Genomic DNA, 288,358 nt, shown 5'->3' with positions numbered 1-288,358 from the left:
TTCTGCCACAGTTGCGGTGTTGTTGGTCACACATCTACGGTTTCTGATCGTCCTCTTTGTAGAAATTAATTCTCGGTGACGTCCACTCACCCACTCACTCGTGGTATTCACTTTAGAATTATTACTTGCTATTGTATTTCTCTCGTATTCTAAATATTTGCTAAGTTCCCTCCCAGTCCCCTGCCTCGTTTACCGGGTGCCATTTCAATTTGTGCCCAGCAATGTCAGAGTACCAATGTCATTTATTTCAGTCCGCAAATGTTCATAGGCAGGCACTCTAGTGCAATATGGTCTCGTGTACCAATGTCGCCACATGCGCACATATTTGTCGGATGTTTCTTCACGCTGTATAAATATTCAGAGTGCGGTCCATTGAATTATGCCTCTACATGGATATACATGGCTCACAAGTATCCTCTCCTTGATGTTCGAAGATATGCCACATCCTCCGCGACCTATTCTGATATTGTACATGTGAACTCTGAAGGTAACTCAAGGATATTACTTCTTCATGTCATTTGTCTCCACCGGAAGTTTCGGGCCCCTACTTATTGGAAGTGAAACCGTAGCCATGCGCCACTCACAATGAAAAATTTTCCCCTATAAGTCGTACAGAATAATTGTATATCATCAAGGAAAACTAAATTGAGCGTTGAAGAATATTGTGATTAGTCTTAGAATGCCAGACTGTGTGGAAATTACATATTTATTGTATTTCGTGGGAAAGTACTTTCTGTATCCTGACTGAGCGAAGGCAGCGCTGGTTTGGAGGGAATCAGGCGCACGTCGCCCGTGGACTTTTCGTTGCAGCTCTTCCGGAGTACTGTCACGAATTTCCTGCTTGCTGAACTAAGTGCATGTGTATTAAAAAGCGTGAACTCACTTGATAATTGTCACTGCCGAATGGCAATTTATCGAACATTAGATCATCACCTATACAATATGAACTTGAGCCAGTGATCACGACACTTTATATACACGAATATTGCTTAGCTAGCAAGTTCGAGGTAACACTATAGAAGGCAGTAACATTTTGCCTTGGATCGAAAGTAGTCAACAGAAGTAGAGGTATAGTCTGAGGCGTCAAAGGGAAGTGTGTTGAAATCCTTATAGTTCATGTTGTATATTAAGGAGCTAGCAGTTGATATTAATACTAACATTACTTTTCACACATGATGACTTCATCAGACCGTCTGTAGAAAAAGCGCACAAACATTCAGTCCCATCTGAATAAGAATTCAAATTGACACAAAGATTGACACCTTTTTTAAATGTTTAAATGTTCAGAAGTATAAAATTTTGCACTAAACAGAACGTAGTTCAAATGGCTCTGAGCACTATGGGACTTAACATCTGAGGTCACCAGTCCCCTAGAACTTAGAATTACTTAAATCTAACTAACCTAAGGACATCACACACATCCATGTCCGAGGCAGGATTCGAACCTGCGACCCTAGCGGTCGCGCGGTTCCAGTCTGAAGCGCCTAGAAGCGCACCGCGACAGCCAGAACGTAGTATCCTGTGATTGCAATATTAGTGAGTTACTGTCGGAATTAGTCATCTTATAAAAATAACTGGGTGTATCAATGCGTAGGGATATGATATGGACCGATCACATGGTTTCAGTCATAAATATACGAGGGCTATTAGGAAAGTAAGGAACGATAGGTCGCGAGATGGAAACCACAGTGAAAATCAAAACTGTTTTATTTGCAACAGTTGAAACGTCCCCTTAGAAAAATTATTACAAGACTGTGCTTAAACTGAAACACAATATTTTTTAGCGCAACGCAATCTGACTTCCAAAAATCCCTACGAAAGAATGGCCCTGACTAACAATAACCTATACGTTTCACAAATCACTTACATCACAAAAATCTTTGTTACTCAAACTACTGCAATACAGCGAGCACCACTACTGCCAGCTAAATAAAAGATTCAAACTACTGAAGGCACTAACTACTGATAGGCATAGTTAGCAAATGAAAGATTTTAATAGAGAACAAACAATGTATTTACCTCACTAGCCATAATATATATAGCAGTTCATGACACCAATTCTTACAAATTTCAAAACTCCGCCATCTCTCTCCCCACGTCCACCACTGCTGGGGGCTCACCTCCAACTGCGCAACGCTACGCGCTGTTAGCATCCGGCTGCCGCTGCTCAACACTACAATGGCAGACAACAATGCAAACTAAACACAGACTGTGCACGGCACAGCCAGTGATTTTTATACAGAGCGCTACGTGGCGGCGGCGTTACCAATAAAAAAACCTAAACCGCTTAATTACATAGCCCCCATGCTCCCCACAAAAAAATTTACAAATCGTTTTGGGCAGTGGCCAGCACAGATTTGAAAAATTTTTTCATAATTACAATGACAAAGAAATGAAATGCACACACTTATCGATACAATGTTGGTCAAAAGCTAAAATTTTCTCACAGTCCATAAAGACAGTCCTGATCATTCATCAGAGTAAAATTGCAGTGTTTTTCTCAAAGTCTGAGTAGTAAAAGAAAATGCACTTGGAAGTAGTGGATTTCTAAGCAGTCTTGAAGAAGTAGTGTTGTCCTTCCAACGGACAGACAGTGCTCACTCTTGACATGCAGACTGTTAATGGGCCACAACAGAGCAAACCCACTGTAGTCCTGGTAGAGATTACGGTATTGGTGGGCCATCAGAGGTGCAGACCCACTGCAGTCCTTGTAGAAATAATGGTATTGGTGGGTCATCAAAGGTGCAGACCCACTGTAGTCCTTGTAGAGACGGCCAGCAGCCACCTGTTGCAACTGTGCAGGTGCACAATCACCATTGAAGAGGCTTGCAGAGAATACAGCAAGTCCATAAACCACCACTTGTCCACTCACAAAAATTGTTTTTGAAATGTCCTTAGAACCAGCAATGCTGTTATCCAGTCCCTTACTGAATTATTAACACACGTGCAAACACTATCAGTCCCTACTTCTCACATATTGTCCATATATTATGACCAACAGAAATGTGTGCAGTGAAATGTAATTTACAAGTTACTTAATTTGATGAACTGGTGTCAATTACAATTTTATAACATAAGAATACAATAACAAAGGACAAAATATATCATTAAAGAACATAATAGTACAGATAACATTTGCTGTAATACAGGCTTTACAAAAGAATCGAAATAACAAATACATCAGTGTTACAAAAATTACGACATAAGTACATACATAAAAGATCAGAATAACTTTTGAAACATCAACTTCACACATGAGCATTAAAACAAAACACAATAAATAATGTCTGAACATATTTACAAAGAAAATAACATAGTATTTGAAAAATTCTACAACATAAATCTTATTAGCTAAACACATAAAGACAGGAAAAAGACAAATACACAAGGGTACATAAACACATAGAGGGATAATACGAAAGGAAAGGACAGGGTTTGTTTTACTGCAGTATTTTGCATAGAGATCTCCCTTAGTTCATCATTATTCCCAAAAAGTCCTATCTAAACCTGCTTTCTGTATTCTGTTCACATCCTCTTTCAAAAATAGTTTTTCTCCACTGTACACTACTTTTTTGGCCAAACCATTTCCTTATAGCTTCTCAATGCTTTTCTTCCAATTCATCATAGTTAGTTTCTTATATAGTCTACCCCCTCTTAAGCTATCTTAAATCTACTGAGCTCAGATACTAAACTAAGGGACGACGCAATGCAGCAGCACAAAACAAATTAACACAAACAGCAATGACCCAAAAAAATGCAGATTTGCAAAGCAAGCAGCAGTAAATGTAATAACTTATATCTAAACATGAAAAAACCCACAAGCAGAAAAAATAGTATACTAAAGACAACAATGCAGATAAGGGAAAGTTATAATCACATCTTAATGTCTATGTAATTAAAGTGGTGCACCACAAAAACTAATGCTACAACAAATTACCAAGTACTTGAAAAGAAAATTATATATACAGTTACTGTTATTAGTCGCTTCTTATTGCTCTTTCCGTTCCAAGAGCTCCTTTTTCGAAGAATGTGGATCATAAAATAATTATTTAATAAATCTGTCAACAGAAATTGTTCGCATTAGCAAATGCATTTAATTTTATAAAACCAATGCTGCAACACAGCTGGAAAACAGATATCAAATGAAATAAGCAACTATGGACAAAGCATAAAAATATCATTCAATAGTCATGTGACATTTCATAAGTTAGTAGAATTCTCTCAACTCTCATAGAAAGACGTTTGTTATAATCAGGTGTCAGATGTAAGTATCTTTCTCAGTAATGAGCGTGTCGTATTTGCGGTGCTTTCTACAAAGGAATGTCAACAGCGAGGATAATGGCCTCCTTTTTTTTTTTTTTCACCTGTGCCTCTGAAAGGCACACACTAATGGCTTTCTTTTATCAGGTGGTTGCCGCGCAGCTTGGTGCCCACGACGCATTACGTGCAGGTGGTCACTTAACTGTCTTATCGAAATATTTACGACACCAGTTTCCGCTACAGTGGCAGCCTCATATAAAAATTTGCGTTACAAATCTGTAGAAAACAAAATACTATAAATATAACAGTGTCCAAAAAATTTTCGTTGGCATTGTAATACATTCACCCATTTACATACATTTCATAACTCTTAAAGTACGATTCTTGGTTTCCAACAACCTTTTTCACAAACCAGAGTCCCTAACCACTACTCATTATTCCTTACCTTATTCGTCGACACTTCTTCAATATTTCATCATAACAGATACGTAGCATAATCAAATAACTCTTATAGCATCATCTTATTGATCATAAACATACCGCAACAGCATAATACACATAGTCATCGTAATAACAACATCATAACACCTCAGTCAAATTCTCAAAATGGTCGTAGCTTCCTCCACTAATTTCAAAGCCTAAAAAAATTCTCTGCTCATGTCAAAAGTGTCATCTACCTCAAACGTACTTTAAAAATCATGATCCCATACCAAATACATCATTCAAAGCTCTCATAATATCACAATGGTTCCGAAAAAATTATGAACACTTCACAAGGTGCAGACAAAATACAATTTCGTAAGTGTGAAGTTATCCAACAGTGTAATTACGTAAACATGTGTCACTGATGTAGTAAAATGAATCTTTGTCTCTCCCAGTTAAATGATCAGATAGCTGTGTAATTAATGTGTTAGAGAAATACGGTACCGATTTGTAAAGTTGTATAAGCAAATATCATATTAGCTAGGGCTCCTTGTGCTTGCCACACACATGGTACACAAAGTAGGCGTGTACCCCCCTGAGGATTAATGTAATTATATCCTCAGGTGTTACAGATTACAGCAATGGAATGAAATGTATTACGGAAAACTTTCTTTGTAATTCAAATATGTTGAAAAATAAATAGTTTAATGCGTGTCCTGTAGCGCTAAATGTGCGTCTTGCTGTAAGACAATCTCTGTGGAAGTGTCGTAGTTATTGTCCTCCGAAAGCTAAGTTCTGCAGAAGCCAATGTACTTACCTCATGATAAACGAAATTGAAATGCTTTGCGTATAGATATCTTAGTTATTACGCTTATTGCCGTGATGAAGTAAGTACTGTACTGTACGTATTGTTGTGCTACAGAAAAGGCTGTCTCATTGTAGCTATACCACAAACGTTACTACTAAAACATGTTTTACTTTCCAGAAAAATTCAGAAAAACTGTGCAGATATAAAACAGATAAACTGCAAAAGCAACATTGTAAATTTTCACTCATTAGTAGCGTCGTGATAAAATCGTGTAGCTGTCAAAGAAACCAAATGCTAAGTCATCTTTAATCTCACAGAAAGTACTTCAAATAAAGAATGTCTTTTCAACTGAACCAAAATGTTGCATTAAAATCTCATTAGCAATACTGGTAAATGTTCTAAGTATGTCAGCCTTATAGTCGTTACGTAATCGTGCAACTAACAAGCAAGAATGTACACGCACAATAACACTGTGACGTCTGTCTACTATAACAATGCATTCGTAATTTCTGTTTAAATAAGTTCTCTTGGTTCTTGACTGGATATTTAACTTCAAGCATTGTTGCATGTTAACAGTTTCTAAGTGTGACAAAGCATACTAGAAATGTGAAGTGAAATGTTTTATGGCAAAGACAAAGTTAAAAAGCAGATTATCTTTCAATAAACGGTTTTACATGTAAAATGTGGTGTAAACCTTTACTCTTCCTAGTACGCAGACTGTCAACTGAAAAGCAATTATCATGTGGTTATGTCGGTAAGGAACACTGGAATTTTGCTCAAGGTTAGCTTATGTTATTTTTCTCTGAGCCAGCCGGCGCACGCGGCTGCCTGCGGTCCAAGTCATTGTCTGTTTCTTTGTTGGCACGCGTCGTTATTGGGATTAGGAGACGTAACTTCTACAAATTCACCTTGCCGAGAGGGCCCTGCTCTGTTTGAATCCCGCCAGTTCTGATGCAATACAGGTCTGTCGTTACGATCATATCGTCTGTCGTCATGTCGGTAATTTCTGTAATTAATTTCTTGTCGGTCACGTGGTGGAGAATTTCTCCCTGAATCGTAACTGCGCGCTGGACCGTTGCGTCTGAAGTTATTCCGTCTCCCTTGATGATAATTATTTTGGTTCCCGTATTCTCTGTTTCTCTGATTGTCTCTGTGATATTCATTACTACGGAAATGCGATCTTTCTCTGTAACTATTACTCTGCCAGTAGTTGTCATATGGGTGGTGTCTGTTTTGGTCACGATTTGTGTTGTGAGAATGGCCTTGTCGTGTCCAGTTATTGTTTCTTTCATCGCGGAATTGCGACGGATGTGACCTGTAGTGATTGTTTTCCTGTTTTCGCATCCCGCGACTGTCTGTGTCAATTTCTAATTCTTGTAAGAGCCCATGAAAAGCTTCAATGTCGTCTTTGCAACGTCCTGCCAAAATAATATGCCGTAAATGTTCCGGTAATTTAATTAAGCAAATGCAGATGAGTTCTGAGGGGCTGTATGGGTTTGACAGGTACTGATTCTTGTGCAACATGTTTTCAAAATATTTCACAGGACTGGAAAATTCAGATTGTTCGAAATGTTTCATCATTATGATGCCATGTTTTACTAGGTCTTGTGTGGCTTGAGACCAATATGCTGAGAGGAAGGCATGATAAAATTCTCCTTCACTGTGGCAATCGTGAATGACCGATCGCATTCTTACAGCTGGTTCATTCTCTAAGTAGCCACACATAAATTCTAATCTGTGCTCTAGTGACCAGTTGGGAGGAAAACAATGAGAGAATTGATGGAGCCACGCTTGTGGATGAATGTCGTTGCCAGAATTCTTAAATGTTTTGAATTTACATGTAGTAATGAACAGCTTATAGTCAAAATCATCGTGTCCGCGGGTAGCATATCGGTCATTGTTACGTCGTGTAGGCGGTTCCATCTCAAAATTCGATGCCCCTTGCCAATTTCTTTCATAATCTCCAAAGTGCCCTGTGTTATTATTTTGTGGTTGTTCTGTATTGCTATGTCCCTCTTCCCATACTGGGGCGCGAGTGTCCTCTGAAATATGTAATTCTTGTATTACTTGAGCCAACTGATCTTGTACTTCCCGCATTTCTCTTGTGTACTGTGTGTTGATTTGATTTTGATTCTGTTTGAATTTCCCAATTTGTTCATACTCTTCAGTGTCAGTGAAGGCTACAGGTTTTGTGTCATTCAGATCATCATCTACCTTCGTAGATAAGTTAGTGAGCTGATCTGAAAGTTCGGCTACTTTATCCGACAGTGAAATTATTTCCTCTGTGTGTCTTTCTGAACCAATTTTCAGAGTATCTACTGTGTCCTTCAAGTTCGCTTGAGTTTTTGCAAGTTGTGTAACCGAATCGGTAGATGCAACTGAGTCAATTTTAGCTTGCAAGGTCTCATGATTTTCATGAACAATAGTTTGCAGTTCTTTTATGGCTGCTTCGTGATTCTGTAATGCATTTTCATGCCGCGAAAAAATAGGTTGGAAATGCTCACAAATTTGTGTTTTTACGTCATTACAGACTTTTTGACATTTCGATTCGATGTTATGTAACTCATTAGTTAAATCTTCACGTGTTTGTTCAAGTGTGGTGTCTAACTTTTGAAGCTTTTGCTGTGTTTGTCTCTGATTTTGTTCCATTGTGTCTAACTTTTGAAGATTTTGTCCCATTTGTTTCTGATTTTGTTCAAGCGTTGTGTCTAACTTTTGTAGCCTTTGTCCCATTTGTTGCATTAACTGTAATAACAGTGCACTGGTGTCTGAAACATGTTCCTCAGTGCTTTTCGGCAGTGCATTTGAACCGGCAATATTCGCATTTTGAAAAGCAGAAAATGTGTCTTGATTTATTTGAGAAAACGGTGAGGACGCAAAATCTGAATCTACAGTATTTGCAAGATTGTGTCCTGTCATTTCGGAATCCTGTGGCGAGCTGTTGCCGACCGATCGATCGATAATGCTTCCCTGTTCACTAATTGTTTCATTGCCTACACCATTATTTGCAACTCGCTCCATTTCCCTATGCGCTGTTACCAAATTACTACTTTGAACATTAGTGAATTCATTACATGGTGACGTTAACACACTGCTTTCGTCTTCACTGTCATTTCTCAGTTTACTTTGGAGCCTAGTGTTACGTTTTTCACACGCCATTATTGTCACAATTTTTCATACTACAACACAGAAAAACACAATTTGAAGAACAAAAATAAGAGAACACATTAACATAGCACTGAAAATAATATCTAGTTAATTGCAAGCGCAGCTGCGAAATACTTGGTGCAACTCTACATGCATGCCACAACTGTTGTACTGTACAACAATGAAAGACTACAACTACAAAGGAAATTCTCTCTATGATTACGCGCTAGCAATAAAAAAATCTACATTAATTACACAAACTACAAGAAAAAATCAGAAGATTCCAGTGAGGTATCCTCGGCTAAGGGTCGACATATGAAACGTCCCCTTAGAAAAATTCTACATGACTGTGATTATGTGAAACGTACTCTCAGTAAAATTACCCACGAGTGAACTGAAACACAATATTTTTTAGCGCAACGCAATCTGACCTTCAAAAATCCCTACGAAAGAATGGCCCTGACTAACAATAACCTATACGTTTCACAAATCACTTACCTCACAAAAATCTTCGTTACTCAAACTACTGCAATACAGCGAGCGCCACTACTGCCAGCTAAATAAAAGATTCAACCTACTGAAGGCACTAACTACTGATAGGCATAGTTAGCAAATGAAAGACTTTAATAGAGAACAAACAATGTATTTACCTCACTAGTCATAATATATATAGCAGTTCATGACACCAATTCTTACAAATTTCAAAACTCCGCCATCTCTCTCCCCACGTCCACCACTGCTGGGGGCTCACCTCCAACTGCGCAACGCTACGCGCTGTTAGCATCCAGCTGCCGCTGCTCAACACTACAATGGCAGACAACAATGCAAACTAAACACAGACTGCGCACGGCACAGCCAGTGATTTTTATACAGAGCGCTACGTGGCGGCGGCGTTACCAATAAAAAAACCTAAACAGCTTACTTACACAGTTAGCCACAACTTCCAGCTACTAATCTCCATAGTCGCCGATCCGACTTAGACGTTTGTCGTAGCATTGTACCAACTTTCCAATACCTTCGTTGTAGAAGGCAGTCGCCAGTGCTTTCCGCCAATTCTCTACGCTGGCGTACAGCTCGTTGTCTGTGCCAAAATGCTGTCTTCATAGCCAGCGGTTCATGTGAGCAGATATGAAACTCAGCGGCAGACAATTAGGGCTGTATTGTGGGTAATTAAACATTTCCAATTTAAAACGATGCAGGGGCATCTTCATTGCCTCTGCAGAATGTGGCTGAGAATTGTCTTGAAGAAGAAAACGCACGACAGAACTAAAAAGAACGACGTAATGCGATCGACGGGCGTACTAGAGACACTGCCCAACACACCTGTGCAAAACTTCATCAGATTTTCACTGTGGTTTCCATTTCGCGACCGATCGTTCCTTACTTTCCGAATAACCATCGTAACAGGAGGCAGGGGTACCAGAAAAATTCTGTCAGTCTGCAAAGGGGATTGCTTACAAAATGCTTTTGACTGACATGACATATTGAACGTTTAAAAGGAGGGCAGCACAGATTGTCACAGGTTTGTTTAACCAATGGGAAATCCTCATGGAGACAGTGAAAAACCTGTACCAGCAGACGCTTGAAAGTAGACACCAGCTATCCTGTGAAGCCCTACTTAGGAACATTTAAGGAACAGTATTAAGGGAAAAATCCAGGACTGTACTACAACCCTACAAAGCAGCGCGAAGATAAGATTAGACTAATTACAGCTTGCACAGAGACATTTAAAGAGCCATTCATTTGAACAGCAAGCAACCCTAATATGTGGTACAGCGTACCCTCTGTGATCCGCGTGTGCGGTTTGCAAAGTATGTATATAGATGTAGAAAATTAGCAAGTGTCGTGCTGCATTTCTACAATCCGTGAAACTGATACAACTTTACTTGTTACATGCCCTACTACTATGCCAAAACCCCGTGCACACAAACTGCTCAAAAAGTTTAACAGCACCCTCATGAAAAATTTTATGTCAGTAATCTGCTGATCGCTACCTTCGGCCAGCTGTGTAATGGAGAAAACTCGTGTTCTCAGTACAGTTCAGTAGACCACCAGCGTGTCTCTTGTCGACTACGGTACACTGCGGCTCGTGTACGCTGTCACCTCCGTCTGTATGTCTCGAAGGGTCGTTTGAAGGTTACGGCAGACCCTGTGAGCGCTGTCACTTTACGGGAGGAAGCGTTGTGAGCACATGAAGTTTCCCACCGAATCTAGTTACATCACAGCGACGTCTTGGAACGTGCAACAGCTGTCGCGGTGCACCAAATGTCGAAGATGTGCCCTGTAATGATAGCCTACGTTCAACAATATCATCTGATGATTACTGCCCCAAATTATGGATCATATGAGAATGCAAAGCTATGCACTGCGTTATTGGATGTAACTGGAAGGGCTGTCACGAGACAGAACGTACGCTACCGTCTCCAGACGAAGAATTTGGCATCCATTATGAACAACAACCGTAGCCGAGATCGGTAACGCACGCCTGTGCGGCGGTAGTCGTCTCTGAGGTAAAACACTTCGACTCCTGGTCGTGAAAAATTTTCAGCGCCACTATTTGACTCGCAAGGCGAGGTGGGATGGCGGCCTAAAGTTCTTGGTCAACAGTTATTCTAGCAACGTGATTGATTAAATTCCACGCCTCTCCGCAGAGTCTCATGAAAGAAGGGCATGTCACGCTGTTGACGGTGACCCGTCCATCGGATGGGGACGTTAAGCTCCATGACAACCTTGGTGCTACCTGTGAGGAGTAGGCAATGTGCTGCCGGTACCGGTTTGGTCCTCTCTTTCCCCTTCAGCCGTAAAAGTGTAAATACAAAAACTGCACTGTTCACGCACTCATCGCAGTAATCCGCTCGACACAGATACACACATGATTTTTTTTAAACAGGTCGGAGGAACAACGACCGCCACTGGGACATTGCCAGGAGCGGCGATGCTTGAACAATAATACCCCCCCCCCCCCCCCTCCAAGATCCGTGGTGCCCGAAGACAATGGGCAAGGGAACATTTCTAGTGGAAACTGGATCTATATCGAGGGTTCTCTTCACCAAAGAGTGAAGGAGCTGTCTGACGCCTGACGATCGTCTTTCGCGTCTCATGCACGTGGTCCCTCGGTTTCAGCACGGGGGAGATCGGTCACGAATGGCCCTGTACGCCTGTCACCATTGTCGAGAGTGATTTCAGGGCTGTGACAGGATCCCCCAGCTTATTGGCCAGTTCTACGGTATGCCAAGGAAGATCAAAGCAACGACTCCATCTCCGATTCCCCCCCCCCCTCCCCTGCCCCATTCCAATATCTTCAGGTGAACTTGGGTTCCCAGTCGAACAGACATTTGTCGAGCTCTATTCTCACTTCCTATCTTTCCTATAATGTTGCTACAACGTAACAGTGAATATACCACGAATAATGAAATTTTGTGCCAGACCGGCGCTCTATCCCGGATTGGTTTTCAAGAGCAGTCAACTATTAGGCTGTTTGAGCAGGTCTACATGCCTGACCCAATTTTTCATTGTCAGTTATCTTCCCACCTGCCATTTCCAACTATAACCAGACGTTCTCTTGTGGTGTATGAAGGAATAACGGCTCTACGTTCTCTCATGGAGTATGAAAGAGTAACAGCTCTAGGGAAACGGAGTCGGTGGACGGCCGTGGATCTGTATTTTGAATTAAATTGATTGAAATGGAGTGTTACATCTACACACATACTTTGCGAGCCACTATATCGTGCATGGTGGAGGGTAACGTGTACCTCTATTAGGGCGTCCACTTTGCTGTGGCACTCGCAAATTGAGCAAGGGGAAAACGACTGTCTATATGCCTCCGTAGAGTCATAATTTGTCTTATTTTGTCTTCGTGGACCTTAATGCGAAATATATGTCTCTGCTAGTCAGTGTGGATGAATCAACGTCAGCAACAGATTTTAGACTGGAGGAGTGATCAAATAACCTATAGTTTAGGCCACGGCCGAACTTCAGGTTGAGCGGGCCGCGGGCGGAGCAAGCCTTGGCCTTTCTCCGGTTTGCTCGTTCATTCCCGGAAGTGCTCGGTACAGCGCGACATTTCAATTAGTATTGCGGAGTGACATTTTTCGGCCTGCACGACTCTCTTCAGTTCGGCAGAATTGTGGTATCAGCGCTGTTTACCCTACCGTATTTGTTCTTGGTTGACGGGCGTTCTCTGCTCTAGAGACTATTCGCACAAAAAGAGTCAGTCTAGCGATCTATAGTCATAAACATTTCAAAATTAATGTGAGTGACAGAAGAGAGAGATGGATATTCTCAGTATCTGTTATGCAGTTACATAAGCGAAGTGTACAGCAAATTTACTTCGAAACAACATTAAATCATGCAGACAGAATTTAAAGACTTGTTTGGCAATGAAAGAGCAAAAAATTACAACGATCGAGAGATGGGCTTTTTTCTGTGCATCATGAAGCACATTGTGCTAAATTTGCAGGTATGGAGCACTTGAAGAAATCCGTGGTACGAACAATAAAACTTCTGAAGTCGCACGCGTTGTTCCACATTATTCCACTGTCAATTGCAACACATTTTGATGGGACTGAACTAAGGGTGTGGAGACTCTATGTATGTAATACTGCAAAGTACGTTAGTTAAGTCAAGTGGTATGCCAGGAACGATTTTTCCATTTCAAACCTGCTATTGTTGAATTTATAAAGGAAAAAGAGTGCAGGAACGAAAATTAGAACATCCGGAATGGGTTGCAGACCTCGCATTTTAAAGTGAACTTGGCTGCACACTGCTCACAGTAAAACACTACAAAGTGGAAAACAACTTATTCCTCATTTGATGGACATGCACGTATAAAAGAAAATTGCGTCATGGAAGGGAAAAATTCTGAAAAAGACTCCGTCAATTTCCATAACTACCTGGCATTAAAGAAAACGCGAGGTCTGAAGGATTCATTATCCCCTTCAGAGAATTACTTGGACAGTTTCTACGTTTTTGAGGATATTGACAATCTTCAGTTGAAAGCACTCCTGTGCATGTGCATATGTAACTGATTGATCTGCTGTGTAATTCCCGTTTTTAAAGAAAAATCCTTATTATTAGTTTCTCAATGTCTGAATGATGCTGCTGATTCCTCAACTGAGGTCCAATCAATGAAAAGCCTCCCCAGTTGCTTTTTTAAGAACTTTATTAAGTTCACGCGACCGGTTTCGGGCTTTAATATAAAGGCCATTATCGAGTGCCTCTGAAAGTTGTGCTGTAGAAAGCAACGCGAAATGGCTCATTTGTGATAAAATATTTCGATCAGAAAATGTGTGTGAAAACCTTTTTCCAATATGAAATTAAATAAGTCACGATTACATGGGACTCTGAGTGCGGAAATCTGTGAGATAGTTTCCGTCTGTACATATGCCGACAGTTTGTACCAGACAAAAATTCATTATATATTCAGTGTGCCAAAAATAATTAAGCAATATTGAAAATCTGTTTCGTTTGTGATATATCTTGCTGACATATATGAAACAAATTAGTATGCAGTACGAGTGCTTTGTCAATTAAATACTGCGTGATCGCCGTCTATCCTCTTCTCTTTTTTTCCGCTTGAACAGCGTGGCATGGTGATGGGGGGAAATATGCAGTCCCAAGTGCTATGGCGCGCGGGCCAGGGCGCAGGCTGTGGGCCGAACTCTTTGCCATCGCTGGTTTTGGCAATTGTAGTAGATCCGAGTGATAGTTTATAGATAGTAATTTTAGTTTCTCACGATATATTCATTACATTACAAGTACAGCGTTTATGTTCTACTTTTGTTGATATCATTTCACCTCACTGCATTTTTACTGACTTCATACACATCATCCATTCATTTCATATTATCAAATCAACTTCAGTTGAGAAGAAATTGAGATTAAATTTATTTTACCCATAGTAGATTGAGCCTTCCTTCCTAAAATACAAAAATATTTCTGTAGCCTGTGGGTTTCGCTGTATGAAAAAAGAAGACAAGGGGCTTATAAAATGTACAGTGATCGAATCACTATCTAAATACTCATATTTGATAAAACTGTGTTTATGTGCATGCTGAGAGAGATTGAGACCTCCAATATAGTGTTGAACTCAATAAGAAGAGCAGAGTTTGCTGCAGCCGTCAGTCGAGTGTAATATGACGCGTCGTACTAGTAATAATAGTAACCGGTCGATCACTTTTACGTAGATATTGCAAATCAAATGGTTCAAATGGCTCTGAGCACTATGGGACTTAACAGCTGAGGTCATCAGTCCCCTAGAACTTAGAACTACTTAAACCTAACTAACCTAAGGACATCACACACATCCATGCTCAAGGCAGGATTCGAACCTGCGACAGTAGCTGTCGCGCGGTTCCAGACTGAAGCGCCTGGAACCGCTCGGCCACCACGGCCGGCCGTGGATATTGCAGGTGACATGTTCTTTCGTACTGAAAACAGAAAACATAATTTTTATTTAGAGCTGTTTACAACACTTACAAGCCTAGTTTGCGCCCGCCGGTGTGGCCTAGCGGTTCTAGGCGCTGCAGTCCGGAACCGCGCTGCAGCTACGGTCGTAGGTTCGAGTCCTGCCTTGGACATGGATGTGTGTGATGTCCTTAGGTTAGGTTAGGTTAGATTTAAGTAGTTGTAAGTCTAGAGGATTGATGACCTCAGATGTCCCATAGTGGCCGGCCGTGGTGGCCGTGCGGTTCTAGGCGCTTCAGTCCGGAACCGCGCTGCTTCTACGGTCGCAGGTTCGAATCCTGCCTCGGTCATGGATGTGTGTGATGTCCTTAGGTTAGTTAGGTTTAAGTAGTTCTAAGTTCTAGGGGACTGATGACCTCAGATGTTAAGTCCCATAGTGCTTAGAGCCATTTGAACCATTTTGTCCTGTAGTGCTTAGAGCCATTTGAGCCATTTAGCCTGGTTTGACATGGATGGAACAGGTAGTCGGCCGTGACCTTTCAAAGGAAGCATCCAGGAATTTGTCAAAACCAAGGAGAACTTTAATTTACACCCTATTTGATCAAACGTATGCGGCCACGTATTACTGGACATTAAAATGAGGTGTGTCTATCCTCCATCTTCATGACGGCTTGAAGGGGCTCTTTCTGTAAGGTCTGGAGAAACTGCGGCCCATTGTTCGTCAAGAGTCGGAACTAGAGGAAGCAGTGATGTTGAACACTGGAATCTGGAGCATAGTTGACATTTTAAATTATCCCAAAGGTATTCCGTTGAGTTCTGGTCGGGACTGTGGACAGGCCAGTCCATTTCAGGAATGTTATTGTCCACAAACCATTCCCTCACAGATGCTGTTTTATGACAGGGTGCATTGTCACAGTATTGTCAAATGTGTTCAAATTCTTTCGCATTGCGCGTTTTCCTAAGCGCATTAGGGGGACCACACCATAACCACCGAGAAACGTCTCCAGACCTTGAAATCAAATCCATACGTCACCGATGACAGGTGACGTATTCAGGCATCTGTGAAACCCAAACCCTTCCATCGCATTGCCACAGATCCTTCCATTGTTCATCACTGCAAATCACTCCAATGTCTCGTGATGTCGTTCTTGACACCGCCTCAAGTCTCGTGTAGCACTGACTGCAGAAGCTTGTGGCTTATGATGATATCGACCGCTGTACCCCTTTATTTTTAACTCCCTACACACAGTCGTTAAGCTAACTGGTTTTCTGGTAGCACTTTGGACTTCAAAAGCGATTCCTTCCGCTGATTTTTACAACGACCCTCCGCGATGGTCGACGGTCCCTGTCCGAGGTCTGCGTGCTCTCTGTTTAGCTGTCACTACTTCGCGTTTCCAGTTCACAACGACATCACCAACAGGGCAGCTGTAGGAGAGTTGAAATCTCCTTAATGTATTTATTACTCAGGTGATATCCAGTGACTAGTCCAGTTTCGAAGTCACTGAGCCCTCCTGACTGACCTATTCTGCTGTTACTGCCTCTGTAATGGCAGCACAATCCGCCCCCCCCCCCCCCCCCCCCTCATTTTGTACAGGCGGGTCCTCCTCTCGTGACATGTAGCGGTCAGTTCCGCATTGCTTATGGGTGTCCGTGTACTTTTGATCAGATATTTACATACAATATTTTTGTCTTTATGTAAAGGCTAACTTCAGGAACTACTGTAGGGATTTTATTAATAGATTATTAGTTACTCCGGAAGTAAGTTATGGCGGCAGAGCACAGTATGGGCTTGTGCACATCTCGTTTCTATTCTTTTGTGCCAGCTTTAAAGGCCTCAATATAGCTGCTGTTTCTTTTAGAGCACGCACGCACCAGATGTATCTTTACTTCTGGAGTAACAAATGTGGACTAAAGCCCCGACGATTTCGAGATTGTTAGTAACGAATTCTCCCTATCCTCGTAGGTTACGGCAGTCACACGCTGCTGAGGTGCGACGCAGTCACTTGTCTGTATTGTATAGAACTAACAAAGGAATTGCAGGTAATGCAGGGGTAACGCGACGTGCGTTAGCACTGCAGTCGTCGGGACGTCACTTTCTCAGTAATACCCAGCGAGGTGGCGCAGTGGTAAGCACACTGGACTCGCATTAGGGAGGACGACGGTTCAGAACCGTCTCTGGCCATCCTGATTTAGGTTTTCGTGGTTTCCCTAAATGGTTTCAGGCAAATGCCGGGATGGTTCCTTTGAAAGGGCACGGCCAATTTTCTTCCCAATCCTTCCCTAATCCGAGCTTGTGCTCCGTCTCTAATGACCTCGTTGTCGACGGGACGTTAAACACTAATCTCTACATCTACATATACACCTACATCTACATACATACTCCGCAATCCACCATACGGTGCGTGGCGGAGGGTACCTCGTACCACAATTAGCATCTTCTCTCCCTGTTCCACTCCCAAACAGAACGAGGGGAAAATGACTCTGCCTATATGCCTCTGTACGAGCCCTAATCTCTCTTATCTTATCTTTGTGGTCTTTCCGCGAAATGTAAATTGGCGGCAGTAAGATTGTACTGCAGTCAGCCTCAAATGCTGGTTCTCTAAATTACCTCAGTAGCGATTCACGAAAAGAACGCCTCCTTTCCTCTAGAGACTCCCACCGAGTTCCTGAAGCATTTCCGTAACACTCGCGTGATGATCAAACCTACAAATCTAGCAGCCCGCCCCTGAATTGCGTCTATGTCATCCCTCAATCCGACCTGATAGGGATCCCAAACGCTCGAGCAGTATTCAAGAATGCGTCGTATTAGTGTTTTGTAAGCGGTCTCCTTTACAGATGAACCACATCTTCCCAAAATTCTACCAATGAACCGAAGACGACTATCCGCCTTCCCCACAACTGTCATTACATGCTTGCCCCACTTCATATCTCCTCTTCTCAGTCCTAGATGACAGCAGTTAACCTTAATGTCTGTGCTCTCTACGATAATAGGAATAACGTAAGTGTACGGAACAGCTAAAGACTAGCAAGGAAATTGCTTAAAAAAGGATAAAAAGGGACACGACAAGTTGGAGAAGTTCATTAGCAATAAAAAAAAATTTCAAATATTTAGGTGTTACCTGTTAGCATACAACTGAAGAATAACTATTGCCAAGGTATCTAAGCAGTATTACTAGAATGTATGAAAAATTTTCACTATTGTTTTTCGTGTTAATAGTGTAGACATTTCACTGTAGCGTTTCTGAAATTCCGTAATACATCCACGCTACCGTTCTGTGTTTGCGCTCAACATACACCCACCCCTCTCCCCTTCCCCCCCCCCCCCCCCCCCATACACACAGAAACAATGTGTTTTAATGTATGACGTGCTTCCAGACTAAATGCAATTTCCCGATTTGCTACAAGTACATGCAAGTCTGCCACTTGCTTTGACCAACAGTAAACCTCCGCAATTATTTTGTTTTATGTTCTCAAGCATTGAAATCGGTGCTGTTGAAAAGGCATTAGCGGCTCTGGTTGTGTCTCATTAATACTCTGCAGAGGACGCACGCCGGACGGATGTATTGCAGGTATAATATGGAGCGACGCGATCACTGGCCGGCAGTGGCCGGAAGTTGGTAGCGATAGTTACGCCTCGTCACGTGTCTTGTAAAGAGCCGGCGTATGCGTAACGCTGACTCAGGCTCAGGAGCGGAGGATGGCCATGTGTGGCGTTTACCGCCCAGCTGAGAAACAAGGCGAGCAAAATGAGTAAATATGTTACCTGGCAACTTCAGAGACATTTAAATCAAAACACCTTCACATATTCGCGCGTTTTCACTTATTAGTATCAGTACCCATGTCAGGTAATATAATGCATCGCTTCTAGTAAAGTAACGTGATACATGTGTTGCACAACATGACACATTTCATCTTGTCATTCAGTATGGCATTTGGAATGTCGTGAAATATGACAATACGTGTCATTGAAGTTTAGGATGCATGCATCCCCAGTCTGGGATACTTTCTGTTATAGATGCATGCTCGCTCTCGGATGCTACCTATTGGAGATGCATCACAGTTTCTAGAAGCAATTAAATTTGTGTCTATTTGTTTTTAGACCTCTCACTATACATGTAACAGGAAGTGGATCTAAGAGAGCTCGCTGGGGAAATAGGGTAAACTCGTAAAAAAGCGCGAGTATGTCTAGAGGTTTTGATTCAAATGTCTTTGAAGTTGCCACAAAAGTCGGTAAGATAGTTCCCGTCTCTTACATCCCTAGCTCTGCCCAGGACATATTCGTCATTTTTGTGCTGTGATAGGAGCATTATTCATTCTGGTTCCCAACTTGTACTCTACCATAATTTTGATTTTAGACAGCCTTAGCTTGGCAAGCAATGTACGTTTTTGTTGACTCGGTTTGGTTGGTTGGTTGATTCGGGGGACTGGACCAAACAGCGAGGCCATCGGTCCCGTCGGATTAGGGAAGGATGAGGAAGGAAGTCGGCCGTGCCTTTTCACAGGAACCATCCCGGCATTTGCCCGAAGCGATTTAGGGAAATAACGGAAAACCTAAATCAGTATGGCCGGACGCGGGTTCAAACCTTCGTCCTCCCGAATGCGAATACAGTGTCCTAACCACTGCACCCCGTCCGGTTGGGGATTTTCTTTGCTCGGTGATTGGGTGTGTGTGTGGTGTTAAAAAATGGTTCAAATGGCTCTGAGTACTATAGGACTGAACTTCTGAGGTCATCAGCCCTCTAGAACTTAGAACTACTTAAACCTAACTAACCTAAGGACATCACACACATCCATGTCCGAGGCAGGATTCGAACCTGCGACGGTAGCGGTCTCACGGTTCCAGACTGTAGCACCTAGAACCGCATGGCCACTCCGGCCGGCAATGTGTGTTGTCCTCATCATTACACCATCATCATCGTTCGTGACAGTTGCTCAATTGCAGCGAGGAAAAAAATTGGACTTTGTGAAAAATTGAGACTTTTTACGGGCGCTGATGACCGCGAAGTTGAGCGCCCCACAAAAGCAATCATCATCTTAACCACAGCGCCACCTCGCTCGGTGTTGGCTCGGCCGACGATTGATCCGGTGTAGGTTTTTTTATTATCTTCCGAACCATTTTGCTTATGTCGTGGCAACGGAATAAGCTTTCACAAAACAAGAGGACGGCCATTAATTAATGTGTTTGTATAACTTCATACAAAATTTGAACTGATTCGCACAAGTTTGAAACATAGATGTGAGTCTCGCCAAACTTGTTCCGTATGCAGCTAGGTTTTTGAAAGCTAATTTTTGTATTTTATGGTAAGAATGCATTATTTATTTATTTGATACACTTTAAACCGTTTCTGCGCATTCAATTCATGTAAGAACGCGTTTTATCTGCTACACTTACCTCGAATTTAAACAAACGTATCTCGACAACGAATAAAGATTATGGGATAAAAAAACGTTGTTTTGAGTTTGTCCACATATCGATTTCCTTGTAAAGTTTGGACGGATTAGTACAAATTTAAAATATAGAACTGGCGCGCTTCATAAACCTCCGAAAAAAAAATGTGTTTCACCACGTAAAATCCAAACGAAGCAAGAGTTTTTCAAACGCTGCAATTTATCTTAGACCATGATCCGATAGATCGGTGGACCAAATTTGAACCACCAGTCTCACTATTTTGTACCATCAGTCTCGCTCCAATCCGGAGTTATTTAAGAGTGACTGTTTTTGCGCGTGAAGTCCGAATGGCACACATACATTTGGTTCCATTAGCTGAGCATTAATTTCAGTCTAATTAAAATCTTTTTCAAAAGGAGTTAATTGATTCGCACAATTTGCCTGGGTGCCAGATCCGGTTCGTCGTTCAACCTTACTTAATGTACTGTGTAACATAGCTACATTAAGTCAGAGCTTCGAATGGTTATACAAATGGCCGCCAAACCAAAAACTTTTTATCCCATACTCCTAGCTCAAATAAGAACCGATCGCCAAGAACCCTCCAGTCCGCGATATTGTGCACTACCTTTTCAGACATATGTGGTACAGTCTTCTGCGCTGTAAGATGATAAATAAACCTTAGTAACATTGTCTTTCTTTTCGTCTTGAATTATTTTCTAAACAGGGCCTCGACACGATTTAATGGTGGAAACGGGAGAATGTTTTTAGATTATTCTCACTTTTACAAAAGACTCTTTGTTACTGCATCATGGATGACTTGTCGTTTAATGATAATATAATAAATGTTCAGACGTATCTTAGAATGAAATTTTCGTTCGATGTATTTGTCACTTCGATGGACTTCACAAAATCTCATGATGAGAGAAATTAATCATTTAATGCTATTAAAATAAAAAACTAAATGTGTATTACTTTTTTCACACAAATCTTCCCGAAATATCATTTTTAAATGTGTGTTCTGTATGTACTTTTCTCTAAGTCATTTTTCTAGCTATGTTCGCTCCCCTATTACACATACAGTTTATTACAAACAATAAATATCACACCCAAAAACAATTAAATAATAAACTAAAGCTCCTTTAAGGTCTGTTTATTATGGAGAAGCTGGGTACTCTCTGAGTTCGGCTTCCAAAGCCGCAAGTTAATTCGCAATCTGAGCAGGTCGATACTCCATATTCCCAGGAGCGTTTTCACACTAAATAGCCCGACACGTCGCAGAATCCTCGAATTGCTTAGTTGAAAGCAAGTATGACGAGGTCAAGATATTGTTCCTCTTCACAGATAGAGGAGGGGAAGTCCGTCGTTTCGAGTCAGTGCAGATTTTTGTTGTAGTGGCAGTAGTGTCATTGTCGCATACAAACAGATATCTACGTGGTCGGACTAGGGAGGCGTTCTGCCACCCGTCTTACACAGAGGGAAAACTTTGGCTAGACCGCAGGCGTCTCAGACGTACCATGGCTGCGCGATGATATAAGTTCATGTTGTCAACTTGGCAAGCAGCCAAGGAAGTGGCTGTCTCCACTTGAAAACTATCTCCGGCGGTTTTTTACGGGGTGGTTGGGGAGGAGGCCGGGGGCTTCAACCACCCCCGTAGCTGCTTTACTGTTTACAATTGAAATGTGACGCAGTGGTCTTCAACGTCCATATAATGTCTTTTGAAACTTAAATGTCCTTATCATCAAGTAACTATGAAAATAATATTGTATAGCAGTTACATGCCATGTTTTTGCGAGCTTTCCACATAACTAATCTCATTGCTGTTGCGAAGCAATTCATGGATTATTTTAAATGAAATGGGAAAAAAATTCAAATTTGTGGTAAGGGCTTAGGGACCAAACTGCTGAGGTCATCGGTCCCTAATCTACTTAATCTAATTTAAACTGACTTACGCTTAGGAGAACACATACACCCATGCCCGAGGGAGAACTCGAACATCCGACGGGAGGAGCCGCGCGAACTGTGACAAGATGCCACCGACCCCGCGGGTAATGATATGGGTTCTCTGCCTTTCTTACTTGAGTGTCATGTTTGTACCAGTACTGAAGACATTATCTTCAGTATTAATGGACTACATCTGATGTCGTTCAGGTCCTAATCAAGCTACACATGTTGATTACTTCAATTACAGAGTGAAATTACAATAGACTAGACGCCCATTTTTCTAATTATTGTAAACCAGGGCAATGAAGCTCTTGTAACTGCGGATCCCTTCTCCTCGCGGTCGCTTGCTTTGGGTTTTATCACGGCAACGATCTCGTAAACACCAAATAAAACAGAAAATATAAAAAAATGATGTGAATATATGGAAATACCACTAATGTAACTACATTGAAAAATATATTTATAAATGAAACTTCCTGGCAGATTAAAACTGTGTGCCCGACCGAGACTCGAACTCGGGACCTTAGCTGTTCGCGGGCAAGTGCTGGCAGAAGTAAAGCTGTGAGTATCGGGCGTGAGTCGTGCTTCGGTAGCTCAGTTGGTAGAGCAGTTGCCCGCGAAAGGCAAAGGTCCCGAGTTCGAGTCTCGGTCGGGCACACAGTTTTAATCTGCCAGGAAGTTTCATATCAGCGCACACTCCGCTGCAGAGTGAAAATCTCATTCATATTTATAAATGCTTACCTGCGTCCCTCAGATGGTATGGAAATCAGCGTTACTGTCGATATATTTAACAATACAGTGTGAGTCGAAACCTAATGCTAGTGAATTCATTGTGAACATCTCTTATGCCCATCTTAAATAAGGAAATTATCCAATATGTTTATCGGTAACTTCATTTAAATCGCCAACTTTTTGGTAAGTGAGACCAAACTGATTTCTGCGATGTCACAGTCCAGATTACTGTTGCATCTTAGCACGATGTCCAAGTGGATGATGCGTTACATTGTCTACCGTCCCAATTCGTCCATTGTTAACATCTAAAGACTGTACTTATTTATACGCCCATCCTGCAGCCTCCAATTAGCAGTGAGTTAGAAACGTGCATAATAGCGTGTGGCATCCCAGTTTGGCCCTGAGGACGACAGCGACTCGAAGAAAGATCCGATGGCCGTAAAAGTTGTGGCGACGACATTTTGGGTCGCGAAGGGTGCCAATAAAGACTTCTTAGAAAAGGAAGACCTTCAGTTTACACCGGATTATACTGAAGCGAGATATATAGGATCTGGGGGCAAGAGCTGAAGGAAACACGGCCCCAGTTGGTGATGAAAAAAGAATTGTTTGACCACGTCAAATCCCAAGCACTTTTATATGGAGTTGCCGAAAATTTGCATGATTTGCTTGAGTTCCTGCTATTACTCACATATTCTTCCGAGTTGCGATATTTTCTTTTCCTCAATTGAGAAGAAGTGGCTCATAGGAAAAAAGTATAGTAAAATGCTCGGGTTACCATCTCCAGGAGCTCAATTTAGAGCGATTGACAATTTCATATTTTATTTTTATTTTTGTAGAGGTTAGAAAAATAACTAGTACCTTAAGAATAGTGTATCCTCCCAAATAGGACTATGTTGAAGATATTTGTAAATCATTATTTCTTTTTAATAGTGTCGTCACCTAACGCATTTAGCGGTGTGGATCATGAGCATATTCCTTCGTGTTTATAACAAACAAATAGTTACGGTCACCGCGCGTTACAGTCTTTGGACAACCTTGGTCGAACCGTCTGGATGCCGACCGTATGTTGAAACATTACCCAAAATGGTTCAAATGGCTCTGAACACTATGGGACTCAACATCTGAGACCATCAGTCCCCTAGAACTTAGAACTAATTAAACCTAACTAACCTAAGGACATCACACACATCCATGCCCGAGGCAGGATTCGAACCTGCGACCGTAGCGGTCGCGCGATGCCGGACTGAAGAGCCTAGAACCGCTCGGCCCCAATCGGCCGGCTGAAACATTAATGCCACGTTCTGTGAACAGCCGGACGACGAACATCTAGCTCAATGGGAACCCGTCTCAGAGTCTTTCCGTCTTTAATAAGGCAGGGACCCTACGTCGCAATTCGTCCGATAAGGGATGTATCGACGCCATTCGATTAAGCTGGATATCTCAACTGTCTTCTCCGACACTCGCTGTATAAATTACAGTCCTACTCTCAAAAATACTGTTACCTGCTACATACAGATGACATACAGGTACCGCGGGACGGCTGATTTGTATCAGGCAGTTTCTTATATAGCACTGTTGTGCCAGTAACATTTGTCATTTGGTTTCTGTATTGATTTGTTCTTGTTTTTGTCGTTTGAGGAGAACAGTCTTGAGTTAAATGCACTGTATTACTGATATATTTTTGTTGTATGTTGTCAGCTGGAACGCTTCGTACGTATTACAAATAAATTTTATTAATTCAACGTCGTGAATAGTAGTGGCTTAACAGCACCTCTTTAGTAACTCGCATTTCTTGTGCTGTGGGACAGGACGCTCCACTATATTGTCTAGATGATGCGGTTGCAGTTGCTACGGGGGCGTACTTTTATTGGACACAACGCTAACACTGCCTTCACTGCGTAATGCGTCATGAGAGGCAGAAGACCCGTCATGGCAAAACAGTGAGAGCTGACTAGAGGACCGCGCGAATCGGTCTCCGGCAATTGGTTTCTTCTTCTGCTACGCGCATCGTGGCGAGAAGAAAGTAGCGCGTGACGAGAAAAATTAACGATGCGCTTTCACTCTCGCACCTTTTTCGATAGTCGACTTCCATTGTGTTGGAAGGCGATGCAGAATGATTCGACAAAGACGAACCCCAAATGAAAATGTCACAGAGCGATGGACCTCGACGACTAGGTGGCCACTCGTGTGGCTAAATCACAATCGATACGATCATGTAACAGTGATATGTAACTAGTGCTATGTGGGTGTTGTACTATACATCTTCTTCTCTTATATACGTATAAAAGGCAATGTACCGACTGACTGACTCACTCACTCATCATTGCCCAGCCCAAACCGCAAAGGATAGAATTTTGGAGAAGGTGTATATCTTATACTGTAGGCGTCGTTTAAGAAGAGATTTTTCGAAATTCCATCCCTGAGGGGGTGAAATAGTAGATGAAGGGCTTTTTAAAAGAAGTGTCGCCATTAAGGCAATTTTGAAGCTAGATCTACGAAAATTGGTATTTGGTTTCTCGGTCAGATATAAAGAAATACTTATCTCAGCTTTTCTGAAAATTTTACCTTGTGCAGATGAAAAAGTGGCTAAAAGCTTTTTTTTAAAAAAAATATGTCATTATTAAAGAATTACTGAAGTATGTTTAGAGCTAAGTCTATAAACATTGGTATTTGGCGTCTCAGTTACAAATAAAAAAATACGTGTTCAGTGCTTTTGGAAACTGAATCCCTGAGAGGGTGAAACGTGCGATGAGATTGTTTATGAGAATATTTTATTACGAAAGCATTCTTAGAGCTATATTTATGTATATATAAATTTGGCTTCTCAGTGAGAAATAAAACAGTCCTAGATCCAGTGAAAGATGAGTAACAACAGTTGTACAAGACCGTTTTGTGAATTAATGCCTCGAATTTTTTATATGAAAACTCTTAAAGCTTCATAAATAAAGCAAGTATTGTTAACATTCCACATCTTCATTCTTCATGTCTACATATTTATTTCACGTCACGGTGGCGACGAACACATTTCTCCAAACGAGAGACCAGTTTTTTGATACCGTCTCTGTAGACTGTTTGTCTTTGCTGACGAAGACACAACCTCGCCTAAGCTTGCACCCCTTCATCACTGATATCAAAATGGTGTCCTCGAAGGTATTCTGCACGTTTTGGAAAAGAAAATCGGATGGTGCCAAGTCGAGATGGTCACTGACAGTGGACTCTGAGCGCTCGTGTGTGGTCTGGCATTCTCACGCTGAATGAGAAGGTTCTCCATTTGTGGACGAACTCTTCGAATTCGAAACTCGCGTACAGTACGCTATTTCTCCGGCACCGACATGCTTACGATGCAGACCGCGATTTTACACGCTACAATTCGGAGCTCTCTTGCGGCAGAGGGCTGTAAATATGTAGATATGAAGAATAAAGATGTAGAATATTAAAAACGTTAAATGGTTAAAATGGCTCTGAGCACTATGCGACTTAACTTCTAAGGGCATCAGTCGCCTAGAACTTAGAACTAATTAAACCTATCTAACTCAAGGACATCACACACATCCATTCCCGAGGCAAGATTCGAACCTGCGGCCGTAGCGGTCGCTCGGTTCCAGACTGTAGCGCCTAGAACCGCACGGCCGCTCCGGCCGGCTAAAAACGTTAGTTTTATTTAAGAAGTTTCAAGATTTTTCACGTAAATACTTCGGAGGCAGTACTTTTCAGCTAGCCCTCGTGTAAGCTTCAGGTTAGCTCTTCTTTGCAGCGACTGTAGATGAGTGCTGACGGACTGACTTGAGGTACTGTCTGATTAACTAATCAGTGGAGCTGTGTGTCTGATTGTATCCGCGTCTGGCGGGTGGATGGCAACTTGGAATTATTTGTGTGACGTAAGAAGGAAGCGTAGCGTAGCCCTTGTTTGTGTGCGACTTCTGCGCGGTCTGACCTTCACCATGTTACGCCCGAGATGTAGGCAGTGCGGCACTCTTCTGTGTAGGCTGTGTCCCGTATCTTTGGAGGGTACCGCAATGGGTAAACCGCCACTATTGGTGACCCAAAAGCGACACGACACAGTTGGCAGCGGGCGCTGGAAGCGTGGTCGGGACTCAGAGCACACGCAGGGCCGTGCGTGCTCACATTTGGGTCGCGTGGGCACCACGCCCTGTGGCCGGCTGCATGCGGATCGCCGTGATGCGACACCGCGGTTGCACGCGTCGCAGCGGCAAACAGCTCCCTCACTACTCGCCTCTGACGCGCCACGAAGGCAGCGTTCAGTAGCTACAGAGTAGAGGCCGTTTGGCAAAGGAAGCTACGACCGCAAACGTAATGCTACGCTGTTGCAAGGAACGAATTTTACGGTGAGAAACGACGGCGGGCGCTGTCAGGTCATGCAGCTGAGTCCTACAGGGTAAAATCGAACTTTTTTTCTTCTTCTTTTTGCTTGTGCCGTGTTTCCCGCGGATACGCAGGGTCGGCATGGTTAATCAGATGTGGCAATGTTAGTCGAAGGGGTGGCCGGATGTCCTTCCTGCCGCCACCCCGTACCCCCCAGGAAGGAATTAGTGTACCCCAACTGTCTGACACAAGTGTAATCCATGGAATAGTGTGAAAGTGTTCAGATGTCTGCCAGTCGTCTAACTGAGGCGGGACGTGGGGACCAGCCCGGTATTCACCTAAGGGGATGAGGAACACCGCCTAAAAACCACATCCAGGCTGGCCGGCACACCGGTCCTCGTCGTTAATCCGCCGGGCAATTCGATCCGGGGCCGGCGCGTCTACCTGAGTCCAGGAAGCAGCGCGTTAACGCGCTCGGCTAACCTGGCGGGTAGGGTAAACCCGAATTCCACCGGCAAAAATTCTGATGTTGTTCTCCGTTATTTTCTCAGTATTTTGCTATAAGGTACGTGCGGTCAGCAGTGCCACTTTGCAAAGTATTTGACTTTTGTTAGATTTATTACCTAGATTTTATCTTTATATCTGTATTGCACTGAAAATACCTGCATAACAGTGCAAATATCCATGCTCTATATTGTGTGTCTTGCTTGCACACAAACGTGTTTCATCCACTTGTGGATGACAGGAAATCGGCGGGTCAAAGTTCTAGAAGTCGCCACGAGCAGAAACGTACATGTTCAATTATTAGATAAATATTTCGTAATAATACACACTACTCTACAAATGAAATTTTCACACTGCAGCGGAGTGTGCGCTGATATGAAACTTCCTGGCAAATTAAAACTGTGTGCCGGACTCAAACTTTGCCTCTTTGAAGATGACGACACACCTGTAGCTGTCAGAAAATCCCAATCATCAAAGAAGAAAATGATAGCTGTTTTTTGTTTCAAACCAAGTGGAATTATGGGCCATGTTGTTTAGACACAAAAAAATGGTTCAAATGGCTCTGAGCACTATGGGACTTAACTTCTGAGGTCATCATTCCCCTAGAACTTAGAACTACTTAAACCTAACCAACCTAAGGACATCACACACATCCATGCCCGAGGCAGACTGCGAACCTGCGACCGTAGCGGTCGCGCGGTTTCAGACTGAAGCGCCTAGAACCGCTTGGCCACACCGGTCGGCTCGAGTCTCGGTCCGGCACACAGTTTTAATCTGCCAGGAAGTTTCAATACACACTACTGTTACATTAATGTGACCACCAGCTATATTCGACGTCAATGTGCCATAAACACTCACTAGCGGCAAGTGGCAGTACTCGTAGTGGTTATACAAAGGGTACTAGGGAAGTTCTGCAATACGACGGAACAGTAAGTGGCAGGAGGCCGATTGATGATGTGCTCTGAGAATACTTTATTGTTGCATTGCAGCCGCTGTGCCAAGTCTGTGGGTGCAGTTGTTCACCAGCAGGGTTAGTTTGAAGTGTTTGCTATGGCATCGCAGTCACCAAGTGAAACTCGAGCAGTTTTGCGGCACTACTTTGGACGTGGTTTGAAGAAATGACACTTGCACTCTCTGATGTTTGTCCATATCGTACAACTATATTCAGGTGGTACAAAGAATTCCAAAGAGGAAATTTCACTCTGTAGGACGCTCAGAGGACGGGAAGGTCACGATCATCAGTTACGGAGGAAAACTTTGATGCTGGGAGGAAAACGCTAGACGAAGATAGGCGAGTGACGTATAAGCAGATAGAGGATACTTTAGGACTAAATGCACCAGCAATTCGTCCGATTCTGCATGATTTGAAAGTAAAGAAACTGCGTCTCTGGGTGCCGCGTAGACTGACGGAAGAGCAGAGATGTTAAAGAAGTTTTCTGAGGAACAATCTCACTATGTGATGTGAATAACATCGTGACAGGTGACGAGACTTGGCTGTGCTATTATGATGTGGCGACTAAGACTCAAAGTTTGCCTCTTTGAAGATGACGACACACCTGTAGCTGTCAGAAAATCCCGATCATCAAAGAAGAAAATGATAGCTGTTTTTTCTTTCAAACCAAGTGGAATTGTGGGCCATGTTGTTTAGACACAAAAAAATGGTTCAAATGGCTCTGAGCACTATGGGACTTAACTTCTGAGGTCATCATTCCCCTAGAACTTAGAACTACTTAAACCTAACTAACCTAAGGACATGTCACGCATCCATTCCCGAGGCAGGATTCGAACCTGCGACCGTAGCGGTCGCGCGGTTCCAGACTGAAGCGCCTAGAACCTCTCGGAGACCACGGCCGGCGCTTATACACACAGAAGACAGTCACAGCTAAGTCGCACACTGAACAGTGCCTGCTCAAAATCATCCAGTCTTTGAAGAACCCGACACCGAAGTCAAGAATGGACACTTGGTTCCTGTATCACGATAACGCTCCAGCTCACCGTGCCAAAGCATGCACTAAATATTTTGCAAAGTAAAGGACTGAAACTTCTTGAGCACCCTCATTGCAGTGTAGACCTTACTTCGTTTGACTTTTAACTGTTTCCGAATGTAAAAATGAAGCTTAAAGGAATGCAGTTTTCAAGTGATGAGGACCTGCTGAAGGCGTGGGACACCGAGTGTACCTTACTCCGTACAGAAGCTGGAGAGAAGTGGTTTAGGGATTAATTCCGGAGGAGGGAGAGGAGTATTCAGTGTGGCGAAAATTACTTGGAAAACTTAAATAAAAAAGCTTTGTCGCAAAACTTTCCTAGTACCTTTTGTATAACGTGTGTCAGGGAACGCGGAAAACAGTGCAGTCGTCGTAATGCACAAACGGATCGATGTATCTGACGTCCAAAAGGACATAATCACTGGCTTTTAGGCCAAGGGTGGGATCATTTCTGAAACGGCTAAGTTTGTAACATGCTCGAGTGCCGCTGTGGTTGAAGTATACGGTGCACGGCGAAAAGGTGCTATCGAAAACCGGCGTCGAGGTAACCGTGGTGCATCACGGGCCATAGATAATAGGGGTGATCGACGGCTGCGGAGATGTATACGAACGAATAGACGTGCATCTGTTGAGCAGCTGACCGCCCAGATGAACCAACGGGCTACCAACAGTGTCTCCTCAATGACCGTTCAGCCAACGTTGCTGCGTATGGCCCTCTGCAGCCGGCGCCTGGTTCGTGGATAATGCACGCACGAGCGGCAAGTAAACTGGTTCTTGGCGGACTGTAGTCGCGAATTCAGTCACGTAGGCTGACGCTATTACAGTCAAGAAATCGTGGAACTACTGGCCAAGTGGGCTAGACTGGGGAAGCGGTCTTAAGGTCCATGCCGTTTATCGTTCTGATATGTAACACAGGAAAGAAGTTCATTATTATGTGCTTCACACATGCGCAGTATAAACAAAAATTGCCGTATTCTGCGAAATATAAAATTGGATTTTTGGTTAGTCTTCCTAACGTTATGGCTCAACAGGTCTTTGATTCCTGAGATCGCCTGGAAAAGTCCTAAATATAAAAAGCTACGCATTGTGGGTTAAATGTGAAGAAACGCGGGCGTAGTAAAATATTGTACACTTCGCGTTTGTTAAGAATACTAATTTATTCATTTATTGTATGATGACAAAGAAATACAGAACTATTTACAACAAATGTATGCATTTCTATATAGGTACAAACAATTTCTTGTTCGTGATGGGTTCATAGCTCTAACTCCAGACTGGAAATTCAGTCAGAAGCTTCTGCAGACTAACTGTGAATGTCTTCCATTGTCCCTTTGAATGCTTTGATGGAAATTTCAAATGTTGCGTGATGTACAATTTGCTGCTCTCCACCGTTGTCACGTTCAGGCAACGACTTCCGTCCCCACCTGTGCAGCAATGTTACACATCTGCCCTCTACTCTACGCTGCCCCATTGCATAGTAATTGCGCTTCTGTGATCCCCGTTTACCTTTGTGTTGGTATTACACTATAATAAGTTCTGCACAAGAATGCAGATGTCGACCCTATTCACGATGTCTCTTGTTTGGAAACAAAGCAGTTATTCCACTCGTTCGAGGTAGTTACTGTTTCCACTCGTTCACGGTAGTTACTGTTGACAACATTAAAGTCCACACTATTCTTCGCCCTGGGTCACACGTTCAATGTAGCTACGTTGTGTCTCGCGTTTGTTTTTTACAGCAATGTTGTACGTTAATGTCTTGCACATGTAGCGTAATGCGCGGCGCTCTAGCTTTAGAGATAGGATGTGAACCATTTGCGAATCGAATCCACCGACGGATTAACGACCTGGTACTCCAGCCAGATTGAGTGCGGTGTTTAGGTGGTTTCCCTCGCTCGTTTAGCCAAATGCAAAAACTATTTATCATCAATGTTTCACTTCCATACATGGCTACACTCCATACAAATACTTTCAGAAACAACTTCCTGACACTTAAATCTGTACTCGATGTTAACAAATTTCTCTTCTTCAGAAACGCTTTCCTTACCATTGCCAGTCTACATTTTATATCCTCTCTACTTCGACCATCATCAGTTATTTTGCTCCCCAAATAGCAAAACTCCTTTACTACTTTAAGTGTCTCATTTCCTAATCTAATTCCCTCAGCATCACCCGATTTAATTTGACTACATTCCATTATCCTCGTTTTGCTTTTGTTGTTGTTCATCTTATATCCTCCTTTCAAGACCCTGTCCATTCCGTTCAACTGCTCTTCCAAGTCCTTTGCTGTCTCTGACAGAATTACAATGTCATCGACGAACCTGAAAGTTTTTATTTCTTCTCCATGGATTTTAATGCCTACTCCGAACTTTTCTTTTGTTTTCATTACTGCTTGCTCAATCCACAGATTGAATAACCTTGGGGAGGGGCTAAAAACCTGTCTCACTCCCTTCCCAACCACTGCTTCCCTTTCGTTCCCCTCGACTCCTATAACTGCCATCTGTTTTCTGCACAAATTGTAAATAGCCTTTCGCTCCCTGTATTTTACCACTGCCACCTTTAGAATTTGAAAGAGAGTATTCCAGTCAACATTGCCAAAAGCTGGCTGTAAGTCTACAAATGCTAGAAACGTAGGTTTGTTTTTCCTTTATCTTTCTTCTAAGATAAGTCGTAAGGTCAGTATTGCCTCACGTGCTCCAACATTTCTACGAAAATGATCTTTTGATGGAAGGTAGTCTCGGTATTAAAAGCTATATAACCTAGTAGTAGCTTTTTGTGGTGGTATGTAAATGACGATGTTCAGATATGTAGATGCTGTGGAATTCTACTTCCACAAAATATTCAGTTCAAAATATTTGGAAAGGGACTTCCAGCAGTGAAATTTGCCGTACAGTGAAAGAAATTAGCCGAAAACTAGCGATGGTGGTAAGTTCCTATTGGACGAAACTGCTGAGGTCATAGGTCCCAGGGAACGTAGCCTAGTCCGGGTAGGGAGGATTGAAACTGCATTGTTTCGAACAACGTTTTGAGTCAAGAAAAGTGTGTGCTCATAGCGGAAATTTCGATAAGAGCAAAAATTCGAAATGTGCTGTAATGTTCCTGAACAGAGACTGTCTTCGTAGACTGTGTGGTGAGTCACCCTTTTTATTCTGGAAGAAATGTGTCACGCCTTACTGAATGTATAAGTTTAGATACTCATGAATAACTGTTCCTAAACTGGAGGTACTGCAGCTCACGAATCATTTTAAGAGGAGAAAAATTTAATCTCATTAAAAGACTATTTCACATATGTTCCATCATGTAACGGCTTCACTGTACTGCAAAGCTGTAAGCAAGATGAATCACACTGGAACTGGAAAGGAGAGATGGGGGAGGGGGGCAGGGATACACGATGCTTGACTGGAGTGACAGGCGGCTGTCGGCGGTGGCAGCGTCAGAATGCGAGAGTGCTGCCTCTTCTCTTCTCTGTGGGCCCTCAATCACTCACGCTGCTTGCAACCCCCAGCGTCATTACGGGAGACAATTTTTGTATTTCCTGAGGGGAGCCCCGACCCCTCCCGCGCCGCAACTTTCTGCTAAAGCTAGTCACAAAGTTTTAATTATCACCTCGATAAAATCAAGCTGCGATCTTAAACCTCGGCGATGTCATTATTCCTCCTGTACTTATTCACCCTTCAGTCCGACACACGGATGACTTGGTGGAGACCTTGGCATTTTGTCTGTTCGGAGGACGTTGTATCTCAGAAATCACCTCGTGGTCAAGCTGGATATGCCTGTCACGCAAAGATTTTTTCATGCGAGGAAAGAGGAAGAAGTCACTGGGTGCCATGTCAGGAGGATACAGCTGCGAGGGAAAAATAGGGTAACCCAAAGAAGCAGAATGGGCGTGTGATTATAATGAAACTGACGGTGTTCCGAGTGCTACAGTCCGGGCTGTATACATCGCAGGGCGCTTAACATCGTAGGCACGTTCATTAATCGGTGCACTCTCGAAGTATGCTGAAAAAATAATAGTTCAACATCATGCCACCAGGTGAAAATATGGCGTGGTAAGCAGTCATAATGTGGTGTAGGTGCAAGAAAAGGGGAGGAACGATAAAACATATTATAACGGTGGTTCTGGCACGTTTGTTAGGATATGGTCACAAGTTACAACATGTGTTTAGTGTGGTCTCCCGATTCAGCAACATGCACATGACATGCTGCATATGTAACACGGCGTGGTCGACAGTTGCTCGCAGCATACCTTGTGTAATCAGAGTGATACGTCATCGTATGCTGTCCTTCAGATCAGAAAGAGTCTGGATACGTCCCTGATAGACACAACCTTTCACATATGCCAACGATCAAACGTCACATGGATTTAGGTCGGAGAATCTGGAAGAACAAACACCTGAAGTTGCCTACAGACGATGCAATTGTTACAGACGGTTTCTCAAAGAAAATCTTTCATCTGGCAAGCTACATGTGGTGTCGCCCTATCTTGCCTGAAAACAGTGGTGTTGGCACTGTTGAGGTCTTGCAAAGATGGAATCAAGTGTTGTACAAGGATGTCCTTATGATGTGCAGATGTTACTGTACGTCTAACAGGTTCGCGAAGTGTCATCTCCTCGAAGAAAAACGGAGCGAGAATGGAAGAGGTTGTGAAACCACACCACACGGTCACATAAGCTGAGTGCAGTGAATGTTCCGGTACAATATGTGGCGGAGTAACCCGCATATGCGACAGTTCTGTACATTCACAGCATCGAGCAGAGTAAAATGTGCCTCGCCCTTCCAAGGAATATTCCCCGGTCACGTGTTGTCCATTTCAGTACTTGCCAAAAAACGAAGGGCAAAGTCATGTGTTGTACCTATCATGGAGGTTCATTTGGTGCACACTGTTGCCATTCCATTTTCGGTCTTCCTGGACGATTGACAATTAATATGACAGGCTCGCCAGTTTCTTCCCCTCGTATCCTGTGGGCAGGAGGGATTTCATTTTTGGTCGCGAACGTTTGTAAGCATTTTCATGACAAGGTGCAGTGACTACCGTTGACGCACATGCTGATGCCCACACAGACACGACAATGTGAGCGGTCATTAGAATTTTAGATCTGCGGTTTCCTGCGCTGTTCCTGCCTCTGAAAGAATTGTGTTGTGCGCGCAGCCATCTCTTAGAAAGTGTTAACCCAGTAAGGAAGACAAAAAGTACCACCAGAGAAGGACACTTTTCCGTCTCCTACGAGTACCACTAGAACAGCAGTGGAAAGTGGCCTATAATGCGGATAACTTAAGCGACTATTTTCTCTGAAATACCACGGCCGTCGGGAAGTTCGCTTACAATTCCTATCCAAGCCAAGTCGCATAAGTCGATGACAGTAATCTGTGCGAAAAGTATTTACTGGGGGGATGAAATCATTAAGGAATAGTAATATGACAATATTTGTTCATTTCAAAAGAAAACCACTGTAATAGTTCAATAATTAGAATGAAATTGCTTAATAGGTCTCTGTTTTGCTACAGTTTCGTGGTTCCTCTTATCAATCAACATTATGGTTCCCAAGAGCCTTGGAAGGTTTGCAGCTCCATAGCTGTTCCACCCAGCCATCCATTTACCTATTACATTTACAAGATTTACGAGGAAATAAATTTAGCTAACTGTACAGTCGTCATGTGTGTGGACAAATCATTCAAGTATGGCACTATGGAAACCAGAATGAAAACTACTTCTATCAAAGAAAAAAAAAGGTGAATATTTCCTGGCCAGGGTTGGGGAAGTAAAAGATGGAAACTAGTTTTTCGATTTATATGTCAGCTTCAGTGACATTTAAATCAAAATATCTTGACATATTTGCACTTTTTTTACATGTTAGTAGTAGTACAGTTGTAATGTAATATAAACAGAATTAAAATCTCGCGATAGCGCAAAATAGATAAAGGTTACAATAACCAAGAAAATCTAAATACTATTACTAAAATAGTAAATTTAAGGCACATAGCAGCCGACGTCTCCACCTTTATGAAGATCTAGTATTCTAAACAGCGTCTCGCGCCTCATATGTTTTACCAAGCAAATTCCGTTACCGTCGGAGGGTCTGATAAACGGAGGTCGTGGGCCATAGTTTGGTGATTCCTCCACCAGACCGAGTGAGAGGGCGCAGTGGTTAGCACACTGGACTCGCATTCGCGAGGACGACGATTCAAACCCGCGTCCGGCCATCCTGATGTAGGTTATCGTGTTTTCCCTAAATCGCTTAGGAAAATGCGCGATGGTTCCTTTGAAAGGGCAAGGCCAACTACCTTCCCTAATCCTATGGGACCGATGACCTCGCTGTTTGGTCCTATCCCCCAGACCAACCAACCAAACCTCCACCGGGCCATCTGAGTTCGACCACAGGCCAGATGGAAACTTCCACAGTCACTGATAGTTTTCTCTAAACACTAGTACCAGGGGTTCTCCCATTGGGATGTGTAAAGGGATCACCACTGGTGGAACGGTGTTGCTGGAGGATATGGCTTACACTGCCGTAAGGTTTATGTATGATATTACGATACATTTAATAAGTAAATATTCACTATCAGATGAAAAGTACGCGGACACCTATTAGTGGACTCTAATATGGGGAGTGTCCACCTTTCGTCTTTTTGACGGCTTGAACTCTCCTAGCGACATCTACAGCGAGGTGTCTAAATGTCTGTGGAGGTATGGCAACCCCTTCCTCATCAGGAGCCTAAACCGTGGAAGGTAGTGATGTTGGACGCTGGGGTCTGGAGACAAGTCAACTTTGTAAGCATCACAAAGGCATTCCGTTGGGTTCAGGTGGGATTTTGCACAGGTTAGTCCATTTCAGGAACGTTGTTGTGCACAAACCGTTGGCTCAACCATGTAGCTTTATGACGGGGTGCGTTGCCATGCTCTTACAATTAATCATCGTCACCGAACTATTCCTCTGCTGTACGCAGTTCATAATTCTATAAAATGTGTTCACATGTTTCCGCAGTTAACACTTCTTGAAGCAAAGTCAAGGTACCGCACTCTAACAACGAAAAAAATCTGCTCGTCTTAACAGCACCTTCTTAATATTTTACTGTTGGCACTGCGGGTGCCCAAACCCTTTCATTGGATTGTCACAGGGTACAGCATGATTCATGACTTCAAATCACCCGTTTGCAGCCATCCACTGTCCAGTAGCGGCGCTTCTTTCAGCACCTGAAGTGACTACAGAAACGCGCGATTTATGAGGAGCTGCTCGGCTTTGTGCGAGCTGGGCTATTGGTAACACTTGGAACTCATTAATGATTCCTTCCGCTGAGTTTTTGCGATGTGAGAGCTCTAATTTCTCGTATTCTGTTTTCATGGTCAACTCTCCATATGTAGGTGGAAGTCACAAAATGATCACTGAAATTACGTGAAAAGATCTCGCCGCAACGAGAGACGTCTTTGTTTCAGTGATTTCCACCGTTTTAATGATTGCCACCCTAACTCGCGTATCGTATCCGTGAGACTCTCCTCCGTGTTCCGTGATAATACAAAACGAGCTGCCCGTCGATGTCCTTCGTCAGTCCTATGTGGTAAGAAACCCATACCGCGTCGCAGTACTGCAGCAGAAGAAGACGGATAGGCGTGGTGTAGACAGTCTGGTAGATTTGTTGCTTTTCCTAAGTACTCGTATTCTGCCAATAAGTGGCAGTCTCGGGTTCACCTTCCACACATTTTCTTTATGGTGGTTCCTATTTACGTTATTCGGTTATTCGCAATTGTAATCCCTAGGTATTTAGTTGAATCGACAGCCGTTAAATTTGTGTGACTTATGTGTAAGCGAAATTTAACGGATTCCATTTGGTACTCATGAGGAGGTCCTCCCATTTTTTATTGTGTGGAGTCAATTGCTACTTTTTGCACCATACAGATATCTTGTCGAAATCATTTTGCAATTGATTCTGATCTTCTGGTAACTTTACTGGACGGAAAACGATAGCACCATAAATGCAAGCAATTTAAAATGGCCGGCCGGGATGGCCGAGCGGTTCTAGGCGCTACAGTTAGGAACCGCGTGACCGCTACGGTCGCAGGTTCGAATCCTGCCTCGGGCATGAATGTGTGTGATGTCCTCAGGTTAGTTAAGTTTAAGTAGTTCTAAGTTCTAGGGGACTGATGACCTCAGCAGTTAAGACCCATAGTGCTCAGAGCCAGTTTTGATTCTAAAAGGGCTCCTCCAATTGTCCCCTAAATCGTTTATATATATATATATTAGGAACAGGTGAGGGCGTAGAACACCTTTTTGGGGAACACCAGATAAGACTTCTGTTTCCCTCGGTGTCTTCCATCAGTTACTACGAACTGTGACCTTCCTGACAGGAAATCGCGAATCTGGTCGAACAACCGCGACTATATTTCATAGCCACGCTATTTGATTAGATGCCGTTTGTGAGATACGATGTCAGAAACCTACTGGAAATCTAGAAATGTGGAATCGGCTCCGGAGAAGAACATCTTCTGTAGTGTTCAGAAATCATTAGTGGAAACTTAAGTGACAATGGCAGTTCCGGTCATACATGCGGAGGGGTATCAGATAGCCTAATGGGTAAAAGAATTGCTCGTCATAAGCAGGAACGCCGGCTTCGACTCCCTTTGTGGCATAGATTTCTTTTGTGGGAACATAATGCATTCGTGTACTAAAGTGTACAGTGCATTACTACCGCTTCTGTGGATTTCGCCACACACATCATCCTCCACGCGCTAAGGTATGTTACGCAATAATGTCTACTAAGTCGTGAAAACGCTTATTTACTATCGCAGTGCCAGGAATTACGAAACACGGAAAAGGAGTATGTCGAATTGGCTGTGTCTTTCTCTGTCTCATACTGTTGTTGGGAAAGAGAAAGGCGGCAGCCGCTTGTGGCATAATAGCATTTAGCATGCAGTAAGTGCTTAGATACGGCAGTAAACAGAAATGCAAATCCGCTATTATAACTTGAATGCCGATCCCAGAGTGCCATCGTGAGAAGCGCTGGGTTGCCCGTTGCATCATCGCCTGGCCTCTCCCGGCAGGCTTTCACGAATTATTGCCCTGTGCTTTCACTTATCCCGCCTTATGCTGGAATGCAACCACTTCTTGCGGCGCTCATTCCGGAAGCTTTCTCTGCTTTCGGTTACACGAAATGTTGAAAGTTGTGGGCCAAAATGTGCGGGATGACACTGCACTTCCAATCTAGGTGACGTAGTGCTTAAGAATCTGCTGTTCGACTTTTGGAAAAAGTGTTCTGGTATGCAATCCAAAGCCTTCCGTCAACCTCTCAGACTGCTATATATTTGTTATAATTGGAGGGATCCGGCCGCAGTGGGCGAGCGATTCTAGGCGTGACCGTTACGGTTGCAGGCTCGAATCCTGCTTGGGGCATGGATGTGTGTGATGTCCTTGGGTTAGTTAGGTTTAAGTAGTTCTAAGTTCTAGGGGACCGATGACCTCAGATGTGAAGTCCCATAGTGCTCAGAGCCATTTGAACCATTTTTTGGATGCTGCCAGCGCCACCGTGCGACGACCGCAGGTCAAATGCACCGCATGGTCATAGCCCGAGGGGATTTAAACCCGCAAACCGCCCACCAGGGCATTGTTTCACCATGTATCAGCATTACCCTTAATTTATGATCATGAGTATATACGATCACAGGGCCTAGTTCATGTGGCTCTAAGGCCATTGCCGCGCCGCTTGGCTCGGATAATATGCAGCACTGTCTCGGATGTATGGGCACCACCTGCCGCTAGTAAAGCGGAGGGTGTGGACTATTTTAACAGTCGATGGCCAGTGCGACTGCAGCCGATATTACGTTATGCAACCTGCGGAAGCCCTGCAGCTCATGCACTATCTCCCCTCCAACGCTGTTGGGTTCGACTTCCGAAATGAAGCGTCGAGTACGAAGGCGTTCGTGTGCTCTGGCGTCTTGTAACCGCAGCCCGCGTCATTTGTTGACGCTGGGCACAGTCAGAATCTCTGTTGAAAGCTGCTTGATGACGTCCCCAAGTAGCTCAGTTAGGTGAGCTGTTCTTGTGCGTGGATTTCTGAGTCACAAGGAGAACCCAGACTCTCCGGTCCTCACGTGCAAATGGTTTAGCACATATCAGCGTCGCTACGTAAAAGTTTCCGGGAAACCAGTGTGTTAGTGATTTCGATCTGTTGCAGATGTGCGTGAGGTGAAAAATCTTTCCCAATTGAGTCAGTGGCCAAATGGCATAATGTATACGTAAAGTTGACTGTCAACTTGCTTGCGCCTGAGTGCGAATCCGCTTTTGCACTATTTTTTACTCTTAAGCGAAAGAAAAAATGCTGTTGCGAAACTTTTTATTTCTGTTATTTTCAATAAAATTAGTGTCACTGTGAACAAGGAAAAAACACTCAACAATGTGCATGATCGTTTGTGAATGAGATGCGCCTGTGCGAAATATCGTGTATGTGGGTACAAAGTCTTTCATTTCAGATATAATTACGTGTGGTGTTTACTCACGCACATTTTGCAGGCATCTCTTTACGCAGGAGAGATATTAACCACAGCCTCAAAGTACATATATTCACTTAAGAAATTCGTTATCAACAGTCCACCTGTATTTGATAGTAATTCAGAAGTACAACATTAAAAGGAAAAAAGGCTCCATTAGCCTTTAATGAATCTATCTTTGGCAGATAAAGGGATGAAATATGCAGTTATAAAGCCGTTTTACAGTCTGCCTATGGAAATACAATGTTCGACTGACACCAGAAGTGTTTTCAAATCTAGATTAAAGATGTTTCTCTATAAAAACCCCTTCTGCACCATAGAGGAATTCTTGAATAGAAATAATAAGTCAGCCATAAAAAAACCTGTAAATTACCAACATGTAGGCATGTTAATATTTCTTCATTTTTTAAAATACAGGGTGTATCGAAAGGAATCGTCCGATTTGGCACGTCTATATTTCTGAAACTAATAAACACATACAATGAATGTTGTTTTTTGATGAATGGGAAACTCAACGTCCCCAGTTGAGATACATGGCATATGTCAATGCTTTATTCAGATTCTTGCCACACTACATCGAGCATGTCTTGAGTAACAGCTTCCACAACTGCTGTTAGGCGATGTCTCAGTTCATTCATTGTTGTTGGCAACGCAGAGACTTTCATAAACCCCCGCTAGAAATGATCGCATACAGTCAGGTCCGGTGACCTTGGAGGCCAGTAATTTAACATTTGGTCCAGTGCGACCGATCTGTCGTCCAGTAATCCTTCTATTTAAAAATTCCCGCAGTTCCAGGTGTCAGTGAGGCAGTGCTCCATACTGTTGGTAAATGAAGTCGTTTGAATCAGTTTACCACTGTGGGAGTAGAAAGTTCTAAAGCATATCGAAATATGTGGTTCCTGTAACAGTGTTCTCGGCAAAGAAAAAATGGACCATATACCTTTTCCCGTGAAACTGCACAAAACATATTAAATTTTAGTGAGTCCCTCCCATGTTGTACAACTTCATGTGGTTGTTCGGTACCCCCTATTCTCACATTATGACGATTCACCTTTCCATTTAAGTGGAATGTTTCCCCATCTCTAAATACTAAGTGTGGAAGAAATTTTTCATCCTCCATCTTGGCAATAACGAAATTACAGAACTCTACACGTTGTTGTTTGTCACCTTCACGAAGAGCTTGGAGTAGCTGAATTTTGTATGGTTTCATGTGTAAACGTCGACGCAATATTTGCCAGACAGACATCGGGGGCATGTTGAGTTGTCGAGCTGTACGGTGAACGGATTTCTGCGGACTTCTCCTGAAACTATGTCGGATGCGTTCGACCTCTGTGTCGGACACCCGGAGACGGTCCGGCGATTTGCCTTTACACAAACAAACTGTTTCTCGGAATTGTACATGCCATCGTCTAATTCTCTGTGGTGTACGAGAATCCACACCATACGTAGTACGAAAGTCATGCTGAACAAAAATGTTTCAAATGGCTCTAAGCACTATGGGACTTAGCCGGTCGCGGTGGCCGAGCGGTTCTAGGCGCTTAAGTTCAGAACCGTGCGACTGCTACGGTCGCAGGTTCGAATCCTGCCTCGGGCATGGCTGTGTGTGATGTCCTTAGGTTAGTTAGGCTTAAGTAGTTCTAAGTTCTAGGGGACTGATGACTTCCATAGTGCTCAGAGCCATTTGAACCACTATGGGACTTGACATCTGAGGTCATCAGTTCCCTAGACTTAGAGCTACTTAAACCTAAGTAACCTAAGGACATCACAGCTGTCTAGTTACGGTACACGTACCTCGTTTGGATTGTTGGTGTATGACCTCCATAATAGTTGGAGTATGGCGTCCGTGGGACGACCTCTGTCACGCGACGGTGGAAGGAGAGAACACACGATGAAACACATTTCTATCTGGATGACGTCGACCAGGATATCTAGTAGTATATTCACGAGCAGCAACACCAGCCGGTTATCAATTTCATCAAGGCCCAGAAGCATATCTACACATTCATCGCTTACGTAAGCAATGATCTGCCACACTTTTTAAAAAAAAATAACGCAAGAAGAAAATACGATATGTGTACGAATGTACATGAGTCTGTCACGGGCGCGTCGCTCTGCCGGTAAGTAGTCCAGCCTCGTGAACAGCGCTAACAGTATAAACACGTCATTAGTCGCAGCGGGCTGTTCCACCTAACGCGCGTCATCTCTTTTACAGCTTTTGTTCTGCATGATTCATCCCGACATTTTCGAGTTAGTTTCCCTAACGGTAATGGTCCTGATGTTTCTATATTTTCATCGATCATAAGAATAATAATAATAATAGTAATGCACGGAGATACCTACTAAACAGCAAGCGTTTGTCAAACTCCATGTTGAAAGGCATAATTAGTGGCTCCAAGGTGATAATACACACAAATGGTAAACGAGTTTGGAAATTATATGCATAGCACTTTGCTAGGCCTACTGGTAAAGTAAGGTCCTAAAGAAATGTAATGGACCTGAATGTAGCAAGAATAATAGTTGGTATTAATCGATGGGACAATCGGGAAAGGGTGCACAAAAAACAGGTTTGGAATCTAGTAGATGCTATGGTACGAAACGATTCTCGTTCACGACAAGACTTCTTTAAAACATGACGAATGAAAACGATTGTTCTTCCGTTTCTGTATTCGTAGTAGCCTACCTACGTGCAAATATTTTATAGAAGACCCACTGCAATTTCTGTGTTACGATTAAGACGCCAGATAGCATACAACGCAGGTTACATTAAGCAAATAAAAGCACTTACGCCTCGACCCAGAATCGAAACCTTGGCCTAGTGCATGCTAATTGAAAACGATATCTACTGCACCAACTGCACAGCTCTACTCCTACAGAGGTAGTTGCCGTACATGTGATTACAATGTTGCCAGACTGCCATTATTTACCGTCCATTTACTGCCGGAAATATGCGCTATACGGAATTTTGTGTGAGAGATATTTTTTGTAGTGCTAGTACGTGAGGAGTCGCGCTGCGAAGTCAGAGTGCGCGAATTTTTCTTCACGCTGTATAATCCTCCGCCATTTTGTGTGCAGCGACTGGAAATGAACGACCGAGCCAGATGGCGCAGTGGTTGACACTTTGGACCTGCATTCGTGAGGACGACGGTTCAAACTCGCGTCCGGCCGTCCAAATTTAGGTTTTCCGTAATTTTCCTAAATCGCTCCAGGCAAATGCCGGGACGGTTCCTTTGAAAGGGCACGGCCGGTTTCCTTCCCCGCCCTTGACACTATCCGAGCTTGTGATGACTTCGATGTCGACGCGACGCCCGCATCTCGTGGTCGTGCGGTAGCGTTCTCGCTTCCCACGCCCGGGTTCCCGGGTTCGTTTCCCGGCGGGGTCAGCGATTTTCTCTGCCTCGTGATGGCTGGGTGTTGTGTGATGTCCATAGGTTAGTTAGGTTTAAGTAGTTCTAAGTTATAGGGGACTGATGATCATAGCTGTTAAGTCCCATAGTGCTCAGAGCCATTTGAACCATTTGATTTTTGTCGACGGGACGTTAAATCCAATCTTCATTCTTGGAAATGAACGGAGCTAACGCGCCGATGTTGCGTCGCGGAGTCAGCTGTATCTACATCTACATCTACATCAACATGACTACTCTGCAATTCACATTTAAGTGCTTGGCAGAGGGTTCATCGAACCACAATCATACTATCTCTCTACCATTCCACTGCCTAACAGCTCGCGGGAAAAACGAACACCTAAACCTTTCTGTTCGAGCTCTGATTTCTCGTATTTTATTTTGATGATCATTCCTACCTATGTAGGTTGGGCTCAACAAAATATTTTCGCATTCGGAAGAGAAAGTTGGTGACTGAAATTTCGTAAAAAGATCTCGCCGCGACGAAAAACGTCCGTGCTGTAATGACTTTCATCCCAATTCGCGTATCATATCTGCCACACTCTCTCCCCTATTACGTGATAATACAAAACGAGCTGCCATTTTTTGCACCCTTTCGATGTCCTCCGTCAATCCCACCTGGTAAGGGTCCCACACCGCGCAGCAATATTCTAACAGAGGACGAACGAGTGTAGTGTAAGCTGTCTCTTTAGTGGACTTGTTGCATATTCTACGTGTACTGCCAATGAAACGCAACCTTTGGCTCGCCTTCCCCACAATACAATCTATATGGTCTTTCCAACTGAAGTTGTTCGTAATTTTAACACCCAGGTACTTAGTTGAATTGACAGCCTTGAGAAATGTACTAATTATCGACTAATCGAATTCCAACGGATTTCTTTTGGAACTCATGTGGATCATCTCACACTTTTCGTTATTTAGCGTCAACTGCCACCTGCCACACCATACAGCAATCTTTTCTAAATCGCTTTGCAACTGATACTGGTCTTCGGATGGCCTTACTAGACGGTAAATTACAGCATCATCTGCGAACAATCTAAGAGAACTGCTCAGATTGTCACCCAGGTCATTTATATAGATCAGGAACAGCAGAGGTCCCAGGACGCTTCCCTGGGGAACACCTGATATCACTTCAGTTTTACTCGATGATTTGCCGTCTATTACTACGAACTGCGACCTTCCCGACAGGAAATCACGAATCCAGTCGCAGAACTGAGACGATACCCCATAGGCCCGCAGCTTGATTAGAAGTCGCTTGTGAGGAACGGTGTCAAAAGCTTTCCGGAAATCTAGAAATACGGAATCAACTTGAGATCCCCTGTCGATAGCGGCTATTACTTCGTGCGAATAAAGAGCTAGCTGCGTTGCACAAGAGCGATGTTTTCTGAAACCATGCTATTGTATCAGGCTAATCTGAAAGAAACCTAATCGGTATACAATTTGGACCTGAAGACTTGCACGTATCAAGCGATTTGAGTTGCTTCGCAACCCCTAAAGTATCCACTTCTAAGAAACTCATGCTAGCAGCTGTTCGTGTTTCAAATTCTGGAATATTCCATTCGTCTTCCCTGGTGAAGGAATTTCGGAAAACTGCGTTCAATAACTCCGCTTTAGCGGCACAGTCGTCGGTAACAGTACCATCGGCACTGCACAGCGAAGGTATTGACTGCGTCTTGCCGCTTGTGTACTTTACCGGAATTTCTTCGGATTTTCTAGCAAATTTCTAGACAATGTTTCGTTGTGGAACCTATTAAAGGCATCTCGCATTGAAGTCCGTGCCAAACTTTGCGCGTCTGTAAATTTTAGCCAATCTTCGGGATTTCGCGTTCTTCTGAACTTCGCATGCTTTTTCCGTTGCCTCTGCAACAGTGTTCGGATCTGTTTTGTGTTCCACGGGGGATCTGTTCCATCTTTTACCAATTTATGAGGTATGAATCTCTCAATTGCTGTTGCTACTGTATCTTTGAATTTGAGCCACATCTCATCTACATTTGCATAGTCAGTTCGGAAGGAATGGAGATTGTCTCTTAGGAAGGCTTCTAGTGACACTTTATCCGCTTTTTTAAATAAAATTATTTTGCGTTTGTTTCTGTTGGATTTGGAAGACACGGTATTGAGCCTAGCTACGATGACCTTGTGATTACTAATCCCTGTATCAGTCATGATGCTCTCTATCAGATCTGGATTGTTTGTGGCTAAGAGGTCTAGTGTGTTTTCGCAACCATTTACAATTCGCGTGGGTTCGTGGACTAACTACTCGAAATAATTTTCGGAGAAAGCATTTAGGACAATCTCGGAACATGTTTTCTGCCTACCACCGGTTTAGAACAAGTATTTTTGCCAACATATCGAGGGAAGGTTGAAGTCCCCACCAACTATAACCGTATGAGTGGGGTATTTATTTGTTACGAGACTCAAATTTTCTCTGAACTGTTCCGCAACTATATCATCGGAGTCTGGGGGTCGGTAGAAGGAGCCAATTATTAACTTAGTTCGGCTGTTAAGTATAACCTCCACCCATACCAATTCGCACGGAGTACCTACTTCTACTTCACTACAAGATAAAGCACTACTGACAGACACAAACACTCCACCACCAATTCTGCCTAAACTATCTTTCCTGAACACCGTCTGAGACTTCGTAAAAATGTCTGCAGAACTTATTTCAGGCTTTAGCCAGCTTTCTGTACCAATAACGATTTCAGCTTCTGTGCTTTCTATTAGCGCTTGAAGCTCAGGAACTTTCCCAGCACAACTACAACAATTTACAACTACAATTCCGACAGTTCCTTGATCCAAGCACGTCCTGTATTTGCCATGCACCCTTTGAGATTGCAGCCCACCCCGTGCTTTCCCGAGGCCCTCTAACCTAAACGTATAGTGGTCTGCTGGTGCTGCTGCTGCTTTGCACAGATTCGTGGACCAAGGTGTTCCAGGCCGCAAGGCCGTTTCAACCATTACGGGAAGGAGAAGCGGCCTTGCATCGGCATGCGACGCCCACGCGCTGTGGACGGACCTGCCGCGCGCGTCGCAGAATTCCTACAGTCAGCTTTTGCATTGTTAAAACATGTGGATATTCTCTTTCTTTATCTCTGTCGGGCGAGACGAATCGCTTAGCAGAGAATGGTATGTTATTCCCGGTGTCGAATGGTCATCTTAGAGGCCTGTGAGAATGACCACAAAATAGCCGCCTACAAGGCCCCGTGAGTAGACAACATTCCATTAGAACTACTGACGGCCTTGGGAGAGTGAGTCATGACAAAATTCTACCATCTGGTGAGCATGATGTATGAGACAAGCGAAATACCCTCAGACTTCAAGAAGAATATAATAATTCCAATCCCAAAGAAAGCAGGTGTTGACAGATTTGAAAATCACCGGTCAGTTTAGTAAGTTACAGCTGCAAAATATTAACGCGAATTCTTTACAGGCGAGTGGAAAAACTGGTAGAAGCCGACCTCGGGGAAGATCAGTTTGGATTTCGTAGAAATGTTGGAACACGTGAGACAATACTGACCTTACGACCTATCTTAGAACAAAGATTAAGGAAAGACAAACCTACGTTTCTAGCATTTGTAGACTTAGAAAAAGCTTTTTTATAATGTTGACTGGAATACTCTCTTTCAAATTCTAAAAGTGGCAGGGGTAAAATACAGGGAGCGAAAGGCTATTTACAATTTGTACAGAAGCCAGATGGCAGTTATAAGAGTCGAGGGACATGAAAGGGAAGCAGTGGTTGGGAAGGGAGTGAGACAGGATTGTAGCCTCTCCCCGATGCTATTCAATCTGTATATTGAGCAAGCAGTAAAGGAAACAAAAGAAAAATTCCGAGTAGGTGTTAAAATCCATGGAGAAGAAATGAAAACTTTGAGGTTCGCCGATGACATTGTAATTCTGTCAGAGACAGCAAAGCACTTGGAAGGGCAGTTGAACGGAATGGACAGTGTCTTGAAAGGAGGATATAAGATGAACATTAACAAAAGCAAAACGAGGATAATGAAATGTTGTCGAATTAAGTCCGGTGATTCTGAGGGAATTAGATTAGGAAATGAGACACTTGAAATAGTAATGGAGTTTTGCTACTTGGGGAGCAAGGTAACTGATGATGGTCCAAATAGAGAGGATATAAAATGTAGACTGGCAATGCCAAGGAAAGCGTTTCTGAAGAAGAGAAATTTGTTAACATCGAGTATAGATTTAAGTGTCAGGAAGTCATTTCTGAAAGTATTTGTATGGAGTGGAGCCATGTATGGAAGTGAAACATGGACGATAAATAGTTTGGACAAGAAGACAATATAAGCTTTCGAAATGTTGTGCTACAGAAGAATGCTGAAGATTAGATGGGTAGATCACATAACTAATGAGGAGGTATTGAATAGAATTGGGGAGGAGTTTGTGGCACAACTTGACAAGAAGAACGGATCGGTTGGTAGGACATATTCTGAGGCATAAGGGGATCACAAATTTAGCATTGGAGGGCAGCGTGGAGGGTAAAAATCGTAGAGGGGGACCAAGAGATGAATATACTAAGCAGGTTCAGAAGGATGCAGGTTGCAGTAGGTACTGGGAGATGAAGAAGACCACAACAACAACCATAATGTTGATATGTTCCATATGTTATAGTTACCTGTCGTTATAAGCGAAACAGATTTAGTGAATTTTTCCGCGGAACATTCAGCAACATTGGGGACCAAAATGAAGTCAGAACCAGTTCTCATATACTGCATACCGTCAAATTTTTGTAATGTAATTCGTTTAACAGATGTACGTTACTTCACCATAATATTTAATCATGCAAACGTCTCCAGGAGAGAGATACTGGCAGAAGTAGTGCTGTGAGACTGGCTTGTTAGTTGCGCTTGGATATCTCACGTCAGTCGGCAGAGAACTTGCTGCGCATGGCAAAGGTCCCGGGTTCGAGTCCCGGACTGGCACACAGTTTTAATGTGCTAGGAAGTTTCTTGTTAATTTGCTACAATTGACAATGTGATAAATATACGCTACTGGCCATTAAAATTGCTACACGAAGAAGAAATGCAGATGGTAAACGGGCACTCATTGGACAAATATATTACACTAGAACTGACATGTGATTACATTTTCACGCAAAAAAATGGTTCCAATTGGGTGTGTGTGTGTTGTTCAAAAATGGTTCAAATGGCTCTGAGCACTATGGGACTTGACTTCTGAGGTCAGCAGTCCCCTAGAACTTAGAACTACTTAAACTTAATTAACCTAAGGACATCACACATATCCATAACCGATGCAGGATCCGAACCTGCGACCGTAACGGTCGCTCGGTTCCAGGCCGTAGGGCCTAGAACCGCTCGGCCACCTCGGCCGGCGCGTGACCGAGACGTGTAACCAATAGCACCCCATACGATCACTCCGGCTATACGCCAGTATGGCGATGACGAATACACGCTTCCAATGTGCGTTCACCGCGATGTCACCAAACACGGATGCGACCATCATGATCCTGGATTCATCCGAAATAAATGACGTTTTGCCATTCGTGCACCCAGGTTCGTCGTTGAGTACTCCATCGCAGTCGCCCCTATCTGTGATGCAGCGTCAAGGGTAACCGCAGCCATGGTCTCCGAGCTGATAGTCCATGCTGCTGCAAACTTCGTCGAACTGTTCGTGCAGATGGTTGTTGTCTCGCAAACGTCCCTATCTGTTGACTCAGGGATCGAGACGTGGCTGCACGATCCGTTACAGCCATGCGGATAAGATGCCTGTCATCTCGACTGCTAGTGATACGAGGCCGTTGGGATCCAGCACGGCGTTCCGCATTACCCTCCTGAACCCACCGATTCCATATTCTGCTAACAGTCACTGGATCTCGACCAACGCGAGCAGCAATGTCGCGATACGATAAACCGCAGTCGCGATAGGCTACAATCCGACCTTTATCAAAGTCGGAAACGTGATGGTACGCATTCCTCCTCCTTACACGAGGCAAGACGACATCGTTTCACCAGGCAATGCCAGTCAACTGCTGTTTGTGTATGAGAAATCGGTTGGAAACTTTTCTCATATCAGCACTTTGTAGGTGTCGCCACCGGCGCCAACCTTGTTTGAATGCTCTGAAAAGCTAATCATTTGCATATCACCGCATCTTCTTGCTGTCGGTTAAATTTCGTGTCTGTAGCACGTCATCTTCGTAGTGTATCATTTTAATGGCCAGTAGTGTATGTTCTAATGTGTTCTTGTAATTAAATTTCAGAGAAGTCCTGAGAGATTTGCAGATTTTGTACCGTACATCATGCATAAGGGACAGTCAAATAAAAACGAGACAGACAGTACAGGGTGGCCGAGGAGGATAGGTAACAATATTCAGGTATAAGACAGGAAAGAATGTTCGAAGCAAGAAAATGGAGTTAACCTTGTTTGTTTTCGTTTGCCCAGGAAACAACGCTAGTGTGTGTTATTTCTAAGGGGAAAAGCAGTTTTTAACTACGTTTTGTGCAAGACACGGTCTTGTGACATATGTCCTGATATCCCACCTTGTGACAGGACGATTAAAATGGCCTCTAAGACGCACACCTTAAGAGCTATGAGTACTTCATCATCTTCAATTCTGTGAAACAAATATCTTCAATTGCAAGCTCAAAGCTTTCCGTATTTTGGAGGAATGTAATACAGACCAAAACAAGAAAAAAAGTGAAGGAAACATGGGCCCTAAAATGCATACCTTGAGATCTATGAGCACTTGTTCAGTAGAAGAGATGTGTTTTACAGTAGCGAAGATGAACAAGTGCTCATCACTCTTACGGTGTGCATTTTAGAGCTCATGTTTAGTAGACTTTTTTGCTTCGAACGATCGTCCTGCGATGTACCTGTATAATGTGACCGTTCCTCCTGGTGTAACCTGTGTAACGAGCATAACGCGGATGTTGGTAATGCACGTTGATATGTGTATAGATATGCCCTCTACTGGGAAACGGGAAGGACCGGAGCGAACGATCACTGCTGTGATATTGGTCTGTTAGATGTGCCCGACATTGAGTCAGCTAGTTGTGTGCGTCCGACTTCACTGTGGAGGGGGAGAAACATTGAGGTCTAGTGCGGAAGGAGTGTCAGGAAGCGGAATTCGTTCCCATGCGTCTGCTGCGTATGACGAATACAGAATGTTTCGCGCGCGTGTGTTTGCGTGGAATAAATGATTTTGAGAAGGTGGGGTGACACTGAAAAACAGCAGTCGACTAGGACAGGCTCATGGTGTCATTACCCCTTCTGTCATTACTGCAATGGATGCTGCCATCAGAAATTAGCGACATCAGAGGGAAACATTCGGCTCATGTTAAGCATCAGTCGCGGCAACGCTCACGCCATCATGACACAGCATCTGAGGTTCCGAAAAATTTGTGTGCAACTGGTTCTCCACAGCCTGACGAAGGAGCATAAGTCGAACAGAATATTGACGTCATTACAGCACATGGAACGTTATTACTATGAAGAGTATCGTTTCCTGTCTCGTATTGTTGCGGCAGATGAAACACGATATCATCTTCTTGGCCGTAGAGTAAGCTCAGAGCCACATGGATTCATCCCCACCTTAAATATCCAAAGCTATACACACCTGGTCTCGTCAGGGCCACATGGATCCACGCCACTTAAAACAGTCAGAGCCGTGCACACCAGATCCGGAAAAGTGGCGATGACCTTTTTCTGTGACTGCAAGGGCCCGCTCCTCATTGACGCCCTGTCACACGGCGCCTTAATATCAAATAGCGGCAAAGATTGAAGCGCGGCATGAAGTCCAAACGGCCAGGAATAGTGACGGATGGCATCTTTTTGTTGCAGGATAATGCACGCACACATATTGGTTCCATGGTCGTTTCGGCTAGGTTGTAGAAGTTTCACTTGAAAGCCCTCGCACATTCTCATACAGTACCGATCTCTCCCCGTACGATTTCTATATTTTTGGAGCCCGAAGAAAGACATTCGTGGCTATCGACTGCCTTCGGAGGAAGAACTGCACTCCTGGACACAACATGCAAACATTTTTCACGAAGGCACTGACCTTGTCGAACACCGAGTGCCATGCTGCGGTGGTAACACCGATTCCCGTCAGATCACCAAAGTTTAGCAGCGCTGTCTGGCGCGGTTAGCACTTGCATGGACGAATGGCCGTCCGGTGTCGTGCCGACCACATGCCACTCCACTTCCGCATCGAGTGACACCTATCGGCTGAATACGACACGGCGGTCGGCCAGTTGTTAGCGTTGGACCTTTCGAGGCCTGTTCGGACAGAGTTTGAGATCCACCGTCCTGTCTCACATTGGGATAAATTTTAACCTTCTTGTCTCACAGTGGGATAAACGTATTAACAGTTACGGCGATTTACAAGTATGTGGACGAAACAGGAATATCTGAGAATGACAGCTGCTGGTACGAAATAACTATTTGGAAAATCGCCAGCTCGCTATCTTCAGGCTTTGTAGATAACAGCAACGCCTCTATCCTCTCCAGGAAAGTACGCATTCTAGCCCACATAATGGTGTACTGTCCCAAATGGGTAATGATACTGACATAAAACGATAATAATTATCACTACTGAACGCATATAACGCAAACAAACGAAAATAGTAACATTGCCGTTATATTGTAACATTCAACCACAAAGTAATTATTGTTACGGATCTCTGCAGATACATCCATGGCCAGCGGGAGTGGCTGAGCGGTTCTAAGCGCTACAGTCTGGAACTGCGCAACCGCTACGGTCGCAAGTTCGAATCCTCCCTCGGGCATGGGTGTGTGTAATGTCCTTAGGTTAGTTAGGTTTAAGTAGTTCTAAGTTCTAGGGGACTGATGACCTCAGAAGTTAAGTCCCATAGTGCTAAGAGCCATTTGAGCCAATATATCCATGAATATTTGCAGCACATGGGCTTTTGTTTTGTCTTGAAAGTAATTATTACAGTGGGAATGACCAATGTATGCAAAGATTTCTCATTGCGCATACAGACTGTGTCTGGAGTACCACAAGAAAGTGCTACAAGAATGCCTAATAACGACAGGTAATGATTTACACCACACATTGATCAAGCAGTGAAGGTAAGGAGAAATATGAGAGGGAATTAAAGTTCATGACGAGAAAATAAAACCTTCAACATTTGCTGATGAACATGGCAAAGAGCTTGGATAATCAGTTGAACAGAATAGACAGTGTCCTGAAAGAAGCTTTTGTAAGAAGAACATATATAAAAGTGGATTAAGGGTGACAGATTGTAGCCAAATTACATCAAGCAGTACTGAGGGTATTAAATTCTGAAATAAGATACTGAGAGTAGTAGGCATGTTTTGCAATTTGAGGATAATATAATTGTAGATGAGGATGATGATGCATTGCAGACTACAAAAGTAGTTAGCAAACATTCCTAATACCGTACATAACTGAAAATATAGAAATTTGTTATATACCTTAATCATGGCGAATGCAAGTTTAAGTGTTAGAAAGTCATTTCTGAATGTACTTTTTTGGTGCTTAGGTTTGTATGGATGTGAAACATTGACTATAAACAGTACAAACATTGACTATAAACAGTACAGATAAGGAGAGAATACATGCTTGTGAAATGTGGTGCTACAGAAGAATTCTGAAAATTAGACAAAAAAAGGTTCAAATGGCTCTAAGCTCTATAGGACTTAACATCTGAGGTCATCAGTCCCCTAGACTTAGAACTACTTAAACCTAAATAATCTAAGGACGTCACACACATCCATGCCCGAGGCAGGATTCGAACCTGCAACTGTAGCAGCAGTGCAGTTCCGGGCTGAAGTGCCCAGAACCGCTCAGCCACAGCATCCAGCGAAGCTTAACAGGTAGATTGCAAACTAATGAATACATACTGAGTTCCTTTGGGGAGAAAAGAGATTTATCATACAGCTTGAGCTTGACTAAAAGAGTGGATAGGATGATAAGAGGCTGAAGAATATTCATATTTCTGACTGTGAAAGCTGACACTCAAAGTTTTCTGTGAAAGTTTTTACAAGATGTTAGGTGTCTTTCATTGAGTGATGGCCCCGTTGGTCCAACCTGATAAAGACTCCCAGTCACTAGAACAGTATTCGAGAATGATCTCTTCGCTAGAAAATATGATTTCCCAGTGGTTTATCAATGAATTATATAACACCATTTGTTTTACATACAACAGTCTCTATACAGTGTGTCCCAGGAGAAATGGTCAATATTCAGGGATATGACAGAAATGATCATTCGAACAAAAAAAGTCTAATAAACATGGGCTCTAAAAAGCATACCTTATGAGCTATGAGTACTTGTTCATCTTCACTATTGTGAAACACATCTCTTTTACTTAACAAACGCTCATAGCTCTTAAGGTATGCATTGTAGGACCTAGGTTTACTAGTATATTTTTCTCTGAAACAGCATTCCTGTCATACACCTGAATATTGGCTATTCTTTGTAGGATATCCTGTATAATTGCTCCACTTAAACACTGTTACTCAAATGTTTGTTTGACATGAATGATTCTAGCTTTGGCTCATTCATCCAGTACTCTACAGGTACCACGTGTTCTTACATTTCATGAAGTGCACAGCTTTTGTTAAGCAAGTTAAGAGCAAGTTTCCTGCCTCTACACCAGGTTGTTATTTTGTCAAGATCTGGCTGGGTATTACGGATATAGCAGATACAGATATTTCATACAGCAAAGGCTGCCGCTGCAAATACGTTACATGCTAATGAATATAAAATAATGGAAAAGCAACTATTCACTTATAGCAGATGGGTGCGTGGAGCACAGTAAAACATAATATAAAACAGCATTCACACTATCTTTCGAGCACTAACTCTTTTTCTGGCAATAAATTCACACACACAACCATCCTAAGGCACACTCCAGTGGCTGTAGAGTCTTGCTGTGGCCCAGGAATGTTTTGGGTGTCTGATGTGCACTATTACTAGAAAAATAGGTAGTGCTCGAAGGCTAGTGTGAGTGCTGTTTCCTGTTGTGCACTATTGTGCTCCAAGCTTCGATCCACTGTCGATGAGTGGTTACCTTTCCATTATTTTATGTATTGCCCCATCCAGGAATTTTCATTATTTTTGTAAATTTTGGATGCTAAAGTGATAATTCCAAACTGGGAGAGTGTATTGTTTAACAGTGTAATTGACGTACGCCATGTGTGATTGTTTAAGGCACTGTTAGGGGCAACATACAGTACCAAATACTACATATTGAGAAAAATCTGCTGAACAGCAGCTGCTGGAGGCTGAGGTATTGTCCCTCCTTCATGTAATTACACATACAATATTTCAGAAGGACAATGTCAAGGCGCCTGGCAAGGGAAAGTCATGTCTTCCTTGAAGAACACTTGTACCACATTTCCCTTAGCTGCACATTCACATGAATCAACTTGTTGTTTATGGTCCTCCAGCAACTAGTGTCGAACCACTATGGGCTCACTACCTCTGTCTATAATTGCAGTAGTAATTGTAGTAATTATATTAGTCTGTGGATCACTTTTTAAAAAGATATGTATACTGTTGCAGTTTTAGCACATGAAAACATAATTTGTATATACAGTTGTTTACATAATTGCAGGTCTCATTTGACAATGAAGAGAAAGGTAGTCTACAATGGCCTACCAGTAGGAATTGTCCCATTATTTGTCTGAAGTAGTATACAATATTTTTTTTATTCCTTCTTGCAGAGAATTTATTTCATAATGGAAGAAGCTAGTTCTACACCAGTCCTATGTTTCTTAACTCCATATATGGTTGCTGTACCACACTAATATTGGTTCACAGTCCCAATATTGATCAAACATACTCAGTTTTGCTATCATCACTGGTTGACCACATGCCTGAAAATGTTGAAAACTCATGATTTAAGCATTTCTGATCTAGGTCAGTGTTGTACCTGACAGTTGGGAGCAAGTAGCATAGAAATAATGAGAGTCATGATTATTCACGTGGTGCTGCCATAAGCATCTCTCATGTGTGAACAAGTGGGAATTAAACCACTAGTAGGGAACAAAACTTTGGATCTCCATGCTTAACCCAACATATCATATCAGAGGTTTGTCCAATCTGTTTTATCCTCGTCAAACCATCTCAGTGTAAGTTTGATGTGGTTTTCCTATATCCTTTCAGGCAAATGCTGGAATTATTTCTATGTTAACTAGTTTTCACAGACTAACCTTCCTTCTTTCACAATATTGAAGCAGAATACATGGTTAAGTGCACAAAACTGATGGCTGAGTAGAGTGGAACACATTTTCAGAGGACAGTTCTCACTGTTGAAATCTGTGTGCCAGATGATGACAGAAATAAATATATTCTTTATACTGGCAGGTGTGTTTCAATTGAGATACTCAAGCACACCTTATGGTTCACAGTCCAAATGAGAAATCTGTGTTATGATACTACTCGAAAATCTCATATAAAGATGTGAAACAAATACTAACAAAGAGATAGAGGGGCTGGCCAGTACTTACCTCAGCTCAGTACAGCTGATAGATAACACAAAACAGAACAGAAAATTTACATTCCTAACTTTCGGAACTTTGTCCATGACAATCATGCCTTCATCCTTGCTACCCTCCCTGTTTACCTTTCCCTGTTGCTTCATAACCTGGGTTGTGGGTAACTGAATCCACTTTCCCTTCTTTCCTTTTCCCCCCTTTCTCCTCCCTGATGAAGGAACAAAGTTCCGAAAGCTAGGAATGTAAATTTTCTGTTCTGTTTTGTGTTATCTATCAGCTGTACTGAGCTGAGGTAAGTACTGGCAGCCCCTCTATCTCTTTGTTAGTATTTGTGATACTACTCCTCACTTTATCTCCAAAACTTCCGAAAGGCAAAGATCTCATTCACTGTCTCTATGGTATTCACATTTTTAGTTTGTCAGTGTTTATTTTCATTTCTAAGTCACCCCAGTTTCTTTTCTGGCAATTATTCATCAAATTTTTGTTGAGCATATTTGAAGTAAGCTCCCCATTATCTACATTACTATAGACTTGAGCCTTTATGGACAATGAGAAAACATGGATAATACAAAATACAAGTGTTTTTAGAGGAAACAGATATTTTCTGCAAATGCTGTATGTCACATTTTGCATTTAGAAGTCCTCTGCGCTACTTACATATTACTCGCTAAGGAAAATTTATTTACTAAAAGACACTTAAAACAGAGAGTACATTTTGTATCAGTTGCTTTCAGTTCATTTCCAGGATATATTGATCCAGTTTTACTGTTTCTATTTTTATTCACTTTTTTCTGGACTACTGTTCTCATTCTCATTTTCTGGATAGTTGAAACACTGGTATAGTCAAGCAAATTTTGTCCTGCATCAAATAACACAGCAACACTTTTCAGAGTCTTGGTTTTAAATGAGATGGAAACCTTCAATGTTTACATCTGAGGGGAAAGCCTAAGCAAACATGTAGACAGGAAACTGGCTGCTGACATGTTAAAAGGGTAGAGTCTTAGCATTTAAATTAAGGTAAATGGGAAACAATGGAAACTGTTTCATGGCTGCTGGACTTAAAACAATATCATCTTTCAGTAATAAAACACGGGTTATGTGCATGATAGTGTATTCTAAATGAAAATATTCGCTTCAGCTACAACAGATTACTTCCACACACACTATTGCAGAGTGAAAATCTCATTCTTGAATGGATAATTTATGCCCAAATAATTGAGAACTTGTATGTCACTTATATGAATTGCACTTACTTTTGATCCACGAGTTTTCTGTAATTTTGCTTTTAAGGAAGTGCTCCTTTTTCTTTGTTGCAGTTTGGGCTAAGGCAGCTCGATCTCTCTCTGCTCTCTCAACTGTGGTCACTTAATGAGAGCATCCAGGAGTTCCGGCAGTTGCTGCAAGAACAAGATGAGCGATCACCACCCTCTCCCAGCTCAGCCGATGAAGAGTTCTACTCACCACTGCCAGCAGTGCGGTACCCTCCACTTTCTGCTGTACCTGAACAGTACCGTCTCTCCTCAAGCTCCTCTGGTTCCAGTGTAGAGTACGGTGATGTGTGACTTGCACATGCTGTGGCCTGTTTGTGTGCTGCAAAACTGTTGAGTACTAGTGAAATTGCAAAACATGTTTCCTGCAAGGTAAATGACTGTCTTTCAGGATAGGATGTTGATGGATGTACTGCTGCAATCAGTTTCCCTTCTTGTGTCGACGGTATACGGTTTGATGGTGCCAACGGAATTGACTGATGTTAAGCCAAGAGCTGTTCTAATGCAATGCATTGCTTTGCATTTAGATGTGGTTATGTGGGAGGAAAGCTGAAAATTTTGTTTACATATAGATCTTAAACTTCGTGATTTGGGAGACTGCAGATAATTGTGGTTTATTGTTTGATGGTGGTAATTGCAATTTTAATTGCAGGAATCCAGTTTTTTTTTTCAGGTTGAATAGTATCAGACTTTGTTACTTAAGGTTTGTAATGCAGAGTGAAGTCTGTTTGATTATGCAAGGAGAAATGTTATTTTAATTGCAGGTATCCAGTTATTTTCTGGTTAAATAGTATTACACATTGTTACTTAAGGTTTGTGATGCAGAGTGAAGTCTGTTTGATTATGCAAGGAGAAATAAAACTTAAATTGTTGAAATAGTAGGTATTTGCCTGTTATGTCCTGGTGCCTCTGTTGTCTGTGGTTAGCCACTATTTGATTCTCCACCTCTTTCTTGGTCTATCTATTGGTGTTTTCCTTATTGGTCAACAATTCATTATTATCTTAAGCATCCTGTTTTTCGTTCTCATGTCATAATCTCTCCATTTATTTCTGTAGCTAATGATCTGTTCATTTATGCTTTTAACTCATGTAGTTCATGTCTGACTGTTGCACTCCTTATCATATCAGATAGTCTATAACAACCTGCTCTTCTTAGAAACCTCATTTATGCAGCTACTCTTCAGCACTCATTTCCAGGTGTTATTGCCAGAGTTTCACCACCATAAAGTATAGACAGTATTCCCACTGTTTTGTAGAACTTCATTAGAGTTCCTTCTCTCCACATTTTACTCATTGTCGTGTATATAGTCCCATCAATATAACTGAACCTTTTTTTGGTATGTCTGTTTTGTTGTGAGAGGGACTTTTGTTCACAGAAAACTCAACAAGTGCTGAATTACTATGTAAAGAGTCAATGGCAACATTTTGTAACACAATGTGTGGTGCTAGGGATTGCATAATTGAAATTCTTTGTTTTCATGTGACAGTTGTTTGTGTGCTCAATGATCATTTCTTGGTTAATGCGTGTATTATTTATTGCAAAATGAAAACAAGTAGCTCTACTTACATGTTAACTGTGGCCTATATAGTATTAAGATTTTCAAACATGGAAAATCAAAGATGGAATGTTATGAAGAGGATAGTAGCACCTCACCATATGGTGGAGATGCTGAATCGCTGATAGGCACAACAAAAAGATTGTCACACAATAAGCTTTCAGCCAACAAAGCCTTTGTCAAAAGTGTGTGTGTCAAAAGTGTGTGTGTGTGTGTGTGTGTGTGTGTGTGTGTGTGTGTGTGTGTGTGTGTGTGTGTTTGACAAAGGCCTTGCTGGCAGAAATCTTATTGTGTAACAGTCCTTTTGTTGTGCCTGTCCGCGACTCAGCAACTCGGCTATATGGTGTGTAACAATTATCTTCTTCATAATAGTATTAAGATTTTGTTAGTTGTCAGTTGTCCTGCATGCAAAGATGAAGTCGGTTATTGTTTTGCAAAGACATGTTTCATATAATGTGGCATGGAGCTACCTCAACACAAGACTTATCATTTGACATTTGTGTCTGCACCAGGGGTATTTTTGGTGAAACAGATTCTTGACAAGAGTACAAAGACTAAAAGTGCATCATACACTGATTGACCTAGATTTTCAGAAATCTGGTAACATATGATGTGTTTGATACACTAAAATGAATATCACAGATGGTTGTGAACATAGAAATAATTTTTCTTGTCCTGTGAACATCAGTGCAGCACGTAAAGGCATTTTTTATTTTGTGCAGAACAATATTTTGCTGATCTTCTGTGGGAGGATACATTTTACAGGAATATGTTCAGGCAGATTGACACCTATCTCTTATTGAAATCTTGATTACTAGTATCTTCTTCCACTGAATGGTACCTAACATGGAGAAATGGAAGACACTAAAAACTTGATGCTTACTGTCAATCCAATTGTGAGTAATTGTCACTTTATGAAAGTACCCTAACTTGTGTTCATTTGTCTTCTTTCTTTTCTCTGTTACTCTTTGTCAAGAGCCTTGACTTCCCTAGTGTTTGAGGGCAGCAATATCCTGTAGCACATACCATAAACCTGACTCAATGCATATTGATTAAATAGTAATGATATACACTATGACAATATACTTGGCTATTTGTCACTGTTCTTGTATGCAACTAAAATGGAATCAGTGGTCATATGTTAAAGACTTTATTTATCTGTCGTGTTAGTCAATGTGTTAAAACTATATAAATCAACAACTGATTTCTCTCTAAGTGACTTTTGGTTCAGTGCTGTAAATACATTAAAAATAAATATAAATTGGTTTTGAGTGTCACTCTTCATAACATTTTAATATGCAGCTTACTTTTATAATTTAATTTCATTCTTCTGTTTTGCATCTCTCTTCTGCCTTTAGACAAGCCACACGCAAAATATATGTTGCAGAGATTGTGTTCTATTATGATATCTGAGAGCACCGCAGATTGTTTGGATTGAGAAGCAGTATTTTTAATTTAACAGTAGCACTGATTGTATGCTATTAAGTTCAGTCATACACAGCAGTTCAGGATAAAAATAAAAATAAATAAAGAAACAGTTAAGCCCAAAGTGTTTAGAAAAACTGAAATAAAGAGGTACAGTATGGACTAGTATTCAAGGGCACTTTTCCCAAAATGGTGTTAAGATGGCAATGAAGTACATTTGTAACTAGCAATGATGTGTTATCAAGGAAACTTATCACCATTACGATTGGTTTTAGATTGTTTAAAATAAGTGTATTCAACTGTTGTAATAGCTATGGAATGTTTGTGCTTATACCATAAAAAAAGAAATCTATGTTAGTAGGTGATTACTTTTTTTTATATTCTCCCATCTAGTCCCTTTGCATAGCAAAATGAAACGCTCTTGGAACCGACTGCTTTAACTCATTTTTAATACATTGTCCATTTTCTACAGCATTAATAGATGTGTATGGGTGACATATTGGTAACAAAAATTGCTTTTATAGTTTGCAGTAGAGTAAATAGGAAATAAAGTAAAACAAGAATACACATAAAAAGCATATGAAACTGATAACACATATTTCTAGAAAGTGTTGCAGGGCCCCTAACATATATCAACGCAGAACAGTTTAATAGAAGAAAAATGTGATGGTATCAGTGAAGAAGCTCAGTCGAGTGTACTTTTGTTGTCTGTTTATGCTGCTATAGGATTGTTATCCAGGTGCCCATTTTGGTGCTCTTATACCAATGAGAATATCTGCAGCATTTTAGTGAGCTATTACACTTAAATATGGGAATGGTTCATGACACTTTTCGAAATCAAAAAGGAAAAAAAAACCATGCAACTGCACTGATAGTTCTACAATTGTCACATAAAACAGTAAAAAATGTAAGACTGTTTGTTTCTGATTAAACTCGGTCATCACGTACCTTGCATAACGTAGCAACAGTAATAAAACTTAGTGCATATTGATGTTAATGCCTATACTGCATGCTGTCGAAAATCCTGTTACAATGTTGAATCAGTAATCTTCCGCAAACAAGGTACCATCTTATTGTTGATTGCTACTGATGTTACTAATAAGACTGATAATTTTTAGCAACAATATATTGTAAAAACAACAAAGGGTATTTGTTTATTAAGAATGGAAAATATAATTAATAAACATATAGTTATGACTGGTAGGCCATACAGTTATTGTAATATAAGCAGTGAGAGTAACACACTGCTGTAATCTGCAAATAACCACTACTCAGACATCACAATAACATTACTAATTTTCAATACATTGAGAGGGATCATTGCAATGGTGGTTTCCCCTTCAAATTTCTTGTGAGTACTATTTTGGATTGTCCTGAATAGTCTATAAATTTTTATATGCCATTTTTGCATCACTTGATGTGATTTTGGTATCCAGCTCATTTTTAACTGTTCATATGCATGTTTTCTGCTGGTATTTCAGTGGTAACATCCTTGTGCAAACTTGACATTGCTACAATTGATCAAAACCATTAGTATATTGGGAAGAGATAAATGGCCAGAAAGCAATGGCAAAAATAAATCAGTGCTCCCGTAACTGGTTTTGAATAATAATAATGATTATAATGTGCGTAATGCAAAAGAACTGCATTTTTTGCTGTAGAATGGCAGTTAATTGTTTACATTTAAAATTTTAGCTTGATTAGTAGCATTTATGCGTTACAGAAAGCATTATATCATTTCTAGAAGAATTCAAACATTGGTGCATATATGCATGTGTGATTTTTTTTAAAAAAAAAGGGAGGAAGAAAGGATACTGGTATGTGAAATGATAATTAGAGGACGATATCAGATCAAGGTGTAAAAAATTGTAATACGATGTGTAACTAATTTAGCAACTAATTTATAATTCTTGGTTTTATAGTTGTGGAAAACAAGTGTTTCCAGTATGTAGCTAAATTTGTTTTCAAAATGAGTGCAGAAAGTTCCATCCATTTACATGGAGAAATGTTGTCAGCTATACATGAAGCAACTATTGCTGAAACAATTGAAAGTATGGCACGTGGACAGTTTGCTGCTTTTGTGAATGATAAATATATTGAGAATTATAGTAGTAGTGGAAGATTGGAGTAATATAGTGAAAACACTAGTAGAAACTTACATAGCCATTAAAACAGGTTTTTACCAGTTATCTTATGATATAGTTGTTGAAATTTTTTGTAATTATGATGCAGAAGTTTGTGTCATATTGAAAATTATCATAACTGAGAATATACATTAACTGCTGTATTAATTTTTACATCAGATTGGGTGGTTTCCCATACAGTCAAATTTTGCTGCCTGTAGTATGTTCTGCACATTTCATATGCTGAAATTGCTTCTTGTTTGTATAAAATTCTTGCTCCACATGCCAAAACACTAGCATAGACAATTAATGATGATCTGAAGTTGATTTCAATTTGGCAGAGACAAACTGATGAGTGAGAATAAAAGCAGTATGTATTTTATTTGCAGTTTTCTTGTGTACACCATAAATTTTAATTTGTAGTGCCTAACAATCATGTCCCATCATTCATAATATTGTGACCATTCTCAGAGTACAAGTAGAATTTGTGTGTAGCATTTTTTACACAATTTGTACCAGTAGTTCTTGTCTTTACTCTTGGTAGTTCTCATACTGACACATCAATACACAAATCATTGTCTTCCATTTTTTATTGATAGAAAGCTGCAATTGGTTGCACACTTTTTCTGGTCTTGACACCCACTGCTGTCGTACAAAATACACTGTTATCTTCAGATTCACTTTTACATGTACAACGAATATTTTGGCCTCTATTGTGTAGCTTTTAGTTGACTGATGGTAAGAGAAATGCAGATATGACTGCCTGACATAAGAATTGAATATCTACGAATAAGGAATAGATTTTGGATATTTTTTTCTAGTGACAGCAATAATGAATACATTATTTCATTGGAAAAACTTCTTCCATGATCTATAAAATTAATTAACCAGAGAGCTAACTCAGGATTAAGCAATACACAGTCAGCCATATTAGACACTTCTAGGGTTGTACTAAAATAAAAAATGATGTTATCAAAGTTTAGTTGCTCTCTTTTTGCGAATTACCCTGCTGCTTGACTTTGTTCCTGGGTAATCATGTTGAAGATGTGGTGTGTAGTTTTTATATCATCTTTTACTGCCTCTTAAGGGAGAAATATTGGATTGATTACATTGTCTCTTACAATTATGATGGTGTTACTGTTAATAATATAACTTGTGGGCATTTTAGGAGTTTTCCGCTATAGATGTGTGTTATTACTGTTGTGATTTGATGGCACTCACCTAAAAACAAAAGTAGCAGGGAAAGAGGGAGAGAGAGATAGAGAGAGAGAGAAGAGAGAGAGAGAGTGTTGCATTACTTGTAGAAAGAGCTATAAATTACTCTGTAAATGAAATGAATATATCACTTATGAAATTGAAGTTATTTGATTAACACTTCTGTGATGTACAGTCAAGCAATAATTGTGAAATGCTGTGGTTCTGTTCTTCATTTTGCATGTAGTGACAGCCTATTTATTGTAACCACAAGTTGAATAGAAATCTTGTTTTACACCTGTATTGGCAATATGGGCATCTATAGTTGCTTAACAGACCACTGGTTTTGGGTAGTGAAATTTACTTACTGTAACAGTGCAGAGTGAAGTACTGATCTCTGTTGCTTTTGCACCACTTTAATGGAAGTCTCTAGACATATAAAAGTTGTTTAGTGTTAATGATTTGAAACATCACTTTTAATGGTTTGTGGGAATTTGTTTCACACGTTACATAATTTCTTGTTTGTTTTCATTACATATTTGTATTTGAGAGCTAGGAAGTTATATAATCATCATTTAAGTGGTTTGATAATTTTGTTTTTAAACATTGTTATCCACATGAATGTAATTTTGAACCTGGCTGCACACCTACATCACGAATGAATAAACCTGACAGTCGGCCACTTGTACATTGAAAACCTCCAAAACCAAAGCAAGATATTGGCAGCAAATGACCAATAAAGTTGAACAATGTAGATTTTATGTCTGCAATAAGTTGTGCTTTGGTGTTGCGAGTATGCTAATACTCTTGGAGTCTATACATTATATTATACACAAGAGGTAGCAATTTATCATTGGAAAGTGTCATTGTGGAAAAAAGTATGAGACCACAAATTTGACAAAAGTTTATTGTGTGATTTAGGCTACACAGGCTAAAATTTTGTATCGGACAAGCCAGAAGCATGGCTATAGTAGATGTGCAGTTGAAGGCTCAATTCTAATTATCTTTCCCTGTCGCAAGTTATATTTAGAATGTTTTATTACTTGAAAGTTTCAGTATTCTTGATAGTGCCATTATTTGAGGTGGTCTCTCTGAGCTTTCAAGCACTATTAATTCAAAATCCTTGTTTACTTTTGCTCAATAATGTCAGTTTCATTGGAACAGGATCTCCTTTCTGCACAATGGTTTCAAAGACACAGTTAAATGATAAAAGCACAAAACATCAGTGTATTATGTTTCCTTGCTGCATATTCTAGTTTGTTATAATAACAATTTTTTTCTTGCGAATCTGGTTCGAATGTGTGGGAACTCATCTGGAACATATATTAGCACCTAAGTGGTGACAGTACTTCGTTAGTCTCAAATAAGTAATGACTACATCTTTTTTGTACTTAGACAGGATAGTCAACTGAATCAAATGAAACATTTGTGCTTAAACAGTTACACCAGTTCACAATGTAGAGAAACAAACTGTGTGTACGATACACATTTTATTTCATTTGTCAGATATGTGCTTCCTTAAATTTATTATAAACCACTAAAAGTGGGTCACTTAAATTATTTGTTGACTGAAATCCAGTGACAAGGTTCAAATGCATCTAACAGCAGGAAAATTATCTCACTTATAATTTCAGTATTATGCTTTTCAGATAAAACTAATATTCATAATTTCTGTGTAATCTATGTTTGTAAATATTAAACAGCTATATGGTGATAATAATACATTTCATCTTGTTTTTTTTATGAAGCATATACTTTGACAGATTAGTAAATGTTGAAAATATTGAGATACTTTTTGTACAGACCATTTTTGTACTAACTTTTCAATGGAATTCATTTGTACCTGTTTCCACCAATAATCTTTTTCTGATTAATGTCACTTTCACTTTGAATTCCACATTTGTGAAAAACTTTCTTGTAAATAGTATAATGGTGATGTAAACAGTGGCATGCTGCAGTTTTAGTGGATTTGTTACTAATGGTTGATAATCATTTTGGAGTTGGAATAATCACAGCATGAGCACTTCCATAAAGTCAATTTGTTACTTCTAGTCAATAACTCATAGTGACATACTGTTACCACTTCTTAAAACATGCTAGGAACTGGAAGCCTTGTAAAACAAATTTTCCTGTAGTAAATTAAATAAAATTACCTTATTTTCATGTGATTTCCCACCATGTGGTTTCTTTATACTTCAAGCTCTCTTAAAAATAAGAACATAAAATCAGGATTTGATGCCTTTACCTTGTGAACAGTGTTAGCAGTTATTGTGGTTCACTGTCACAGATGCATCCTAAAATTATATTACTGGAAAGATCTGTTTCATGGAAAATTGACTAAGAAAGAAAGATTTACATGGTGTAAGAGGAATACAGGATTGTTGTAATATAGTTGTCAGTGTACTTAGAGCAATAAGTTAACAGCGCAGAGACTGGAAACTAATATGCAGTAAGTAGGTAGATTGTAGTAGTGGCCAATATTTATGACTATCATAAATAATGAATGTAGCAGATACATCTAAGTAAACTTTATTAGCCAACAAATACCTGTAACTGCCTCGGACAAAGACTCGGATTGCACTGTTCTCTTTCTGCACAGTCCAAGATAATTTTCTTCTCTTGCCAGAGGGTCTGAGAAGACTACGTCTAAATAGATACTCCCACAAGTGCATTTAAAAATTACAGACTCTTTGGACAAGAACTATTTTTCTATGAATGATACATAATTATCTTAATGTAACATTACATGTACAACTCATTCCAGCAACAGAAGAAAACGTACTTTTGTACTGCATACTATTTTTAGTGAGAATTCCTCTCCAACATATCAGGTGTATATGGGGGGGGGGGGGGGGCAAAAAAGAACCAAGTCTTGCATTTATATTCAACCTACCACAGTCACTACAGGACTAAGCTTTCCTCAGCAATACAGATAGCTGTATTGTAGGTGCAACCAGGCCAGGCCAGACAAACGTGTGGTTCCTGAAGAGGGGCGCCAGCCTTTTCAATAGTTCCAGGGGCAACAGTATCTGGATGATTGACTGGTCTGGCCTGGTAACGTTAACAAAAACGGCCTTGCTGTGCTGGTACTGTGAATGGTTGAAAGCAAGAGGAAACTACAGCCATAATTTTTCCCAAGCATGCAACTTTACTGTATGGTTAAATGATAATCACATCCTCTTGGGTAAATTATTCTGGAGGTAAAATAGTGCCCCATTCACATCTCTGGGTGGTGGCTACTCAGGAGGACATTGTTGTCAGGAGAAACAAAACTGGCATTCTACGGATCGGTGCGTGGAATGTCAGATCCTTTAATAGGGCAGGTAGGTTAGAAAATTTAAAAAGAGAAATGGATAGGTTAAAGTTAGATATAGTAGGAATTAGTGAAGTTCAGTGGCAGGAGGAAGAAGACTTCTGGTCAGGTGAATACAGAGTTATAAATACAAAATCAAACAGGGGTAATGCAGGAGTAGGTTTAATAATGTATTTAAAAAAATGAGCATGGGTAAGCTACTATAAACAGCATAATGGATTGTAACCAACGATTGACACGAAGCACACACACACCACAGAAGTACAAGTTTATATGCCAACTAGCTCCACAGATGATCAAGAGATTGAAGAATGTATGATGAGATGGAAGAAATTATTTAGATAGCGAATGGAGATGAAAATTTGATAGTCATGGGAGACTGGAATTTGATAGTAGGAAAAAAAGGAAGAGAAGGAAAAGTAGTAGGTGAATATGGAATTGGAGTAAAGAATAAAAGAGGAAGCCACCTGGTAGAATTTTGCACAGAGCATAACTTAATCATAGGTAACACTTGGTTCAAGAATCATGAAAGAAGGTTGTAAATGTGGAAGAGACCTGGAGACACTGGAAGGTTTCAGACAGATTATATAATGGTAAGACAGAGATTTAGGAACCAGGTTTTAAATTGTAATATATTTTCAGGGGCAGATGTGGACTCTGACCACAATCTACTGGTTATGAACTGTAGATTAAAACTGAAGAACTCCAAAAAAAGGGGGAATTTAAGAAGATGGAACCTGGATAAACTGAAAGAACCAGAGGTTGTAGAGAGTTTCAGAAAGAGCATTAGGGAATGATTGACAAGAACAGGGTAAAGAAATAAAATAGAAGAAGAATTGGTAACTTTTAGAGATTAAAAAGTGAAGGCAGCAGAGGATGAAGTACGTAAAAGGATGAGGGCTAGTATAAATCCTTGGGTAACAGAAGAGACATTGAATTTAATTGATGAAAGGAGAAAATGCAGTAAATGAAGCAGGTAAAAAGTAATAAAAGCGTCTCAAAAATTAGATCAACAGGAAGTTCAAAATGGCTAAGCAGGGATGGCTAGAGGAAAAATCTAACAACGTAGAGGCATATATCACTAGGGTAAGATAGATACTGAATACAGGAAAATTAAAGATACCTTTGGAGAAAAGAAACCACTAGTATTAATATCAAGAGCACAGATGGAAAACCAGTTCTAAACAAAGGAGGGAAAGCAGAAAGGTGAAAGGAGTATATAGAGGGTCTATACAAGGGCGATGTACTTGAAGGGAAATACTATGGAAATGGAAGAGGACGTAGATGCAGATGAAATGGGATATATGATACCGTGTGAAGAGTTTGACAGAGCACTGAAGGACCTAAGCTGAAACAAGGCCCCGGGACTAGACAACATTCCATTAGAACTACTGATAGGTTTGGGAGAGCCAGTCCTGAAGAAACTCTACTATCTGGTGAGCAAGATGTATGAGACAGGTAAAATACCCACAGACTTCAAGAAGAATGTAATAATTCCAATCCCAATGAAAGCACATGTTGACAGATGTGAAAATTACTGAACTATCAGTTTAATAAGTCACAGCTGCAAAATCCCAAATTTTTTTAAATTTTCAAATGGAGCTAAAATGTTTCTGATTCTTGAATAATAGTTCTATTCTGCTATTCTTTACACATTCTTCATTACTAAGAAAACATTTTAAACATAGAAATATTTACAAATTAATAATGCCACAACAGTTATTATTTGACTAGCAGCATAAGTTAAATTAACTTACAGTTATCCCAACATGTCTGATTAATGCAGAATCTGATTTCATTGTACTGACACCAAAAGTATATTAGAATACAGTGTCAATGCCCATCCACTGTCTCTTGTTAAAAAACTATTTCACCTGCTTCCTTATCATATTTTATGATATCACTGGAGATAATATAGGGAGCACAGTTGTTGGAAGTTCCAGTTTACTCACAAGTTTATCAGATCTGCTTACCATGTATACATACTCCTCTCCTTTTCTAAAGATAAAGCACAGTTTACATGAGATGTGCCTCGAGAAATGCTTGAAGCCTTGCTATGTTGGTACTGCAAACAGCTCAATACAACAAGAAACTGGAGCTGTTATACATTGTCCAGGCACATAAATGTGAGCACCTGTCAAAAGACCTTTTGCTGTGCGAACCTCTGCGAGATGGACAGGAGAATAGTCATTGAGGTTCTAGAAGGTACCAACGGGATTGGAATGTATTGGGCCATGAGAAATGCTTGACTGTCACTGTCGTAGGTTTGACGATGAAAGTTATTAATCCAGATCAGATATGACTCTTGATTCAGTGACACACCAACAACTATTAATTAAAATATGACCATATGGAGTATCAAATGAAATGCATGTCTGGACTGAGGATTTCATGATAAAGAGGATGCTGCATTTTCTTTTGGAAACAGAATGAATGATTTTTGCCTGACCTATAGGTCAAATTGGCACACACATATTTTGAGATTTATGACTTTACTTCATTTGGCTAGAAATAAACTGCAGACAGAATATACTGTCTTGGCATACACTTATTTCAAACCACTTTAATATGAAATTCTCTACCAATATCTTAGAGAAAACAATCAATGAACATAAAGAAAACATGATTCTGCAACAAGGTGCATTGCAGAATTTTCTCAATCAGTTTTAAATGACAAGTAAATTTACTATGGCAGTGACTGCTGTTGCAAGACCTAAGATCAAAAGAACTTTTGCATGTGCAAATTTATTGAATAAGTAAACTATATTGCCAGTGGCTGGAGAAGTATTCCAAAACTTAAAAAATCTCAAGCAATTTATTTATATAAATGAGCTATTTGGATAAAAGATATTGTCTCGGTTTAATGGCTGGTAGGAAACAAACACCACACAAAACAAAACAGTAGCCATTTATGAGGGCTAACCCACAAGTAAACTCTGTTAGGCTATAAATACAAGCTTGTATTAGTTAAAGCAAATTAATCAGAAAAATCTTAAAGATTTCCATCGTATTGCTTCTCTACACAATCACCATTCTCATTTATCATATCACTGGTGTGCTTTCTGGTGTTCAGCTGAATTATTGATTCCATTTTTATGCACGATATTTCAAACCAGTCATCTTCATGCACTGTGAGCTGTGTTGTTACAAGCACTTGATGCTTGGAGTCCAACCAGACTGCCAAGTGCTGTGAATTGAGTACTGTTACAAATAACTTAGAGTCCAGGCAGTGAGAGTACACAACACAGGAAGCTGCGCCTGAAGAAGAAATATCATGCAGAAACAACAACAGACTCAACAGCTTGACTGTCCTCCATTGATTGATCATGAGAGATTTATCATATCTCTTAAAGAACTGACATTCCCTCAGCATAAATTTCTGCCACCTGAGATGACTGAACCAGTCCTTTACAGCATCTTGATGTCCTTCAGCAGAGCAAATCATTGAAAGGCAAGCCAATTTCTCATGTGTAGGAATAGGCAGAAATAAACTGCAGCAAAGTTTGGGTTGTAGGCCAGATGTTGAAAATCACCATTTGAACTGAGCTACAGTTTTTGTCTGGTCACTGGGCAGTATGTGGCCCAGCCACTGATGTGTAAAAATAGGAGTGAAAGGCTACATCACTTGTTTTAAATGGCTCTTCTCAGTTTTCTTAATGTCTCACAAGAGTCTTCAGAATTGACTCTCCAATTATGTTAAAAAAATTCCATGAGTGGCCTGGAAAACAGAAGCCATAATGTTTCTAGCTGACAGTGTGTAGCATGATTTCTTTGTTTGCTGAAGCAGTGTAACCCCACATCATTGACAGCTATTTTGTCTCTGTGTTAATTTAGGAAACAAGTCACTGGTCACACTGTACTGAAACAAGTACAGGCAAACTCGTTATTCTAAGAAGGGCGTTCCGGAGTTAACAAGGACTGGATTCTGGTACCCTAATAGTTTGGTCATGACCTCATGCCAATAACTCTTGAGAAATCTGTGGCAAGTTATCTGACAACTGATATGATACAAATGACCACTTCTACCACCAGCATCATCATCATCATCATTACTGTCATCACCTTCTTCTTTTTTTTCTTCTTGTTGAGCAAATGGGACCTTTGATGCACACCACCTCCATTTTGCATGTTCAGTCTGTGAGCAGCACAAATGTTAACAGCTTTGAATTTTTTCCAACAAAGTCATATGGCATGGATGGCTGGTAGACCCCAAAGGGCAGGTTCAGCTGCCTAATTGGAAAGATTTTCCCTATCCTCCGCACCCACATACAGCTTACTTTGACAAAGTATGGGAGTTGTGCATTTAATCAAACAATGGAAAATCCAGGGTGGAATGTAACAATATTATGAGAAGGATAGTTGCCACTCACCATATAGCAGAGATGATGAGTCGCAGAAAGACAGCACCAGTGCACGATAGGAGTGGCGACTGGGTGGGGGTAAGGAAGAGACCAGGGTGGGGAGGGGGAGGGCTAGTATGGCGGGGGTGGTGGACAGTAAGGTGCTGCTGCAGGTTAGACAATGGGCAGGGGAGAGGTGGGGGGGGGGGAGAGATAATGGAAAAGGAGAGAAATAATAAGACTGGGTGTGGTGGTGGAATGACAGCTGTGTAGTGCTGAAAAAGGGAACAGGACTGGAGCTGGATGAGTGAAGTCAGTGACTAATGAAGGTTGAGACCAGGATGGTTATGGGATCCTTCCCACCAACAACAGCTTTTCTGAGCTGCATAGGTGAGAACTTTCCCTGCAATACATCCTCCATTCCCGTAACCCTCCTGGAGTCAACCAGACCCACTCTTTTTATTTCTCTCCTTTTCTACTGCTTCCCCCCCCCCCCCCCCCCCCCCCCCACTTCTCCCATGCCCTCCATCTAACCTGTGGCACTTCTCTGTCTGCAATTCCCACCATACTAATCCTCCCCGTACCTGCCCTGGACTCTTCCTTACCCCCACCCAGTTGAAACTCACATAATGCACTGGTGCTGCTGCTTGCAGTGTGATATCCATCTGAGACTGCAGTCAGTGCTGGCATGCAATAAATTGAATGGTTACTGTAAAACACAGGTCTGGCTGGAAGCCATTGTTCTGCACCACCTTCAAAGTAAGAATGAAGCAGAACCCAGTAATTCTCAATACTTTTGTGACTTATATGCAAATAAATCAATAAATGTGTTCATTCATGGTATACTGTTAGTTTCCACTGAATTCAGTTTCTAGTTATACAGCACAATAGCATTATGGGAGAAACCGTCTCACAACATTCATTCAACATAAATGTGGGCAATAAGTTTCACTGGTTCAGCTATACAGACATTCTAATTGTAAATAGTGTATGACCATAAATATTTATGAGAGCATTTTTTTCCAATTCATTTAGTATTCTGTGTTAAAGTTTTGATTTAAAACTCAATACTGCAGTAACATGAAAACTGAAGATGTAGTTTCATAATGCCATAAACCATTGTCCCAGGTGAAACCAAATTGAGAGGATTTGTAGGAGACAATGGCAATGGGTTCAAACCCGGCAGAATGCCCAGTCTCTGTGAAAAAGAGTTTGTCATATCATGACATTAAAAGACATACTGCTAGGTGTGTAGAATTAATGGAAAGAAGTGTGTCAATGCAGCAATGAACAGGTATTAGACTGTACAGTGTTGTATGATTGCAGTTTGATCATCATCTTGTGCATATCGACATAGCAAATTGTACGACTTCAGCCACAGGACACGTGAGTGCTGCACTGGGCATGGATCAGCCAGCACTGACTATTTAACATCCATCTGTTGGGGGTTGGTGAATACACACAGTTGCATTAGCTTCCTCCATCAAGATAGTGGAAACATTCCACACAGCAAAGGTCACATGTGCAGTCACTGGTGTGCTGAACATCAAAAATGTACTGTTTTCATACGAACTGTGTCATAACTTTTCCTGTAGATATGGCTGCACACTGCTATGGTGACAACCCTATGGCAGCCTGCAATGATAACTGCCCAGGTGTGATTGGGCACTGTTGGATTCATCTTGTTATCTTGATTCCTAATTACAAAGAGCAGTCTGAACAGTAGCAGATGGCTGCATTCCCACTCTGTGCGAGGCCGGACATGCTGTAGCTTGTAAATGGGGGAAATCCACTATTCTGATTTTTACTCTGTAAAAACACTTGAAAATAAAAAAGACTAGGCAACATCCTTTTCTAGTCTTATTGTTTCATTAAATGTTTCACTTTTCACATGGAAAAGTAAAATGGCTACCTTTTATTTCGCAATAAGTTTTTAATTCTTCAATCAATTTGAACAACATATTGAACATAAAAATAAATAAGTAAATAAATAAATAAATAAATAAATGGGGAATGGTAGTGTAATATCCATAATGAACTACTAACTGTACCCTTTCATAACTGGTGATGGTCATTGACAAATAGCACTACTTTTCATGCATGTGTACTAGATATACAAATATGTTTTTTTTTCCCCAATGTGATAGTGTGTAATTTACAATTCACTATATGTGAGAAGATACATTACTGAAAACAAAATAAGTACAGAAGTTTTTGAACTGAAAGTAACAATGATACCAGTCTTCTTTTGAAAGTGTGTGACAGTTATTGAATGGCATTAATGATGCAACTGTTATCTAATGGGGTTCCACACATTTTCCACATAAGTGCAAACACAACATAAACTGCTGTCAATCAATTTAGACCGAGTATTGGATCCTCAGGTGATTTTAAATATCAGTGAACAGAAAATCCAAATACTGTATCTTCAAATTTTGTAACCAGCAATGACTGTTTCAACTGCACAATAATCTGTTATTGTTATTATTAAAATCCAGATTACATGCAACATAAAAACCTTAAAATATGCATGAAAAATGCTTAAAAAGTGCTGAAATATGCAAGATCAAATAATACAAAAACATCGTAGTTATGTGTATTATACATCAAGAGTCGAACCTGCGCATATCAACTACAAGCAAGAGTGCCAGTCACAAGAAAAATCTGTACATTTAGAAAGTTGACATTTTCTGAATACTATCTAGTAGAGATTTTATTTTGTGTTCCATAGGTCCAACTATGTTGGGTTCACAAGAACCTGGAATGAGTCAGTTTTTTACAAATACAATATGATAATCTTATATCATATACAGACATTTGAGTACATAATTATATGAAAATTTATACAATAAATTCTTTGAGCAGCAATAAAGCAAAAAGATGATACATATTTTCTTAGAATCATTAAAGCACTACAGAAAAACAGATTCAGAACACACAGATACAGAGCTCAGGTTAAATAACATTCTTAGAGGCATTATGTCAACTTGTATTATATAATATTAAAATTTTACTATTTATTTATTTAAAAAGATTATTCCAGCAGAAATATTTTTACTGCTTTCTTAAACTTACTCTTGTTATGAATCCTTGTCTTTATTTCAGGAGGAAGAGAATTGAAGCATTTTGTTCCAGTGTAGTGGACACCCTTTTGCACCAAGCTCAAATTTCTATGTTCACTGTGTATGTCATTCTTCCCCCATGTGTTACGCTCATGGTGATTACTGTTTGGTTGAAATATCTATATATTTTTACAGACAAAACACATAAGAGAAATAATATATTGGCATGTAGTTGTGTATATTTTAAGTTTTCGAAAGCTATTTCTACATGAGTCTGTTGAGGGCAATCCACATGTAACTCTTAAAGCTCGCTTCTGAGCAATGAACACTTTCCTTGCTAATGGCTGGTTGCCCCCAAAAATAATGCCGTATTCAACGAGTGAGTGAAAATAGCCATAGTATGCCACTTTTGCAGTGTTGGGTTCATCATATGTAGTGACAACCCGTAAAGCATACGTAGCAGAGCGAAGCCTATTACAGAGATCTATAATATGTGAACACCAGTTCATTTTCTTGTCAATGTGCACTCCAAGAAATTTTCTTGTTTCCATTCTTTCTATTGGCCAGTCACCACATGTCACACTTTTTATATATATATATATATATATATATATATATATATATATATATATATATATATATATATATATATATATATATAATCTCTGTTTTTGTACAGAATTGAATAAAGCTGGTCTTAGTGGAATTTAATGAGAGACCATTCACCTTGAACCAATTAACCACATCCAAGAGTATGTGAGTAATGGATTCCTCAAGATTACTATCTGTTCTACTGCCCATAAAAAATTGTGGTATCATCAGCAAATAATGTAAATTTACACGGCAGGCTTGTACATGATGGTAGATCATTTATATAAATAAGGAATAAGACTGGCCCAAGAATTGAACCCTGAAGCACTCCACATGTAATGGAACTCCATTCAGAATGTGAATCACACAACTCCACCTGAGCTATTCAAGACACCTTTTTGTTTTCTGTCTTGGAGATACGACTGTAGCCAATTGCCTGCAACACCACTTATTCCTACTAATTCTGCGTTTGGCAAGAGAATCTGGTGATCAACACAGTAAAATGCTTTAAACAAATCACTGAGGACACCATGTGCTAGCATTTTTTCACTAGGAGTTTCTAGGCCTTCATTTGCAAGTGCATAGATTGCGTCTTCTGTTGAACAATCCTTTTGAAAGCCAAATTGGCCTTGCTGAGAACTCCATTCTTCATGAGATGATCACTAATTCTTACATGTATCAGATTTTCTAGAATTTTAGAAAAGCTGTCAGCAAAGAGATAGGTCGATAGTTAGTTCAGTTTTATTGCCCTTTTTGTACAGGGGCTTCAGATTGGCATTCTTGAGTCTACAGGAACCAACACCTTTCTGAAGCGAAACATTGAAAATAAGACAGAGAATGTCCCTTATCCACACACAAGAATATTTCAATAAATTACTGGAAATATTATCAACCCCTGCATGGTTCTTACTTTTTTAGAGACATGATGATTTTTGAATTTCATCTACAGTGACAGGATTAGGGTGCATTCTGTCATAAAGTTTATATTGAATCGCCTAAAACTACAATATCCTTTGCTTTTGCAAGTAACCCTGACAGCAGGCGTTCCATTATATGTAGAAAAGTTTTTGTCACCTGAAGATTCCCAGTAGACAGTCAAAACTATCATTGTATAGAATTTATTAATATTTTTGTTGCACACTCCGGCCGGCCCGCGTAAGTCGACACCCGTTATTCTCGTATTGTGCAAGCAGAAAATTAACTCTGAAAGGTCTGCGTAGCAATGGCGAGGTAAGACAATGTGCTAAGATGTGAAAACCGGTGCTTCCTCCTCAATATCAGTGCACATAAACAAATTCGCCGTCCTATCTAATAACTACATCCAAAATGGCAAACAAACTCACTGTGCAAATAACCAAATTGCTCCCAAGCCAAATGCACATTCTCGTTTAAGAAACGTAAGTGAAGTGCCTAGTGTAATTAGTGATTGTAAGTTAAATAAAGTGAACAGAAGGAAAATAGAAATCTTTGGCGATAGCGACAGTAAGGAACTAGCCCAAGAATTACTGAAAATAAATCTGACACAGAACGAAACGATCATCGTTAAATCTGATAAACATTTCAAGGACGTTACTGGACCTGTCGTAAGTGAGAAACACGTTAGAAATGATTCAGTTGTGATTTGGGCTGGATCTAACGACATATACTGCAACAATGCAGTCACAATGTTTAAGAATTACTAAGGCTATAATTTCTTCTAATCAGCACAAATGTTATTGTAATTGATTATAGCAAGAGACACGGTTTACCTGAGTGGTCGTGTGTGTACAAGGAAATTGATAAAATTAATAACAAGCTTAAAAGATTTAGTACAAAGCTTCTAATGTTAAACTAGCTGATGTAAACATGTTTGATAGGTCTTGTTTTACAACGCACGGTCTTCACATGTAATGAACAGATTAGCCCTCAGTCTCACACCCCAACCGAAGAACTACTATGGAACGAAAGGAATAATGTGCTTGTTACTGAAGACAGGGTTTTTCGTGAGAGAGGCTCGTCGGAACAGTGTAGCAGATGGGAAACAAGCCCTGAAATTAATGCACATAAATATTCAGTACCTCAGAAATAAACTAGACGTTTTACAAGTTTTTGTTACAGAATATTGCCCCCCCCCCCCATGTCATTGTGATTACTGAACATGATCTTAAAGCTGAAGAATTAAAATTTTGTAAATTAAAGGGTTGTATTCTCGCCAACAGCTACTGTAGACAGCTACATAAAGGTCTTGGGATGGCTATTTTTGTCCAAGAAACACTAATTACTACTGAAATGTCATTCCTGGATAAACACAGTAGTGAATGAAATCTAGAAATGACTGGAATTGCTCTTAAATTGAAGGGAGAGGGTAGTACTTATACAAAGCACAAAGTAATCGGAATTTATCACCCACCAAATGCAGATGTGTCTCACCTTTTTAATGTTTCATATCAGTATTTAGTTTAAGTGGCCATAGTAATCTTACTATACTTGGGGATTTTGAATATTAATGCAAACTCTCACAACATGCCTAGCTCGAGACTGACAGATATGCTGAATTCATATAACCTTGTAAACATAATAGACACTGATACAAGAGTGACATTGAACATATGGATTTTCAAACTGCATTCCTATATGGTGATCTCGATGAAGAAGTTTACATTCGTCAGCCTTAAGGCTACGTGAAGAAGGGGGGGGGGGGGGGGGGGGAGATGAAGGTTTGCAAGCTGAAGACAATTTATGGTCTAAAACAGGCGCTACGTATTTGGAATATGAAATTAGATGTGACATTACATAAAATGAACCTAAAGAAGTCAGAACAAGATTCTTGCATTTACTTCAGAATTGAGAAACAAAATATACTCATTATAGCTGTGGATGTAGACGAATTGATAATTTTCTCTAATAGAAATAATAGGTGGAAGAAAGAATTGAAGAAAGGATTAGTGAATCAGTTTAAGATGAGAGATCTTGGTGAACTTAGGTAGTGTCTTGGCATTAGAATAAAACGAAACAGGAAACAAGAGACGATTAGTATTGATCAAAGCAAATATGAAGCAAACATACTCAAGAAATTTGGTATGGAGCATTGTAATCCGGTTGCATATCCATTTGAACCTGGTTCAAAGCTGCAGAAATGTGAAAATAAATTGACAGATGAGGAAAACCTTGTGTTACATCGCATTCCTTATCAGCAAGCCGTAGGATCACTACTGTATTTAGCTCAAAGCACAACACCGGAAATTGCATATGCTGTGGGGGTTCTAAGCAGATTCAATTTCAATTATCGGAAAATCCACTGGGAAGCGGTCAAACGAATTATGCGATACATTAAAGGCACAGTCAAAGTAGGACTAACTTTCGAAAAAGTGGAACAACTGAAATTGAAGGTTTCTGTGATGCTGATTATGCATTAGACCTCCATCAGCGGCTATAGCTGGAGCAGCAGTTTCCTGGATTTCAGAACGACAACAAACTGTCGGTCTGTCAACTACAGAAGCTGAGTATATGGGTCTATGAGCAGCAGCGCAAGGAGCGGTATACCTTCAAGGATTGCTTCGTGAATTGTGTGTTACGCATAGTGAAAAACCAGTAAGTGTATGCTGTGATAATAGAGGTGCCATTGCACTGAGTCACAATGGTGGGCATCATGCTCGAACAAAACACGTTGACGTGAGGCACCACTATATTTGTGATTTAATTAAAACAGGAAAATTCTGTGTGAAACCTGTAAATACCGATAAGCAGCAAGCTGATTTTTTGACAAAGGCACTGCATAAAGATAAACATCAGTAGTACTGTCAAGCTAACGAATTGACATCTCGAGAACTTGTGAGGCTGTTGGGAACATTCATAGTTTTCTCCTTGATCTTTGTTATGTACGTCGTTGAATAAATGGTCTCTAAATATGTGTGTTCCTGGCAATATGGTGTATTGCGTATTTGATTAAAAGGGCAACTTTATAATCTCACAGAGGACTAATTAGAGTCAATATTTAATAGGATTGCTTAATGAAGATTTCTTCCCATTTGTTGAATGTGAAATTTCTTCTTTTTCTGTAGATGTCACATCTTTTTCTTCTTCAGATGGCGTTGATCTTGTAGGTGAGTTCACAACTTCAGCATAGGAGAGTGCTTTAGACGGACCTTGCGTTTCGGTTTGTACACCAACTGACAAGTTATTTTAATCCTTTACATTTTCAGCATCTGGATGTCCTTGTATTCCCATTTCTAGGGTAGTCTGTGACTTGTTTCCTTTAGTTATGTTACTAATATGTTCTCTAATTTGACGACGCATAAATCGCTTTCACTTGTTGTTTAAGTGCATGCCACGCCTAGTATAATGATCCCTTTCATGAGAATGACATTCGAGAAATTGTGCATTAGGAAATGCCTTAGCAATTTTCTGCAGTTTCCTATTGGTGTTTTCGATTTCTATGTTGACACATGATGTAGGGATTAAGTTCGAATGGCTCTGAGCACTATGGGACGTAACATCTGTGGTCATCAGTCCCCTAGAACTTAGAACTAGTGAAACCTAACTAACCTAAGGACATCAACCACATCCATGCCCGAGGCAGGATTCGAGCCTGCGACCGTAGCAGTCGCGCGGTTTCGGACTGCGCCTAGAACCGCGAGACCACCGCGACCGGCAGGGATTAAGTCCTCTTGTTGGTATGCTCGAGAGGATCACGTTTACATTTCGCAAATTGGTATGGCTTTCACTGTTTCTCTGACAACTTGTCTAGCATTATTATGGTATACATCATTTGAGACTCCTATTAAGACAACAACATCGTTTTTTGTCTCTCCGATACTGTACTGCAGAACTTTCTTACTTCATACGCAGGTGCACCTGGTTTTACGAAAGATGTTACGTTAAAGTTCATTTCACTACGTGACTTCGAAATATTTCGACCATGGCTATCAGCAAAAACTAGCACTTTTCTGTCTTTATAACTTATATTAAGGCACTTCATGTTGCCATGGGCAAACGTACTATCCTTGTTATTAAATTTTGTATAATTTCTTTGTACTTGCGGAACTTTCGTGGGAATATTCACAGTATTTAAGGAATAACTTGGTTTTCGCGATGTTTGAATTATCGTACGGGTACATTTATCATCTGAAATCGCTTCACAGCTGTTTTTGGTAGACACAGCCGTTGTAAACACTTGCTCATATTGTTTCACGCGTGAAGGCACTTTCTGCACAATGCAATAGTTCTCATTTTCATCACCGGAACCGTCGCTAGATATTTTCACTGTGAGAGATTTTACGACTGTCTCCAAATTGGGAACAAAATCTTTTTGTTGCAGTAAATTCCTGTTGAAGCGCATCGACAGTATTTTTTTCTACTCCAAGAGAAAACTTCGTAACGGTAGTTTCTTGGACGTCAAATGTTTCCATGCCACATCACAGGCTTTATTTATTCTGCCCACAGATGTGTTATTTCACACACTCTGATACCTACGTCAACCCTTTTGTTGGAACATACACATGACAGATTAAATATATTTCCGATTTCTACAGAACGATTTACAACCAGATCTATACGCGACGCCATCTTACTTATAGCTGGTGGGAGGGGGCCTTTCTGGGATTATTTTCTAAACATTTGCAAAACGGAGACGCATATTGTGTTTCAAGAATTTTTGTCGGTAACAAGCGGATACGATGCGAGTGAGTCGCAGCGAAACAATCGACATTTACAGGGCCAACGAGATATACCGCACGCATTACGACACCCTCAAAAACTCCCTAACATTTTATGTATAAAAAAATAGTCATGGATTTTTTTCAACAGCATTGTCGTTTAATTAATATTATTGGACCAAAGCATCATTTACAATTTATTTTACATTTTTCTACTATTGTAAACATAAACGACCAAGTACTGTTCCAAATGTTCGGTAGTAAGATTGTCTCTTCGATCACTCAAAACATTTTTATACGCAGAAAAGGAAAGTTTTACGTCAACTGAGATAACTGAGCAGTATTTAAATATGGGGCATCTTGGCACTTATGGTTATGGTAAAAGTTCAACCCACCCCATCAAAAACTATCGATTTGTCACAAGGGTTCAAAGCCTGTGTTATTGTTTAAAATATCACAAGGGTTCAAAAATTGTGTTATTGTTTAAAATATTTTCAAACTTTTCTTGAAGTTTTCTTGGCAATAGCTCCGGCAGTGAGGAGTTTGCTAGAATAATTTTATTCATTAACTGAATATATTCATTTAAAGCCAAACCTTGAGTTTCAAGCATGTAATACTTGCAGGTATATGGGAAAAACGAGTGCTAATCACAGCAGTCTTTTTTATTACCGAAATCATTAAAAGCTTCATTGCACTGGCAATCTGCCAAAGTCTCTGCACTGTCGAAAATGTTAACCACCACTCTAATGGTCTCGAAATATTCATTGTACAACAACACAGCTTCGATCCACTTACCCCGACGAGTTGCCACTGGTTTGGATGGTAAAGGCACATTACGTAGTTTTTCTTTGTAGGTCTTGATGCGAGCAGGAGCCTTTAGAAACCCTTTCTTTGTGGATGAAATCACTTTATTTACATTCACAAAAGTGAAACGTACATCTTCAGTAAGGCCATGTACCCTTTGAGCAAAGCAAGTCACATGAATCAAACTTGGATTAAAACACTTGGAGGGCTATTCCTGCTTTGATCATATAGGGAGCAGCATCTGAAATAAGTACACACAACCTTTCATGTGCAGAAGATTCTGGAAACATTTTTCTAATATTCTCATTCACACATCTAGCGATCGTAGAATGATTTACTTTTTCAAGTTCTTTGCAGGCTGCGAAAGAAGAAGAAGGCTCTTCTTTTAAAGAACCAACAATTAAATTTGCAATGTAACGGCCACTAGTGTTCTGTAGTTTCGTCAACTTAAATCCAGATAATGCTGTCCTCGAGTTCAATGCGTATTTCTTCCAGAGCGTTTACGTAAATTGTCGGTATGTAATTTTTATGCAATGTTGATGCATCTGATATATTTTGATTTAAGCAGTATTTGCGCAGGAAGCCTTTGAGGATAGTGTTTGTAAGTTCGTGAAGAGGAATATTGCTTGCAATGAATGCTTCACATAGATCCATATGAAACCGACGTTTATGGTTATCTTTGGACAGATCCCCGCTACTGTGGTTTGCTCTTGTCAGAAAGCGTTGTCACGTTCCTTTCTTCTGTATTTCTGTGATATGAAGACTCGGCTTAACATGTTGGTCTAGTTGATTTTTTTCTTTTTTTTTTTGTACGAAACGTTTTTCTCGCAAACTCGACAACATAAAACAATTCCGTCATATGTAAATGTTGCACGATGGTCAGCTATCCACGAAACGCCGTTTCCTTTTTCTGGCGACATGGCGCACAACGTGTTACACACTACACGACGTAAACACGTTCAGTTGTGTACAAGTAAATAGAAAGCTAAACTGAAACGATGGACGTGTGACTAAAAGCTTGCGTACTTTAATTTAATTGTTGATGACGCGGACGGTAAGACAGCGGAAGGGATTAAGGGAGGTTGTAATGGATTTTGGTCAAAACAATCGATTTTTCAAAAATATTATTTCATTGGTGTACAGTAGTGGTCGTCAAACTGCGGCCCGCAAGCCGCTTGCTGCCCAGATCATGTTTTCGTGCGGCCCGCGACCCTCCTCGGCTTCGCACGGGTAGCAATTAGTTATCTACTTGTCTGGCGTAGCGGTGTTTTGTTTACGGAAACTGCGTACAATTGTGATTAAAGTTGGGGAAATACCATCCACCACTTTCATTTAACGCGCCACTTGCCTGTTTTCCGCAGAGCTAAAGAATGTGAGCCGTCATCAAACGCCCCGTTTGCCCAAGGCAGCTCTTTTCTCGGTGGTTGTCCCGCAGCTGCCTCATTAGCTTTTTCGTGTCAGTGTGTCAATCGTGAAATAAGTTTCGGTGCGCCTGAGCGTTCGTCCCGTATTGAGTGTATTTGTGCTCATATTTAGTGATATAACTGTTAGTGGAATAAATAATTTCTGATGTACCCTCGAGAATAGTGACTAAGAGGAAAAATGAGAAGAGAAAAGAAGTTTCCAAGAAGTATGGGAAGAGTTTTGCTTTATAAGTGGACACAAGGAAGGTACTTGTACTTGCTTAATATGCCGGGATGCGATTGTGGCACTGAAGAGATACAATTCATTTCGCCACTACAGAAGCATAATTCATTTACAGTAGCTTTTCCTTTGAATTCAAGTAAAAGAAAGGAAAAAAATTGCTCATCTAAAATCTGCCATTCGTCGTCAACAAAACGTTATGGAAGCAGCAGTTGGGCAAAGTACGGCTGTCACAAGAGCGTCATACAAGTATGTAATATTCTGGCAAAAAATATGAAAGTTTTCACTGTTACTAAATAAGTGAAGGAATGTACGATGACTGTTTCTGAAACTTTGTTTCAAAATTTCTTCAACGGTAAAAAAATATCAGCTGAAATAAATAAGCTCACACTTTCAGAACATACCTGTTGACGTCATGTAGAAAACATTTCAAAATATGTATTTAAGGCAGTAATTAATAAAGTCAAACCAAGCAAATACTTCAGCCTTGCATGTGATTCCAGTACAGATTTAGCTTCGATGGTTCAGTTTTCATTATTTTGAGTTACTGCACAAATGACGGGGTAATGGAGGAAGATTTTTTAGTAATTATAACCATGAAAAGTCACACAAAAGGATGTGATTTTGTGGATGCAATTAAAGAATTTGTAAAGAAAAAAGACTTATCTATGGGCAAGGACACCTTCAAGAAAAATGAATACAGTGAGACACAAATAAGGAGAGCTCCGAAGAACAACTACAAGAAGAGAGACCAGATGAAGACAAAGCAATGGGCCGTGCGTTCTTGCCACATGCATGTCCTCCAATAGCCAAGATCGCGAGAATTCTCAAGAAACATAAAGTGAAGACCATTTTCCACACAGCGGGAAAAATCAAAGACCTCGGTTCAACCAAGGATCCACTAGGTCTGACGGCACCTGATGTGTACAAGATCGGATGAGAATGTGGGATGCAATAGATAGGTCAGACGCACATTGCATCTCACAGCGCCAAAATGAAGACATCAGGCATGTACGCTAGGGTCAGACCAACAAATCTGCAGTGGTGGAACACAATACTGACGAGAAGCACACCTTCTATGTCGAGGACACAAAGAAAATATGCGGTACAAACGGATTTCGGGACTCAGTAATCAAAGAGTTCATAGAAATACGGTTGCACGACAACCTAATCAACCATGGCAGTGGCTCCCATCTCAGCACAACCTGGAATCAGGAAAATCAGAGAAGAACATTCCGTTCCAACAAGGGCCACGGACGTAGCAGAAAGAGACGGACGCCAAGACGCAACCCCCCCCCCCCCCCCCCCCCCCATCGGCCGCTCCAGGCGCATCGGGCGATTCCGCTGGCGCGTGATTGGCCGGCGGCGGGAAGCAGAGAGCTGTCCAGCAGATATCAGCCCGTCCTGAAGTCCGCGTCTGCCATCGACTAGTAGGGCCAGCAATGCAACCGGAAAACATATCGGTGACAACAAAAGTTGCAACTGACAATAACCTGCCAGCAAGCCCCCTTTCCGCTACCGACATGGCAAAAATATACAACACACAAACAAACAAATACATCGTAAGTATTTGCGATCCTGCCCCTCCCTCCCCTCTCCACAGCCCTCACCTGCTAGCCAACGGCTGCAACCGCCTTGCCGAGCACATCCTCAACCTGAATGGCAAGCAGAAGTCCAGTCAACCGACTAAAACCCTTTCCAAACCCGCAACTGCCACCCAACCCCTACCCGATCCCAGTTCCTCAAATCCCCCCCACATAAGTCCACCACATCCAGCCAGCGGCGTGTAAGGAAGGACAGGAAGGAGAAACACTCCAAGGGGAATAAGCACTCCACCACCCCCACCCCAACCACTTTCACACCCTCTGAGGAGCCTGCGCCCCCGACAGCACCCGTAGTGTCTCGGGAGGGGACCAGGAAACACCGGCACTGGAAGGGAACCGCTTAACCAGGCAGGATTCGGACGGTTTCGTGCCGGTGAGTAAAACCTTTCGCCAGCCGAAGCTCCCGCCGACCCGGGGAGTGGAACCCACCCCGAACAGGTTTCAGGCGGTGGCCGATGAGCCAGAGACACCACAAGACACAACAACACAAACACAAAATCAGGTCACCCACCACCTCCCTCCGATCATCGCGAAGTTCACTCAGAATTACGAGGAACTCTTCGAAATGTTAAAAACAGCAATCGGTGGAGGCAATTTCCAGGCAAAACCTGCTGGTGGTGACAAAATAAAAATAACAGTACGCACACTCGAGCACTACACCACAATCAAAACACTTCTCAACAACAAAAAATACCCCAATACACTTTCCCCACAACAAAGACACGTAACAAAAACATTGTCATCAGAGACCTACCGAGACAAGTGGCCCCCCAGGAGATCAAAACAGACCTGACTGCCCAGGGGTACGTCGTCAAGGCGGTCCAACAGATGGGCAACATAGGGAGCAAATGGCCCCTATATCAGGTCACACTGCCAGACGTCCCACAAAACAAAAGGGATATTAAGATGATCCTGGCAGTCCCTGTGATCGCTGAACCACTGCGCCGCAAAAACAAGATGGTGCAGTGCTTCAGATGTCAGGGCGTCAACCACATTGCGGCACACTGCTCCATGGCAGTGAGGTGCAGAATATGCGCTGAGGCCCATGACACAAGAACATCCAACATGAAAGACACGAACCCGCAAATAAGGTGCGCGCTGTGTGGCAAAAACCATATAGCGGGTTACCAAGGTTGTGAGGTCCACAAAAGACACACACAGCAGGCAAAGGGCGCCCACCCCCCCCCCCCCCCCCACACACACACACACACACGCGCGAAGAAAACACCATGAACCCACCCAGACACACATTTTCCAAAACACGGAAGCAGGCCCGATGTGTTAGACATAGCTCTCACTAGGAGGATCACAGGATTTGTGGCCGCAAGAACAATCAACAGAATGTCCTCCGACCACAACCCAGTGATTCTAGAGGTCGATGTGGGAGAATGGGTAGCACTCCCACGGTACCAGACGTCTTACAAACGTACAAACTGGGAGCGATATCAGGAAACTGTCGCCTCTGATATCGCTCGCTCTCCGCCACCTACTGCCGAAACAAGACTTAACAGGCACCATCCTCCACGCAGCAGAAGAGGTCACCCCTCCACAAAGGGATGGCCCGCCGCCGCAAATATAGCTCCCGGAACACTTGCTAGCTCAAATTCGACATAAGAACAGAGTGGCAAAAGAGTGGAAGATAAGCAGATCCTCCTCAATGCTGAGGAAGACCCAGAAGACAAACCCACAGTGTTTGCCCCTGATGACGTGGCAAAAGTAATTAGGTCTCTCCACTCCAAAAAGGCTCCAGGGCATGACAGTGTCACCAACCAGTTGGTCAAAAACCTCCCACCCACGGTGATCGAACACCTCGCAAATGTCTTCAACGAGATTACTCGTACCCGCGAGTTCCCAGCTTGCACAGCCACAGAGGGCTTCAACCACAGAGGCTACTGCGGGATAGTGCTACTAGACGTAGCCAAAGCCTTTGATTCAGTATGGCATAGAGGGCTACTCCACAAGTTGTACACACAAGGGTTCCCCAGGAGCATAGTTAAGCAGATCAAAAGCTATCTCTCATATAGAATTTTCTCTGTCAAAGTAGAAACAGCCACCTCCACCAAGAAGCGTATTCGTGCTGGGGTGCCACAGGGATCGGTCCTGGGGCCCGTTTTGTACAGTCTGTACACTGCGGACACACCAACGGTCCCCTGGTGCACACCGCACAGTACGCAAACGATACAGCCTTCTACACAAGAAATGCGAACAAGGACCTGGTCATCCGTAGGCTACAAAGGGTTTTAGATGACACAGAAACTTGGGCCCGTCACTGGCGAATCACCATCAACTCCAAAAAGACGCAGGCTATGCTGATTACCTGTAGGCTCGGAAGGCGCGAACCTCCTAAACGACCTCCCCCCCCCCCCCCCCCACCTTCACCTAAATGGAACCCAACTCCCCTGGCGCAGAACCGCCAAGTATCTTGGCGTAACCTTGGACTCTCGTCTTGTGTGGAAAGCCCACTTAGACGAGGTCCACAGGAAGGTCTGCGCCAGAATGCCCATCCTGTGCGCAATCCTCAACTCATCCAGCTCCCTTCCCTACTCAGTAGGAGTGAACGTACACCAGGCCCTGATCCGGCCAGTCATGGAATACATGTGTCCTGTCTAGGGATACGCGGCAAAGCAGCACCTGGACAAACTCCAGAGGCTGCAGAACCGTGCCCTCAGGAGGGCACTGCGTCTACCTCTTGGATTCCCCATTGGCGATTGCATGCCGCTGCTGAAATCCCACTTCTGAAAGAGCGTTTTCAAGACCTGGCAAGGGCCTTCTATGAAGGTTCTTCCAGGTCAGGAAACGCCCTCATCCACTCCCTAGGTCGGTATGACATGTCCCGCGATAAGCACAATAGCCTCATGACGATCTGCGATGACTAAGTCGAAGAGAAAATCCCAATATCCATTCCCAAATCCTGCTCCTACCCAAATAACTACAATTATCTCGCCAAACCTCAGGCAAGTACCAGACACACACACAACAATCATCACATTTCACAGACACCAAAAAGTACATACATAATCACACACACAAGTACACAGGGGAGTAAAAACCGAAAGGCTACAAACTCCCCCACACACTTCCCCAAAGAGAGGAAAGTAATAAATTAGAGCAGCGCGATATCCCGACGACTTCGCAGCTAGACTCGCTGCGGCTGACGCCGGGACTCTCGCTCGCCGCGCCAACATGCCTGGACGCCCGAAGGGAAGACGATGAGAACAAGTTGCTGCGATTGTTAGCCTCCTGGGCCAAGCGATCGGACTGGACAGCAAGCAGAAGAGAAAGAAACCTGTACAGTGCTTTCGCTGTCAGAAGCTGGGGCTCTTCGCCGCGGACTGCACAGGAGGACTTGCGTGTTTGAAGTGTGCAAAGTCGCACCTCACACGCGAGTCTACGAAGCCCAGGGAAGCCGCTGCTACATGTTGCAACTGCGACGGTTCACACGCCGCCAACCATCGTGGCTGCAGTTACCTCAAGAGCTGTGGCCGCGGGAAGAAACGGCACACACACCGACCGTGAATTACCACGCAAGAAGAGGTGACAAGGAATCAAGAAGCGGTAAATGCTCTGCTCCATGGCAGTGAAGTGCAGAATATGCGCCGAGGCCCATGACACAAGAACATCCAACATGAAAGACACGAACCCACAAATAAGGTGCGCGCTGTGTGGCAAAAAGCCATATAGCGGGTTACCAGGGTTGTGAGGTCCATAAACGACACACACAGCAGCAAAGGGCGCAAAGGCCGCCCCCCACACACGCAAAGAGAACACCATTAACCCACCCAGACGCACAAGAAACTAAAACATGACAACACACACGGACAAGGCCTGGGTAAAACCAAGGCCGGACACACCAAGGGTGACTTATGCGGAAATGGTTTCTCCCCAGAGCCATGAAACCGTGGCCCAGTCACCACAACACCAGACACAATCACAAGAACAACACTGGGAAACACACGGCAACAACGATCAGGTCCTCCATGACAGAGAAAGCTCTAGGGAACCCCACACACACTCCCCCCCCCCCCCCCACCCCCATGGATCATTTGCTAGGCGTAATGGTGCAGACCATGAACCTCGTCATGGAAATGATGAAGGAATTCAGGGAAGCCCAGAAGCAGTACATACACAGATGCTCATTGCCCTTCAGGCAACAGTCCAGCAGTCGCTCCCCTCTGCGACTTCCTCAGTAGTAACAAAACCCCATCATGAATAGACAACCAAACATCCAAGGCCTGACAATGTGCTTCTTTAATGCAGATGGCATTGTTAATCAAGAGGTAGAGTTCAGAGAACTCATGAAGGAGTTCTCCATCGACATATGCATGATGGGGGAACCCACCTAAAGCGGGGAATAAAAGCGACAGTCCCCAGCTATGTTAGCTATCGCAAAGACAGGCCAACCCAAAGCGGAGGAGTGGCCATATACATAAAAAGAGGGATCCCCACCACCAGGCACTCTAACCAGCTACCAATAAAATCGAAGCAGTGGCGGTGGAACTAACCACTGCCACCGGACCCCTAACAATTTTTGCAGTCTACCAACACCCACATGACGAGACAGATGAGGGAGACATAGCTGCTCTAGGGCAAATTGAAGGCAAACTCGTAATAGGGGGAGACTTCAATGCCAAACACCATGATTGGAATTCTAGAGTAACCTCCAGAGCAGGCGCCAAGCTGCAACAACTAGCGCGCACCCACCACCTCGAAACATGGGGTCCAGTCGAGCCCACACATTTTCCCAAAAACGGAAGCAGGCCCGATGTGTTAAACATAGCTCTTGCTAGGAGGATTGCAGGATTTGTGGCCACAAGGACATTCAACAGTAAATGTGTACCAGGCCCTGATCCCGCCAGTAATGGAATATGCGTGCCCTGTCTGGGGATACGCGGCAAAGCAGCACCTGGACAAACTCCAGAGGCTGCAGAACCGCGCCCTAAGGAGGGTACTGCGTTTACCTCTTGAATTCCCCACAGACGGCCTGCACGCTGCAGCCGAAATCCCACTCCTGAGAGAGCGTTTCCAGGTTCTGGCAAGGGCCTTCTATGAGGGTTCTTCCAGATCCGGAAACACACTCATCCACTCCCTAGGTAGGTAGGTATGACATGTCCCGCGATGCACAAGCACCCCATGACGATCCTCGACGATTAAGTCAAAGAGAAAATCCCAAAACCCAATCCCTAATCCTGTTCCTTCCCATATAACACCTATCATCTCACCTACCTCAGGCAAGTACCAGACACAGACACAACAGTCATCACATATAACAGACACCAAAAAACTATAGAAAAATCATACACATACGTTCACAGGGGAGTAAAAGCCGAAAGGCTACAAACTCCCCTCACACTTCCCCAAAGGGGGAAAGTAAAAGATGAGAGCAGCAGATATCCCGACACTCGATGACTGGCAGTGAAGGGCTCAGCATCGCTCCTCTTGCTAGCGCACTGTCAGCCATAGGCCTCCACTAGCAGGGATGCACAACCAGGAGTATTTTCCAGCTTTGTTTTTATCAAAACACTGAAGGGCACTCGCACCGAGGTCTTGCAGCTTAGCAAAACGGCACTTGCGTCGCCTGACAGCAGAATTGTCGTGTCTTCTCATCGTGGTGGTAGGGCTTGGGTGGTGCCTTGGGGTCGCGGCGGTCTCTTTCTGCTGACGACACGAGGTGCGTTTTCTTGTTGCCACGGGCCTGGCCACAGGCCGTTTCGAGCGCTTTGGATGCCTCAGAGCTAGTCTCTGCCAGCCCCCCTTCCCCCCCCCCCCTCCTCCTCCAAGAATAGGGAAAAAGTAGATCAGGACCTGGAAGCAGGCCGTGGAGCCAAAGAAGGAGAAGGGTTTTCTGCCACCTCCGTGCAGAATTCCGCATCTGCCATTGTTTTCCTAGGGTCAGCAATGCAACCGGAAAACCCAACGGTAACAACAAAAGTTGTAACTGACAATCACCTGGCAGCAACCCCCCTTTCCACTCCAGACATGGCATGGGTACACGGAAGGAAAACTCACGCAAATCACAAACAAACAATTATATTGTCAGTATTTGCGATCCCCTCCCTCCCTCCCATCTCCTTAGCCCACTCCTGCTTGCCAACGCCAGAAATCGACTCAACCTAAATGGCAAGTAGAAGTCCCGTCAACGAGACCAAAATCCTTCCCACACCCGCAACTGCTACCCAACCCTCTACCTGATCTCAGTTTCTCAAATCCCCCCCACTCAAGTCCACCTCATCCAAACAGCAGGATGTAAAGGACTGCAAGGACAAGCACCCTAAGAGCAAGAAATGCTCCAGTACCACAACCACAACCACTCCCTCACCCTCTGAAGTGCCTGCGCCCCCAACAGCACCTGCAATCGCCCTGGGAAGGAACCAGGAAACTGTCGCCCCGGAAGGGAACCACGTAACCGGGCAGGATTCGGACGGTTTTGTGCTGGTGAAGAAAACCTTTCGTCAGCTGAGGCTTCCGGTGGCCCGGGGAGTGGAACCCACCCCGAACAGGTTTCAGGTGGTCACTGATGAGACAACACAAAACAACACAACAGAAGCACAAACACAGAAACAAGTCACCCACCAACTCCCACCAATTGTCGCTGAGTTTCCTCGGAATTAGAAGGAACAATTCGAGCTGCTAAAATCGGAAATTGCGGGAGACAGCTTTAAGGCAAAACCTGCTGGTGGTGACAAAATAAAAGTAATACTTAACACATTGGAGCACTACAACACAACCAAAACACTTCTCACAAACAAAAAACATACCCCACTACACGTTCCCCACAACAAAAACAGGAATCAGAGACCTCCCCAGGGGTTTGTCGTCAAGGCTGTCCAGCACATGGGCAAAGTTGACAGCAAGTGGCCTCTATACCAGGTGACACTTCCGGATACCCCCAAAACAAGAGGGAAATAAAAATGGTCTTGGCGGTGCCTGTCACCACTGAGCTGCTGCACTGTAAAAATAAGACAGAAGCCAAGGCCTAAACCATATCGCTGCACATTGCACCATGGCGATAAGATGCGCAGAAAGTGCACCGAAGCCCATGACATGAGGTCTTGCACACTAAAACACGAGGACCCGCAAACGTCGTGTGGGAAAAACCACACACCGGGCTACCAAGATTGCAAGGTCCACAAACAAAATGCACAGCAGGTAAAGGGCACAAAGGACCCCCCCCCCCCCCCCCCCCACACACACACACACACATGCTGACAAAACACCACCACCCAAAACTGTCACACAAAGAAACAATACACAGCAACACACACGGACAAGGATTGGGTAAAACCAAGACTAGGTACACCGAGGGCAACATACACGCAAGTGGTTTCTCCTTCAAGAGACCATGAAAACGTACCTCTATCACCACAACACCAAACACAGTCACAAGAACAACACCGGGAAACACACAGCAACAATGGCCAGGTCCACCATGACAGAGAAAGCTCTAGGGAACCCCAGGCACAGCCCACACCCTCAGATCAGGTGTTAGGCATTATGGTGCAGACCATGAACCTCATCATGGAAATGATGAAGGAATTCAGGGAGGCCCAGAAGCAGAACACCCAGATCCTTGTCGCCCTTCAGGCAGCAGTCCACCAGTCTCTCCCCTCTGCGACTTCCTCAGCAGTTTCAAAACCCATCATGGATGTTGTTGTTGTGGTCTTCAGTCCTGAGACTGGTTTGATGCAGCTCTCCATGCTACTCTATCCTGTGCAAGCCTCTTCATCTACCAGTAACCTACTGCAGCCTACATCCTTCTGAATCTGCTGAGTGTATTCACCTCTTGGTCTCCCTCTACGATTTTTACCCTCCATGCTGCCCTCCAGTACTAAATTGGTGATCCCTTGATGTCTCAGAATATTCCCTACCAACCGATCCATTCTTCTAGTCAAGTTGTGCCACAAAGTCCTCTTCTCCCCAATTCTATTCAATATCTCCTCATTCATTTAATCATACAGTAAAGCTGCATGCCCTCGGGAAAAATTACAGCTGTAGTTTCCCCTTGCTTTCAGCCATTCACAGTACCAAAACAGCAAGGCCATTTTGGTTAGTGTTACAGGGCCAGATCACTCAATCATCCAGACTGTTGCCCCTGACACTACTGAAATGGCTGCTGCCCCTCTTCAGGTACCACACATTTGTCTGTCCTCTCAACAGATACCCCTCCATTGTGGTTGCACCTATGGTACGGCTATATGTATCGTTGAAGCATGCAAGCCTCCCTAGCAACGGCAAGGTCCATGGTTCATGAGGGAGGGCCAGACGACCAAATATCCAAGGCCTGACAATGTGCATCTTTAACGAAGATGGCATTGTTAATCAAGAGGTCGAGTTCAGAAAACTCATGAAGGAGCTCTCCATCGACATATGCATGACGGCGGAAACGCACCTAAAACCAAGCATTTGAGCGGCAGTCCCCAACTACGTTAGCTGCCGCAAGGACAGGCCAACCCAAGGCGGAGGAGTGGCCATTTACATAAAAAAAGGGCTCCCCCACCAGCAGGTATTCTTACCAGCTGTCAATAAAATCGAAGCTGTGGAGGGTAGAAGTAATCACTGCCACGGGACACCTAACAATCATTGCAGTCTACCGACCCCCACATGACCAGATAGATGAGGGAGACATAGCTGCTCTAGGGCAAATTGAAGGCAAACTCGTAATAGGGGGAGACTTCAATGCCAAACACCCTGATTGGAATTCTAGAGTAACCTCCAGATCAGGCGCCAAATTGCAATGATTAGCGCGCAACCACCACTTCGAAATATGGGGCCCAGTCGAGCTCACACACTTTCCAAAATATGCAGGTAGGCCCGACGTGTTAGACATAGCCCTAACTCTTCTCTTCGACGACTAAGTCGAAGAGAAAATCCCCACACCCAATTCCTGATACTCCCTTCCCCCTTCCGCCCCCAATCATCACATCACACAGACAACCAAAATCACAGAAAAACACACACACACACACACACACACAAGTACCAAGTTGAGTAAAAGCTGCAAGGCTACAACCTCCCAAAAAAAACTTCCCCAGACAGGGGAAAGAATAAATGAGAGCAGCAGATATCCCGGCACTTCACCTGAAGATGATGGAGGCACATTCCATTGCAATGTTGCTATGAGACAACAACGCTATTCGGCTGACAACCCATGAAGACTTCATATACAAGTTTGAGGTGTTGTTTCTCACTGAAACTGAGCCAGTGGGACTCACTTCACCTGTTTCAGGGAAACTCATTTTGTCTGGTGCCAAAAGGACGCAAACGTAAAAGGGTAGGGGTTTATTAATCATTGGCAGTTCAAAAAAATGGCAAATTGGGAAATGGCAGCAAGGGGCAGGAAAGGAAGCTGAAGAGGCTATTCCAGCAGCCATTGAGGGAACAGGATGCAACCAACTGCAATTGTGGTGCATGTTGGAACAAATGATGCCTGCCACCTGGGCTCCGAGGTCATACTTGGTTTATTCTAGCATGCCTGTGTGTGGGGTGTAAACCAGGTTTTTTTAAATTAGGCAACTCTCCATCCAATCCACATAATGATAGCTGTAGGAAACACAGAATGTCAGTGTAAGGTCAAAGAAAAGCCTCTCACTAGCAAGATTATTAAAATTCTAATGGTAAACTGCCAAAACATTTGCAGAAAAGTACCACAGTTTTCAAGTGCTCATGAGAACCAGTGAAGCTCACATAATACTAGGTTCAGAAAGCTGGTTGAAACCTGAAATTGAAAGCAGTGAGATTATTGGAGAAAATTTAAGTGTATATTGAAAGGATAGGCAAATGAAAAAGGGGGATGATGCATTTGTCGCAGAAGACAAGAAACTCAAATCCACCAAGATGGAAATTGAGTTTGCATGTGAGATTATAATTTGGGCAAGGCTCAGTATTAGGAGTGGGCATAAAATATAATTGGATCCTTCTGTCGTCCACCAGACTTATCTCCTGATGTAAGCAAAACCTTTAGGGAAAACCTCAGTTCATGTGTACATAAGTTCCCTAATCACACTGCAATCATCCAACAATGAATTGGGAAAATTAGTTTTGTTAGTGGAGGGCTTGATAAGAAATCCAGTACAACCTTATTAAACATCTTCTCTGAAAACTATCTAGAGCAGATAGTTAGGAGCGCCACTCATCATATTGGATGTAATGGCAATGAACAGACCAGACCTTTTTGAAGTTATCCGCATTGAAACTGGTATCAGTAACCATGACACGGTCGTAGCAACAATGATTACCAGTACGAAACAAGCAGAAAAATATATGTTCAATAAACTAGATAAAAAATCAGTAGTGTCATAAATCAATGAGGAACTTGAAGCTTTCAGCGGAAGTCAGGAGAATGCAAATGAACTATGGCTCAAGTATAAAAGAACTTTTTACCACAAAATGGATAGATATGTACCCAGTAGAACATTCTATAATGGGAAGGAACCTCCATAGTATACACAGGCTGTAAAGAAACTTTTAATGAAACAGAGATAGTAGGTGTACAACAAAAATAGAGAAACATACATAGAGAAAAGCTGAATGAAATGCATCTGGTTGTCAAGAGAGCAATACGTGATGCCTTTGATGACTACTGTACAAGAATGTAGTGAAATGATCTTTCACAGAACCTAAAGAAATTCTGGTCATGTGTGAAGGCTGTTAGTGGCACCAAATTTAGTGTCCCAAATGAGACAGGAACTGAAACTGACAGTAGCAAAGCAAATGCTAAAATATTTAAGTCAGTTTTCAAATGTTCATTTACAAAGTAAAAACCTGGAGAATTGCCCCAGTTTAATCCTTGCACTATTAAAAAGATGAAGGAAATAAGTATTAGTGACAGTGGTGTTAAACAGCTGAACTCATCAAAATTGAACAAAGCTCCAGGGCCCGAAGGAATCCCAGTCAGATTCTATACTGAATTTCTGGCTGACTTAGCACCTCTTTTAACTATAATCTATCACAGATTCCTCAAACAAAAAACCGTGCCCAGTTGTTGGAGAAAAGCACAGATCACATATATCTACAAAAAGGGTAGCAGAAGTAATCCACAAAAGTACTGCAAATATCCTTGACACTGATTTGGTGTACAATCTTGGAACATAGTCTGAGCTCAAAAATAATGAAGTATCTTGAACAGAATGACTTTCTCAATGTGAACCTGCATGGATTCCAAAAACATTGATTGTGTGAAACTCAAGTTGCACTTTTCTCACATGACATACTGAAAGCTTTAGGGCAATCAGATTTCTTTCTTTCTGAAAAACATTTGACTCAGTACCACACCTATGCTTATTGTGAAAAGTATGATCACATGCAGTATAGAGTGAAATTTATTACTGCATTGAGGACATCTTCGTAGAGAGGACACAAAATCTTATGTTGGATAGAGTGTCATCATCAGATGTAGAAGTAACTTCAGATGTGGCCCAGGGAAGTGCGTTGGGACCCTTGCTGTCCCATGTTGAATATAAATGAGCTTGCAGAAATATTAATAGTAACATAGGCTTTTTGCATATGATGCAGTTATCTATAACGAAGCACTTCCTGAAAGAAGCTGCGTAAATATTCAGTCAGATCTTGATAAGATTTCAGAGTCATGCAAAGATAGGCAACTTTCTCTCAATGTTAAGAAATGTGCACTTCACAAAATGAGAAAACATGGGCCCCTATGACTATAATATCAATGAGTCACTGTTGGATTCGCCCAACTCATACAGATACCTGCAACACTTTGTAGGGATATGAAATGGAATGCTCAGATAGGCTCAGTCGTGGGTAAATCAGATGGTAGATTTTGATTTATTGGTAGAATACTGGGGAAGTGCAATAAATCCACAAAGGAGATTGTTTGCAAATCATTCATGCGACCAATTTGAGAATAGCGCTCAAGCGTATGGGATCCACACCAGATAGGATATTGAACATGTACAGAGGAGAGCAGCACGGATGGTCACAGGTTTGTTTAATATGTGGGAGAGCATTACAGAGATACTGAAGGAACTGAACTGGTAGTCTCTTGAAGATAGATGTAAACTATCCTGAGAAAGCCTGTTAACAATGTTTCAAAAACCATATTTAAATGATGACTCTAGGAATATACTACAATCCCCTATGTATTGCTAACATATGGACTGCGAGGATAAAATTATAATAACTGTACACACAGGAGCATTCAAACAATCATTCTCTTCATGCTCCATTCGTGAATGGAACAGGAAGAAACACTAATAACTGGTGCAATGGGATGTACCTTCTGCCATGCAACTCACGATGGTTTGCAGAGTATAGATGTAAATTCAATGCTTGAGCTGTCAATTCCCAACAGCCCATTTTCTGCACATCCTCAATGACGCCATCTGTCCATCATGTTCGCAACCAACCACGTAATTTCGCCCCCTGGATTTCCATCTGATATCCTTTTAGCCATTTGTGTATACATCATCTGTGCCACATGCCACTCAGATATCTTATGGTGGATTTCACAATTATTCTAATAGGTTGATCTATATATGTCCAGTGTACAGTTCATGAATGTACATTACTCCTCCTCTTCTTGTTATTTCAAAGCACCTATCATTCCATTATATTCTAATGCTAAGACATGTGTGAAGACTTGTCTTGTAAATGTTTTATAAATTTCAAGTAGTATTATTATTGACAGTGAGTACGCACTATGTGAGAATTCAGCAATGTTTATGCAGTCAGAGTTGCATATAGCATTTAGCCAGGTAAAGTTCCGTGTCAGTAGTGTGCACCCAAAGATGATGGAGCTAAGTAAACAAAGTTACTTGCACTTGTGCAGAACAGTTATTGCATGGTAGACAAAGTATGAAGATTAATATACAGCTGATCATCATTATGATATGCAATGATGTAAAGGTGATCAAAACGTTTCCGCCCGAGGGTACTGCTGCAGCAAATATGCAACTCTAATGCTGGTATAAAAGGCACCAACATGTATGCAAGGGATTAGTGTTGCATTTGTGTCTTTCAATGTGTGTGCAGCAAATGCAGAAATGCGAATTATGGCTACATTATTACCAAATGTGTCCAAACAGAACGAAGATGCTGCTATTCTTCTCTTGGCTGCCAAGGATAAACACCAGTAGACATCCACTGGAGAATGAAGAATGTGCATGAGGCTGCTGCTCTGTTAAAAATCACTCTTGTGGAATGGTAGGCCAAGTTCTGTTCTGGCCTCGATTTGACACAAAATATCCCCATATCATAAATGTCATAACACAGATGTTAATGCCAACTCAAGTAGGCCAAGTCTTTCGTCCCTTAAAAGAGGCCTTGAAGGATCGCTGGTTCCTGCCATATGAGGATGCACAGCAGGTAGTTCAGGTCTTCACACAGCAGGACATATTGTTTTACCAAACAGGTATCTTCAACTGGACACGTCATTGGAATGATTGCCTCAATGCTCACTGTGATTTTGTCTGATTGGCGTATCAATTCTGGACTGTATGGCCTTCAAAAAGAACCTTTTTGATCAGCTGAAATTATATTGTTCCAGAGACGTTTCCAAGTCTCAAACCTCTTTCGAGTAGGTGAGCTAGATTCAAATTCTGGCTCTGAGATAAATTTTCATTCATCGCTTCAGTCTGCATATATACATCATCATAGATGTTTGAGACTTGAAAAGGTCTCTGGAACCATATAGTTTCATTTGATTAAAGCAGCTATGCTTGGGTTTCAGGCAAAATCCTGGTTTGAGGCTTGTGTGCCTCATCGATACAGATAGCCGTACAGTAGGTGCAACCACAACCGAGGGGTATCTGTTGAGAGGCCAGACAAACGTGTGGTTCCTGAAGAGGGGCAGCAGCCATTTCAGTAGTTGCAGGGGCAACAGTCTGGATGATTGACTGATCTGGCCTTGTAACATTAACCAAAATAGCCTTGCTGTTCTGGTACTGCGAACAGCTGAAAGCAAGGGGAAACTACAGCTATAATTTTTCCCGAGGGCATGCAGCTTTACTGTATGATTAAATGATGATGGCGTGCTCTTGGGTAAAATATTCCGGAGGTAAAATAGTCCCCCATTCGGATCTCTGGGTGGGGACTACTCAGGAGGACATTGTTATCAGGAGGAAGAAAACTGGTGTTCTAGGGATTGGAGCGTGGAATGTCAGATCCCTTAATCAGGCAAGTAGGTTAGAAAATTTAAAAAGGGAAATGGATAGGTTAAAGTTAGATATAGTGGGAATTAGTGAAGTTCGGTGGCAGGAGGAAAAAGACTTTTGGTCAGGTGAATACAGGGTTATAAATACAAAATCAAATAGGGGTAATGCAGGAGTAGGTATAATAATGAATAAAAAAAATAGGAGTACGGGTAAGCTACTACAAACAGCATAGTCAACGCATTATTGTGGCCAAGATAGACACGAAGCCCAAGCCTAATACAGTAGTACAAGTTTATATGCCAACTAGCTCTGCAGATGATGAAGAAATTGATGAAATGTATGAGGAGATAAATGAAATTATTAAAATAGTGAAGGGAGACAAAAATTTAATAGTCATGGGTGACTGGAATTCAAGCATAGGAAAAGAGAGAGAAGGAAACACAGTAGGTGAATATGGATTGGGGGAGAGAAATGAAAGAGGAAGCCGTCTGGTAAAATTTTGCACAGAGCATAACTTAATCATAGCTAACACTTGGTTTAAGAATCATGAAAGAAGGTTGTATACATGGAAGAACCCTGGAGATACTAAAAGGTATCAGATAGATTATATAATGGTAAGACAGAGATTTGGGAACCAGGTTTTAAATTGTAAGACATTTGCAGGGGCAGATGTGGACTCTGACCACAATTTATTGGTTATGAACTGTAGATTACAACCAATCAAAACTGCAAAAAGGTGGGAATTTAAGGAAATGTGACCTAGATAAACTGACTAAACCAGAGGTTGTACAGTATTTCAGGGAGAGCATAAGGGAACAAATGGCAGGAATGGGGGAAAGAAATACAGTAGAAGAAGAATGGGTAGCTTTGAGGGATGAAGTAGTGAAGGCAGCAGAGGAACAAGTAGGTAAAAAGACGAGGGCTAGTAGAAATCCCTGGGTAACAGAAGATATATTCAATTAAGTTGATGAAAGGAGAAAATATAAAAATCCAGTAAATGAAGCAGGCAAAAAGGAATACAAACGTCTCAAAAATGTGATCGACAGGAAGTGCAAAATGGCTAAGCAGAGAGCGAAAGGCTATTTACAATTTGTACAGAAAGCAGATGGCAGTTATAAGAGTCGAGGGGTATGAAAGGGAAGCAGTGGTTGGGAAGGGAGTGAGACAGGGTTGTAGCCTATCCCAGATGTTATTCAATCTGTATATTGAGCAAGCAATAAAGGAAACAAAAGGAAAGTTTGGAGTAGGAAATAAAATCCATGGAGAAGAAATAAAAACTTTGAGGTTCGCCGATGACATTGTAATTCTGTCAGAGACAGCAAAGGACTTGGAAGAGCAGTTGAACAGAATGGACAGTGTCTTGAAAGGAGGGTATAAGATGAACATCAACAAAAGCAAAACTAGGATAATGGAATGTAGTCGAATTAAGTCGGGTGATGCTGAGGGAATTAGATTAGGAAATGAGACACTTAAAGTAGTAAAGGAATTTTGCTATTTGGGGAGAAAAATAACTGATGATGGTCAAAGTAGAGAGGATATAAAATGTAGAGAGGCAATGGCAAGGAAAGTGTTTCTGAAGGAGAAAAATTTGTTAACATCGAGTGTAGATTTAAGTGTCAGGAAGTCGTTTCTGAAAGTATTTGTATGGAGTGTAGCCATGTATGGAAGTGAAACATGGACGATAAATAGTTTAGACAAGAAGAGAATAGAAGCTTTCAAAATGTGGTGCTACAGAAAAATGTTGAAGATTAGATGGGTAGATCACATAACTAATGAGGAGGTATTGAATAGAATTGGGGAGAAGAGGAGCTTGTGGCACAAGTTGATTAGAAGAAGGGATCGGTTGGTAGGACATGTTCTGAGACATTGAGGGATCACCAATTTAGCATTGGAGGGCAGCGTGGAGGGTAAAAATCGTAGAGGGAGACCAAGAGATGAATACACTAAGCAGATTCAGAAGGATGTAGGCTGCAGTAGGTACTGGGAGATGAAGATGCTTGTACAGTATAGAATGGCATGGGGAGCTGCATCAAACCAGTCTCAGGACTGAAGACAACAACAACAACAACAACAACCAAGTGGGTCATGGCAGTAATCGGAATTTGGACTGAGGACGGAGGTATGCTAGGGTAGTCTGAGTAGATACGCAAGGCCACTACTCCAGACTGGCGTATTTGTTAACGCATCTGCCTAGTGTGCAGGAAACTTTTTGATCAAATCTTATAGTGAATAAGCATAAACTTCAAAATCTACACTGGAGATGATGTGTACAAGAAATTAAAAACATCTAAAGCTACTTGCAGTTAAAGAATGGACTTTGGAACGAAGAAGAAGAAGAAAATGGAACATTACTGACAGGTCAGTAAATTTACATTACCTATGACAGTGTGTCTTTTAAAACAGTGTCCAATATTCTTACAGAAGATAGTACAGGTACAAATTATTAAAAAAACCTATAAAGTAAGTCCAGAAGCAAATACTTGTTGAAACAGACACTTTTTCTTGTATATACAGCAGCTAGTATTTGGTGGTTGGTGGTATGGGCTGCCTTGTTAATGTTTGTGACTCATTTCTTTTATTAGTTGTGTTTGTCTCTATACTTAGTCTTCCGACTATGATGCTGTTCCCATATATAGCACCTACAGCTACCTCCCACATCAGCCAATGCATCAGTATGGTCTGAAGTTGTGCAGGCATCAGAACAATATTAGTGATTCCATGAAGTGCATACACATAGTGGGATAATAATTTAACTACATGTGAAAAGATGCAAATCCTATACTGACTGTGGAAATGGGGCACTTCAGTATCGATGTATGCATAAAAGAATCATAAGACCATACACTTTACTGGGAAAAATAATACTCAATTTCTGCATGACAGACTTCCCATGCAACTGGTGAGAATCGCTTTAATAAATGGAAACCTTTGGGGGTGGAGACTATCAATAAAAGGAGTTTTACCACTTCACCAAAGGTGGCAGAGAGTGCAGCAGCAGGCCAACAGCAACATCACTTGGTCACAAGTGAACTATTTACGGTCCACAAGGGTACTGACTGTCCAGGCAAAGCCATGTAACAGCAATCTGCAGGTGACACTGCCAGACAGAAGACTTTGGGCCTTTCAGCACACCACGTATATTGAGGGTGCTGCCTGAAGTAAGCAGGTGAGCTAGTCGTGCCGCCAAACTTCCTGCACAGACTCTACCAGACCACCATCATACCTGTTGGCCAGCTACGGGACTTAATTCCGCTTTGCCACTGGACTTCAGTGCAAGAATCCTCTCCCTCAGTAATGGTTGGTTTGTTTAAAAGAGGGGGGAAGGGACCAAACTATGAGGTCATCGGTTACTTGTTCTGAAGTAACAATGCAACAAGAGTGAGTATAAGACAATGAGACTTACAACACAAAATGGAATGAAAAGAAAAACCACAACAACGACTGAAGGGCAACAAATGTTTAAATGGACTAAAGAGGACATAGGCGCAAGAAACAGGTAGAAGAGGTTAAAAGAAGAAAGCAGGTTACCATGGCTGGCTGACCATGAGGATAAAAAGGAAAAGCCAGACACTCTGCAACACATTAAAACCTCCACCCTGAAAGCACTAAAGCACTAGGGTGGAGGACACACAGGGACAAAGGACATGTGCTAAAGCTTAGAGCAAACAATAAAACTCACCCTTACGAATAATACGTAAAACTAAAGCTGCTGTTGAGGCATTGTCACCCAACACCAAAGGCAGGGTGCTGGGAAAATTAAAAGTGCACCACAGAGCGGCTAAAAGTGGGCAGTTCAGCGAGAGATGGAGCCACAGCAATGCCGAGGTGGGTTCTCACGACGGAGGAGGTAACCATGCATCAGCCACGTATGGCCAATGCAGAGCTGACAGGGAACTACAAAGTCCCTGCAAGAGGCGTGTATGAAGGTCTTCCACACATTCGTAGTTTCCTTAAAGGCACTCAGCTTGTTGTGCATACTGAGGTTATGCCATTCTGCCTCCCAAAGCTGCAAAACCTAGTGGCACAATACTAAATGCAGGTCAGTTTCAGGAAAGCCAGTCCCCGTAGCAGTTTCCACATAGCCTGTTTGGCCAGCTTGTTTAAAAGAGGGGGGAAGGGACCAAACTATGAGGTCATCGGTTGTAGGCAAGTTCGTTGCCTGGGATTCCGGTGTGACCTGGGATCCAGACAAACACCAATGAACGGCTGGACCATTCCAGGGCGTATATGGACTCCTGTATGGTCGCTACCAAAGGATGATAAGAGTAGCACTGGTCTATAGCTTGTAGGCTGCTCAAAGAGTCAGTACACAGGAGAAATGACTAGCCTGGTCATGAGCAGATGTGCTTAAGAGCACGAGATTTGGCCGCCAGCTCTGCAGTGGAAATACTGCAGCTATCTGGCAAGGAGTGCTGTTATACACGAATTATAGACTCTCATTACAAGTCAGACTGAGGTAGCGTATTCATTTCTCTGTTATAAAAACTAGTCTGGTGAAGCAGAAAGCAGCCTTTCTAAACTGCCAGTTGGCATATGTATTTTTTGTTTGTTAATAAGCGGAAGTTAATTTTGTAAGTTTTATTAATGCTGGGATTCAGAAAGACAGTGGATGTGGTTTATGCACAATGGGATACGATTTCATTTTCTATGCCTCGATGACAAACACAAAACTTGAGTGTTTAGTGAGCTATGAATTCGTCAGAGAGGTTCAATAGGGTGGCCTCCCCATTAATGTGACTTTAATCTTGGCTGAGGGCATTTAAAGGCATTGGTGTATTTATAGCTGTAGACAAATTGTGCATGTTATAGGAGTGTATGTTCTATGCATGTGGCAAAATCCAAGGAGAGCCAGGTGTGTTCATACGGAGTCAGGATTCTTTCAGAACACATTTAAGGACAAACAAGAATGAGAGTCTCAGAGTATTAACAACTTGGAAACCACTATAAGGTGGTAAAAACAAATTACATCCCCCCCCCCCCCCCCCACACACACACACACCCACCCACAAAACCATCACAAGTAACACTTCCTCACAACCAACAAGCAAAAACATTTTTTGAAAAGAATCACAATAACCTGATAAATGTTAAACCCAAGTAACGAAGTAGTATCAGCAGCAAAAATTAACAAACAAGTAATAAGATAAATAACAGAGTGCTAAATTACCCACATACCAATAATTTCACTTTAAGTCTATTTTTTCATTCCATTAAGCATGATAACACAGAGAAACCCTTACTGGTTGCAAATGAGAAATTGTACTGAAATGTCAGCTGTATTACAATATGTGCCATTAAGGAGCATATTTTACAAAAATGTTGAGTATAATGACCACAACGCAAAACTTTTGAGTTTTCCTATGTAACATTTTAAATGTTATTCAACAAAAAAATTAAGGCAACCTAATGAGGACGGTGAAAGTTTGTTAAAACATTGGTGAAAAAGAGAATAAAACTGTGTTTGTCCAACAAGGCCTAATCATTTCAAAACATATTTTTTCAGTGCCCCCCCCCCCCCTCCCCCCGCTGAGTACACTAGTTTCCATCCCGGCGGGTGCAGGGTGGCAGCAGGAAGGGCATACAGCTACACTCTCTGACACTAACATTGCCACATCCGTAGTAACAAGGTCGACCCCGATAATAAAGATTCTTGTGCAAAAATAAAATGGGGAATTTTACACAGTGAATGGTCATCTAGACAAATCTTGCGCGAAGAACACAGGAAACAGATTTGCAAGCCATATTCCTACAACAGTTCTGCATGCAACAAATGAAGGTAAAATTAAACACATGAAGGTAAAAAAATGGGATGGATAACAAGCAATACTGTGTAGAATGGAAAAGCTTTACCTAATTGAGAGGTTGTAATAGAGTTAAAACAAAATTTCTACCATTACTGTAAAATCAAGAATTGTAATCAACAGTTAGAACTGAATTACTACCACTTCTGCAAAATCCTCAGACCTGCATTAAAAGTCCAAAATGTGTACTATACCAAAATACTGAAACACTTAAAGTAGAAAGCACTATTACACAAAAACAATGAGATTAATATCGAAACTGTGCTCCCAGACAACAGCTGTGGCAGATATTAGGACAATGGCCACCAAATCTTATGATTATTGCACTTTTGACAAACAATCAAATACAGATGCATTCAATTTACTCCAACAGAAACTGTATACCTTCACAGATAGTATTTCTGACATTTATGCCACACTAACAAACATCTACAAAAATGTAGGTACACTGATGTACTAATCAAGAGCCCAAATTCAATGATACCAGACAAGCCCATATGATATCTGACTAGCTTACAGCAAACAGTCTAGATACTGCAGCTAACTAAACAAAAGTACAAGTGTTCCAAAATGACAGATTTTTACTTACTCTAAAGGTAACAGACTTAAGTTGGAGAAGACAGAAACAGTTAAAAAGAAATTTACACATAGGCTTTCAGCCATAAGCTTTGTTGGAAAAAGAGAAAAACACACCATGCATTCATACAAAAAACACATGATAGCTAACTACGGGAGCTCGGGCCAGAGCTGCTGTAGTTGGTGGTCATGTGCGCGTGAGTTGTGCTTGCTTGTGCGAATGAATGGTGCTTGTTTTTCTTTCTCCGAAGAAGGCTGTGGCTGAAAGCTTATCTATAAGAGTCTTTTAATTGTACCTGTCGGCAATCTAGGTTGTTACCTTTCTGGTAAGCAGTAGTCTATCTTTTCCTACATTGTTGGTATTCCTACCTGGAGGTTCCATTGTATAAACAAAACTACATACATGACCAGCATCTGAAGATTAGTGTCACTGAATAGTCACTGCGGTACCCTTGCAGGTGGCATCGTTCCCTGTGGAATAGAGGTGCATATGGTCAGCACACCACTCTCTAAGCTATTCTCATCTAGCCATGCTTTGGAGCCACAATTTCTTGTTCAAGTAACTCTACAAGCCTCACAAAGCTGAGTACAACCATTTCCAGATTTCAAAACAAGAATAAAATCTCTTGCAGTATTGGATATCACACTCACAGGTATAAACAAACAATCTTGATGAAACTTGACAGGTATGTAGAGGGGCCAAAATAACGCAATACTTAGGAAATATCTACCTTCAAAACCATGACACATAAAAAATGTGTTTCATTTAAAAGTTTAGATGTAATTAACATTCTTGAAAACTATGTACTCACCTTTTGCAGTAATTTGAAATTTTGCAAATTAGCCCCCCACCATTAATTAATTCTGGAAAATGAAAACTTCCATTACAACAAAAATTAAAGAAGCTTTCACTACACATTCATTCATTTGTGATGAAGTTGTTTCTAAAATGCCATTTCTGGAAAATAAGTTCTGCACAATGCACTGTCGGAGTATTTACAACATACCAAATTACAATATCTAAACATTCATTATTATTTCAATTATTTGTTTTACTTACTTTTGTTTTAGGTTTCAAATTGTTATTTTAGTTATCATTCTACATAAGTATATTTTGTTAACTGAAAATAATAAGTAAATCATTGTCATGATACAAAATCTTTACAATAATGGTAATCTGATGAAGGGCGATAAAGACATGATTAAATGATTATGTGGTGCAGTGTTATAGCTAACTAATTCTCTGTCCTCATATTTATTTTCCTTGCTTTGTAATGTTCTCGAGTTACCCACGCTCTCACGTATTTGTGCATATTTAAATGTGTTAATACAGTAGTTACACTAAAACCAGAACACTTTTTGACCACCAACACTTCAAACATTGTAATACCAAAGAAGGGTGCTGTGCATCTTCTGTGTACCGGCACTGAATCATAATTATATACAACAAAGAATGTGACACTTCCTGTTGACATGCATACAAATACGGGTTAAACCATACTGGCAACAAAATCCTATTATATGGTTTACACAACTCGAAAGCCAGTTTGTGGTAGCACACACAAATTCCAATGGGGCCAATATAGTTATATCATTACTGTTCCCAGTGAGGACATGGCCCCAGAACTGCAAGATATTTTGGCCTCTCCACCATGCACTGATCAGTATGCTTCCATTAAAGATGCTCTAATCAGCTACTTTTCTCAATTTGAAGCTAAACAGTTCAGAAAGTTACTCCACACAGAAGATCTAGGTGACTGCACACCTTCACAATTTGATGCTGAAGCTCGAAAATGCTGTTCCCTTTGCCTGTGTGAGATAAGAAATGTGCCTGGAAGTCAGTAATGATGGCAACTGGTTTTCCAGATGGCAACTCTTCATCGTTTATCAGGGAACATTGTACAAAATAGCAGTTTTTAGTGGACGTAGATGCTGATGTATCAGTAGACTTGTCTTCTCGACTATCTCAATGCAGCAGTGATAGTATCATCTCTATACTGCTAACACAATCACAAACTGTGGTCTTGTGACATTCTCACTTCATCATGAGTTTTTGTAGCAATTCATTGTGACAAAGATAGTATACCCCATAGTTGGAGCAGACTTTATCATTTTACGGCCTGCTACTGGATCTACACACCCACTGCTTTCTTGATACAGCCACTAGCTTGGCTAGCCTTAGAGATTGATGTTGTGTGGACAGAACTGGCATATGGATGAACACTGGTGATTTTTCATTTTTAGAACGCTTGAACAATTCCCATAGATCACACAGCAGCTACCCATACTATCACTATACAGCATTCAAAAATGTATTATATTCTATTCATGCCAGGACTGCTGATTCCTACTCTACCTCATTGCCTACCACCAGAGAAACTGAAGGTATAAAATTATCTTTTGTGGTCACCCAAGGGATCTGTCACCTCTCCACATAATTCCAAAAATGACTAATGGATGGCAAACAGGAGGTGATTACTGGCAACAATGCCTGAACAATTCCTGATGGGTGTCCTGTTCTGCACGATGAAGATTTCTCATTCAGTATCCACAGTAACTGCATTTCCTTGATAATAGACTTGGTATGTGGTTTCTGCCAAATACTCCTTGCTCCAAAAGACTGCAGTCTTTAGCCTATTTGGCCTACTCTAGTTCACTAGGATACCTCTCTGAGGGACACCACCTTGACAAAGCACTGTACGTGCGGGTGGAGAGGCTTGCGTATTTGCATGAAGCTGAAGGCTATGGCAAAGGTACAGGATCTACTGCCAGAAAGGCCTTAGCTGATAGATCAGACTAAGAGTGTCCCACAACGTCCTGTCTTCCTTATATTCTCCTTACCAAATTCCCTTTCCCAACCCAAGGTGTGATGTGATCCGTGCCAAGAGGTGCGTGGCACATCGGAAGATGTCTCGCAAAGGGAGCCTCAGGGATACTGGGTGACCTCCCTGAGTAAGTAGCCTCAGAACGCAGGGGGTATGTGTGGTGTGGACCATGTAGATCCCCAAATCTTGTGGGACCAAGATGGACACGACAAAAGAAAATAAATTAAAACAAACTGAGGGGTAAACTGTGACCTCAGACATCCAAACGTCGGGGTCAGGACCGATGGAATGCATTCCCACAACTGAATCATGGTCTAGTCCTAAGCCAGAAGTGGGAACTGTAACTGAGAAGTTGGACCAGATCAAGATTAAAGCCTTGTCTGGGGCACAGAGGAGGAAACTCCTCAGGGAACAATGACAACAAGAAGGGAAAGAAAGGCTTCCCAAACACAAGTGGAGGGAATTAAAAGGGCTTGAGCCCAAGACCCCCAAGAAAACTCTGTCTCTGGTTATAGACCTATAGTACTGCAGTCTCGGTTTTTAAGATAACAGTTATCCAGGAAGGCTATACACTGGTAGCCATCACCTCACAGCCGGAGGAACTTTACAGATTTTACAGATGGTCCTCTTTGAAAAGATTTGGGGGGAGGGGGGGCTAATCCAGGACCCAACTTCAGGAGGGTCTATCTAGATTGTGGTGCTCTCATTTTTGTCTGTGAGAGGATGCACACAGTGGAATGGCATAAGGGCAAGGTGACCACGATATCCCCATGGGAGGATGCAAAGCTGCTGGTCAAGATGGCAGTGGAGCTTCTTAAGACCACAAAGGTATCAATATGGATTTCACAGATCCTTAAGGACGTCTGTCCAAAGACTTTGTTCAAGAAAATAGGGGTCCAGAACCCAAAAGTCTCGACAGAGGAATGGAGAGTAATCAACCAGAAGATTGTACTGGAAGGGTGAAACCTGGTGGTGGAGGTCGGACAGAAGTCCCTGAAGGTGATGCAAGAGCAAGACCTGAAGTTGTTTTTAGGGTTCTTGCAGGTCACCGTCAGGGTTATCAAAGGCCTCAAAGGCAATGATGGCAGCAAGATGGAGACTGGAGGTGCTGCAGATTAATCTGCAACACAGTAAAGGGGCCTCTGCTGCCCTGAGCCACTGCCTGGGGAGACAAGAAGTGGACGTGGCCCTACTTATATAAAGTGGGCGTATCGGGGCTTGGTGGCACTGGAGGTAAGCTGATTTATGCTAGAATTCTAAGAAACTCCAGAACGTGCATCTATGTAAGAAATGGAATTTCTTTCACACCAATGATGGATTTCTCCTCCAGGGACCTAGTGACCATCACGATGCAGAAATGTGAGGGCGGTATCATAAGGGAAACTGCTTTGGTTTCAGCATACCTTCTTTACAAAGACAGTTCTCCTCCTCCTTTGGAGGTGAGGAGACAGATAGAAGCTTGCCATTGGCAAGGCAACCAACTGTTGGTTGGATGTTACACCAATACCCACAACCTAGTGTGGGGCAGCAAGGACACCAACAGTAGAGATGAGTACTTTCTTGAATTTCTCTTGGGTAACAACTTGGAGGTCCTGAATAGGGGCAATGAACTTACATTCAGGAATAGCACAAGGGAAGAAGTAATTGACATAACCTTTGGTTCCATGATGACTGGTAGCTATGTCAAACAATGACACGTCGCATTAGAGCCATCCTAATTGGACCACATGTACATTAAATTTAAGGTTGGAATGGGAATCAGAGAGACCACGACATATAGGAATCCCAGGAAAACAGACTGGGAGACATATAGGAGGGACCTTGACTTAAGGTTATCAGAAATTAAAACCTCGATAAGGAATCCAGTGGAGTTTGAGGAATTAGCAGAGGCTGTTACCTCTGCCATAGTGACCTCTTACCAGAGCAACTGCACAATCACCAAGAAGTGCACAAATAGGAGTGTGCCCTGGTAGAATAACAACTTGGAAACACAAAGAAAACACGTATGAAGAGCGTTTAACCTTGCGAGACATAAAGGACAATGGGCAAAATAACTACCACCTTGCAATTGGACAAGCAAAGGACGCATTCTGTGAAGAAGTGGAGAGCATGGCTGCTCAAGCCAGACTTCACAGAATCCTCACTAGAGTACCAACAAATCCAGGAGGTACGTTGAGGAAGGAAGATGAAGAATATACAAAGATAGCGCATGAGACACTGGAACTGCTCCTCAAAACTCACTTTCCTCAATATGCTCGGGCAGGTAACACAGACCAGAATGTGATTCCAGAGAGACAATGGTTCTCAGGCACTCAAAGAGGGGACTGGGAATAGGCCAAGGAGTGTGTGCACTTCAATAAAATCCAATGGGCGGTGGGAACATTCCAACCATTCAAGTCACCTAGCCCAGATGGAATCTTTCCAGCTCTCCTGCAACAGGCAGGTCATTCAGGGTTAGCCTAGCAGTAGGAATCATTCCCAATGCTTGGAGGGCAGTGAAAGTTTTCTTATGCCAAAGCCAGGGAGAACTGATCATACCAAGGCCAAAAATATGAGACCAATCAGTCTGTCCTCCTCCATTCTCAAAACATTGGAAAAACTGGTTAATGTATATGTTGGGGAGAGGAGGCTAGTTAGGGGCCCTCTACATTCAAACCAACTCGCATATCAACCAGGTAAATCATGTGAGAAAGCTCTCCATCAACTCGTTAGGAGGGTGGAGAAAGCACTTCACTCTCAAGAAACAGCCCTCTGCATCTTCCTGGATATCGAGGGGGCCTCCAGTAACACAACCTTCAATTCTGTGGTAAGGACAGCAGAGGTGCATGACCTAGGGACCTCTGTAATCCTAGGATTGAACAGGAAAGAGATTATAAACTCATGACTGGACTGATGACTGGTTATGGAAATTTCAAAAAACACCTACACACATGGATATAACGGAAGAAGACCCTAAACATAGGATCTGTGATGAGGGGAAAGAAACTGTATCACACCTAATCTTCGAATGCATGGCATTGGAGAGCAAGACATACAGAATTTTTGGGACAAACTAGACCTGAACAAATTGTGTCGAACAAAAAAACTGGTAAATGGACTCCTTGCACTATTTAAGGGCATTGATTGGCTTTACTAGATATACAGGGAGCAATACTGCACAATAAACTCGGTTTGGCGCGGGCAGTGGCGGGTTAGATCAAAGCAGTTTTAGCTTCCCTGTCAAAATCAAATCAAATCAATAACTACGATACCTTTCGGATTTTGCAATGCTGCACCACCCTTCCAATCCTTTTACGGGTAGTCACAAGTGATCTCAGCTTCTGCAATATCTATATTGATAAGGCTTGGAGCAACCTAAGTTCATTCATGGATCATACAATTAATGCACAAGGAATTCAGCCACCGAAGGAGAAATCAAAAGCCACAAACAACTTCTCACAGCCTGTGACAGTCTATTAGTGAAGATTTCTTGTTCTTGCTAACTTTTATTGTCATTTTGTGCGCCACAAAGCACTGCTGACTGTTTCAATGAATGACTTCTTACAAGGTTCACCTAAACCAAGTGACAAATTAAAACAGATTAGCAAAGCAGAAACTGCCATTGCTGAGGCCACGCTCTTAGCACACCCTGTTTCATAAGCTTGATAGATGATGTATCTGCAGCTAAAATAGGTACTGCACTCAGCAACATTGGCAGCCATTAGCATTCTGCAGTTAGAAATACTGATTATCTCCACCACACCAGAGCTGGTTACTGCATGACCATGAGTTATATGCAGCTTATGCTTCCATAAAGAAATTATGATATATGCTTGAAGGCCAACAGTTTACTCTGGTTAATGATCACACGCTGCTAATTTATGCTTTTTGTTAGAGACCAGAAATAGCACCACCCCATCAACTGTGACACTTTGGCTACGAATAGCACAATTCACAACAAATATTGTCCATCTTGATGGAGAACTCTATACACTACTAGATGCCCTCTCCTGCAAAGACGTAATTACAGGTGAAGTCAACTTTGAAGCACTCACCTTGGTGCAGCACGACAGTGAGCTGCAACAGGCAATCTCATTGCTGCACAATTTGTCCCTGCTGCACAATTTTTCCCACTCTGGGGACTGAAGCACAACAAGGCTGGTTAAGTGAGGTTTTCTATGGTCAAATATGGACAGAGACTGCAAAGCTTTTGTTCATCAGTGTGTGGCCTGTCAACATAATAAGATCACCCGACAATTCAATGCACCCATTCGCCATTTCATTCCACCCAACCAACGATATGAGCATTTGGACAGATATTTTAGGATTTTTACTACCATCTGAAGCATACACATACTGCCTAACTGCCACAGACCACTTCATCTACTGGCCTGACGTTTTCCCCATGGTCGATGCCACAGCTGAAACCACATTCTTCAGTGGATGAATTGATTGTTTCAGAGTCTCTTTCTGTGTTGCCACCAACCAAAGCAGATAATCTTCATCAAATTCTATCCAAGTCGCTTGTTGGTCTGTTAGGCATGAAGCGTATTTGTACTGCAGCAATTCATTCAGGAACAAATGGCTTAGTTGAGCATTTGCACTGCCAATTAAATGTACGCCTAAGATGCCATGGAACACAATGTTTGAAAGAAGCTCTGCCAGTTGTCGTGCTGGGTTTCCATGTGATCTTAATGCCACAGCAACAGAAGTGGTTTGTGGTCAACCAATTTGATTCTCTGGTGAATTCTTTGGTGACAGCCTAATGATCTTAATGAGGCATCAGACTTTGTTCAAAAGTTATGTTCACACATTTGCCAACTGCGTCCAGTCCCACTGAGATAGCAGCATACTAGCCGTCCTATTTTCACTGCTATCTGGAAATCTGACCAAGCTTTACCAGACATTACACAGTGTGCGAAGCCCTGCAACGAGCGTGTGACGGACCGTATACAGTCCTTGGTCGAGACAAAAAAGACATTTAACACCCTATTCCATGATATTTATTTAAGGAAACCTATTTCAATGACAAAAATAACTGGGGGTAGAGTCTGACATATAAAATGCTATTTAAGAGGTTGAACATAGGAATTTTGATTTATTCAGTATTTTAGGCTTGTTGATGCATGGCAATAAACTGAAAATATTGTTTAATTATTAATCATTCTGTTACGTGTGTTGCCAGATGGCAGCATTATGCACATCTGGGTGCTTTCTTTAACACTGTATGTACATTTATGGTTTGTTGCCAAATGGCAGTGCCATGCAACAGAGGGTTAAGATCAAGATCAATGTTGATGGTACCTCAACTACAATTTCCACTAATCACCTTGAATCCGCTTTTAGCATCTTCTATGCTCGCACCTGCAAACCAGAGAAGCTGTAGTGGATTCTGGACAAAATGCCCAATATATTTGCAGCAGACTTGCTAGAAGCACCACCTCATCACCTGTTGTCACTCAAACAGGACACCTGTTCATTTCAACAGAAAATACCATTGGCATGTGGGAGGACTACGGGGCGGGAGACTGATGAATTGCGATAAACATGTAACTAAGATTTGTGTGTTGCAGTGTTATCGCTGACTTTGGTTTATTCTCTGTCCTCACATTTATTTTCCCTGCTCTGTAATGTTATTCAGTTATTCACACTCTCACATGTTTGTGCACATTTAAATGTTGTTAATAAAGTAGGTACACAAAAACTGCAACATTATAAAGAAATGCTTAAACCATAACATTTTTTTAATAAACACTGTACGTAAAACAAATGAAATTGCTTCACACAACACAAATGACGGACACAATATAAAACAACATTCAGCAGGATTCTCAAAGTTTGCCAGACTGTTCTCTAATATACTGACTTGTACCATGCCTATTTCATTACACTGGAAAACTGCAGTGAAGAGAATTGATTATGCACTCGCAACAGCAGCTTGATTATATTGTTTTTCAAGTAGAGACTGACATAATCATTCAGGAGACCTAGATCTGGAAAGCTTTTTATGAATTTCTTTCAACGTCGAAAGCCGTATATGTAAAATGACTGTACCAGTCCTGTTGTGGCTTTTGGTATCAACAGTTTACCAAGTTCCTTGTCCTCAGGTATGAAACTCAAAACGATTCTTTCACACTGACCACCTCAAGAATCTTAACAATAATGAAGATTTTTTCTGCACTGGGAAAGAAAACTTCCATCAAATATCTTTTGATGTGGTCATATGTTAGTTTACTATATTTCAGTGCTATTGCAAGAACATTTCAGACATAAAGAGATTCTCAAATTCTCAGTCCAAACTCTCCAGTAGTTTCTTTTAAAAGTATGGAAAGAGAGTAAGGAATTTGCCAGCTGCTGAGACTTGTAGGCTTAAACGTTAAGTGAAATTGTCTGTGGGGGCATATCTACATAGGCACCCGTGACGATTATGCAAACAATCAGCCAGCTTACGTACCATCAGCAAAAGGCAGTATATTGAGGTGATGCATTCAAGTATATACTGCCCAGTGCACTATCAGCTGAGAACAGTTGCTGCGAAAGATTCTTCACTATAAGACATTGTTGATTTCAGGATTTGTTTTATCTACACTTCTGGAAATGGAAAAAAGAACACATTGACACCAGTGTGTCAGACCCACCATACTTGCTCCGGACACTGCGAGAGGGCTGTACAAGCAATGATCACACGCATGACACAGCGGACACACCAGGAACTGCGGTGTTAGCTGTCGAATGGCGCTAGCTGCGCAGCATTTGTGCACCACCGCCGTCAGTGTCAGCCAGTTTGCCGTGGCATACGGAGCTCCATCACAGTCTTTAACACTGGTAGCATGCCGCGACTGCGTGGATGTGAACCGTATGTGCAGTTGACGGACTTTGAGCGAGGGCGTATAGTGGGCATGCGGGAGGCCGGGTGGACGTACCACCGAATTGCTCAACACGTGGGGCGTGAGGTCTCCACAGTACATCGATGTTGTCGTCAGTGGTCGGCGGAAGGTGCACGTGTCCGTCGACCTGGGACCGGACCACAGCGACGCACGGATGTACTCCAAGACCGTAGGATCCTACGCAGTGCCGTAGGGGACCGCACCGCCATTTCTCAGCAGATTAGAGACACTGTTGCTCCTGGGGTATCGGCGAGGACCATTCGCAACCGTCTCCATGAAGCTGGGCTATGGTCCCACACACCGTTAGGCCGTCTTCCGCTCACGCCCCAATATCGTGCAGCCCGCCTCCAGTGGTGTCGCGACAGGCGTGAATGGAGGGACGAATGGAGACGTGTCGTCTTCAACGATGAGAGTCGCTTCTGCCTTAGTGCCAATGATGGTCGTATGCGTGTTTGGCGCCGTGCAGGTGAGCGCCACAATCAGGACTGCATACGACCGAGGCACACAGGGCCAACACCCGGCATCATGGTGTGGGGAGCGATCTCCTACACTGGCCGTACACCTCTGGTGATTGTCAAGGGGACACTGAATAGTGCACCGTATATCCAAACCGTCATCAAACCCATCGTTCTACCATTCCTAGACCGGCAAGGGAACTTGCTGTTCCAACAGGACAATGCACGTCCGCATGTATCCCGTGCCACCCAACGTGCTCTAGACGGTATAAGTCAACTACCCTGGCCAGCAAGATCTCCGGATATGTCCCCCATTGAGCATGTTTGGGACTGGATGAAGCGTCGTCTCACGCGGTCTGCACGTCCAGCACGAACGCTGGTCCAACTGAGGCGCCAGGTGGAAATGGCATGGCAAGCCGTTCCACAGGACTACATCCAGCATCTCTACGATCGTCTCCATGGGAGAATAGCAGCCTGCATTGCTGCGAAAGGTGGATATACACTGTACTAGTGCCGACATTGTGCATGCTCTGTTGCCTGTGTCTATGTGCCTGTGGTTCTGTCAGTGTGATCATGTGATGTATCTGACCCCAGGAATGTGTCAATAAAGTTTCCCCTTCCTGGGACAATGAATTCATGGTGTTCTTATTTCAATTTCCAGGAGTGTATTAATAGCCATATATAAGGACTGCTATTTCAGGATTATAAAAACTACATCATGTGGTAACATGCGTTGTTACCACCTTCAGAGGTGTCCCTGGTCATTTACGTAGTTTTGAGTAATAAATTTTGTTATTTTCGCATACACAGTTCTGTTCACTTTTTGAAAATTCAATAGCCACTTAGTGTCTGCCTCAAAATTATTTAACTTTACTTGCAAGGCCCACTTTTGAAGATCAGTACGATGATCCATAGCCTCTAATACCTCTTGTAAGGCGCAGCAATGCTTTACCTTCATCTTATCATATTTTGAGCCACAGCGAAGAACACAATTTTCCCAGCAATACAGCTGTGCCATTGAAGTAATTCTGTGGTTTTTATAATCCACAGATGAAAGTGACCTTTTCCCCTCCTTTCCAATTTTCCAAAATTCAACTGCAGGTTTATTATTTTAAAAATTTAATCTTGTTTCATTTGGGATAAAGGACTCCTCATGAGTTTCTGATATATAACTCATTCTCAATCATTGCTACGTCAAGGAGCTCCAACCCATCAAGCCATAGGACATTATCTTATTCCATAATAGTCAACTGTCCATCCATGCTATCACAAATCAATACTACAATGGTGTCCTTCAGTTCCACTTCCTGCAAATTAATAGAACTCATGGGGTATTCCACACTAATGAAATCCTATTAGCATTTAGAAAATATTAATTGTGTTAACAGTTGGCACCATCTACAGGGTGTTACAAAAAGGTACAGCCAAACTTTCAGGAAACATTCCTCACACACAAAGAAAGAAAATATGTTATGTGGACATGTGTCCGGAAACGCTTACTTTCCACGTTAGAGCTCATTTTATTACTTCTCTTCAAATCACATTAATCACGGAATGGAAACACACAGCAACAGAACGTACCAGCGTGACTTCAAACACTTTGTTACAGGAAATGTTCAAAATGTCCTCCGTTAGCGAGGATACACGCATCCACCCTCCGTCGCATGGAATCCCTGATGCGCCGGTCCAGCCCTGGAGAATGGCGTATTGTATCACAGACGTCCACAATACGAGCACGAAGAGTGCACGAGCACATTTGGTACCGGGGTTGCGTAGACAAGAGCTTTTGAATGCCCCCATAAATGAAAGTCAAGAGGGTTGAGGTCAGGAGAGCGTGGAGGCCACGGAACTCGTCAGCCTCTACCAATCCGTCGGTCACCGAATCTGTTGTTGAGAAGCGTACGAACACTTCGATTGAAATGTGCAGGGGCTCCATCGCGCATGGACCACATGTTGTGTCGTACTTGTAAAAGGCACACGTTCTAGCAGCACAGGTAGAGTAACCCGTATGAAATCATGATAACGTGCTCCACTGAGCGTAGGTGGACGAAACTAAAATGAGCTCTAACATGGAAATTAAGCGTTTCCGGACACATGTCCACATAACATCTTTTCTTTATTTGTGTGTGAGGAATGTTTCCTGAAAGTTTGGCCGTACCTTTTTGTAACACCCTGTATATGTGTAAAATGGTGTATTTTATACATAATATGCAGTTTCAGTTTGGCAACACGTTTATTCAACAACACAAGTACATTGAATATTGACAAGGACAGGCAGTCCAAGGAATAATCCAAAGATAAGCCCATGTTGATGGCTAAGTACAGAAATCAGTGCAATGCACTGTAATCAAAAGAGCAGTCCATGAGGGAGGAGATGTTCTGAAGAGTGTACTGTGCGATGAAAGTTACCAGTGTAACGTACAGTTCTATCACACTGCTGCAGAACTGGTGGCACTGCCTTATATAAGAGGATATGTCAGTGAGAAGGCTTCAGTGTGCGCAGCTCTTGGCAGACTCGTGATACGGTCTATGGTGTCGGCAACTAGCAGTACAGACCTGTGCCCTGTGAGCTGGTAGGTGTGAAACCACAGTTGTGGCTAGTGAGAAATGATACCGCACAGGGTGCCACTGAAGATGATAAAAAGTGTGTTACCACATTATGCAGTCCTTTTACAAACACATATTAATGTACAAAACAAGTCCTCAAACCACCTTCATCACGTCGTGAAGAACTTGTCGCAGCAACTGTTCTTAACAGATAGCACAATGAGTAGCACATACAATAACATATCATTTCAGCACGGTGCCATTTGCTGATGATACATACACTGTTTGTTTGCATGATGCTCTTCAAGAGTGCCTATGGATATATGCCCCAAAGATACAGAATTCAGTACCTTCCAGTGGCAAATTGCTTAGTATCCTTTTCATAATTTTTTAAAGAAGCTAATGAATTAGAACTAAAAATCTCTTTGGTGTCCAAAATGTTCTTAGGACAGCATTGAAATACAGTAAACTAATATCTGACCACATCAAAAGGTATCTGGTAAAAGTTTTCTTTCCCAGTATGGGAGAAAAATCTATATTAATATTAGATTCTTGGGGTGTTCAGTGTGAAAGTATCGTTTTTAAGTATCACACCTGAGGACAAAAAACTTTTTCATCTTGTGATCCCAAAAGACTTGACATAATGGGTACAGCTGTTAGACATATAAGGCTTTTGATATTAGGATTTCCAGATTCGGTTCTGCTGTATGATGGTGACATCAATCTCCATGTGAGAGACTGCAGTCACAAGTACATAATCAATTCTTTTTACCAATGGTTTTCAATGTGCTGAAAGATGTCTGGTGCAAATCAGGATATTTAGGAGCATCACCCACCACAATTTGATAATCATACTGAAACTTGTTTTTTACAGTAAAAGCCTGTTAATGTGGCATCTGACAGTATGGCACACTCAAATTTATAAGGTCTGCAATGTTGTATGATTTGCTGCTTTCAGAAAATCTTATAAATTTATCAATATCATTCCTCGTAGATGGAAGTATTGAGTTTGTTGCATCAGCCCCTTCTTCTTCTTCTTCTTCATCATCATCGGATTCAATATCTGGTGGTTGCCGTTCTCATTGTGCCCCTGTCACATTTTCTGCTATATGTTTGTCTGACATTACTTTGACTACTGTCAATGTCTGTCCAGTCCAAAACTTCATCTCGTGCCAAATTTCTTATTTCATTTTGAGCAACATCTAGCAGTTTAAGAACAGCATCATTTTTTATTGGAATAATAGCCAGAATTTTTTGCCAAGACTTCCCAAGAGTAGCAGGCTTCATTCCGCACCAAAGCAGTTCAGAAAAAGTATATTTATTGTTAATTTTTTGAAAATCCACCACTGAATAGTAGATACTCAATCACAAAAAAGGAATAAGACATATTGCAAGTTAATAAATTATAAAATATTGTATGTACTGTAGTATAAAACATAAAAAGTTCTGTACTACAACATAATACTGTACTGTCCTGAAGTTAACATAAAATCTTAAAATTACATTACAGGATGATGCAATGAAGTCTTACATTTGTTCTCTAAAATGTTGTTTTATACAGTATTAAACATTTTCCACGGCTATAACAAAAGCATACAATGTATGATAAACAATCAAAGGCTGCCTGCCCATTGGTCACTGTCCATTGTTTGCCATGTATCACACTGCTATTTTCGACGATGCTCGTTATCCGGCATTTTCGGTAGTCCAGTGCTGCCAAGATCCTGAAGGTACTGGATTAGCAGCTTTCTACTGTATTGTGTTGCCCACCGTGTACATTATGTAAAGAAATTTTATTTTATGTGCATGGTGTAAAAAAAAGTTATGTTTTACACATTACTTTACATATTATCATTATTTAATTATTTTGTAAAGTAATGGTGGGTTACTCATTATTTTATATTAATAAAATACAAATATGTAAAAAAAGAAACACCACATATGATCAATTAAAAAGTAAAACAATGATTTAACACATAAAACAAAAATTAATATAACAAAAATTAGTATAATAATGAATGTTTGGATTTTTTAATTAAGTATTTTGTAAATACTCTGACTGCATATTGTGTACAACTTATTTTTGAAAAATGGCATTTTGGAATGCAGCTATACTACACATGGGTAGACGTGGTGTGAAAGCTTCTTTAATTTATGTTGCAACCCAAGTTTTCCAAACATAATTAATGGTTGTGGAGTAGTTTGCAAAATTTCAAATTTTTACAGAAGTTAATTATAGTAGACTCTCGAACATGCAGCCTAATGTGGTGGAAGGTCAGGTTGGATAACAAAGAAGGTGGACAGACAGGAGTTCTATAAATTCTCTCTTCTGACCCCAGCTGTACCATTCCAAACATCCTTAATTACAACCAAAATCCAATTTTATTAACGTATTCTGACTTATTACGTAAACCATAGTAGTTACAATTGTTTGATATGCACATACTACAACCTTCAAAAATTATTACAGGAAACATAGAACCATCCGCATTCTCAAGTATGAATGTATGATTATGCACCTCTGAAATGATCGGTCTGGGCAAAAAAGATGAAACTTATAAGTACGAGTTTTAAAAAAAAAAGTCTTTGAAAGATGGTTGTTTCCCATTTTTAGCCTTCTTCCATGCTGCAACATCCCTCCACTTATGCAAACCGACAATATCACTAATGTACTGCAGCACTACTTCATTCATCTTGAACCCTTTCAAATGTGGTACGAGATTTCTCCTACTATCTAAGTTTGACCCCTCTTCTTGTATTACCGGTACTTCCCCCTGCATAAGCATTTCCATCATGTTGTTGCAGGTTAGTTCATCCACTTCATTATTTACCATCCATTCTCTGATGTGCTCCTCATCCTCACAATCCGGTACATTTCTGAGCAACAAAAGAGTATCACCATTCCATCTTTGATTTTGGCTCCACATGTCGATTCAAAATGAAGATGTCCACCTTCATAGTCTAAAACAATTTCCCAAGACCTTACAAGTGACATGTTCGGAATCTCTTCTCAAATTTGGGCAACCACCTTACAACATGTAGCAAGTCAATCCTCTTCAGAATGCTTACACAGTATCCATTATTATCCATTGTTAATGTCCACGAACTGATAAGATGGTGGCAATAACACTTTTTAAATGTTTCGAGGATGCAATTTTCCATCAGCTGACAAAGAGCAGTCATGTTTGATGGTAAAAATAATGCTTTGATATCTCCATTTGTGAGTGTCACTGGCAAGATGAGAAGGCTCTTCTTGGTAAATTTTGTCTTTCACATATCTCTCTACAGCTGTACAAATTTATATTGAAACCAGGTTTTAAAGATTTCTAAATTCATCGATGCTTTCTTTTGATAAGAATATAGGGGCAGTGATTCCTGATTCTATATGTTTCTGAAAGCTCTAGGTTTCCATGATTTCCCTATTAATGTAAGCCTGAGTTCGTGGTTGCCAGTTGCATTACTGCAAGCCAATATTGTAACCCATTTCTTACTTTTGTTGTAACCAGGTGCTGCAACAACTGTATTTGAAGCAAGCGTTTTTGTAGGGAGCATCTTTTAATACAAACCACTCTCACAGCATCTGTACAATTGTTCACTGTAAGTTCTCTCCTTGTCAATTAACTTTGAAAAATAGTCTTTAAATAATGGCACAACATTTTTGTCAGTGGATAAAGCCTCTTCACTAACAGTAATCTGGTTAATACTGAACCCCCCCAGCCCACTGATACAGTCGTCCATCAGTGTCAGTAAATTCTGAATCATGTTCTATATGCTGCTGAAATTGCAATGACTTTTCTAGCTAATATCAGCCCAGTAACCTCTTCCTTTTAAATGGTTGCACCACAAAAATGAAGCTTCCTTAACTTCTTTGAGTGTATCTTTCAACATCGCTGTCCTTACTTTAATTCCACATCCACTGGCTTGAGAAGGGCACCACTTTTCAATTTCTGCACAATTTTTCTTCTATTATCCAACAGTACTTATTCCTACTCTAGCTCCAAAGCAATAGTTTTGGCTGCTACCCCAGAATGAAATCACTTTACAGTACGTAGTTTCTGATGTATAATCACTACAAGTTGGAAGAGGGCTTCCAAGTATCATTTGTTAAAGAATGGTTCTGGTAATTTATTCAGTACTAACGACACAATTTGCACCATATAACTGTGACTCCAGATGTGATAGAAGCACAAAAGATGCATAAAACATTTTAAAATCCCACACAGCATTGTAGCCAGCACCTGCTTGTTAAAGGTTTGGAAAAGTGCTGTTTGTACCATAAATCAATACTAATTTCATTGTGGTGAAGTATTATTATGATATTAATTAAGTAGGTCATATAGTACAGAGGGTGGATAATTACAAGCCAGATAGTTTAATTACATTTTAACCCCTATATGACACACACTTTCTGTACTTCATGCTTTCAAAGATGGTCAAACCTAGTATGACACATTGCCTTCCGGGTGTGTTTTACCCCTTGAAAGTGAAAGTTTCATCAAGATTATTTATTGACACCTGGGAATGTTGTTCTGTCAGCCAAGATGATTGTTCAGCTATGAAGGTGGACCTATTTCATGAAATTTTGAACAAGAAGTTTTTCAAGGAATATAAAATTATCTCACGTCATAGTATAAAATCCCATTGCATTTATTCAGTGCTAAGACAGTTCTTTCTATTACCTGTGAGCCATGCAATACCTTTGTTACTCTTGTTTATGACCAACTGAAACATGGTGTCCGGCGCAATGTTACTTTTTTTCCCCGTACATTAAGTTGATTATTTTTGTGTTGTGTGCAAAGAAATGAAGTCAAAAGATGATCTAGGTGTATGATGCAAGAATGAATTTCTTGCTGAATTAACATGTGAGGATTGTATAAACCTACAATGATGAATGTGAGGAAACACTCATCAATCATTTATTAGTATTGCTGACATCTTCCTTTGGTTGACAAAGACTGCAAATACATCTTACAGATTACAAACACTGGGCTGATGCATGCAGTTCCTGAATCTCTTACAATTTCCTGAAACACTCTTGCCATTATTTGTCAGTTGATCTTTCCTTTACAGACACATTTAACTAATTCAAGTTGACTGCGGACAAACTTTCACTGCTTGGTAAGGACCGTCGTTGCCTTTCTTCAATTTTTTTAAATACTTCCAATATTTCAATTTGTGCAATGAGTTTATTTTCCGTATTTAGTGACTGCAGAAATGGTACAAGAGATAACACAAAATGTATGTCTGCATCACATTCAGCTGCTGTCTTATCTCTAACTGTAAGTGGCTTAGGAAGAGATTTTTCTGGTCTGATCTGGTATGATTCTTCATGAACTGTAAATGACTGAAGCAGAGATTCCTCTGGCCTCTTTGGTTCTTCACTAGCTGTAGGTGAGATGAGCAGAGGGTCCTCTAGCCTCTCCGATTCTGCTTCATATTTCTGGATGAAGATAGTATTAGTTGTAAGTTCATCGCTGGAAAGTGTTTCCTTCTCTTTGATTGGAGTGGTCTCTCTATAGGTACTCTGTGGCTTTGTTGATGGCAGGAGAAACCGTAAATTGTCAAAATACATGTACTTCCTTCATTTATGTGAAATTTGCCCCAGCTTTAAGCTACGCTGTGCCTTTAATTCTCGTGTGAAACACGTGCGTATGTTTTTCCAGCGCTGTTGAACACCTCGCCCTGAAATGAAACAGTAAAAGAATAAACTACTGTGTCACCAAATAGAACCACAATATTCCATTTACAATGAAGCAACTTGCTGCAGCACTCATGAAATTTGTCAAGCACATCACTTCTCTCATATGTTGCTGTGGGATTTTCTAGAACTATGAGTACTAACTAGCACATGGGTAAGTAATCACTTATAACTCAAAGGCAAATTACTTACTCTCAAAATGAAAGTACAAGGTCGTGTCAGACAAAGAAAGCATGTGTGGTATATCATCTAGATATAAATAAAAATGTAAATATGTGTTTCTCCATAAGCTCTTCACCAATTGGTCTTAAATAACCAAGTGCTTTGCTAAATTGAATTTTCATAGATTTAGATTTAGATTTATTTTCATTTTGACTTAATTATTTAATTTGACACTGTGTTGGAACCGAACTGTGTCGGTTACCATAGCGTTCATTTCTCGCACCATTTGTTAGGAATTGGGAATGGTAAGGTGCCAGTTAATATGATCTCAAGATGAATTTAATTGACTCATAACTTCTGCAATTTAGTATGTCAAAAGAAGAATTTGCTGAAAAAATTTGCAATATTCAAACCAATAATGATTCTCTTAAGGCCTTGGATGCAGATTTCTGGACCTGTATTATCAGGTGGGGAATTTTAAGCCTCGCTGTGGTAGATCAGGTGTGCCCTACACAAAGGAAGCCTTTACTCAAGTAGCAGAGAACTTGTGGAGCGCACATGTGGGTTTTCTAGGCTAGGCAGTAGATTGAGGTTCTCTGGTGAACACCCACCAGACAACTCACAGATAGCGAAGTCAGACTGCGTTCAGAGTAAAGACACCGTGACGGTCAAAATTTTTATCAGTAAATTGTAGTATTTTTAACGAACTTCCTGAATTTACTGCCCTCTTGCAAACTTCTCACTCTCAAATTATTCTAGGGATGGAGAGCTGGCAGCAACATGAAGTTGAAATCCCACGCACACACATGTGCTTGTACCCTTCTGAAGGAATGGCCCCCAACCTTGAACAACGCAAACATGTTACCATCCGCCACTGGCCCTGCTGACACCTGAGTTGTCCCATGCGACATGCCAGATTTTCTGCCACCACTACACCCCGTGGCAACAGCCTGAAGGCAGCTCACTGTAGTCAAAAGCGCATTCAGCCAGTGGCGAACTGCAGCCAGCTGCTCCCTTGTTTTAGTGGACAGATTATGCCCATTGTAAAAATGTTTCTTATCAGCCAGAAGGAAAGTAGAAATTAATGACAAAGGCAATAATTAAGACATACGTATCACCAAGTGGTATAGGTTCATGTGATATGAGAAGACACTAGCTACAAATGAACTTCCTGAAGAAGGAATTGCAAAGGCAACAAACAATTTGAAGTCTCTACAAGTGTATGAGAAACACTATTCTACAAGCTGAAAGGAGAAAACTTAAGCCCACTCACCATCACACTATATTCTTGCTTCAATGTACACAAAACATTGTTTACTAGGAAAGCTTTTAACTTCCTGTGTAACAGCTTTGCTTCATAGGTTTTTAACTCTACAGCGGACACACCAATTTTCATAACACAAGCAGGCACATGGCATACTTTGTATACATTTAAAGAATAGTTGTCTTCATGTGACCAAGGTAAACATGTAAGGGCGGAATCATAGTTTAAGCTTAGTTTAATAAAACATCAATAAAATAATCTCACATAATATGCACTAAACCACTGTTTAACTTAACAATAATTAAAACATTCATTATATCACTCTAGTGCAAGAACAAGTATTATCCCACAGTAATAACCCACTCGAAGCATTTAACAGCGGAGCTGCATCGGATCTCAAAAAACTTTTATTCAATTATTCATTATTTTGTAGGCAATTGCTTCGTTGTGGGACTGTGAACCAGCTCGTAATGTTGGTCAGTTTCTTGCACAGATTGTAAATTTTTTCTGACCTACCTTACTGTTTATTTTATGTTTCTGCTGCTCTCATGAGCGAATGACGACACAATTCATCACAGTGTTAGCTGAAGCAATAACGAGGGAATAGTTATTGGTTCACCATTGTGGAACAACAATCAAATGGTGCAAAACAATTTTATTTGTAGAACGAGATTTTCACTCTGCAGCGGAGTGTGCGCTGATATGAAACTTCCATATATAATAAAACTGTGTGCCAGACTAAGACTCGAACTCGGGACCTTTGCCTTTCTGGCAGAATTGAAGCTGTGAGGACGGGTAGTGAGTCGCACTTGGCAGAGCACTTGCCCATGAAAGGCAAAGGTCCCAAGTTCGAGTCTCAGTCTGCGCACAGTTTTAATCTATCAGGAAGTTTCAATTTTATTTGAGTTTAGTGCGCTTTATACATAGGCATGTCCATTCAGGAGTTAAAGAACAGCTTGTTGAACTATACCTACCAATTAATGACAATTGTTGATTATTTTTAATTTTGTGTTCTGCTTGAAGTAGTCACCCTTACTTATAATGTCAATTATGTGTACTACTACACTTATTTACTTTGTTTTATTTTTCATAAAAAATATAATAAATTTATATAAATAAAAGCAATATACTATTAAACATTTATGCTGGATAAACATTTCACAACAGGACTCTCTGAACCTTAGGCAATGCATTAGCTTAATTGCTCTCTTCTGTAACACAGTTCAATATCATTATTAAGAAATGGATCAATTGTGCCATTGTATACTATTTATAAGGTTTGTCTTCAAATTATTTTTGCCATTTGGGTATCACGTACAAGTGACTGCTGATTTTCTCACATACATTTTTGTCCAGGTGGACACCAAGAAATTTAATATTATGTTTTTACTGGTGTTATAACACATATATTGTTTATTCCAACCTCTTGTGAGACAATTATTTTTAATGTGAGTAGCTGGGATCTGCTGATATTATGTGTCTAGGCCTTTGTGTAGAAAATATGTGGTTACTTCCATTACACCCTTAGTTGGAATTGACTGTAATGTCTCAAAGTCTCTCTCATAAAATAAGAGGGAAGTGTCACTGGCGTAGCTTATAATATGTGAGCTGAAGGGTTGTACCATGTCACTGACATGAACCTAGAAGAGGAAGGTACCAAGGACTGACCCCTGCAACACCCCCTAGATTGCTTTATCTCTGGTAGTCTGGAAATCTAGTGACTGATTGATTAACTGAGAGGGGTTATGGGACCAAATGGTGAGGTCATCAGTCCCGCAATTCCAAAGTTAGCCACAGAGGAAAGAGGGTCCGCTAATTTGTATGAAAGTTTAGTATACTGCTTGCAATTTGTCAAGTACGGGACAATAAATGCTTTGATGAGTCTATGATGTGTACGCCTTCAGTTTCTTTACAAAAGCCTGCAGTCAACTGAGTGAAAGGCTTTGGAAAGATGCCCGTGCTCTCCATTCCTTCGTCTCGGAGGGTGTACACTTTGTGGAGAAATACAGTAACCACAGTTGTTGCACAGCGATCTTTCCTGTGGTTTAACAATTTCTTTCATGCGTTTTTTTAACTATGGCACTTGACGTACCATCCCATCCAACTGAGTGTTTGTTCCATTATGTGAGAATTATCTATTTCATTTTCCTTGACCTTGTCAAATTCAAAATCCATTATTTGAGTAACATGATTTGTACATGTTTAGTGCATTGGATTTCCTGTTGGTGATATGAAACGTTTATTAAAAAGGTTACATACTGCTTTTGAGTCTTTTATAATATTAACATCCTATACATTGCATAAGGGTTTGTTATCCCTAGTTGCTGAGATTTTTCACTACTTACTGATCAGTTTCCAGGAGGCTTTGCTTACATTAGTGGACCCTGGTATTTCATTACCATGGACCAGTTTTCTAAGGTTTGAAATTTCTACTTTAAAGGCTTTCTTAGCCATGCTGTCTTGTTCATTTGTGGATGACATCTAGGTCAGGAATATACCGCCCAAGTTTAACAAGGTTGGCAGGAAGTCTGAGTTTGTTATTGCTTCCATTCTGAGTGTTTGTTGGCCATCTCTGCATTTCTGTAATTTGGCAGAAAGACTCAAAGTGCCTCAGTAGAATAATGTAAAACTCACCCCATTTGCCATCTGGCCCTTCCACATGGTAGATTGTATTCCATTTCTCCTCAGCTAGCTAGCTTAGTTATAATAGAGTTGGTGCTACTGTTATTCAAAGCTCAGTTCTTTATAAAATTTTTCGTTGTTCTTTTTTCTGTATTCTATATATTGTGCAAGGTAGTCTATATTGTTATACTTAATTGATAATTATTGTATAATATGTTCTGCTAGAACTAGAAGCTGGGATCCTGGTGTCCAAGGAAACCATGTTTCTAATTTATTTTATGAAGTTAATATGTCAAAAAGTTTCATATTAGCTATGATGCTCGAGTTTGCATCAATAATAAGGTCTCCAAGTACAGTAAGGTCATTGGGACCAGTCTGCCTGATTATGTTACAGAAATTGTAAAGGAAATGGTAGTCTATATTCCTTTTACTTTATGTTTTGCTTTTTAGCAATCTCTTCTAGTTGGATTACAATACCACCCACTTCTAATGTTCACTCTTCGCTGGATTGCTCAATATGAGCAAGACCCTTACACGGAAATTGTTCAGTGACAAAAATTTTCACACCACCAATCTCATGCTGTTTTCTACAACAACTATTTGTCAGTACATAACCATCTAGAGTATAGTAGCTAGCTTTAATGTATTTTAGCCCATTTTCGGTTAATAATAACAAATATGACATGTTCTCATTTACAAATACCTTTAGTATACTGAGTTTATTTCTGACACACTGCACATTCAGACATTTCATCCTAAAGTGGTGCAGAGGTTTTGTCTCTTTTTATATGTTTGTGGAAGTTGCAGTACCCTGTGCAAGTGGAAGCAAGATTATCTTCACTGTTGCACTTATTTTTTATACATGTGATTACATTAGATACTTAGGGTTCACACACACATCTGTACTAGAGTCAGCATAGGTTGATCCCTGACACTTTCAGTGGGCAAGGTGTGGCAGCTTTTGTTTTTCCCCAGCTTCGAGTCCGGAAGACATACAAACTCCCAAGATGGCTTACAAGCCATTAAATTTATATCTTCATTTTAAGGGCACTCCCAGAGCATCTTCAAAAACATTGAGCCTTGGAATAAATCAGCTAACCAACATATTCTGGGTGTGGTTAAGAAAATTAGCTGCTGCCATAGGAAAGGCCAAATTATTAATCATTTATGGGCACATTGTCATGTAAGCATAAAATACAATGAGAAAGTGAACATCTTAGCTGAACAAGCAATATCAGCAGGCAATATTCGCAACTACAAACCATTATATACAGATTATATGCATGGCATCCAGCATCTTGCTCTACTCCAGTGGCAACAGAAGGTGAATGAAACCAAACAGCAGAAAGGTAGATATTATGCAATGCACCAACATCAAATCGTTTTCATACAATGGTTCAAGAGGTCCCATTTGAACCATTTCATGATATCAACCATAATTTGTCTTTTATTCAACAATGCTTCCTTGCCATTTCATTTACATTGAATTAACATTAGAAAACATTTAAGAAAATGTTATTTCAGTCTGTAGGACATGTACAGATTGTAGTGAACTCTACTTCATTATGGACATGATCATTCATCTATGGTATAGAAGGAGTTGTCAAGGAGATATGATTTCAATTTATTTTTGAAGCTATTACTGCTGTCTGTTAGACACCGTATTTCATCTTGTAATTTGCCAAAAAAATTTATAGCATCTTGTAATTTGCCAAAAAAATTTATAGCGGCACATTTTACCCCCTTCTGTGCCAAAGATAGGTTGACCAAAGGATAGTGTAAGTCTTTCTTTTTTCTGGTATTATAATCATGAATGTCACTGTTGTTTTTAAACTGGTCCATGTTGTTGAGAAAAAATTTCATTTGTGAGCAGATGTATTCTGAGGCTGTTGTAAGAATTCCCAATCTTTTAAAAATATGCCTACAAGATGTGCAACTATGAACCACATATTTTATGCTGTACCAATATTGTTATATTCTTTCCAAAAATGGATATATGATGATTAAGTAGAGAAGACTATCTAAAAACGAGCTTTTGTTTTTACCTGCAGCCATTTGTGCTTGTGCTTTGCAGCTGAAATCTGGCAACAGTGTTGCTAGCTGTCAGGGATCATCTTACGCTGACTCTACTATAGTTACCCTGTTTAATTACTGCTGTATTGTTTATTTTCTTTACTAAAGTTTCATGAATATAACCTAGCAGTATTGGTTCCTTCTTATTGCTGAATAGGGCAGAGAAACATTTCATTCCATTCATTAACCGTAATTTTCCCTTCAGTAGATAGTAGCAAAGGAGTAAATCCAACAATGTCACACAGAGCTACATATCTGTACAACACATCATCTGAGGTGAAACATGGTATTTTGTATTCACACACTTGCGGTGGCCATAATACAAATGCATACAAACCTCCCCCCATGAACAATGGACCTTGCCGTTGGTGGGGAGGCCTGCGTGCCTTAGCCATACAGACGGCCATACCATAGGTGCAACCACAACGGAGGGGTATCTGTTGAGAGGCCAGACAAACATGTGGTTCTTGAAGAGGGGCAGCAGCCTTTTCAGTAGTTGCAGGGGCAACAGTCTGGATGATTGACTGATCTGGCCTTGCAACATTAACCAAAATGGCCTTGCTGTGCTGGTACTGCGAACGGCTGACAGCAAGGGGAAACTACAGCCGTAATTTTTCCTGAGGAAATGCAGCTTTACTGTATGACTAAATGACGATGGCGTCCTCTTGGGTAAAATATTCTGGAGGTAAAATAGTCCCCCATTCGGATCGCCGGGCGGGGACTACTCAGGAGGACGTCGTTATCAGGAGAAAGAAAACTGGCGTTCTACGGATCGGAGCGTGGAATGTCAGATCCCTTAATCGGGCAGGTAGGTTAGAAAATTTAAAAAGGGAAATGGATAGGTTAAAGTTAGATATAGTGGGAATTAGTGAAGTTCGGTGGCAGGAGGAACAAGACTTTTGGTCAGGTGAATACAGGGATATAAATACAAAATCAAATAGGGGTAATGCAGGAGTAGGTTTAATAATGAATAAAAAAAATAGGAGTGCGGGTAAGCTACTACAAACAGCATAGTGAACACATGATTGTGGCCAAGATAGACACAAAGCCCATGCCTACTACAGTAGTACAAGTTTATATGCCAACTAGCTCTGTAGATGACGAAGAAATTGAAGAAATATATGATGAGATAAAAGAAATTATTCAAGTAGTGAAGGGAGACGAACATTTAATAGTCATGGTTGACTGGAATTTGTCAGCAGGAAAAGGGAGAGAAGGAAACATAGTAGGTGATTATGGATTGGGGCTAAGAAATGAAAGAGGAAGCCGACTGGTAGAACTTTGCACAGAGCATAACTTAATCATAGCTAACACTTGGTTCAAGAATCATAAAAGAAGGTTGTATACATGGAAGAATCCTGGAGATACTAGAAGGTATCAGATAGATTATATAATGGTAAGACAGAGTTTTAGGAACCAGGTTTTAAATTGTAAGACATTTCCAGGGGCAGATGTGGACTCTGACCACAATCTATTGGTTATGACCTGTAGATTAAAACTGAAGAAACTGCAAAAAGGTGGGAATTTAAGGACATGGGATCTGGATAAGCTGAAAGAACCAGAGGTTGTACAGAGTTTCAAGGAAAGCATAAGGGAACAATGGACAGGAATGAGGGAAAGAAACACAGTAGAAGAAGAATGGGTAGCTCTGAGGGATGAAGTAATGAAGGCAGCAGAGGATAAAGTAGGTAAAAAGACGAGGGCTGCTAGAAATCCTTGGGTAACAGAAGAAATATTGAATTTAACTGATGAAAGGAGAAAATATAAAAATGCAGTAAGTGAAGCAGGCAAAAAGGAATACAAACATCTCAAAAATGAGATCGGCAGTAACTGCAAAATGGCTAAGCAGGGATGGCTAGAGGACGAATGTAAGGATGTAGAAGCTTATCTCACTAGGGGTAAGATAGATACTGCCTACAGGAAAATTAAAGAGACCTTTGGAAAGAAGAGAACCATGTGTATGAATATCAAGAGCTCAGATGGCAACCCAGTTCTAAGCAAAGAAGGGAAGGCAGAAAGGTGGAAAGAGTATATAGAAGATTTATACAAGGGCGATGTACTTGAGGACAACATTATGGAAATGGAAGCGGATGTAGACGAAGATGAAATGGGAGATAAGATACTGCATGAAGAGTTTGACAGAGCACTGAAAGACAAGAGTCGAAACAAGGCCCCCGGAGTAGACAACATTCCATTGGAACTACTGACGGACTCGGGAGAGCCAGTCCTGACAAAACTCTACCAGCTGGTGAGCAAGATGTATGAGACAGGCGAAATACCCTCAGACTTCAAGAAGAATATAATAATTCCAATCCCAAAGAAAGCAGGTGCTGACAGATGTGAAAATTACCGAACTATCAGTTTAATAAGCCACGGCTGCAAAATACTAACGCGAATTCTTTACAGACGAATGGAAAAACTGGTAGATGCAGACCTCGGGGAAGATCAGTTTGGATTCCGTAGAAATGTTGGAACACGTGAGGCAATACTGACCTTACGACTTATCTTAGAAGAAAGATTAAGAAAAGGCAAACCTACGTTTCTAGCATTTGTAGACTTAGAGAAAGCTTTTGACAATGTTGACTGGAATACTCTTTTTCAAATTCTAAAGGTGGCAGGGGTAAAATACAGGGAGCGAAAGGCTATTTATAATTTGTACAGAAACCAGATGGCAGTAATAAGAGTCGAGGGGCATGAAAGGGAAGCAGTGGTTGGGAAAGGAGTGAGACAGGGTTGTAGCCTCTCCCCGATGTTATTCAATCTGTATATTGAGCAAGCAGTGAAGGAAACAAAAGAAAAATTTGGAGTAGGTATTAAAATTCATGGAGACGAAGTAAAAACTTTGAGGTTCGCCGATGACATTGTAATTCTGTCAGAGACGGCAAAGGACTTGGAAGAGCAGTTGAACGGAATGGACAGTGTCTTGAAAGGAGGATATAAGATGAACATTAACAAAAGCAAAACGAGGATAATGGAATGTAGTCAAATTAAATCGGGTGATGCTGAGGGAATTAGATTAGGAAATGAGACACTTAAAGTAGTAAAGGAGTTTTGCTATTTAGGAAGTAAAATAACTGATGATGGTCGAAGTAGAGAGGATATAAAATGTAGACTGGCAATGGCAAGGAAAGCGTTTCTGAAGAAGAGAAATTTGTTAACATCGAATATAGATTTATGTATCAGGAAGTCCTTTCTGAAAGTATTTGTTTGGAGTGTAGCCATGTATGGAAGTGAAACATGGACGATAACTAGTTCAGACAAGAAGAGAATAGAAGCTTTCGAAATGTGGTGCTACAGAAGAATGCTGAAGATAAGGTGGATAGATCACGTAACTAATGAGGAGGTATTGAATAGGACTGGGGAGAAGAGAAGTTTGTGGCACAACTTGATTAGAAGAAGGGATCGGTTGGTAGGACATGTTTCGAGGCATCAAGCGATCACAAATTTAACATTGGAGGGCAGTGTGGAGGGTAAAAATCGTTGAGGGAGACGGAGAGATGAATACATTAAGCAGATTCAGAAGGATGTAGGTTGCAGTAGGTACTGGGAGATGATGAAGCTTGCACAGGATAGAGTTGCATGGAGAGCTGCATCAAACCAGTCCCAGGACTGAAGACAACAACAACAACATAATCAAAATTAAATAATATTAAAGATTAGCAAAAATCTAGAAATTCTAGACCACAAGTTCCTAGTGCCAGGTCTGTCTCACATGAAATGTGCTCAGATAAATAAAAGTTGAATGTTCTATAATAAGGATACAATGAATCAAACTGCACTAATCAAGCTTATGACTTCTGCAAAGGTATCAACATATCAACCCACTTAGACCACCTCTGACCTACAAATTTCCATTTCCCATTACAGAGGGGAATCAAAGACCAAGATAATTTGTTATAACTGACACACAACATGTTCCATTCTTTTCAGAAGAAGCTTCCAAATGAACCAGTGGCACCTTACTTCCCATAGACTGCTGGAAATGTCAAAGTCAATGAAGATGTGTAATCAATCACCAAGTTACAAGTGCCCATTAAAGGAGCAATATGGAACACAATTAGCCCAAACTTCAGTACAATATATTATCCCTGCTGCAGTTTCATAAGTTTGATATGTAGCTTGTGAACCAGGACATTTGCTGAAATTCATTTTTTTAGAGGAGGGGGGTGTAAGGCTTTTAAAATTGCTGTTTCTTTAAATCAATGAATTGGTTAGTTTTAAAATGTGTCATGTCATGTCACAGAAACTATTGGTGACAGAAAAAACTTATTTCGGAGACCAATTGCTGCCTGAAATAATTCTGTAAGCTAATGTGTTACTATTGTTTGCAAATAATTTTTATAATAAGGAAAAAAATCAAGAAATGTTTCATTATTCGTTTAGCGTCTTTGTTTCCAAATGTCATTTGTTGTACATGATCTTTATAGCTACCAAGACATGAAAGATTTACGATTATATGTTCCTTAATAAAATATTCTTACATATAACATGAAACCACTCACATTAACAAGTCGTAATATATTAAATTAGAGAACTAAATGAATACAATTTAGTTTTCAGTTTAGCACTTCAGATACTGCATGACAAAGGAAATACACTGCTCTATTTTGAAAGCTGATAATTTAAGTATTTCTTGACAGCATAAAAGTTTTTCTAATAAACATTTCTGAGTTCTTTTTGAATATATGGAATTTTGATATTCTTTTAATTTCCTTTGGTAGTTCACTAAACAGGATTTTAGGCAGATAAAGTCGACTTTTATGATACATGGTTCTTACATGAATTTCTCTATGAAAATCGTTTATTTCTTGTTTTGTAATTGTTAAGTTGACAGTGCCTTCAGAAAAATATACTTTTTTAAATACAAGTACATGGTAGTGTCATGATTTTTAATTCCCTTTGCAATTAATTTTTGGCTATAGAATTTATGATCAATTTAAAAAATTTATAGATTGATGCATATTTTTCCCAAAACTGTTTTATCCATTAATTAATTAATTTAAATTTTATTAACTTTCATGCATTACCCTTTCAATTACTTTAAAGAATCCAGATAATGGCAATTGGTAACTTAAGACTAGTCACCCTTCTCGTAAATTGGCTAGACAATCCAGTATTTTAGTTTTTCTGGGAAGATTCCTGTGCTAAATGACACATTAGTGATGTCAGCAGGTTGGGAATCTAAGCATCTTGCACTGTGCTTCGTTGCCTTGTCTTAAGTTCCAATACAGCCACAAGACTTTTATTTTTAAATGTTTATAGCATTATGTACTGCAAATGCAGTAACCGTGTACAGAACATTGAGAGTTGTTTTATTCGAGCATCTTTTTTTATTGGCGTGGTTTTAAACATACTTCTCGCCTACCTTATATTATTGGTCCAAGTCACAAGCATTTTGGTTAATGGGTAAAAGTGGAGGCACTTTTGTTATAATTTGTATATATTCAACACTGAGTAGTTAGCGGCTTCATATTATGCTTTCGCTCTTCAGGAATATTGCGAAGGAAACACTGAAAACAGTTTTTGTGGATTTTTTTCTAAGAACACATGTAACAAGATTATTCCACAATGGAAAGTCAGAACTCGATAACGGGCAACGTAAGTCCTTCAGTCTGAACTCTCGTTATTCCTCCACTCTGCTTGCAAATAGTTGCTGATTTAACTCTGCTTATTTTTACTCTATGTTTTCGTAAGCAGCGTAACTGAATCCTCTTCCTTGCATTACGCCTGCCCACGCAACTGACAATATACTTCTAAAAGGTCCTCACTATATAAGCATGAGTGCAAAGAAACTTGGGAAATGAAACGATGGTTTTTGTGGGTGGCATTCCTGAGCAACAGCACTCATCACTTAGTCAACATTTTAGACGGTGCACTCGCATTGGAAGAAATATACGGAATCCTAAGCTTCTCTCCCAACAATACTTCGGTAGGACATTAGAAGCCCACTGTTGCTTTTCGCAATCGAGGCAGTGAAAATAGTAATGGCTACCGGTTCTGCTTGACAAAGCACTCCCAGATTCAGAGTTTTCAGCAATATGTCTTATTAATTTTGAGTTAAGGTTATTCAATTAAGTATATAAACGTGATTTACTGTGGAATGGATGTTTGTAAATGCTACCAAATAAATTTTAAATTTGTTCCCCACGGTAATTGTTGGGAAGTTTTCTTTATAGTCTGGTAAAGAATAGGCATTTGGATTGGAAAGTGGCGTTTTATTAAACGTGATTCAAATGGTATTACCTGTTATTGCTTTTTGTTCAGCTGTAAGATTATTCCACGCAGGAAACAATGTTTCGTAGACCTCCTCCCATACCAAACATCCTTTTCGTAATTGGATCGGTGGATTCCTTGAGCCCAATCTTGTATAAAGGAGGCCGTTTCTCAATCTCCTTTATAAGACGTGTGTTGTCAAAAAGCACCATACCCTCTAATTTCACGTTACATTCAATATCCAAATGAGTGAATGAGCAACTGAACTGTAGCTCAATTGATCGAGATGTTGCCAGGCTAGAGAACTGAAAAGTTGCCCAACTATCGCATCACCACTTCACGCAATTCTGCGTAGCTACAGGCGTGGCGTAAGCAAGCGTCCCCCTTCCCCCCTTCACTTGACGGAACCTTCTCAATGGCCAATAATGGCGACGTTTTTAGGCTGAGACAGATGAAATGTTTACATTAACGAGGCCGCGCATATTTCGTCCATCAAACTCAAAATGACGCATGATCACGTCTGTAAATTAGGGTACATAAACAACACGCGCTGTCTATGCTGCGTCGCACATAATTATATACGGCAATTACGTGACATTTTCTGACGCGTTATTAAGCTATCTGCAAACACACTCAATTTCTGTAGTTTCTAATTTTATTGCATTTCACTGCGATGAATAACTCAAACATTTTTACCTTTCAGATACCAAGTTCTTATCATAAAATGGCAAAAATACTGCATTAAGGATTTCAATATTAGAACAGTAAACCCTCCTTGTCAAGTATTCTTATAAGTTCATAATTTTTGTTATTTCCTATCACACAGTGTTTTACATAGTACTAGAATTTGTTTCCCAGATTTCACACATCAACATTTTAAGGGCTGCTCCTGCACAATATATTAACAAATGTTTAGAAACAGACAAGTATAGTTGCACTAATAGAAAGTTGTCCTAACCAAAATCGATAGCTTATTTGAGGTTTGTGGTGTTTGTTAGGTAAACTACAACAAAGCCACTGAAAGGATGTGATTTTCATGGGAGTCTGAATCGTTAGAGCTGTTGCAGGGATACAAACATTGAGATCTTGCCAGTGTTCTGTATTTTCTAAAACCTGCTTCTATAGAACCAGCCGGCCCTTTCCTGGCAAAATAAAATAATAATTAATAAATTTGAAGTCTTATGTACAACACTTAGTCTAACTGAGCATGTGTGGCTGAGCATAAGTGCTGTGAAATATGGCTACAAGTTTGCACTGGACTATATACCTATATGAGTACTCAACATCTGACCGGCAATGTAAAATATGAAGCTGGAAAGCAGTACTCCAAATCTACGGATATGTATTCCATAAATGAGCTGCATGGTCATAGTTGCACAGATACACCTGATCACAAACACTTTTTTACTGTATCACTTCTCGTTACACAATTCTTACCTTTAAAGGACACAGTCACATTGTTATAAAGTACCTCAGCATAATTACTGACACCATATATAAATGCCTACTTTACATTTGCTTTACTGGTACATTTTTTTAGATGTAGAGTGTGTAAGGAAGGTAATTGATGCTGCAAACAAAACAGCAATTGCAGAATATATGCATCTTGGAAAATCCCGATCAAAAACCACGGAGAAATCTGCCAGTAGAAACTGCCCACACCATTTGGTCACTTTATGAAGCTGGTGGCACCAGGAGGGTCATACCTGGAATAAAGGATTCTATTTCAATGAAGGACAGCAATGGTCAAAAAATTGAAGTTTCACAGAGACATGTTTTTGTAATTTAAAGCAGGCATACAGATTGTTTAAAAAAGTCATAATATGCCTGTTAGTTTTTCCAAATTTGCTAAGTTGAGACCTAGAAACTGTTTTCTACCAGGCCCTTGTGGTACACACAAGGTGTGTGTATGTGCCATTCACCAAAATTTGAAAGTTATGATTGAAAATGCAAGGTTGAACTCAATAACAAGTGGAGAAATACAGACATACAAACATTGTCTTGCAAAGGTTCTTTGCAATCCACCATCAATAGATTGTCACTCTTGAGACTTTAATTCTTGTCCTGGAAATCAAGAAGTTGAGGTCATACTTCAGAAGGCATTTGAATAAAAGCTGATAGACAGTATCATTGTCTGAGTGAGGATTTCTGTGGACAGGTGTAAATTAGAAACGAAGCAAAATCAAATACAGAATTCAACAAAATTAGGAAAAGGTTAGACTGTTACTCAGAATAAAGATGACTCATTAAGCTCCAAAAAGGCACAACACAAATACTGTTACACATTATAGCTCCATCAGAAAAGAAAACACATTTTCACACAAGCAAGCACTCCTCATGCACACATGGCCACAATCACTGGCAGCTCATCAATTTATTTCGCAAAACAACTAAGTTCATTTATGAAGCATGTTAGAGGAAACCTACAAGATTTACAGTTTTCTGTGTAAGAACTAACCATTTTTGATACAGAATGAGTTCCAGAGCTATCATTGGTCTAATGAGCAAGTCACTGTCCATCTAATTGTTGTGTACTATAAAGAAGAAACAGAGCATCTCAGTTATGTTGTTATTTCAGACTGTCTTGAACACAAAACTATGAGTGCCCACTGCTTCCAGAAAAAGACCAGGGACTTCTTGAGAAAGAAGTTTGATCCTTTAAAAAAAAAAAAAGTCCAGAAACGAAGTAACAAATTCGTAGGAAATGGTGCAGTAGGGTTAAGATGAATACGCTAGCGCATTGCATATGTGAAAGTTGTAGTTGTAGTAGTAGTTGCTGCTGCAAACAACAGAGTGGCTTCCTGGCACAACTAACCAAGTGTTCTGACGTTACAGGTACTTTGAGATGTATGAGACGATAGCCTTGGGAGTGGAGCAGAGGTTGTCTGATGTTGAAATTTGTACAAGATTTGATTGCTGATTCCTAAAACCTGGACCTATTGATAAGGCAGTTCAACAGTCAGTGAACAAGTTTAGCGCAGTGGACAAGGCTGTTCAGCAACCTCTGCTGTCTGAATTAGAGATATTAGAACACCCACTGAACACAGTCCAAAATTGAAGCGGTGATTGTCGGTGGAACTTGACCATTCTTGATAGTACATATTGTGTTTCAACACACTGTTGGGAGGAGGGAGGGAGGGGGGGGGGGGAAGCTGTACAATCTGTGGGTTCTCCACCAATTACGTGACAAGGATTTGGTATACCACATGAACATGTGCCAGGATTTCCATCAAGCAGGAACATCCTCAGCCAGATCCAATTTAGTGACAAGACAATTTTCCAAACTTGTGGAAGGGTTAACCGACATAACTCTCATCTGGGCTCATACACCCCCACTGGAGCACCTGGAATTTGCAAAGAAATGTGTGGTTGGAAATATCCATTGACAAAATCTAGGGCCTGTTCTGCTTTACCGAAAACCCCATCACTGTGGCAGTGTACCTGGTTACGCTGCAACAGTTTCTTTTACCACAGTTTGTGCAGAATTAATGTATTGTTTATTTCCACCAGGATGGGGTACCATGCCATTATATTACAGATAAGCATACATTTTTGACTGACGTGTTTCCTGGACAATGAATTGGGTGCACAGGATTTATGATCTCAGGATGTTCTCCTGACCTGACACCCACGGACTACTTCGTCTGGGGATTTATCAGATTACATGTGTTTTACTGACACCATATCAACTCATTGGCATAACTTTGACACCAAATTAGACAACTTGCTGCAGCTATGACACCACAAATGCCCCAGAATGTATTTCATGCCACAGTTGGCAGGTGGGAGTTATGTCGTGGTGTGACTGATGTTCACATTGAGTGTAACATGTGATAAACACAGGCCATTATAAATAATAAGAATACAAAAATTATTTCTACAAAACTGATATATAATTTCTGAACACAATGTATAGTACTTTCCTGACTGTGCTGCTACTCAGTACAATAATTAAGAAAAACTTTTAAAATCTAGGTTTTCATCAAGCTAATTTTGGCGTAGAGGCTGAATGATATTTTTCAGCAACAGCTTGTGGCAAAGGGCCTTGTGATGTTGGTAGATAGTTTACAACTTGGCATATTTCCAACGGTCAGAGGAAAACATCTCTGGAGTACATTTTACACTTGTAACTCAGGACAAGTACACAGAAAGAGCCGCATTTCTACAACCGCCTCAGCGAAGCGTTAACAATTCCAGAAACTCAAACACTTTTTGCTTTCACACCTATTGTTTCAGATAACACAAAAATTTTTCTCAAGATATTCTCGCATGCTCCAAGTTTATTACAACAGTTGATCACCAAACCCCCAAGAAACATTGTCATTACCAGGTGTCGGTGGATACATAACAAATTGTGGCTTGCATACATTTTGGGGAAAGATTAAGAGGAAGATGAACTAAAAGTGACATTCTACTTATTTTCAATACCCGAAGAAGCCAGACGTTACGTGGACTGGTGCAGTGGATTTTCTGTGTAAGGTGAACCCTGTGACAGCAACAGGCCGAAAACATGCTTTGCCTGAAAATGACACTGTCAAAACGAACAGAATCTTCACTGTCAATTCCAGTATAATATGTTGTGATAGACAAAGTTTTTCATAAATGCCATGTTGTAGATATTAGGTAAATAATTTTTAAGAAATTTTATTTAATGATTTCTTAATGTAAAATGGCTATTAAAATAATTTCTAACACAACACCTAGAACTTGAAAATTTTGCAAAATCTGGTCCCAAAACGAAACTTTGGGTGGTGACAGAGTAAACATTCTGAACGGAAATTTTGGGATTTTTGTTTTCAATATTTTAAAAATGACATTTTTACAAATTTAAAAAATGATTTATAATTATTACAATGTTTAACATTTTAAGTACCATCATATGGCATAAATAATAAATGACCTTAAATTTAAAAAAGGACGAAAAAAAATTATGTCTTCCATTCAGAACTATGTAGAAACAATAGGTACACTAAGTTTCATCAAAATCTGAGGATGTCAATTTTAATCTGTGTGTTGATTTAATAAGTAATGATCCATGTATCAAATCTAAAAGATGCTTCGAGTGAAATTCATTAACTATCAGTGTAACAACATGTTATTAACTGAGATATCTGGTCTTATGAAGAGTAAGAAATTGTAATACTGTTGCTTTGTTACACTATTATTTTGGAAACCTTCACAAATATTAGGCAGTGTATTAAGATGAGGCACTCCAAGGCACTGTGAACTTCTTATGAACTTTTAGGGGCGTGGTAAAATTTAAAATACACTACTACAGAATATGCTAAAATCGGCGTCATATGTCTAATGATTCTGTTCACTCAACTGCCCACATGTAAAAGTAATTTTACTTACTCATTTCAGTGTCAATAAAATGATACGCCGTAGTTTTAAATGGATTTGATGGCGACCTAGTCTTGACTAAAGCAAACAGATTCAAATGGATGTAGGTTAATAGTAAGTTTGCCGAGATGAATAAGTTTGCATGGGAAGACTTGTGTGGAGAGTTGTATCACACCAGTACCTATACTGAAGAGCACAGCACTACCACCTTGATACGGTATAATGGAATTATGCGGTACCTTCGTTTTTTTTTTTTTTTTTTTTTTTTTTAAATCAGAAACCGTGTAGATGTGTAGCAGCTACTGTACCCTTTCGGGAGACGACGATCGTCGTTGGGAAAACAGAACACTTCACTTTAGGCCCATCAGCTTGGTCTCCTTTGCTCTACGGCACGGAGCAATTGTGCACCTTTTCGAGTAAATACGATCATCACTATAATTGTGACCTAACGTAAAACAATAGTCTCGCACAGCCACAAACATATGCCGGTATCCAGACTTTCACTTCTTACGCAAACATTTGACCGTTGCGTGGCACCGGGCCGTAGCTTATGGGTCTGAAGAAGGGACTCTAACACATCTCATTGTCCGGAATTTCTGCAAGAACAAAAAAATATAAACAGTAAACAGTGTACGCGCATTTTTAAAAGTACAGCCACATACGTATACAGGGAGACATGTATGAACTGTTACTTTCGGTAGTAGTCACCAAGTACCATGAGAAATAACATGAAAAATCTAAGTTATGCTTTGATACTGAGCGTCTGTTGACCAGTACTTTACACAATGAATTTCGTCTGGCGATACTTCATAAACTTTGTTTTTACCGCCACTCAGCTGCCTCGTGACCCTCAATGTCATTTCGTTCCGGTACACAGTGTACAGTAGAGTTGTTTGTTTAACTATCTTTTTGTAGCTGGGTTATTAATTGCTAAGTAACTCTCTGGACTGTGTGTGAAACAGTTTCGCAAGCATCACAGTGAACATTTGTTTTCACTAGCTAACCCCAGTACAAGTAAGGCACCTGAACTAGTGTAAACCTAATAGAAGGGGAAGAAGGCTTTTAGGGTAATATGACCATTGCACAAAAATTTGCACTTTTTACCTTTTAGTAATTTTGGGTGGAAATTGATACAAACAAAGGAAAAATTGACGCTTTGAGTTTCGAAACTATAGGATGCAGCAGAAAGAACCATCCGATTTGGCACATCTATATTTCTGAAGCTCAAACATATTTAATGAATTTTATTTTTTAATGAACGGGAAACAAGTTTTTCTTTCGTACCTTTCCATAGGTGTTCATTTATGCTGCCCTTGAGATGCATGGCATATGTCAATGCAGTATTCAGACTTTTCTCACATTGCAACGAACATGTCTTCACTTACAGCTTCTACAGGTGCTGTTATATCTCAGTTCATTCGTTGTTGTCGGAAACGGGGGCACATAAACAGTGTCTTTTATAAACGCCCGCAAGAAATAATCACATACAGTCAGGTCCGGTGATCTTGGACGCCAGTAATGTAGGGCTGAATCATTTGGTCCAGTGTGACCGATCCATCGTTCAGTAATCCGTTGATTTAAAAATTCCCGCACTTCCAGATGCCAAAGCTACTACATAGCGGAACCATGTAAAACGAGTTTGCTCTTTCCAACAATTCATTTGTTCGTCAAATAATATAATAGTTATGATTCTTTTAAATCTGATGATTCGTTTTAACATACCCTGTATTTGTAAAACCTCCTTGTAGAGTGTGTGTAATTTCCCTTCTGTACCACTTAACGACAAAAATGTCGTTAAGAACCTACCCTCCTTTTTTGCGTTGTTTTGCACTTGTTTTCTTCTGTAATATACAAGCTATGCCTGCAAGTTGCAAACAATTTGAGTTCGATAAATGTCATTGTTGTACAAATGTGGACTCCAGCCCCCACATATATAAGCTACTGCATAGTGCATGTGCAATTTGCTCGTGAAAGCAATTGAGAATCGCCTTGCGAAGACCACAATTACCGCGAGAACACACTCGAGGACAGCCGTTAGAGTCGCGACTCAAATTGAATTGACGTGACGATCAGTTTGAATTGGCCTTAAATGCCACTATTTGAAATGCTCTGTGGGATGTTTTGACATTATGTGACGTGGTATGATGTGACAAATGTGAATTGACCTTCACAATTCATTTGTTTTGCATTGAGTTAATGTGCTTTTCCGAAAATGATTCCTGTAATTCCCTCTAATAAATAGTTGTTGCAAAACCATTTTTTCGTCACTGAAAGCCATAAAACCTTAATTATTAAATAATAATTATGACATGCAAATTATTTGACGAATGTTAACCTGTAAATATATTTTGTACTTACAAATTTTTAAATTACATATAAAAGCCAATGCACACTGACCGTCACGTCAAAACATTCTGCAATGTTTCAAATGGCGACATCCGCATTGGTCGTCCCGTCACGTAACTGGCAAGGTTTCTCGGGAAAAAGTTTTGATGGGTTGTGTTATCCTCAGTTCATGACCTCCCAATACATGGCCATGCACAGATCTCCATATTTCGTTTCATTGTGGTTGCCGTTGTTGAGATCAGTTGTGTAATGTTCGTTATTTGTTATAAATTGTTTAATTTTATTTCTTTCGTTAACATTTTTAAGCAGTTATGAGAGGTTAATTGAAACAGTAAAGTAGCAATCATAGTTGTACGACATGAGCATAATAAATTACTTGCCCGCTACTACATGTATGAAGTGGATTACCGTATTGAAATGGATTGCAATATGGCTGCAACTTGAAATCAAAAAGTACTAAGTGTAGAATTTGATTGATTAGTAGGTGGAATTTATTCTAATATTGTACTGTATTTGTAGCTTCGCATGAAGAAATGGACAAACTTTTAAGACATTGCACCTTGTTTCTTTTAATATATGTTTGTGGCAGGCTTACTTTTTGTTAAGCGGTTGACTGTGTGTGAAGGTTTTGCAAGCATTATCTTGTGAATATTTATGATTTCACAAGCTAACCCCAGCACAAATAATGAACTACTAAAAGCCAGATGAGAGGTGTGAAGAAAACCTTTAAATCTTGAAGGGCAAGGTATTGAGGGAAATGTTACTACTGCACAAAAATTGCACTGGACAGGCTACTAAACCTTAAACAGACTCATTGTAACTCTTAACACTGGGTTTCTTTTAGTAATTCTAGATACAATTTAACATAACAAATTTAAAAAAACTGAAGCTTTAACTTTCTAAACTATTAAATTGAGATTTCTCTTCCTCGAGCTCCTTGTATGGTGTTTGAAATCACCCTTTTGTATTACGTTATTGCATTTTTCGAATCCACACTCTTAGAATGCCATGACGGCCAGTGTCAGTTGCCCTTAAAAAACTTGCAGGCGTACATGTCAACTGCATGGTCGACTTAGAAAGTTGTCGAACGCTGAAAAATCGATTCGATCATAACACAACATCCAAGCACAACAAATCCGGTATGAGATTAGGAAGTTGAGTTGTGTTTGTTTACAGCCTTCGGTGTGAGGCAGTGTTTGATACGAACAGGTTACAGTACACAGAAGGAAGAATCAGTGTGTTTAATAGCCGTTTCATATCATGTCGAACTCTCATTTATTTTTACCTTCGGGTTTTCCGAGAGCACCATTAGGAAATGGTTTGGGCAGATACATTTGTCAGTTGCAACGAATAACTATAAAATTTTGCAAAAATCATGGAGCAAGTAGAGGCGTCAGGTAAGTTATAAGGTAATACTCTAGAATCCAATGTTTTTATTGTGCTTCTTACCATTGCTGTGTGAAATCTTTTAGGGAATTCATTGAATGCGATCTGATTGATTTTGCACGTAAGAACCCTCAAACGGTAGTGTACGTAAAGCCCCGTCGACATCGATCACCTGTCATCAAAGCGGAATACCGTACGTTTTTCATTTTGCAACAAAATACTCTGTCTTGTTAAAGTAGTCGTTAAGGATTTAAAGATTTTTGTTTCAGTGAACGGAGAAAATCATCACATGAGTGTTCATAACTTTACATTAGATGAGATTCGCAAGTGGATATCGGTTTTATGCACGCAGAACCAAGGGTCGTTCGTACGTTATCGCAAAATGTGGCACACAGATCATCCTTCCATACAAGGTGTGTGGAACCCTTTCACTCACAGGCAGCCAGAACTGAATAAAGCCACGTTCCCACAGGTAAGATCAAACGCCACATACAAATTTGCACAATGAGAAAGCTTTTTTGATATAATTCTAGCTGACAGTAACATAAATTTTATAATAATGTTTGGCCGCTAGTAACACAGCAGTCATTTGCACAACCAGCAGTACCGTAAAGAAAATATGAAATGTGTTGGGACGAAAATTATTAACTAATTGTCATTAAATCCAACCTAACATTTGTATATGTGGTGCAGGAAGATTTTTTTGCAAAAGCGACAGATTTATTCAGCACTTCTATTTCAGCCTTATGTTGCAAGTCAGGAAGAATTTGGCTGTTTAATTTTTTTTTTTTTTTATGACATGTACACGTTTTTTGTTAGCTACACAAGAATGTTGCACAGGAAACATCGGGGAAACCTATACATGAAGTAAATCATACAGCATATTCCCATGAAATAATTCAGTGTATCATTGGTTTTATTTGGTTCTACAAGCTTTAAGACTCACTAAGAACATCAAGAGATTTGATTTTTAGTGACCAGTTGAATGCAATGCAAAACTGTGCTCATGGGAAAACAGCACTTGTTCATTGTCAAGTGTTATGCAAAGTACAAACCATGGCAAATGTGTGCAGAACTAAGGGTTAAGACTGTAAGTGTTTTGGAAGAACCTCTGGCAGTGCAAAGCTTGTGGCAAAATGGCACAAAAGTTGCTATGTAGAGAATAAAATCAACAACTATACGAGAAGAGTTGGAATGTCAGAAAACATTCCTCGAGTAAAGAAAGGCCTGGAACAAAGTGGAGTTCTTCCAGTGTTCTCAGAGTGAAATGTAATCTGGCATTTCGGATCCTAAGTTTTTCATTTCTTCAAATGAGGTGTGTTTTGTTCCACCAGGGTATGTGAACGTGAAGAGCATATGTCGTAGTGCAGAAATCTCAGAAAATCTCTGTCAGTACTTTCAAGCTTCATTGCACAATCTCAAGATTGGTGTTTGGTGCATAATATCTGGTGTCCGCATCGAAGTAAGATTCTTTCTTGAAATCATTAATGTCAACTGGTGTTTCGAGAATCAGTTTAATTCATATGTGGATCAACTCATAGAAGATGAACAACTGTGTGGACATTTTCAACAAGAGAAAGCAACAGCACTCACCACTTTGACAACTCAGACACAACTGCATGAGGTGAGGTGTTTAGTGAGGAGAGGACAGGACAATCAGCAGAGGCAGTACAATCTTATGCTCACCTTGATCACATGATCAGCCTCCTGGAGATTTTTACCTGTGGGGCCAATTGAAGGGTCAGGTCTCCTCAAATAATCTGCACATTCTGGAAGAGCTACAGCTGCACATTGAAAATGCTTCTGTTACTGTCCCTCGGGCAAAGCTGCTCTTCTTATTACCCAGGTTGATAAATTGAGCACAGCGTTGCATCAGTATCAACAGTGGACTTTCCCAGTGTCTACTGTGATGATCATAAAGTGTCAGTCCCACATTAGTCTTGTTATAAATATTTTCTGGGCCAGTTTTATTTTGGTTTCTGCTACTGTTGACTCCCTTAGTGTTAAGGCACTTTTAAACATCATAATCGAGTCAAACAGAGGAAGAAATAAATGAAATATAGGAAAGTATTGATGATTGGTTCTTGACAAGGTTATTAAAAGGAAGGTTGTCCCAAAGCAAAATGAGTCGTGACTGACTGTCCCAGTGATGTCACTATAGGAGTAAAGCAGGGAAATGGTTGGCACAGCTAGCAATTTGTAAAAGCAAATAGCTGCTCATAACTGCAATAAATTTTCAGAAAATTGTTTAAGGCAGTTGATAACCTATTTAGATGTTTTGTATTGGCTGAAGTGTGTCACTGCTGTGATTATCATTTTTGTGCTGCTACTTCCATTTGCAATGTCATATTTTGGAAGCGCACGTAAATGAAAAGTTTGTTTCTGATTTGCAGTTTTATAATTGCTGATAAACAATCAGTATATTTCCTTTGTACAGCAGTGCAGATTATCACTGTCGCTTTTTTCCCCTCAAAACTCTCCAAACCATTACATTGAAGTTATTTTATGTAACCAGGCATCTGTCTGAACTGTAAGCCCATTGCAATATAGGACTTTGAACATAAACAAATTTTCCAGACTTACTGTAGTAGTAGTTGTTGTGGTAGGCTGTTAGTGTGTCACTGTAGTTGTTCGCATAGTAAAGTGTGTAGCCAGCCAAGTAGAGGAGCAGTCAGCATCATATTTGACAGTAGATTCCTCTGGTGAAGGTTGAAGAGGAAAGTTAATATCATGCAGCCCACTTTCACCATGTGTTATTTCCAGTGTTTTTCCCATGTTGGGCAAAATAGCTCCAAATATATGTGGTTTCAAAAATCCTTACCTATCGTCTGCCTCCACTGAAGTTTCATTTGACAGAGGAATATCATCACCGTTGTGCCCCAAGGGTAGCAGCCATTGTCAATGTTTTGTTTCTGTTGGCGAATGAATTAAGTGGCAGTGATTGATTCCTCATATTTGTGAGGAAAATATTCTTTTGTATAACAGATTTTGTAACAGTTTTCTCACCTAAAAGTCTTATTCTCTCATCCAGAAAGTTCTTTCTCTTTAATTTAAATAAATGTATAATGCTTGAAAGTACAGAGATTCATTTGTCTCTGTCGCAGTAAAACCTTTTGTGCGGAGGTCTCACACAGCAGCAATACTATTTTAGTCAACATCTTGTGTGATATTGTTAATAAAAAATACCACAGCAGTTTTTCAGATAGTTTATTATGCCACCACAGATTTTATTCTAAACAAACATCTTCAAGTGACTGACAGTTCACCAACACTTGTAACTAATTCTCACAATTTGTCAGAACTGTGCCAGTGTCATAACTCAGATGTACAATTGCCATACATGACGCTAAGAGACACTTTCTTTAACATGACAAGCACACTAAAACATGTCGCGTGTACTAATCACTGTGCTTATTCCATGTGGTTAGTGAAGTGTTGAATTGTGCCCACCAAGATCCAGAATGTGCCATAGTGATAGCTATGACAATGTGACATTACTGACACTAGACATTATTGCAACTATTGCAGTGGACACGTGTTAACTGTTGGTAATGTTCCAAGTATTAAACAGCACATCTTATTCAATTAATAACTGCAATGGTTAGTGGTTATGTTTGTCATTTGAAGATGTTAATTTAGAATGATGTGTGTTGTGGGATTATAACCATACCTGAAATATTGGTACGGTGGTCTTTGCTAATATTTACATTACTTAGTTGTGGACACACAAAATAATAAAGATTATCTTGTATGGAGCAGATAATAGAATTCCACTGTTCAGTATTATCTGTGAATCAAAATTATGGTACACTGCTTGCTTCCACCCTTAAAACAAACAGCATACCATTACAAATAACACATTAGTATGCCAACCTATGACACAATCTTCAACGGAATATTATGTACACTGTTGACTACATTTATTTTGACAGTGAAGATGACTAGCCTTTTATTGGCTGCAAAACACCCGCAAGCACACCAGGAAAGCATGTGAAACCGTGTAAGCTCAATGTTTCCAGTATTGATAATCCTGGAAGTGGGAAACCAACCTTGTTTCTTAACCCTTGAGCGGGCGCACTGTCTTTCACAACGAGTGGGCTTGCTGTGTACTTTGATACTTGCAAAGAATCACTTTCTTTATGTTACCAAAGTAAACATTGTAAGAGCAAAATCACAGTTTACTTAGTATAATTAAACAACAATAAAATAAACTTACATAATATGAGCTAAAGCACTGTTTAATTAAGCAATAACAAAATAAACTTTCATTATACCACTTTGTTGCCATGGACAGATGTTACCTGTCAGTAATGACCCAAGGATTAAACAGTGCAGGTGCATCACATTCCTGCCAATCGCTTATTCAATTGGTAATTATCTTGTAGACAACTGCCTAATTGTGGAATTGTGCTGCTAACTCATAAAATGGTAATTTTCTTTCGGATCGTAAATTCTAGTTCACTGTTTATTTTATATTAGTGCTGCTCACTTGGACATACAACAACACAATTTATCACTGTTAGCTGAAGCGGTAATGAGGGAATTGCTATGGACTGACAATTGTGGAACAATAATGGAATGGGGCGAAGCAGTTTTATGTGCAGTTGGAGCATTGTATACATAGGTGCACCTGCTCAAGGGTTAAAAACAAATAGCACTTCCTGGATACAGTACAAAGCATAACCACTATACAGTTTCTTCTCTGGCCGCTTTACTTGTTTCTTTCCACTCAATAAACAGTAAACTCCTGCTTATCCGAAATCTGCTTTATACGAACAAATTTTTCCGATTTTCACGGCTTACATTGATGCTGTCTGATGTATCATGCATCTTCACTTTTGGCTAGCTAGAGTGACACTTGACAAGTTTCAACTTGTCTGCACCTGGAGCCATGCTTTCGGTGCTGTTTTTTCGGCAGTCACTGCTAATCAGTGCACGAACCCCTGTCAAAAGTATGAGTGTCGTCAATTTGTGCATGTGTTGGTTGAAGTTTTAGCATGTTTCTTGTTCGTATTGCTTGATTTCATGTCATTGCCATCTATTGGGACTCCTTGGAAGTACAGTAGGGACAGTATTGCTCTAGGTGGTGGGACATAGCCCTGTTGAAGCCAACAGTGGGAGTGCGGCACCAAACTCTTTCCGCCTGTTATTGGTACATCAAACGAAGCTGAGTCTTTAACATTTTGACAGTGAATGTACAACACACTGTTGTGTTGCTGCGTTGGCTTGGCTAGGACAGTGGAGAGGGGTTAGATGTATCGAATCTTTAAGTCAATGGCTGCCACAGCCTGGCTTCAAGTCAAAAGCTTTGCCTAGTGCATCTCAAGGGTTGTCAAGTAGTCCGCCTGTGTGCTTTTGATTCAACTTTTCGTGCTCATGCTTCAAAATGTCCAGAGGTGAATGTGGCCAAGAACCAAAAAAGAATCAGTCAAGTGTCGGTAAAAAAAGCTGAATGTGGCTATGGGTGTGAAGCGAAAAAAGAATGTGATCTCATTGGAACAAAAGCTTTGCGCTCTACAGAGAATTGATGCTGGTGAGCCACCCACAAAAGTTGCTGTGGATTTGAACATCAGTAGGAGTACAATTACTGATTGGAAGACAAATCATTTAGAAATTGAAAACTTTTGTTCCATCCAAGTGTGAGGCAGTGCAGTGAAGTCTTGAAAAACAATGAGAAAAGGTGCACATCCTTAGTTGGAAGAGGCCTTCTTTTTGTGGTACGAACAAATAAGAGCCAAAGGTATGCCAGTTTCAGGTCCTCTACTTTGTCAAAAAGCGATGACTTTTTATGAGCTGGTTGAAGGAAAGAAGCAAGGAGTCTTTGGAAGTGATGGTTGGCTGGATAGGTTCAAGAAGCGACATGGTATTCGTGAAATTGCCATAAGTGATTAATCATTATCCCTTTATGAAGCCACTATTGCTGATTTTAAGAAGAAACTGCACACAATCATTGACAAAGGTGGTTATCCTGGCGATCAGAGATCAACTTTATAACTGTGATGAAACTGGGTTGCATTACAAAATGTTGGCAACAAAAACTCTTGCCTCTAAACAAGAACAACTGGCATCTGATTATAGATAAAGCAAAGAAAGGGTTACTGCCCTCACATGCAGTAATGCTGCTGGCAATCATAAATTGTGCCTTGCTTTAATTGGCAAATCCAAAAAACCAAGAGCATTTAGATGGCAACCAGCTGATAAACCTTTTCCATTGTGGTACGTGAATCTGTCTTAGGGCACGGATGAATGGTGCCATCTTCAAAGAGTTGTTCCAGACAGAGTTTGTTACAGCTGTAGAAAAATACATGGAGGAAAATGGACTTCCTCAAAAAGCACTATTTCTTGTGGACTACACTCCTTCTCACCCAGATGATCTACAAGATAGGATATCAAAGCATGTTTCTCCCACCAATCGTCACGTCTCTATGTCAACTGATGGACCAAGATGTTCATGAGGCAATGAAAAAAACGTTACAGATGCAGGCTGCTGGAATACTTAATCAGTGCGATTGATGCTGAAGAAGCTCTTAAAAAAATTGATGTTTTAGGTGTCATTCATTGGATTGATGAAGCTTGGAATCTGTCTCTTCCAATTTCTCTCAATGGGTATTGGAAAAACTCGTAGATCATAAGGCAGCTCATCAGTGTTGGGAAGAAGGAGGCAACATTGAAGCTCAAGCTGGCGTGCCAGAAACAGATGAAAATGACGTAATTGTGGTAAATTTACTGGAGAAGCTACTGGGTTGTGAAGAAGCAAACTTCAAAGATGTTGAAGAGTGGATGGAAAAATACTTTTTTGATTTGGCTGAGGAAGAAATCGTCCAAATTGTGACCAATAAGGAAGTGTCAGAAAAAAATGTCTCTGATAACGAAGCAGAGAAAAATATTCCTCACACAGTCAGATACGAAGCGATCCAAGCCGCTCTGGAGCACATTAGCCAGCAGGAGGAGGTGACTTTATTGAAATGTTTCCAGCTTTGGAGATATATTACTGCAACAAAAGTTTCTTAAAAAACATTACGAACTTTTTTACCAAAAAATAAATTCTAATGAAGTGTCCTAGAACCTCAAGGACCATAAGTTAAAAGTTTTTTGTTTTTTTACTTTAAAGGTCTTTAGGCAAACTTTTCATTCCTTTGAGTAAGCTGTAGATTTGTTTCATAATTTTGTACAGTAGTTTATTTGTGATTCAAAAGAGCAGGTAATAAAATTAAAACTCCTGTTTTTTCCATGCTGCTAAATAAGGTGGATTTTTTTTCTGCAAGAACACAAAATAAATAAGCTTTGTTGTTCAGCATTTAAAAACTTTTGAGTTTTCAATCATACTTTGGTGTCCTTTTAACACGTCAACACAATTTTGTCAGTCAAAAACATTCAGGCTTATTCACAACCATATCAATAACATTCTACCATACCCTATCCACAATTTACGACTATATTTCACCATTTTGACCCAATTCTGGGTGTTTCACATGTAAAAATTGGGACTTGGTTTATCCGAAATTTTCATTATCTGATCCGGTTGCCGTTCTTATCATTTCGCATAAACGGGAGTTCACTATATCTCGAAAATAGTTTGCTTAAAATTTCAATCGCTCCCTCCTGCACTTGCTTCTTTCAACACAATACTTTACTTTAATTTTCATGTACTTTTCACTGTACCTCACAGCTAGTCTGTGATTTCTCTATTCTGATTCTTCTGTTCAATTGACAGTCCTCTGTAGTTCATTGCACTTGTTAGAGCACTTGTCCATGAAAGGCAAAGGTCCCGAGTTCGAATCTCGGTCCGGCACACAGTTTTAATCTGCCAGGAAGTTTCATATCAGCACACACTCCACTGTAGAGTGAAAATTTCCTTCTAGATATAGATTCTCTCTTCTCCCAGTGGGACAAATGTCTTAATGCATTTGGTTATTATTCTTGAATGGAACCATTCCATGATCCCATTTTAGCTGGTGTTTATTTTATATTTGACTGCCCCTTGTGCATGGCGATTAAGAGCAGTCCTATTGCACATTCCTGGGGCACAACTGATAATACCCTTGTTCTGAAGAACAGTTGCCGTCAAGGACAATGTACTGGATTCCATTACCTAAGAAGTGTTTGAGTCACTCATATCTTGGTACTTATGCCATATGCTTGTACCTATGTTAACAGTCTGCAGTGGGGCACCATGTCAAACACTTCCTGGAAATCTGGAATCTGCCTGTTGCCCTTCATCCATGGTTTGCAGGATGCCATGTGAGAAAATGACAAGTTATTTTGGATGAGCAGTGCTTTCTACATCCATGCTAATTTGTGCATAGAACCTTTTCTGTCTCAAGGAAATTTATTATATCTAAACTGAGAATATGTTCAAGAATTCTGCAGCAGATGGATGTTACAGATATTGATCTATAATTATGCATATCCGTTTTTTTACTCTTCATATAAACAGGAGTTACTTAGGCTTATTTACAGTTTCTTTGGACTTTGTGCTAGGTGAGACAAATTCACGTTAAGTAAAGAGCCAGTGCCACAATGTAGTCCCTTTAAGACCCAACTAGTATTCCATCTGTATCTGTTGACTTTTATTTTCAACTCTTTCAGTTGCTTCTCTACTCCAGGAAGACATTTTACTATATCCCCTATTTGGCAGTCTGTGCTACAGTCAAGTGATTGTATGTTTTGATGATCCTACTAACTCTTGCCTGTTGACACTGGAACATTCTTTTTTGAACCGATAGTGCAACAATCTCTGCTTCCTCATCATTTTCTGAATTTTATTATTTGAAACAATTGTCGGTCTCTTTATACCATTTTATTTGGCACATATTATCCACGGCATGTTTACAATCATTTTAAAGTTTGTCTAAGTAGGATGCTAACAACTACCTATCTGCTCTTTATAACACAAAACTCTCCTAGCCATCTTGATGAATTTATTAACTTTAGTAACCCTCATTACTTTGATGACATCTTGATCTGTAATCCCTCTCTCTATACTGAAACTGCTATGCCATTTGGATAATTTTGTGAGGTAGTTCCAGAAATAAACATAAAGTATTCATTGCACAGAAATTAACTGTTACAATACCTTGGGTCCATCCTCAAACTTCATGTAGGCAATTATTTAAAATAATTAGGCCTATCACCAACAGACCATGATACATTTGCTCATTTTTGAAGTTTTTGAGAATATTATTTCACAGTTTGAAAATAGTAGTATTCATAAATATAACGCTAGAAACAACGTAACCACTGTCCAACTCTTGACCATACTAGGGAGAAAAAAATATGCAGCCATAAAAAGAACCACCTTTGTGAATTAAAAGTCCTGGCAGATAATGGAAGTTTTAAAAACAAATTTAAGTTCTGCTTTATAACTGCTTCTACTCAATACATAGTATATCCAGAATGAATTTTCTCCTGCAGGGGAGTATGCACAAGTTTTAAATTTCCTAGCTGTTTAAAACAGTGTGCCATACTGGGACTCAAACCAGCACACTGTTTTCATCTGCCAGGAAGTTTTAGATAGTATCTGCTTGTTTTGGGGTTTCATTTATCGTATTTTGCTATAGAGTCAGATTAAAGAAAGAATCCAGTTATGTGACTATCAAGCATGTAGCTCCATTTTACAGAGAGAATCTATTATATTTGTAAAATTACAGACATTTATAGTAGCCACAGAATATGTAAAATTATGCAGCAAACTTCAAAGAATCTTAACTGGTTAGTCTACCATCTCTGATGTATTTTGGGATAATGGCTGTGTTGTGAAACACTGTGAATTAGAAGTAGAGCTGTGGCATATGAATTGTAATGTAACAACTGCATATAATAATTTGACTGGATTGATAAAAAAATCTACTCACCAAGTGGTGGCAGAACACACTTGTAACAGAAGGTTGTAATTAGGCAAGCTTTCGGAACCAGTGGCTCCTTCAGGCCCAGGGGTTGAAGGGGAAAGAAGAGGGGTGAAGGAAAAGGACTGGAGAAGTCTAGGAAAAGGGATAAATTTTGGGAAATCCCCTCAAACCGCAGGTCATAAGAAACTTACAGCATGGGATGAGAAGGAAAGACTGATTGTAGGGGACTGCATCGGATGAGATTTGAAAACATGAGAGCTTAAAGATGGAAGACAATGTAATATGCAGGACAGAGATTACTGATTAAACATAACACATAAGTTAATAAGAATGAAAAGGTAAGTGCATTGTACATAACAGAGATGGGAGGGGGAGGTGAAAAATAGACGGGTAAGACAATGAAAGAGCACAAAACTAAAACGGAGTGAAGAAAAGAGTAGCTGACGTGAACAAATGCTGAGATGGAAGAAATTAACATAAATTAATGCCAGCTGAGTGGCAAGAACCAAGAACATGTTGTAGTGCTAGTTCCCACCTGCAGAGTTCTGAGAAACTGGTGTCTGGGGAAAGAATCCAGATGGCACTATGGTGAAACATGCACTGAGGTCACAATTGTCTTGTTGTAGGGCATGCTCTGCAACAGGATACTGCGTGTTGCCACAATGCACCCATTGCATATGCCCATCAATTCTAATTGGTAATTTGGTGGTAGTCATGCCAATGTAAAATGTCGAACACTGTTTACATAACAGCTAGTATATGAGTGTCGTACACTCATTCATCCAAAAGAAGGGAGAAGCAAGTCGTCCTGGTAATAAGAATACTTTGGGCTGCAGTAACAGGGCTCATGGAGTCATGAATAACCACGAGTTTCCGGTGATAAAGAGGAAGGAAGGGGACATTTGAAAAAGTGTCCCCCTTTTATATCCATAAGGATTTGGAAGGCCTTTCTGGAACATTGTTAATCGAAACTAACAGATCAAAGTAGGTAGACCTTCCTAAAAAATTGCAGAAACTGGGCCACTATAATGTCATTGTTGAGATGCACACCTCTCTCAACTCCAGTAAGGGCATTGTCAGATGCTGAGATATCATGGACATGAACATAGCAGATCTGAAGCAAGAATGGGCATTCCAAGGAATAGTCGATGTGGAGCAATGAATGTTCAGGAATAATGGAGCAACTGAACGGACTGTCACTTTTGTTGTCAAATTCAATTCTCAGACACTGCTTGAATATCTTATGGTGGGGTTTCTTCATCTTAATGTTCGGCCTTACATTCCAAACCCTACGCAAAGCTATAAATGCCAGCATTTCAGCCACACAACCATGAGGTGCAGAGGTGAAGCGATCTGCGGAAACTGCCGAAAAGCCACTCATAACACTGGGACCAACTGCTCGTCCCCAGTGATCTGCATCAACTGATCTGGGAATCACCCAGTCTGTTTTTGCTGAAGAACCCAAAATACAGGAGATAAAAGTGGCCAAGCAGATCCCCGATGCAAAACCCAAAAAAGAAAATAAGGTGACAAAATCCACTGTCTATTCTACCTTATATTCTTCCATGGTGCAGAAACCTACTCCCAAGGCGGATGCTTCGACACAGATGACGCATAGTGTGTCTGTATCCACCACAGGCACCTGTTATTGCATGTGTACATGTCAAGGGAAAAAGAGTAAAGACAAAGCAATCCAGGCACCTACAACAGGAAAGACCAACAGCAGTTCCACACCAAGCATCTACATCTAGATTCTACATCTACATTTATACTCCGCAAGCCACCCAACAGTGTGTGTCGGAGGGCACTTTACGTGCCATTGTCATTACCTCCCTTTCCTGTTCCAGTCGCATATAATTCACGGGAAGAACGACTACCGGAATGCCTCCATGTGCGCTCAAATCTCTCTAATTTTACATTCGTGATTTCCTCAGGAGGTATAAGTAGGGGGAAGCAATATATTCGATACCTCATCCAGAAACGCACCCTCTTGAAACCTGGACAGCAAGATACACCGCGATGCAGAATGCCTCTCTTGCCGAGTCTGCCACTTGAGTTTGCTAAACATCTCTGTAATGCTATCACGGTTACCAAATAACCCTGTGACGAAACGCGCCACTCTTCTTTGGATCTTCTCTATCTCCTCCGTCAACCCGACCTGGTATGGATCCCACACTAATGAGCAATACTCAAGTATAGGTCAAACGAGTGTTTTGTAAACCACCTCCTTTGTTGATTGACTACATTTTCTAAGGACTCTCCCAATGAATCTCAACTTGGTACCCGCCTCACCAACAATTAATTTTATATGATCATTCCACGTCAAATTGTTCCGCACGCATACTCCCAGATATTTTACAGAAGTAACTGCTACCAGGGTTTGTTCCGCGATCATATAATCATACAATAAAGGATCCTTTTTTCTGTGTATCCGCAATACATTACTTTTGTCTATGTTAAGGGTCAGTTGCCACTCCCTGCACCAAGTGCCTATCCGCTGCAGATCTTCCTGCATTTCTCTGCAATTTTCTAATGCTGCAACTTCTATGTATACTACAGCATCATCCGTGAAAAGCCACATGGAACTTCTGACACTATCTACTAGGTCATTTATATATATTGTGAAAAAGCAATGGTCTCATAACACTCCCCTGTGGCATGCCAGAGGTTACTTTAACATCTGTAGACGTCTCTCCATTGATAACAACATGCTGTGTTCTGTTTGCTAAAAACTCTTCAATCCAGCCACACAGCTGGTCTGATATTCTGTAGGCTCTTACTTTATCAGGCGACAGTGCAGAACTGTATTGAATGCCTTCTGGAAGTAAAGGAAAATGTCATCTACCTGGGAGCCTGTATCTAATATTTTCTGGGTCTCTTGAACAAATAAAGCGAGTTGGGTCTCACACAGTCGCTGTTTCCGGAATCCATGTTGATTCCTACAGAGTAGATTCTGGGTTTCCAGAAATGACATGATACAGAAGCATAAAACATGTTCTAAAATTCTACAACGGATCGATGTCAGAGATATAGGTCTATACTTTTGCGCATCTGCTCGACGACCCTTCTTGAATACTGGGACTACCTGTGCTCTTTTCCAATCATCTGGAACCTTCCATTCCTCTAGAGACTTGCGGTACACGGCTGTTAGAAGGGGGGGAAGGGGGGCCAATTCTTTTGCATACTCTGTGTAGAATCGATTTGGTATCCTGTCAGGTCCAGTGGACTTTCCTCTGTGGAGTGATTTCAGTTGCTTTTCTATTCCTTGGACACTTATTTTGATGTCAGTCATTTTTTCGTTTGTGCGAGGATTTAGAGAAGAAACTGCAGTGCGGTCTTCCTCTGTGAAACAGCTTTGGAGAAAGGTGTTTAGTATTTCAGCTTTATGCGTGTCATCCTCTGTTTCAATGCCATCATCATCCCAGAGTGTGTGGATATGCTGGTTCGAGCCACTTACTGAATTAACGTAAGACCAGAACTTCCTAGGATTTTCTGTCAAGTTGGTACATAGAATTTTACTTTCGAATTCACTGAATGCTTCACGCATAGCCCTCCTTACGCTAACTTTGACATCGTTTAGCTTCTGTTTGTCTGAGAGGTTTTGGCTGCATTTAAACTTGCAGTGAAGCTCTCTTTGCTTTCACAGTAGTTTCCTAACTCTGTTGTTGAACCACGGTGGGTTTTTCCCGTCCCTCACAGTTTTACTCTGCACGTACCTGTCTAAAATGCATTTTACAATTGCCTTAAATTTTTTCCATAAACACTCAACATTGTCAGTGTCGGAACAGAAATTTTCATTCTGACCTGTTAGGTAGTCTGAAATCTGCCTTCTATTACTCTTGCTAAACAGATAAACCTTCCTCCTTTTTTTATATTCCTATTTACTTCCATATTCTGGGATGCTGCAATGGCCTTACGATCACTGATTCTCTGTTCTGTGCTTACAGAGTCGAAAAGTTCGGGTCTGTTTGTTATGAGTAGGTCCAAGATGTTATCGCCATGAGTCAGTTCTCTGTTTAATCGCTCGAGGTAATTTTCGGATAGTGCACTCCGTATAATGTCACTCGATGCTCTGTCCCTACCACCCATCCTAAACATCTGAGTGTCCCAGTCTATATCTGGTAAATTGAAATCTCCACCTAAGACTATGACATGCTGAGACAATTTATGTGAAATGTATGCCATATTTTCTCTCAGTTGTTTTGCCACTAATGCTGCTGAGTAGGCAGGTCAGTAAAAGGAGCCAATTATTAATCTAGCTCGGTTGTTGAATGTAACCTCCACCCATAATAATTCACAGGAACTATCTAATTCTACTTCACTACAGGATAAACTGCTACTAACAGCGACAAACACACAACCACCGGTTGCATGAAATCTATCCTTTCTAAACACTGCCTGTGCCTTTGTAAAAATTTCAGCTGAATTTATCTGGCTTCAGCCAGCTTTCCGTACCTATAACGATTTCAGCTTCGGTGCTTTCTATCAGCGCTTGAAGTTCCGGTACTTTACCAATGCAGCTTCAACAGTTTACAATTACAATACTGATTGCTGCTTGGTCCACGCATGTTCTGACTTTGCCCTGCACCCTTTGAGGCTGTTGCCCTTTCTGTACTTGCCCGAGGCCATCTAACCTAAAAAAAACCCAAGTCCACACCACACAACACCTGCTACCCATGTAGCCATCTGCTGTGTGTAGTGGACTCCTGACCTATCCAGCCGTACCTGAAACCCCACCACCCTATAGCGCAAGTAAAGGAATCTGCAGCCCACACGGTCGCAGCACCGTCTCAGCCTCTGATTCAGACCCTCCACTCGGCTCTGTACCAAAGGTCCGCGATCAGTCCTGTTGACGCTGCTGCAGATGGTGAGCTCTGCTTTCATCCCATTAGAGAGACGGGCAGTCTTCACCAAATCAGATAGCCGCCGGAAGCCACAGAGGATTTCCTCCGATCCATAGCAACACACATCATTGGTGCCGACATGAGTGACCACCTGCAGATGGGTGCACCCTGTACCCTTCATGGCATCCTGAAGCACGCTTGCCATATCTGGAATGACTCCCCCGGTATGCACACAGAGTGCACATTGATTTTCTTCCCCTCTTGCTGCCATATCCCTAAGGGGCCCCATTACGTGCCTGACCTTGGAGCTCCCAACTACCAGTAAGTCGACCCTCTGCGACCACCCGGATCTTGCAGACTGAGGGGTAACCTCTGGAACAGGACAAGCAGCCATCTCTGGCCGAACATCAGTATCAGCTGGAGACAGAGCCTGAAACCAGTTCGTCAGACAAACTGGAGAGGCCCTCCGTTCAGCCCTCCGGAATGTCTTTCGCCCCCTGCCACACTTCTAGACGACCTCTCACTCTATGGGTGAGGGGTCAGCCTCAATGTGGGCAGTATCCTGGGCAGCCACAGCCGTAGTCCGATCGGGGGATGCGTGGGACGAGCTGGTCGTCCCTGACAAACCCCCATCCGGACCCCCACAGCGATGCCCATTTTCAACATCCTCAAGCTGTGTGACCGAAGCCAACACTGCCTGAAGCTGGGAGCGAAGGGATGCCAACTCAGCCCGCATCGAACACAGCAGTCACAGTCCCTATCCATGCTAAATACTGTTGTGCAAAGAACGTCTAAACTAATCTACAGAGTGCACAAACAATTCGACACAAAATTTAAATGGTTATTAAAATACAAGATTGCCTAGTAAATGCAGTAATGCTGCTGCTTGCGCACTGCTGACACACTGCTCGGCAGCAGAAGGAGACTACGCTATTTTACACTATTCAGGTACTAAAATGCGATGCTACAACTCTTAAATACTATAACATGCCCAAAATTTATGAATTAAACAATGCAAGTACCCAAAAACACGCAAAGAAATTAATAATTAAACTATGTAACAAATAAGTGAGCTAAGAGTATACGACTTGCTGCTGGCAGCTGCTTGTCCAACGGTGGCAGGGAGCATACAGAAGGTATAAGAAAAGCAGAGTGCCTCTCAACACTCCCTTTTCCCCTCATCCTCGAAGGGACAGGGTGCAGGGACAGGCTCACGACATTTGGGTCAAAAGCTGTCTTGAGCGCTGTTAGATGTCATTCTTTGCTGTTTGATGGTGCAAAGATAGGGTTAAATTAAAACCGCACCGATGACATAATTATCATACTACAGTGGATCACGAATGGGTTCAGAACTCGTGCAAGAACTGAAACTCTTACCACAGGCACATCCCTTGTGGTTTTGTTTACAAGAAACACATTTTAAAGATACAGATGTCCCTTTGCTACAGGGATGTATGCTACAGCACAAGGATGACGTATCGGGGGGAAAGGGCCAAGGGAGGTGTCACAGTGTTTGTCACTAAAACACACCACTCCTCAGTTCTGTCCTTGGCTACTGACCTGCAAGCAGTTGCAGTTCAAATTCATGTATGTTGAAAGATCACTGTTTGCTCAATGTATTTACCTCCGCAAGATGTACTAGACTCTGAGTTTCTCACAGGTCTTATCGCACAACTCCCACAAGCATTCCTCCTCCTGGGAGGCTTCAATGCCCATCATGTCATGTGGGGCTCAACCAATATTTGCCCTCAGGATTGAGTTTTGGAGGGCCACATGATGTCTCACAAGCTGTGCGTCCTCAACATGGATACTCTCACACGTTTCTCTACTGCTATTGGGTCATTCTTAGCCAACAACCTCTCTTTCTGTTCTCCCGCCCTCACCATTTCTGTTCAGTGGGAGGTCATTGACGACCTTCATCCCAGTGACTACTTCCCAATCCACCTTCACCTTCTAAATGGCTCACCACCTGAAGTTAAGCCCCCAAAATGGATGGTCAGAAGGGCTAAATGGACGCGTTTCAGCCAGCTGGCTGTGTTCGAACGCTGCAACAGCGTCCAAGGATGGGTGGACCACATCTCACAAATGATCATTCATGCTGCTGACTTCTCCATCCCCCAGTTCTCAGGTCCGAGAATAAGAAAAGGTCATGGCAAGCGTTCCTGGACTCCGTCAATCATTCCACTTCTTCTATAAAAGTATGGGAAGCCATCTGGAGGATTTCTGGTAAACACAGCTGTTTACCGATAGCAGCACTGCTGGAACAGGGGTGCCTCCAAACATCACCCAGAGACATTGTTCAGATGCTGGATGAACAATTTGTACTGCCAATGCAAGCCAGGATCTGGTGTTTCATCGCTATCGTGTGACTGTATCGAGGGAAAAGTTGGACTTCAGGTCCAACAGTTCTGAGGCCTATAACTCTGCTTTCTCCATGAGGGAGCTCGAATCACCATTGACTGAGATTCGTTACACTGCACTCGGTCATGACCAAATCTGGTACATCGTGCTTTGACACTTGCCAGCGGCATCAAAGGAAATCCTCCTCAAATGTTTTAATATAATATGGCAGACAGGCAACTTCCCCAACTCGTGGATGGAGGCAACTCTGATCCTTCTCCTCAAACCAGGAAAGGACTGCGCATGTCCCAGTAGTTATCAGAGTATCGCCTTAATGAGCTGTGTAGGAAAGACCCTGGAGCGAATGGGTAACCATCGTCTGGTGTGGTTTTTAGAGCCAGGCAACTCCTTAGCCACTCTCAGTGTGGATTCTGAAGATGTCAGTCCACTGTTGACAATCTGACTCTCCTAGAGGCAGCTATTCAGCAGGCTTTCCTCTGTAAGTATCATTATATCGGCATATTCTTCGATATAAGTAAGGCATACGATACAACTTGGAGACACTCCATCCTTGCACAATTGCATCAATGGTGCTTTTGTGGCCACCTCCCCATCTTTATATAGTCTTTCCTGTCTCAGTAGTTTTTTAGAACCCAAGTTGGTGACATACTGTCAGATTGATTTGAGCAGGAGAATGGTGTTCCTCAGGGCAGTGTTTTAAGTGTTACCCTCTTTGCCATAGTCATTCAACAGTATCACATCTACAGTAAGGACTCGTATACAGTGCTTGGGCCTCATTTTTTGCTCCCAATGGTCATGGTTACCGCACCTGTGGGAGCTGAAAGCCAGTACCCTGAAGACACTGAACATCATCAAGTATCAAGTACCTTAGCCACAGGTCGGACAGGGCGTGTTTCCTTCAGTTTTATTGGGCTTTTGTGTGTTGCGGCTGGACTATGGTTGCTCCGTGTGTGGGTCAGCGAGGCCCTCATACTTGCATAACATCGACGCTGTCCAACAGAGGGGATTTGGCTGGCCACGGGTGCTTAGTGGACCAGTCCCATACCTATTATCAGTGCTGAGGTGGTGGAACCACCTCATGGTGCATCACACATGTAAGTTCCTTGCAGCTCCAACTTCACCTGCACACCATACTGTTGCTGGTCCACCTTTGGAACACCTTTTTTCCAGCCATCCATGAACCACAATGCCATGTGGGATCCGTGTGCAGTGTGTGTTTTAGTCACTCAGTGTGGAGCCAATACGACCCCAAATCCAAGATTTTAAGCAGCTGCTGCCCTGGTTACTGGAAAGGCCCAGAGTGATTCTGGATTTGAAGTGGTGCAGGAGAGATAGCATTCCTGCTTCTGTTTTTAAAAAGATATTCTGTGATACCATGACCATGTAGCTGTTTTTATGGATGTGTCTAAGCAGGTAGACTCTGTTGATTACTCTGTCGTTTTTGTGGCTCATGTCCTTATGACCAGACTGCGTCCAGAATTTATCGCCTTCGACATAGAATTATATACGATGTTGTGAGCACTGGAACAGATGAGACGTTCTCCCAGTGTTAGATTTCTCGTCTGTTAAAATTCACTGAGCAGTGTCTTTTATTCTCTCCAACGTTTGGAGCCTACCCAGCATATGGTTCAAATGGCTCTGAGCACTATGTGACTTAACTTCTGAGGTCATCAGTCGCCTAGAACTTCTGAGGTCATCAGTCACCTAGAACTAATTAAGCCTAACTAACCTAAGGACATCACACACCTCCATGCCCGAGGCAGAATTCGAACCTGCGACCGGAGCGGTCGCTCAGCTCCAGACTGTAGCACCTAGAACCGCACGGCCACTACGGCCAGCCTACCCAGCAGACACAGTAACCAAGAATATCCAGGATGCCCTCCTACAACTACAATGACTGGAGAAGGAGGTGTCTTTCTTCTGGGTACCTGGGCACATTGTAATTGCAGGGAATGAAAGGGCAGATCGAGCAGCCAAGGAGGCATGTAGTGATCCTCTGGTAATTCAGTGTGCTATCCCTCTGCATGCTATCACCTCGTTGTTGGGGTACAAAGTTGTGTTGATGGGAAGACAAGTGGTTGGCAGAAGCTCCATGTCATAAAGCCCGTAACTCAGCCATGGAGTACTTCCATCCAGTCACATTGGTGGGACGAGGTCCTTCTTACTTGTCTTCGCATAGGCCATAGCTGTATGACATGGATTCTCATTCCGGCGAGAGGACCCTCCAGTGTGTGGTGCTTATGGCATGCAGATCACGGTGCACCACATTTTATTGGACTGCATTTTATTTGCTGACCAGCAGACTGCGGCGGATCTGCCATCTATTTTATGTAATGATCAAATGAATGTGGTTAGGGTTGTAAAGTTTTTGCGAATTGTCCAATGCTTTTAACAAGATTTTAAGTAGAAGTTCTTAATGTGTCAAAGGGTGGCCAGCTCACCCTAGATTTTTGTAAGTGTTGAGCCAGTCACATTTCCCTGTGCTTTTCTTTTAATTTTTCTGTGTTTTATTTTCTCTGTGTTTTAATTTCTCTGTGTTTTAATTTCTTGATTAGCTCTCTTCCCTCGTAATTGGTTTTAGTTTGTGTGAGAGTGCATGTAATACAGAGTGACTGTGTGGTCATTTCGAGTGCATGCGTGTACAACACTTTTAGTTCATCTCCACATTCGTTTGTTTTTATAAGTGTAAGGGTGCTGATGGGTTCCCATCACACACACACACACACACACACACACACACACACACACACACACACACACACGTCGTTTCAAAGTGGCTGTCCCTTTGATGGTATATGTTTTGCCATCTACAGGGCTGCTATAGATGCTGATAGGATAGTGCATAAGGCAAGTCTTGCAGCTGGTACTGGTACACGGGTAGCTGCCTTAGGGTAAGGAGATGGGTGCAGAAGGAGCGTAGGATCTGACAAGAATACTGTGGAGATAGGTGTGTTGAACAAGATTTCAGACAGAATGGATCTCATTTCAGGGCATGATTTTAGGAAGCCATGGCCCTGTTGAAGTAGCTGATTAATACATTTCAGACCAGGATAATACTGAGTCATCAGTGGTGTGCTCCAAAGTTGTCTTTTGGAGTGATCAGCAGTACCAGGATTGGATGTGATGATGGCCCAGGAAATCTGCTTTTGAATCTTGTTCGTGGAGTGCAGTGAAGGCTGAGGTGAGAATGGTGGTGTATTGCTGAAAGAGTCTGCATCTGAACAAGTATGTTTGCCTCAAATGCCAAGGCTGTCTGGAAGGGTAAGTTTGACATGGAAAGGATAGCAACTGTCAAAATGTAAGTACTGCTGTTTGTTGGTAGTGGACGGAAGTGTCTAACTGGCCTTCAGTGAGGAAATTGGGAGAAGGTATTCAGAGATTCCAGGAATTTTAACAGGTCAGTTTCACCATGAGTCTATATGATAAAGATGTCATCAATGTACCTAAACGAAACCAGGGGCTGAAGATGTATGGATCCCAGGAAAGCCCCCTCCAAGTGACCCATGAAAAGGTTCACATAGGAAGGAGTCATCCTGGTTCCTCTGATCTGTTTGTAAGTCTGCCCCTCAAAGGTGAAGTAGTTGTTGGTAAGGCTGGTATTACACTATCAAATTTCTTTGTCAAAGATGTGATCAAAGATGTGAGCAAATATTCCATCAAATATATTTGACAAAGATCTTTGACATAGCGCTAGAAGGTGTACTACACTGTCATAATATTTTTCGTTGAAGTTCAATAGCAACTTGTTATTAACTGCAGCAGTTGCATGTACCACAATTGCACTGTGTGCACATGTGGAAGAGAAGCGGGGGGAAAAAACGAAACATACCTGGGTGAAGCTGTGGGTTTTACGACGACATGATAAAAGCATTGTACAAAACTTGTTACGTAAGCTTATAATGGAGGACGTCAAGTCGTACATCAATTACTTAAGAATGGATGAGAATACATTTCTGTATGTGCTCAATGAAGTGCTTCCTCATATCACAAAGCACAATATTCACTTAAGAACTGCTACATCTGCAGAAGGCAGGCTCACTGTAACACTCAGATTCCTTGCTACAGGAGAGGGTTAGGTTAGGTTAGATTAGGTTAAGTCAGGTCTCCAATCTTCGTAATCTATTTTTGTATTCAGCATGCCTCACGTTGTAAAGCACCTCATTGGCTTCATACATCTCCATTAATTTTGTAGTTGTCAGCGAACACCAATTATATTTTATAGTGATTAAAATTCTTCTGGGTAATATGCCGCGTCATTTCTAAAAAACTAACAACAATAATAAATTAAAACCGACGTTTCGGCCGAATTGCAACGGCCTTCCTCAGGGCACGACTGGTTTTGCATGGGGTAGGTGCTACTATTTATTACAGACTATCGATGTCTGACGTCACGGTTGTAGAATTTTAATTGGCCCTCTAAAATGATTGGCTAGTCATGACGTAAGGGAAGATGGAAGGAAAGGGGCTATTCGTGGATATCCATGTCGTCAACGATTGGTAGCTGACCGCCAATCAGCGTTCCGCTTCTGGTCGGCAAGTTTTCCTCCTGTTGTGCGCGGAAGTGGACTGACAGTTGCTCTACAGCTGTTTATGAAGATACGTCCGTGTCCCGTGTAGCTTCTGCCCCGCGGCCGCTCGCGGCCCGTTGGACTGGGATGGCCGGCAGCCAGGACGCTGGGAGTTTGTAGCCGTCTTCTCTGTTGATGTTGTCAGGCTGCTTAATAATTTCGATCGCCTCCCGAATTTTGCGTTCTCGCATCCACGATTCTTTCGCCAGTACTCGTGCTTCCTGGAACCTGATAGGTTGTCCACAGTCACGGTGGTGTTCCGCTATCGCCGATTTATTGTGTTGTTGTAGTCGTACGTAGCGTTCGTGTTCTGCTACTCGTAAGCTGATAGGTCTTCCTGTTTCTCCTATGTAGGCAGCTCCGCATTCACACCGTAGTTCGTAAACACCTGCAGTGTTCAGATGGTTGACTGCATCCTTGGTGGAACCTATCATTTCGTGGATCCTGTGACTTCGCATCCACGATTCTTTCGCCAGTACTCGTGCTTCCTGGAACCTGATAGGTTGTCCACAGTCACGGTGGTGTTCCGCTATCGCCGATTTATTGTGTTGTTGTAGTCGTACGTAGCGTTCGTGTTCTGCTACTCGTAAGCTGATAGGTCTTCCTGTTTCTCCTATGTAGGCAGCTCCGCATTCACACCGTAGTTCGTAAACACCTGCAGTGTTCAGATGGTTGACTGCATCCTTGGTGGAACCTATCATTTCGTGGATCCTGTGACTGCTTCGAAAAATCGGTCTGAAACCTCGTCGGCGGAAGATGTTGCCTAGCCGTTCACTGACGCCTTTTACATATGGTAAGTGTACCATTGGAAGCTTCTCTTCTTTGCCTTCTTCTCGTGTTCTGCTCCCTTTAGTTTTAGCTACCTTTCTTATGATGTTGTCATCATAGCCGTTGGCACGAAACGTGTTTTGTAGCTCCTTTAATTCTTCTTTGATATTATTTTGATCGCTTATCGTAGGCTCGGGCAGTTAACGTATGCAGAACAGAATACTTTTGAGCTGGGTGGTGGTGGCTCTCAGCGTGCAGGTACCGATTAGTGTGAGTTGGTTTCCGGTCCACTTTGTGTCCCAGTTTACCTTCCGCAGCTCTATATACTTCCACATCCAAAAATGGCAAGGTACCATTGTTTTCAGTCTCATGTGTGAACTTTATATTTTTGTGCTGGCTATTTAAGTGCTGGAGGAAGTTTCCCAATTCCGCTTCACCGTGAGGCCAGATAACGAATGTGTCGTCCACATATCGTAGCCAACAACTGGGACGTAACGGAGCAGAAGCTAGGGCCGTTTGCTCAAAAGCTTCCATGAAGATGTCCGCAGCTACAGGGGAGAGCGGGGAACCCATTGCCACACCATCTAACTGTTCGTAATATTTTCCCTGCCAGGTGAAGTATGTTGATGACAGGCATAAGCGCACCAGATTGCAGATATCTGGTGGGATCCGATCCTGTAGAATGCGCATAGTCTCCTCAATAGGGACGTTAGTGAAGAGAGACTTGACGTCAAAACTGACCATAATGTCTGATGGCTTTATTCGCTGTTCACTAATCAGTTGTATGAAGTGGGAAGAGTCTTTCACGTAGGAGTCTGTTTGCCCCACAAGACGGCGTAACTTAGGTGCCAGATGTTTCGCAACATAATACGGGACACGGACGTATCTACATAAACAGCTGTAGAGCAACTGTCAGTCCACTTCCGCGCACAACAGGAGGAAAACTTGCCGACCAGAAGCGGAACGCTGATTGGCGGTCAGCTACCAATCGTTGACGACATGGATATCCACGAATAGCCCCTTTCCTTCCATCTTCCCTTACGTCATGACTAGCCAATCATTTTAGAGGGCCAATTAAAATTCTACAACCGTGACGTCAGACATCGATAGTCTGTAATAAATAGTAGCACCTACCCCATGCAAAACCAGTCGTGCCCTGAGGAAGGCCGTTGCAATTCGGCCGAAACGTCGGTTTTAATTTATTATTGTTGTTAGTTTTTTAGAAATGACGCGGCATATTACCCAGAAGAATTTTAATCACTATGACACCGGCCGCGGAAGCCTACGTTCTTATACCAATTATATTTACCGGCAATGTTTATAAAAACACTACAGACGACAGAAGGTGGGTAGAAATGATGTCATAGGTTTGGAATCAGATGGCACTGACTGAGAAAATGTTTAGCAGTACACAGACCATGTACGTGGGGATATTGGTATATAGGGAGGTGGCATCAAGCAAGGTGTGTGGTGGGAGTGGAAAGGTCACAGATTTCTGATGATCTAGGAAATGGTTGCTATCTTTGACATGGAAGGGAGTCTTTGTACTATGAGTTGCAGGTGCTGATCAACTAAAGCAGATGTATGTTCAGTGGATGCTTTGAAGCCAGCAACTGTAGGATGGCCAGGATGAATGGGTTTCTGGATCTTAGGAAGAAGGTAAAAGGTAGGGGTTTGTGGTTTGTATGGGGTGAGAAGTTCTATGGATTGAGGTCTGTTGGTAGGTTAATGATGAAGTCATCAGTTTTTAGGGCGTATAGGACAGGTTAGGATAATTTTGTAGGGACCACGGGAAGAGTTATGAAGAAATGCTGGATGTGAGGAATTCTTTGAAGGCTTATAAGGGATGATTTTGAGGTAGTGGTGGTGGATCAAGTTGGGATTATGGTCTGAACTGTTCAAGGCAGGTTTGTTGTTGGAAATGTTTTGTGGTTGGGTATCAAAGTGATATTTCCAGTTGATTTCATGTGAAGGAAAGTAGGTCCTTCACCAAAGCAGCACGATAATATGCAGGTTTAGGGTTGAGAGTGAGACCCTTAGATAATACAGATAATTCAGAAGAGTAGAGTGCTTTATATGAGAGGTTAAGAACACTGTACTGTTGTGACTGGTTTATGTGGTTATGGGCTATTCTGGGTCTGGGAGGCAGTGGCGGATGTTGTGGGATGTTAAGGAGATTGGCCAAGCTCGGTTTGTTCCTCTTCAACCCTTCTGCCTGAAGAAGGAGCCATTGGCTCTGAAAACTTACCTAATTACAACCTTCTTTTGTGTGCGTGTTCTGCCATTGCTTGACGAGTAGATTTTTTATGTATCCAGTTAAATTATTTTGTCAAAAATTGCTTTTTTTTGTTAAATACATGTAATAGATGTATGAAGCACTACAATATGGAACATATCTTTTGTGAGTATAATTATTGTCACAGTATTGTTTGATGTGCAAAAGCCATCAGTTTGATTACTGTGGAAAACTAAATAAAAAAAAATGTAGTTTTGTTGTGTATTCTGTTGTTATGGTAGTTGTTACAGTAGTTTGCAGAAGCTGAAACAAGCATTTAATCAATGCGGGTATATAAAGAAAATTAGATTGTTGAGCAGATATTAAAGCAGTCTCTCTTAGTGATACATTACTTAAAGATGAGTTGCTGATATATCTCTCTTGTTTCATTGTGATGTTTGGGGTGATTATATTATTCTGGTGCCTTTTGCACTGCCAGAGTGTTAATAAATGTACTTGGATGGACTTACAGTAACAAACATCTATTTGAATTGCACACACTTTGTCATCCTTTGTTACAGTAACAGGTTTTTAAGGCCTATAGCAGAAAAACAAAGAAATAACCACTCTACAAAAGGATGAAAAACGCCTTACTTAAAAAATATATAAAATAAGACACTGCAAAAAGCATAATAAAAAAGGAAATCAGTCAATTACAACAGAGGAGATATCTACTGCAGATAGTAGTCCATTGTTGCCAGTCCGTAGCTTCATCTCCCATCACTGTTGGCTCCACTTGTTTAAGGATAGTTAATATGTTGTCCTTCCCTCACGCCCTTGGACTTCCCCTTGTATGTTTTTGTTTTCCAGCAGGTTGAGAGTGGGGGACTCAGTACAGGAGGAATCCATCAGCTCAAAGGATGTGGCCAAACTACTGTTGTCTCTTGTGTCCTAATATTCTGCCAATGTGTGACTTTCAAACCATTGGTACAGCTCTTCTTTCGTTCTTCGTTCCCATTTACCTTCCAGGATATTTAGACAGCTCCGTAGATCTTTTGAAGTGCCTTCCTCTTGAAGGCACAGATTGCCTCTTCAGCTGTTGCTGATCCACCTAAGTTTCATAAGTATATGAAATTACCAGCAGTAATAGTGTCGTGTGGCTGGATCTTATTCTTCTGTAATATCAGTCATGACTTGAATAAATTATTCAGACTAGAAAACATGTGAATAGCACTTATTATTTGTTGATGCACTTCTTTCATCACTTCACTTTTATAGTACTTGAATTCTTGAACTCAAATTTCACACACTTGCAGACATAAATTTAAGTCATTTTCCCCTTTTGTTCCTTCCTTCCACCCTCACACACACAATTTTCTTTTGAACACAGCTGGTTAATATTTTACTGTGTTGGTTGCCCTCATTTTGTCACATTCCTTTTGGTTCATTTTCAGATATACTGACAGATACAGCAGTATATCAGATATAAATATGTTTCACTGCTTGCCACTTCAAACTGTCACTTGCTCAGATGCCGGGGATGTATGTTATCGACATTTGAAAGTATTAAGACCTACAAAAACCCTCTAGTCTTCCCTAAAAATTTGTCATCCTGACAGTTTAAATGTTATGAGTAACATTGTATTTCTTTTCACCTAATTGTTTACAGCTCTGAATATTTGTCAGCTTATTTTGTGTTAAGATAATGACTTACCTTCAGATAACATTACAGTAAGATTACTGAAAATGTGTATGTTTGGGGTTAGGACTCAATTCCTTATTTAACTTGGAACATATATTTCTTTTAATATGACTTAACTTGTTCCATATTTAACATATGTCTTGTTTAGCTGTGTGGTGTCATCTAATTGGTTGGTATCTTAAAAAGATCCAGATTTCATACTAATTCAGTGTTTCAACACTGACCGAACAGGTTGTGAAACAAAATTACACTTTCATTGTTAATATACTTATTTTAAAATAATTTTTCTTTTCTGCAGGAAGAATTGTCAAGTCCACAAAATTTACCACCCACTGCTACTGATTTGTTACTAGAGATGTTCAAAAAACAGAAGCTGTCAGAGGAAGACTCTAGAGCTGTATTAGAAGAGAAACGTGCTGAATGAAGTTGCATCTAGAACGGAAAACTAGTCACTGTTGTAGTAAAATAGTGCAGAAGGAGAAGAGACTGAGAATTTATAAAGTAGATACTACTGTTGATTTTGTGAGCGGAAGTACCTTAATACTTTCTAGCATTTGGTCAGATGAATCAGCCATGAGTCTGCAATCATTACTTGAACCAGAATTAAAATTGTGCAAGATGTGATTTACTTCTTCAATTGATGCTTCTTGATACAAGAAATTGTGTTTCTATGCTACAAAACACTGTAAAGACATTGTTTTGATCTATTTGGCAATAAAAGTGTTATTTTAGGCTGCTGTTCTTCAATTACCAGTTTAAATAGGTGATGAGAATAACAGTCATGACAATTAAGTCCATGATGAAAGGGGGAGAGGCACTGTAAATGTACATAGTTGAGGATTTTCAGTGGCTTGTAAGCACATAAGACTTTAGTGAACTGTCTTCATGTGAGTTGTTATTTCTTGTGTTTACTGTATTCTAGTGCTGCCAGTTTGAATTTGTGACTCTTAGAAATAGTAATGTTTCTGTGTAATTCACTACTGAGCAGCAGCAATACATCCAATTTTTATAGAGGATTTAGTTTAGCCATTTTAGGACGTGCTTCAGTATGGACATAAACAATAGTTGCTTATGTACTGGAGCTTTTAATTTTTCTAAGTGTTTACATATTTCCTGAGTGTGTTGCAAGATCCCAAAAGAGCATATTAGCAGAACAAGCCCTAGTCACTGTTGTCTCAGTTGTTTACAGAGTTAGATCACAGCTTCGGATCCTCTTAATTTTTTAATGTACCTAAATAGATTCAATTAGGTGTGATATATATGCCTAACAACGTGCTTGTTATGAATGGATGTGAGGAATATTGCCCATAGTCTGTGAATACCTAGAAGCTGTGTTACCTATGGGTGATAATCCTCAGACTGCTACCCAGGACTTTAGGAGTATGTTGAAAACAAATATGAGGTGGTGCCCATTTTTAAAATTATGAAGGAGCCAGCAATAGTCACTCCATCTTTTTCGTACTAGCATTAATTTTCCTGGAAGATCTAGATTTCCACAGAGGGAGGTGGTGCTCATTATTGGGAGGTCCACTGTTAGCTTTGTAATGATCAAGGACGTTGTGTGTAGATCGAGTAGGAAATTATGTGGAGTCGGTATGCTTGCCAGGAGGTCTTGTCAAAGATGTGGAAGAGTCTTTCTGACACTTATTGGATGCACTAGTTGCTGCCAGCAAGAAGTGGCTCATGTTGACAGTAATACTGAAACCTGTTACTTTGGTTCAAAGGCCATACTGAGTTACTTTTAGTGATCAACTGAAGGTTGATAGCCCTCTCACGGGGTGAATATACATCTTGCATCCTGTAGCATTTTCCCCTGGACTAACTGTGACTTTCTGGTTTGGAATCAAGTGGAAAGTTTAAACAATACCCCTTCTGCAGTTTCCTGAGTGCAGATTTTTTTGCTTGTACCATTGGATGGAGAATTGTTAAGAGTCCCCTAACTAAATCAAGTGTGCCCTCTCCTCCAGAAGCAGCTTCTGAGGCAGTGTTGTATTTATGGTATGCTTATGTGAGTTTCATGTTAAAAAAAACTTCAGTGCATACTGCATGAGCAGTTGTGTTTATTGTTTTGAGGAAATCTGAGCAAGACAGATGTAGCTGTTATAAAAGGTAACAAATATCATTATAGGAAAAGAAAATTTAATCCTAATGTTAGTTTATTGCAGAAGTGATCATGGTGAGGTCCCATAATGGCAACAAAATGCTCATAACATTTTGAACAGAAAGTAATTGAAACCAGAAGTAGAAAGCAATAAATATTAAAATTGAAGTGCAGTATTGTTTGTCCACAAGAGGAAACCTTGTCTCAGGTGCTAGCAGTAGTGGAGAAAATTGGAACAAGTTAGGTGTGATATTTACTTGTTCTTAGTGCTGCAGTGTTAGTCGAACACACTGCTTCAGTAGCCTGACAGCGCCCTTTCTTTAAAGAGCCTATATACCCCTTTGTCCTTTGTTATTTTACTGTGTGGTGTTCTGCTTTGCAGATTTCTGCTGCATTCTAAAATGAGTGCAAAGGTTCATCAAGGCTTCATGTAGTATATCAAAATGGAAAAGAGATCTGTATGTTAAGTGCTGCTGCATGCACAAGTAAAAGCCTGACTAGTTATATGACGTTTAGATTTTTCCCCAATCTCATATGGTCAAATAACGTGAAAGCACTGACCCAAAAAAATTAGAAAAAGAAGGGGAGGGTGTCTCCCTTATCTAGCAGTAGTGAATAAATAAATTCAGTGTTCTGTAAGCTTTACCTCTATTTACTCTTGCTGCACTGCTCCTCTGCACACTGCAAATGTATGTACTGGGCATGGTAGATCACCACCTGTCCCTTGCAGCTCTCTGTGTGAAGAGTCTTTCAACCACGGGCAAGCAGCATATTAGCTGTGATAAAAAAATAATGGGAATTTTTGTTTTTCTTATAGAATCTTTATTCATTCATCAACATCAACTTTGACCCCTTCAAAGTAACCCCCTCGGATGAAATACGCTCGTGCCAGGACTTTTTCCAATCGTGGAAGTATGTCTGGAACTTATCCGTCATTATTGCATTATTGTGTTTAGCAATTCTGATTTTATCTCACCATTGGTTGCAAAATTTTGTACATTAGTGGTTCTCTTCATCCTGGGGTATAGAAAGAAGCTGTGGGGGATGGAGGGGGGGGACATGCCCAGTGAATATGGTGGCTGAGCAACATAATGGTTTTCGTTTTTTGCCAAAAAAAATCTTGAACAAACATTATTGTGATGCAATTTTCATGAGTGATTTTGCCACAATTCTGGTCGGTTTCTTCAGACTGTTTCATCCAAATGACACACAACTTCCAGGTGGTATTCCTTATAATGTAAGAACACATGATGTACTATTCCATTGTAATTGAAGAAAACCATGACAAAGACCTGCACATGCCGTTGAACTTGTCAAATTCTTTACAGTCTTGGCTTTTCAGGCAGTTTCCATTAGGACAATTGGGCCTTGGTTTCAGCATAATACCCATATTTCATTATCTGTTGTAAACTATGGTAGAAGTTTTGGATCTTGGCTTATCAGGCAGTTTCCATTGAGATAATTGGGCCTTGGTTTCAGCATAATACCCATATACCCATGTTTCGTTACCTGTTGTAAACTATGGTAGGAGTTTTGGATCTTTGACTACTTCTTTCAGCAACTGCTGAACAGTGTCTATGTGATGCCTTGTTTGACTTAAATAAAGAAAGCTGCACCTATTGTAGGCCTTCCTGAAACTTATAATATGGTGAAAGAAGCTTAAACATCCTTTTTGGTCAAAATTGAACTATTTTGGAACAGACTTTGCTGCTACGTGTTTCATGCCCAGAACATACAAAAAAAAAAGTTCTTGGCAAGAGCCAAAGGATATACAGACATCATCAGCATCCTCTCTGCTGGTGGTTTGGCAGCTTTCCAGAACCAGTTTGTTTACTTCTTCCACATTGTTGTCAGTAATTGAAATGCTTCTTGATCCTCTTTAAGACATTTATACCACTTGTTATCTCATCTTACTCATAGTAGATTTTCCAAAAGCCGCAGTCAATGTTTTGAATGCAGTGATGTACTTTAATCCATTTTTCAAGCAAAATTTAATGCAAATATACAGTATATGTGCAGATAGGTGTGTGTGTGTGTGTGTGTGTGTGTGTGTGTGTGTGTGTGTATGTGTGTGTGTGTGTGTGTGTGTGTGTGTGTTAGTGTCTCTATCAACATACCAATGCTTTCGTTTGGTAAGTTACATCATCTTTGTGTATATATCCCACATGGAATGTTTCCCTCTGTTTTATATATTTAACGGAAAGTTCAAGACAGTTGTGAATTCAGCATGTGATTACAACTAATGTGACCAAGATCAGAGTTTACAGAATATACTGCTGAACACATCATGCTCAATTTAAATGCTTGCTTCACAACTTATGTCGTCTGGATCCTTCTTATCAACACCAGCTTCTTTAAATTATTTTGACGGGGATAGTCCTTGGAACACATCCTTTGATCCAGTAATCCAGCTGGCCTGTCTCCACTAATCCCTGTTGTGCCACCTATGACTGCCACTTCACTTATCCTCTCTGCAGTTTCTATCTCTTTGTCTGTTTTATCTCCTCCTCCTAGCCCACTTCTATATGTCAATGTACAGTATGCACATCTCCAGCTGCGTGCAACAGAGTGAGCTCACTGTTGCCACATTTATATTCTCTGAGCTTGCTGCCTTGGAGCAATATAAGGAAGTCACGGAAAACCTGAAACTGGATGGCCAGATGCAGGTTTGAACCATTGTCCTCCAAAATGCAAGTACAGCGTGCTAACCACAGATACAGGTCACTTGGATGGCACAATATTGGCTGGGACAATGTAATTGCACAGGTGTGTAGTATGTGTAGTCTCTTTGCTCTGTAGGAGGATTTGACTGAAAGCTCAGCAACATTCTTGTTCTTGTTACCTTTACTTGTTTTATTATGTGACTGAAGGTGAGATGTTTTCAATTAGCCGGTATATTTGTAAGGACCTCTTCTCATTATTTAAACAATTAGTTTTGAGTTAAGAAGTCCTTTTTAGTGTTAGCCCAGTGTTTGGCCCAAGCACATGAAAATGACAATAAATTCACACTCTGTGCTACTATTTGTGGTAGTTCAAATATACTATGAAACAATTCAAATGTACTTTGTAAACCATCATGAACAGTAGCACATTATGTCAATTCACGGTCATTTTCATGTGTATGGAGTCTTGCTCTTGGTAAATACTTGAACATGGCTTTTTAAGCCACAGCTATTTCTACAACTAAAAAGAGGTTGTCATAAATATACAGCCTAAGTGGTGAAATTAACAATGTAGGAAAAGACAGATTGCTACTTACCGTAAAAAAGATACATCAAGTTGCAAACAGGAAGTAGTTGATGTCTTTGACATGGAAGACTAGATTACGGGCAATTGATTGGAGGTTTTGGTCAATGAGAACTGAAATTCTTTCAGTGTTGGCACAATAACCAGCCACAATGGGGCATCAGGAATGATTGGGTTTGTGGATTTTGGGGAACCTGTAGAAGGTGGGTGTGCAGGAGGTCATAGCGATGAGGATGCATAAGGATTCAGGGGAGATGTTGTGGAAAGGGCAGGGATTGGAGTTTATGTTGGACTTCTGGGATGAGATCATTCTGGCAGAGATTATAGGTGGAGTAGTCAGATAACTGGTAGAGACCTTCTGCCAGAAATACCTGCATTTTGACAGCTGTCATCCCTTTCATACCAAAAAACTTCTCCCGTACAGCCTGGCCATTCAGAGACGGTGTTTCTGCAGAGACAAAAACTCCCTTGCTTGTATGCCGAGGGTCTCACGAAGGCCTTCACGGACAGGCACTATACCCCAGACCTAGCCTACAAACAGATCTCCCGTGTCTCCCCCCCCTTGTCCCCCCCTTTCACACCTCCAATTCTCCCACCACTCCCAGAACCAGCCACAAATGATTGTCCCCTTCATCATCCAGTACCACACTGGACTGGAACAACTGAACCATATACTTTGCTCGGGCTTTGATTACCTATCACCATGCCCTGAAATGAGGGACATCCTCCCCGAGATACTTCCCACCCCCTCCTAAAATGGTGTTCTATCACCCAACCAACCTCCACAACATCCTATTCGTTTCCTGTGTCACTCCCAATCCCAACCCCTTATCGCAAGGATCATATCCATATGGAAGGCTCAGATACAAAACCTTCCCAATCCAACCACCCAGCTCTTTCTATTCCAATCCTGTCACATGTTTATTCTATCCCATCGGGGGCTGGGCCACTTGTGAAAACAGTCATGTTATTTGCCAGCTCTGCTGCAATCATTGCACAGCTTTTTATATTGGTATGACTACCAACCAGCTGTCCACTAGGATGAACAGCCACCCTGAAACTGTGGCCAAGAATAGTGTAGACCAACCTGTGGCACAACATGCAGCTGGACATAAAACATTTTATTTCAAGGGCTGCTTTACCACCCAAGCCATCTAGATCCTATCCTCCATCACCAGCTTTTCTGAATTTCACTAATGGGAGTTATCCTTAAAACACATTCTTCACTCTCGTAATGATCCCAGCCTCAACATACTGTCCCCGCACCCTCCACCCAGCAGTTTCCACTCCTGTCCTATCATCTCCTCCCCATTCTTATCTCTCAGCCTATCTCTGCCAACAGTCTTTACCCGCATCTCTTTTCTCCCCTTCCCACTTTTGTGCGCCACAACTTCCTGACACTGTGCCTGTTGGCAGTCTAGTCCCTGCACACTCCAGACAGCGCTAGTCTCTCTCCTCGCCATACAATACTGTCCCTTCCCACTTCCCATTCCATGTGATAGTTGTGTTCCAGCCTGAGATGCTGGGGTTAGTAGTCGTGTATGCATGAGATGTTCTTGCTTGTGTGTGAATGATGTGTGTCTCTCTTTTACTGATGAAAGCTGTGGCCGAAAGTGTTACGTAAGTGTGTTGTAATTGTGCCAGTCTGCAACTTTTGATGTTTCTTCTTTACTGTAAGTAGCAATGTGTCTTTTCCTTCATTGTTGATATTCCTACCTGAAGTTTCCATTGTTTGACTTTTGCCTTCATTCTTACTTGTATTTAGGATGAAAATAGGTCAGACGTCAGAAGAAGTAAACATATTCATATTTTTTGATGAACCTACAAACGTTTTGTGCTATCATTTCAGATAACTTATGTCAGGCTAGCTGATAGCACTTACTATTCCCTCAATTGGCGTCAGAAGAAGATGAAGAAGAAGAAGAAGAAGAAGAAGAAAAAAGTGTTGCCTGGAGAGATATTGATTCTGGTAATGTATTAAATGTTTGACAACACTATGTGTTAGTTCCATGGAGCTATAGTTTTGTCAGTTGGTTTTCAATATTAGTGAGATTGTTTTCTGGTTTGCTTCCATAATGGCTTGTACAGACATCCCTACTTAAGCAAATTTGGCATAGTCAAGTCTTCAATTTGTTATTTATTGTTATTTAGATGGTATTTCAAAAACTGCACACACTTTGAACTGACAGAGAGAATGTATTTTCCAGTAGGCATATGTGAAAGTACGTGATACTACCCTAATTTTCAGAACTACTAATGCCTTGCTCTGGGGGAAGAGAGAGATGAATTGGGGACGAACAGAACTCTCAGACCCCAGGTCAAGAGGGATCCACCTGTTGTGATATCTTTGCCTCCCCTCATCCTCAAAAGGTGTGGCTGCCTCTCATCTTGGTGTCTGAGTGGCAGGTCCCATCTGTTTAGCCTCCCCCAATTTACCTCTCGCTTTTCCCATAAGGAACTATTAGTTCCAAAAACTAAGGTAATCTCATGTATTTTTATTTGTACTTATTAGCAGTACTGATACTTTGCCTCCTGAAGGTACGTGTTGACCACCAATTCTGTCTCATAATTTTGGAGTTTTCTCAAGTGAATTTTCCTTTTGATACAAAAGCATTTTCGTACTTACAAAGTTAGTTTCTGGGAAGCATAAGTTTGTTACATCAACAGATGTCAGTAGAATCATTGATCAGTCAGTTGCAAGAGACTAGCATCTTATGGTCATGCATTTGAGCTTTGAAGTGTGGAAGCAGGTCATTGAGTGGTACTGGAAGTTTGAGACTTGTATTTCAGAGACAATGGAAACGTGAGTATGGGACTGATCTACCTACAAGGTTAATAATTATACATCTGTGTCACAAATTTCAGGACCACGGGACAGTGTAGGATGTGCAGAAAGGTGGACAGGGGTGGCCTTGCAGGGATACAAGTAGTAATTCCTCAAATATTATGCTTGTACTGTCTCAGCAGGTACTACATAAGAATCTTCAAGACAAGGGTCAGATGAGATGGTGTAAGTGCTAACAGTATACAATGGATTCTGAAGAGTAGCAGGTTGCTTTATTTCATTCCAAGATTTGTGCAACATTTAAGTGACATCAACATACAGTGAAGGATACAATGTAGTGAATGTGTTCAGGCAATGGTTATACGTGTACCAGGATTTACTGTTAGCATTGTTTGGTTGTATGGAGCACAATTAAAACATAATGGAAACATCGATTGCCTTTATTTTAAGTACTGAGTTGATTATAATCCCCACATCACTACTGCAAAGGCTGTGTATTTGTCAAATAAGAATATGAGTGTTCTTTGCGACTCACGTATTTTTGGTTTTGAAATTATTGTGAAAGGAGAAAAATACGTAACAGTACTATCTATTTACTTATGCACTTCCATTTAAGCAATCTGCCTCTGTAGCTGAGGTTGCTAACACAAACACGTGCTTTGGCACTTGACTTAGAGCTAGACAGTTTGAATGACAGAATTGTAGAAACAAGCTACTGTTTTTGCACTTGCCCATGATCATATCATTAATGAAGTTGTGCAATTTGCTGGTGTATTGATGTGGACTGTCCAAACTTCAATGAGGCGTTTGATCTTCAGTGTGTGGAGGAGGGTGCAGTTAAGAGTGGAGGTGGTTCTGTGAATTTAATGTCAGTTTCATGTGCTTGGGCTTCTTAAAATAAGAGGGATAAACCAGGCACCACAGCAATATGGGAACGCAAGCAGCTGCAATAAGTTTGGGCTTCTGCCGCCACACTATCTTCTAGCACCAGGTCCTCCTTCCCATACATCGTGTGTATCCACTGGTGGGCCAGCACAACACTCACTCCAGTAGCAGTAAGACTCCTGCATCAAAGGTCAGCAGATCGAGACTGTGGCGGTACAGCCACTCAGCCTTCTGCACTGGTACGGGTGCCCTGGTACAATGCACTGTCAATCACAGGAGCAAGATCCATCACCAGAGACCAGCCGTCCCCTGCAAGTATTTCGGCATCTTCTGTGCTTCTGGCACCTCTTGTGATGTGCCGTGCAGTGTCCAACTGGGATATGCTGCTGAGCAAGCTCATGGTGAAAGCATTCCTGAGAGCAGACATCACAGCCTACTGGCCCACAGTTGACCACACACCGTCCTCACCATGTGCTAATACAGGCATGACAGCCACACCACGAAGCTGTGAGTTTGGTCATATGGGTTTTAATGAAATACACTCCTGGAAATTGAAATAAGAACACCGTGAATTCATTGTCCCAGGAAGGGGAAACTTTATTGACACATTCCTGGGGTCAGATACATCACATGATCACACTGACAGAACCACAGGCACATAGACACAGGCAACAGAGCATGCACAATGTCGGCACTAGTACAGTGTATATCCACCTTTCGCAGCAATGCAGGCTGCTATTCTCCCATGGAGACGATTGTAGAGATGCTGGATGTAGTCCTGTGGAACGGCTTGCCATGCCATTTCCACCTGGCACCTCAGTTGGACCAGCGTTCGTGCTGGACGTGCAGACCGCGTGAGACGACGCTTCATCCAGTCCCAAACATGCTCAATGGGGGCAGATCCAGAGATCTTGCTGGCCAGGGTAGTTGACTTACACATTCTAGAGCACGTTGGGTGGTACGGGACACATGCGAACGTGCATTGTCCTGTTGGAACAGCAAGTTCCCTTTCCGGTCTAGGAATGGTAGAACGATGGGTTCGATGACGGTTTGGATGTACCGTGCACTATTCAGTGTCCCCTCGACTATCACCAGAGGTGTACGGCCAGTGTAGGAGATCGCTCCCCACACCATGATGCCGGGTGTTGGCCCTGTGTGCCTCGGTCGTATGCAGTCCTGATTGTGGCGCTCACCTGCACGGCGCCAAACACGCATACGACCGTCATTGGCACCAAGGCAGAAGCGACTCTCATTGCTGAAGACGACACGTCTCCATTCGTCCCTCCATTCACGCCTGTCGCGACACCACTGGAGGCGGGCTGCACGATGTTGGGGCGTGAGCAGAAGACGGCCTAATGGTGTGCAGGACCGTAGCCCAGCTTCATGGAGACGGTTGCGAATGGTCCGGTCCCAGGTCGACGGGCACGTGCACCTTCCGCCGACCACTGGCGACAACATCGATGTACTGTGGAGACCTCACGCCCCACGTGTTGAGCAATTCGGCGGTACGTCCACCCGGCCTCCCGCATGCCCACTATACACCCTCGCTCAAAGTCCGTCAACTGCACATACGGTTCACGTCTACGCTGTCGCGGCATGCTACCAATGTTAAAGACTGCGATGGAGCTCCGTATGCCACGGCGAACTGGCTGACACTGATGGCGGTGGTGCACAAATGCTGCGCAGCTAGCGCCATTCGACGGCCAACACCGCGGTTCCTGGTGTGTCTGCTGTGCCGTGCCTGTGATCATTGCTTGTACAACACTCTCGCAGTGTCCAGAGCAAGTATGGTGGGTCTGACACACCGGTGTCAATGTGTTCTTTTTTCCATTTCCAGGAGTGTATTTGATTTTTTTGTTCGTCTTTTTTTCTGAGCTGATATTGACCTGCATCCTTGCCACGACACACCACCACAGCCTAAACCTGCACAGAAGGGGCCTTCACCCCAGGTCCACTTTACACTTTTCTAGACTCGCTTTTGGCACTTTCTTTATCCAGATTATCTCACATTCTATCTCTGTATTTATCTCATTAGACATTGGGAATATGCTACCAATATCTGTGCCAGCCTATTCTTTCTGTATACAGTGTGCAGTCAAAAAGTAACGGAAATTTTTTAATTTTGTGGGCTTTATACATTGGATTTTCCATTTTTTTTATCTTGTTGGCACATACAGGGTGTTTTAAGGTTCTTTAGCATTTACTACAGGGTGTTTCAAAAATGACCGGTATATTTGAAACGGCAATAAAAACTAAACGAGCAGCGATAGAAATACACCGTTTGTTGCAATATGTTTGGGACAATAGTACATTTTCAGGCGGACAAACTTTCGAAATTACAGTAGTTACAATTTTCAACAACAGATGGCGCTGCAGGTGATGTGAAAGATATAGAAGACAACGCAGTCTGTGGTTGCTCCATTCTGTACGTCGTCTTTCTGCTGTAAGTGTGTGCTGTTCACAACATGCAAGTGTGCTGTGGACAACATGATTTATTCCTTTAAACAGAGGATTTTTCTGGTGTTGGAATTCCACCGCCTAGAACACAGTGTTGTTGCAACAAGACGAAGTTTTCAACGGAGGTTTAATGTAACCAAAGGACCGAAAAGCGATACAATAAAGGATCTGTTTGAAAAATTTAAACGGACTGGGAACATGACAGATGAACGTGCTGGAAAGGTAGGGCGACCGCGTACGGCAACCACAGAGGGCAACGCGCAGCTAGTGCAGCAGGTGATCCAACAGCGGCCTCGGGTTTCCGTTCGCTGTGTTGCAGCTGCGGCCCAAATGACGCCAACGTCCACGTATCGTCTCATGCGCCAGAGTTTACACATCTATCCATACAAAATTCAAACGCGGCAACCCCTCAGCACCGCTACCAGTGCTGCACGAGAGACGTTCGCTAACGATATAGTGCACAGGATTGATGACGGCGATATGCATGTGGCAGCATTTGGTTTTATTGACGAAGCTTATTTTTACCTGGACGGCTTTGGTCTGGGCCGTCATTTCTTCCAAAGGAATCATTGGCCCATTTTTCAGATCCAAAACGATTACTGCATCACGCTATCTGGACATTCTTCGTGAATTTGTGGCGGTACAAACTGCCTTAGATGCTACTGCGAACACCTCGTGGGAAAAAAGGATAGGTATATGCTCGCTCGCGAGCGCGCGCCCACACACACACACACACACACACACACACACACACACACACACATACAACTGCTTGTGTCTGTGTGTGTATGTATGGATGGATGGATATATATGTGTGTGTGTGTGTGTGCACGCTACTATATACCTATCCTTTTTTCCCCCTAAGGTAAGTCTTTCCGCTCCCAGGATTGGTATGACTCCTTACCCTCTCCCTTAAAACCCACATCCTGTCATCTTTCCTTTTCCTTCCCTCTTTCCTGACGAAGCAGCCGCCGGTTGCGAAAGCTCGAAATTTTGTGTGTGTTTGTGTGTTATTTTATTGTGCCTGTCTACCGACGCTTTCCCACTTGATATATATATATTAAAAACAAAGATTCCAAGACTTACCAAGCAGGAAAGTGCCGGTAGATAGGCACAATGAATAATACATCCCACCAACACCAACCTATCCGAACTCCGGAGATGGGAACTTGCCCTTCAATATGTCCTCTCTTCTCGTTATCCACCAGGCCTCAATCTCCGCTAATTTCAAGTTGCCGCCACTCATACCTCACCTGTCTTTCAACAACATCTTTGCCTCCACACTTCCGCCTCGACTTACATCCCTCCCCTTACTCTTTGCCTTTAAATATGTCTGCTTGTGTCTGTGTATGTATGCGAAAGCTCAAATTCTGTGTGTGTGTGTGTGTGTGTGTGTGTGTGTGTGTGTGTGTGTGTGTGTGTGTGTGTTTGTGTTTTATTCATTGTGCCTATCTACCGACGCTTTCCCGCTTGGTAAGTCTTGGAATCTTTGTTTTTAATATATATATATCTGGGTGACAGACCATACACAGCGTGCAGCCCAACAGTACCCATTAACACTCCAACAGCCACGACAGAGGGATTGTCAAAAATTTAAATATAGAATGGACTGGGAGGTACAATCTTTGTAAAATTTGGTTGTTACATGAGAGAAATATTAAAGAACTGTAGGTCTGCATAAAACAACACCGATTCACAAAATTATTAGGCTACATTGCAATTGTCTTTAGTGCAAATAGTGTCTACACGTTTGAACTAAGAGTCGCCTCTTGCTTTGAGGGTCGCTAAGAAAATAAAGAAAAAAAAAGTTATTGTGATAGGTGCCCCTTAGATTCTTTCTGGGTAAATAAAGGACTGCAGAAAATTAACAGGATATATAGAAAAATCTACCAGTCTGTTATGAACATATTATCTTGCATCACATGTGGTATACATAGAAATCATTTTAGGAAAAATGGGACATGCCTGAACAAAAGCAGCAAATCTCACACATTCCAAGAATTTATTTAATTTTTTGGAAAGTAGTTAACAAGTAGTGAAATCATCAAATCTATTTCTTTAATGCCACAGGGCTCTTGAGCATAAAACAAGGAATGCACTGACTACTGCTGCAAAACAGTTTCGGCTGCAAGCAACAATTGCTGAAATGCTGGTAGTCTATCACTTATGAAGTGGTTAGACACCTAAAGAATTTCACTGAAAGAATGGAATGAGCTCTACCTCTTGGCCATGGAGATGCCTAGCCACAACCTACTTCTGTGGATATATCACAGGAAAGATTTTTATTGCCCTGTGTAGTTCATGCTGCTGCAATTGTTATACAAGTTGATAAATGACTTGAGTGCCAATATTTCTCCATTTCTCTTATCCTAAAAATCAATCTTGTACTTTGAGGACTTATTTTTAATTTTCCACAACTTTGTTTCATTTATTTAAATGGGTGTTGTTTCAAAAATCAGAAGTGCAATAAATTTAAGTACTCTCCTGTAATAAGCAGTTTCCTCTTTACATATACTGTCCAAAACCAAAGATGTTACATATCAGAAATCACACTTTTCGAATTTTCCCTTTAATTATGACCTACAATGCCAAATTTAAAGTTTAAGCTAGAAGTGGCCTAGATTGCTGAAGTCACAATCTCATATTTAATTTATGGAACCACCAACTAAAAAAATTTATTTTGTTGAAACTGTCATTTCCAAGAAATGTTTATGAAATATGACAATGTATAAAGACCCTTCCACTCCAAACTGCGGACGGTGGTGCATGTGTGAGCTGTCCTAGCTCGCGCACATCTGTGTGAGATATATAGTCACACACACACACACACACACACACACACACACACACACACACACTCTCAGTTTAACCTTGTTTGGGTGAACTCGCGGTTTACGCAAAAAAATATTGGTCCCACCAGGAATACATTAGTTCTTATGGTATGTTTTATCGGTTAACATGAATTTTCGTTAAGGCGAATTATGAACTCTCTTTCAGTTCCTAGCGTAATTACCTTTCATAGTAATACAAACTTCTCACATTAGAGTATTCTAAAGCATATTTTTTTTCCCCGAAATGAATGTAGGAAATGTAGGTTCAAAGCTAATCATACTTTTTGTTGACTTGTTTTTAATGTATTGTAGGTCGGTAGCCGAGATTATCACCTCAACAATCAGCGTATGCTGTACATTGTAAGACATTCAATAATGTGTGCAGCAACATTTAGGAACATACTCAGTGCCAGGCATGACAGGTGTTCTGTTAGTCGTAGCCGTATCGAGTTGGACTACTGAATAAAAATGACAGTTATAAGCGGTACCGTAGCACGCGAAAATAGTAAAGAGGAAACAGACAGCTCTAAATGTACAGTCAAAGCTTAAGATTCTAGATGAAGTGGAACATGGTACCAAGAAAACAGCAATTGCAAAGCAGTTTGGATTACCAAAATCTACTTTATCTACGATTATGAAGAATCGAGAAAAAAATCTTAATGCTGTGGCACCAGGTTCTGGAAAGAAATCTAAACGATTTCATACTCTGAAGTATGAAGACATCGAGACATTACTGCTAGAATGGTTCAATCATATGCGTGCATCTAAAATATCTTTAACTGGCCCTGTGATTCAGTCAGAAGAAAATGATATTGCTAAAGATATGGGCATCGAAGACTTCTGTTGTTCTGCTGGTTGGTTATTGTTGTATCGGTTCCAAAAGAGACATTCAATTTCATCTATACAAATTTGTGGCGAAGCAAATAAAGTTGATGAAGAAAGTGCGAACAGCTGGTTGCATGAATTCAACTGAGTGAGGGAAAAGTACGCCTAGTGTTATGTGTTTAACATGGATGAAACTCGCATGACTGTTGTGCTGTGCTGTAATGCTGACAGCAGTGAGAAGTTTTGTCCCTGGGTTATCGGTAAATCCCAGAAACCACGTTGTTTTAAAAACATAAATATGGACACTTTACCTTGCATCTACTCTCACCACAAGAAAGCTTGGATCGATGGCACAACATTTCGCAAGTGGCTTCTTCGTTTCAACAGTAGAATGGTTGCTCAAGATAAACATGTTCTTCTTACATTGGACAGATGTACTGCCCATAACATTCATGATTTGAACCTATCCAACATAAAGGTTCAGTTTTTTCCACCCAACGCCACAAGCTGCCTTCAGCCTTTGGACCAAGGCATAATCTCTCTCATAAAGAGAGCTTATCGAAAGCGACTTGTAAGAGCCGCAATTCGTGCTGCTAAAAACAATAGTGCAACCCCAAATCGGAATCTGCTTGACGCAATAAAAGCCATCGCAGCAGCCTGGAACTCATTATCGCCACATCATATAGGGAAGTGCATTAACAGAGGTTGGAGACAGCAACACTGAAGATGTCCACGAGTTAGAAGATGCCACTTCACCTGATGAATGGACAGTTCTGCAGGACATTGCGAACCCTGGGATTAGTTTCGAAGAATTCATTAGTGTAGACAACGATGTTGCCATATGTGCTTCTGTGGAATCAAATGTACCAAAAGCTGTGAAGGAGGTGCAAGAAGGGCCATCAGAAGAAAGTGAAGAGGAAGAGAATACAATACCATTCCACCTACATGTCAGGAGATGTTTACAGCCTTGGACTGTTTAGAACGCTTCGCTTCAACATCTGATGTCACTGCTGGGTTGACGGACACTATCATTACAATTGGTTGTGAAATTACAAAATATTATCGTTCCCATGAACATCAGCGAACCACGACCAAATTTTTTCCAAGAAGTAACGTCCATAATTTGTGAGTACTTGTAATTGTACAATCACTTTATAGTGTTATAAGTCTACAATAACGTGATTCATAGTGTAGTGTATTACACATTAGTGTACTGCTGTACATGTATACTTATTAAAATTTGTGTTTTTCACTTAACACGAATTCCTGATTTTTCGGTGCCTTCAGATTCGTGTTAACGACGTTTTACTCAATCAAACAAGTCCACACATCTAGAGGTACTACACCAGTGTAACACATGGTGAGGAAATAATAAGTAGGGTGGAAACTTCAAACTTCTTTGTTGTTGTTGTTGTTGTTGTGGTCTTCAGTCCTGACATTGGTTTGAAGCAGCTCTCCATGTTACTCTATCCTGTGCAAGCTTCTTCATCTTCCAGTATCAAACTTCTTAGGTGTCCAAATTGATGAGAGCTTAAACTGGAAACAGCGCATGTTGGGATGCCTAAAACAATGTAGTACAGCCACATTTGTACATAGAATCATTCCAAATCTTGGGAAGAGACAAAACAGCTGACATACTGTGCACGTTTTTGTTCAGTAATGTCATAGGGAATAGTGTTCTGTGGTAACTCATCTTTAAGAAAGAAAGTCTTCATTACTCAAAAATGTGCTGTAAGAATATTATGTGATGCTCACACATGATCATCTTGTAGACATCTGTTTAAGGAGTTAGCATTCTGACTACTGTTTCACAGTGTATTTATTCCCTCGTTAAGTTTGTTGTATATAACCCACTGCAGTTCAAAAGGAACAATGATGTACACAATTGCAATACCAGAAGAAACAGTGACATTAATTACTCCACACTGACGTTGTCTTTAGCACAAAAAGGGGGTGCACTATACTGCAACCAAAATTGCTTTTTATCGCTCATCCAGTGATATAAAATTTCTGACAGGCAGCAAAGTAAAATTTGAAAACAAACTGGTAAAAACTTTCAGCTTGACAGTTCTGTAGAATAATTTCTATTACTTGTAATGTGTATAAGGTGGTGACTAGGAATTACTATCTCATATATGCGTACTTAACAAGAAACACTTGCAAATGATTATCATGTAGCCTTATTTACAAATAATTTGTGATATGAATATAAATGACTTGTTCCACATCATTAGATATACTGTGCAAATGATCCATGCAACTAACTACAGTGGTCAAAATAAATGTTGCATATAGCTTTGTTATAAATACTTAGGGGGAAAAACTGATTTTGTTGTGTTAGGTAATGTTATATTCAAAAAAGGATAAAAAACTAAACACACTTTCACCTGATAAAAACACACAACAAAGAAAAACAAAACCTTGCAAAAGATTCAACCGCAAACATTACAGTTTCTTTTCCGGCTGTTGCCTTGCATAACACATTGTTTTTGAACCAAATGGACCATCTCATAATTGGAGACAGTTTTGAATGTTGTTTTGGCGTACTACTTACTAGATTGTTGAGATAAGCCTGTGGGATTTTGTCCGGTACCTCCACAGGGGCTTATGATGGCATGTGAGGTCCCTGGTGGGACAGGATGATTGTAAACAGCTCATTTTAGAATGATGAAGGCATTATCAATGCAGTGAGATCTAGAGAATGAGACCGTTCCATCCGACTGATTCTATGCTCCAGTAGGAAAGTCTGCACAAGATTGAGGATGAGAGCGTACATCGTCATCAATGAATGTGAATCCCACTCCCATATGTTCACCATTTGGAGCTACAATGTGTTTAAGGCTGTCGTTCCGATACTTCACAGCAGTCGTCCTGTATTGGCACAAGGGAGTGTCCTGTAGCCACTCATGATTGCACCCCAAAACATGACTGAACAGCCTTGATAACATGGGCACAAACATTGTCCTCATTGCCTCCACATAAGTATATCAGTGTCGTGAGGGTGGAGACTGATAGAAGTCTCATCAGAAAAGTGTGTGTGTTCCACTGGTGGCTAATCTACAAAGAATGGTTTCGTGCCCATTTGACATGAGCCCCTCTCCAAACAAAATTTAGAGGAGGAGCCTAGAGAGGTCCCTGCACATGTAGCCTATTTCGTATCATTTGTGCTGTCACTTAACTATTTATAACTACTGCTGTGGATGTGTAGAGCTGTGTTGAAGGATTTCTGCTTGCTGTTGTACACAGATATCATTCCACCATACCTGTTATTTTTCTTCTGCGGCCACTTCTTTGATCATCCTCAGCTGTTTCTGTTGCTAGAAACTTGTTCCAGATTCTGGAGACATCACTTTGTCTCACAACAACATTCACTGCGATGTCTGTCTGTCTCTTTTCCTGGTCAATTAGCGTGACTATATGGAGTCTTGGACTGAATGTTAATGCCATCCAAACCATCCTGAAGCAACACAACACTCTTAATGACATGCAGCACAAGTTCTGCAATTTTTACAGATGACACGGTTGCCATAGGCTGCATGCACATACTGTACCCTTGTCGTAGAAACATTGACTGTTTCTCCTAGAATTACATTACAAACTGACATCATAATGTATTTCTGGATGACAATGTTACGTACTATAGTTTTGGCAATATCTAACATACATTTTGAACACTGTAACAGACTAACATATATTATCACTATGCATCCTTGCTTAGGATTCAGAATGGGGGTTTATATTCTGGTGCAAAAGTCATTAACAAATTGCCATAGATATCAGCAGCATATAGGAAATCTCCCGGTATTCAAAAACTAAGTCAACCTTGTATCAGAAATTTTAGGACTTGGAATACGTAAATTTCAGTTAATATTAATGTGCACTTTAAAAAGATTGTAACTTTACAAGTATATAGAAAACTGATAGTGTTCTGTGTAAAGATAAGTAAAAGCTTAGTTTGAAGTATTAGATGAAACAGCCTTTTTTCAAAGTAGTTGTGTGTGTCTCTTAATATCCCAGGAGAAATGGTCAATATTTAGGGGAATGACAGGAACAATAATTCAAAGAGAGAGAGAAAGAGGTGGTCTCCAAAATGCAAACCTTAAAAGCTATCAGCACTTGTTTATCTTTCATATTGTGAAACATTTCTCTTGTACAGAACAAGTGCTCACAGCTCGTAAGTTATGGGTTTAGCGCCTATGCTTACTATACTTTTTGACTTCAGATAATCATTCCTATCATATCCCTGAATACCGATCATTCCTCATGGGACATCCTTTACAATATAAAAGTGAGTCCCTTGATTATCAATTTGAATAAATTACGGCTAGTTGGAAATGGTTATTGGTATACTTAACAGAAATTGGAAGAAGGTACCCCACACAATTAAAGAAGTGTAGCAGAAGTGATCTACAAAACTACTATCCAATATCCTTGACATCCATTTGTTGTAGAATATATTTGGAGCTCAGACATAACGAGGTATCTTGAACAGAATGAACTGCTCCACCTCCATGGCAACCAGGAGAGATTCTAAAAACATTTGTCATGTGAAGACCAACTCACATTTTCCTCACGACAGCCTGAGAGTGACAGTTCAAGACAGTCAAGTGGAATTCAAAACTGCTGGTGGTACGGCAAGTGCGCATGAGATGTGCTTGCTTTTGTGTGTGTGTTCTTTACTGAGAAAGGCTTTGGCTGGTAGTTGCATGTATATCAGTCTTTTCTCTGTGCCTATCTGCAACTCAACAGGTAATATTTAAGATGAGTAGCTATCTTATCATATTCCTTAGAGTGTTGTAATTCCAAACAGGAGTTTCCATTGTTTGATTTGAGCATTATTTCTTGAGTTCCAAAAAGTATTGGATTTAGTAACACATCTCTGATTATCAAAGAAAGTATAATTATATGAGTATGAAATAAATTTGACTGGCTTGAGGATTTCTACGTAGGTGAAACACTGCATGTTATCTTGGATGGAAAGTCATCCAGAGATGTAGAGGTAACTGCAGGTACATCCAAGGAAAGTGTGTTGGAAGCCTTCCTCACTGTTTATGTTGCATGTTAAAGATCAGACACATGCTATTGAAAGACATTTAGCAGGTAATGAATTATCTATAATGGAGTACTACCTGAAAAAATTGAGACAAATATTCAGTCAGATTTTGATAAGACTTCAAAATGGCACAAAGATGAGCAACTTGCTTTAAGTGCTCAGATATGTAAAACTGTATACTTAGCAAAATGAAAAAGAGTCACTGTTGGAATCTGTGAATTCATGCAAATATGTGGGTGGAAACATTTGAAGGGATATGAAATAGAGTTATCTCATAGTCTCATTAATAGATGAAGCAAGTGGCAGACTTCATGCCATTGGTAGAATACTGGAAAAATGAGATTGCTTACAGAATGTTTGTTTGACCTGCCCTAGAATATTACACAAATGTGTAGGAGCTATATGAAATAGGACTAAAGGGAGTATTGGATGTATACAAATAAGGCACTAAGTGTGACTAGTGTGTTTAACTCACAGAAGAAAGTTATGGAGATGCTGAAAAACCTGAATTATTTTATGGAAACATGCTTGCAAAGTGTCAAGATCCATTATTAAGTGACAAATCTCAGAATATATCACAATCTCTTACTTACCACTCCTGTAGGTGCTATGAGGATAGTTAACTAATTACAATATGCATAGGGGCGTTTAAACAGTCATTGCTCCTGAACTCCATATGCAAATAATATAAACATAGTATTTCTCTCTGTATGACAACTCCATATTCTTGAGAAATGACTTTATTTATCTGTGAAATTCCTGTGCACAACACCAAATGTATCACCACTGTATTAATTTTAAAAGTGTTGCATGGTGTTTCTTGAAAAGCAGTCACAATTTTTAGGATATCCTGTGTAAGTACAGCATTGAAAATTAAGTTCTGGGGTTAATATTGCACTGCATGAGCGTGCACAGTATACACTGCAGTGAAGCTCCATCACCAGCAAAGGCTCAACATCACTGCACAGCCAGATTCTTGCTGCTCCGACTAGATAAACAGGAACACCACAGCGGGCACATAAGGCTGCAGGCTCTGTGAGTCTGGAACCCTCCACATCTGCAAATACAGGTGGGTAACTTTACTTTTGGTGGAATGTGTCAGTAATATACTAAAATGTACTAATGAAAGACAACACCAGTTTCACAACTATCATTTAAAGGGGGACAATTTATGAGTTTTTTTGAAATGGGTAGTTCTTTGCCTGAAATGGATTCTAACCCTGTGTGGATCCTGAGCCATTGACATCTCACTTCTGCAGATGACTTGCTTCTACATCATATATAAAAAATGGAATTATTTATTGTGTAACATACACTTTCATATTTGCTATCATTTGCAAAAAGACCTTGTTTCGATATCTTGAATTGTTTATGAACTATAATCATTGTTATGACAATATGATTCGCAGTGAGTTAGGGATACTGGACAGGATAAATGCTAGGGAGAAGTAGAACTGATTTCAGCTGTCACTGCACCATACTGGAGAAAGAGCAGCAAAACTTGAAACTCTGAGCTCATTTGGCTGTTACATAGGCTGAATTATCACAGTTGTGAGCTACAATATTACTTACAATGCAAATAGATCAAAATAATGCTCTATATATTGTATTTATTAATATTGTCATACAAGAAAAGCAAAGGAAAATTTGGGATTGCACATAAATTCAAAGAAGGGATTGTAAGCCGTACGTGAGAACTTCATATATAAAATTAGATACATTTGTTATTTTACAATGTAAGGTTTACACATACTGAGGGACATTCAGCATAAAAAACTGGGAAAGCGATAATTTGCTTGGTATCTTGAACACATTTTTAAAATTATATGGTTGATCTCAAGTTTCTATTCAACACTAAACTTGGTTTACATTTGTAAAAAATTCTCTCTCATCACACAGTTAGGCAGCAAATCATCTTTATGTATCATTTCGTCAAATACTGGTGCGGATAGCTGGTGATGTACACTGCTCAACAAAAGTCTGGAATACTATTGTAAAATGTGGTCTACGATACTTGGAGGTCTCATTGACCTAGGCACTTCATGGATTATCCTCTAATATTGGACATTGTTTACTACTGGCATACTTTGTAGCCATTTCCCAATCATATAAACTTACCACTGCCACAGCAGCACACTACAAGCAGTCCATTGTCAACAACTTCATTCACTTCCTGTTGAGCACTGTGGTAACATGCCATGTACAGGCATACAACACTTTGACAGAGTCACGAAAATGGCTTTTCAGCAGGCCATACACAGCAAGATGTTGCCGATTGGTTACGTGTCACTCAAAGTGGTGTGTCTAAGGTGAGGAGTACAGAGAGATGAAAAATGTGAACAATAGATCTCACAGTGGTCTTCTTCGTATGATAACACCAATGCAGGATCATTTCCTCCAAATGTTGGCCCACAGGCATCCAACATCAACTGCCAGAAATATTGGAAATGACTTCTCCCAGGCAATGGGAATTCATATCTCAGACCGAATAGGACATAGATGATTGCAATGGGGTGGTCTTTATTCCAGAAGACCATTGAAAAGTTTTGCACAGAACCCATGGAACCGGTGCAATCAAAGGACCTGGGCTCTTGCACATCAACATTGGACCGTTGCGGAACAGAGTAATGTCATGTTTTCTGACAAGAAAAAAGAAAAAAAAATCTCATTTGATCAAAGCAGGGTCCATCCGGTCTGTGTGATTTCCAGTGGTTTTGCTGTGCCATTTTTTAGGGAAAAATTATTTGAAAAGGCAATGTTGCAAAGAGCATATAGTTACATTTCAGAGAGCTACTAGCAAAGCAAAACACTTAAGTTTGCACAAAATTAAGAATTATGAAGAATACTCATTAAGTATATTCTGTCAGAATACAAAAAGTACCTTAAATAAAATTGATGACCTTGTAAAATCACTAGTGGAAAACAGAAAGATAGCTGTAATATCAGCAGATGTGTTATCCTTTTCATTACTGTGTTATTCTTGTCCTTAATCTACATAAATGGTCTTCTAATGACTTGAAAGGACTCTTAAAACTAGTATCAGCTGATGCCAAACTCTACCAAACCAACTCAGGTGATAGCTTCACAAGCCAACAACTGGTTCATTCAAAACGGCTTTAGTTTTAATATCATAAATACAGTACTGTAAAATTTCAAACAAATAAAATTACCTGTTGCTATCATGAATAGGTATAATGGGCACACAATAAACAAAACACTTTGCATAAAACTCCTTGGGATCCAGCTGGATAACAAGCTAAAATGGAGTCAACACACAGGAGGACTGATCAAGGAGCTAGGTTCAGCATATTTTGTTATCAGAAGTATCTTTCATTATGTTAATTTGAAGACCAGGATGCTGGCTTATTCTGGATATTTTGACACTCTGTTGTCTTACAGAATTCCTTCTGGTGCAACACAGCTAAATTAAATAAAGTATTTATACAGCAAACATGAACATAAGAATATTGCAGGAACTTCAAGCATTTTTAAATTCACATTCTTTATGTACTTTAACCCTCAATAGTGTTAGTTGCTGATGAGTAATGAGATGAGCATTCTAATGAAGAATAACAAGCATAAAATTTTGTAACAACAATACAGTGCAAACCACATTCATAATTTGTGATTTTGCATTGCCGTTATTTTCTTGTACAACTGTATCGTATAGGACTAGTACATTACTTTTACTATTCAAGCTTTCATGCCATGCATACACTTTCTTCTACCTGTGAACACACTGTGTAGCTTCCTAAGGCAAAGTTCCTGGAGTGGTGGAGCCTGTGGATGGGAACACTGGCATCGACAGCAGCCCAGCATTGGAGCGGGCAGTGGCAAGCTCATACTTGCAAATCTGCTGTTTTGCTGCAGTATTAGGAGTCTTGGTCCTGTCAGCACATAGCGCCATTCCTGGCAGCACCTGCCCAGAGAATATATTTTGACTATATTTTCACAAATACTACATAAAACACAGGTGAATGACACATGAAATAAAACATTAAATGTAGACCTGTAGTGAAAATTTTACCAAGATTCAATAATATGAGATTAAAAAATATGACAAAATGCTAGCTTTTTTGAAATCTGAGGCTCCTCCATTCAGTTCAGAAAGAATGGTAGGAGGAAGCTAGACTATTTAGGAATTAATGAAGCACCTCAGTCAGAACCCTGAGTCAGAATAATTACAGGGTGTTACAAAAAGGTACAGCCAAACTTTCAGGAAACATTCCTCACACATGTGACCGGAAACACTTAATTTCCATGTTAGAGCTTATTTTAGTTTCGTCAGTATGTACTGTACTTCCTCGATTCACCGCCAGTTGGCCCAATTGAAGGAAGGTAATGTTGACTTCGGTGCTTGTATTGACATGCGACTCATTTCTCTACAGTACTAGCATCAAGCACATCAGTACATAGCGTCAACAGGTTAGTGTTAATCATGAATGTGGTTTGCAGTCAGTGCAATGTTTACAAATGCGGAGTTGGCAGATGCCCATTTGATGTATGGATTAGCACGGGGTAATAGCCGTGGCGCGGTACGTTTGTATCGAGACAGATTTCCAGAACAAAGGTGCCCCAACAGGAAGACGTTCGAAGCAATTGATCGGTGTCTTAGGGAGCACGGAACATTCCAGCCTATGACTCGCGACTGGAGAAGACCTAGAACAACGAGGACACCTGCAATGGACGAGTTAACGATAACCCTAATGTCAGCGTCAGAGAAGTTGCTGCTGTACAAGGTAACATTGACCACGTCACTGTATGGAGAGTGCTACGGGAGAACCAGTTGTTTCTGTACAATATACAGTGTGTGCAGGCACTCTCAGCAGCTGATTGGCCTCCACGGGTACACTTCTGCGAATGGTTCATCCAACAATGTGTCAATCCTCATTTCAGTGCAAATGTTCTCTTTACGGATGAGGCTTCATTCCAACATGATCAGACTGTAAATTTTCACAATCAACGTGTGTGGGCTGACGAGAATCCGCATGCAATTGTGCAATCACGTCATCAACACAGATTTTCTGTGAACGTTTGGGCAGGCAGTGTTGGTGATGTCTTGATTGGGCCCCATGTTTTTCCACCTACGCTCAATGGAGCATGTTATCATGATTTCATATGGGATACTTTACCTGTGCTGCTAGAACATGTGCCTTTACAAGTGCGGCACAACATGTGGTTCATGCACGATGGAGTTCCTGCACATTTCAATCGAAGTGTTCGTACGCTTCTCAACAACAGATTCGGTGACCGATGGTTTGGTAGAGGCAGACCAATTCCATGGCCCCCACACTCTCCTGACCTCAACCCCGTTGACCTTCATTTATGGAGGCATTTGAAAGCTCTTGTCTACGCAACCCCGGTAACAAATGAGAGACTCTCCGTGCTCATATTGTGGACGGCTGTGATACAATACACCATTCTCCAGGGCTGCATCGGCGCATCAGGGATTCCATGCGATGGAGGGTGGATTCATGTATCCTCGCTAACGGAGGACATTTTGAACATTTTGTGTAACAAAGTGTTTGAAGTCACACTGCTACGTTCTATTGCTGTGTGTTTCCATTCCATGGTTAATGTGATTTGAAGAGAAGTAATAAAATGAGCTCTAACATGGAAAGTAAGCATTTCCGGACACATGTCCACATAACATATTATCTTTCTTTGTGTATGTGGAATGTTTCCTGAAAGTTTGGGCATACCTTTTTGTAACACACTGTATAGCAGAACTATACAAGAGGGAAATAGCGTCAGAGAAAATGAAAAGATGACACAAAAATAAGAAGATGGACTTGTAATAAAAATTAATAAAAATGATTGCAGAAATAGGGGAGTGAAAGTGCAAGTGTGATGAAGACCTGCATGTAAATTGAGGCCTGATCCATGGCAGGAGATCGGGTTCTGGGATGCTGGAACACACAATCCAATTCACACACATTGTGTAGCTGGCATCAGAATCACAGGTATCCCATTATAAAACTTCCTGGCAGATTACAACTGTGTGCTTGACCGAGACTCGAACTCGGGACCTTTGCCTTTCACAGGCAAGTGCTCTATCATCTGAGCTACCAAAGCACGACTCACGTCCAGTACTCACAGCTTTACTTCTGCCAGTATCTCGTCTCCTACCTTCCAAACTTTACGGAAGCTCTCCGGTTCGCATGAGACAAAGAAGTTGATAAACATTTAGTGTAGTCTACATAAAAAAATTTTACTGTTGTGTAGGTAATGGAGGTGATTTAACTGATAAAGACATTTCCTTGTTTTTGAAGGATACATTGAAAATGACTGTATACACTGACACTGTTTCCCTTTTGTGAAAATTACAGTTCTTAAATTTCACAAAAATTGGTGATGAACTGTGCTAACACTGATTTCCTTCTTATAGACATGCATTTAAGGGAGAAATATTGTGGATTACAATTTCACATTGTGACTTTACATGCAAAGGAAGTTAAGTGTATCATTACATACAATAGTTTTAATATTAAAATTGAAATAAAATAAAATGTTTGACAAAATAATAAAGATTTTTAGGAGTTTAACCACAGTTAATACACACATGCAGTTTCCACTGATTGCTATGTTTCTTACTCTCCCATGTCTTCAGATTTCCATGGCACATAATTACTTTTAATAGGAAAAGGGATTTCTTTTCAAAAGTGTCATTTTTGATCTTGAAGAAAACACCTGGGACTTTTATCATAAAACTGTTAATAGCTGTCATGTTAATGAAGCCTCTATGTACCCATCCAATTTTATCCTTGGGAGAAGAGGTAGCATCTCTGCAGGCAAAAATGTGAGAGTCGTATTATTGCTAACATCCAGTTCACATCCAGCAGGAAGTGTTACCATTGGAAGCCACTTCAGAAAATTACTGGACACATTTAAGCACTGTAGTTGTGACAGTTGCCCAATACTATTGGGCAAATATGATAAATGGTTTCCATCAACAAGAAGGCAGCGAAGAGAGGTGAGTTGACCTAAACCTGAAACACATAACCCCAAAATGATAAGTTGACAAATTCAAGTTAAATTGTACATAATGAGATAAAAATAGTTGAAGGAAAGAGAATGGGACCATTCAGATTTTCTGGAATAAACAGTCAAAATGAAATTTGTTGGCCACTCACAGAGAAGAGATGCACACAAAACTACGTACCATTCAACAGTTCAAAAGATTAGGAAACTCTCAACAGTTTTCATATATTCAGAGAAGATATCAGAGCTTATGGCAGAAAATGTAAACTGACAAAACATATGTCAAGAGTGTGGGCTTACTGGCTAGAAAACAGCACAAGTGAAAAATTTATTAGACTCCACAAAGAAAGATACCTTTTTCTTTGCCCATTGTCATCATTATTCTCAAACATCTTTGGTACTGCAAAACAAGCTTTAAAAATACTCTCCATTGATTTTGGTTGGCAGGGAGTCTTGTCAGTTGAGAAAGTTTCCAAGACTTCTCTATATTTGGAAAGTAAAGAAGTCAGCCATTATTTTGCGTTGTAGGATTATCTGCTAATCACTGGTATAAGATGAGGAACATAAGGATCAAGGGAGATAATGTTTGTAAACTACCCACATTAAATGTTTTGTGATCATCTGTCAGTAATGTATTTGTGTTCAGACTGGACAAAATTCCTTTGTAAAAATTTTGTGCAATATTATCCATTTCACCAGTGGAAATTTCATAATGTAGACTAATAGTGGACTAACAATCTTCACATATTTCATCTCATCATTGCGTTATGGCTAATTACTAGACAAACCACTCTTACCATGCACTTCGTATAGTTTTCCTTAGATGCTCAGTGTCATATTGTTTCTTAATTCGATTCTTAAGACCCACAAAGGTCACACAATTCACAGTGAATTTTCCCCATATCATTGTTATTCTCCAACATCTTTGGTACTGCAAAACAAGCTTTTCAAAGCTTTACATACAATCTGGTTGCCTAGGAATTTTTTCAGTTGAGAACTAAACTGTGCAACAATTACCACATTCAAGACAGCTCTCACCATCGGGGCATGAGGGTCGCCTTGCCTACTGGATGGCACACGCTTGTGTGGCATCACTGACCCTCACAGTGCCAAGGCTCATGCCCTCAACCTGGCTTGTAGGTTAAAAGTGACACTCTGGTCAGACTCTTAGTAGATGTTTTACTGTCATTTAGACTGGTTCGTCCATGAGTTGTAGTGTGAAATGAATTTGTGCCAGCACATCAAAATTTCATCTTTATTACAGTAGCATTTTGATATTTGATATTTTTCTTTTTGTTCACAAAGGTAAGTTAATGATTTAATTTATTTGATAAGATCGATTTGTCAAGGACATACACAAGATTTTTTGCAGAGGTACCTGGGCCTTTTAATGCAATTGGGGGTGGGGGGAAGGAGCAGGTTGAGAGGGTGTCAAAACATTTCTGGCTATGTCCTTATCTGTTCGAGGTATTTTACAAAATGCAGTGTCATTTCATGTTTGTATTTTCATTCTTATGGATGTTTTCCAACAGTGAATAAACGAGTTCTTTGGGCATGTTCTATTGTTGTGTTGTGGTCTTCAGTCCAGAGACTGGTTTGATGCAGCTCTCCATGCTACTCTATCCTGTGCAAGCTTCTTCATCTCCCATTACCTACTGCAACCTACATCCTTTTGAATCGGTTTAGTGTATTCATCTCTTGGTCTTCCTCTATGATTTTTACCCTCCGTGCTGCCCTCCAATACTAAATCGGTGATCCCTTGATGCCTCAAAATATGCCCTACCAGCCGAACCCGTCTTCTAGTCAAGTTGTGCCACAAATTTCTTTTCTCTCTCAATACCTCCTCATTAGTTGTGTGGTCTACCCATCTAATCTTCAGCATTATTCTGTTGCACCACATTTTGAAAGCTTCTATTCTCTTCTTGTCTAAACTATTTATCATCCACATTTCACTTCCATACAAATACTTTTAGAAATGTTTTCCTGACACTTAAATCTATACTTGATGTTAACAAATTTCTCTTCTTCAGAAACACTTTCCTTGCAATTGTCAGTCTACGTTTAATATCCTCTCTACTTGGACCATCATCAGTTAGTTAGCTCCCCAAATGGCAAACCTCATTTACTACATTATGCATCTCATTTCCTAATCTAATTCCCACAGCATCACCCTATTCAATTCGACTACATTCCATTATCCTCATTTTGCTTTTGTTGATGTTCATCTTATATCCTCCTCTCAAGACACTGTCCATTCTGTTCAGCTGCTCTTCCAGGTCCTTTGCTGTGTGTTACAGAATTACAATGTCATCGGCAAACCTCCAAGTTTTTATTTCTTCTCCATGGATTTTAATTCCTACTCCGAATTTATCTTTTGTTTCCTTTACTGCTTGCTCAATATTCAGGTTGAATAACATCGGGTATAGGCTGCGACCCTGTCTCGCTCCCTTCCCTTTCATGCCCCTCGACTCTTATAATTGCCATCTGGTTTCTGTACAAATTGTAAGTAGCCTTCCATTCCCTGTATTTTACCCCAGCCACCTTCAGAATTTGAAAGAGAGTATTCCAGTCAAAAGCTTTCTCTACATTTACAAATGCAAGAAACGTAGGTTTACTTTTCCTTAATCTATCTTCTAAGATAAGTCGTAGGGTCAGTATTGCCTCACGTGTTCCAGCATTTCTATGGAATCCAAACTGATCTTCCCCGAGGTTGGCTTCTACCAGTTTTTCCATTCGTCTGTAAAGAATTCATGTTAGTATTTTGCACCTGTGGCTTATTAAATTGATAGTTTGGTAATTTTCACATCTGTCAACACCTGTTTTCTTTGGGATTGGAATTATTATATTCTTCTTGAAGTCTGAGGGTATTTCGCCCATCTCATACATCTTGCTCAGTAGATGGTAGAGTTTTGTTAGGCCTGGCTCTCCCGAGGCTGTCAGTAGTTCTAATGGAATGTTGTCTACTCCCGGGGCATTGTTTCGACTTAGGTCTTTCAGTGTTCTGTCAAACTCTTCACACAGTAACATATCTCCCATTTCATCTTCATCTACATTCTCTTCCATTTCCATAATACTGTCCTGAAGAACATCCCCCCCCCCCCACTCCATTCTGTTATCAGAGTAAAAATTTTCCAAAAAATAAATAAAACTGTTATTTCTCCCATTAGCTGACAGATGTTCACTAATGAGATTATGCTTTCCTTTGTAACTAAATAATGATCATCTTCTATTTTTTCTATAAATAATATTTCCTGGGAGCAATATTTAATATTTTTCTTCTTTCTTATTTTTTTGTATGTCGGAGAGTCCATTTATCAGGCTATCTGGAAGCAGAAAGAGAAAAACCTACACTGCAGATGAAATCATTAACTGCTTAGAGTATGAAAAATGGACAGATTATGAGTTAGAATATTATTATAGGATGAATCAAATTCAAATGATGATGAAGCTGAACCTGCTAACTTTTGAGTTGTACCCTGTGCTACAGACATACCTGGTGCTACTGACAACAATGACAGGGCCCAGTAATGAGGCTTCAAAACCTTCCACAGTTTCTCAACACCACCAGGTTTCCATATCACCCATTTGTCTCCCTGAAGACAAATGGAGTGAGGAACCGCCAGATAATAGGAGGGAGATATCTTTTACTGGTTCTCCAGGACTTTTGGAGACCCTCCTTCCCTATCCCTCCAATATTATTTTTCTTCTCGTTAGTTACCCAATACGTCTTTAAATAGTGGAAGAGAGAAATGCTTTTGCTTTGGAAGTGTTTTTCAACAGTGAAAATGAGCATGTTATATAATTTCTAGGAAAGATATCACCTTTGAAGAAATGAAAATGTTTTTGGGCATAATATTTTACATAGGGTTTGTGCAGATGAATAGGGCGAAGGATTATTGGAAAACAAACCATCAATTTAGATTGCCCATCACTAAATACTTATGGACGAGAAGCCTACATTTTGCCAGAAATGATGCTGGAATGCCATCTAACAAACAAATTGTGCCAGTGATAGATCATTTTGATAACACCATGGAGAAAATCTATTACCCATGGAAAAACCTCTTGACAGATAAGGCATGTTCCGTTGAAGAGGAAATCTTACGTTTCGCCAGTACAAACAGGGGAAGTGCCATAAATTTGAGATGAAACTGTGCATATTAGCTGATCCTAATGGGCTGATAAATAAACTCCACAATTATACAGTGGTGCTGAGAACCCTGTATAGAAGGGAAGGATCGCACTTCAAAAGTGGATAGGAAAATGACAAAGGGGAAAACAGATGTTGGCCACAGCTTTTTATGGACAATTATTATAGTATTTACTCCCTCACCAATGAAATACTTGGAAAAAAAAGGCTTCTGCACTGGTACTCCTGACTCCAATCGGGTGGGTGATCCACAAGAAATTGTTGGGATGAAATTGGAAACAGGGGAGTCAGTTTCTTGTTTCAAAGAATATGGTGTATATGTTTGTAAATTGAAGGACAAATGGGAAATGCTGGCCATATCCAAGGAATTCAGAGGCAAAATAGTGGACACGAGAACTCATCTTGGAATCTCCATCAAGAAACCAAAGATGATTGCCCAATGCAATAAATATGTGAAAGGGATTGACAGTAGCAATGAAATGCTTGCCTGTTATCCTATTTCCTACAAGACATTGAAATTATATAAGAATGCTGGATTTCATGCATTTCATCTCATATTGGAAAATGCACACTATTATACCTGAAGTGTGAGACAGAAAAAAAAATCAATCTTCATGATTTCCAGCTGACCATTGTTTCAAATTTGCTCTCAGAACAAGAAAATCCTGCAGTAAAAATTGTATGGGCAGGAGGAAAAGGAGAGTGCATCAATTTGGTTTTGCCCTCCCTACTTTATAGAGTACTATAGGTGCTAATCTTTTCATTGTTATTACTTTTTTTGCATTGAAACTTAAGAGATAACAGCATGTGCTATTTTATAATTCTGTTTCTTCATTATTATACATCTAGATAAATTAGGTACACTACTGGCCATTAAAATTGCTACACCAAGAAGATGACATGCCAGAGACGTGAAATTTAACCGTCAGGAAGAAGATGCTGTGATATGCAAATGATTAACTTTTCAGAGCATTCAATCTAGGTTGGTGCCAGTGGTGACACCTACAACGTGCTGACATGAGGAAAGTTTCCAGCTGGTTTCTCATACACAAACAGCAGTTGACCGGCGTTGCCTGGTGAAATGTTGTTGTGATGCCTTGTGTAAGAGGGGGGGGGGGGGGGGGGGGGGGGGAATGCGTACCATCATGTTTCCGACTTTGATAAAGGTCGGATTGTAGCCTATCGCGATTGCGGTTTATCGTATCGCAGCATTGCGGCTCGTGTTGGTCGAGATCCAATTACTGTTAGCAGAATATGGAATTGGTGTGTTCAGGAGGGTAATACGGAATGCCGTGCTGGATCCCAATGGCCTCGTATCACTAGCAGTCGAGATGACAGGCATCTTATCTGCATGGCTGTAACGGATCATACAGCCATGTCTTGGTCCCTGAGTCAACAGATGGGGACGTTTGCAAGACAACAACCATCTGCACAAACAGTTCAACGACATTTGCAGCAGCAAGGACTATCAGCTTTGGGACCATGGCTGCGGTTACCTTTGACGCTGCATCACAGACAGGAGCACCTGAAATGGTGTACTCAACGACAAACCTGGGGGCACGAATGGCGAAACATCATTTTTTCGGATGAATCCAGTCTGGCGACATCGTGGTGAATGCGCATTGGAAGCGTGTATTCGTCATTGCCATACTGGTGCATCACCCGGCATGATGGTATGGGGTGCCACTGGGTACACGTCTCGGTCAGCTCTTGTTCGCATTGACGGCACTTTGAATAGTGGACGTTACATTATAGATGTGTTACGACCAATGGCTGTACCCTTTATTCAATCCCTGCAAAACCCTACATTTCAGCAGGATAGTGCACGACTGCATGTTACAGGTCCTGTAAGGGCCTTTCCGGTTACAGAAAATGTTTGACTGCTGCCCTGGCCAGCACATTCTCCAGATCTCTCACCAATTGAAAATGTCTGGTCAATGGTGGCCGAGCAACTGGCTCGTCACAATATACCCATTTATCATCTGCATTTCTTCTTGGTGTAGCAATTTTAATGGCCAGTAGTGTATATATTGTCAGTACTTTATAATTCTTGTATATATTCATTCAGATTTTGAAATTCAGGTTTTTGAATATAGATGTAATGTTCTATTTTTACGTATTTGCAGTTGTTTGGGTCCATATAACTATTCCCCTATATAATAAATATATTATTTCTATCAGTTATCATTTGACTTGAGTTTTCTAAAGTTCTTATGTCTCAACCTGAATAGAGAAGTATTCCATTAAACGTAAAAATAAAAAGATTTTTTTGACACTTTTATATATATTTTATAAAAACATCAACAAAAAAGATCAAAATATGAAATATACCATTCACAATATGAATGAAAACTGGAAAACAACAATATAGACACAGGTTCCCTGCTGGTTTGGTTACCATAATGTCACTGTTTATCCTGGCCAGTGTGTACATGCTACTGTGGCATCATGTCAAAATTATATTGATATGGTGGTATTTTTTCAGAGTATATGTTGCATTGTTGAGTCATTTAGTTTCAGTTCAAGTTGAAAAAAGTCAGGTCCAAATGGGAATAAACTACTAGTAGATCATCAAGAAGGTGTTAAAGGACCACTTTTTTCAAAACACCATGATTGTATCCCATTGTGATGCATAAGTTTGAAATTTGACTCAAACATGCTTACAACCTTCCTCTGCAATGGTGCAAAAGCTTGGCACCCTGTGATGTTACACTCAAGCTTGGAATCACTTTAAAGAGCAAGATGTCGACACATGGGGGGGGGGGGGGGGGGGGGGAAGAATAAAAAAAAAAAAATGCAAGATGTAAGGTGGGTTAATTAGCACTAAATTTCACCATGGTTCTGCTCGATGGCACTGTAGATATGTTACATGATGAAAAGGTCATGCCACCCCCTCTTACCCATATTTAACCCCTTCTTCTGCCTCTGCGAAGGAGGTCAGAAGCACGACATCCAGTGTTGAATCATGAGGTCTTTTTAATGGTTGGCCGAGGAAAACATTTCAGACACACTGCTGCAGAGGATCAAAACGAAAAGGCCTTACGGAATGGCACAAATGGTGTCAGTGAAACTACTACGTCCCTCGTGGTGCTGATTCCCACACATTTTGTGGTCGAAAGTGACAGTTGGCAGTGCGATGAGCAACAGAACAATGTTCTTGAAAGTTGTTGATACTACTGATATCTCTTGGATACTTCAGCCCTTCCGCCCTTCCCTAAGGACATTTTGGGCTAACAACCATTTAGTTCAGCAATACCCTCGGTGGCACCTGCCCACATTTATTGAGAATTTTAAAAATGCTCCTTTACAAAGAAAACCTGTGAAGACCTCATGGTTCTGGACTCCTTCGCAGAGGCGTTCACACAATCTTGCACCACTCCAGAATCGTACCACAGAGGACATGAAACAGGAGGGCTGACAAATCATAAGTACCCTTTTCTGTTCCAGATCCAGTTCATATTTTGTCAAATGGTTTTGAATGTTCCCCAGCAGTGTCACCCAGTATACTAGAGCAAAAATTGTGGTCACACTGCACTCCAAAGGGGAGCAATCACATTCAATTGGGTTGCTGGCCCATGATGTTCTTAGAAAAGGGCTGAAGCATGCAGAAGGTGTCAGCAATGTCAAAAACTGTCAAGAACATTGCAAACTGATGTTTTCAACTGTGAAATGTGTGGGAATCAACATCCCAAGGGAAGGAGTGGTTTTATTGATGCCCTTTGTGCCATCTCCTAAGGCCTTTTTCTGAGCGGTGGTGTGTCTGAATTGTTTTCCTCAGCTACCTATAACAAAATGGCATGATTTCAGTGCTCGGTGTTGCAGTTCTGACTTCCATCACAGAGGCAGCAAAACAATTCAAACAAATGTCACGTATAATTACAAACTATGTAGGAAAGCTAATCCAGCGGCAATAGAGAGTTTTTGAAGCCTTATTAAGGAACAAGAGTGGCAGGATGCTTGTAGTGCTGACAACATGGATGATAAATGTAATGCTTTCCTTGACACATTTCTCATGCTCTTTGAGCGTTGCTTTCCACTAGAACATTCTAAATGGGGTACTAGCAGTAAACGGCAGCCTGGGTGGCTGACTAGCGGGACAAGGATATCATGCAGAACAAAGCAGGAATTGTATCAAAAAGTTAGAAGCAATCACAATCAAGCTACAGTAACCCATTACAAACAGTATTGTAATGTGCTTAAAATTTTATTAGGAAGGCAAAGGGTATGTGGTACACAAATAGAATAGCTAATTCAATGGATAAAATTAAAACTATATGGTCAGTTGTGAAGGAAGTGTCTCGTCAGCAACACAAGGTCGACAATATAAAGTCAGTTCATAGTAAAAATATTTCTGTTACTGATAAGTCAGATATATGTACAGTATTAAACTATCATTTTCTGATCATTGCTGGTTGATTAAATAAAACTTAGTTTCTACAGGGAATCTCATAAATCTCTTGGAAAGTGCCTTTCCGAGACTAGTGTCTGAAATACTCCTCTGTACTACTGACAAGGTGGACATTGAGTCAATAATTAAAACACTGAAGACTAGGGACTCTCATGGACATGATGAAGTGCCTAGCAGAATATTTAAGTACTGTGCTGCACATTTTAGCCTTGTACTTAGCCATATTTGTAATTTTTTCTTTAAGAATGGTCAGTTTCCTGAACGATTAAAATACTCAGTAGTAAAAAAAGAAGCACTCCATCGTCAGACCACAAGTGGCCCATCGGGACCATGTGACCGCCGTGTCATCCTCAGCTGAGGATGCGGATAGGAAGGGGTGTAGTCAGCACACTGCTCTCCCGGTCGTTACGATGGTTTTCTTTGACCAGAGCAGCTACTATTTGGTCGAGTAGCTCTTCAATTGGCATCATGGGGCTGAGTGCACCCTGAAAAATGGCAACAGTGCATGGCAGCCCAGATGGTCACCCATCCAAGTGCTGGCCATGCCCAACAGCACTTAACTTCGGGGATCTGACAGGAACACGTGTATCCACTGCTGCAAGGTTGGTGCTGTACTCAGTAGTAAAGCCGCTTTATAAAAAGGGAGAAAGGGATAAGGTAGATAATTTTAGACCTATTTCTATGCCATCAGTGTTTGCTAAAGCTATTGAAAAGGCTGTGCATGTAAGGGTAATTAATCATTTTGTATCACATAATTTGCAATCAGCAGTACAATTCAGCTTCAGAAGTTATTTAACAACAGAAAATATTATATTCTCTTTTCTCTGTGAGGTACTGGAGGGATTAAACTAAAGGTTCTGAACTGTAGGCATATTTTTTCATTTAATTAAGGCATTTGATTGTGTTGATCACAAAATATTGCTCCAGAAGTTGGACCATTGCGGAATATGGTGAGTAGCTCACAATTGGTTCATCTTTTACTTTAACAACAGACAGCAAAAGGTCATTATTCACAGTGTTCAGAGTGGCTGTGATGTGGGGTCTGAGTGGGGTACAGTCAAATGGGGAGTACCCCAGGGATCAGTGTTGGGGCCACTCCTGTTCCTTATTTATATAAATGATATGCCCTCTAGTTTTACAGGTAATTCTAAAACATTTCTGTTTGCCACAGACATTAGCTTGGTAGTAAAGGGTGTTGTGTGCAATACTGGCTGTTTAAAATAGTACAGTTCATGACATAAGTTTGTGGCTTGTGGGAAATAAATTAATGCTAAATCACAGTAAGACTCTGTCTTTGCAGTTTCTAACACACAATTCAACAAAACCCAGCATTTTAATTTCACAGAATGGGCATATTGTTATGCCAGAGCCAAGGTAGCACCTGAGGGCGAGCAACCCATATTACACCACAGAGGATGAGGTTGTCTATGTTCAAGGTGTACCAAAAGCACCATGGTAAACACCAGCTATTTACATACAAGGTAATGGAAACAGACAATCCGAGCACTACTTCTTGCAGGGGGAGCTCGAGCCATGGCCTGCAGGAAGTATCACTATGCCAAAACCTGATTGGCTGGAGACAGCCATTTGAAGTTCAGTTCACTCGGAATGCCAACCTCGTGTACTTCGACCGCTGAAGATTATCTTCGTCTCTGAATTGGACTCTTACTAGTCTGTGTGTTACCACGAACCTTTGTGGAAAATTAGAAGTAAACTTTTGTTTGCCTCAATTAGGAGACTTTTACTGGCATTGTTATTGTTACCTTTCATTTGTTGTTCAGTCACCAACCTCAAGTTGTGTTTGTGAAAAATTGCATATTGTCAGTCACACCACAAGTGGAAGTTGGTGCCTACGTGTGTCTTCCTCATGACGGAACTTGTACTTCAGCAGCTGCTCCAGAGTGTGCACAATTTACTACACGATTTTCACCAGTTTCTCAAGAAATCTCAGGATACACAGGAATGTTTATTTACGGAACTCTTGCAAAACTGCCCAGTTCTGCCGCCCCTGCCATTTCCTACTTTCAACAAACATGCTGAAGACTGGGAAACATACGAGAAGTGGCTCCAGCAGCATTTTCAAATCCACAAGGTTGTCCAAGAGGCTGCTCGTCGTTCCTACTTTTTGTCGTGGAACCAGTTCAATGTGTATGTGTTCTCCAACCTCGACCTCGAATTCTTTGACTTTCTCCCAGATTTGTGAGGTTATCAGAGCTTACTACCAACGAAGGTTCCACGTGTTGGCTGCCAGTGTCGAATTTTACCAGTGTCGCAAGAAGGTTGCCTAATCCTATCACCAGTGGGCAGCAGAACTGTAAGGTCTCAGCCGGAAATGTCACTTCAACACACGAGTCTCCAAAGAAACCTATGCGGACTAGATGGTCCATGACCATCTCATCCAGGCCACCCCTAAGGCGGCTTTCCGGTGCGACGCCCTCAGACTCGACAATCCTACTCTGGACCAGATCATTGATCTAGCATTCAAGTACGAAGTCTCTACAGTGACCTACAAGCATTTGGAATCCTGAGAGGAAGTGGTGGCCCGCTGCAACCACGATGCCTTGGAACCTGTCGCATCACTGGCGGAGGTCGCCGCCATCCATTCGCGGCGTCCATTCTGATGACCGGCACCAACTGTCCTGTTCTGCACAGCGTCGATAGGGCAGTCGTCCTGACAAGGATTTCGTGCCCTCGGACGGCTCCACAGGTCCGTCGCAGACCGTTGGTGCACGGAGGCCCCTGCACCCTCGTTAGTGCCACCAGCCCCTCCAGCTGCCGTCCTGCCCAGGATGCTTTAAGAACCAATTTGCCCTGACAGGTGGGCATATTGTGCAGTGTGTACCTGTAACGGACATGTTGGTTCGGTTTGCCGATCTTGGCAGCCCCCTCCTCATCTGGCCACTGACCATCAGGGGCCTACACCCATGGATATCAACCAGGTGCAGTGTTAGGGATCTTCCAAGCTGATCATCGACGTTCAGGTCAATGGTTGGCCGCTGCAGATGCAGCTGGATATCGGAGCAGCAGTCTCACTGATCAACTGTTCCTCTTATGCAAAGATTTGCGCGACCCCCCTGGCGTCCATACCTTAGCATCTCCTTACTTATGATAAGCAAGTGAACACCCTCTTGGGTCAGTTCACGATTTCCGTCATGTATAAATCGGTTCGCCAGGAAGTTACCTTCCTTGTGGTCAACAATGCGGCCACGGCGGATCTCTTCAGGTTGGATGCCTTCCAGGCCTTTGGCTTCACCATTGACAACAATGTTCATCTGTTGTCTTCCCAGGTTCTGTTCCCAGCAGTCAATACCTTGTGCACAGAATTCCAGGACCTCTTCTCACCAGGCGTCAGCTGTGTTCAAGATTTTCATGCATTGCACCAGCTGAAACTGTCTCCCCGACCGAAGTACTTCCAGGCCCGGCAGGTTCCCCATGCCCTTCAGCAGCCTCTTAGACAAGAAATGGACCACCTCACCCTGGAGGGAGTCGTCACTCCAGTCCATCACAGTTCATGGGCAACACCCTAGGTTGTCCTCAAGAGACCAGATGGGCGTATGTGGCGACTTCAGGGGTACGCTTAACCCTCAGCTACAGGTTGAAGACTATCCCCTCCCGTGACCTGAGGACCTGTTCTCCTAGCTCACAGGGGGACAATTTTCTCCGAAGATCAATCTTGCCGAGTCCTACCTCCAATTACCTTTAGATGAGCCTTCTACTCACTTGGCCGTCGTCAACACACCATTTGTGCTGTTCCGGTTGAACTGCCTCATGTATGGCATCGCTAGTGCACTGGCCATCTTTCAGTATTACTTGGAACAGCTCTTGTGGGATGTGCCAGGTCGTATAAACTATCTTGACGACATCGTCGCCACAGGCCGTAATGCGGATGAACATCTCAGTCATTTGCAACAATTGTTCCTGCACCTGTGGACTGTGAGCCTAAAATGCAACCTTGCTAAATGCCCCTTTTCTCAACCTGCTATATCCTACCTGGGTCACATCATTTCCCACAATGGCATATCACCTAACTCCTCCCACATCACCGCTATAATGGCCCTTCCTCGTCCGCATTGACTAATTGCGGTCTTTCCTGGGTAAAATTGCTTACTATTAAAAGTTCATTGCCTCTGCCACCCACATTGTGGCGCCCCTCCATCACCTATCCCAAAAGAACGTGCCTTTTCATTGGTCCCCAGCTTGTGAATCGGCTTTCCAAACCTTAAAGTGGAGGTTGCACTCTGCTGCGTGTCTCATGCCATATAACTCCTCTCTTCCTCTCCTCGTGGCTACAAACGCCTCAGACTATGACGTTGGGGCTGTCCTTTTGCACCGTCTCCCGAATGTCTGGTGGCATACATATCTAAATACCTTACAGTGGCCCAATGCAAATATTCATAAATTGAGAAGGAGGCCCAAGCCATCATATTTGCCTGTACCAAATTCCTTCCATACCTTTACGGTATGTCTTTTCGCTCAATCACTGACCATATGCCCCTTGTGGTCTTATTTTCCCCATCAACCTAGTTACCCATGAAGACTTCCCACCACCTGCAGTGATGGGCCCTATTCCTTTCACGTCTTAGGTACATCATCCATTTCCGGCCCACATCCCAGCATGCCAACGCCGATGCTATGTCTCGGCTCCCTTCGACCAGGATTCAGCATTCGATTCATCGGACCTCCTAATTTTTCAGGTCAATGATGACATACAGGATGCATTCCCAGTCACAACTCAGAGGGTGGCCACAGCGACAACAACCGCAGATCCGCTCCTCCAACTAGTGCACTGCTATGTTCTCTGCAGCTGGCCAGTGCTTCCTCCGCCTTGCGCCCAGGCTGACCTCCGATTCTTCTTCTTCTCCATCTGCCATCAGCTGGTGGCCATCAACAGGGTGCTCCTCCGTGCAAAAAATGACGCCAATACATGAGTCATCGTACCAACTTCCCTGCATTCTCCACGTCTTACATGAAGGTCACTGGGGTATTACCCAGACGAAAACCCTCGCACGTCGACGAAAACCCTCTCACAACACCATGTCTTCTGGGTAGGCATGACAGGGGACATGGAGCGCATGGTCTGGGGTTGTCAGCAGTGTACCCAGACCCTTCCCACATCACGCTGGTCCTTCCTATCCTGGCCGGCCCCCTCCCTGCCATGGGAACGCATCTATGTGGATATTGCGGGACCCTCCCTCGGCACTTACTGGTTACTTGTCACAGATGCCTACTCCCACTTCCCTTTCATTATCCGATGCTCCTCTATCACCACAGAGAATACCATCATGGCCCTGTCAAAAATATTTTCTATTGAAGGCCTTCCCATCACCTTGGTATCAGACAGTGGCCCGCAATTTTGCAGTCAAGAGTTTGCCAAATTCTGCCATGATAATGGTATCCACCATGTCTTTACCCCTCCTTTCCATCCCCGGACTCGCGGTTTTGGGCCCTGGCCCAGCTGACTTCCAGGGCTCATTATCCGGCCCTGTGGTCGACAATTGTTTCACGTATGTCTGGATGACAGGGTGGTTTTGCATCACTGCAATCAACTGCGTCCTCATTTCCATGAGCAGAAGTAGCCCCAAATGCCGGCTCCTCTCTCTCTCTCTCCCATTGCCGGTCCCTTTCTTGGGACCTCTGTTGATGCCCTCTCCTCAGCTGGTGGATGATCTTCTCGGAGATAGCCAGCAGTTGCCGGCTGCTGCCCCACACTGCCGCATACTCTGGACCCAGGACAGCTCTGGGACCTTCCACAGAACCCACTTCCCAGCCCCTCTTCAGCGCCGCCTCGGTTGAATGACGTGCATGTCCTCATGCCGCTTGCCCAGCCCAACGACGCCTCGCAACTGCCACTGCTGCGGTGTTCCAGCTGCCTCGTATGGAAGGCGGCACCCTACTCTCCAGCGGCCAGGTTCCACTGCCTCCTTCAGGAGGACTTAGCTGCAGATCAGCCTACGACACCAGGCTATATTGGTACTCCCTCCCCCCCGGTCGCCCGTGCCACACCAGCTTAGCTTTTCCGAGGGGGGAGAGGAGTTACGCCGGAGCCGAGGTAGCCTCTGAGGGCCAGCAACCCATATGACACCACAGAGCCTGCAGGAAGTATCACTATGCCAAAACCTGGTGGCTGGAGACAGCTATTTAGGGGCTAGAACCAGTTCTGAAGTTCAGTTCACTCCAGATGCCAACCTCGTATACTTCAACTGCTGAACTGGACTCTTACTAGTGTGTGTTACCACAAACATTTGTTGAAAATTAGAAGTGAACTTTTGTTTGCCTCAATTAGGAGACTTTTACTGGCATCGTTATTGTTACCTTTCACTTGTTGTTCAGTCATCAACATTGTGAACTTAACACCAATAAAAGTTATGTTTGTGAAAAATTGAGAATTGTCAGTGACAACACATAAAATTCATGAAACTGAACAGTTCAAATTTCAAGGTTTTCAGATAGATAGTAAACTGTCATGGAAAACCCAAGTTCAGGATCTTGTTCAAAGACTTAATGCTGCCATTTTTACTACTTGAACAATATCTGAAGTGAACGTTCGATAAGAAAATTAGTCTACTTTACTTAGTTTCATTTGCTTATGTTGTATGGTATTATATTTTGGGGTAACTCTTCCCATTCTAATAGGATTTTTTGGCTCAGAAATATGCAGTTCGGGCAATAAGTTCGACACCATGCTGTTTGAAGTGTCACCAAGCACAAGGATGCCATGCTTTTGCACCATTACAGAGGTAGGTTGTAGGTGCCTTTGAGCCAAATTCCAAACTTACGTGTCACAATGGTAGTCAATTATGGGGTTTCATAAAACTGGTATGGGGTTTCATAAAACTGGTCCTTTAATTATGTTGCACTGTGTAGCTACATTCCAAGAATATGCTAATATGCAAACAGTAAGAAATTACTCTAAAAAGTTTTGAAGAAACTTCACAATTTGCATAGTTTGTTTTTCCTAGTCAGTGCCTCTTTTTCAATACTCTTTGATTACAGAAAATCAATGCAAAAGCCACCTATGTAATGGAGATACAAGTAGGATGTTATTTTCAGAGCAGTTCAGTAGTACTCAAAGATTCTCTGATCATGAACAGGATGATGTGACTTGTGTCCACTGTTCAGTCTGTGAACTTGTATCAGAGATTAGTTTCAAGCTTATACTCTTAAAGCATTATCACTTTACCACAAGAAGAGTTGCATACCAAATTGGCATAAAGCACAGTGAGGTTATTCAATAATTTAACCATTTTTGTGAGACACAAAATAATTCAGCTCAGCTGCCTAGTGGTAATTCTACATCAACATCAGCTGATAAGTTGAGGGCACTTGTGTGGCTATCCAGCTCACCTGACCTCCTTCCTGATAAGCATATAGTGAGCTGTTGTCGGCAGCTGGACAGACATGGATTGACATAGTTCCCCCACTTACTTTGTTCTCTCATGGAGGCCATCCATCAGGGCAAAAGATGGCGCTAAATGTTACTGGAAATGAGTCAGCTGCTTATGAGTGTATCTTAATTTTGTTGCTAAAGATATTAACCAAAATAACTTGACATCTGAAACAGCCAAAGATTTTTATATCACAATTCTGAACATCAGGCAATAGGACTGCAAACCATTCTGTACAAAGAGGCTTTTCCAATTTCTTAACAAATACTGGAGGGTGTAAGTAGTCCTAATTGTTTTCCAGTGCAAGACACAATGGTTTAGTAAGATTTAGAACACTTAGTGTGTAATGAACAGTGAAATTATATTATTTTATTTACTTGTTCATATAATCAATTTTGGACATTAAAACCATGTTGTGGGGTGTCTGTCATATCGGTAAATGCAATCCCTAATTGGGACAATGCCTGCACCACAGAAAACTTCTTCCTAATCAGCGTCTTGCATTCCTGCAGGATCTGCTTGTTTGGTTGCTTTATACTACAACTTTCTTTCAGGAGCAAACTTGAGTTTCAGATCTGTCACTCACAAGTAACCCTTGATCTTGTTTAGCCATAAGTTCTTAGAATGGGCAGGTGGTTGACTTTCTCCTGGATTTTAATGAATTTTTTGCCACAGATCTGTTCTTTCGTCTGGTAATGTACCCATATGACATAAGGAGTGATTTTCTTCCCTTACATTTTAATTTTTCATATGCTCTAATCTTGTGATACCTGTCAACCAGTGCAACATTTTTGATCCAAGCAGTACTTGTTTATAACTTGTTGTTGGTGCCCATCAGTCTGAACTGTACAGAAAATGACAGATCTATCAACTGCCCCTTAAAATGAGTGGGCACTTTCTTGTCACAAAGCTCTGCAATGATTCACTTCCATCTTAGCCAAGCAGCATTTACTCATACTAGAATGTCTGGGAATATCTCACCAGCTGAATTTGTATTAGAGCTGAGGTAATTAAATTATGCAGTATTACTGAGTGGTTGGTTATAATAATTATTGTTCTGTTAGTCCAAAGTCCATATTCAATGCACCAATTTTTGTTGACTTTTAACCTAACGCCATTATTTCTGCTGTTGAGGGTCTGATTTTTACAGTTTTGTAGCACATCATTAGTATGTAATATCATCAGATGAAGGAATAACTCAATAGCTGCTGCCACTGCATATATACACTGAATGAATTTCTGGCTCACACTGAGGTGTTACCTATCATTTTAGGGGAAATGATAGGAACACTTTCCGTGATGAACGATCATAACAATATTTAATATTTACTTTTTATTAATAGTCACATTTCAAACACCATATTATGGGAAGAATTTTCTATTAATATTTACAGGTAATATGAGGCATGTGGGGGCAGCTTATATACAGGACAAGATAAAGGTTCATTGTGGCCATGAAAGAACAACACTCACAATAACAATAGCAATAGCGTAAGAGAAAAAACAAATAAAGTTTTTAATCAGTTGTTCTGATATTACTCATCTCTGATATTTTGTTTTGTCAAACTGTATTTGTGTTGTGCAATCTAATGAGACAAGACATTCGTAACTCAAGCAATTATAATACATTGAAGAGCCAAAGAAACTGGTACACCTGCCTAATATTGTGTAGGGCCTCCGCAAGCACACAGAAGTGCCACAGCACGACATGGCGTAGACTCGACTAACGTCTGAAGTAGTGCTGGAGGGAACTGACATCATGAATCCTGCAGGGCTGTCCATAAATCCATAAGAGTATGAGGGTGGAAATCTCTTCTGAACAGCATGTTGCAAGGCATCCCAGATATGCTCAATAATCTACATATCTGGGGAGTTTTGTGGGCAGCAGAAGTGTTTAAGAACAGTGTTCCTGGAGCCACTCTGTAGCAGTTCTGAGCACTTGGGGTCATGGGGTGTTGCATTGTCCTGCTGGAATTGCCCAAGTCAGAATGCACAATGGATATGAATTGATGTAGGTGATCAGACAGGACACTTACGGATATGTCATCTGTCAGAGTCATATCTAGATGTATCAGGGGTCCCACATCACTCGACTTGCACTTGTTCCCAACCATTACAGAGCCTCCAGCAGTATGAACAGTTTCCTGCTGACATGCAGGTTCCATGGATTCATGAGGTTGTCTCCATACCCGTACATGGCCATCCACTCGATACAATTTGAAACGAGACTTGTCGAACCAGGCAACATGTTTCCAGTTATCAACAGTCCAATGGTGGTTTTGATGGGCCCTGGTGAGGCGTAAGGCTTTGTGTCGCACAGTCATCAAGGGTACACGAGTGGGCCTCAGCTCCAAGAGCTCATACTGATAATGTTTTATTGAATGGTTCACATGCTGACACTTGTTAATGGCTCAGCATTGAAATCTGAAGCAACTTGCGGAAGGATTGCACACTTCTGTCATGCTGAATGATTCTCTTCAGTCGCCATTGGACACATTCTTGCAGGATCTTTTTCCAGCCACAGTGATGCCAGAGATTTGATGTTTTGCTTGATTCCTGGTATTTGTGGTATACTTGGGAAAAGGTCATACGCGACAATCCCCACTTCATCACTACCTCGGAGATGCTGTGTCCCATTGCTCGTAAACTCACTTAAATCTAGATATCCTGCCATTGTAGCAATGGTAACCAATCTAACAACTGCACCAGACATGCAGGGGTGTTGCCAACTGCAGCGCCTAATTCTGCCTGTTTACGTATCTCTGTATTTGAATACACATGCCTATACCAGTTTCTTTGGTGCTTCAGTGTACGACTGTATTATAACAGGAAGTTACCTGTTGATGTATTAAGAAGTTTAATAGATTGATAATTAAAAGAAGAAATTTTCTTGGTCAGTTCATAGATTTTAGAAGGATTCCAGCTTTCTTCTAGCCTCTAGCACTGAAGGTGCTGCAGAGCAAAAGAAGTCCACTAATAAGAAAAGAAGCACAGTTATTTTGATATATTAGCTAGTCCAAAATGTAATTAACGCATGACATAGGTGACCACAGAAATTATAATACATACAATCCATTAATAAACCAAAAAGACATTTTAAAAAAACCACATCATTTTTGTGTCCTAGCGAAGGACGTGATATAGTCAAGCTAGAGAACAGTAAAAAGAGATTTTTTGAGAAATTTATGAAGAAGAAATTGCAGCAATATTCTGTTGTCCTTGAAAATGAGGTTCAACAGTTACAAATAAGTCACAGTGTGTATGCTTTTATAACACAGTGCTCGTGCTCATGGATCAACTAACAGTGTTTTTTTATGACTAAAACTACAGATTGCAACATGGAAGAAGTCTGATAAGTTCACAAGTTTGAAGAAAAACAATGTCAGTTTGTATGACCTTTGACTGTTACTGCTTTCACCTTGACACATCAGTAACAGCCTTCCATGCAGCCAAGCCACAATTGCCTGTCCTTCCTGCTTCGATGATGCTTTCAAATCTGCTGACGGTGTGAACAGCAATAGGTTACCCTCGCACTAGCAGCTCGTCCCCATGATGCATGTGCGTACACAATTCAGACAAGATGTATCTGTGATGAATAATTTGTTTTTCTATTATTTTTTTGTAGTTGTGGAACAATAGCTCAACATTGACCAATTTAATGATGAATGGATTTTTTAAATTAGTAGTGCAAGTTAGAGGTTTGGTATTGCTACAAGATTAAGGTAATACTTATTAGAAGCATATTGCTGAATTTGGTGTATGCCTGTGATTAGCCATAACATGGACAGAGTACCTGAAGTATTTAGAAAACTGGAAGAATTAATTGGTTGTCTAATTTAGACTCAAAAAATGAATTGAATGCAAAGATAGAATATAGTAATAATACCCTTAGAGATGAAGTATGTACCAGACAAGAAACGACTAAATAAGAATTACCTGCTAGGTAAGAGGATACTAAAAATGAACTGTCTGCTAGGCTAGATACGACAAACAACAACCTAAAAACTCATATCTCAGGAAAATAAAAATATTAATGCTAAGATTTCAGAATTGCAGATAGGCATAAGTACTTTAAAAGGGGAGTTACCTGCAGAGACGAACGATCAGTGTGATTCAATACTTAATGAGGTCAGTTTGCAATTTCGCGAATTAAATAATGACAACTAACAAATGAAAGAATTTACAGGATAGTACTTTAACAACAGTTATGAGCAAATCTCAGACACCCAGGAAACTGAATGTACTGAAACAGACTAAGAATTTGAATGTAATAGTGAGTCGCCACCCTGCTCTTACTAATTTGGAGGAATGAATAAATGAACTAATTGAGCAGAAGCTGCAAGAAAGAATTAACTCAACTGTAAGCACATCTAACTCTGCCAGTAATTTAGATAAAAATGAAGTGGAATTTCAAAAACTGTAAGGAACTGGAGAAAATAAAACAAAAATTAAGCAGATGCAGGTTAAAGATAATGGACTATCAGAGGATTTAATTGAAGAACTTCAGCTGGGAAATGAGACAAATTGGTCAAAACAATTTGCTAAATTTGAACCAGTTGAAGTAGCAGTACATCAGGCCTATTTTTTGAGTGTGTGCTCTTGATCCTTTCCAAAGAGGTGGGAAGATTCTTAGAAAATAGATTTTGCACTTAGTTAACTGGTAGGTGCCATGGCTGAATGGGAGAACCACCCATCCAGAAGAGTTTAAGTCTTGAGATGATTTCCAGAAAAAATATAAAAAGAAATGTTGATCAAAAAGCACACAAGAAAAGTTAAACTGAAATTTCAGATATTTTTACCTTGTGCACACACTAAACAAACTGAGATGTGGGTGTCAATTGGTTCATTCAGAAACGTGCCCTGGGGTACATTTTCAACACCACCGACAGGTAGGAATGATATTTAAGTACTGTAGATCCTCAGCAGATTCAGCAATCTGTGCTGATTTGGGGGACTGACAACTACCAGGTTCTGAATTAACTGCTTTAGTCTTACCTATTTAGTTTTCCCTGTAGCAGATGCTTGTGCTCTTACCTTCCTATCATCTATGAATGAATTTTCCTTCTGATGTCCTATCAGAATGATATAAACCATACATATGATGCAGAGAATTAGAATCGTGGAAATGTTTATTCTGCTAAAAATGTTATGAACTTCCTTAGACATAAAATTACATTAATTAGTAAGCAAATATTAATTACATTTACTCACCATCTTTGATTATAAGTACCTAGTTGCTCATTGATGTTTACAACATAATAAGTTGATCCTAATTTGAGTGGAGCATCAAGGTCATTGTATTAATGAGCAATATTAACAGATCAGGTGAAATCATACTACAAGGAGAAATTTCTTCAAATAGATGAATAGGGAAGGAGAGTGTACTTCATTTTTTGAAAGGTTTAGAGTAGTTTGTAAGAGTTGTATGGTGGGACAAAAGGTTACTTGACCCAAGTGAGGGAGGGCCAATACTGACGTTTGGTGGATCCATAGAAGGGGTGACCTGTTTCTTGCTGGGGGGAAAGATTGTGAGGGAAACAACACCACTGAAAAGATTGTAAGTGTCTGAGAAGTATCTTTCTACAGAAAAAGGTGTCTAAGCTGTTCTAACAGAAGTAAGGAGAGGTAATGAATTTTGTTTCCCACTTGTGAAGAGTTCTCCAAACTAGTCAAGTATAGGAAGATTTGCCATGATTTTGCGGATTAGTGAAAGAGATGTGTCCATACATCCATGAATGTAAAAGCAGATGTCAGAGATTTGTGACTGATGATGCAGGGCTGTGATAATCTCACAATATGTAGCTTCCCAGATACAATAAACAATGTTCATTTAAAAGGAATGTACATGACCCAAGTATAAGCTTGGGTAAATGACAGCAACTACTTCATTAAAAATAATGAGGCAACATAGAAAAATAATGTAAGATGAAAAATTAAAACCAACATTATTTAATTTCTCTCATATGTGTAGTCTTGTGTATTGCAATTATATTGATGTAACAATTAGTTAGCCAAAATGAAATGGTACCTATCAACTTACAAGAAGTGAAGTGGAGATATTCCACTAATAATCAATAATAAGTATCTTATTTTACTTTATTTTTATTAGCTAAAATTATAAAAGAAGCACTGAGAAAAATATAGTACGTAAATAGAGGTTAAAATGACATTAACAGCATACATGCACTCTGTAATGCCAATCACAAAACAAGGCAGATGCATAGAGATAAGCAGTCATTAATAAAAAGAAGAGCTATGATCTTTTGTGTTGAAAAATGTTAGACTTATTAAAAAAGATAAGGTGGTAACATTTATTTGTTATGTTAACTATGTGAAAGGAATTAGAAGTTGTTATGAGTTATTTAAAGAAAGTAACTCTCAACATCTTTCATCTCATTGGGGGCATATGAGATCTAACTCATCATTTTAAGGAAAATGATTGGTTACACAGTCTGTTCTTCTAAATGATGAAAGGTGAGTGTGATATTTATTTTTTATTAATAATTAAGTTTCAGACAGCATAGTGTTGGAGAAACTGTCTATTAATAAATGCAGGTAATACGTGGTACATATGTACAGTATATCTGCCAGATGTGACGACGAATTTGGCATCCCCGTGTGCTGTGAGCCCAATTGTTGTTAGATGTCACGGATTGGAGGTGGTTTGTGGTTGTGGAAGAATGCCACTCACAATAACAATAGTGATGTCATAGAAGAAAACAACAACAAAAAATTTGTAAACAGTCATTCGCTGATGTTTCACTTTGTCAGACTGTATTCACACCATGCAATCTAGTGACACAGGTCATTTGTAAACATATCTGATGGGCGTCATCTGCCAATGTGTAAAGAAACTTTACTAGATAATTGAAAGAAGAAATTTTCTTGGGCAGTATGTAGACTTGAGGATTCAGCTTTCTTTCAGCCTCTAGCTCTGAAGACATTGCAGAGAAACACTGAAGACATTTCAGAGAAATAGAACAAAAGCACTGTTATTCAGATCTGATTAGCAGGTGTGAATCATAATTAATTCATGGCATAGGCAACCACAAAAACTATATTATGTAACCTCATACTGACCAACTAAAAAGACAGATATCTACCAGATAAGGAGGTGAAATTCCAACTGTTCTGTGGACAGCATTCATTCATAATGTTACAGTAGCCTGGGAATGTAGCCTTCTGGAACACTATGAGCATGAATTGCTTTCCAGACAGGATCATGATGGATGCTGTTAAATTTATTTTATGTGTTTTTACTTCCAGGAATTCTGGTATAATGACTGATTTTTATGTCAACATTTTTCTATTATCGTATGTGAGGCATGAACTGTATATGTTGTATTGTGGCCCTTAACAACACACTGGTTTGAGGAAATGTGGGAATGTTTTGTGGACGATAAATTCCTTCAAGTATTTTGATTGTATGCATGAGAAAGTGGATTTTGAGGCAAGGATTGGTGCTTACCCACATCTCCTTCACCTTTACAGGTATCTTAATCAATAATAAAGTTGAAGAGTACCATAAGAATCCCAGGTCCTCTTCACCCTAGTATCTTCCACGTTTCAGATGATACATTATTTGGTCCCATCAGCTTCTGTTCTTCATCCTACTCATAGCAGCTCAAGTTGCAATTCATTTAATGTGACTAGTGACTATGACAGCTAACATTGTCTACTGCTCCTGGGGAAACTAGCAACAGTCTTCCCTCAGCGAGATCAGCTATCTGCAGTGAGCAATGGTCCACATGAGATGAGAAGTCAGTCACAGTCCTCAGAGAGCAGTGCAGCTACAACTGTCTGTGGAAGTGTAGACTCAGTACCATTCCAGTTAACGAAACTGTTCACTAAAAAAATGTTACTTAGAGATGAACAACACAAAAAAATGATTTAAAAGGTCTTGAAGTTTCCTTCTTATTTTGGTATTGGTAGTCCACTGTATAATGGCCATAACATGAAAGACAGTGCTTGGAAGAAAACTGAAATTAATCCAGAATTCAATTAAGAATGATATCATGTACACTCAGTGTCAGTGGTTTGTTAACAATGAGGAGCAGAGTTCTATCAGTCACTGTGCAGTCAGGAAGAACATTCCTAATTAATTCTTGTAATCCGATTATTCTGCCAATGTACTGGCCCTGCATGGATGTTAAAATAGTTTATAAACTGAGTCATACAATGACAAACCTCAAATATTGGGCAGACTACTATATGATTTTTGGCAGCTTAATTTGGTATGTTTCATAATAAGGTATGTTACTACTTTCCAGGAATGCAGTACTAAGGAGAATGTACAGACAACAAGCCAGAATGATTAAGTCGTTTGTCATATATGAGTTTATGGGAAATGGCATATGAGAAATGTGAAATATGTGAGAAACATGAAAAAGTGTTTAAAGAAAATCTACGAACATGATATGATGGTAATTAAAGATGAGTATCTGGTGATTGACAACAGCTGTTGTCTGAGAAAAGGGTTTCAGATTATTTTCATTCAGTCAAACTGATTTGTCTCCTACAAGAATCAGTGGTAAACATTGTCCGAATTTGACTGTTTAGAAGGAGCTGGAAACATTTTGCCACTTCTCAAAAGTGTCCTACATTACTTTTGTCGAAAATTTGGCTGAATGAAGTAACTCATGAATTACACCAGGAGAAGTTAAAGAATCACATAAATTTGTCTTTTGCTTTCCATAAGATCAAACTTCAATGAACAAGACCCTTATGTGCATCCAGGAATGCAGCAACACAACTGATAAACAAATATTGGTGAATGGAGAACAATGAGCCACCATGAGCAGGGGAAAAACTTGAACATTTTTCATTGATGGATACAATAAATTCTACTTGTAATCAAATTTCTCAGCTGCATCTTCTGATCGTCAGATGAGGATGGCTGCAAAACCAAGAAGCACTAAAGTATTTCAATGTACTGACATCACACTTTGTACAGGTCCGCTGATGTAACTGTGGGATATTTTAATTAGAAACACCAACTATCTAAATGGCATGTTTCATTGCCATGAACAAAAATCAGAAAATTAGAATAATTTGCGGATGCAGCATGGGAGTTACATATTGAACAACTGCACTACTTTCAATAGGGTAGAACAGGTAACCTATATGGATTGTGACATAATAATTCGCTAATAATTATTGGTGAGCCATTACAGTGAAAGAAGGTAAGAGAAAATAGAGAAGCATCAAAGATACCCATCAAAAGAGGCTAAAAAAAGGGAAAAGAACCTTATCTTCAACTTCACGTCAATATATGGTTTCCTTAAATTGCTTAAGGCTAATACTGAGATGGTTCCTTTGAAGAAAACACAGCCAAATTCCTACTCTATCCTCCCACAATCCAAGCTTGTGATCAGTTTATGACATCTTTAACCCTAATCTTCCTTCCTTCAAGTCAGTGTACTAAGAAATGACCACTGGGTGATTGTGATATGGTATCATTTCTTGAAGGAGTAGATTGTAAATGATCTTCCTTAACTTTCACACTGTACAGTTAAACTGTTAATTTCAGTTTACTTCACAGAAGTATATCAAACATTCAGCATTATGATTTCTGCACTTACGAGGAAAACTCCATATCGCATCCCCTTCAGAATTAGTGGTAAGAGGGCCCACTGGACAGCCCGTCAAAAACGGAACACAGATCAACAGGAAGAAGATGTACTGGATTGTGAAAAAGCAAAATATAAACAATGCATGGCCCAAGAACAGGAAGTGCAATATTACGCAGCTGGGAGAAGATATGGCATTGTAGTTAATTGGTTTCGGTGCTGGACTGCTACATGGGCGAGCCGTGTTCGATCCTCCCCTGACACCTTATCAACACCTAATTTGTATGACTGGTAAGTAAGATATGCCTTCTTGCATGATATAGGTGTTTGTATGGATGTGATCACTCTTAAGGAAATGATAAAAGCATAATAGTTTGTCACATAAGTTGCAACAAATTAATGCAACAGTTTCACAATTACACAGTTTCTCTGTGCTCTGTCAAAACATATGTTTTTAACATTTTTTATGTTGCATTCATTTTGGAAGTCTTGACTTTTAAATTCCTTTGTTGTAATATAGTTCAACCTGTTTATTTGTCGTTTTCACTTCTGTGAGACGTCTATGTGGTATCTCACCTGCTCTCACTATTCATCACATTTATTTGTGGCAATGCCATATTCTTACCACATGATTCATATTTTATAATAAATGTACAGTATGACAACTGCCAAGACTACAGATAGAGAACAGACAGCTTATATGTTGTGGGGGAGAAAAAACAGTGGTACGAGGGAGTTTTGAACACAACTTGGCAGCTCGGCAATCCAACACCTTGACCACTTACCCACGACACTGTCACTGTTTAATGGTGCTTTTTATTGCACTTCTTGTTCTTGGTCCACTCACTGTTTCTATTTTGCTTTTTCCTGTTTCCATGCTTGATCTGTGTTCAGTTTTTAACAGGCTATCCACAGGGCCATCTTACCACTAAATGTGAGGGGGAGTTCCCCCTTGTTAGGAAGATAATGATTAAACCATTGCTATTGAGCATTCTTGGAGAAAGAATGTGGATGTAATTGTTGATTTCCTTCTGTCTTCTAGCACAACATTAAAATTTTGGTGCTCTTGGAAATGAAATGAAAACAATGTCGGTGTAGATGGTTTTTTATGTGGAAAATCATAACAGTTGTTTTGAAGTTTTCATCGTCATCAACATATGTGTACCTTACAAGTGATGATAACTGATCAAGTACTTCTATGAACTGCTCCTGGCAATGTGTGTTGCATTAGCATGCTTAAATGAAATGCATTTACTCTATCAAAATGTTGGCTTCATTCAAAAACTGCGGATGAGCACAGACTCACAAGGTTCAGAGTAAAAATAAACACAAAAATAGAAAGCAACAGATCTATCAGAAAGGAAAAAAGAAATGTAGGTTATGAGAATAATACAATGGGAGGGCTATACCAGATTACACCAAACAAGTTCAGTGTATTAGGAAACAAATACTGCGTAGAAGACAGGAGAAGTTATTTAGTAAAGGAAATAATTTGAATGGCAAATTATGTTGCAGGCACAAAGAAATCGAAGGAAAATCTCAAATGATACAAGGCTGCTATTAAAAAGGAGCCTAGGGTTTCAAGCAAATGACAATAAGTTCACAAGAGAATATGCTGAACTAAACAAAATTATTTATTAAACCAGCAGCAGCTGTGAAATGATGCAATAAAAATTTTGTAAGTGGAACAATTGAGAACAATAAAAGTATGAAGGAGGCAAAACAAAACTGTATGTTGGGTAAACTGCACATCTCATCAATTGAGTTTGCAAGTAGCAAATTCCTACCAGCAGAGAGAAAATTTTACTAGTATTTCAGAATTTCTTTAAATGTTTGTATACTTTCAACAGGGGAATGGTAAATACATACGGTTAATCATGAAAATAATGAAATTTGAGATATAATACCAGGTGTGGTTGTAAATCTACTACTTATATCATGCTCCAAGCCACCTTTTCATGTGTCTCCCATCGTTATGAAAGCAAACTTCATGCAGCAAGTACACATTTAATACCATAGGTTTTCTCAGGGATGGAGATACACATGCAGATAAAGATGACACAATCATTTAAAAACTGATAAAATAACCACCACGTTTTTATAACCCTTTTCATACTAATGTATAGAAGAACACAATTAGTTTCAATGCCATTTGCCAGTACAAAACTTTGTATCCGACACTACTCATCGTACATGACCTTGAATCAATTATTATTATTATTATTATTATTATTATTATTATTATATGCAGTAAAGTAATCCTTGCATATAACATGTTCACACGGTGTATAAAGCCATTCAAAGGATGGAAGATCAGGGTTTTAACACCTCATCAGTGATGAAGTCACTAGATGTGGATCACAAGTTCAAATTGGGAAAGGATGAACACAGAAATTGGCCAGGTCATTTCAAAGGAACCATTCTAGAAACCACCTTATGCCATTTGCAGAAGCAACAGAAAATCTAAATCTGGATGGCCAATAGTGATTTGAGCTGTCATCCTCCAGAGTATGATTCCAGTGTCTTACCGCCTCACTTAGTAAAGATATTCGAAGGTATGAAGAAACAGAAGGTGCTGCGACAGGAAGGTTTTTCATTTGAAATTATTAAAGCTGAAGGAAACCACCTAATGACATTTACAGACTGTTTGTGAAAGAATACACTCGACCAAAATTGGGACAATGCTGCTATTATTTGCCTTCGCAAGAAAATCTTGTGGAGGTTGCAAGAAAATTAATTACAAGTTTTCAAAACGTAGTATTAGATGTGTCTGAAAAGAAAAGCTTGCAAGCTACTTGTATTAATAGAAAAAAATGCTTGTAAAAGCTATTAAATTGTAAGGCAGAATTGTGGGCTAGTACCTGTCCTCAGAAAATGAAACATCAGTTCTGGTAGACACATGAAAGAATACACTATCCGAACTTTTGGAACTATTAGTACCTTCCTCACGTTTGGAAGGTTTAAAAAGGAAGATTGGCTGGTTGTTAAAGTGAGCAAGCTACGAGGCCATCAGTCCCTTCATTGTATATCAAACCAGGAATAATCCTCAGGAGGGGGATACAAAAGGCAAACCCTAGGAAGCCTGACTGTATGCAGGATATGATGAGACAGAGATAAAATCAAGAAGTAGGAGGGGGAGTGAGAGAGGGTAAGGTGGGTGAGCCGCTCTGCCCAGAATGCAGTTGGAGGTCCCCAGAGCATGGTATGCAGTGGAGGACACACACTGCATCCCACCAACACCACCTCACTATCCATTGCCCCAAGAAAAGGAGCAGCACAGACAAGGTGATGAAAGTCTGGGAAAGATAAAACATTACACATGGCAGACAAAAAAGAACAAGGAGAATAAAAAGGTGGGAAGGGTAGGGGCCAGGTCACCACCACCAAGCAAGGGCCACCATGGGCTGCCGGGGTCACAGCAGTTGAGGGGTGCTCCTCCAACCCCTCAGGTGGTCAATGAGGCCAAAGTGCCCCATCTCACTGAGATGTGTAGAAAGCACCTTCTTGGGTGAAACGCAAAACCGGGTCAGCCATTTTGGCACCATCCACTAGCACCAGAAGTAGTGTCAGGAAGATTAATAGATTGCCGCAAAGCAGACATATTTGGGTAGTCTATTACGATATGGGCCACTGTGAAGCAGGTACTATGTTGACAGTAAGTTACATCCTCACATCGGTGAGCGTGGCTGTGGGTCAGCCAAGTGTAGCCAATGTGTACGGTGGATTCTCTGTGAGAAGTGCAAAATGGAAGACTGCCGTATGGTTGTATTCTCCTTTATTACCCTCAGTTTTTTTGGGGAGTCCAGAGTGAACTATTCAGAGTTCCAGGCATCCAACAGTTGATGGTGTACAGTCAACCGAAGGTCCAGTTCTGAACCCCCCCCCCCCCCCCCCCCAATTCCAAAATCAGCATCCTAGTAACCAACTTTGCCAAGCAGTCATCATGTTTATTCCCTGAAATCCCAACATGTTCAGGGATCCAAACAAAGTCAACTGGCCATCCAGCTTGATGGATGCCAGAGAGAAGATCCTGGGTAGTTGTGATCGATAAGGGTAGCACTGATCTATAGCTTGGAGCCCGCTCAGGGAGTCACTGCAGATTAGAAGCATCTCCCCAGTGCAAGGACTCATTTGATGGACATCAATTCAGTAGTGAAGACACTGTATCCATTCGGCAAGAACATAGTTCACTGCATCTTGCTTGTGTGTACGTGAAACAAGTTCATCCCTCAACTCTTGGACCATCAGTGTCTACCACTTCCAAACCTGGAAATTTATGAAAGAACCAGGAACAGGTGGCAAAACACCATGGGGGCAACTGAATCTTTTGGTCCAAACAATAAATCTGGACAGGTCTGAGGTTGGGGTACATGACACGGGTCATACGCGATTGCCCTCTGACAATAAGTGACAATGGGGAAATTCAAGTTCAAAGCAGAGACCCTGTAGTTGAACTGTAATTGTGACTCCAGTTTTGGGTCTCTGTTGAGGAAGGTGAACCTCTGTGCTGGATAACTATAGGAGATGCGAACATATGTGGCATAATTGAGTAGCTGTTGTTGGAGCCTGATCTATAGTGAAGGGATCCAAGCCTCTGTGAGTAGGCTGTTTATAGGGCTAGTTTGAAAGGCTCCTGTTGCAAATCAGATCACACAGTGGTGTATCAGGTCCAGAGACTGCAATGTTGAATGCGATGATGCCAAACCATATGCCAGATGCCAATAATCAAGATGTGCCTTTGTAAAGCTGCAGAAGTGTAGTGCGGTCTGCATCATGCCTAGTGTTACCGAGGCATCAAAGTGTCTTCAAGGCGTATATAAAGACAACAAAAAAAGTTCCTGGATTTTTTCTACTTAAAAATATACTTTCTGAGGTGAAAATAAACTTTTTCCAGGTGAAAGTACATTTTTCTATGTTAGGTTATGATATACTTTCCCTCAGAGCTGTAAAACTTACCAATCTTTGGAATGGTGAAGGATTTATACACTGGCATAGAACATTCTGGCACTTTAGGAATGTTTTAGTATTACAAAAGTATAAATGGGAATTCCACCAATTACATGATGGTAGCTTCTGAAGCACTGAAATTGAGAGTGCAACAAGCTTTTGTCAGTCAATCATAGCTCGTATCACATAATCTCACCAGCCAATGACAGCAGATGTTTAGAGCACAGGAAACGTGAAGTGAGCTGATAGCAACATCATTGTTAAGTAAAGTGAACACACAAAGACAAAAATTTAATGGTTTAAATTAATACACACACAATATAACCATAAGAAAAGCTAAGCTTTCGCATGTGATACCAATTGTCAAAATTTTTTTGCTGTTTTTTTCCAGAGGGTTTGGTCAGACAGGATCCTAAGAGCATCATTCTAAATTTCAGCATTGACTATTATTGACAACCATAATTATAAATTTCACTGCTGTGCAAATTCTGTCAAACATTTCAACATTTCCCATAGTAAAGACAGTTACCAGTGGAATTGCTCGAGAACTTAACGTTACACCTTTTTTAAAATGTAATTTTTCTTTTTGCCATCATTATTGCATAATTTGTAATCTATGAAAGAACTAAAATAAATATAGAAAACTAACCTTGAAACTTGGACTTTTTTAGAGTGTATTACCATTTTAAGATGTATCTAATGCGAGTGTGCCAGTAAAATTTTAAATAATGGTGCAAATGCCTGATTTTCTGTGGATGAAATGTTTGAGTGACTTGTCCTCAGTGTTAAAAGAGAGTTTGACATGCTATGATTTAAGAAATCCATTTTGTGGTCATATATTTCTGTATTGAATGAGTTCTTTTCTGCTGAAGAGACTGCTGGGACCATATGAGCACCAGTGGGAGAAAGTTTCATCCACTTCATATGCAAGTCATTCGTCGTGGTTCCACCGATGGGCACATTCTCCTTGGCATATATTGAGAGGCTACTACCATCGAGGTACTTGATGAACTCATTTTCATATACTGGAAGAGTATAGTCTGGGTATTTGTGCATGGATAGCTACCTTGCCTCAAGATGTTTTATCCCCTGGAAACAATCAGATACACAGCTTGCAACTGTGACTGGGTGCCATGAACTTGGTTAGCCGTTCAGTAATATAGTGGGATGCATATAGCTGAAGACTTAACTGCACAGAGATATCTATAGAAGGCTTTTATCTGGCAGTGGGCAATATGTCTGGAAACTGGATACAACAAAAGCTCACAAACACTGTGACTAAAGTAAAATATGTGGCAGAGATCTCAGAATCACAGTAGATCAATAGTCATGGCAGACAAGGTAATGGATTTTCTTAATTTCTATCATTCAACTAGGTTTTGGAAAAAGTCATCCAAGAATGGTGAGAGAGACTGAGCCAAATAGAAGGTGGTGATCAGTTCAGACTGGGTCCCAAATTAAAGAGTATATGCTGATTGTCTGTCCTTTGCTGATGACATAGCTATCTAGCTATCTTTAGCAGAAGTCAAAATAGAAAGCTCAGCTATCTAAAGGAAGCAGCGCTGAGACAGCTGATCTACAAGTTTCCTTCAACTAAATGAAATACATGAGAAACCTCAATAACAGACCAAAATGGAACAGTGACTATGGAAAGATTGCATGGGCCAAGGAATTCAATTATGTAGCTGATGTGATTCAGGAGAATGGGTTGCAGCAGGAAGCAATCAATGCTACAGTCTTAAAATTAGATGGGGCTATCATCTGACACAAAACTCTTCCCCGAGGCAGGACTTAATAGTTCCAAAAGCTAGCATAGTATTTGTAATTTTGTATGTGTCTACCAGCAGCATTTAACATTTCACGTTCAGAACATAAGTATTGACCAGCAATTCAGTTTTCTTGAGTGAATTTTCCTTTTGATAAAAAAAAAAAAAAAAAAAAAAAAAAAAAAAAAAAAAAAAAAAAAAAACACTACAAGTAGGTACTTTGCAATGGAGCGAAGTTAAGACAGGATATTGTGTTAATTATACCAGAAGGAGTGTATGCATCACAGACCTTAACTATGAGGACAAAGGAAGCCATCAGACATTGACAGAAAGGGAATGGTGGATAATGAGAACAAAAATGAGCAACGGAAGGTTTATGGATAGACAATATTAAGGCCTAATGAAGAATTATACGGAAAGATAGAAGTAATAACATCACTAATTAAAGAGAGATGACTGCTATTGTATGGGCACATATGCAGACTTGACAGTGATCAGCAGATCACAAGAATAAGTTACAACTCAAACAGAAATGAGATTGTTTCAAAATGCATGAAATATTTGCAACAAGCTAAAATTTCAGAAAGCACAGATGTGGACAATGTGACTTTAAGATAGGTTGCACACAACTATAGGGAATTCAAAGGGACCAAGAATCTTGAACACTGAGAGGGCCTCTGTCAGATTAAAGGAAGTAGGTCATGACACAGAGACTAAAGAAGTTATCAAAAAATGCAGAGATACACCTAAAAACTGAAAATGGTTTCGAATGTCAATCCTATCCATAGAGGTGCAATCTGGATAAAAATAAACACACTTACTGACTCAGCTTTAAAACAGTATTTAGCATCCAAGTACTGAGGGGAAAAGAAAGAACATAGAAATATGAAAAAAGTGTTAACCACAATGCTGCTTATGTTAGCATGTATGTTTTCCTAAAATACTACAAGACATTAGCAACTGCTTAAAAAGTCTTGATATGTTGTACGAAAATATGACTATCACAGGCAGTCACTCTTGCAGGTATTCAGTAACAACACAAAAAGCAAAAATAAAAGTTCTAACACACACACACACACACACACACACACACACACACACACACACACACAAATAAATCTGGTTGCACACAGGAAAGGTGGTAATTTACAACGTGTAAGGCACTGCTGACAAAACAGAATGAAAAGTAAATAAATTACCAACATACCTTTAGGCAAATATGCAAGTCTATTCCTGGAGAGAGACAATTCTTGAAGGTTACTTAATTTGCAAAGACTTTCTGGCAACACAGACAGGAAGTTGTGTGCAACATCAAGAACAGTCAAACTGCACAAATCACCTATTTCATGTGGTAGAAAGTTCAGCTTATTTTGAAACAGGTATAAACCAGTTAGCTGCTTCAGTGAACCTATCCAAGTGGGCTATTAAAAATAAAATTACTTTCAAGTGCCAAATATTAAATCGACAATTTCCGGAACTTCCATCTGTTTTTCTTTCATACTAACCAATGTAGTGATATGATTCTCTTTTAAATACAGATCTGTTAAACATTCTGCATAGTGTAGTTCATCAGGAAATTTGTCAAAGTCTCTGTAATTCCAGTGCAGAATTGTTTTTTGACATACTTCTCCAAGCAGCTGACAATCCATTAGAGTACTACCACAACATCTGTGACATTGAGGCAGATGCAAACAGGGCATTCTGCCAAGGAAAAAAAAAATTGTGTCAGCATCAAAATAGCTCCTTGCTTCTTCAGAAAAACCTTGGAAGAAACAGTTTGGTTCTGCTACTGATTTTCCATCTCATAAATTTTGAATCTTATATTTGTAATAAAAGTTAAATATTGTAAAAACACGCCATCAAAAGTTATAATTGTTTGATGCATGGTGGAAACAGGATAACCTATTATTATTATTTTCAACAAGTGCAGAAGAAATACATGCTTCAGCTGAAGAATCACTGACTTTAATGTAGATAGTTCTTAACCAAATGAATCAGTCCACTATTCCACCTTAAACTGTTGATTTATAACAGGGATACTACTACAATCAAGTGAAATTGCACCAACTGACATGTCACAGATCTGAAGCAAATATAGCCTACTTCTCTGCTCAAGACTTTCAAAGAGGCTCCTTATTTCCAAAAGTAGAAATGAAACTACAGTTGCAAGCAATATCAGTTTACGTTGTGATGCAAGCAAACTTAATAGGCATGTTAAAGTACCTTAGACACTTATTAATGAGGTGTTAACCATAAAAATTCAAATTATTGTAAATTTTTCTGAGCATGATAGCTGCATAAAAAAGATGTTTTTAAATATACAAGAACTCTCTCCACCATAACAGACAATAGTAAAATCTGCACAGTGGAAAGAAAAGATGATCACGATTCAGATTACAGCACTTATTTTTTTTTCTTGTTGTAAGTTTGAGATGCCTAATAGGATTGAATTAAAAATAAATTTCTAAGCAAGAAACCAGGTCAATATTACCAGTCTTCACATAACATGGCATCTGTTGCAGAAGTATTATACAGCCTTTTCAAGCTATTGTGTGTTGTTGAGTTATCACATATACAAGGTGCGTCCCAAAATTCATGAAATATATTTAAAAGAAAGATTTATTAATAATATCTGTACCAAGGCTTAATGTTCTTCAAAGTACTGCCACAAGCAACCACACATTTTTTCCACCAACTCTCCCATGCTCAGTTTATGTCCTCAAAGGGAACCTCCTTTAAAACTGTTGTCACAGTCACTTTGATAGCATCAATGCTGTCAAAACTGTGTTCTTGGCCTTAGGTAACAAAAGGAACTTGGCAAGAGCGAGGTCAAGACTGTAGGGAGGCTGAAACAGTGTTGTCTCGTTATGAAAAGTCCACAGGGAGACATTGCTAGGTGCATTTCTATAAGCAGCAGTGACCTTAAGTGGAATGGCCATATAACACAAATTGTAGGAAAAGCAGATACCAGAATGAGGACCATAGGAAGAATCTTAAGGAAATGTAACTGATCCACAAAGTAAGTGGCTTATGAGACACCCATTCGACGATTCTTGCATACTGTTCAGTAATCTGGGACCCTTATCAACTACGAGTTATATGAAAGATACAATATCTACTAAAGACCAGCACATTTTCTTATGGGTTCGCTTAATAGCTGCAAGAGCATTACAGAGATACTCAACGAACTGCAAGGAGAGATGTTACAAGGGAGGCAATGTGCATCATAGGGAAGATTACAACTGAAATTGCAAGGATTTAATATCCCCACCAACATACATTAGCAATAACGAAGATGCTGCTTGGTCTGACCCACTGATGGCCATAAGGTAACCAAGCCGCTGTGGCTAAGTCTAGTGTCATTCACTGTGTGCACTCATTTACATCATGACTAGTTGCTATTTGGTACTAGACTGTGCTTAGGAACTGGATATTTGTCTTAGGTTCCTGGCGGCATTTTTCGAAGATAACAAGCACGTATCAAGTGCAGATTCTTTGAAAATCATTGAGTGTACACAACAGTCTGACAAGCATTACTAAAGAGCTGACCTTGTGTAATAAACATCGTGTTTTTCCAAGACATCGTTCTGTGGATTTATGCTTGTGCGAATGTTGGTACAGTTCTCCTCTGTGGATACTCAGTAAACAGTTGTATAAAGAAGTTACTCAGACACCTGTCTTCAAGTCCTGTGAGTAGAGGTACATAAACAACCCCCTATAATGGACGATTCTGGCTTTAGCTCAAAGCCAGAGAAGAGTATCTATCACTCTGATGATACAGTGTTCCACTAAATGGGCAAAACAAAAACTGCTGATAATTTTTAGAAAAGCCATACCTCCAGCACACAAGTCAGCTAATGTGTACACACAATGTGAAAATTAATCAGCCCATGCACTACTGAAACAAGCTGCTGCCAGAAGCAGAATAAATAACTTTTGGAATGTGGAACAAATTACATTACAAAAAAAAATTGCAGGACACTACTAAATGCAGCTTACAATAAACAATTTTAATTAGACTACAGTCAGGCCTGATGGAATCATGGAAATTACATGTTTATACACAGCCCAGTCACATTAAAGTGACCAGCTGTCAAAAGTCTGTATAACCACCTTCTGCAGTGCGGACAACTGAAAGAACAAGCATGAAGCAAGTCAATGAGGACCCGGAAGGTACAGACAGTGATGCGCACCCATGCCAACTCCAGTGCTGTGGCCAGCTGCACTAGATTTCTCATTGACGATACACGGCACATATAGCCTGATAGAGGTGGTCTCTCACATTCTCAATTGGATTTGAATCCAGGGAGTTTGATGGCCAGGGGAATACAGTCAACTCACCCTGGTGCTCTTCGAACAACACACATATGCTGCAAGCTTGGAAACAGGTTGCACTATCCTGCTGATGGATACCATTGTGACCAGGAGAACAGGCTACATGTAGTGGTGGACATACTCCAGAAGGATAGACGCATACTTGTATCCATCCATTGTGCCTTCCAGAATGACGTTATCACCTAAGGAATGCACAAAAATGATACTTCTCTGCCCTGGACCCCTCCAACAATTGTTGCAGGCTGTTTGCTTTCAGCTGTTTCACCAATGGCCATCTATCTGATGGAGCATAAAATTTTATTCATATGGAAAGACCATCTGCCACCTCACAGCAGATGTCCAGCTGCAGTATTAGTGTGTAAATTCCATCCTTCACTGCCACAGAACAGCAGTCAGAATGAGTGCATGAGCCAGCCACCTGTTGTGGAGGCTAATATGCAGCAACACTGACTGGATGATTGTTGAGGAGACACTGTTGATAGCTCTGGGTTCACCCAGGCAGTCTGTTGCTCAACAGTTTCATGTCAATTCATGTATACATATCCCTGCAGCTGTTGTTCATCTGTCATCTATGGCCCATGGGCACCACAGTTATCTTGGAACTGGTTTTGGATACCGCCATTTCGACAAGAATGATATGCTTTAAACACAGCGGCATGCGATCTGTTTATAAATTATGCAGTTTCGGAAATGCTTCCACTCTTGGTCCAAACATTAGTGATCATGCCCTTTTGAATGTCAGATAAATCACTCCATTTCTGCATTGCAACATGACTGCACTGCTGCTCCCCCCCCCCCCCCCCCCCCCTCCAAAACACACTGCTAGTGCTGCCATCTGCCATTTGAGAGTGGTTATTACACATTGCTGTGTAATACAAGGGGGTGGTCACATTAATATGGTTGGATTGTGTACAATGTGCATTGCTGCCATCATCAGATAACCTGACACTGAGGGGGCACAACATGGGTGCTTGGGTTAAACATGTTAATAATCCCTCCGCAGTTTCAGCTAGTCGAACATGTTTAACTCTGAGAAGCAGTTACCTACATCCACACAGTCTTTGAGGCTGTACTTCACACTTGATGACAAAAGTCTGGCTCAAAAATTTTGCCTTATAGTAAGCCTAAACCAAGAAAACTGATTTCACCAAGAAAGTTAACACCAGCCAAGACATCTACCATAAATTTAATGCTGCCCTTTCTGCAGCTACTGCACTTGCACAAAGTTGTGGTTTCTACAATATGACAATTTCTCACCTTTATATAACCTCCTTCAGTAACAGACTTTTATATAATATGTTTCACTCATCTGACTATGACTACAATACATTTTAAAATAAAACTGTGCTCGACAGGAATATCACTTCAAAATTCAATAATATTGACTATCATTGCTGCTAGTCAAAGCGACAGGAGAGAGTGTATTGCAGAAATTAAATAAAACCAGCAGAAGATTAAAATATAACATGAAGCAGAATTTATTTTTCACTTCTGCTATAAACAGACCAATAAATATATCTATTTTACACAGTTTGACAGACAACATATGAATTTACAATTAACATAATTTGATAGTTCTGTTTTTTTAATATGTAAATTTTTACAAATCAGGAAACCATTAGGCAAATGTACTTGCGTATCTATTGCCTGATTATATCTTTGGTAAAAACAGCAATGAATAAAATGACAAATGCACAATGTTCTGAAATTCACAAAAAAGCACAGCTAAATAATATTCACAATGAAAGGTATGTGATATTCAATGCAATTTGTAGGAATTATACAAGTATATATACCACTGCACAAACACACAAAAACTTTCATGCTTCACCATTTTAAATATAATATATTCCTCATGCAATCACTTAATACTGGGGAAATAATCTGGACAAAACGTCCAGGTTATAACAACTATATTAAAATATTCTGCACCAATATGTGCAGTAACAATTTGCAACATACTACACTGTTTGTTGCTGCATGAAGCACTATCTGCACGGCCCACTCTCAGAACACATAACCAAGTCGCAGTATCATTACTGCACTTTACATTGAGACATATAAAAGTGCTTCTATAATTATTTCATTTGTGGCACATTTGTAATAGGAACACTGCCATTCCACAAAACTCAGAGAACACATTTCTTAACAGATGGTCATTGCTATCAAACATCCTCTGCTGTAGAAAGGTTTAAAGCAATCCATATTCTTATAAGGCAGTTATATTTGCATGGCAATGAATAAAAACAAAACAAAAAGAATTATCACTGCTACATTATACAAGGACATGAGGTTCATTTGATAGTGAAGTAATTAGCTTATAGCTTCCCACAAAGGAGTGATAACATTAATATACCAAATCTGAATGTATTTTGTGTAGACAAAGGTTTCTGTGAATGCTACACTATTTTTCTATTTCAGCCCCCTGGTATCTTTCTTGTAGTTAAAAAGACGTACTTACAATCAGATGAACTGTTAGCCAAAAGACACTACTCACTTATTGATTATCTTTTAAGGCTACCCACTTATAAGAAATGAGAACAGACTGGAGAAATTACCAAAATAACACCCTTCAGCACACTGTTACTGTATTTTGTTGCAGTAATAAACAGTACAGCAACTACTTGCAACTTATATTTCATAAACACTATTTGAGACTACTCTTCACTCCACTGTGATACCAACTTAAAACACATCCACACAGAATATGTAATGAATCCATACATGATGGTGCAACCTTTGTCATCTATGAAGAAGGTACTCATTGCAATCTGTAACAAAACTTTCAAATTCAGTGGTAGCACTTGCTGCTTCCCTTTTCTACAATAATTCTTCCATCACTCTGCAATTTTCTCCCATGGAAAAGTGAGATTCATCACTAAAAATAAGGTGGAGGAGATGGAGATCAGCAAACTGTTCTTAAAATCAAATTTATCACACTACTGAATTCAAAGCCAACTGCCCACAGTCCATAAATGCAATTCCCCCCCCCCCCCCCTTCTCCTAACATTCTATGACTTTTTACTAACAACAGTGAAAGAGGTTTTCTGGAATGTTGAAAAATGTGTATATGCGCACGTTTACAGTATTCTAAATATAAACCTAAAACTAATTTTATTTCCACAAATAACCAAAAACATATTTGTAATACACAGCTGCTTTTGTTTTTAAAAGCATAATATACCTTAAATTGACAATCTTACTTTCTTTTATTATAAAGACAAAAAATTATACAAACTAATTTTCTTATTCTCAGACAGACAATTTTTCAACTGCGTGGACAGGATGCCAAATAATGTGACAAAATTAATTGAAAATACACAGTGACTCGCAATATAATGCCTCACTCCCCCTCCTCCTCTCTTTGGGCAATTCAGGAATAGTTACTTAAATCATTGCATGATCACTGTAGCAAACACTAAAAACTGTGTGTATAACCGAATGTATAAAAGTTATAATTCAAATATTGCCAACATTACTGCCATTAATTCTGGTCAATCCTCCCATAAAACATATGCTCTCCGAGCTGACGTGCCACCAAATTTGAAAAACAGACATTCTGTGTATTTTATATTGCATTTAACCACTGTTTACTAATCTTTCTTCTTTTGTGAAGGATCCTTCATCTCCTGAGCAGTAGCAGCTATAGCTGCAGGTACGCCATTTGCTTGCGAAGATGCAGCAGCTTCCATCTCCGCCGAGAAGCCAAATTCATTTACCCGCGTAGGGTCAGTCTTATAAATCCAGCGCTGGTACAAGAATATGCAGAAGACAATATCTGTAATGTATCAAAAATTACTTACATAGTTACTTTCAATATCAGTGATCAAAAAAAAAAAAACATTAACAAATATCTGATTCTACAAACAATAATAATTAGTGATTTCAACAGTATATACCAAGTTACTGCATTTCTTACACTTGTCATTACGAGACATTAAAATATTGAAATACATCATTATGGATAATACAGTAGGGTAACAAGGCAGTATGAGGAATGATTTACATATTTCAATTCTGAACTAATTCATTACAAACTGATAATTACACATGATCTGGACACACACACACACACACACACACACACACACACACACACACACACACACACACAGGTTTAACAACTCTTCACAAATAATGTGTCGATGCAGTCTTTACATTCAACAGGATAAGACATTTGCGTACACATAAAAAGACAGGTTCATTGTATAAGTATGGCAGAATGTTAAGTATTATTTAGAAGTATACAGTACGTACCATCTCTGAAACAACCTAATCTGTACAATGTTGGCATTTTGATGACAAATGCGAAAATGTCATCAATAAATGTGTTAAGGAACTTGTATGACAACATTCTCCAAGGTAAATGTGCAACAGACTTCAATTTATAATTGATAAACAGTTGAGGAGTCATCATAATGAAACCTGTCAACAAGCATTTGGCAAGTTAAAATCTAATGCAGCATTAAATACATCTAAAAATTTCACAAAATGGATATTTGCAAAATGCATACACAAGTATCAAAGATGTGATAAATACAAAAAACAGTTTTTTTTAAGTCTAAGTATTTAGTTGATTAATGATATGTATTTGGGACACTTATCAGTAGAAATGATGATTTAGTTTTCAAGTATTACTCAGCAGTCTACAGACAATGCAATGTGAAGTACATACAATAAATCAATTAAAAAATTTACAGTAAAACATCTCAGGAAAAATATGTAGCTATTGCATTGAAAGTTTGTCAAAATTTCAAACATCATAACTACAGATGACATGAACCAAGACAGTGCTCAATAACTATCCAATTGTAGATTGTCTACCAGTCTATTGAGAAGCAGGTCTGGTTTTCCTTGTCTTCTATGGTTTTCATATATTTGGGAAGTATGTAAAACTCAATTTAATTAATGTTCTTAACAATAAATTACCATTTGTATGCAGCAAAAAACTATCTTACCAAATGTGAGAAGGAATCCATACAACATGTTGAGGACAAAGGAATACCATCCTTTATGTTCCTGATACAGCAAAGAATAAACAGCATATCCAAATAACAAAGGGTACAAAGCCCATGACAGGTATTTGAATGCCATCATATCGTACTCTTTTGTACTAGATTCAACATATGAGCCTTTATCCGTAAACGAAATTCGTGGAATAACACCAAATATTCTAGACTCTCTGTTTATGTTTATGTCCATGACCTGAAAGCACGATAAAGCTATTATAAAAATTTAATGAAACATAAAAGTTCTTATTTGGACAGTCAGCACAACATACATACAGGCAGTATTTATGATTATCTGAATCCAACAATGTAAATGTTTTATGCCTAAATATTAGGGAATAATTAATTCGTTTTGTTGTACTGCGATGTTGCAGCAGCCATTTCATCATCTTTTTGCAACAAGAGCAGACAAATTTGGCATCATTTCTAGATTGTATAAGAAAGAAAGAAATGGCACTCAACACCTAAGCAAAAAAATAAGCTTCAGCTATGCTTAAGCAGACAAATGCAAACAAAAAGTGAGAAAGACAGTTCAAAGAGGTCACCGTTTCAGTGAAAAGGAGTGGGCAATGCATTTAAATTATTCAAGCATTACACTTAAAATCAGCTATGAACTGAAGAGGAAATAAAGCAAGCAGTATATTATGCAATGCTGACAAAAAAAATAATTGACTATCCTGATCATTGAAGGACATACAAGACTTTTTTTTCACATTTTGAATCTCTTACATGCACAACATTTTCATGACTACCACATATATTGTAACAAACCTACAGAAGCCTGGACAAGTACACTAGAGCCTGCTAGAAAATATGTTTTGACATGTTTTCAGATCAGGTCTAAAAATTTTGCACCATGTATGCTTACATTTCTTCAGTATAACAAGTCTCACCTTATGTATTTTCCAGACCTCTATCCCAAGCCCAACAAAGCAACTTAATTTCACAACAGTGTTTGTGTCATTATCCAGAACATACAGCAGGACAATCAGAGACTGAAATACATTGAAGAATACTGATCGAACTGAGAGTCCTTCCAAAGACTTCCTGTTGTTCCAGAACTGAATATCTGAAAGAGACAGGTACTTGCATTAAAGTCATGTTCAGAACAACACCAGTCCTGTGTGGCAGATTAAATGAGGAAATAGAATAGATAAATACAGAGCAACTCATAATTTTATCTTGTGACATATAACTGTATGAAAATACTTTAAATAACAAGTACATTAAAAACTTAAATTTGAGATGACGTCTTAAGAAAATGACAACTTTATCTATGTGCCAGAAATTTCAAAGTAAATGGTTGTCAACAAGTCAATTGTACTACTAGTTACAAATAAAAAACTGAATGAATGACCACACTGTTTATAAAACTCTGTTCATGTCATATGTAGCTCTGTACTGAGCCCACAAAACCCTCCAACTAAAAAACAAATTCCAATCACCTACTTAATATTTCATCTATGGTAAATTACTTTAAAAGCTTGGCCCCAATTGAGCACTCAAGTGTACTGTTAAGAATTTATACTAAATTCAATTCCGCTATTAATTTCCAATGGTTTTCTTCTCCATTGTAGGGGAACATGACTCAATATACACCCTCCAACACAGCCTGCTCAACACACAGATCTATAAGAAACTGCAGCCTGGCAACTAGGCAAATGCAAGTGGTTATCTACCCACCAGGCAGCCCTATTTCACTGCATTCACAACTTATTCTGTCACCTGCTCAAAGCTTGTCTCGCCAATAGTACAAGACACTTCAATCTCCTAAACATGACACTTCAGTGGGAGGATACACTGATTATTAATGGATGCAATAAAATTATTGTGTTCATGGACAAAATGCATAACAAAGGCAGAGAGGTACAGAAAACTTTACCTTTTGTTTAAAAAATGTGTCTTCTCCATAATTATTTACAGAAATTGCTTTGTGTCTTACCAACAAAATTGTGGGCAATTTCATGATAGTTTTGAGACAGGGTTTCATGACTCGGGTAGTCTACAAAATAAGATGAAATTGTGTAACAGTCAGTTCTCAGTTGCACCAGATACTGTAGCTCTGGATACACAATTAGAAATGACTGATTTACAAAACTGTCACCCAATATTGTCTGCATTGTCGACTGCCCACACATGAGCCACCTGCCTGTTCCTGCACACAGGCACTCAGTTGAAGCCCATGATGATGTAGGCTTCAGCCCAGTAAGGCAGACTGCTGATGTGTAAGCTGTTTGCCCACTCTAGCCTGCAAGCACCCATCTGCCAGCACTCAAGTTGTAGCTGATGGCTCTAAGACACCCACCTATTCTAAACATCTCAACCATATGATTTAATCATTCTCTCCTGTCTGTTTAATAGCTTATTTACTTATTTAATTACGAACTATGTCTAACTGCAGAATAAATACTGAGTAGTCTTTGCACAATGCACTGATAAATGGTAAGTTGCGAATACAAAGGAGCAAGAATGGACTGGACAAGAGAAAAAGCTAACATGGCTTCTAATAGGTCAACATCAACAGACATAGAGGGATGTAGACAGGCAATGGACTATGCATAGAATTGTTCAAGCCTCTTTCTACACACAGTAGGCATAGACTATCTCAAATGGGGCACCCTAAATAAAAGAATGTAGTATCCTGTGACCTACCTACACTATCAATGAGTCACAACCAGAATTAAGTGAACTCCTGCAAATATCTGAATGTAACAATTTGTACTGATATGAACTTGAATGGTGACATAAGCTCAATCACAGGTAAAGTAAGTGGTAGATTTCAGTTCATTGGTAGGATACAAGAAAAATATAGTTAGTCTACAAAGGCGATTGATTACAAAATACACATGTACTCCATCCTGGCATACGGCTCACATGTGTGAGCCCCACACCAAACAGGATCCACAAGCAATTTTGAATGTATACAAAGGAGGGTACCATGAATGGAGCAGCTTTATGTAACAAATGGGAATGTGTCACATAAAGAACATCAATCCCACAAAAGTATACTTGCAACATGTCAAGAACTATTATTATGAGAAATCTAGGAATATATCACAAACTCTTCTGTAGCACTCCAGTAGGGACTGTGAAGACAAGATTACACTAACTGCACTGTGCACACAGGCATTTAAGCTATCACTCTTAGCACTCCACATGCTCACGGAATGGAAAGAACCTTCAAATGTGTACAACAAAGTATCCTCAGTCATGCACTTCATAGCAGTTTGTGGAGTATACAGAGGTAACAGTGTATTATAGGTCGTAACAATAATGTTAAAAACTTCCAATTAAAGTAAAAGTTCTATCAACTTTTCAAGGTTTGACAGCCCCAATTCTGCACTTTGCATGAACTAATTCCCATAAAAAAAAGTCACAGCTTTCAAGCTCCTGGTCTGAGAAACACAAAAGCCAGAGTGTCAGTCCTACTCCTGTGGATGCCACTGTCATCTACAAATTACAATTAATCATGGCAATTCTGTTTTGTTACATATCATCAGTCACTTGTAGAGTATTAATTACAACAGACTCAATGAGTGGGTGAACTAACCATTTTTGAAAGCCAACAGTTCAAAGACACTGTGCAGTATTGACACAATAACAGTAAGAGCCAACAAATAAGGTGATGTCTCCAGAAGAGCCTCTTTCAAGGAATCCTGGTCCTCATCATCCTCATCAGCTTCAGTTAGCATTGACGGCCAGCGATTGCGCATTGCCTGTGATGAGTATAACTGCCATTTGAAAAGCGACAGTGGCTGCAAGGTTAACTGTAAAGGCAGTACTCTGAAACATTAAAGAGAATATACATGAAAAATTATCACACACACACACACACACACACACACACACACACACAGACAGACAGACAGACAAAATTAACTTACAACATTTCACTTTGTTGGTTTTTCTGACATCTAAATCTATACCTAAATTCTGCTGCAAATCATTGTATAGCGTATATCTGACAAACCTTTACTGCATCATACATAAAGCTTTTTTAAAGGTCACACAGTACGGGAGACAACCTCTCATAGGCTTCCAAGACTGCTGTATAGCTTTCTTTGTACAGTTCCCATTAAAGCTGAGTGCAAGAGAATGCAGTATATTCCTAGATTGTTCTCAAATTTCATGTGAAAAATTCATGAATCTATAAACATTTCTCTAACACAAAGTCTATTAGAACACTCAGTGTCAACATTCATCCGCTAGAGCTTTTGTCAAATGACTGTCACCCGCATTTACTCATCACCTCCTATGATGGCATGGAAGACATCCAGAGAGCACACATTAGTCATAAGCTTCAATTTACTCACTATTTAACCAGGTCTGCTAACTAGCCATACTCCAATCAAATCACTGCCCCCTTCGTTTCTCCAACTAGAGTTTAAGTTGCTTGTCACTCCCTACAGTACTACCCGAAATAACCAGGGAGGAACTTATTAGACAGACTCTCTAAGTTACCTGTCACCTGATCAGATCTGCTGACCAGTTCTACTACAAAATGATTGGAGGTATGAAGAAAGTAAATATGCCAGGAAATTATGAAATGTCAGTAGCAATTATTAAAGCTGAATGCAAAATAACGCAAAAGAAACTCTCAAAATTAATTACAGAATACCTGTGGAAGAAGACACTTCTCAAAACTGGAGGACTACTGTAACTATTCATCTTCACAATACATACCAAGTGACTTCCTCTCCATATTACACTAGGTAGTCACTGAAATTATCATAAAAAATTTGTGCTTAAGTAATAGAACAAGTCAGGAGTGGAAATAGTTCGAGACACCACCACCTAGATGATAGAGCCTGACAGCTAATGAAAGACATCATGTGTCTGAGGCTATGCCACAAACATTAACTGAATCTCCAGTGAAGCCACTGACTAACATTGCAACTGATTAATACCAGACTAAATTTCACTATGATGGTTTCACCTAATACAAATGAAATTATTATGCATTTTTACCACTAAAACAAAGTTTATTTCTACAGTTTCTTTCCTTCAAATCTACATGTAAAAGTGTGTCTTAGTGTGCAAGTTCTACTTGTGCTTGAATAGTTTTACCATAAAGTCTTACAGTACATCATCAGAGCAAACGAAATTATAAAATCTAATTTGCAATTGTGAATAATTACTAAAATTCCACTAAAACTTTGAAAAAAGTGGAGGACTACAGCAATAGGGGAGTTACAAAACAATTCTGAATGGCGATACTTGTTGCTGCATGGTAACAAATACCAATAAACCAAAGCTGTTAGAACTACGAGAACAGTTAAATTATCCACAAATGTCTGAACCCCATGAACAGCTTGCCCGTTTTGAAGATAACTGCTAAATAACTTCAAATATTTATACTTTTGAAAACAATAAGTAGCTATCTTGGAACACCCCACCCCCTCCCACCACACACACACACACACACACACACACACACACACACACACACACACACACACCACTGGTTAGCTTGTCTGCCTGCTCGCAAAGGGAGGTGTGCACAGCATAAAATGACGAGGAGGAGCTGAATGGGGGAGAGAGAGAGAGAACGGGGGGCGGGGGGGGGGGGGGGGGGGAGGTAGGTTTGAAGGTAACACCAAAATCTGATCAAGACTAAAAATAATGTTTAACTAACACACAGAAAATAAAATTTTAGAAATTAATAATAAAGTCGTACAACAAGTTGATCAGCTTGTGGATTTAAAGGTGTAATATAAAAATGGGATGGACATGACGGGAAATAAATAGAAGAATAAAATGCCCAGGGAGTGCCTCTAATTACCAAAAAGTGGTTTCTAAAATTATATTCCAACTTATGATAGTGGCATATAGGCTTTAAATTCAAAAATTGTTGAGGGCGGCTCAGTGAACAATGGAGGGGTGCATGTTTGAATTACGAAGAGAAGGAAAAAAATTTATACAAGACAACAATCAAATTTAGCAGGTAAACTGTACTGGAACACAATATTAAAACTGTAATAAATATGACAGAGGTGTGCAAACATGTAGCCAGGTGAATAGTTGGTTGCTGGGTAAAGAATGTTTTATGTGGATTCCAACAGACAAGTCAATGCTATGAATACAATATGACTTCCAAATTGAACCAAGAAAATTCTAGACATGCTAGCAAACTATAACCAAATTTTAGTCCATTGTTAGACCTCTTGACACACAACATATTATCAAACAACTCAGTTAATTTAATTGCGGACTACTTATAAACAGCGGCTTGAAAGTAAAATATATCTAAACCTTTTACTTAAGCACAAAAAGTCCAGGAAGGACAGGTACTTACTTTGTTGACTGGTTTACTGGCTGATAATCTCTTAACAAGTTCCAGAACTCATTCAAAAATATTACCGGTTTGTAGTATTCACCACCAGGGAGAAATTCAATATCTGAAATTTAGGATATGATCTTTTTTGAGAAAACCACAAACTCTCTGATTGCACAGTAAGAAATCTCTCTCTCTCTCTCTCACACACACACACACACACACACACACACACACACACACACACACAATCACATTAATGACCACTATATGAAAGTAAAAACTTTAATCAACAACTGCAGATTATCTGGAAAGCTATTTCTGTCTGGAGTTCTATTACAGTATTCATATTGGACTAAGAAACAATAGCAGTACACAAGTGTGTTAAAAGAAATGCAGACATCACAAAGTTTAGTACGCAACTCCACCACAGATGTGGTATAAACTGTCAGGAACGAGCACCCATTTTCCGTCAAGGTCAGTACACTCAAAGAATGTAAAGACCATTTCACATGTGAAACAATTTGCTAAGACTGGATAATGCGCAGGAAAATCAGAGGACATAGCCTGATCCTCCTATCATTCCCTAGACCGAACAGAATAATGCACTTAGCTTTTGAGACTGAATTCTGATTACTTAAACAGGAACTACTTGAGCAAGAATCAGTAGAATATTTTATTTGCAACTTTTTCTAACACAGCATTTACTTACATTCATCAAGAGGCGGTGGAACAGATCCTTGGATCCAGCTGGTTTGATCTGTTACTACATTCACAGTCAAATTTGGATGCCAGTGTGATATTATTTCCTCTTTCATTGTCTCTGCTTTCTGTAAGAGAAAAATGTGGGTGTTATCAACTTTAAAACAAAAATTTCCATAGTAACTAGATAAAGAATATTTAAGAAGTTATCATGAACAATTTTCAAATTTTGGCTCCCAAATTAAAATTTCAGTGCATATAGTGTACAAGCTAGAAGGAGTAGTGGAAATATATACAAAATCTGAGCCTCATGCAGCTACATGAACTAACAAGACAATTAAAAATCCTTTGAATGGTGACCAGTAGTGGTTGAAATTAAGCAGACTAAAGCATTTGGCGTGAAACTACCATGCATTGTGAGCTTCATTGAAACACTGTGCATAAGGCTAGTTTTCTCAATCTTCTCTGACAAATCACAGGAATGATGAAAAGTATGAACTCAGAGCCTTGATGACAGGCACAGTTTGTTGCAACAGCCTTGTATACCCTGTATAGGACACCTAGATCTACCATTGACAAGCCACTTGCAGTTATCTCAACACCGATTCGCAGCAGCTACCATTTGTTTGACAGTAGTTGGGCGATTTCCAGCTGCTTACAAATGTCAACCAACTCCTCCTATGTTCGAGAACAGCATTAACAGTGGGACAGCATCATGGCTCCTGCACTTTATTACAAGGCAGTGAACAAATAACTAAGTCTACTGATCATATTTTAATCTGTTGAGCTAAAAAGCTGCTAATTCCCTACAAGAACTGAAGCAAATACAGAAAACGGGATTGCTATTAAGGCAACACAAAAACCTGCAGTAAAAATTACTGGTTTCCTAAAATGTTTTGAGATTAATTAAAGTTGAACAGCAAACTTTAAAAACAGAATTAATTTATGATAACTGTAGATGACATAGGGCTGCTCCTCTTTGAGGGAAAACTAGATGCAACACACTATGTTAGTTACAATATCAGCTGTATTAACTAGTTTACAAAGGCCAATTTAATAATACGAACGCCCAGAACAATGGTTAACTTCTCAAAAAAGTATGTTTACTTGCATTGGTATCCGCTGAAATTTAGAATGGTCTATTCTATGGCAATAACTGAATTGCCAATGCACATTTGTTACAAATTATGTTACCCATAACTCTTGTCACCTTCGAAAATTCTCAAAAATATAGTTCTGTAGGCATCTGGAAATTCTTGAAATAACTTATTTCTCACTTTACTATACAAGGAAATTAGAGAACAATTGTTTTGAATGAGGATAGGTCTAGTGTCGTCAAAAAGCAAGAGCAAAATTAAGTTTAAGCTTACAATTGACAATTACAGTACAATTTTATCAGGATGCTCGCAAATGTTCGAAATTTCACAATGGATCACAATACAAACAACTACTGATACAATCAATGTAAGATTGCGCAGAAGCAAAGTGAACAGTAAAATAAGCAAATCAATAATTTGAAATCAGCTCACAAATCTAGCACATGCAATGTTTCACAAAGGAAAATTCCAAGGTTGGCATTTACATATAAAACAACTTACAAATTGCACACACTTTTTACTTAAATGATTCTGTGACAATTTCTACAGTGGCAAGCAAAAAATGAACACTGCAGTATCAGTTTATCTCAGTAATAATCATGAAAACATGCAGCACCAACAAAAAACATCTGCCTGGAGCAGCTAACTTTGACAAGAAGTGCGCACCAAGGTGAGTCTGCTCAATAAATTTGGGCAGCTCGCAGGAACACAATGATAAGCGCCATGACCGTGTATTTTGCAACAGGCTGCTATTGATCCCTCCTGTGAGGTGCACAATGCAATACATTTATTTGTAATTCTAAATTCACTCAACAGATGACAAGGCAAAGCTTACCAGTAAGCGCTAGTGTGTGTCTGTTGTGGAAACATAAAGGTAAGCGACAGAGAAAATGGCGGCTAGTAAAAACAACCTGTGTACTACTACTGAGATTATGGCAAGATTGAACATAACACTGTACTTAGTACGTTTCATGAACATAATTGCAAGTGCATGTACATATCATCATGTTCCTGAAGTACATGATTTCTGAGGTTATATTAGAATCACTACTTTTGGTTAAGTGATGTGTGTATGCACATTTTTCATGCACATTATTAGATTTAATAATATTAATGGTAACAATAATAGCAATTTTTATTGTTATACATATTAATAGCAAATCAGATTGTATTGCCCAAAACAATGAACAGTGTATTGCTGCACAAACAAGTCACGAAGGGGCACTCCAAGAGACGAAAAGGTCGTCTCCGAAAAGGCTGAAGTTTGATATTAAGTGCAAAATTAAACAGCAGAGGAGTAATTTCGGCGAAGACTGCTTCGTGTAAAGAGAAACTGTAAGTAAAGAAAGTGAGAGATGTTATTGCCAGTGCCCTCTTAAGTGTTTTGAAAAAGTAGGAGATTCAAATGTGATGAAAACGTTTGAAACATTTGGGAAATAGGTGATTTTTAACGTTCAAAATGCATGTTTAGGTGATTTTTAACGTTCAAAATGCATTTTTAGTTGGTACAATGAAATGTAATGTCGCAAGGTGTCAAAAAGTAGTTGGTGAATCTCTAAGAAATTTACTATTTTCTAGCATGTAGAAGTTGGCAGCAGTGATATTAAAGTCTGCAAGAAAGACTTTCTTGCCATTCATGGTCTGCATAATAATCATGGTAGCATGGAAAATATACAGAAGAAAATCTCAATGGATTGAGCATGTCACACCAGGACACACACGGCAAGCATTCCATGTGTCCACATGCTTACTTTCAAACAAGTTTTAACCACGTCACTCAAACAAGTTTTAACCACGTCACTCAAACAAGTTTTAACCACGTCACTCAAACAAGTTTTAACCACGTCAGGAAACACATTGACAAAATACTGAAATACTAGTGTCACTACAAATGCTCAAACAATGGTGGCAGATTGTACGTGGGCACAAACTCGACAATCGCCTCCTGTTACGATCACTACAAGATCCTGTACCTGCAGAAAGTACAGACAAATTTTTACTGAAGAATTTAACATAGGAGTAAAGTCACCAAAGAACGATAGGTTCAAGACTTTTGACACGCTAAAACTGAAAATCGAGAGTAGTGTTGACCCCAAGCTGAAAGCAAGTCTTTAGTGTCAGTTGGAATTACATCAACGTCGTGCAGAGGCTGAGCTGGCTAACATTGGAATCCTGACAAAACGAGCAGAAGCAGACAGTAATCTTCGCGTTGTGACTTTTGATTTGCAGTAGACTCACTCAGTTCCTTGGTGAAGATGTGAACCAGCTTTTTACAAAAGGAAAATTTTGTTACCTAACCTGAATGTTTATGACTGTGGCAAGAACAAAGGGCACTGCTTCTTGTGGAATGAGACTACTGCTGCCTGTGGATCAGAGGATATTTTAAGCTTCCTTTTACATTACTTTGATGAATACAACATAAAAGGAGAGACTCATTGTGATATCTGATAACTGCTGTGGCCAAAATAAGAACTGGAACATGGTTCAGTTTTGGAAGTATATTTTCAACTGGAAGATTTCATGTGATTGAAAATCACTTCCCCGTTACTGAGCACACAATGTTGCCCTCTGAAAGAGATTTCGCAACAACTGAAAATTATGTTCACCGGCAAGTACAAGATGTGTACAGTCCAGATAAGTGGTTGGATTGACCCACAGTACACTAATAAGAATTCATTTTTGTGTACAATATTAAAAGAGCATTTCTTTCACATAGGCCACTAGAAAGAAGCATTTGTCTTAAGAAAGCAGACAGCCAATGGTTGAGATGTCAACCTGAGGAATGTGGAAGGTGACCTCAGAACTTCTGTCATCTTTATCTATAAAGCGAGATGTTCTGTCACGATATCTGGCACGAAATAAGTTTCAGAAAACATGGAAGGCAATGCCCTGTTTCTATCCTTCAACTTAAATACAATGGGCCAAGACTTACTGAAAAGAAGAAAGTTTGGCATCCTGTTGCTCTTAGATTACATACCTCCAGTCCAGCATGGATTTTTCCTGTCACTAAATCTAACTGTTTCAGACAGAGAACACTTCAGTGATGAGAGAGATGAATGACAATGCAGTTTGAGTAAAGTGTTGAATAGTTGCTGTAAATAAGTAATTTTCTATCAACATGTATCTTTAATGATGTGTGGTTGGTAAAACAATCACATCTATGCAACCATAATGTAATACTTTGTGTATTTCATTTGTTTTAGACTGTTCTCAGTTTTATGTATATCTGCGAGACGAAGACATATGTTAAAAATGCACAACAGAATAAAAGCAACGTTTGAAAAAAAAAATATATATATTCAAATTTGCAGGTAAATTCTGACATTAAATTCACAGTATCTCAAAACTGATTTTGGTACTTACCATTGTGTGCCCTCGAGCCGCTCATTTGTGCATTTCACTACATAAATTTATGTCTACGAATGAATGAAAATAGATTATTTTCCACCTGTTGTTCATTACTTCAAACTTACTGGTTTCAGGCGATAACATCCATTTTCAGATAATTTCTTGTAATAAAAGAGTTAAGAGAAATGATCTGAAGATGGGCAACACTGTCTGAAACACGTCAGTTTGAAATTACAAAAACAGTGAATGAAAGATCGAAAATAAGTCTATCTTCAACTGATAATTTTGCCAAGTACATCCATATTTGATGAATTTTTGAGTTTGTATGTTATGACTGCCATAGCAATGCGCACTTTCTTGGGTCTCAGCCGAGCAATGCACACCTCATGTCAGAACTGTTGATGTAGGCAGGTTAGCGCATTCTCCTACCTGCTATAGCATCACTATTTCCATGTCAAGGATCTTGCACAAGAGTAATAAAATGAGAATAAGAGACTTGGCATTTAACAGGAAAAAAAGATATGATTAATTAAACAAGGAAAGTCCAGGATGGAACAACAACCTGGAAAAGATAGATTGCTACTCACGACATCGATCTGTGATCAAGTTGTAGACGGGCACTGCTTAACATTTAAGCTTTCAGACACAGGAGCCCCCCAGCAGCCAGAAACAGTAGCCGTGTGTGTGTGAACCTATCTGCGGCTCACCACCACCTGTGTGTGGCGAGCACCGACCACGCTTTTCTAAAGGTTAGATTTAGACTCCCTTACCTTTACTTCTTCTGGTGTGGCTGCTGTCTCTCCCGTCAATAAATTGTGAGTCTTTGTATAGCGCAACTTCTTGAACTTGTTCAACATTTTTCTATTATATGCAACTTGAGCTCTAGCCTTGTTAGAATCTGGGTTTGGTGGCTTCCCATGTCTTGTAAGAAATACGTGAAGATACAATGATCCATTATTCCTTACATTCTATAGAAAAGGAGAGAGAGAACATAGCATTTATTGTAAGATATGAATATGCTCATTTTTTGAATGAAAATGAAAATATTTAATTAGAAAAATAGTGCTACACACAGAAGCATGGATACTTGAGATTCTGAGACTTTTTTTAGTAAATACAAAATACATTGAACCAACATCTGTTTAGTATTTTTTTTTATCTTTCAATCAACAGATCAATTACACATTTAGTAACTGTGCTTTACATCTGTAGTATGACAGTGTGCTTCCAGGTGTTCTACATAGCATAAAATTGAAACAACAACTGAGCAGACAACAACCCAGAAGCACATTATTAGTCAATCATGCCAAGAAAACCTGAGAGATCACATCTGTAGTAAGAATTCTATGACTATTTTTCCACATCACAGTAACAAAACCAATAATTTTCTGATCAATAAAAACTATGATAAAGTACACAATTAAAAAATGCTTAACTAGTAACAGTGCTCTTCAAGCACAGCTACTGCTCTAGTAGCAAAAAGACCACTTACAATGTGCCACAAGAAACAGCACAGTGTCTATTAAAACAACCTGCTCAGCGTACACCCACAAACATTATCTACCCTCTCAACATACATGGGTACATTAATTTACATGGTTTGGTATCTTCTTTAGGTAAATATTTTGTTGATAAGTGACAGTTTTAGAAGTTGAAGCAGTTGATTACACTCATCAGTGATTGACATCTGCGAAATGTCTATTTTCTGACTGTATCTTAACTCTTACTTTCATGAATTTGTTCTTGCTTCATCCAGCAATTTCTATTTGTTCACGTATAAAAAGACAAACAGGTGACACTGATCAGTCCTGCTCCACTTCTGCAACTGTTTATGTAAAATACAAAACAAGATGGTCAACAGTTGGCGGTAAACAGCCTTGATCACAAGAAGAAATCACCGAATTTATTACTACACAGCTACAAGAAAATTGCACAAGATATTTCATTACCTCTGATGCAATAAGCTCAGTATTGTGAACGTATGTACCATCTCCGTTGGGACCTGAATACCAGTCTCCATATACTAAGCCCTCCTTCTTCCAAATCAGTGCATCTGGTTCATCAAACTCTTTGAATGTTTCTTGCTCTGAGACATAGACATAAAGGTCCTGAAAAAAAAAAAAATGGAGAGAGTTAAGTAAGAAAAGAGCATGATCAAGTTCTGCATATGAACAGTTTTAAACAAAAATTAAAATTCTTTGAAAAACTTTTCCAAGTACGTGACTGTCATCTTGTTTTTTTATAAAATCAATGTTTTGTCCATTATTGCAACTGGCCTTCATCAGGGTAATTTAACTACTACTGGGCCAAGGCAGTGTTCAGATATTATATACTGTATTTACCTGATAAGACGAGGTTTTTCCCAAATTCATCATTCGAAAAATACTGGGTCATCTTATATTCGTAGATTAAACTATTTCTACTGAGGCCAATGTTTAAAGACTGTTTAATAGATTAATATAGAGTTTGTCTTACATTTGCAAATAAGCCTTTGGCTATTGAGGTTGCATAAAATTATTATGAAGACTCATTTGAACAGACTTCACGACTTCCCAATATGCCAAGGCGCATCATACAGTATCAACCTTGCTCAAACAATCATGTGACATTTGACATGTGACCCTGGTGCAAGGTATAGTCAAGATACTGAAATAGCCGCTAACAACTGTCTTGCTTAAAAATTGACAATTTTGTGAAACACAAGAGGAAATACCATTAAATTTTATCAACATACAAACTTTTGTTGTATTTGAATAGGTTTGTAACGCTGTATCCATACATTTATGCTGCTTTTTACATAAAAATAACATTCAGGTGCAACAATTTTGTCCTTCAAAACTCATTATTTGAGTCTGAACCCAAGTCAATATTTTATTTGATTATGAGACACTAATTACATACCAAGCAATTTGTAAATGATAAATTTGGTCTCTCTTCATGTATTAGAATACCAGGGGAAAACATCACCAGCTTTTAATCAGCTTTAGAACAAGGTAGTGACATTTAGATGAAATTAGAAAGAAAATTAATCCACAGCTGAATTTCTAACAAAGGAAATAAATCACATTAAACCAAGAGTCATTTTAATCACAAGAATAAATTACAGCGGAAAGACCCGTTAGAGAGAGAGTACCAAAAGACATCACTAGATTGCGGGATAAGGAAAAGTTCAAGAATTGGAATGAATTGTGATTGCTATCTTTTATTTGCGTATTTGTTGTTCCTGCTTATAGCCTGCATCCTGGTATATACTGCCATCCAAGTTTCACTATTACTCAAGTACACCAATACGGAAGGGTTGGAGGGCGAACAGTTATGGTAGCTTGGCCCATAGCTTGGATTACAGTTGGAAAGGGAGTTATGAGTTGACAGCAAATTTCATCATCCTGCCAGCCACGAGATATAAACACGTGTTGTAAAAAAATGAATAAATTGCTCTTACTGTCATCCTCTTTACATTGTACAAAATATGAAATTAATACAATTTAAATTTCACCCATTTGACAATTGGAAATTATTTATTGTTTTTATTTCTTTCTAACAGCAATTAGGTCTATTTGTCTTTCCACATCATACAAAGCATCCATCACAAAGGCAGTGGCAAAAGGATCTCACAGAAACAAGCATGGGGTTTCTCCTCTTCGTCCTGATCCATATTTAATGGTGTAAATGCAACACACATGCAAAAGTCTTTCATGAAACCACATTAAAAAGATACTTGGGATTTCAAATAAATTAAAAAACTTGACATCTGGCAGAGATAACACGGAATCATTACTGACAGAAAAACATTGTACTGAGGGAACAGGATCTCTGTTGGGACAGGCAAAAATGAATGGAAGAAGTGGGGAAACTTAAATTACTTTTTAATGCTGCTAGCTTCATAGTTCCCAGTCACTAAATGAGGCAGTGATTTTTTCAATATTGTTTGAAATGTTAAACTAATATCCCGGAGTCAATGTGATGTATACAGTTTGCAGAAACCAAGTTGTAACCAAAATCATCAAAAATCCTTTCACATGAGAAACGAATAATAATCTGATGTGTTTTACGTTCAAAAGGAACTGATGAATACACCTGCATGCTTGTCAAGTACTTTCTTAGGCTTTACACCGATCTCTCTACTGATTTCAGACCCATTTCTTTCGAAACTAAGCATAATTTTTATATTATTTGCCATTAGCTGCTATTTATTCTGGCAAAAGACTTTTTGGCCTTTTCCTTGCTTCTTTGTCTTTCATGTATCTATCAAGTTTCTCTTTCTTGGCTGCAACATTTAGTCCTCCAGCATGTCTGACACTTTCTTCATTATGTGTACATCTTAACTCACAGCTAGTACATGTTCCACTACATTTAGCATGAAACTCAATTCCTGTTCAATTTCAGCTAGCACTTCTGCATCATTAATGTGTCATATTTTGCTAATTTTCAGTTCTTTAATTCGCTTTTCAATGAAGAAACAAATATCAGTGCTGACAATTAACTTGTCTTACAAATTTACTTGTTTTGACTTCTACAAATCTACCAGTGCACACTATTCTAATTTGCTCTACAACTTCCTGCCTAAAAAAAAAGAAAAACATTTATTTCATACCAGATTACAAAACACCGTTGTATATATTTACAGTTTGAAATATGGCCTCCTTTGCATTTTGAATGTGCTTCTCCACTCCATGTACACAAAAGACCATCACTTTTTTTAATCAAATCTAAGGAGAGGTGCTAGGTCTGATAAAGTAAATTTGACAGAAGACAATATTTGACAAAAGTTCCCTATTACATTGTGTCCAATATATGTCACAAAGCAACTATGTTGAAGAAATCTGATAGTGTAACACCAGCCTAACACTGAAAGTACTGTCTTCACTCCTGCCCAACAATTCTTTCCAAAGAGCATAAATAAAAAATGTAATTGGATGTTGGTAGTGGAGGGGAAGGGAGCTGATTTTGTTTTCAGATTGTAATTTAATACTGAAATTTAATGGCTATCACTGATATCAAGAGGAAGATGCTTTCATGTTCTGGTGTTTGCTATAACCCCGTATGCAACACTTGGATATGTGCTGTAGCACTAGGCTGTCAGCACACTACACTTCAAATAGTGTGCTTATGGCAGCTACACGGACTGGCCACCAGAAGCTGTCCTTGGTGGGTCACAAGATCAGTGCACACCAGCATGACATTCGCCAGACCATCTACAGAGCCCTCCTCCATACAAAGACAGCACATCTGGCAGTCCTGCTCAGATTGTGTTCTACTGCTTCCTGTACTGCTTCTACATTTGTCATTTACTTCAATATGGATCAATAAACTTCTGTTCTTAGTGGCTGCACCATTGGTCATGTCTAGCATTATGACACAATTGGCAACAAGTGTGGTATTCACTTCCATGTGCTCAGTTTATCGATTGTTCCTTTGGTTCCTCTGTCCATAGAGGCAGTACTTAAAACTCACAAGCGCGGCAGGCTCATACAGTTGCTATCACTAACTTGTCTGCCGCACTGACTACACAAACTATCCCACTGTCTGTGTACCCGCCACTGTTCCCCCTTACAACAACGTGTACGAAGACTGGGAGGCTTATGAGAAACGGTATCAGCATCACCTCCACACCTTTGGTGTCACGGATGTAATATGTGGAAGGCTTTGCTCCTTTCTTGGATTTCTCCTAGTGTCTACCAGGTGTCTTGCCAGTTAGGCCTGCTCCAGGAACCTGCATCGCTTTCATTCGAAGAAATGTGTTGGTTTTTGTCAAATTATCACTGTAAAGAGCTCATGCCATTGCAATGCCTGTAGCGTTCTATCACTGACATGAACAGTTCCACCAGTCCTACCGGGCCTGGGCGGCCAAACTTCATGGCCTCAGTTGCAAATGTCAGTTTGCTACTGATGCTTATGATTCCTATGCTAATCCTGCTGATTCTATAATCTGTGACACCATCCTTCAGTTGGCTCCTGACAAGGAGGTGAATCAACTTGGGCAACAGTGTATGAAGACTTCTTTGGCTTAAGTGTTAAATATTGTTCATTCTTTCATGGTATCTCATATTGTTGGTGATTAAATTGAGCCTTTGTGTGACGTCACTTCAGTGCTGCAGTAGATCCTATTCCTAATCATTGGGTGTCAATTCTCAGATTTGGGGGGGGGGGGGGGGCGCACTGCTTAAGAATAACAATAACTGATTACTGAAGTGCAAGTGAGGGATAAAGTGCTTAGACTATAAATGGACATGGGTGTAGCTGTGAAACTGTTGAACTCTAAAACACACGTGGACTCGTGATCGCTACCATTGTCTCTAGTTACTTGACGTTTTGTGATTTACAAAAATCAGCGTATACCAATTCTGGGGCAATTTACGGCTCCCACTGTATAAATCTACAGTTTGTTCCTCGACTTTTCTGGTAGCGCACCTCGTTTCCGACCAGATCCATTTCCAGCAGTTAGATTCTTGGTGATTGAGATTTTTTCTCTTTTTTCAGATGGATCAGGTTGTGCAACTTAATTTTACAGCCAACATTACCCTGAAACCTATGGCAAGCCACACTTTTCCTGTATCTGCCCTATTCCAATGGCCTCAACTGATCAGGCGAAATCAGAATTCAGGCTGACATTGTTGGGGTCATACAGCCTACTACGGCAAGTGAGTGGTCTACTGCCCTCGTGACTGTTATAAAAATGAATGATCAGCTTCATGCCTGTGGTGACTAAAGTTCCTGTTAACGCTATCAAATCTATCACTGACACCTACCTTTTGCCCCGTCAGGATCAGTTACTGGCCAAACTTGCAAGGCTCCAATTTTCCTTTAAAATTGTTTCATATAAAGCCTATTTACAGGTTCCACTGGATGAGGATTCAAAATGACTCCTCATGATTAACACATCCTTCGGGTTTTTTTTGGAACTATTGAAAATGTCCGTTCCGGGGTGCATCAACTATCTTGACATCATTGTCAAAGGTGCATCCATGCAAGGGCATTTACGCAACTTACGCTCCTTATTCCCAGTCTTACACACTGTCTGGATAACGTGCAACTTTGTCAAGTCACACTATTTTTTAATCATCCATTGTATTTCTAGGGTTTGAGGTATCTCAGAATAGTTTAAAACCTTTATGTCATCACTTTGCCACTGTCACAGCTCTGCCTTGCCCTTCCGATGTCAAAGAAACCATTTACAGGGAAAATGGTCTACTATCAAAAATTCATTCTGGATGCAGCCACGTTTGGCTATCCTTCGACGAATTGCTCCACAACAAGTCTTTTTCAGTGGTCACTGGCCTGTAAGCATGTGTTAATACTTTTAAAATGTAAACCACATTCTGCTCCTTCCATCCTGCCAACCTCTGTCTTGGCTACAGACACCTCTCAATATGGCCTCTGAGCCAGGCTGTTTTTCCACATTGCTGCGAGGACAGTTCAAAATGTCCTATAACTTACACGTCGAAAATGCTCAAGTCTGCTTAGCAGTGCTACTCTGAAGTGGAAAAGGAAGTGCTTGCTATCATCTATGCCTTCAGGAAGTTTCATGTATTCTTGCATCGGTCCTAACTTCTGCCTCATTACGGACCACAAGCACTTGGCTTCATTGTTTAATCCTTCTGCTTCATTGCACAACAAATCAGTACATCACCCCCAACCTTGGGTCTTCTTTCTGTCTCACTATAACTATGAAATACATTTTGGCCTACCATGCAGCATGATCAGGATGAGCTCGGTTTTCAATTAGATGTTGAGGTGCAACATACAGTGTACGAGTTTCCTATTATGGGCTCTCAGATCGTTGCTGCTGTTGTTGCTGCTGCTGCTAATCTGATTTGCATCAAGCTGTTCACCTCTTTCAACATGGTTGGCCAGACAGGCCTCCAAGTAGGCTTTCTGATGCCTTACATAACTATTTTGCCCCCCTGCGTCACTGCCTTTTGGTGTTTGATGGTGTTGTCCTCTTAGCTAAGATGGGCTGTTGCCCAGGGTTTTGACCTCAGGCAGGATGTGCTTCACCTCCTCCATCTCTGACAATCAGAAGGATCTCTCGTATCAAGTCATTGGCCCACTGACAAGTGTTTTGGCCTGTGCGGCTTGTCACCTGCACTCAAGATGTTACACAACCGGTAGTGCTCTCTCTGTGTGGTCCGCACCGCAGAGTTCATGGGAATGCATCCTTGTTGAATTTTGGGACTATTTCTCGGTAGTTGTCAATGCTTTCTCTAAATTTCTGTGTGTTATCTGCTGCTGTTTCACGTCAGTCCTCTCAAAACTATTTTTGTACTGAAAGATTATCTTACTTGCTTAGGATGGATAACAGCCTACATATTGTCTCAGACCTTCCACAATTTCTGCAGCCATCAAGGCAATCACCAGGTAACAGCTCCACCAAAAAAAAAAGACTGGAGGAGAGGCGAACTGTGTTGTCCGTATGTTCAAGTTTCAAATGGAGAAGTACGTAATTTAATCTTTCACAGATGACACCTTGACGTACTTCTTGAGTTTTTATGCAGGTGAGGGACCAGAGTCCAGCTGAGATGCCCTACGGTCGCCAGCCATGTATGCTTCTGCAGTTGCTCGTGCCAACCCACCAGCATCCGTGTAGTCCTCATCGAAATTCGCTCCTGGCTCCACGGTCTGCGCTAGTATGTTTGGTCGTCACCCAAAGTGGATTCTGGTCATGATCTGTGGCTGCTGCCTCTGTATGGTGGGCACCAACGAGGGACTGGTGGAACACCACTGCTGCCTGTGTATGGAGCACGCCAGTGAGGGGCTGATGGTGCAGCACCATAATCAGCTGCCTCCTTGCGCCAAGGCAAGGGTTGAAGCTCTGCTGCCTTTGTGTCCCTCAGTGCCTATCCCAGCCTCGAAGGATGTCCCTATGGCAGGCCAGACTCACCCCCCTTGTGGATGTGTCTGTCTACTGCCTCTCCTCCTGGTTCCGGAGCCCCGATGCATGCTGCAGGCCTTTTCCGTGGTGCTTTGATACTGGCTATCTTCATCACTTCTTTTATCTTTCTTTTCAAGATAACTGACAGCTTAACTAGCATCAGAGCTATCGCTAACTGTATTTGTTTATCACATTTATTCTGGTGTTCTGTCACACTTTGACTGAATGGATAGATGGATGGACATGTTTGTATGGGCACATGACAGCAAGGTCTGTAGCACCTGAGCAAAAACAGATTGAAAGGAGTGTCAGTAAAATACACAAAACAGGAAGATAAAACGGCACATGAAACACAGGTAACAGAAGTTGGAAAACTATGTGCGTGCCCGCACAGGATCACGGAATGAAGTATTGCTTCGGTAGTAAAACATTAACTACACAGGAAGAAAGTGGTATAAGGAGCTAAAACAATATAACAGATGGATGAGGCTGGCTGACTGCAAGGGTAAAAAAGGAGGAGACAGCAACTCTGCAACACATTAAAACCTTGAGCCTAAAAGTTTAGGCCAGAATCTAGACATCACAAAACTTTAAAACCTTAGTCACACTCGCCTCATCAGTTAAAATCTGTTGTAGAATTTTAGAACATGTTTTTTGCTCGAGTATCCTGTCGTTTTTGGAAACCCAGGATCTACTCTGTAGGAATCAACATGGATTCTGGAAACAGTGATCGTGTGAGACCCAACTCGCTTTATTTGTTCATGAGACCCAGAAAATATTAGATACAGGCTCCCAGGTAGATGCTATTTTCCTTGACTTCCGGAAGGCGTTCGATACAGTTTCGCACTGTCGCCTGGTAAACAAAGTAAGAGCCTATGGAACATCAGACCAGCTGTGTGGCTGGATTGAAGAGTTTTTAGCAAACAGAACACAGCATGTTGTTATCAATGGAGAGACGTCTACAGACGTTAAGGTAACCTCTTGGGTGCCACAGGGGAGTGTTATGGGACCATTGCTTTTCACAATATATATAAATGACCTAGTAGATAGTGTCAGAAGTTCCACGTGGCTTTTCACGGATGATGCTGTAGTATACAGAGAAGTTGCAGCATTAGAAAATTGTAGCGAAATGCAGGAAGATCTGCAGCGGATAGGCACTTGGTGCAGGGAGTGGCAACTGACCCTTAACATACACAAATGAAATGTATTTCGAATACATAGAAAGAAGGATCCTATATTGTAAGATTATATGATAGCGGAACAAACACTGGTAGCAGTTACTTCTGTAAAATATCTGGGAGTATGTGTGTGGAATGATTTGAAGTGAAATGATCATATAAAATTAATTGTTGGTAAGGCGGGTACCAGGTTGAGATTCATTGGGAGAGTCCTTAGAAACTGTAGTCCATCAACAAAGGAGGTGGCTTGCAAAACACTCCTTCAACCTATCTATACTTGAGTATTGCTCATCAATGTGGGATCCGTACCAGATCGGATTGATGGAGGAGATAGAGAAGATTCAAAGAAGAGCGGCGCATTTCGTCACAGGGTTATTTGGTAACCGTGATAGCATTACGGAGATGTTTAGCAAACTCAAGTGGCAGACACTGCAAGAGAGGTGCTCTGCATCGCGGTGTAGCTTGCTCGCCAGGTTTCAAGAGAGCGAGTTTCTTGATGAGGTATCGAATATATTGCTTCCCCCTACTTATACCTCCCGAGGAGATCACGAATGTAAAATTAGAGAGATTCGAGTGCGCACAGAGGCTTTCAGACAGTCGTCCTTCCTGCGAACCATACACAACTAGAACAGAAAAGGATGGTAATGACAGTGGCACGTAAAGTGCCCTCCGCCACACACCGTTCGGTGGCTTGCGGAGTATAAATGTAGATGTAGATGTAAAATAGAGTGTATATCCCCACCAATATTTGCTTCTGCCCTTGCATCACATTATAAAAAGCACTCTGTTAAAATATGATGGATAGAGATGTGCATGCCACAAGCATCACAAAACTGGATCCTCTTGCCGTAGTGAAAAGCTATGTTTCATAGGGCTGTCACACGCAATATATATATGTATATATTTATTACGTTGTCCAAATTGTATACGACACTTGTGCTCTTTTAGCCATATTAGTCACTTTCCTCCAATGTAAACTAATTCGGACTAGCAGATAACTTTATAGAAGTCCTCGTGCATGCCACCTAGCAGGATCTTCTTTGGCAGACCCCAGCAAGTCTTTGTTGTTGTCTCGATAGATTGGTTTAATGACAACTTAGCAAAAATTGTCTGCAACAGGGTCAGTGACTCCCTGCACTTAGGAGAAGAACAATACAAAGGTGTTCTACTTCCTGATCTGTCAATCCTTTTCTTTGCGAATATGATTTTAATGATGGATACTCCCTTGCAAACAATTTTGAAGATGCACCACAGCTTCTGCAGGTCCACCATAATGTTGTCTGAATCACAGATTCAATAAGGCCCTCGACTGACATACGTGATGCCGAATTATTCTGCTGAGGGTGGTGGTAAAAGATACCCACCAGTGCTAGTGCACTTCTACATCAAGAGACAAAAGCACGCTTTTCTATTTCCACCTTTAAACCATTTCTGTAACTAGTGGGCTGGTTGGGTGTTAATGGACTAAACGGCAAGGTCATCAGTACCTTGGTCAAGGGGTTGTTTGTGTGGAGCTAGTGACATTTACCAGAAATGTGACTGGATGGTGAAGGTAAATAGGAGTAGCAATATCAAAGTACCAAAGACAACACTGATGACAGAGCTGAGAAATAATTTACGAAGGGGTAAGAGTATATGGTATGGATTGGGCCATTACATAGGTCAGAGCAGATGAAGGGCCACCTAGGGCTCATCTGTGGCGGGAGACACCCTACCTGCATTCGACTGCCCGCCAATCTGATTACACTTTGAGGATGAAGTCTGAGTATAGTTCAGGGCTCAATGCTGTGTTCAAAAGACTGCACCTGAATACAGCTCAGACAGCAATCTTCTTGGCACATGAAATAACTATTGCTCAGACACTGGACTCATTCCTTATGAGAACACTGTGTGGATGTCTCACAACCTGTCCCTTGACAGGTGCTACCTTCTGTTGCCAATTTCTATGATTATTTTGAAAGAAACAGTGACTGTAACAGCTACTGTCGTAAAAGACTGACCCAATATGATTACATTGACAATTTTGCGCATGAGCTAATTAAGCTTTGCAAATTTCTCGTAATTCTGCAACAAAAACATTATATTTTTGAGTGAGCAAGAAATTTTGGAAGCTCAAGAGAAAGATACTGGTCAATAACTTATCTCACTTTTTTGAGGATGATTAAACTTCCTGTCTCATTACTTTAAGATTTTTTTATCCATCAAAGAAACAAAGTAAAAATCATTATTTTAGATTTTTTACCTATCAAAGAAACAAAGTACATATGAAGAATAATTAATCTTTTTTGGTTTGTATCACACTTGAAGATATGTCAATTACATGTGTGTCAGTAATGCTTTACATAATGGCATAAACGGCCAGTTTTCTAGGTCTGACATTCTTCCAAGTGGCTGATCTTCAAATGGTTAAGGATGAAGATACACTCCTGGAAATTGAAATAAGAACACCATGAATTCATTGTCCCAGGAAGGGGAAACTTTATTGACACATTCCTGGGGTCAGATACATCACATGATCACACTGACAGAACCACAGGCACATAGACACAGGCAACAGAGCATGCACATGATCACACTGACAGAACCACATGCACATAGACACAGGCAACAGAGCATGCACAATGTCGGCACTAGTACAGTGTATATCCACATTTCGCAGCAATGCAGGCTGCTATTCTCCCATGGAGACGATCGTAGAGATGCTGGATGTAGTCTTGTGGAACGGCTTGCCATGCCATTTCCACCTGGCGCCTCAGTTGGACCAGCGTTCGTGCTGGACGTGCAGACCGCGTGAGACGACGCTTCATCCAGTCCCAAACATGCTCAATGGGGGACAGATCCGGAGATCTTGCTGGCCAGGGTAGTTTACTTACACTTTCTAGAGCACGTTGGGTGGCACGGGATACATGCGGACGTGCATTGTCCTGTCGGAACAGCAAGTTCCCTTGCCGGTCTAGGAATGGTAGAACGATGGGTTTGATGACGGTTTGGATGTACCGTGCACTATTCAGTGTCCCCTCGACGATCACCAGAGGTGTACGGCCAGTGTAGGAGATCGCTCCCCACACCATGATGCCGGGTGTTGGCCCTGTGTGTCTTGGTCGTATGCAGACCTGATTGTGGCGCTCACCTGCACGGCGCCAAACACGCATACGACCATCACTGGCACCAAGGCAGAAGCGACTCATCGCTGAAGACGACACGTCTCCATTCGTCCCTCCATTCACGCCTGTCGCGACACCACTGGAGGCGGGCTGTACGATGTTGGGGCGTGAGCGGAAGACGGCCTAACGGTGTGCGGGACCGTAGCCCAGCTTCATGGAGACGGTTGCGAATGGTCCTCGCCGATACCCCAGGAGCAACAGTGTCCCTAATTTGCTGGGAAATGGCGGTGCAGTCCCCTACGGCACTGTAGGATCCTACGGTCTTGGCGTGCATCCGTGCGTCACTGCGGTCCGGTCCCAGGTCGATGGGCATGTGCACCTTCCGCCGACCACTGGCGACAACATCGATGTACTGTGGAGACCTCACGCCCCACGTGTTGAGCAATTCGGCGGTAAGTCCACCTGGCCTCCCGCATGCCCACTATACGTCCGTCAACTGCACATACGGTTCACGTCCACGCTGTCGCGGCATGCTACCAGTGTTAAAGACTGCGATGGAACTCCGTATGCCACAGCAAACTGGCTGGCACTGACGGCGGCGGTGCACAAATGCTGCGCAGCTACCGCCATTCGACGGCCAACACCGCGGTTCCTGGTGTGTCCGCTGTGCTGTGCGTGTGATCATTGCTTGTACAGCCCTCTCGCAGTGTCCGGAACAAGTATGGTGGGTGTGACACACTGGTGTCAATGTGTTCTTTTTTTCATTTCCAGGAGTGTAGTTACACAGAGACATAACAGGAAAAGTCAGAAGATTAAAAATGTAATGGACTTCAATTGGACTTTCAGAGAAAATGCGGCACATTTGTGTTCCTCACAGCTCTGCATGTGACTGAAGCTGCCTCTCCTGCAGATCTCCCACCCCAGATTCATTACAGTCACAATATTAAAGAGGGGGACCAGCACCTACTATTCAACAGAGGGAAGTCACATCCAAAAGCAATTAAAACAGAATAAAATATGTATGACTGAGGCAGCTGGTAAAAGAGATAGGGTTGAGGGACATCCAACCCAAATCACCCGTGTCACTACCCCAAAGGTAATTTAAAACATTATATCTAAGAATAAAAACCAATTTCACAGAGACAACGGAACCAATTCAATTGTTGAATCGTCCACTAATATTAGATGCAAAGAATACAGCAGAACTTGCTTAGCATGGAGAGCCAGAAGAAGAGTGCATTTCATCATGATAAGAGCTGCTGTCCAGAAGGTTTGCAACTGCTCACTGCTCACTAGATAAAATACGACTACGCGTTAATGTTGTTCGGTCAATGAGGAGGTGACATAGGATGGTGGATTCCTTCCATGAGTAACAGGAGCAAGAGCGCCAAGCTGCAGTAGCCTTATTGATGATACAAAGTATATTGAAAGGATCAGCATACCAGCAGATGATCCGTCACTGAGTGAGCAGAGGCCTCTGTTTGCACCTGGGATTGTCAAAAAGAATGTAGGGGCAATTAATCACTTTTCTAGCCAAAAAGTCTGTCAGTATGTTCCTTGGGACATTCACACGATTTGGGATGCACAGAACAACTGAGCAGGCATTATGACTAAGGTGTGAGAGAAAGTCGTGAACAGCTAATATTACAAGGAGGCAACAGTAACATCTATTAATAGCCTGGAGATTGCTCCCATGTCACTACAAGTTAAAAATGCGGTTGACAGGGGTCTGTTTGATAAACAGAAGGGATCTATTAATTGCTGTTCTGCCATAAGAACATTAAACCTTCCCAGAAACAAATATTTTTCCTGACTGGTAAGAAATGTAAAAGCACATCAAGTACCATCAATGTTTTTAAAGCTATCAGTGCAAATGACAGAGCACCATGATATCCCTAAAGAACGGAAAGATGGCAAACGATCATGGTGCAGCAAACTTTATGATCCTGAAACAGATTAGTCCTAATTTCTGGCCTGGATACTAACAAAGGAGGAGTGTGGAGGGAAACATTCTACAGAAGTTAAGCAGAGGGCCTATAGGCACATTCCAACTGCTAATCCCAACCAGGGACAGGCATAAGAGTCGATGCCCTTGTAAGCAAAAAGAATGTGATAAGGTGTATGATCAGGAAACTGTCAGATGGTGACTGCCCATGTGAGCAAGAGCTAGTACCATCAGAACCGAAGAGGGAAGATTCCCACTCCTGCAAGGGGACTGCCTATGGGATTAGTGAGGAAGTAGCATTGCACAATGGAGGACTAGGTCTACCAATTTCAAAGAGAAACGTGCTGTCAAGCCATAAAACTGGCACACACAGTTCAATCGTTACTGGGAATAAGGAAGAGGGTAGTATGATCAGCACCTCAAGAGGTGTGGGCTAGAAACCATAGAGCATTAAGCTCCCACGTGCAGCTAATCTGTAAATATGGGGCAGCCAAATCAAGTTTTTATCAAAGAGGAGTCCCAAAATAACAGGGTCTATGCTACAGTGTGCAACCACTAATTAGAGTTCCAGGTCAGGATGGACTGTGGTATGATAAATACACGAGCCGTATTTTTGCAGGAGAGGAAAGGGTTCCAGTATAGACCCTTCAGAGTGAGGCACTTTTGGTACTGGTATTCAGCCAAGTCTAATTACTGGAAACTGTACCAAATGCAAAAATCAATGACTTGCAGCTCTGGACTGACCAGTGGCTCAGCAGATTGCTGACCTTTTGACAGCAATGAACAGTGTGATACTCAGCACAAAGCCCTGTGGGGCACCATCCTCTTGGACTCATGGGGAGCTGAGTGGTGAACCAATTCCACCCCAAAACAACTGATGGGATAAAAACTGATGAAAAAAAGCAGTAGGGAGCCTTGAAAACCCCAGTGATGGAGGGCGAATAAAATGTAATGGTGCCAAGCTGTGTTGTATGCCTTGTGTTAGGTCATGGAAAAGACTGCAATGACGTGGTGGTTACAAAAATCCTGTTGGACTGTCATTTCCAACATAACCAGATGGCCAGCTGTGGATTGTTTCTTCTGGAAACCACACTGATGGGGTGGGGGGACGCCCGAGTACCCAGCATAATCTGCAGGCAACCATGTTGCTAGCATATTGCAAATCAATTTTGTGAGGCTAATCAAGAATTAGTTAACACACATTCATTATCTACCCTTTTGAATATATAGATGAAGACCCAGATTTTAGCCTTTGATTAACATTTGGATGTTGGATCATCTGATTATAAATCAAATCAGGTCTTGGGGATCGTATAACATAAGGCAAGTCTCTAGAGCAGGTTCTCTATCAGTAAAATGTTCATTACACTGGGTTTCTCTCCTTCGGGTTGTCAGGTGCATTTTCTCTGGCATTTTGGCAGATACTTCTAATTTCACTTTTGTAACACATGGCCCAAAGACACCATGCTCTTCTTATGACACCCATCAACAGAAAGTGTTGGTTTGTGTCTATTACAAGCAAAATTATTTTTAAATCTCAATTTTATGTGGCTATTCAATAGAGTGGTCCCAAATTAGAGTAGTGAATTATTTGTTTGATTGGTATGTATTAACAGTAACAGTAAAACATGAAAAATAATCAGTACTCCAGCAGTGGCTGAACAGTGCTTCTCTATGGCAATAACAGTCAACATTGGCCAGGGCACTGCTGTCATTGCTGGAGTACTGGTTAATCTTTGTGTTTTTCTGTCCCTTTTAATGCACGTCATTAAAACAAATATCATACTAGACTAATTTAGGACTACCTTATTGAATGAGCATATAAAATTCAACTTTAAGAATCATTTGTTTTGCAGCAAGAAATAAACTGACACTTTCCATTGACCCTGGGCATCACACGAGACATGATGAGCAGTACATGTTTGGGCTGATTCCAGTTACATGTTGCAAATACACAACTGCAAATATCTTCTGCAACACCAGAGAAAATGCACCTGATGACTCTTAGGAGACAGAGACCCTGTATAATACATTATGGCAAGTGGTGATAGGGAGGGAGATGTCTTCAACTTGTTATTTATGTATTTGGAAAGCAGCGGTATAAGAAGAGGTTGCTGAATCTGTTCCTAACTGGGCCACAATGCATGCAGTAAGAACCCATGTGCTGATACTACAAAGACCACCATGACAGAAGAGACCTGGTAGAGTTGTTCATCTTCGGTGGCCCAGAAGGCTAAGGAGCTAAACCCACACACAGCACCACCAGCATTACTTCTTGCTATGTTGAGTTAGATAGCGGGACTTCATGTGAAGTCGCATAAAAGTGAGGTGGCCAGACTGAAGGGTGTCTTCACTTGAGGTGATATAGGGCTCTTAGGTGATCCTGAATAGCTTTTGGGATATCTGGTCTTGTGCGAGACTGGCTGGAGGCAGAGGGATCTGTAGAATATTGAATAGTAGCTCCAATGGCGCAGGTGATTCATGCCGCCTGCAATCCCATCATTGCAATCTGACAAGGAGCAAAGATGACAACAGAGGCATTCTTGGAAAGTCTTGTCTGTTCAGAGCAGCAACTGACAAAGAGCAAGCAACTTTAGGACCCACAGTCCTGAGACTCCTTCAGCCAATGGCCAAGATAAGGGTTTTGATAGGGAACCCTGTCACTGGTGGAAACCAGGAGGAGGAGTTGCTTCTTCAGCTAGATGCAAGAAATGGTTCCCAAAGATGGTGCTGGTTGATTCAGTTTTGAAAAAGATGAGGCAGGAGCAGTAATAGTTCTGACTTTTGCATAACTTGTCATCAAGTTGAATGGATGCATGTGTCCATATTTTTTCCTTGCCTAAGTATATTACAGACATTTCCTTTTGTTTTCCTTCATTAAATACTGGACACCCAGTGAATGTGAACAATGATGTTCTGTACAATTTCACACAAAGGTGGTTGTTCACAATGGCAGTTTCTGCATTTTGGCTTGGACATGCACATGGACGACCCTTGTCCAGAGTGAAAGCATTGAGAACATGGAAGGAAGGTGGGGTGTAGGGTTTCATGTCTCACCTGTACACCATAACTTTTTCCGAGATGACGTTCCTTCAAGAGCTAAGATGAAATCATGTGTATTTTTTCAGTTATCTTTTGGGTGTTTTGTATGCAACAGTTAAAATGCAAATTTCTTCACTGTAGGTTATTTACTGTGCACAGAGGATGTTCAGTGCTATATTTACTTGGTACTATTTAAGGCCTGGTAAAGAATGTAGCAGATGTAAGGATAGTGTGAGATAGGGGATTGCAGCACAAGAAAGAAGTAGGTGATTCAACAGCTTATGGCCCCATGCTCATCAGACACATACTCATTAAAGCATCGTAGACCCGCTGTGAGGTACGTTTCTGTGCCGTGTGTTGTGGTACAGGTGGAAATTGCAAAGGCTCCTTTTTCCATGGGGCAAGATAATTAAACAAGCCAAGTTGTTTGTAGACATGGAATGAAATTTAAATTCCTGAAATGCTTCCATGAAGAGCTCCATGAATAATGGTGAAAAAGAGACAGTAGGAGAGGGCAGGGACCCCAATAACGACTACTGTACAATTCCACCCGTCAGCTTTGACCAGTGATGTTATACTGGACCCAAAGATCCAACACACACACAGTAAATGTTTCCATGGCTCTGAAATATAATATGAATTATAGAATTGTGACATCTCTCTCTCTCTGGAAACAAGAGAGAAATAACTTACAGCTAAAAATTACGAAACATGGTACTGACATATAGAATTGAGTTACAAAGCTTAAGTACGCAGAACAATGCTAAAACAATTAAATCCTGAACCATAACACATTACCCATCTAACAGAAAATCATGGAAAATAACTAAAAATGGAATTGAAACTTTAACTGAGTTACATAACTGAAATTGCCAAAGCAATTAAAAAAAAAGATCCTAAAAGAAATCTTGCCATATTCAGAAAAAATTAACAAAAATTTGTGAGAACCAATGCTTCACTCATACAATGTAAGATAAGCTCCTAGGTGTCACCAAACCTCACCCTCTGAAACCATGCCACATTCATAAAGAAACAGTCAAATATTTGTAAGAACCAAGATTTTAAATATCACTGCTATTCATTTCACTCACAGCAATTTAAGCTGTGCTCTTAGGTTTCAGCCAAATGACATTTGGAAATCACCAACATGTTCAGAATAAACAGCACAGTTTACCCAAATAACTAAGGGAACCACAGATAACATTTAATAACAGGCTGCTTATCTTGTTCACATCATAAGCTCACAGTGTCACATGAGAGCAGCTAAGGGTGAGAACTGGAACTGCACACAAAACTGGGTAAAACTCTAGAATAGGGCCAGTGGCATACTTAAGTGTTTCGAGCAGGAATGTTGTCAGCACTTGGCGTGAGGTATAATGGGAACAAAATTAGGTGTGCCAGACAATGAGAGGGCAGCAGGCAGAAAGTAATGCATTCAGAAGAAAGGTCAAAACACTGCTGTAAATGAGGATTATAAATTTAATTGCTCCTTGTTGTAGTTGCAGCTGTTTAAACTGTGCTAGTTCCTCAAACCAAGGACAGCAGCACAACCCATGATATATTCATAAGATCAGTGAAATGTTTCTCTGCTCTGTGTTGCTATGCAATCTATCTGCATGAGCACCCTAAGCGGATCAATGTTTTTTAACTAAATCACGAGAGGGGGGTAGGTGGCTCAACGTTTTTAATTAAATATTGGGAGAAGGTAGGTGGATCAATGTTTATAAATATATGAAAGAAAATGGCTCTGAGCACTATGGGACTTACTGCTGAAGTCATCAGTCAACACATCAAACTTGTGACCACTATGAATAAATAATGATCCACCTGCCTTCTCACATGATTTAATTAAAGAAACATTAATCCATTTACTCAGTGTGCTCGCACAGTTCGATTGCAAATTCATTTCACCACCAAATTTGATGCATTTTCATGTATCTGCAATTAAACCACGAAACTTGCACCACCTTAAGTCCACTTTATAGCACTTGCTGCTATAATCACAAAATATTTCTCTCAAAACTCACTAATAAACCAAAAAACAACAAACAAGACAACGGTGTCAATTTCGGCACCAAAAATACACTGCCTCTGTTCTCATCTCTCACAGCTATATCAAAGAATCATCCCACTGCCTATGTAAAACTGACATTCTGCCAACCTATGAGTGGTAGATCAGCACCGCAATGATTGCCACTGGCCCTGATCTACACATCAGCCCTAGAATTGGTGCAGGGATTCTATTTTAATGCCATCTGTACATCTGTAAAATTTCCCTTCCCTGTTAAAATTCTCATCTCTTCCACCGGTACAATGAGATGGGGAAAAAAAAAAAGGAATATTAGGATACAGTGTCCTGTCAACACCAAGATTGTCAGAGACATAGCTGAGATTCAGACTGAGGCAGGATGGGAAATTTAATGGGCTTGCACTTTTAAAGAAACTATTTTGACAATTGTCTTAAGCAATTTCAGGGAACAGGAAACCTAAATCTGAATGACCCAAGTGGAATTTGAACTGCTTCCTCCCAAATACAAGTCCAGTATCTCAACATCACGAGACCTCACTCAGTGCTGATAGGACTCCTGAAAACACTTGTTTTCCATGCTCCTCATTTTAACTGTACGAACATTATATATGTAAGCCATGAGTGTGCCTTGAATTTTGCTGTCCACTGAATGTTTAAGTTGCTCTGCTTGAATGACATTGATTATGTTGTTGCTTTGCACTTCTGCAATGGGTAGTCACTCTTCTCTCTCTATACAGTTGGTTTCAGCAGCTTTCAAGGGTACAGAATCCACCCATTATGACAAATTTCATCTAAATTTATGCTATTTGTAAGGCTTGACCTGAAATGAAAGTGACAGAAGTGGGAGTGCCAGAGTGTCATGCACACACACACACACACACACACACACACACACACACACACACACACACACACACACACACACACACACACACACACATATATATATATATATATATATATATATATATATATATATATATATATATTAAAAATAAAGATTCCAAGACTTACCAAGCGGGAAAGCGCCGGCAGACAGGCACATGAACAAAACACACAAACACACACACAGAATTACAAGCTTTCGCAACTGGCAGTTGCTTCGTCAGGAAGGAAGGATTTTTTCCCTCTCCTTCCTTCCTTCCTGACGAAGCAACTGCCAGTTGCGAAAGCTTGTAATTCTGTGTGTGTGTTTGTGTGTTTTGTTCATGTGCCTGTCTGCCGGCACTTTCCCGCTTGGTAAGTCTTGGAATCTTTATTTTTAATATATTTTTCCCATGTGGAAGTTTCTTTCTGTTTTATATATATATATATATATATATATATATATATATATATATATATATATATGTGTGTGTGTGTGTGTGTGTGTGTGTAATTCTCAGTTTTTATGTTACTTATAGAGCACATAAACCAAAATAATGCTCAAGGTATTATATTTATTAATACAGTCATAAAAAATGAGAAGGAAGGGCAAAGAAAAATTTGGGATGCACAAACTCACAGTTAGGTGGTTTTGGTGACTAAGTAAACCTGAGCCCCTTGCTCAAACTGCTCACAGTGGCATTGAGGCCATGATGGGAAAGGCTGATCAACAGCTATGACATGTCAAACTTGTGTTTATTCCTTTCAGTTTGTTCCCGAATGTAAATTTTCTTCTTCCACTAGCTGGAGCTACTTAAACTCATTCTGGTTTGTTGTAGATCAGTCCAACTTTCTACCTTTTTACCATATCCACTTCACGATCACTGCCTATGCCAAAGAACGCTCTCAAAAGTTGTGTCTGTCTACTGTATTTCCACCACAAAGAACTTTGAACTGTTTGTTCAATGAAACAGCAGCCTCGGTTGGTCCGTTTGGGGTGTAAAGGGACCAAACTACAGGGTCTTCAATTACTTTTTCCTCATGCAAAAAAGGCTAAGTTAAAACAATTCTCAAAAGGAGTCATGGAAAAGAAAAGGGTAGAAAACTAATGAGGAACCACACAGAAAAAAAGATGCTAACCAAAAGGAGAAAACATACACAAAGGAAAAGTCATGGAAGGTATTAAAATACTATAGCAGGTGGCCAAGACTGGCTGATAACAAGAATAAAAAGGATGACTCAGCCACTCTGCAACACACTAAAATCACCAGCCTAAAAGAGAAGGTGAAATGAACACACCTAAGGACAAGAACAACACCAAGGAAAGAGTGAGGTAGAGTTAAAATGGAGGGAGGGTGGCAGCCTGGGAGAGAAGGCCAGATAGCATGATAAAAACCCCCCTTATGAATAAAATGTGAAACACCAGCCATTGAGGCATTGCCGACCAACATCAGAGGCAGGGTGCTGGGAAGGTTAAAAGTCTGCCACAGAGTGGCTAAAACAGGGCAGTGCAACAAAATGTGGATGACAGTCATGTGGGAGTCAGAACGACACTGAGATGGGTCCTCACAATGGAGGAGGTGACCATGTGTTAGCCAAGTACAGCTGATGCAGAGCTGGCTTGCGTGGATAACTGCCACACATTCATTGTCTTCTTGATGACATAGTTAATTTGGCGTATTATGGGTGCACCATTCAGTATGGTAGAACTAGTTTGCAGGTATTTGTCTCACACAACTAATTTCGAAATATCTACTGAATGGTGGTAAAAATTCTGTTACATATAATTTAAAATGTATACATTATAATCAGACGAAAATTACTCCAGTTAACTCTAAGACACCTTGCAACTGAGGTCCTCCAAACAGCGCTTTCTCCATCATGAGCGAGGTGTCCACCACTGACGAAATGCCATAAAAAGAGTCAGTCAGCTTGCAGTGCTCAAGTACTGCACAGCAGCCAACACACGAACAATTAACAAGCAGAATGTTGAGTCTCGCTCACAGTCTGGTTGACTAACCCTGATCATAGAGAGGCACAAAGTTCTCTATCCCTCCTGTACCTTGCTTCCTACTCAAACTATCATTACCAAAGGTGTGATTGACAATCATTTAAGCAATACTGTAACGGAAGATGATACATCATTCAGCATAGCATCTCATCACAAACCATTAAGGCTTGCCTAAAAATTATCAATTTATGATTTTGCTTACCTCCAATATAAAAAGTTATGTGAGCCCACTACTTTTTCTGGTTGCTTCCCCCCGTATACACTGAAATATATACAGGTGTCTATCCTCAGCTGACTGCCTCCCGTGCTATGTGTCAGGACATTTAGGCATTGGAGTCCACTTTATTCCATAAAACAGTTTTAACACAAATACCACACCAGCCCATCGTAACAGTTTGTCGCCCTAACACCATATAAGTACGGACTTATCAAGACTCCACTGCAAGTTGAGGAAAACACTTGCTCTGCACCCAAAACAACGACCACGCTAGTTACACAGTGTAAGGTGTGCAGCTCTCCAGCAACCCTTGTGTGTGGTGGGGGAACAGGGGGTTGGCTTGGGAGGAGGCAATCTAATACTGGTGTGTGCTTGTGTGGTGGTGGTGGTGGTTGTAGTGGTGGTGGTGGCAGCAGTAACGATGGGAGGCACTCCGATACCAGTGTATGCTGACACCAGTAGTTTGTCAGCAGTCAGAGAGAGAGCACGTAAGTCTGATGTGTGCTAGCATCTAGCCCTTACAGATAGTTTTAATATACAGCTTTCCTTAAGGTCTAAATTTTGGAGCTACCCCCAATTGTTTATTCTAAATAAACAGATTTATCCAACCTAAAAATCTTTCCGGGCATTCCATACAAAGTTTGCTACAATAGTGTCCTCATCTAGCTTTCAATACACTTTTGATCCACTTATTGGGAACATTTAGTTTTGAAACCAATGGTGCAAGTCTTATGAAAACATAATTATGGTTGTCACAGTAATGCCAAAGCGTCTAGCTCATGTCTTCCATTTGATTCAATATCTGAGGTCCACAATCTGTTCTGACAACAATGTTTATGATTTTAACCTGCCCAGCAAGCAACAACAACAACCTCAAATCCCCAGTACTGTTATGGCCAATTCGGATGTGAACCAAACACTGCAATTGATTGAACCCTGTGGTCATGTCACTACTAGGACCATTTCCTAAACATGTTAACCTACTCCCATGGATTTTCACAATGTATCACAGAAAAGTACAAACCAAATGAATGTAATGATTTGCTCACATGTAATATATCTCTAAAAAATCTGTTTAGTGGTATTCTGTCCTTCGGTATTCTATCCTTCAATTTTATGTCATCTAGCTGACCAATTTAAAAGGCAGCATGTTCAGAGGAAAAACTTTTGTGAAGAAAGGATTAGGTTTTAAGTCATCTGCAGTGCACTAAATGGAGATTAATTACAACTCATTTCAGCAAGGTTGGCAAGGGCACTGGACCAAGTATTTATAGGCAACGAGAGAGGAAAAACCATTGCTCAAGTGTTTCAGAACTCTCCCAGTTACTTATCTAATAATTCTCCACTGTGGAAATCAATTTGCTGGAAGAATGTAGCAAAAAACAAGCAAACAAACACTCAGAGAGAGAGAGAGAGAGAGAGAGAGAGAGAGAGAGAGAGAGAGAGAGAGAGACACTAGAGTCAGAGTTGAGCTCTCAGGGCAGAAAACAATACTAACAATCAAAGTTTGCCAATACTGTGATAGGTTGGTTGTAACAGCTGATATAATATTTGGGATATTGGCAGTCACGGTCTATTAATGCAAATTTCTGGTGACACTGCCCACAACTCACTCTCATGGAACAGGAGGGTGGGCTTGACGTACACTAGATCTCAGCGTCTTATTATGGATCGTTTACAAAATATACATTGGCACAAAGGAGTTAGTAGCTTTGCAGTTAAAATCATGCAACTGAGTTATGACTAATGATACCATTATGGGTAGTTTTGCAGTATGCAAACTTACCATAATAGTTCCGTTCTCAAACAAATTAACTGCCGGTCTACGGCTAGTAGAAACCCCCGCTGGAGCATTAGGATCTGGTGTCTGCGCAGGAGCTCGAAAAAATGAGGTTATGAAATATATGATAAGTGCTCTAATAATCAGCGATTTAATAATGGCGAAAAAGGACTCCCATCTTGTTGGCTGATATCTCTCCCGTTCTTGGTTCACACGCGCATTAAACTGAAACAAAAGCAAGCATTTAGTGGTCACAGTACAAAAATACACCAACCATGGCGTGCCAGTTATTTTATGTATATATAAAACAAAACACACACACACACACACACACACACACACAAAATCAAGGGCTTCTGGTTTATTTTCACGCATAGTCACATGCTTTCAGGTGTGCAAATGACACTGAAATCTAGTTCACAACATCATAGTATATTACACACACGAACAATTGCAAAATATACTTACGTCGTTTTGTCCCTCCGTCTGAGCATTGTCTACAATTTCCCCGTTTGCATTCACCAATACATTACTAGCCACATTCTCAACTTCACCACCAGCAACAACTCCATCAGCCATGATTATCGAGCTCACTACAAATGAATAAACCTTGACGACAGCCTGACGCAGAGATTGTTGTGTTACATAGCAGTCATCTGAGGTGAACGTGCAAAGTTCATGATTATGACGTCATCGGAACAGTGGTAGGATAAAAAGCTTTTAATTAAAAGTATCACCTAATAATTAACCAGAAATATATATTAATAAATTTATATATAATGTATACCAGTGGAGAACACTAGTATCGCCACAACTAAATTTCTAGTTCCTTAATGTAGGGGTGAATCAAAAGACCTCGCTAGTTTTTCAGCTTTCGTAAGTGAACTTGCCATACATCCACCTAATGAGTAAGCATTTTGATTAAAAAACTATGCATACTAACACCTGACATTTAAAAACATAAATAAGTAAATGCAAGTGCGTAACCAGCTTTGGGCAGAGGATACGGTTTGTTCCAATGAGTTAAAATTTGAACTCGACGACTTGTTCACAACGGCCTGAACGGAAGCTCCCTAGTTATGGATAGGCTGACGGCGGTAGAAGCCAGACGACATCGGCCACGAGTGTTTTGTGTCCGACCGCTGCCAACATTGGCGATCTTACAATACCTTTGCCTACTGCAGTCTAGAAGACATTGTCGTACCATAGCCATAGCAAATCAGTAATAATAACAGTGGCGTATTTCCTCGCAACGCCTCACACGCCCCTCAGGTCGCAGACGGTGGATGGGACGTGCTTGCTCCGCTCCACCTGCGAATTACTTCAGAAAGTTCAATCTACATATTCCCTTCTACACCACCACACCAGAAAAAAAAACAGCCTCGCCAGAGATACAGCTGAATTAATTCAGTACCAAATTGAAGAAAGACAGAAAATGTAATGGTGATTGAATAGTAGCAAGTATACCTAGAGATTATTGTCTTCAAATTTCAAAACTATTTCGTCATTCGACACAAAATTAACATTGGTCGGCCTCGCCCCCTTCCACTTATCTCTCTCTCTCTCTCTCTCTCTCCCAGAATGTGCACGTCAGCCATAGAGACATTCTTACATTCTTGATGCCTTCACTCATCTTACTGTCACCAGACTGGAGGTTGGTTTTAATAGTGTTGCACTGTATATGGTAATGTTAGAAATAGTATTAACGCCGCCATCCACAGTTCCAAGGAATAAAACCATATAAATATTAAGACTGGTGGCTACTACCAAGGTCGGAACCAGTTCTATGTAAAATAAAATGATTATTGTTTCTGTTACAGCTAAAAACAATCTTCACTAGCGTGATTCCCACACATCAATACAAGGCGCCCCACTCATGTGACAACTAGAAAAATGCAGAGCCAGCAAATACATGCAATTACACTACTGGCCATTAAAATTGCTACACCAAGAAGAAATGCAGATGATAAACGGGTATTCATTGGATAAATACATTATACTAGAACTGACATGTTATTACATTTTCGCGCAGCTTGGGTGCATAGATCCTGAGAAATCAGTACCCAGAACAACCACCTCTGGTCGTAATAACGGCGTTGATACGCGTGTACTGGTACAACTGCCCATGCAGCTTCAACACGATACCACAGTATTGTGACGAGCCAGTTGCTCGGACACCATTGACCAGACGTTTTCAGTTTGTGAGAGATCTGTAGAATGTGTTGGTGAAATGTAATGTCCATTGTTCAAAGTGCCGTCAATGCGAACAAGAAGTGACCGAGACATGTAACCAATGGCACCCCATACCATCACGCCGGGTGATACACCAGTATGGCGATGACGAATACACGCTTCCAATGTCCATGCTGCTGCAAACGTCGTCGAACTGTTCGTGCAGATGGTTGTTGTCTTGCAAACGTCCCCATCTGTTGGCTCATGGATCAAGACGTTGCTGCACGATCCGTTACAGCCATGCGGATAAGATGCCTGTCATCTCGACTGTTAGTGATATGAGGCCATTGGGATCGAGCACGGCGTTCCGTATTACCCTCCTGAACCCACCGATTCCATATTCTGCTAGTAGTCATTGGATCTCGACCAGCCCTGCACAAGGCCGCCCGTATGGAGACAGAGCTCTAGTGAAAGATAAGTTATTTAGGTTGTAATTAATTGTAGTTGAACACTTTTAACTAATTAAATACGTTCTTTAGTGTACTCTTCAAGTTCACCATTAAAAGTTTTTCTCTTATTTGCGTAGTGTCCTAGTAATCGCGGAAATTTCTTTTATATTACTTACTGCTGCTTAGGCCTAATTTTTCGAGTGTGCATATTTAGCGTTATACGGCAATTAGAAGTGCATTTGCTGTAGTTTAAATGATTAAATACGTTCATTAGGGTGCCTTTCAAGCTCACCATTAAAGGTTTTTCATTTATTTGCATATTGTTCCAGTTATCGCGAAAAGTTCGTTTTGTTTATATTTCGCGGCTTTGCCTTGCTTTCCTAGTGTGCATACTTAGCGTTCTACCGCAATCTTAAGTGCATTTGGTATAGATTAACTAATTAAATACATTCATTAGTGTGCTCTTCAAGCTTGCCATTAAAGGTTTTTCTTTTATTTACGTATTCTTCCACATATCGCAAAAAGTTCGTTTTGGTTACATTCGGCTGTTTAGTACTAATTTTTGGTCGTGCATATTATCGTTATACCACAAATTTAAGTGCATTTGGTAATAGTTTACTTACATATTAGTTTCCAAAACATATTTAGTGTCGTTTTGCATATGTATTTAATACATTATCGTTATCTCTTAATAAATCTATTAACTAATTTCCAAACTACCATGGTTACTAAGTGTGTGAGCTGCAGTAGGAAAGTTAGTTCAGGGGTTTTGTGCAGCTGTTGTGACAGGTGGTTTCATTGGGGAAATTGTAGCGGCGTGGGAATTGGGGAAGTAACCAAGACTCTTCCATTGTCTTGCAGGGTTTGCTCAAGAGATAGGATTATAGCTGAATAGGAGGAGAAAATTAGAGCCCTTCAGGCTGATATGGGCAGAGTGAGGGAGGAACTGAAGAGGTTAAGGGAGGAGGAGGGCAAACAGTGGTGGGAAGTGGTAGCTGGGAACAGGGCCCACGGGAAGAGGACAGTGTCTGACAGTTTCCCAATTGGCACAACCAATAGATATGCCTTGCTACCACAGTTAAGTAAGGAAGAGGCTCCAGTAGAAGTAGATGTAGTTAAGATGCAACAGAATCTCACTATGAAACCAACTGTTTCAAAAAAAGTTGAAAGTAAGAGGAAAGTTCTGTTGCTAGGTAGCAGCCATGGAAGAGGTGTGGGCCAGATTTTGCAGGAAAAATTAGGTGACAGGTATCAGGTCACAAACTTTTTCAAGCCAAGGTGGTAGAAGATATAGGTTCCTTGTGCAAGGGATTCACAAAGCAGGATCACGTGATGATAGTGGGTGGAGTAGGAAACAGTATTAATAGGGATCAGGGCTACAGTATTGAGTGTGATCTGATGAAAATAGCCTCGGCAATGACCCATACCAATGTTGGGCTGGTGCCTGCTTTCGTGGAGCATGATCAGCCCCAGTTGAAAGGCTCTGTCAGGAGGGTAAATACAGAGTTGCATTAGTTGCGTAGGGCAGCCACTCTGTCAGACATTGGATTGGTTACTGTCGAGGCTATTGATAGGGGAGATTTCACAAGGAATGGCCTACATCTCAATAGGAAAGGGAAGGGTAAAATGGCAGGGTTGTTAGCGAAATCCATAAGGGGGGACACTAGTACTCATGGGTGTACCTCTTTTTTAGGCTAATATCAGTGTCCAATGAGAAGTTGAGGCAGGGAGGTGCTAAAGAGGTCCAAAACTCACAAATTTCTCACAACAGGAAAGTAAATAATAATGTTACTATATTTAGCCAAAATATTGGTGGATTAAGAAAAAAAGGAGATTCTCATAAAAGTAAAGTAGAAAATAATGTTACCGTTTTTCACCAAAATATTCTGGGATTGAAGAATAAAGTAGATGAGCTCCTGGTTTGTTTAGATGATATTGAATCTGATAATGTAATAGATATACTGTGCCTGTCTGAGCATCACATTGTATCTGATATGGAAAAGGTAAATATCAGTGGTTATAAACTAGCTGCACTTATGAGTAGAGAGAATAAGGTGAGAGGAGGAGTTGCCGTATACATAAAAGTTATCACTGTGTATAAAGCTTAGATACAAAAAAGTTTTGTCTAGAGCAACATATAGAAGCACGTGCCTGTCAACTTAAACTGAAGCAGGGCTCTTTTATAATTGTAACAGTATATAGGTCCCCTTCAGGAAACTTTCACACATTCCTGGAAAACTTGGATGCCTTGTTGTGCTATCTGTCAGATAGGGGAAAGCAAATTATTACTTGTGGGGACTTCAATGTTGATTCACTGAAAGAGTGTAATAGGAAGAATGACCTGGAAGTCGTTTCTTTCAATTTGACATCTGTCATTAATTTTACTACTCGGGTAGTAAAGGGCAGCAGCACATTGGTAGATAACACTTTTATAGACCAAGATAGGTTTAAAAACATAAATTCTTGTCCTGTTGAGAATGGGCTTTCTGATCATGATGCTCAGCTAGTTACAGTATATGACATAGCTCCATTCAGTAATTCAAAACTACCCTCCACAGTTGTGTGTTCAATTAATGACTCAACAATTAGAAATTTCAGAGAAAATCTTCAGCAGTTGACTTGGATGAGGTGTACAAGGAACCCAATACTAATTAAAAATATAACTCATTTCATGATACACTTGTAAGAGAATTTGAAAACTGTTTCCACAAGAAAATAGTTAAATCAAATTCTAAGAAACCATGCAAAAACCTTGGCTTATTAAAGAAATAAAAATATCTTCTAACCACAAAAGGGAACTGTATCTAACAACAAGAAAGAATAATGACCCAGAAACAGCCAAATATTATAAAAACTACTGTGCTACATTAAGAAAGGTTATTAAAAAGTCCAGAAGCATGTGCATCATGTCTGAGATTAATGCCCCTGATAACAAAATCAAAACAATTTGGAGTATTATTACAAGGGAGACAGGACAACCAAGAGTACAGGATGACGGTATCACCATCAAAGTGAATGGAAACTTGATAAACAACTAGCTGGAAGTCGAAAGCATTTTGACTAATCATTTTTTAAATGTTGTAGAGAAAATAGGATCTAAATGTTCATTAGAAGAAGCAAAGCAGTTAATGGAAGAGGCCTTACCCACACCATTTGATAAAATTGAAATTTCACCCACTTCTCCTTCTGAAATTAGGAAGATAATAAACTCTCTCAAGAATAAAATCTCACATGGAATTGATGGCATTCTCAGCAGAATAATAACAGCTTGTTCTCAAGAAACAAGTGGGATTCTTAGCCACATATGTAATAGCTCTCTGAAGCAGGGTATTTTCCCAGGTAGACTGAAGTATGCCATTGTTAAACCACTGCATAAGAAATGGAATAAAGCTGATGTCAACAACTACCACCCAATCTCTCTTCTGACTGCCTTATCCAAAATTCTTGAAAAAAGTAATGTATTGTAGAGTAGCTTTACACCTTTGTAAAAACAAAGTTTTAACAAAATGTCAGTTTGGTTTTCAGAAGGGTTTCTCAAAAGAAAATGCTATATATACTTTCACTAATGAAATATTAAATGCTCTGAGTAACTGGAAGTCACCTGTTGGGATTTTATGTGAGCTATCAAAGGCTTTTGATCATGTAAATCATAGAATACTTCTAGATAAGCTCAAGTACTGTGGTATGAATGGGACAGTGCTCAAATGGTTTAAATCATACATAACTGGAAGAGTGCAGAAAGTTGAAATAAACAGTTCACATAATATGCAAAAAAACTGATGATTTCTCAAACAATCAAGAATGGGGTGCCGCAAGGTTCTGGCTTGGGTCCACTGCTGTTCTTAATATATATTAATGACTTGCCATTCTATATTCACGAAGATGCAAAGCTGGTACTTTTTTCCAATGATACAAGTATAGATATCACACCCGACAGACAAGAATTAATTGGTGAAATTGTAAACGATGTTTTTCAGAAAATCATTAAGTGGTTCTCTGCAAATGAGCTCTCATTAAATTTTGACAAAACACAATATATACAGTTCCACACAGTAAATGGAATGACCCCATTAATAAATATAGACTTTGATCAGAAATCGGTAGCTAAGGTAGAATATTCAAAATTTCTAGGTGTATGCATTGATGAGGGGTTGAACTGGAAAAAACACAATGAGGATCTGCTGAAACGTTTGAGTTCAGCTACTTATGTTATTAGGGTCCTTGCAAATTTTGGCGATATACATCTGAGTAAATTAGCTTTCCACACCTATTTTCATTCTCTGCTTTCGTATGGCATCATATTCTTGGGTAACTCATCATTGAGTAAAAGAGTGTTCATTGCACAAAAGCGTGTAATCAGAATAATTGCTGGAGCTCATCCAAGATCATCCTGCAGACGCTTATTTAAAGCGCTAGAAATCTTCACTGTAGCCTCACAATATGTATATTCACTTATGAAATTTGTTATTAACAATCCGAACGAATTCAAAAGTAATAGCAGCGTACATGGCTACGGCACTAGGCGAAAGGATGATCTTCACCACTCAAGGTTAAATCTAACTTTGGCTCAGAAGGGGGTAAATTATGCTGCCACAAAAGCCTGTGGCCACTTACATAATAGCATCAAAAGTCTGACAGATAGCCTAGCCATATAGCATTTAAAAGGAAATTAAAAGACTTTCTTAATGGCAACTCCTTCTACTCATTAGATGAATTTTTGGATATAGTAAGCGGGTAATTTACCAACCCCACAAAAAAATTAAAAATATTGAGTGTCATGTAATATTTTGTCTAATGTAATATCTTGTATAGACACCTTTCACTAACCTGACATGTTCCACATCATTACAAAGTGTTATATTCATGAAACAAGTACTAATCTAATCTAATCTAAACCAACGCGAGCAGCAATGTCGCGATACGATAAACCGCAATCGCGATAGGCTACAATCCGACCTTTATCCAAGTCGGAAACGTGATTTCTCCTCCTTACACGAGGCATCATAACAACGTTTCAGCCGGCAACGCCAGTCAACTGCTGTTGTGTATGAGAAATCGGTTGGAAACTTTCCTTATGTCAGCACGTTGTAGGTGTCGCCACCAGCGGCAACTTTGTGTGAATGCTCTGAAAAGCTAATCATTTGCATATCACAGCATCTTCTTCCTGTTGGTTAAATTTCGCGTCTATAGCACGTCATCTTCGTGGTGTAGCAATTTTAATGGCCAGTAGTGTAGATTACATTAGATAAGTACTTTAAATTGTTCTGAAGATAATATTAAAGGCCAGTCAACATGCAATGATCTGTCTGCTCAGATATCTGTGCATGTGTTATAGTGGAAGTGGAATATTAGGGAAGGTAAACCTTCTGTAACGGATGTACACTATCACTAAAATGATCAGTGAGAGCTTACCATAATCTGAGAAATATACATCTACTAATGAAGGTGTACCATCACTGTACTCGGCTAGGCAAAATACGGTAGCATATTATCCACTAGCAAAGGTATACCATCACTGCTCCCAGGTTATTAACGCTGCGTCCAACAATGATACCACACATCAGCATGAGTGTAATTGTCGTTTGCTCGTTATTGTTAAGTAATACAGCAGTGCAGTTATGCTTGACAGCAGTGCAGTTATGATTCACATCAGTGCAGCTATGGCTGAATTAGTGAACTTCTACGAAGATCTTAGAGTGAAATGGGGAAATCTCAGTTATAATTCTTTCTTCATGGACAGAGAAAAGTGCGAGTCACTTAGCAGACTCAATCACTAAAATCTGGAAGGCAATGACTACAAGTTTTTGAAGAGTTATGAAGTGCTGGAAGTGAATGGAGTGACCAAGTTAATACAACCAGTAACCGAAGTCTGTAAGACTAAATACTGTGTTTATGATGAACAACTGTATGATATCCTGCATCACGCTCATGTAATGACTGGGCATGGTGGACATGGCTAAATGATGTGTGAAGTCAAAGTTCTGTAATATAACATACAGACAAATCCAAATTTATTTTGCTTTGTGTGAGCCTTGTTTGCAAAAGCAAAATGGTCAGAAAAAAGAATAGTAGTGAAGCCAAAACTATTCAAGAAGCTAAATTACAGATGTCAAGTTGATCTCATTGACTTTCAATTGCAACTAGGTGGAGATTACCAATTCGTAATGGTTAATCAGGACCACCTCACTAAATTTGTTGTTCTCAGGCCACTGAGGTCCAAAACAGCTGAAGAGGTATGTGATAACATTACTGACATTTTTACGTTGTTAGGCATCCCCTCAATACTGCAGTCTGTCAATGGTAGAGAATTCGTCAACAAAATAATGAGCAACTTAACTTAACTATGGCCCAATTTTAAGATTGTACTCGGCAGACCTAGACACAGTGGGAGCCAAGGCAGTGTAGACATAGAAAATATGCTTACTACATGGACGCAGGAGCACAACACCGTGGAATGGGGCTCTGTGTTAAGATTTGTGCACCTAATGAAGAATAGTGTTGTACATTTTCGAATAAAAATGTCTCTGTACAAAGCAATGTTTGGCTGCCCTCCTAAACGTGGTTCGTCTTCAACAAGTTTACCTTCTGAAGCATTGAGGAATCTTCACTCTGAGGATGAACTTGAAAATGTAATTAATCAAGTGAGTGTTAGCAGTGAGACAGGGACTGAAACGTTACAGCATAATGATCGAAGTGAAGCTCTATTGCAAGAGGATAATGTACCAACAGGAACAGAGGCTGAGAACAGACAGAAAGAAAATATTCCTGACAGTAACGACTACTGCCCGACTGATTTAGACGAGACAACTCGTGCTATTGAAAAACACAGAACTGAAACATACAAGTGCTTAGAAGAACAAGTGCAAAATTGCGGCAGTGTTCAGATCGCTGCTTTCCACCAGTGGAAAAGGCCTGTACTGTGAGAGCTCCAGTTCCCGACTTCTATAGAGGAAGAGATGCTAAGTCAGTCTTGGGTATCGTCCTTGAGACAATGGCCGATGGCTTCTACCGGATCGGGACGAGAGATGCGACGTGCTTTGCTCGCGGCGTACATCGCCTTGCTAAAGAAGATGTTCCACGTTTGTGAATGTAAATAAACTGATTTCATCCATAAAGAAAGTGTTTCTAAAGGCTCCTGCTCGCATCAAGACCTATAAAGAAAAACTACCAAATTTTCCTTTATCTCACAAACCAGTGGTAGCTCCTTGGAGTACGTGAAAAGAAGCTATGTTGTTTTGCAATAAACATTCCAAGGCCAAGAGGGGTAGAAAACGACTTCGATAGTGCAGAGACTTTTGCAGTTTGCCAGTGCAAGGACGCTTTTAATGATTCCAGTATTATAAAAGACATTGCTGTGATTAGCACTCATTTCCCCCAGATACCTGCAAGTATTAAAAAGCTTGAAACCCAAGATTTGGCGTTGAATGAATCTATTCAGTTAATATAAATTTTTTTAGTTAACTCTTCATTGCCAGAGGTATTTCCAATAAAACTTAAAGAAACGTTTGAAAACATTTTAAACAATAACTCAGGCTTTGAACCCTTGTGCCAAATCGATAGTTTTATTAATGGGACAGGCACAGTTTCACCAGAAACAATGAGTGTCAACAAATCACCCAAATTCAAATACTACTGAGTTACCTCTGCTGATGTAGAACGATCCTTTACTGCTTATAAAAGCATTTAGAGTGCTCAAAGACACAATCTTACTACTGAACATTTGGATCAGAAATTGGTTGTTTATGTTTACGATAGTAGAGAAATGGAAAATAAATTGTAAATGATGCTTTGGTCCAATAATATTAATTAATAGTTAATGCTGTTCAAAACAATTCGTGATTGTATGTTGCTTTTTTTTAAATAAAACATTATGGAGTTTTTGAGCATGCCCTGTGCGTGCAGTATATTTCGAAGATGGTCCTTTGCATATCGATTGTTTCGTTGCAACACCCTCGCATCCCATCTGCTTGTTACCGAACACAATAGCAAAGAAGGAACGATTCTTGAAATACGGTATGCATCCCCATTTTACAAGTTTTTAGAAAATAATCCCAGAATGGCGCCCTTCCTAACCTGTACCAGAAAGTATTCAGAAAATGATATCAGCTTTCTAAATACCGATGTTTCGCGTGGCTGGCGCTCTTTTTCGTAACTGATATGCACAGGTTCGACTTTGAGATATAGTGCACGCAGTAGCTACCAAGGGTTTTCATTGTTTTCCCTTGCATATTTTAATACTTTTCATGCATTTTCAAGCATGTTCGTGCATATTTGCATGCATATTTTAAGATTTTTGTGATGCATATTTTCCGGTCTCTAGTTATGACAGTGAAGCTGGGTTCACACACGTAAAAAAAGTTTCACAGCTAGTGGCATACTGCAATACCTTGAGAGAACTCTCTTTTTTCACTGGCGCAACTTAAGAGATGCAGCTTTTGTCATACTAAAAAACGTTCAATTCGGTTGTACTTTATTACACCACTTTTCTTCCACCTCTGGCCCCTGGTGGCTATATTTCAAAACACTAACGTTCTGTCACACTGTCACTGCTATTGTGGAGCAATTGCTGCTGTACTCCATTCGATTTTAGTGTGTTTTCATTTCATTACTGAAAAAATTAAAAACAATAGTTGGCCGGTACATTTTCGTAGCTTCAACATTTGCAAACCAATGATGTACACCTATCCCACAATTTTGAAAGGTTTTTAGATGAGTAAATAAATGAAGTTAATATGCAGCCAAAAATGAGAGTTGTATAAACTTTGTGATTTGTGAGGCAACACACTGTATAAATCATGAATTATTCGAAGAAAATAGCCCCCAAGTATGATGTGGTAGCTGTTAAACTAAAAATTAGTTATTCGATTTACCTTCATCAACCAGTAACCTACAATAAGGTTCTGAAATCTTACAAGAGTAGAGTGTCTGCAGACGATATCTACGCGCCAGTTGGTGGTTAGTTTGCCACAGCAGGCGACATTTTCGTCTTAGAATGTTATTTCTTTTGCAACTGTGTTTGTGGTCCCTGTCTTATACCTGCGCGAAATCTATTTTCGAATCTAACATTTAACTCTTGTCACAGCTCTAATGCCATAACCTGCATTATAACGTTCATATCCGCCCATAAATTTCGATTGATGCC

At 40.5% G+C, this 288,358-nt stretch overlaps 3 protein-coding genes and 1 non-coding gene across 8 annotated transcripts; 2 read left to right on the top strand and 2 right to left on the bottom strand.

The window, feature by feature from the left end:
- Positions 1–22,955: 22,955 nt before the first annotated feature.
- On the top strand, positions 22,956–23,030 carry Trnas-cga (transfer RNA serine (anticodon CGA)). The gene has a single exon. It is a non-coding gene; the product is annotated as a tRNA-Ser (tRNA).
- Positions 23,031–143,195: 120,165 nt separating this feature from the next.
- LOC126278207 (39S ribosomal protein L43, mitochondrial) lies at positions 143,196–172,131 on the top strand. Its single transcript, XM_049978138.1, has 4 exons — positions 143,196–145,104; positions 145,180–145,286; positions 145,363–145,565; positions 171,698–172,131. Exons 1-4 carry the CDS (start codon positions 144,968–144,970, stop codon positions 171,821–171,823), a joined length of 573 nt encoding a protein of 190 aa, XP_049834095.1. The 5' UTR covers positions 143,196–144,967; the 3' UTR covers positions 171,824–172,131.
- Positions 172,132–192,309: 20,178 nt separating this feature from the next.
- Positions 192,310–232,460, bottom strand: LOC126278240 (leucine-rich repeat-containing protein 69-like). 5 transcript variants are annotated; one of them, XM_049978222.1, is made up of 6 exons: positions 232,294–232,460; positions 231,996–232,209; positions 198,918–199,046; positions 198,331–198,571; positions 195,311–195,501; positions 192,310–192,639 (listed from the first exon to the last, which is right to left on the bottom strand). In XM_049978222.1, the coding sequence occupies exons 1-6, from the start codon at positions 232,435–232,437 to the stop codon at positions 192,380–192,382; spliced, it is 1,179 nt and encodes a 392-aa protein (XP_049834179.1). In that variant the 5' UTR covers positions 232,438–232,460; the 3' UTR covers positions 192,310–192,379. The 5 variants fall into 5 exon arrangements, with proteins under 5 accessions (XP_049834179.1, XP_049834180.1, XP_049834181.1 ...); XM_049978223.1 differs by lacking the exon at positions 198,918–199,046 and having other exon boundaries at positions 192,316–192,639; XM_049978224.1 differs by lacking the exon at positions 198,918–199,046 and having other exon boundaries at positions 192,316–192,639; positions 195,323–195,501.
- A 4,117-nt stretch (positions 232,461–236,577) lies between these two features.
- LOC126277987 (cleft lip and palate transmembrane protein 1 homolog) lies at positions 236,578–277,669 on the bottom strand. The gene is made up of 11 exons (XM_049977651.1): positions 277,064–277,669; positions 276,602–276,820; positions 253,503–253,661; positions 252,324–252,521; positions 247,119–247,236; positions 246,428–246,530; positions 243,683–243,915; positions 241,026–241,201; positions 240,082–240,328; positions 239,381–239,548; positions 236,578–238,901 (listed from the first exon to the last, which is right to left on the bottom strand). The coding sequence occupies exons 1-11, from the start codon at positions 277,172–277,174 to the stop codon at positions 238,717–238,719; spliced, it is 1,917 nt and encodes a 638-aa protein (XP_049833608.1). The 5' UTR covers positions 277,175–277,669; the 3' UTR covers positions 236,578–238,716.
- Positions 277,670–288,358: the final 10,689 nt, after the last annotated feature.

This window comes from Schistocerca gregaria, chromosome 6 (assembly GCF_023897955.1).
Source record: "Schistocerca gregaria isolate iqSchGreg1 chromosome 6, iqSchGreg1.2, whole genome shotgun sequence".
NCBI classification, from domain to species: Eukaryota; Metazoa; Arthropoda; class Insecta; order Orthoptera; family Acrididae; genus Schistocerca; species Schistocerca gregaria.
Note: the sequence above shows the minus strand (reverse complement) of the source record. Positions and strands in the feature narration are given on the sequence as shown.

Excerpts from the sequence above, each read along its gene's own strand:
- LOC126278240 (XM_049978222.1), bottom strand. The coding sequence starts at position 232,437 with ATGGATTGTCAGCTGCTTGGAGAAGTATGTCAAAAAACAATTCTGCAC. Across the intron at positions 232,210-232,293 it reads AGAATCATATCACTACATTG|CCCACTTGGATAGGTTCACT; the intron begins GTTAGTATGAAA and ends TATTTTTAATAG. Across the intron at positions 199,047-231,995 it reads ACTTGCATATTTGCCTAAAG|AGAAGTCTTGGAAACTTTCT; the intron begins GTATGTTGGTAA and ends TTCCAAATATAG.
- LOC126278207 (XM_049978138.1), top strand. The coding sequence starts at position 144,968 with ATGTCGAACTCTCATTTATTTTTACCTTCGGGTTTTCCGAGAGCACCA. Across the intron at positions 145,105-145,179 it reads GGAGCAAGTAGAGGCGTCAG|GGAATTCATTGAATGCGATC; the intron begins GTAAGTTATAAG and ends GAAATCTTTTAG. Across the intron at positions 145,566-171,697 it reads ATAAAGCCACGTTCCCACAG|GAAGAATTGTCAAGTCCACA; the intron begins GTAAGATCAAAC and ends TCTTTTCTGCAG.
- LOC126277987 (XM_049977651.1), bottom strand. The coding sequence starts at position 277,174 with ATGGCTGATGGAGTTGTTGCTGGTGGTGAAGTTGAGAATGTGGCTAGT. Across the intron at positions 252,522-253,502 it reads CTGAGCTTATTGCATCAGAG|AATGTAAGGAATAATGGATC; the intron begins GTAATGAAATAT and ends CCTTTTCTATAG. Across the intron at positions 241,202-243,682 it reads ACTGTTGGCTTTCAAAAATG|ATATTCAGTTCTGGAACAAC; the intron begins GTTAGTTCACCC and ends TGTCTCTTTCAG.